This window comes from Eretmochelys imbricata, chromosome 19 (genome assembly GCF_965152235.1).
Source record: "Eretmochelys imbricata isolate rEreImb1 chromosome 19, rEreImb1.hap1, whole genome shotgun sequence".
Lineage (NCBI taxonomy): Eukaryota > Metazoa > Chordata > Testudines > Cheloniidae > Eretmochelys > Eretmochelys imbricata.
Window position 1 is genome coordinate 18890491 of NC_135590.1, and position 286430 is coordinate 19176920.

General features: G+C 49.3%; 6 protein-coding genes and 1 long non-coding RNA gene across 12 annotated transcripts; 3 read left to right on the forward strand and 4 right to left on the reverse strand.

Annotated features, from left to right (window-relative positions):
• The first annotated feature begins 6793 nt into the window (after positions 1–6793).
• On the forward strand, positions 6794–28275 carry THEMIS2 (thymocyte selection associated family member 2). The gene is made up of 6 exons (XM_077837804.1): positions 6794–7121; positions 18055–18195; positions 21271–21681; positions 23178–24229; positions 24618–24795; positions 26699–28275. Exons 1-6 carry the CDS (start codon positions 7028–7030, stop codon positions 26797–26799), a joined length of 1977 nt encoding a protein of 658 aa, XP_077693930.1. The 5' UTR covers positions 6794–7027; the 3' UTR covers positions 26800–28275.
• Positions 28276–30618: 2343 nt separating this feature from the next.
• RPA2 (replication protein A2) lies at positions 30619–45196 on the reverse strand. The gene is made up of 9 exons (XM_077838013.1): positions 45042–45196; positions 42843–42946; positions 40886–40987; positions 40629–40742; positions 35025–35099; positions 33578–33691; positions 33181–33291; positions 32633–32727; positions 30619–31312 (listed from the first exon to the last, which is right to left on the reverse strand). Exons 1-9 carry the CDS (start codon positions 45055–45057, stop codon positions 31228–31230), a joined length of 816 nt encoding a protein of 271 aa, XP_077694139.1. The 5' UTR covers positions 45058–45196; the 3' UTR covers positions 30619–31227.
• A 5936-nt stretch (positions 45197–51132) lies between these two features.
• On the forward strand, positions 51133–72884 carry SMPDL3B (sphingomyelin phosphodiesterase acid like 3B). The gene is made up of 8 exons (XM_077838042.1): positions 51133–51199; positions 58860–59073; positions 64176–64273; positions 67036–67179; positions 68091–68263; positions 68425–68605; positions 70662–70795; positions 72204–72884. Exons 1-8 carry the CDS (start codon positions 51133–51135, stop codon positions 72582–72584), a joined length of 1392 nt encoding a protein of 463 aa, XP_077694168.1. The 3' UTR covers positions 72585–72884.
• LOC144277320 (uncharacterized) lies at positions 72471–75622 on the reverse strand. 2 transcript variants are annotated; one of them, XR_013348432.1, is made up of 3 exons: positions 75493–75622; positions 73220–73363; positions 72471–72608 (listed from the first exon to the last, which is right to left on the reverse strand). It is a non-coding gene; the product is annotated as an uncharacterized LOC144277320 (long non-coding RNA). The 2 variants fall into 2 exon arrangements; XR_013348431.1 differs by lacking the exon at positions 75493–75622 and adding an exon at positions 75278–75444.
• A 1176-nt stretch (positions 75623–76798) lies between these two features.
• XKR8 (XK related 8) lies at positions 76799–82819 on the forward strand. The gene is given in 5 exon segments (XM_077837920.1): positions 76799–77228; positions 79597–79636; positions 79638–79683; positions 79686–79787; positions 81360–82819. Coding segments are annotated over 5 exon segments (1236 nt in total). The 5' UTR covers positions 76799–76911; the 3' UTR covers positions 82091–82819.
• Positions 82820–104021: 21202 nt separating this feature from the next.
• EYA3 (EYA transcriptional coactivator and phosphatase 3) lies at positions 104022–232142 on the reverse strand. Of its 4 annotated transcripts, XM_077838118.1 has the most exons (19): positions 232011–232092; positions 230443–230524; positions 182983–183080; positions 178921–178964; positions 177193–177272; positions 167916–167982; positions 161300–161442; positions 144157–144294; positions 136762–136847; positions 134575–134758; positions 130329–130468; positions 128151–128234; positions 123830–123919; positions 119975–120033; positions 117081–117241; positions 115223–115337; positions 114189–114310; positions 112673–112773; positions 104022–107900 (listed from the first exon to the last, which is right to left on the reverse strand). In XM_077838118.1, the coding sequence occupies exons 3-19, from the start codon at positions 183013–183015 to the stop codon at positions 107820–107822; spliced, it is 1728 nt and encodes a 575-aa protein (XP_077694244.1). In that variant the 5' UTR covers positions 183016–183080; positions 230443–230524; positions 232011–232092; the 3' UTR covers positions 104022–107819. The 4 variants fall into 4 exon arrangements, with proteins under 4 accessions (XP_077694244.1, XP_077694243.1, XP_077694245.1 ...); XM_077838117.1 differs by lacking the exon at positions 230443–230524 and having other exon boundaries at positions 232011–232142; XM_077838119.1 differs by lacking the exons at positions 144157–144294; positions 230443–230524 and having other exon boundaries at positions 232011–232142.
• A 16927-nt stretch (positions 232143–249069) lies between these two features.
• PTAFR (platelet activating factor receptor) lies at positions 249070–284623 on the reverse strand. 2 transcript variants are annotated; one of them, XM_077838059.1, is made up of 2 exons: positions 284576–284623; positions 249070–253592 (listed from the first exon to the last, which is right to left on the reverse strand). In XM_077838059.1, the coding sequence occupies exon 2, from the start codon at positions 253528–253530 to the stop codon at positions 252421–252423; it is 1110 nt and encodes a 369-aa protein (XP_077694185.1). In that variant the 5' UTR covers positions 253531–253592; positions 284576–284623; the 3' UTR covers positions 249070–252420. The 2 variants fall into 2 exon arrangements, with proteins under 2 accessions (XP_077694185.1, XP_077694184.1); XM_077838058.1 differs by lacking the exon at positions 284576–284623 and adding an exon at positions 262189–262346.
• Positions 284624–286430: the final 1807 nt, after the last annotated feature.

The window sequence follows — 286430 nt, forward strand, 5'->3', positions numbered from 1 at the left end:
TGCTTCTCCTGCACCCCCCACAGGGCATCACCGCCGGCTCCCACCTCGCACCCGGACTTGCCCCACAACTGCCCCTTTCCCCCCAAACCACGCCATGTCCCCTCCCCTCCCCGGATTGCAGGGGGGCAGTTTCTGGGCAGTTTCACTGGCAGGGGACACAGCAGCCAGCACTGACAAGCCCCCCTGTCACCGCCCCCCTGCTCCCATGGACCACAGACAACCACTCCCCACCCTGAAGTTGCAGGATCGAGACAGTGCCCAGGAGCCTCCAGGCAGCACTGTCACTGAGGGGGCATCAGTAGAAAGGGGTGCTTCGCCATGGTGTTGCAGGTGCTTATGGATCACTGTGGGCATTTCACTGACATCAATGGGGGTGGTCTGGGAAGGTGCACGACACACGCATCTTCAGGCCTCTACAGAAAGCTGCAAGAGGGGACTTCATTTCCTAACCAGACGATTACAGTGGGGGATTTCGAAATGCTCACGGTGATCCTGAGGAACCCTGTGTACCCCTTACAGCCGTGCTCATGAAATCTTATATGGGACACCTGGGCAGCAGTAGGGAGTGGTTCAACAACAGGCTTAGTAGGTACCGGATGACGGCTGAATGTGACTTTGTCAGATTAAAGACAAGCTGGCAATGCAGGTGGGACCTCACTGAGGATAATATTCCTAGGGTCATAGCTACATGCTGTATGTTGCATAATCTCTGTGAAGCTAAGGGTGAATGGTTTGCTCAGGGGTGGAGTGCTGAGGCAGACGGCTTGGCCCCTGATTTTGAGCAGCCAGATCCCAGGGCTGCCAGAGGAGCCCAGAGGGGAGCTATTATCTCTGCCTGAGTTGCTTCAATGTTACATGACATGCCGTTTTCCTAGGGGCCAATGGTGACATTTGGGGCCTATATTCCAGTGATAAAGTGATTACAATGCCCAGGCACGTACTGGCAGTGCCTGCAAGCTCACCTTGTAGAAAAAAAATGAAGAAGATTTACCCTTATAAAACTTCCTTTTTATTGCGGGAGAAACAGCGCGCACAAGCACACAGACGCTCTCTGGGAGAGGAGGCACCGGGAAGGGCAGATTCCAGCACCGCGTGCAGGCCCGGCTCTCATTGTGAAAGCTGTCCGAGGGGGTGGAGTGAAGGGGAAGCCAGGCGTGCCGGAAAGGACGGGGTGAGCGGAGTTGGGGGGCCTGGGACCGAGCGCAGAATGTGCTGCGGGGGAGGGCACGCACGGATCTGCTCAGCCTGCAGCACCGTTAATGACTTCGGCATCTGCGTTTGCCCCTCCATGACCATCATCATCTGCTCAGTTGCGTCCTTAACAAACGCGTGATTCTCTTTTCTATCCTGCCGTTCGGCTTCCCAGCACTCCTTGCGTTCCCTTTTTTCTGCACTGGAGCACTGCAGGACCTCCCGGAATATGTCTTCTTTGCTGCATCTTGGGCGCTTTCTTATCTGGTGGAGACGCTCGGCCGGGGCGCGTGGGGTGTCCCTCAAGGCTGCATCGGGTGAAGCACAGGGGACGATGCACAGAAGCAAGATTAAGTTCACGCAGAGCACTGAAACATTTCAGTTAAATACACCTTTTGCAACATTGACATCACTTTCTCCCTGACCCTAGCCAGGCACACATCTCTGCGAACAGCCAAAGCATGGGGAGTGTTGGCGTGGGGAGGGGGGGTGCTCCACATGGGGAAAAGAGCACACACTCTTTGCAAAGGTCATGGTGCAGCATTCTAGGGAACAAATTCTAAAATTATCCCACATTTTTCCACAGGCGGGGTAATTCTAGCAGACATCTCACTGCAAAGGGTAAGCAGGGAAACGAAGGTACGTCTACTCCATGCTTGTGGCTTCCACCCTGCTCCCTATGCTGCTCGCCTATGTGCTGCTTTGGTCCCTGCACAAGTGAATGGCGTGGGAAAGTTTCCTACAATGGGGGAAGGAACAAAGCTGCTTTGCCATGGAACCTTTAGCAGAGGATGGCCGAGTACCTCCGGAAATCTTTCCTGGAGAGCTCTCTGGAGGATTCCCACGAGGGCTCAGTGTGGATTAACACCCTGTTCTGCCGTACTGCTTAGCTACACAGGGAAATGTCCACCCCACTGGAGCACAGCCAGCCTCCCACATTTCTATGCCCTGAACCCACCTCTGGACTACACAAGCCACAGCCACTTACCAGGTGTCTCATCTCCTTCTTCTTGTTCACTGAAGAACGACTGCTGAGACTGGCTAGACACCTCTAGAGTGGAGAACAGTTCCTGGCTGCCTGCCCCACCGGGAGCTGCACATCCTCATCTAACTCCACCTCTTCACCAATAACTTCATCCTCCGGATTATGTCCTCGTTCCGCCGCCTCTGTGCCCTCCGAAGTATCCACGGGGCTCTTGGCGATGGAGATGGGGTCACCATTCAGGATAGCGTCCAGCTCCTTATAGAACTGGCAGGACTTAGGTGAAGCACTTGAGCGACGGTTTGCCTCCCCTTGCCTTATGGCACGTCTGCCTTGGCTCCTTTATCTTTGCTCTGCACTGCAGTGTGTCACGATCATAGCCCTTTTCGCACAAGCCTCGAGAAACGTGTCCATAGATGTCCCGATTCCTATGGCTCAAGTACAGCTGGGAAGTAGAGCCTCCTCTCCCCATACACTGAGCAGATCCAGCAGCTCTGCAGTAGCCCAAGCGGGAGCGCATTTGCTGCAATAACCCGCCATGGTCACCTGGGAAGATGCGATGAGAGCTCTCCACGCCGAGCCAGGGGAAATGGAATTTCAAAAATTCTTGTGGCTTCTAAGAGGGAGGGGTAGACGGTTGTTTCCCTGGCTGCAGGGCAGGGGAGTTCAAACTGCTGACCAGAGCAGTCAGGATGGGCACTGTGGGACACCTCCTGGAGGCTAATTAAAGTGATGAAATCAAGCGTTGTGTCTACACTTGCACTTTGTTGACAAAAATGTAGAGGAAAAAGACGTAAATCTCTTGTGAGGGTGGATGTATTTTGCCGCCAAAACGGGGCATTTTTCCCGACAAAAGTCGCCTCGCAGTGTGTACGCACTCACTGTCTGGGTCGACAAACAGCAGTTTTGGCAACAAAACCTGATAGTGTGGACAAGGCCTCAGTGCTGGTGCTACGTCCACAGCTCTCAGCTCTGCCCCGAGAAGTCCACGGGAGCCGCCCTGCATGCGCGGTGCCGGCCGGACCCTCAGGGCATGGTGCCGGCCGGACCCTCAGGGCATGGTGCCGGCCGGAGCGCAGCGAGGGACGGTTGGAGCATGGCCACAGGAGCCCAGCGCTGGAGTTGTGAGTGGAGATTAAAAGCGACTGCACTCTCCGTGCCATCCAGGACGGAGGGAGCTGGGGGGGATCACTCCCGCCCCAGCCTTGGAGAGGAGGGGAGCTGGGGCTAAGCTCGCTGGGGCAGGAACCATGTCTTTGGATATGTTTCTGCAGTGCTCAGTGCAGAGGGGCCCTGGCCACTCCCAGCGTATAAATACTGACAGGAATGGAGGCGAATTTCCTGCATCCTCTGCTCTGGCTTCCTCCTCCCCACAGGTGAGACGCCCAGCCAGGGACTTTTCCGCAACCATTCTGCTGTCCCTGCCACACCTCAGCTCCCGCAGACGTGGCCAGGGGACAGGGCAGGCTCCCCAGTGGAGGGCTTGGCAGAGATGCATTTCCTAGGCTCTGGGCTGGCTATGGCTGTCTTTGAAACCTTCCACTGTCACCTGGAGGCTACAACCACAGCAGAGAAGGAAATTGAGGTGAGCAGGCTGAGAGCTGTGAGGAAACCTCCCGCTACAGACAGCTCTAGTCACGCAGTGCCTAGTCATGCTGAGCACCGAGTATGGCAAGGCTGCTGGGTGATCTGCGGGGCAGGCTCGGCAGCGAGTTCAGGGGCTTGAATGTTCTGCAAAATTAGGACAAAAGTGTCTGAGCTGGGCTCATAGAGATCCCCAGAGCAATGACTGCTGCAGAGGGGATTCCAGGCAGTCCAGACAGCTTTCCCTTCCCTGCTCTGGGCTGCTCCTGGCAGCAGGTGAGCATGGGGAACTCAGTGAGGAATCTCTGTGACATGACACAGCATCACACCATGAACCTGGCTGGAGGTGATGAGCATTTACAGCACAATACGTGTCTGAGCACTGGCTCAGGCTCGGCTCTAAGGACCTTCCCATGGGAAGAACGCTGCTACCCGCTGTGCCAGGCTCCCATACAGCCCTGTTGCCAGCGCATCCAGCAAGGAGGTGGGGGATGTTATGCTCTGAGTGCGGCTGGAGGGGAATGGTACGGGAGGCCTGTCCCCCTCCCTCACCAGAGGCACCCCAGTTCCTGGGGTACATTCTGGGCCCCTACAGCCTCGTCAGCCCTTCTGGGGTGAGGGGACCCCACACAAAGGCCTCTGCTGCTCCCAAATGGAGGGTGTGACGGGTTGGGTCACAGGAAACCCCTTGGGAGCTGCCAACTGATGCGCTGAGACTACCTCTGAGCCCGGTTTCCCTGCCAGCCTCGGACTTTAGGGCCTTGCCTGGTTTGAGCCAGACACGCCAGCCTGCTACAAACACAGACCCAGGTCTGAACCACGTCCCCCAAAAGCTGCAGGCTAAACTGAAAACAGCTTAAGAAGTGCTCCTGTCTCCAACACCCAGGTGCCCAGTTCCCAGTGGGGTCCAAACCCCAAATAAACCCGTTTTACCCCGTATAAAGCTTTAGATGCTCATACATTGTTCACCCTCTGTAACACTGATAGAGAGATATGCACAGAGAGAGAGAGCTGGTTGCCTCCCCTCCCCCCAGGTATTAATACACACTCTGGGTTAATTAATAAATAAAACGTGATTTTATTAAATACAAAAAGTAGGATTTAAGTGGTTCCAAGTAACAACAGACAGAACAAAGTGAATTACCAAGCAAAATAAAATAAAACACAGAAGTCTAAGCTTAGTACAGTAAGAAAACTGAATACAGATAAAATCTCACCCTCAGAGATGTTGCAATAAGCTTCTATCACAGACTGGTTGCCTTCCTAGTCTGGGCACAATCCTTTCCCCTGGTACAGCCCTTGTTCCAGCTCAGGTGCGAGCTAGGGGATTTCTCATGACTGCAGCCCCCTTTGTTCTGTTCCACCCCCTTATATATCTTTTGCAGAAGGCAGGAATCCTTTGTCCCTCTCTGGGTTCCCACCCCTCCTTCTAAATGGAAAAGCACCAGTTTGAAGATGGATTCCAGGTCAGCTGACATGATCACATGTCACTGTAAGACGTCATTGCCCACTTGCCAGCACACACGTATACAGGAAGACTTACAAGCAAACAGAGCCATCCACAGTCAATTGTCCTAGTTGATGGGAGCCATCAAGATTCCAAACCACCATTAATGGCCCACACTTTGCATAATTACAATAGGTCCTCAGAGTTATATTTCATATTTCTAGTTTCAGATACAAGAGTGATACATACATACAAATAGGATGACCACACTCAGTAGATTATAAGCTTTGTAATGATACCTTACAAGAGACCTTTTGCATGAAGCATATTCCAGTTACATTATACTCACACTCATTAGCATATTGTCATAAAATCATACAGAGTGCAATGTCACAGCGGGGCCCAGGGCAGGAAAAGTGGGCCCCACACCACAGCGCCTGACTCTCTGGACAGCCTGGGGACGTGACTCACCCGAGCTCCTATAGGAAGGCTGGGGCAGAGTGAGGGGCACAGGCTGGACGTGCTGACTTGCATCCCCCTGCTCTAAGCCCTACCCCACATGCCCCCTTCCATGCCATGCACAGCGCAGACCCAGTGGGCCCCCCAGCTGGGAGGAGAGCCTTGGGTATCCTTCCTGGGGAAGATGCGGGGGCTGGCGAGTGGAGCTAGGGGGCCCAGAGGCAGATGGAGGGCTGGTGTGTGTGCAGTGGGTTGCAGGTTGTATTAGGCAACACCAAACACACATAGAATATCAGGGTTGGAAGGGACCCCTGAAGGTCATCTAGTCCAACCCCCTGCTTGAAGCAGGACCAATTCCCAGTTAAATCATCCCAGCCAGGGCTTTGTCAAGCCTGACCTTAAAAACTTCCAAGGAAGGAGATTCCACCACCTCCCTAGGCAACGCATTCCAGTGTTTCACCACCCTCTTAGTGAAAAAGTTTTTCCTAATATCCAATCTAAACCTCCCCCCACTGCAACTTGAGACCATTACTCCTCATTCTGTCATCTGCTACCATTGAGAACAGTCTAGAGCCATCCTCTTTGGAACCCCCTTTCAGGTAGTTGAAAGCAGCTATCAAATCCCCCCTCATTCTTCTCTTCTGCAGGCTAAACAATCCCAGCTCCCTCAGCCTCTCCCCTGCTTCCAATCCCTCCCTTTGCAAGGGCCCCAGGCTTTTCTCCAGAGTGGTCGCAGCTGGCCCTGGCAGGGGCAGGTTGGCATCTATTCCAGGGCACTCTGAGCTCGGCCTTGGCTAGACAGCCAGGCGCAGTGCGAGCCAGGGAGACACACTGCGGAGACAGTCTGGTCTGGACAGGCCGAGATACCAGGACCTCTGCTAAGCCAATGCACCCAGTTCCTCATCTCAGGGCTCAAAGACCAAAACCCCTCCAAGCAGAGCAGCAGCGTCAGCACAGAAAGGCCCAAGCACCCAGAGTGCTGGAACGGTTTTTATAGCAGGAGAGGCAAAAGCCATTGAACAAGCCTGTAAATGCTGGCTAGGATGGACGCTGTGCATTCAGGGGCTCAGTCTAGCGGCCCTGCTGGGGGCTATGAATTTTGGCATGTGAGGCCGTGGCAGGGGGTGAAAATACTGTTTGGTGGGGATGATGCACGGGAGCCTAAAGGGAGGGGGTAGAAGTCCCGGTACTGAGGCAGCCAGGGCTTTGTAAGAGGCTTGGAGCACTGCCAGCAGTATCCGCCTCTGCTTGGGGAAGGAAATTATTTCAGTCAAAAACAGAAGTGAAAGACACAGCGAAGCCTAGAGTGCCCGGTCTCCCCTTACACTCGGATCCCAGCAGAGCCACAGCGAGGGTGTGGAGCCATGGAGCCCCTCTCTTTCCAGCAATACATCTTGTCCCTGGACATTGCATCCCTGCCCAGGGTGCTGAAGGTTTGTTCCGGGGTGTACTTCCAAGGTGAGTACCTGCCTTCTCCCCGGCCACAGCCAGGATGTCTCTGCTGCTGATGCCAGTGGAGTGGGGCCTGGAGACCCAGATTTGCAAAGCCTTGAACTCCTTCAGGAGCCGGGGAAGCAGGGTGCGGCCTGTAGTCACTGCAGAACAGGGCTCGTCCAGCCCAGCCCAGCCTCACCTCGTTCTGTGCTCGCAGCATGGAGTGCTTTGATAGCGACCGCTCTGCGTCACCTCCCACACCAGCAGGAGGTACGTGGTGACAACACCCAGCAATGGGGAGGGGTCCTTCTGCCAATGCATCGGCAGGGAGCCCTCACTTGTACCCAAGGAGCTTGTGGAGTGGGCTGTGATCTGACCATTGCAATGCACTGAAACCCCATGCACCCCGCCCCCCCCCCCCAAAAGCCTGTCGCTGCTGAAGTTATACTGGCCCTCTTCTGCCCATGTAACCCCCCATCCAGCCATTGTATTGAGGGAAATTAATACAATCTGAACAGTGACAAACACAACCCCTCCCCAAGCAGTTTTGACCCCGTAAGGGAAGAAGGACAGAGACTGCATGAAGGAACTGAGCTGTTGCTATTGATTTGATGGGGAAGGTTTTCAGCTACTGCACAATGGGCAGCAGCATGAGACAATTCATTGGCCTCTGGCTCCAGAGTCCCTATAAACCAGCGGCACTGTGCCAGAAGGGCACAGACCTGCCTGCTGAGCTGGGGCTGCCAATTCTCAGGTGGAACACTTCCCGGGGGCACAGGTCGAGTTGGAGAGAGAGACCAGCTAGTGCTAAGGCAAGCAATGTTAAGAAGGAGTTAAGAATACGTAACAGCATGAAAATATGCAGTGAACTCTGCCCTGTAGTGACAGCATATGGGTTTTATGGTGTTGGTTGAGCTTAAGAGGTGTTATATTTAAGTCATTGTAGGGTTGTGGCCCTATATTAGATCAAACTGATCTTTAACGGCATATCTAATTTTTTCTGTCTCTGTGTGTGCCCGTGTGTATGTGCAGGTGCATGCCAGCCCGCACATCTCCCTGCAGGGCAGAATTAAGGTTGTTTGCATACCCTAGCTGTGTATTTCCATATTTCAGCATGTTTAGATTTTGTTTCAGTTTAACACTAACTTTGAATTGTCTGGGTTTATAATGGTTGGTTGGGATAATTACACCCTCCCTGGAATGTGTTTTACCCTAAATTACTGACATGTCCTCTCAGCCTTAACTTCATTGGAAGAATTTCCTTGTTTTTTAAATTAAAAATGTCATCCGTGGCCACTGCAGCATTGTTGTAGCGGTGCTGGTCCCAGGCTATCAGAGAGACAAGGTGCGGGAGGTCATATCTTTTACTGGACCAGCTTCATTCGGAATTAGAGGTTGGTTCAAAAGAAGATATTATCTCACCTTCCTTGTCCATCCATGACCATTAACAACAAACCCAGCGAGGATGTTCATGGGCGATGATTTGAAGAGCTGTAGAGTCAACACAGAAATGGCTGGTCTAGTTCAGTCTCCTGTCCCCAGCAGTGGCCAGCACCTTCAGAAGAATCATAGAATATCAGGGTTGGAAGGGACCTCAGGAGGTCATCTAGTCCAACCCCCTGCTCGAAGCAGGACCCATCCCCAACTAAATCATCCCAGCCAGGGCTTTGTCAAGCCGGGTCTTAAAAACCTCTAAGGAAGGAGATTCCACCACCTCCCTAGGTAACCCATTCCAGTGTTTCATCACCCTCCTAGTGAAAAAGTTTTTCCTAATATCCAACCTAAACCTCCCACACTGCACCTTGAGACCATTACTTCTCGTTTTGTCATCAGCTACCACTGAGAACAGCTGAGCTCCATCCTCTTTGGAACCCCCCTTCAGGTAGTTGAAAGCAGCTATCAAATCCCCCCTCACTCTTCTCTTCTGCAGACTAAACAAGCCCAGTTCCCTCAGCCTCTCCTCGTAAGCCATATGCCCCAGCCCCCTAACCATTTTCGTTGCCCTCCATTGGACTCTCTCCCATTTATCCACATCTCTTCTGTAGTGGGAGGCCCAAAACTGGATGTAGTACTCCAGAGGTGGCCTCACCAGTGCCAAATAGAGGGGAATAATCATGTCCCTCAATCTGCTGGCAATGCTCTACTAATGCAGCCCAATATGCCGTTAGCCTTCTTGGCAACAAAGGCACACTGCTGACTTAGAATCATAGAATAACAGAGTTGGAAGGGACCTCTGGCGGCCATCTAGTCCAACCCCCTGCCCAGAGCAGGACCAATCCCAACTAAATCATCCCAGCCAGGGCTTTGTCAAGCCTGACTTATATCCAGCTTCTCATCCACTGTAATCCCTGATGTCAGACATCACTGGTGTGGTGCTCTGCTCTGGTCAATGTTGATAACAGTCGGCTGTGTGCGTGCGTTCCCCCTGTGTGCTGCCCTGGCTCTGCGTAGATAGCTGACACAGCAGACCCCGAGGGAACCCACAACAACCACAGTCTCTGATAAGGTACGAAGGCACCCAGCCAGGTTTATTGTCAAACGAAGCACAGTAATAGTTCCTTGCCGACGCTACAAGACATACTACGAATGTGTGGCCCCTGACAACGGACCGGCTCAGTCAGTGGTGAGACTCTCCACTGCCCCCTAGGCCAGACAAAGACATCCCCTCAGGGGTGCATTCTTATACACAGGTACAAACAAGTTACACATCACTCCTGAGGCATCGAGGTACAACCCCTCTGCGTGTTGGGGTGCTGCTTCTCTCCTGGTACATGTTGGTTCGAACAAATGAGTCTATCCATCATATTATCCTTTTGACCCTGTCTTTTAGGATGGGTCGGCCTGTTCCTCATTATCTCTGTGGAATGTGTTCGTACTGGACTGTTCTGGTGCCATCCTGGCACCTGTTTATCCTATTAGTGCTTGATCCTCTTTAGATATGGGTATACGTCCAATTAGCAGCCTTCTTCTTGCCAACTTCTGTGAGCAGGGCCTGTCTCTGGCTCACAGTTTAACTTTGCTTTATGTTAGCAAAGTCTTGACCATTCCTTTAACTCAGGCCTCAGGTCTCATACCGGGCCTCTGATACAAGGGTTTATATTTCAGGGCCTCATTTTTCTACAATCCCCATGTCCTTTTCTGCAGAACTGCTGCCTAGCCACTCAGTCCCTAATCTGTAGCAGTGCATGGGATTCTTCCGTCCTAAGTGCAGGACTCTGCACTTGTCTTTGCTGAACCTCATCAGATTTCTTTTGGCCCAATCCTCCAATTTGTCTAGGTCACTCTGGACCCTATCCATACCCTCCAGCATATCTACCTCTCCCTCCAGCTTAGTGTCACCCGCAAACTTGAAGGTGTGAGAAACACCACAGGAGGCAGATGTGGGATAATCTGCCCCATTAAGGCTTCATCCTAATCCCTGCTAGTCAGAGATTGATGGGTAGAGATTTCCCTTCTATGCTATATAGGTATTTATACCACACTCACCTGAGCACACTCATCTGAGCACTTTCCAGGAGTAGATTAAGCTACATGACTGAACATGGGTCATGTGTTCTTGTTCTCTCAGCCGTTCCCGACAGGGTGACCTATGCAGAAAAGTGTCTTGGTTTGGTAGGGTGTGTTTTTGTTTAAATAAATATATACCTGTTACGAGATGTTTATATTAGAGATGGCAAGGTCAGAGAAATGCCCCTTGCACTTGGGGCAGACAACTGTGAGCTTTGTGATGTTCCCTTCTGAAGAGGGTGTTAGCATTAACTCTTAAAATTAAAGGAACCTCCACACTTGTTTTTCTGATTAGCTTTTCAGGCCAGATTCCCAGGGCATTTTGGCTGCTTTACCCCACTCTGGAGCAGCACAAAGTCTCCAGGATGGACTGGCCAGGTCCAGGGCTTCCAGCCCTGGCATTGCCAGAACAAAAAACTGGAATGTACACACCAGCTTCCCTCTCCTTCCTGCACCCCTCCCCACCCCATTCCCCTGCTCTCTCTCTCTCTCGCACACACACACAGAACCCCCTTCCTGTCCCCCACATTTGCCTGCTCCATCCTCCTCGCTTCCCCCTGGCCAGTGCTGAGTAGATCTGGCACAATGGGTACTTTTTGAAAGCAGTATTTAGGCTGAATGGCCATTTTCACTGTTATTTTTAATAACTGAAGCTGTCTCCTTCAGCAGAAGCTTATGAATAAAATCTCCTTCACAGTGACTCCCAAAGAATTACCATCTTTGCAAGTGTCTGCCAGACCCCATTTCTCCCAATGGGAGAGGAGCCAAACTGCCCTCAGAGGCAGGTACTCTGGAGGGGCAGGGAAGGAACACTGTGAGGAGCCAGTGAAAAAGTCAATGACCATCTTTGCTAAAGACAGCCTGTGGCCTCAGTCCCACTGAGACAACAGGAGATGGAAGCTGTTCTGAAAGAGGGCAGTTCTTTGGGGAAGCTGCTGTAGAACAGTGGTTCTTCACCAGGGGTCCAGAGGTCCAGGGGGGGGCGTGAGCAGCTTACATGGGGTCCACCAAAATAAACTGGAGAGCAGGGCCAGCGTTAGACTTGCTGGGGCCTGGGTCTGAAGCTGAAGCCTGAGCCCTGCCACCCGGGGCTGAAACCAAAGCTTGAGCAATTTAGCAATGGGGCCCTGGGCACTTGCCCTGCTTGCTACCCCCTAACGCCGGCCCTGACTTTCAATCTACTGAAGATGCAGAAACCCAGTTGTTGTGGCACGGGTGGGCCATGGAGTTGTTATAGCATGGGAAGAGACTCAGAAAGGAAAAGGTTGAAAACCCCTGGGGTAGAACATTATTCATCTGCCCTGCTAAAGACAAAGTTTCAATTATGAAGAATCACAAGATGGAAATATCGATTCATGTAGTTAATGCATGAGATTTGAGAAGTTTTTAACTGTCAGGGAAGTTTGAAGGTTCCATGTTATTCTGTTTTTAAGATCATTAGGGAAAAGGAAAAGATCTGACACCAGATGCCAATTTCTTAAAGGGCCCGTTTCTAAATTCATTTTGACTCCTAAACTAATGAACAGGTTCACTTGTAAAGTTTCAGCAGATCCATTCCGTACTCTTATAATTTGTAAGCTCCTGGGGGCAGACACTGTGAGCTCAACTGAGTCTGTGCAGGGGCCAGCACCCTGGGCCCAACCAGCTTCCCCTTTAGTGTGACCACAATAGAAAACGCAACATGATAGTAAAAGAATAGAGTTATGGCATCTTCAGCTCTCCATTGGCCTTGTAGTTTATAAGCTCTGCATGCTTGCTGTGCTCTTCACACTTACTGCACGCTCACAATGTTTGTGAAAGATTATAATTTCCAGAACCTTCCTCACAAGGGACAGTATTCTGAATATAGGAATTCTGAGCCAAGCCCTGGAAGCGGAGGGTGGAGAACTAAGGGGAGTTACGCATAGTAGTTTACCACTGATGCACTCTAGTTTTTTCATAAAAGTTTATTCTTTTCTCGTTCACTGAGTTGAGGAACCCCAATATTAGGACAGGGTGACAGGAGAGCAGGATGAGAGGGTGATTGCAGTACATTTTGATGTTAACTCCTCTGCTTGAAACTGAAGACAGAGGAAAGGGGAGAATGTGGAGGAGCAAATAAAGAACAAGGCTTGTGTACATAGTTTATTAGCCCAATAGTGGTCTGCTAGGCTTAAGAAGAGAAGAAAGCCAAACATGGATGTGTTACAACCTCCATCCAGTCTGCAACTGCCAGGAAATGTTGCAGAGAAAAAATCTGGACAGAGTTTTGAGACTAGTATTTAGCAGGTATAGGGGCAGAGGAAAAAAATAATAAACAGAAGCCATCAATCTTTTTGCATATTGTTGGGGAGGAAGCATTGGATATTTATAGCAACTTTAAGTTTGAAGAAAATGAAATCATGAAGTTTAGTAAACTACAGACCAAATGTGAGGAATGCCACATTTTTGCATGCCAAAAAGGAATGAAACCCCTATGAGAGACACAAATTTTTAACATGCATGAAAAAAGTGATGACACTTTATGATGACAATATATCTCAGAATTAAGAAGACTCATTAAAACCTGTGACTTTGGTGAGCTGACAGAGTCTCTTGTCAGAGATAAGAATCATTTGTGACATTAAAGACAATGTGTTAAGAGAGAGACTGTTCTGTGAAAAGAAAAGGAGGACTTGTGGCACCTTAGAGACTAACCAATTTATTTGAGCATAAGTTTTCGTGAGCTACAGCTCACTTCATCGGCTGCAACCTCTCTAGGGTACAGATGTGGGGACCTGCATGAAAGACCCCCTAAGCTTATTCTTACCAGCTTAGGTTAAAAACTTTCCCAAGGCACAAACTTTGCCTTGGCCTTGAACAGTATGCTGCCACCACCAAGCGTATTAAACAAAGAACAGGGAAAGAGACCACTTGGAGATATCTTCCCCCAAAATATCCCCCCAAGCCCTACACCCCCTTTCCTGGGGAAGGCTTGATAATAATCCTCACCAATTGGTACAGGTGAACACAGACCCAAACCCTTGGATCTTAAGAACAATGAAAAAACAATCAGGTTCTTAAAAGAAGAATTTTAATTAAAGAAATGGTAAAAGAATCACCTCTGTAAAATCAGGATGTAATACCTTACAGGGTAATCAGATTAAAAACATAGAGAATCCCTCTAGGCAAAATCTTAAGTCACAAAAAGACACAAAAAAAGGAATATACATTCCCTCCAGCACAGTTTATTTTACCAGGCATTAAACAAAAGAAAATCTAATGCATTTTCTAGCTAGATTACTTACGAACTTAACAGGAGTTAGAAGGCTGCATTTCTGATCTGTTCCCAGCAAAAGCATCACACAGACAGACAGAACCCTTTGCTCCCGCCCTCTTCCAGTTTTGAAAGTAACTTGTCTCCTCATTGGTCATTTTGGTCAGGTGCCAGCAAGGTTACCTTAGCTTCTTAACCCTTTACAGGTGAAAGGGTTTTGCTTCTGGCCAGGAGGGATTTTATAGCACTGTACACAGAAAAGTGGTTACCCTTCCCTTTATTTTTATGACAGGGTCCATGGAGTGAGGGGACAGAAGCAGGTACCCAGGGTCCATGGAAGTATCCCAAGGGAAGTAGGTTGGGGGCATTTCACAAGGTCTGTGAAGGAAGAGAGCTGCGGGGTGCGGTGTCACAAAGACCTTGGAGGAAGCAAGTTGAGGGGGTTACAGAGTCCGTGGAGGAAGGGAGTTGAGGGGAGTCACAGGGTCCATGGAGGAAGGAAACAAATAGCACTTAAATAAGGAACTATGTTCTGATTGACAGTAAATTACAAAATAGTTCTCAGGTCAACTCAAGTCACATGTGACCATTATCCTGTCATGGAGAGATAAGGATCTGTTACTCCCAGAGCTGGAGTTTAATAGTGAGCAAAACTCCACCAAATATCATACCCCCATTTCTATTTTGCATTTTCATTCTAAGTAATCATACACTAAACAAATAACTCAAACCCAGTATTCCAACAATTTGTCCCAAACTGTTGCACAGAAATTATACAGTTACAAATTAACACATCAATAGGAACCCCGTTTTCTTCTTAGACAAATTCAGAACGAGCGGGGGGGGAATGGCTACATTTATCACCCTGTGTTTGATTCTGTAACAACTTTTAAAATACGCATCCTGCTGAGTGTTGTGTCTGTGACCCTGGCCTCACAAAGAGTGGCCGGCCCCGCGCACTGCACCTGCATCCCGCCAACAGCCTTGCACACCCACCCCGTTGTCAGCCACTGGACCCCCCGCCCACTCACCACTGGTGGGCAGGAGACTGGTGAGCAGGGATCCAGCCAGAAGCAGGACCTGCCAATACTGATTGGGGGGAGATGGAAAATATGGGACAATTTGTCCGTTTTTAAGAAAAAGTCGGGACTGCTGCAGGAGGGCTTAAATACGGGACAGTCCCTTTAAAACCAGGATGTCTGGTCACCCTACCTTGAATTATTTTTGTGATTCTTGTCTGCACCCTCTCAAATTTTTCTGCATCCTTTTAGAAATGTGGACCCCAGAACTGTGGGCACCATTCCAGTATTGGGCTCACAAATGCAGTGTACAGAGGTAAAATCACTCTGCTCCTACTCATGTCTCCAAGGATCACATTAGTGCTTTTTGTCACAGCATCACACTGGGAGATGAATGTCTCCGTTTTCAGGGGTTAGATATCTGGACAAGAAGTTGAATTTTTCTCCAGAAAACAGACACTTCTTGTGAAAAAAATCTGGTTAGTGGCAAACCCAATTTTATGATGAAAAGGAGTTTTAACGGGGAACTTTTGCCCAGCTCTATTTGTCCACTGTAACACATGTGAGGTTCTCCTCCCACCCCAAGCCCACTCTTGCCCCACGCTGCAAACACTCAGCAGCAGACTCCACAGTCGGGGTGCGCTCAGAACACGCAGATGGGGCAAAGGACATGTCATTTTGAGGTGGCCCAAGAAGTACTTTGTCACTTATGGGAGTTGAGCCCCCAGGTCCTTGTTAAAGGATAATTTGCGAACTATAACTGTGTGCGTATGTCGGCCTGGGCAGTGGGTCAACGCACCCTTGGGGGAGGCTAGCTCCCGGCCCCTCTCCCTCTGCCCGAGGCCCAGTCTCCTCTGCCCATCCTCCCCGACTGGAGCCCGGAGCGCCCGGCCGCCCCCACCCCATGTGTCCCCAGCCCCAGTGCCGGGAGGATGGGCTGCATGGTATGGCCTCAGCCCTGGGGTCTTGTGCACACTGAGGCCCCAGCCTGCCTGCTCCAGCCTCTCAGCCACAGAAGAGAAGGGCAGGCAGGAGGGGAGCTGGGGGTGCAGCGTGGGCAGGGCCAGGCCAGGCTGTTTGGGGACGCACAGCCTTCCCCGGCCCACGATACCCACCACCCATGCAGGTAGGTATGTTTTCGGAGGTGAGGCGCTTGTGACACAGGCCAAAGAAAATGCTTTGGGATAATGAGTGGCATGTCCAGCTCCTTCTGATGGTCACAGGTCCATGGCACCTGGGGTGACCCAGAGTTATTTGGTCACTCAGCCAATCAAGGGCCAATTCCTTATTTGGACAGTAAGTAATTAATGACGCATTAATTACTAACGTAGCCAGTTATACAATCCAATCACACGTTTGGTGACATTTATGTAATCTTACACTGATGAACTTTTACAACATTTTGGCCTCTGAATAAGGCACTAGGAATGAGGAACCAGTTCCAGCCTCAGACGGAAGCAGCCCCACAAGCTGCTCGGGACCAGGAGGCACTGATCTCCTGTCCCCGTGCCATTTGGACGAACTCGGGGCCTGGCTCGAGCCAACGCAGGGAGAATGATCCAGAGAACATCGTCCCAGGGGTGCCCTGACAGTCTGTTACCAGCTGTGATGCTGAGAGCCTTTCTGCTGGATCACTCCCACGCAGGGCGCAGAAAAAGCAGAACTCTTGGCTCTGCGTGGGGGTGGCTAGTCTCAGTGGCACTGAATGAGAACTGGAAATGATTCAGTGTGAGAAAAATTAGTCAGCAGCTTCCCATAAGCATTAAAATAGCCATTAGGCCGTGTGCTTCACTGCACATATGAGGGAACGCCTGGCCGGCAGCCTGCAGCTCTGGGGGAGGGCAGGGTGTGACAATTCTTGAGGTACCCAGGACTGTGAGTCACCTTTTTACCCCCGGCCTCTAGCAACAGGGAGCCTTGTCATGGTGGCTGGGTGCTAGCCCCTTCACACCACCAGCCTGTTGGCCGCTCCAGCACTCTCCTCCAGGCTGCGACAGCCCTGCCTTCACCTTGCAGGGTAACAAGAGGTGCCCCCCAGGAGCCTCCACAATTCAGCTACTTTCGCCACTTCCTCTCCCCCACTTCCAGCAGGTACAATGGCTCCCCCCCCACCCCCACCTCGAGCCGGCACGACTCGCTCCCCACTCTCGCCTCCAGCAGGTGCGACTGGCCCCCCCACCCCCGCCTCCAGCCGGTGCGACCGGTCCCCCACAGGTGGCTCCATCCTGGAAGCCTGGGGGTTCTCTGTCAGCTGTCTCCCCGCTCAGGTCGAGACTTTTGTTACAGTTGCTGGTGTCCAGGCCAGGTCGGGCTGGTACCCAGGTCCTGGGAGCCGGCATCATTTGCAGTGGGGCCCCTCAACCCCTGAGCCGCAGAAGGCCTGGGCCTAGTGCTCCCATGGCCTTGCTGTCTGCAGTGACCGCACCCTTGGGTGGGGCAGTCTCTGCAGGGTGCTCTCCCAGCTCACCGTTTCTCCGGCTCAGGAAGTGCTGCCTCCCCCCCCAGCTGCCGTGTTGCAGCCACGGCCCCAGTGTCGCCCGTTAATGTGAACGTCCCTCTTTCCGGAGGGGAAAGGCTCACGGGATCACAGTCACTGCCCACAGGGAGACCTTCTTGCCCTTGCTCCGCACCCACCCCCTTCTCAGCCCTCCTCAGTCCTGCTGCTGGCTGGAGGGGTCCCCTGCCCCACCCAGGAGCATGCTCCCTGGCCTGGACTGCAGGCCTGTGCAGCCGCCCCCCTCCTGCCGGGCCTGGTGGCCGTCCTCCGCCGGTTATCGCTGGTTAGCCAACAGGCTGCCGAGGGTGGGAACTGATGCGGGCCCAGCACTGGCATACCTGGGAACCTCACAGTCTTTCTTGTGTTTGCCCCCGTGCGGTGCAAGAGAGCTCTAACCCCACTGTACTGATGGGGAGCTGAGGCCCAGAGAGACTAAGGTCCAGAACCCCAGAGGTAAGTAGGCACCCGATTCCCACTGAAATCAATGGGAGTTAGGCACCTGAGCACTTTGGAGGCGCTGGGTCTCGCAGGATGTCTGTGGCAGAGCAGGGCTGGGCTGTCCTTCCTCTCCGGCGAGGCCCTTCTCCAGGGTGTGGTACTTCCTGGGGGGCGAGGGCCTTGCTGGGTGACAGTGAGGTTCCAGTGCAGTCTGACCGCAACCGCAGACACACCTGTGAACGCCTCCCTGTTCCCCTGCAGGGTCTGTGTACGAGATGGGCGGCAGAGAGTGCTGCTTATCAACCGGGGACCTGGTAAAGATTACTGGCCTTCGCCTGCAGAAGATCACCTGTGAGGATCCAGAGACTGGGCAAGCAACGGAGCTGCCTCTGAACTTCACAGGTAAACTGGGACACCCCATGCCCACCTAGCCTACTGCAGGTAGGCACCCACCCACCCACCTGGACACACCCCATCCTCCCCCTCACACACACACACCACTGCCTCCCGGCCATCCGCACCCCAGCCATATGTAAGCGGGAGATTGGTCCCACTATTGTGGGGAACTTTCGTGGCTTTTGCACTATCCCAGTGAAGTGGGCTAGCAAAAGGATCCTCGCTCCCACTTCCTTTACCCAGAGGCCTCCCTGCCCTTGAGGACTCCCCTTCCACTCTCCTGCCTGGCAGAGTCCTCGCAACCCCAACAAGGCTGGGCCCAGGATTCCTGGGGGGCTCGACCCCCAACTCTGCTGTGGTCACCTAGGACAGGGGCTAGGGTGTCCCCACCCCGGGGTACTCTCTCTGCACTGGGCTCTTCCCTGTCTCACTGATCATTACATCAATTTAAAACAAACACAAGTTGTTTAATCAACAATTAATTTTAAAAAGAATAAGGAAAAATGGGAACGGTTAAAGGAAACACATCATCCCGCTCTGTGGCAGGGAACATCACAAACAGCGTCTCTGGAACGTCAGGGCAGTTCAGAGTCTGCTCCTTGTAAGTCCCAGGCCCCTTCTCCGGCCCTGGCCGTGCTGCAGGGATGCTGCGGGTTGGACGCTTGCAATGGTGTTGGCCACACACCTCCAGGCTTTGGGTGGTGGGACCCTTCTTCCCAGGGTCAGCCCCCCGTCGGGTTCAGATACCCCTCCCAGTCTGGCCTGCAAGGACCCTTGGCTGGGGGTGTCTCTCTGCGCTGGGCCCTTTGCCCAAGGCCCCCCTTGCCTGGCCCCAGTTGCTCACCACACCCTGCTCTGTGGATGCAGCTCTGCTCCCAGCACAGGATCTGCTCCCTGGGCTGCTTCTCCGGCTCTCTGGCTGGCCCGGCTCTGCTCCCCCGCTCAGCTCGGGCCGCTGCTCTCCCCTGAGCTCGGCCCCGCTCTGTTCCAGGCAATTCCAGCTCACAGGAGACCGGGACCCCCCGGCCTCCTGACTCCCTTATTTGCCTGCCCACCCTGTTAATCAGGCTGACCTGGAGCTCTGGCCTCTCCTCATTGTTCCTGGGGACTGTCAGTCTCAGGGTCCTGATTTCCCATCCACCCTTCCCCTTTCTTTTAGTGCTGGGAGCGATCAACCAAAACCCCCAATGAGTGTTAGTGAGGTGCCAACAGTCCCCTTACACACACACACACACACCCCACTACCTACAGGCCATTCGCACCCCAGCATACACACACACCCCAGCCTCGTCACATACGCCCACCCCTGCCATTATCTGCTGGCCATCCTCACCCCAGCCATAAGCACACACACGCTCTCACCATCCCCACCCCACCCAGATATATAGACCACACACGCATCCTGCCATGACGTATAGGCGTCACTCCCCCCCACACACCAGCCACATGTAACCGAACAGTGTCTGCCCACCACAAACAGGCCCCGAACACGCTTGTCTAGGATTGCCAGGTGTCCAGTCGAAAGGGACCCTGGCAGCTCCGGTCAGCACTGCTGACTGGCCCTTTGAAAGTCCAGTCGGTGGCTCAGCGGAGCCAAGGCAAGCTCCCTGCCTGCCCTGGCTCCGCGCAGCTCCTGGAAGCAGCAGAATTCCCCCCTTTGCCCACACCCCAACCCCTGCCCCAGCCCAGAACCCACACCAGGCCAAGGGGTTTGGAGTGTGGAAGGGGGTGCAGGCTCTGGAAGGGAGTTTGGGTTCAGGAGAGGGCTCAGGGCTGGGGGAGGGAGTGTGGAGTGGATCCGGGAGGGAGCTGGGGTGTGGGATGGGGCTCAGCGCTGAGGGAGGGGGTTCAGGGTACAGTGTGGGCTCCAGGCACTGTTTCCCTGAGGCGGCTCCTGGAAGCGGCAACATGTCCTCTGGCTCCTACGCGCCGGGGTGGCCAGGGAGGCTCTGCGCACTGTCCTCGCCCGCAGGCACAGACCCGCAGCTCTGACTGGCCACGGTCCCGGCCAGTGGGAGCTGCGGAGCCGGTGCTCGGGGTGGGGGCAGTGCGCGGAGCCTCCTTGCATCTAAGGGCCACAGGGACATGCCAGCTGCTTCCTGGAGCCACGCGGAGCCAGGTAGGGAGCCTGCCTTAGCTCTGCTGCGCCGCCGAGCGGACTTTCAATGGCCCAGTCAGCAGCCACCAGGTTCCCTTTTTGACCGGATGTTCCTGTCGAAAAACGGAGGCTTGGCAACCCTAGGTCCCCCACACATGCCCCAGCCACACACCCCCTGGCCACCACACGCAGGCCACACCCCCCACCTCACCCAGGGGCGCCCTCCCACGCCCCTGCACCGGCCCCCCACCCACATGCCCATCGCCTCCAGGCCACGCCCCACTCTGGCCGCACTTGTGGAGGCGGGTGTGGCTAATCCCCAGCCCCGCTGCCCTGGTGGGGTGGGTGGTGGGGTGGGGCAGGCCTTCATGCAGGCGCTGCTGGGATCTGAGCCTGGCTCAGGCTTGCGTACAGACGAGGCTCCATTGAGGCTCCTCATTCCCGGGGTCCCTGGCATAGGTACCACCTCCGTGGGTGCTCTGAGGCTGGAGCACCACGGGGAAAATTTGGTGGGTGCAGAGCCCTCACCGGCAGCTCCCCCCCCAGCCCGCCCGCCCCAGCTCACCTCTGCCTCCGCTCCGCCTCCGCCCCTGAGCGCGCCCTGGGTCCTGCTTCTCCCGCCTCCCTCCCAGCTGTGTCGCGCGGCAAGCCTGGGAAGGAGGGGGGAGGAGGGGAACGTGGCGAGCTTGGGGGCGGAGGCGGGGCTGGGGTGGGGATTTTGGGAGGGATCCAATGGGGTGGGGGTGCGGGGGGGGCGCAAACATCCACTGGCGCCGACAAAAGTTGGCACCTGTGGTCCCTGGTTCAGGGTTGCCTGGCCAGGGTTTCCCAGCACCATCCCTTTGTTGAGGCAGCCGTCCTGGGGAGCCTGCCTGGGTTCCAGTGCTCACAGCCAACTGTCCAGTGTTATGGGCTCAGGATCATCCCAGATGCGGCAACCCTACCTCCCCACTAACAGTGAGCTCCCTCTGGCCCTCCTGCAGGGCACTTCCAGCCCAGCCGAGACAAGCTGTCATACATGAGCCTGAAGAAGCTCGTCAGGAGCAGGCCAGCAGGGCTCCAGGACATGCCCTTCGCCTTCGCCTCAGCAGTTGACTTGACCGTGGATGGGCAGTTCATTCCCAAGGGCCAGCCCATTTCCTTGCTTTCAGTGGCCAGGCATGAGGGCCAGGAGTTTGCCAACTGCACAACCACGGGGCAGAACGGGCAGCGTTCGTTCTGCCTCCCCTTCTCCTTCCAGGGCCAGTTCTGTGAGTGCAGCGGGCAGCCGAGCTACACGCTGAGCCAGGTACTGGAGTCGGGAGCCCTGAGGGGCCAGCGCCTGAAATGCTCTGCCCTCGGCAGGCACTCACTGCTCCTCTGCCCCGTGTACGAGGTGCAGGCGATAATGCACAGTGAGTACAGATGCAGCCGGGGGGGCGGGGGGCGGGTATGTGAGAGAGAGAGAGCTGGATGGAGTGATGTGTGTATGGCTCCGTGCCTCTGGGTCAGTTTGTGGGGAGGTGTGTCCTGGAGTCTCAATGTGTGCTAGGGTGACCAGCCATCCTTTACTTTAAGGGGCAGCCCCTTATTTCATTGATTTGTCCTTTAAGGCAATCACCCAGCCCTTATTGTAAGATGTACTGAAATGCACTAAAACGGATCATTAGTACGTTTTAAACTTTAAGTTGAAGCTTATGATAATTGTATTGTACACTTGAGAGAACAATCCATGCTGTGCAAAGGGAAATGGTGTTTCCCTAAAATGTCCCTTAGTGTCCCCTAAAGTTGTCGTTTTTCCTTATTTCCATTCAGCAAAGGTGGTCCCCCTTGTGTGTGCCCATCTCAATGTGTGTGTTGCTGTCTCTGGGTGACTTTGTTGGGGGAAGAACTTTCCTTTCAGTGAACTGAGGCATTTATTTAAATCATTAACTGAAGCTATTAAGAACCCAAATAGTCCATATCAGCCAATCTAAGCCAGTGGGCCAGACTGGATAGCCAGATGGAAGTACTTTCCCAAGCCCCATCTGTGTGTGTAACCAATATGTGATGCTGCTGCCCACAGTAAATTGCGCAGGTCTTCAAAATATGACGGTGTTGCCTCTGGGCTCCTTGGCCCTGGCCCACCTTGATGGGGCTCCTTGGGCTCAGCTTCTTCTTGATTGGGGGGTGGGATAAGTCATGGCATCTCCCAAGCGCCACTCATGTAAGGCATCAAACTGAGCAGTCACAGTAAATTGTACCCCGCACTCTCCTTTTTCACATGAGCAATGGAATGGTAATGATGTTGATATTTACATGGGAACCTAGGAACTGCCAGCCTGGATTCATAGATTCCCACATTCCAAGACCAGGAGGGACTATGTAATCGTCTAGTCCATTAAAATCAGGTCACAACCCACAGTTTGAGAACCGCTGACCTAACACATTTATCTCTGTCCATATTGGCTAGGTAGTTAGACACACACGCACTCTGCCCCCAGGGGGGCAAGCAACTAGACACTGTGTTTCTGTACCCACTGATCAATGTGTTACAGGACCTCTCTCTGCCGATCCAGAGAGGAGAGGCTTCTGATCTAGCCCAGGGAGAAACTTTAGCTCATGCTACAGCAGCTCATGCTTTCAGCTCTGGATGTCCCCTATTCATTCCCCAGGGTATCGAGATGGCAGCTGCCATGCTGAGTTTAAACCAGTATTGGAGCCAGGGTCAGTGCATCCTGCCAGCATCTCAGCCTGGACAAGAGCAGCAGTGGAGACCCAGGGTCTCCCTGGCAGGGAGATAACCCCTGGTTATTGTAGGCTGCAAAAGCGTCTGGGGCCTGATTCCCAGGTCCATCACCAGGGTCAATGGGGTGACACTGGCTGGGGTTGGGACTGCTGGCTCTCACTGATGCGCGTCTCCCACCTGCAGTGCGGAAGGAGGTGGTGAAAATCCCTTCCACCCTGGAAGTGGATGTGGAGGATGTCACTGAGGAGTCTCAACACATCCACTTCATCAAGCCGCTGATGCTGAGTGAGGTCCTGGGGCTGGAGGGGGCCTTCCCCATGCAGGCTGAGATCCTGGAGGGTCCTGAGAACCTGCCTATCTTCGAGAATGACTGGATTCCCCGCCTGCAGAAGGGGCAGAAGATCCAAATCCATGCCAAGTGCTGTGCCTGGAGGATTCTCGCCTCGTCCAGCAAGGGCAGGAGGGGCTCCCGGCACTTCCTGCTCTCCAGCACCTACCAGGGCAAATTTCGAAGACGCCCCCGGGAGTTCCCCACAGTCTTTGACCTGACAACGAGTCTGGGGATGGGTAAGTGCCTGCGGGTGGTGGTGACTAAAGACTGTGAGAGCACCGAGGAGGATCTGCCATCTCTCAGCATGGGGGACCGGCTGGAGGTGCTGCACCTGGCCAAGACCCAGGTCCGCAGGCAGGCAGAACACAAATCCATCGACGTCCTCCTGTGCAGCAGGAGCAGCGGCGAGGACGAGGAGAGCGAGGAGCTCATGCTGCCACTGCACCTGGAAGGCGGCTTTGTGGAAGAGGTCAGCGACAGCAGGAGATACAGCCTCCCCGAGATAGTGGAGCAGCTTCAGCTGCCCTGCGAGGTCAAGGTGACAACCAAGGATTCTTCCCTTGCCAATGATGTTCTGGGCTCTTTCTCCGCTCTGCGGCTGGAAGCGCGAATCACTGAGCCCTTCTTAGTGACCAGCTTGTGCGAGGCGCCGTCAGTGAGCTTCCAGATCCCCCCTCAGTGGCTGGACATGGCCCTGTTCTTCACAGAGGAGCCTGCCCCACCACAGACATCCCTGACAGACAGGTCAAAAGTCGAAGAGCTGACAGAATCCTTTTATTATCATTTGCTAAAGCTGATGCCTAGCAATGAGGCTCCCCCACCACGGCCCCCCAAAAGAAAGGAGTTCAGGGACAAAGCAGGGACCCAGCTACCTGGAGCCAAAGAGGTCACTGAGAAACCAAAGGTACCGATTTGATTCTTCCTATACGAGGGAGGGGGTGGGCGGTGGGGGTGTGTGTGTGTGTGATATATGCTTTTGTTGCCTATCCCCCTTTTGGGCAGAGCAGCTCTTTTACTGCACCACAGTGGTACTCAGCCAGGCAGCAGAGCACAGGAAGAGCTGGGAAAGAAGGGGACCCCTGCAGAGGTTGGAGTCCTTGCTGATCACCCCACTTCCCTGCAGAAATTCTAGCAGAAATCCTGCACCCCGGCTCTCTGGTGTCCATTTGGGACTGGATTTTCTTGGCAACTATCCCATTGCTTGCAGTCCACACACCCCGCTACCAGCATCTTCAACAGACGGGGCTACAGCCTTTCATTTTTAAAATCCATCTTATTCCTCTTCCCATTAGCCACTGCCCCCTTTGTCCAAGTCAAAGTGCATACCCGAGGAGTCTGTGCCGCCATCCTCCAAGCCTAGGAATGCGAGGAGTCGGCCGATTGTCCGGAGCTCCCCGAATGAGTACTCGCTACATCACACTGGCTCGCAGATGGCCCCTAAGCCTACTAAACCCTTCAAAGAGGCCAGAGGTAAGACTATCCAATAGACATGCTGCTGTAGCACAAAGGATGAAAAGGAAGTGCACAGAATGATGCACTGTGGCAAAATTATTAGGACTAATCTGATGAAGCTAAGGGAAAACTTAGGCTGGAAACTTTTCTGATGGTGCGAGCTACTGGGCTGTGACATGATGCCCCCATTGCTTGGGACGCAATGTTGGATACAATTCTAAAAAGGCAAGTGGGAAACGATTACTTGCTTCCTGCAGTGGGAACCAGAAGCCAGGAGCTGGAGAGGGGGTCTGGGAGTGTTTGACCATTGCAGGGGCCCGGAAGTCCGTTATTAGGGGTTTCCCCTGCCTCTGCAGCATCAACATTCCAGCCCCTATCAGCCTGCATAGAGATTAGATTTGACCAAGAAATGGAAAAACCACTTTGCAACACATTGGGCCGTTTGGAATTTCTTCCTGTTTCAAAGGGTTGAAATGGACCCATTTTGCACTTTTTGTAAAAACTTTATTTAAATTGTTTTACTAAAAAATTTGAATATTTAAAATTTAGTTCTCCCCCTTTTTGCCAGAGTGCAATAAAATGAATGTGGTCCAGGGTTTTCCTCACACAGTCCTTTTTTTCTTTCTTTTTCCAGTCTGTCGTGTTTCAAATCTTCAACTTTGAAAAAGCTGCCAAGTAATAGAATGACAGTTTCATTTCTCCTTTTGTCCCTTGGTAACTTTTCTAAAGTTGGCAAAGATTTGACAACTTACAGAGGAGAAAAGGGAGGGAAAAAAATTCTAGACCTTATTCATTCTACTGCATTCAGTAACAAACAAACAAAAGAGTGAGAAAGGGGGAAAAAAACCTGAAGGCTCAAAAAAAATTATTTCAAAAATTAAAATTAAAATTTAATTTGAAAAGAAATTAGATTACAATTTTTGTTTAGAAAATTTTTGCTGACAAAAATTAAATTTTTCATGGGAATATATAGTCATTTTTCAGAAAACACCATTTTCAGCAGGAAATTTTTGGTCTGATCTAGGGTCAGTGGGATCTGTGCTTGAACATATACGGTACTATAAAATGCATATCAGTACTCTAGGAAAGCAGGGTCTAGGCATCTCAAATTGGGCACCCAAAATTAGTGGACCAGATAACAATTTTGGCCTTAACCTCTCTGTGTCTCTGGTCCCTATGTGTAAAACAGGAACAACACCCACCCACCCCTCACCTCACTGAGGCTGTCCAGGCACACAACCTTAATTTTGATGCTTCCTAACTTTTGAGTGCTCAATTTTGCAACTTTCATATTCTTTAAAGTTTTGTTAATATAATGTAGGAAGAAATCAGGCTGTCTTGTTCACTCAGGGAGCGCACGCAGCAAGGGGTAACCCTCATGCCAGTGCAGATACAGAGAAGTAGGCTACGGTCATAAAAACAAATCTCATGCTTGAGGGTGTGAACCGATCTCCGCAGGGGCTGGAAAGTATGTGCCCTCCCACTAACAGCCCTCCCACTAACCCTAAAACTGGCTCTAGGTTCATGGAATGGTTTTGTTTGTCATCCCCCGCAAAGCATTAGATACTGGCCACTGACAGAAGCCGGACACCAGTCTGGATAGGTTATTGGTCTAATTGAGCACAACACATGCTGCGTTCTTAGCAACATGCAAACTCACTATATTGCTCACGCTCATGCTCTTGCTCCTGGGATATTTGCTGTTAGTCACCTTTGCTAGTGTTGTACTCAGATAAAAGTATTACTCTTGCATCGCAAGGCCTCTCAACACTGGCAGGGAAGAAGGAGAGGTCAAGAATCTGCCTCTCTAAAGGGTTTCTATAGTCCGTACCTCCCTAGTATCTTAGCACATGGAGTCATCCAGGACATCCCAAACGCTGTCACAGCACCTGCATGGTATTCTCTTTCCTCTTCCTTTTAGATGCAAATGTCAGCGAGGATTCTGACCATGACTATGAACTAATTGATGAAGACCTTATAAAAACAATTGATAAAATGCAGAAGGCTGTTCTTCACTACTAGGACTCCAGCCCACAGGACATGAAAAGATGCTGGCCTACGCCAAAGCCACTTCCAGCTCTTCAACTCAGAGATGAGCACTCACAAAAGCTAAATGCAGCACTGAGTCCTATGAAGTGGCTTCCAACTGGCCTTTCCAGTGCAGTCTGAAGAGACAGCTGGGTTCCAGCAGTCACTGCTCCATTGTGCTGCAAGCAAGCGAGCCTGCACATTCAGAGACCTGCCCTGTCCTCTATGTACTAAAGCAGAGGGCTGGTGTTATTGGTCCTATGGTAAGGGGAGTGCTGTCCTTAGCTGTGTAGTTTGGAACCAGGGTTGCTGGAACAATTTGTATAGTGGGGGTGCTGAGAGCCATTGAATCAAACTGTAAATCCTGTTTATGATGGAAAACACTTGTTCTTACCCCTGTATAAACCTGTATACCCCACTGTAAACTTCTGGGATGGGGTGCTGGTGCTAGAGCTCTCTTTCTGCATTTATACTTGATCTGAATCACCTTGATTCAGATCTGTAAGGGGCTGGAAACGCGTCACCCCTGGAGCCTCACCTGAGCGCACTCACACCCTGAGCAGGCCCATAGGCAGCCATCTACCAGGAGGTGGGGTAGCGCTTGAGTGATCTTTCACCCTCACTGCATGGATAACAAAGAACACTTTTCCGCAGCTGCTGCATGCTGTTCTGGGTGGGGTTTAATATTGTAGGTCATCAAGGCCGGCCAAAGCTTTCAACCCTGTGTGCCTAAAGTTAGACTCAATAGAAGCAGCTTCATTATGGAAGGTGCTGAGCAGCTCTCACTGCTGTCAGTGGGATATGTGGGGACATGACCCTGCTGAAAATTGGGTTACTTTGTTTCGGTGCCTCACTATTGATTTAGAAACCTAACTTTAGGCATCCAGGTTTGGCAATGTAAGCCTCAGAATATCTCCTGGATGAGAATCAGTGCAGCTGCCAGCATGCAGTGAACTGGGTTAGTTAGGGTTTGTTTAGCATATTTTGTACAGTGCAGTGCTGGCTACAGCTGGGACCCACACAAATTACTCACACATTTACGTAATTGGAGAGGTTGCCCTGGCTCTCTGAGGACACAACTCAAACACCAAGGCACTACGGAGAAACACTTTCAGGGGCTGGAATTAACAGACACTCTACAGCTCCCGCTGAACTCATTTCTCCTTTTGCGAACGCTGTAAAAAGCTGCAGTTGTGAACCCCCTCCCCCATTATTTTCAGTGATTTGGTTTGTTTCAGCCATTTTTAGACAGCCAGAGGCTACATCTTTGATCACAGCTGGAGACAACTGGTGCTAACGTTCCACCTGTCCTTCAGCTCACAGGGTACCGCGTGCTTGTGAGCAAGCCTGTTGCCCTGTCTTCCTTTGGCATGCCCAGTGTGATGCTTGTGAATGACCCTGCTGCGCCCTTGGTCTTTGGCTCTCATTTATAAGGTGGCAAAAAACACAATAAAAAGTGTCACAATACAAGCCCAGCAGTTTTATTTAAAGTTTGGAAAAATATCTTGAAGCCTCAGGATCAATATTCTCTATGCAACAAAATGCATCTGTCACAAGGCAGAGGGAAGAGAAATAATTGGATGGCTTGTTTGATTTTAATGGTGTAAAACTTTAGGTTATTCAACGGTAGCATCATGCAGTGCAAGAGAACACTTCCCCACCTTCCACTTCCCCCTGGTATCTGGGCATAATGCAGGCATGACAGGCTTAGTGGAAGAAAGGCTGGAAGACACCTGCTGACTGCTTTGAGGAACAGGTAGAAATAGAAATCTAAAGAGATCTGAAACCTAACCCCTCCACCTGACTGAAAGCAAGGCCCTTTTGCTATTCATCCAGCCAAAGGGAGGATTATACTCTGTAGTGTGACTTTAACAATGTCGTCATCATCATCATCATCGTAGAGCTCCACATTTATTCTTGTCTACTCTCCAGCAAGTCTATGAACACATACTGGGATCTGGGGCTAGGTGATGGGGCAGAGGATCTTGGAGCTCAAATTTTTAGCTCAACAGTCCAAGCCGTGAGCCCGAGTTGGCTGAGTCAGGCTGAGACTCAGCACTGTGGGTTTTTTATTGCAGTACAGACATACGAAAGTCAAGTTAGTGCTTCTGGTTTGTGCATCACTAGATTCCATACCCCAAAAGCTGCCAGTTATACCTGTACATCACTTGTCCTCAAAATTATACCCTTGGCTACACCTCTGCTGCTACAATAACCTGAACAGAATATTGCATTTAGTGGGCTTGCACAGGTGTAACTGAGAGCAGTATCTGAAGACACTAGAGGGCAAAGCCAGTTCTGTTGATGTGTGAACACGGAAGAATCCAGCTCCCGAAGCTGGACAGCTTCTGCGGTGCCAAAAGAACAGTAAAATCTTGCTCTCGTTTACATACAAAAGGCCTACATCAAAAACATTAACATTGCGAACTGAAGCAACTGAAATGTAGAACTGCCAGATTTAAGGTTGCCAATTACAACCCAGGTTCAATCATGATAGTCTGTAATACATGAACACATGCCCCCACCCCCTTTTTTTTTTTTGGTCACAGGACCCTTGCCTCATTCAGTGCACAGGACAGATGTTGCTCAGAGACTCAATCAGGGTTGTGTAGTGAAGGACGCTATTATCTATAGCATCCCAGCCTTGTTTGTTGCAGAAGTTGGAAGGTGGGTAGTAGCAAATGAGGCAGGGGACTCATAGTTACAGCAGTTGAATGCTACCCTGGAAAATGATTCCATTCCAGCCTCCACCAGATAGCTCTTCCTGATGCTGGGCAAGTCATTTAAACCAAACTTCTCCCAGAGGGTCACTATGTGTTCCTCACGTTCTGGGTGCCCAACATGAGATACATGGGCCCTGACAAGCACTCATTTTTGCTACTGAAGTCAGGGGGAAGCTGTGAATACACAAAGTGCTGAAAAACAAGAAAAATCAGGCCCTGTGGAAAAAAAATATGAAATGGTCACAGAAATAGTTCTGATGATGCATAAGCACCAGGGGCTCAAGCAGAGTTTATATAGGCAACCTTAATTCTGGCATTTCCTAAATATTAGTGCTTTATTTTTGTTTTTAAAGTAGGAATTTTTTTTTTTTTAAGAGAGAAAAAAGTTCAACATGATGAACTGTGTAGTGAGCACCACATGGGTCATCAGCAGAATTGGAACTTTTTAAGTTGTCTTTGTTTTTAATAAAGACAAAAATCCTGGAGTGTTACATTTAGTTTCTGAACTTTCTACTGTGTTCACAGTTTTTGTGAAAGTTTAACCCTTTAAAAAAGTTTACTCCAAAGGCCTCATGCATTTTCCATTGCAGTGGGAGAAAGTACAGAACCTGTTTATTCAGTTCAGGGAATATGCCAGGGGTAAGTTCCATCAAGGTGGAAGCTTTTCTACCTTTGAGAATGCCCCCCACAAGCAGCGGTGTATTAACGCCTAGGCCAGCAAATTTATAATAGCAGCCAGAGGCTGCTTCTCCCAGCACCTGTTTGCACCCTCCACCCCCAGCCCTGCCCCAACTCCACCCCTTCCCCGCCCCTATTGGTCCCCTTCCCCAAACCCCCACCCCGGCCCCACCTCCTCTCCTGAGCGTGCCGCGTTCCCCCCGCTACTCCCCTCCTTCGCGAAGCTGTTTCGTGCACAAGCACAGGCAGGGAGCAGGGAGGAGCAGGACCCAGCAGCGTGCTCAGGGGACGAGGCGGACTGGAGGTGAGCTGTGGCGGGGGGGCCGGGAGCTGCGGGGGGTGGGGGGAAGGGGGCAATTATTTCAGGGCCTGGGGCAGCAAAATCATTAATCCACCACTGCCCACAAGCACATCCATCACAAACTAAAAAGCTTTATTGGAATATCAAAAGTTTCATTAACAGGATCATCCTGTAATACAAATATAGATGTAAGAAGTGCAGAAAGTAGACTATTCTTAAGCACTGTACCTTGGCAGGCTATCTAAGAATATCCCACCTTTATCAACTAAACAGGCTGAAGGCTGGCCAAGCTGAGAAGCCATTTCAGAACAATCTGCCAGTGACATGGCTGCGCAGACCCACTCTCTCCCCTTCTTACCAGTGGTGCTGTATGAGACGGATACTAGATGAACAAAGGCTCTGAAGCTTCCAGTTCTTCACACGGATGTCACTTCTCCCCCGAACACCTGGTTAAGCTTTAGTCACTTTGTCTCATTATATTATTTGAGTCTGGTTAGGGGAATACTGTACATTTACTTTGCTGCTCTTGTTTTGAGAATTCTGGATGCTCACAGAGTAACTGCAACTTTCAAGAGATGTAAGTAGCAGAGATCACCTTCTGCAGAGAAAAGCTTGGTAGAGCTACTTTAAGATATGTACACATAGTACTGTAATTACAGCATAGATTGGTGCTTGCATGGAACCAAACCCAGCAAGATAGGGCAACTCTCAGAAGCACCTTTATTCGGCATCTGTAGATTTATAGTGATCGTCATCCACAGTGGAATAGATGTGTCCCTCACTGCTAAGAAATTCAACCGCTTGCCTGAGGAAGAAAAAACCACCATTTCATTATCGACAGCTTCTTTTTGGGGTGCATGTCCTCAGATCATTGCCACTGCTCTCCTCCAGCATCCCATGCAAATGCCTCAGCAGCCCTTCCTCCACAGCAAGCCCAGTTGCTCCGTGTGTCAAAGGGAAACGAAGTTGTTCAGGATGAGCACACACCTTCCCAAGGGCAAGCCTACGTGGCCCACCCAATAGCTTCCAGCCCCTGCCATCTATGGGAGGAAAACACCACCACTTAACATTGTTCAGCTAGAGGAAGTAGCTATGGCTACCTGTTGCAAACTGAGATGGGATATGGAAAATGGCAAGATTTAAAATGACATGCTGAGCCCCACCACCTTCCCAACACTCAGGGAGGCTGGGTCAGGCGAGGAGAGGGTAAGAGACAGTAAGGAAGAAAAAAGCCAGTCCACCTCACTAAATTCTGCCTGATATCCAGGATATGCAAGATGGGCTTCAAATTCAAATACGTAACAGAAACAGACATACTGTCCATACTACTTTCAGTCACAAGTAACTTACACAAATGTAAAAACAGTATTACAAGGTGATACAGCTCATCGGTGTCCCACTCAACCCCAGCTACTCAGCTCATCTTGCTGAAGTTTTAAGAAATGTTTAGATCTGGGCTGACACCAAGCATGAGAAACTGGTCAGTGCGAAAGGAAAGTGTGGGAAGATAATGGATCTTGCTCTATGTTAACGTGGAGGGAGGGAAGGGCAGGGGGTACAATACTGCTGTGGCAGAGAAGCCAGGGAGTGCATAGTAAACAAACATTTCAGGATATCAAACTGTTTAAAGACAGTGCTGTTCTGTCTGGGATAGACCCATCCCTTTCCGAGAATCTTCCCAGATAAGTTGAGTTTTTAGCAAGATCTCTGGAATTCACCTTTAAGCCTATTAAGTCCTCAGATGAAATCATTCTGTGACAGCTACCTGCTAAAAGGGCACCTCTGTTTTAGAGAAGTCTTTTCAAATTAACCTCTATTGTGAATAATGGATGAGAGTGAGTATCCCACCAATACCTTGGTAATAGCAATGCACCATTAATTCTACACAGATATGCTGAGGAAAAAGATTCTTGACCTGAAAGAATTAATGGGATGTATGCCCCAACACTCACTACTGTTCCATCCATCAAGTTAAGTGAGGCTACATCTGGAGTCCCAGCACTAGTGCATGCTACAGTGAGCCAGTGCATTTCTTTATCACACTCTCTGTTTGTCAGGTACTACTAAGTAGGTTCAGGGAAGACAGCTTTGGTTTCCAGAACATCCTTTGTCTCTATATACTTACTTGATTGTTATTATATTGATGTTATGTAGTTGGGATTTCAGCTCCTTCAGGCTCAAGCCTTCTGGATCAGAGCAGCTTTTAATCAAATTTAACACCTGACAAAGTAAGAAGTTATAGACATGGTTAGCAGTACACTCAAGAGCACATCAGACTCTTCCATTTCATGTTCCCACAGACTTAGGTAAAAAACTCCAGACAGCATTGCCTCCACTCCATGCATGTTGCTATTACTGAGCACAAATTTATTGCCTCCATTTGCAGAATGCTTGCAACTTTTCCTATTACTGGAGAGTCTGAAGAGACATTCCTTCCACAGGGAGAGCTGAATTCCATTTCTAGTTGCAGCTCTTGAGTCTGCCATAAGTTTAGCACGACTTACTACCTTCAGGCTATGGCTGAACTCCCACCAGTCAATGGAAGGGTTACAAAAAAGATGAAGGCTAGAATATGACCTTTATGTAATAACTAATCTTTGATTTGTCCTATATCACATTGCATTCATCATCACTCAGCGATTGCTGTAATGGCAAATTACTGTTCACACATACCTGACTCTGATGTGCTGTAAGTCCATTCACTGGCACACTACTACCACATCCATAGCTTGCCATATCACCCATTCCAAAGGAGCCCAGAGACTGAGGCATTTTTGATGTTGTCTAAAATTACAGAATAAAACAGTTGTGGTCACAAGCTACTTCAAGGCCACAATAATAAGACAGAGTGATCCCAAATAGAGACTAGTGGAGGTTGGCTGTACCACAGTGGCAAAAATCTCTCTGGGAAAGCCAGGGTGACTGCATCATGATCACAGCAACCTCCTACTTCCTGAAGTTATCTATGCTGCCACATTAAACCCCACTTCCTCCAAGAACCTCTTATGGAGGCAGCCTGGAACATTGTTCTGCATAAGGGCTGGAGCAGAGAAGAGACACAAGGACATACCATGATGCTTTTTCTGAGGACCATATGTGCATTGACGATTTCCAATAAGTGTGTGGTGAACTCATTCATATCTTCAAGAGGCATGATCTTAAATGCTACCAGGCTCTTCTTATTCTTTTGGAGAGGAAAAAAAGCAATTGGGGAGATTACAACACTAGGAACGTGTTTAATGTATCTGCAAAAACACATTGCAACCACAGCCCTAAAGAGCAGAGGGACAGTGATGGGAACGGTGTTTGTTTCCATAAAATCAGTGACAAAGTTATGGAAGTTACCCCTAATCTGAAACTTCCCCAGGAACAGATTCACATTATATGAATGTGACAGACCTTCATGGGAGTAATTTATCTCAAAGATATACCACCACCCCACCCCAATAGCACTGTACAGTCAAGGTGGCAGTGGCTGTCCACAGCAGAGAAAGAATCCTGGAAAGTCCAGTATACCAGTGCCCATTTAAAAGCAGTGTTAATACTATATAGAGAATTAGAACTCATCCCCTTTTTAAAGTTGTATTAACAGAGGGGCAAAATAGTGCCTTTTCTTTTAAGTCAGAAGTTTGAGGGGAAAAAAACCGCAGAGGCTTGCTTTCAAGCAAACTAGTATCTGTACTGTGTTTTACATGTACAGTGCCATATAAGTGCTTATTATGTTACTGAAATGACGACTGCTCAGCTCCTTTCTTCGGCTGCAGTCTTGCTGAGGCAGGAACCATACATTTGTGTGGTGCCTAGCACAATGGGTTCCCCAGTAACCTGAGTGGAGCCTCTGGAAACTACTACCATACAAACAAAGGCATCATATGAGCGACATTATGAGAGGTCAAAGTGATGCTGAGAGATTAGATATTGGCGCCAATTACTTTAGTCAGTAGCAAACAACTTGTTGAGCCATGCAGCATGACTTGAAGGTTCTCCTCTCTCTTGCATTTGAGAAGGGGACAGTTTGAGGGGAGAGATTTTCCCCTTACGTTTACTATTGCAGATACAGTGGCAGGGGTGGGTGTAACTAGTTACTAATCTATGATAAAAATGAATCGTGTGCATGTCATGTTGGATGGAAATATATTTGTTGATATGAATTGTTATCAGGGTGTCTGGAATGGCCACCTATTAATGCAACATTTGTAAGAAGGCAGAATAGTTAGTAGCCAAGCTGGGAACAGATTCCTGAAGGCAGGCATTGGCTGTGCTGGTAGGTGACAAGGTTTGTCTAAAATTAAATGTTGCCTCTGAACTGTGTTTCACCAGGGACCTGATCAAGCCTCACTGAAGCCAATGGAGCTGCTATAGACTTGGGTGGAACACAGTCAGGCTCCCAGACAGGATGCAATAGAATCCCTAAGCAGGCCCTGTTAGAAGCAGCAGATAGGGAGCACCAAGCCTTCAGCAATCACTTCAGCCTCGCTATTTAGAAGAAGTCATACAAGTAAAGAACAGGATTCTACCTGGAATGATCGAAGATGACCAGCCACTTTCACGTAAGTTCCTGGGGGCACCACAACATTCTCACTCCCTGCCTCCTTATAAAGGGGGTGGGGGTGGGGGGGGGGAGAGAGAAAAGGAGAAAAGATTTGCTTAGTCCTTGTATTTCCTTTCTCAGTTATTAGCAATATTAAGTTACATAAAGAGAGACACCCATCTTTTTTAAAAAAGCTACACATTCCTGTTTGGAAGTTCTCTTACCTACTCATAGAATCATAGAATATCAAGGATGGAAGGGACCTCAGGAGGTCATCTAGTCCAACCCCCTGCTCAAAGCAGGACCAATCCCCAACTAAATCAACTATTGTTGTTACAAGTAACCCTAATGATCACTGTAGCTGAAACAGTAGGAGAAAACATGTCTCTATTTGTTTACATTGTGCATTTCACAGCACTTTGTTTAGTCAGTTACACTATGTCCTTCATACAGTCAGTTTGCCCCATTTCGACGGTCTTTCATATAGCAACAGGAGAGAAAAAATGTTTTGTACACGAAGATTCAATTATACAGCCATATACATTGACTGCAGGTCTTGGGGAAGACATAAAACCGCCTCTCATTCTGCTGACTGCACTTCAAGTTTACAGCGTCTAATTGTCTCAAACTTGCTCACCTTGGCTAGGTATTGCCTGTAGTTATATGTTGTAACGTCTCTTAAGTGTCAGTCAATGCCAGCCTACATTACTATATTGGTATGGGAGAGTCTAAGGAAACTAGAGACATGCCTTAGTTTAAGATAAAGTGGTTTCAGGATAGAGAGGGATTCCATCTCTTCAAATGATAAGCTTAGTACAGTGACTCTCAACCTTTCCAGACTACTGTACCCCTTTCAGGAGTCTGATTTGTCTTGCATACCCCAAGTTTCACCTGACTTAAAAACTACTTGCTTACAAAATCAGACATAAAAATATAAGCGTCACAGCACACTATTACTGAAAAATTGCTTCCTTTATCATTTTTACCATATAATTATAATTCAATTGGAATAAAAATATTGTACTTACATTTCAGCTCTCTCATGAAAAGCCAAAGAGACAACACCCTCCCAGTTATACCCAATCAGGCAAAGTGTGGATTCAAATTTGTATCTCCCACATCCCGTATAAGTGTCCTAACTACTGGGTATTCTGGGACAGATGGACATCTCTCCCCCCCCGCCCCCGGAACATTCAGTGTATAGCATACTGAGCAGTATAAACAAATCATTATCTGTATGAAATTTTAGTTTGTACTGACTTCACTAGTGTTTATGTAGCCTGTTGTAAAACTAGGCAAATATTCAGATGAGCTGATATACCGCCTGGTACTGCTAAGTATACCCCTGGTTGAGAACAAACTGGCTTAGTGTATGTGAGAATAAGACAAGCAACTCATCAGTGTACATGTTTTAGGCTTGCCTAAGCACAGCCATGTATGACACCAGTAGGTAATCAAACTAAGTCCCCAGAGGCACCAGGAGTGTTTTTATTTTTTAAAAAAGGGAAGGGGAAGAGGAAGACGTGCTCATGTTCTTCTTCAGTTTGGTTAAGGAACAACATTCTTTAAGAACCTTGCCCCATCATCAACATCCTGAAGCATATATATTACAATGTTGGGCGTGCAAGAGAATAATTCCCCAGGAACACTAAATGTCCCTGCGAGAGGGATGCTCTTTTAGGTTTACATAGGTCAGATAAAGCACTGATAACAAGTCTCTTTTGATACAGCCAAATTATCCACTGGGGGATCTCTTCTGTTCTCAGAACACAAAAACTCCCATGCAATAAGTACATGTAGAATAGGTAAAGGAGAATTTTCCAGTGCTCAATAATAGACCTATTCAAAGGAAGTATTACTAAGAAGTACCTCAACATATCTGGGATCAGATCAGGCATTCGTGGCTAGATTCACAAAGGAATTGCCCAGGCATTGCAATGATGGACTCCTAGATCCCTGCTACTTAGTGATATTCTCAGCCCCGAGTTAGACAACCAGGCTTCTCACATCTTATATGGAGAGTTACACATCTAAGACAGGGATTCTCAGAAGCCAGTAAGCTGAGCAGGGAGATGTCTAAGCCAGCCAAGAGTGAAATACAAAGGAAAGAGGCAGGGCTTATGGCCCAGAGGGAAGCACCTGTCTCCGCTCAGGATCCTCAGCCATGAGCCCTCTCCTGGAGTTAGGCCCCCAAGTCAGATAAGCCCTTTCATGAAAAGCCAGAGATATAACTGGGAGGGTGTTGTAACCAATAGTGGGCAAGTCAGGGTCAATTTCCTGCTTCACACCAGGCAAAGTGGGGATTCAAACTTGTATCTCCCACATCCTAACCTAACTACTGGGTATTCTGGGACAGACAGACACACACACCTGAGCCTGGAACATTCACTTGCTTCCTTCCCCACCCCCAGTCTTTTGTGAGGGTTAGACATACTCTGAGCACACCTGCCAGATTGGGCTCGTCTGGCAAGATAGGTGGGGGAAAGCCTAATTTGAGAATTGCTCTGCAGTTTTGGCTTGAACGAGGGCTCCAAGCTGCTCATTAGCCATGGGGTAGTGTCAGGACTGGGTGGCTTTGCACATGCTCACCAGTGGAAACATAAGCACCTACAGGGTTAGGCAGCAGCTGGACAATAGTTTTAAGAATGTCAGTGGCACCTAAATGGATGGTTATAAACTGTTCAGGAAGGACAGGCAGGGCAGAAAAGGTGGGGGAGTAGCACTGTATGTAAGGGAGCAGTATGACTGCTCAGAGCTCCGGTATGAAACTGCAGAAAAACCTGAGTGTCTCTGGATTAAGTTTAGAAGTGTGAGCAACAAGAGTGATGTAGTGTGGTAGTCTGCTATAGACCACCGGACCAGGGGGGATGAGGCTTTCTTCCGGCAACTCGCAGAAGCTACTAGATCGCATGCCCTGGTTCTCATGGGTGACTTTAATTTTCCTGATATCTGCTGGGAGAGCAATACAGCGGTGCATAGACAATCCAGGAAGTTTTTGGAAAGCATAGGGGACAATTTCCTGGTGCAAGTCCTAGAGGAGCCAACTAGGGGGGGAGCGTTTCTTGACCTGCTGCTCACAAACCGGGAAGAATTAGTGGGGGAAGCAAAAGTGGATGGGAATCTGGGAGGCAGTGACCATGAGTTGGTTGAGTTCAGGATCCTGACACAGGGAAGAAAGGTAAGCAGCAGGATACAGACCCTGGACTTCGACTCCCTCAGGGAACGGATGGGTAGGATCCCCTGGGGGACTAACATGAAGGGGAAAGGAGTCCAGGAGAGCTGGCTGTATTTCAAGGAATCCCTGTTGAGGTTACAGGGACAAACCATCCCGATGAGTCGAAAGAATAGTAAATATGGCAGGCGACCAGCTTGGCTTAATGGTGAAATCCTAGGGGATCTTAAACATAAAAAAGAAGCTCAGAAGAAGTGGAAGGTTGGACATATGACCAGGGAAGAGTATAAAAATATTGCTCGGGCATGTAGGAATGAAATCAGGAGGGCCAAATCGCACCTGGAGCTGCAGCTAGCAAGAGATGTCAAGAGTAACAAGAAGGGTTTCTTCAGGTATGTTGGCAACAAGAAGAAAGCCAAGGAAAGCGTGGGCCCCTTACTGAATGAGGGAGGCAACCTAGTGACAGAGGATGTGGAAAAAGCTAATGTGCTCAATGCTTTTTTTGCCTCTGTCTTCACTAACAAGGACAGCTCCCAGACTGCTGCGCTGGGCATCACAACATGGGGAGTAGATGGCCAGCCCTCTGTGGAGAAAGAGGTGGTTAGGGACTATTTAGAAAAGCTGGACGTGCACAAGTCCATGGGGCCGGACGAGTTGCATCCGAGAGTGCTAAAGGAATTGGCGGCTGTGATTGCAGAGCCATTGGCCATTATCTTTGAAAACTCGTGACGAACGGGGGGAAGTCCCAGATGACTGGAAAAGGGCTAATGTAGTGCCAATCTTTAAAAAAGGGAAGAAGGAGGATCCTGGGAACTACAGGCCAGTCAGCCTCACCTCAGTCCCCGGAAAAATCATGGAGCAGGTCCTCTAGGAATCAATCCTGAAGCACTTACATGAGAGGAAAGTGATCAGGAACAGTCAGCATGGATTCACCAAGGGAAGGTCATGCCTGACTAATCTAATTGCCTTCTATGATGAGATTACTGGTTCTGTGGATGAAGGGAAAGCAGTGGATGTATTGTTTCTTGACTTTAGCAAAGCTTTTGACACTGTCTCCCACAGTATTCTTGTCAGCAAGTTAAAGAAGTATGGGCTGGATGAATGCACTATAAGGTGGGTAGAAAGTTGGCTAGATTGTCGGGCTCAACGGGTAGTGATCAATGGCTCCACGTCTAGTTGGCAGCCGGTGTCAAGTGGAGTGCCCCAGGGGTCGGTCCTGGGGCCGGTTTTGTTCAATATCTTCATAAATGATCTGGAGGATGGTGTGGATTGCACTCTCAGCAAATTTGCGGATGATACTAAACTGGGAGGAGTGGTAGATATGCTGGAGGGCAGGGATAGGATACAGAGGGACCTAGACAAATTGGAGGATTGGGCCAAAAGAAATCTGATGAGGTTCAATAAGGATAAGTGCAGGGTCCTGCACTTAGGATGGAAGAACCCAATGCACAGCTACAGACTAGGGACCGAATGGCTAGGCAGCAGTTCTGCGGAAAAGGACCTAGGGGTGACAGTGGACGAGAAGCTGGATATGAGTCAGCAGTGTGCCCTTGTTGCCAAGAAGGCCAATGGCATTTTGGGATGTATAAGTTGTGGCATAGTGAGCAGATCGAGGGACGTGATCGTTCCCCTCTATTCGACATTGGTGAGGCCTCATCTGGAGTACTGTGTCCAGTTTTGGGCCCCACACTACAAGAAGGACGTGGATAAATTGGAGAGAGTCCAGCGAAGGGCAACAAAAATGATTAGGGGTCTGGAACACATGACTTATGAGGAGAGGCTGAGGGAACTGGGATTGTTTAGTCTGCAGAAGAGAAGAATGAGGGGGGATTTGATAGCTGCTTTCAACTACCTGAGAGGTGGTTCCAGAGAGGGTGGTTCTAGACTATTCTCAGTGGTAGAAGAGGACAGGACAAGGAGTAATGGTCTCAAGTTGCAGTGGGGGAGGTTTAGGTTGGATATTAGGAAAAACTTCTTCACTAGGAGGGTGGTGAAACACTGGAATGCATTACCTAGGGAGGTGGCAGAATCTCCTTCCTTAGAAGTTTTTAAGGTCAGGCTTGACAAAGCCCTGGCTGGGATAATTTAATTGGGGATTGGTCCTGCTTTGAGCAGGGGGTTGGACTAAATGACCTCCTGAGGTCCCTTCCAACCCTGATATTCTATGATTCTATGACATGAGTTCCTAAGTACCTATGTGAATCTGGGCCTTTGTGTCTTTTCAGTTTAAAAAAAGCAGTCAGTGAGATATTTAATTGAGTTTAAACTTGTGACATCAGTCTGTAGTCCTGCTGATCAGCTATACTATGGGCTTAGTTTACATTTACAAGGTAAATACTATTTCTTCCATCATTCCTGGAAAGAAAATATCAGAATTCACACTTAGCGTCTCAACGCTAAACCTCAGTTGGTGCTTACATCAGTATCAACCCACTGTCTGACATCCATTGGGGCTGCAGTCATATCATCTATTTTGTAGAGGATGTTGGTTGGTGCTTTCTCTGCCTGTCTGATTATCCCCATGATAACAACCTGCATTGAAAAAGAAACTGAGATCAGTTTACTTGGGAAAAACTTAGGACCAAAGAAGTTTAAGATTTAACACTTACACACCACCACCTTCTCTCCCACCCATTTGCACAACAAATACCTACTCAGCAGCATTTTTCACTTACCTGCGAGATCTCTACTTCTCGGATCTTGAATGTCTCATCAATCTGCTCAGCAGCAAGTAACTGAGACACTGTACATGGCACAATATTCTGGGATCGGGATCTCTGCAAAAGAGAATTTAAAGAAGACTGAAAATTTCACCTTTTGATCTTTGAAAAGAAAAAACAAAACTAGAAATTTTATTTTTCCACAAATTGTAAATACTGAAATACACTTTTTAAAGTCTTAAGTTAGGTACTATAAGCACTTTTACCCAAAGAGTAAGACTGTGTCTCCATAACTTCTGTATGTTTCTTATGAAGTCAGCATAAACCAGTAACACTGTTGTGGTTAATTCTCAGCAAAGCACTTTAGATCATAAGAATATAAGACTAGCCCCACTGGGTCAGACCAAAGGTCCTGCTAGAATCATAGCGTTAGAAGGGACCACAAAGGTCATCTAGTGAGTCTAACTCCCTGCAGGATTTGTTGTCTAAACCATCCAAGACAGATGGCTATCCAGCCTCCTTTTGAAAACCTCCAGTGAAGGAGCTTCTACAACCTCCCTAGGCGTCTGTTCCATTGTCCTCCTGTTCTTACAGTTCAGAAATTTTTCCTGAGATTTAATCTAAATCTGCTATGCTGTAGATTGAACCCATTGCTTCTTGTCCTGCCCTCTGTGGCAAGAGAGAACAACTGTTCTTCATCGTTTTTATGGCAGTCTTTCAAGAATTTGAAGACTGCTATCATGTTCCCCCTCAATTTACTCTTTCCCTAACTAAACATACCCACTTTCTTCAGCCTTTGCTTATACGGCTTGCACTCCACCCCTCTGATCATCTTTGCTGCTCGCCTCTGGATCCTTTCCAGTTTCTTTACATGCTTTCTATACACTGGTGACCAAAACTGGACACAGCACTCCAGCTGAGGCCTAACTAGCCCTGAGTAGAGCAGTACCATCACCTCCTGTGATCTGCATGCTATGCCTCAGTTAATACAGCCTAAAATTGCATTTGCTTTTTTTGCAACAGCATTGCATTGCTGACTCATGTTGAGACTGAGATGTTCAAAGTGATTTACAAATATTGAGGCCATGTCAGCATAATGATTTTTAACTGAGTCTGTGACCAGTTAGTGCCACAGGCAGCTCTAACCATGGTTTGAGTTCACTCACAAATTGATACCTTTAGGAATCACAACAGTTACGTATGGGCTGCCCTTCCTAGTGGCCTAGGCTGGCACACGGTCGTCTTCCTCCTCCAAGTAATAACACTGGGTTCGTTTTTTACTACGTAGAAGGGACAGCCTAACTAAGTTTGCGTAACAGGGTTGTAACAGGCTGTCCTCCTCCTTCCTTACAGCTTTTCCTATGCACTCTTGGTATTGGTCCAGGTGCATGTCCTTCGTGCTCCATTATCCTCTGCTGAGAACATATGGGATAGCTCTCCTAGTTTTCCCTGATACAAACACAGTAGGCAACATGGTAGGTGTTAAGACAAAGGAGTATTTTATACATTCTTTTGATGGGGGGGGGGGGATCCAGAGTGGACACAGCTCAGCCAGGTTTAGTGTAACCAGGTCAGTAGTCATAAAATGATGGTTGCAGCTATAGCACAGCTGTGAAGTTTAATTAAGCCACAATACCCTGTGAGTGAGGTAAATAGCTATTCTGCATGGGGAAATCAAAGTAGAGTATAAATTACTTGCCCAAACTCACAAAACAAATCAGTGGTAGCTCCTAGGCTGCTGTACTCCTCCCATCACTGCTTCCCAATTAAATGTTATATTGAGAAGTTTGTTCCTAACGCTGCACAATTTGTTCTGTGCTAGGGGAGGTGTAGATAACCCTTCTCATTCTCATGACAGAAATGTAGAGACTAAAACTCCCAAGGGGACCTCCCCAGTATGACCAGGCACCTGTGGGCTAAACCCTACTCTCCCATTCTCAAATCCTTATCTGGATTAGGAAGCACCACATACCTGTTTCTTTTCTCCCTGGGTGGCTGCAGGAGATCCAAACCCCCCTGGGGATTGTGTGTATCCCCCACTAATTGCAGACCCTCCATAGCCACTCTCAAAGCCACCTGGGGACGAGGGGAAAGAATCAGGGTTAATAACACAGTGCTGCCAACCCCAAATGTTCAAAAGCCATAAATTACACCCAAAAAAGTCAAGCAATTGGCTTAAAATTAGACAAAATATAGTAAGTTTGGGGGGGTTTATTTACATTATAATTTTTGAGCTTTTGGAGTCATAATTTCAGGTTTTTTCCAGCAACCATGTCCACTAGAGGGAAAGCTGAGATTCTCACATGTTCACATAACTCCAGGAACCGGAGCTTTAAAAAAGCTCCAAATGTTATTCAACTTGTGATAAAACAGTGAGTGCTGGCACCACCGACAAACAACATGAGGCTCCACACTGGAGTTGAGGTGGTTCCATCAGGAGAGACAGGAGGATAACACTCCCCCCACCCCAAGCCTTGCTCCCCAGCCTCCTGTATTTTTAACCTGCACCCAAGTCCAAACCCCATCAAAGCTCAGAGGAGGGACCAGAAAGCTGAGCTCATGGGGATGCCGGGCAGCAGGCCATGGAGAGGAGCAGCAGCCTGGGCTCAGCCATCTACAGGAACCTCACAAGGGAGAGACACATGCCTGCCAGCCCCACAACCAGGAGAGAGAGGAACCCACTACCTGCGCCACCACATCACCCCTCCTGCAGCCCACCACCCAACCTCATCACCCCCTGCCAGCTACTCCCCCACTTCATCACCCCATTCCCTCCCCATCTCACCTGCCAGCTCCTCGCACACTTCATCGCCCCAGCCCCTCCCCCACGACACCACCTCACTGCCCTTATACCCCCCACCGCCCCCTCCCCTCCCCCATGACAGCACCTCACCGCCCTGATACCCCCACCGCCTCATCGCCCCAGCCCCCTCCCCTCCCCCACGACACCATCGATACCTCCCGCCTCATCACCCCAGCCCCCGCCCCTCCCCCACACCACCTCACCGCCCTGATACCCCCCATCTCATCGCCCCAGCCCCCCCCACGACACCACCTCACTGCCCTGATGCCCCCCACCGCCCTCTCCCCTCCCCCACGACACCACCTCACCACCTTGATACCCCCTACCACCTCATCGCCCCATTCCCGCCCCTCCCCCACGACACCACCTCACCACCCTGATACCCCCCCGCCTCATCGCCCCAGCCCCTCCACGACACCACCTCACCACCCTGATACCCCCCGCCTCACCGCCCCCCCACCACGACACCACCTCACTGCCCTGATACCCCCCACCGCCTCATCACCCCAGACCCCGCCCCTCCCCCACGACACCTCCTCATCGCCCCTGCCCCTCCCCCACGACACCACCTCACTGCCCTGATACCCCCCCCGCCCCATTGCCCCAGCCCCTCCCCCACGACACCACCTCACTGCCCTGATACCCCCCACCGCCTCATCACCCCAGCCCCCGCCCCTCCCCCACGACACCACCTCATCGCCCTGATACCCCCCTCTTCACCCCGCCCCTCCCCCAAGACACCACCTCACCGCCCTGATACCCCCCTCTTCACCCCCGCCCCTCCCCCACGACACCACCTCACCGCCCTGATACCCCCCCGCCTCATCACCCCGCCCCTCCCCCACGACACCACCTCACCGCCCTGATACCCCCCACCGCCTCATCACCCCAGCCCCCGCCCCTCCCCCACGACACCACCTCATCGCCCTGATACCCCCCTCTTCACCCCGCCCCTCCCCCACGACACCACCTCACCGCCCTGATACCCCCCCGCCTCATCACCCCCGCCCCTCCCCCAAGATACCACCTCACCGCCCTGATACCCCCCCGCCTCATCACCCCCGCCCCCGCCCCTCCCCCACGACACCACCTCATCGCCCTGATACCCCCCCTTCACCCCGCCCCTCCCCCAAGACACCACCTCACCGCCCTGATACCCCCCCTTCACCCCCGCCCCTCCCCCACGACACCACCTCACCGCCCTGATACCCCCTCTTCACCCCCGCCCCTCCCCAAGATACCACCTCACCGCCCTGATACCCCCCCGCCTCATCACCCCCGCCCCTCCCCCACGACACCACCTCAGCGCGCTGCCAGCCCCTCCCCCGCCGCCTCCTCTCATCCCCCTGCCCGCCCGCCCCGCCTCACCGTGGCTGCTCCACATGGCGGGTGCCGCGGACCCCCCAGACACGCTCGGCTCCTGCCCCACACCGCGGCTCTGCGCGCCACAAGCAGCCACCCAGGCCGCGAGCCCGACACGCAGCGCGCGCAGCGCTCCGGCCAATCGGCTCCCACCGTGGCGGGCGTGGCGCAGGCGCAGTCCGCTCCTTCCGGTCGCTGCGGCCCCGGCGAGCGGCTGAGCCGCCGCCGCCATCTTTGCTGCGGGCGCTGCCCGCTCCGGCCCGCCAGACAAGCTCCGCCCCCGCCCTGGCCACGTGCCGGGCGCGCCGCGGGGTCCCCGGCGGGCGGGGCGTCGCCTTGCCCTGCTGTCGTTAGGCTTCGGGGTTAACGTCGTCTATCGTCCTACCCGCCACACGGCTCGGGCGCGAAACGGGGCCGGGCGCCGAGTCCCCGCCCACGCCCTGCGGACCAGAGAGCCTGGACTCCCCCCCCCGGGAGCCCCACCCCCCGCCGCGTCCTGGGGGCGCCCCTCTGAGCACCCCCCATTCCCTGGGGGCCCCCACCCCCCCGCTGTGTCCTGGGGGCCCCCCTCTGAGCACCCCCCTATTCCCCGGGAGCCCCCACCCCCCGCCGGCCCCCCTCTGAGCACCCCCCATTCCCCGGGGGCCCCCACTCCCTCGCTGTGTCCTGGGGGCCCCCCTCTGAGCACCCCCCATTCCCCGGGAGCCCCCACCCCTGCCGCGTCCTGGGGGCGCCCCTCTGAGCACCCCCCATTCCCTGGGGGCCCCCACCCCCCCGCTGTGTCCTGGGGGCGCCCCTCTGAGCACCCCCCATTCCCTGGGGGCCCCCATCCCCCCGCTGCGTCCTGGGGGCGCCCCTCTAAGTACCCCCCTATTCCCCAGGGGCCCCCATCCCCCTGCTGCGTCTTGGGGGCGCCCCTCTGAGTACCCCCCATTCCTCGAGAGCCAACAACCCCCGCCGGCGCCCCTCTGAACACCCCCCAATTCCCTGGGGGCCCCACCCCCTGCCACGTCCTGGGGGCGCCCCTCTGAGCACCCCCCATTCCCTGGGGGCCCCCACCCCCCCGCTGTGTCCTGGGGGCCCCCCTCTGAGCACCCCCCATTCCTCGGGGGCCCCCACCCCCCCGCTGTGTCCTGGGGGCCCCCCTCTGAGCACCCCCCTATTCCCCGGGAGCCCCCACCCCCCGCTGCATCCTGGGGGCGCCCCTCTGAGCACCCCCCTATTCCCCGGGAGCCCCCACCCCCCGCCGGCCCCTCTCTGAGCACCCCCCATTCCCCGGGGGCCCCCACCCCCCGCTGTGTCCTGGGGGCCCCCCCTCTGAGCACCCCCCTATTCCCCGGGGGCCGCCATCCCCCCGCTGCGTCCTGGGGGCGCCCCTCTGAGCACCCCCCTATTCCCCGGGGGCCCCATCCCCCCGCTGCATCCTGGGGGCGCCCCTCTGAGTACCCCCCATTCCTCGAGAGCCAACAACCCCCCGCCGGCGCCCCTCTGAACAGCCCCCAATTCCCCGGGGGCCCCACCCCCCGCCACGTCCTGGGGGTGCCTCTCTGAGCACCCCCCCATTCCCCAGGGGCCCCACCCCCCGCCGCGTCCTGGGGACGCCCCTCTGAGCACCCCTCCCATTCCCCGGGAGCCAACACCTCTCGCCGCTTCCTGGGGGCTCCCCTCTGAGTGCACTCCATTCCCCAGGAGCCCCCACCCACCCACCCGCTTCATCCTGGGGGCACCCCTCTGAGCACCCCCCATTCCTCGAGAGCCAACAACCCCCCGCCGGTGCCCCTCTGAGCACCCCCCAATTCCCCAGGGGCCCCACCCCCTGCCGTGTCCTGGGGCGCCCCTCTGAACACCCCCCAATTCCCCGGGGGCCCCACCCCCCGCCACGTCCTGGGGGTGCCCCTCTGAGCACCCCCCCATTTCCCAAGGGCTCCACCCCCCGCCGCGTCCTGGGGACGCCCTTCTGAGCACCCCCCCCATTCCCCGGGAGCCAACACCTCTCGCCACTTCCTGGGGGCTCCCCTCTGAGTGCACCCCATTCCCCAGGAGCCCCCACCCACCCACCTGCTTCATCCTGGGGGCGCCCCTCTGAGCACCCCCCATTCCTGGGAGCCCCCACCCACCTGCTGCATCCCCTGGGAGCACCCACTTTTCCCTGGGAAGCAGCACCCATGCACTGCATCCTGGGGGCTCACCTGGGAGCAATGCCCTGCCTAAATGTTGAGAGTTTGGAACCACAGCTCAGCAATATGGGGCAGTTACTCTGCTCCCTGGGGCTTCCCTCCATGCCATCCCCTTGTGAATTTGGAGGGCCTCAGGCCCAACAATTCCTTCTGGGATCCAGCCCCAGAAGCCATTTGGATCAGGGTACAGAGGAAGGGGACATCCCCCAGACCCCACCATGGTGCCCAGTCAGTTCCTGCCGTTCCCCCACTCCTAGTGGGCTGTTGGGGGCTGTTCTGGCAATGAGCGGGTGCTGGAGCTGTATGGAGAGCTCAATGTAGCTATTTGGGAGCAGGGTTCAGGGCAGGGGGCGCGTAGCCTGGCTGTGTAACCGGTAACGGGCCTTCTCTCTACAGTGTTCTCGGGAGATGGGGGATGGTGCTCGGGCAGCAGGTGGACTGACCCTCCAGTGCGACTGTCGAGGCTGATTCCCCACTCTGGCACTTCGAGTGCAGAAGAGGGGGGCCTGCAAGGACTCTAAAAATTAATACTGGCCACTCCAGGCTTGTACTAAACCCCCAAGGTCACAGCTTTTCTCTGACCTTGGATTGGTAGATGCTGCCGCCGCCCAAGTGCAGAAACCCCCTTTTGAGAACCCAGAAAGGCGCACTTGGGAATTCCTCCCCGTGGGGTACCCTCAAGCCCTTTCACACTCCCCCCACTGGGGAAGAGCTGAGAAAGAAATCAGCTGTTGCCACGAGCTAATTAAACAACATGTGCACAAACCTCTTAAGTCACAAAAATCCAATTGTGTTCTTAAAAAAGGTAAATTTTATTAATTAAGAAAAGAGAAAAAATACATCTGGGAACTCGCTCTTGCCAGATTTTAAAAGAGCAACTACAAGGATTAAGCACCAAGAATAGCTTTCTTGAGGCCCAGCTTAAAGGTTACAAGCAAAACAAAAGTACCTGGGGTTAGCACAGAGGAATCCACAAGCCAAAACAAAATAAAAGGAATAAACATAATCGTGTCTTCCTAGACATTTCCTGATCTACTCACATATCTGGGGTTTTAAATGATTAGTTTCTAGGCATGATACTGATGATTTTTCATACCTGACCAAAGTTTCTTACAGCATAGCTACCCTGTGTGCCTCTCCCCAGGAGAACAACCCCAGACAGACAAAAGGGGAGTCTTGTTTCAATTTTAAAAAGTTCTGGCCTTCCCATTGGCTCTTTTGGCCAGGTGCCCACTCCCTTCCTTTTTCCTATGCATCGCAGTGAGACTTTTTAACCCTTTACAGGTAGAGCAATGAGAGAACAGCTACTAAGAGGGACTTTCAGAGTAGCAGCCGAGTTAGTCTGTATCTGCAGACATATTGAATCTATTTCCCTGTGCTCAGTATCCTCACACCTTCTTGTCAACTGTCTAAATGGGCCATCCTGATTATCACTATGAAAGTTTTTTTCTCGTGCTGATAATAGCTCATCTTAATTAATTAGTCTCTTACAGTTTGTATGACAACTTCCACCTTCTCTGTATGTGTGTGTGTGTATATATATATATATAATCTTACTATATGTTCCATTCTGTATATCCAATGAAGTCGATTTTAGCCCACGAAAGCTTATGTCTAATAAATGTGTTCGTCGCTAAGGTGCCACAAGTACTCCTGTTCTTTTTAAGAGGGACTTTATAGCTATTGGCTGGCTGGGTGTCCATAAAAGTGAACCCCCCCACACCATTTATCAGAACAGTCTATGAGGTGGTGGGTTTGGTAGGGCTGCTGGTTGATTTATTTCTCTCCACTTGGAATAATACAGCTCATACGTATGGGGAAAAATATTTCAGGCAAAGGATGGGAGAAAACTGGGAAGCAGGACCAGCTGCGAGAGCCCTGGACTAGGAGTGCACGGTGAACTAGGCAAGACTTTGCAATGTGGTGTGGTAACTCCTGTGATTTTGGGTGTCACCTGCACAGAAGGGTCATGTAATGGAGCAAGGAGGTGATATGTCCTTTCTGTGAAGGACTGGAGCAACAACATCCTGAACTCTGCATGCCGTTCCAGGCACCTGCCCCCAGAAAGGTTCCAAGAAAGTAGAACAAATTCTGAGAAAAGCAACAAAAGTGATGAGGTGGGAAGGGAGTGGTGTGTGAGGGAAGAGAAGAGCTAAGCGTCCTGAGCCTGGCTACCAGGTGAGCAAACAGGCCACCTGAAATCTGCACTGCAGGTAGGTCTTTGAGATAGCTAAATATTCAGACCCCAAGAGGGGAATTCACCCCTGCACTGTGCCTCCTTTTTGCTGACTTAAGCAGCCGAAAGAGGCCAGGAGGCCTCCCTGGAGAATGCCACCAGCTCAGAGGTTCACCTGTAGAATCATAGAATCATAGAATATCAGGGTTGGAAGGGACCCCTGAAGTCATCTAGTCCAACCCCCTGCTCAAAGCAGGACCGATCCCCGACTAAATCATCCCAGCCAGGGCTTTGTCAAGCCTGACCTTAAAAACTTCTAAGGAAGGAGATTCCACCACCTCCCTAGGTAACGCATTCCAGTGTTTCACCACCCTCCTAGTGAAAAAGTTTTTCCTAATATCCAACCTAAATCTCCCCCACTGCAACTTGAGACCATTACTCCTTGTTCTGTCATCTGCTACCACTGAGAACAGTCTAGAGCCATCCTCTTTGGAACCCCCTTTCAGGTAGTTGAAAGCAGCTATCAAATCCCCCCTCACTCTTCTCTTCTGAAGACTAAACATCCCCAGTTCCTGCAGCCTCTCCTCATAAGTCATGTGTTCCAGTCCCCTAATCATTTTTGTTGCCCTCCGCTGGACTCTTTCCAATTTTTCCACATCCTTCTTGCAGTGTGGGGCCCAAAACTAGACACAGTACTCCAGATGAGGCCTCACCAATGTCGAATAGAGGGGAACGATCACGTCCCTCGATCTGCTGGCAATGCCCCTACTTATACATCCCAAAATGCCATTGGCCTTCTTGTCAACAAGGGCACACTGTTGACTCATATCCAGCTTCTCGTCCACTGTAACTCCTAGGTCCTTTTCTGCAGAATTGCTGCCGAGCCATTCAGTCCGTAGTCTGTAGCGGTGCATTGGATTCTTCCGTCCTAAGTGCAGGACTCTGCACTTGTCCTTGTTGAACCTCATCAGATTTCTTTTGGCCCAATCCTCCAATTTGTCTAGGTCCCTCTGTATCCTATCCCTGCCCTCCAGCATATCTACCTCTCCTCCCAGTTTAGTGTCATCTGCAAACTTGCTGAGGGTGCAGTCCACACCATCCTCCAGATCATTTATGAAGATATTGAACAAAACCGGCCCCAGGACTGACCCCTGGGGCACTCCACTTGATACCGGAAGCCAACTAGACATGGAGCCATTGATCACTACCCATTGAGCTTGACAATCTAGCCAGCTTTCTATCCACCTTATAGTCCATTCATCCAGCCCATACTTCTTTAACTTGCTGGGAAGAGTACTGTAGGAAAATACTGTGGGAGAATACTGTAGTTCACCCTTGCCTATGCTGGGGATTGAATTGGCCCCCTATAAGCTGCTGAGTGGGGCAATGCAAGCCACCACTCCTCTGTCCCTGCGTGGGTGCTAGGGCCTGTCTGGTGAATGTCCGCAAGGGGGTAGCTAACATACTAGGAGGAAATAGAGCAAAGTGAGCGTTCAGTTAAACATGATCAAACAGCCCCCCCCTCCCTGCATGGACTCCCAGAAGCAGCAGTGCCCAGACTTGATTACAAGTGACCCGCCATTGGCTGAGAACGTCTTTCTTGAGGCAAGCTGAAGTTGCTCCCACTTCGCACATTGCCACAGAGTCAGGTGAGGTAACAACGTCCTGGGATTGGTTCTCTTCTCTGCAGCGAAGTGGGTAATTAGTCAGAAGCAGAAGCAGCTGGCAGAGCTCTTTGTCCCAGATGGATTCCTGGAGATTCTTGCTGCTTCTAATGTGCTGCAGGATTGTGACTGCTGCCACCGTCCAAGGTAACAGCCTCCTTGAGCTTCCTGTGGCCGCCTGGTTGCTCTAGACTGGGGGAAAGCCTGCTTCTTCCAAGGGGAGCTTTGCCATAATGTGATTTCTAAACTAAACTTGGCTTGCTCACATCTCTTTAAACAGGCTGCAAGATATGAACATACCCACAGCTTCTGGGGCAGTGCATGGCTGGCTCTCTTTGCATTCATGAGGTTTATTTCCATCTGGCCACTGACATAAGATTGTGTTGAGACGTCCCCTGCCTCGAGGCACAGGCAGAAAGCATTGGGCTAGGCAGGATGGCAGAGAGCTGGGCCCTGCCCCTGTTGCTGGAAAAACATGTCAAACTTAAGAAAAGGCACACTTCTGTACTTGTTCCCTGTGTATCTACTATCCGAGCAACCCCCAAGTTACCCCCAAAGTGACAGAGATTAGGGGGCAAAGGCCTTCTCTGTCCAGTGTGTTGATGTGGTCTATTTGGTAGCATAGTGGGGCTGGTGGCTAAGGCAGCTGGTTTTGTGTGTGTGTGTGTGTGTGTGCGTTTTTCACTGGGCAATAAGGGGGAGAATATTTAAAAAAACAGGAAAATGAGATTGTAAAAAAGATTGTTTTAAAAACAAACAAGCTATTGGCAGGGTCCTTGGGGCTGGGGGAGAGGCCTGGAACAACCTAACTCAGTAATTAGACTGCAAGCTAACAGTGTGTTCCTTTAATTGGGTTGGGTTTAGGCACCATATGTCGACTCCAGCCGATAACAGACACGCACTCTGCCCTGAGGAATGTGAAATCCAAGCGTAGTCGTAACTCAAGAGACGGGGTTAGGGTGGGGGAAGGGATGGCGAGGCGTATAGCTGTGTGTGGTTATGGGACTGCTCTGAATTGCTATGGCCAGTGATGAGCTGCCAAAATCTTAACAACGGCTCCCTTCTCACCCCACGAGGGGGTCGTGGCCCGCCCCCGCCCCCCGGGACTCCTGCCCCATCCAACCCCCCACATTCCTTGACGGCTCCCCCCCGCCCAGAACCCCTGCCCCATCTACCCCTGTCCCCTGACTGCCCCCAGAACCGGGCAGGAGGGTCTTGTGGGCCACTGTAGTGGGTGCCCACCCCGCCCTGCCCCTAAGAGCCAGAGGGACCTGCCGGGGGGCGAGGTGGGGAGTCCCGGCGGTGCTTACCTGGGGCGGCTCCCAGGAAGCGTCCGGCAGGTTCCTCTAGCTCCTAGAGGTGGGGGAGCGTAGCTGGGGGGGAGCAGGGGGAGCGGCCGCTCCCCCCACTGATCACATCAAAAGTGGCGCCTTAGGCGCCGACTCCCTGCGTCCTCCAGGGCTGGAGGCCCCACGGGGAAAATTTGGTGGGTGCAGAGCCCCCACCGGCAGCTCCCCGCCCCGCGCCCAGCCCCAGCTCACCTCCGCTCCGCCTCCTGCCCTGAACCCACCGCCCTGCTCTGCTTCTCCGCCCCCCTCACCTTCCTGCGAATCAGCTGTTCGGCGGGAAGCCTGGGAGGGCTGAGAAGCAGGCGGCGGCTTCGCGCTCAGGCCCAGGGTGGCGGAGGTGAGCTGGGGCGGGGAGCGGTTCCCCTGCCCCCCCCGCCCCAGGTTACCTGCTGCGGCGCAGGTGACCCTCCTCGCCCCCCCAGCCCCAGCTCCCCTCCGCTCCGCCTCCCTGGGCCTGAGCACGAAGCCGCCCCCTGCTTCTCAGCCCCCCGGCTTCCCGCGCCAACAGCTGATTCGCGGGAAGCGGTGGGGGGGGGGGGGGTGGAGAAGCAGAGCGGGGTGGAGCGTAACTCAGGGGTGGAAGCGGAGCAGAGGTGAGCTGGGGGTGGGGCGGGGACCTGCCGGTGGGTGATCTGCACCCGCCAAATTCTCCCCATGGGTGCTCCAGCCCCGGAGCACCCACGGGGTCGGGGCCCAAGGCGCCACTTTTGGCCAGTTCTTACATTTAGAAGCCCTTTTAGAACCGGTTGTCCCTCGCGGTTCTAAAAGGGCTTCTAAATTTAACAACTGGTTCCGGCGCACCGGCTCCGGCTCACCACTGGCTATGGCCTCCCTGAGAGTGCTTGTCTGTAATCTATAGCTGTATTAAATGCACCTCACAGTTGGAGCTTTAAAGGAGGCAATGCTCCTTGTGCTAAAATTCTGCCCTTCCAAGTGTGAGGCCCCCTGCGTGGTCGCAGGGAAGTCAAGGGTCCCTGACCCATTCCAGCTACACACTCAGCACTGCAGCTCCAGCGAGGAGCAGAGTGCACTTCCCCCAACTTGCATCATGCACAGATCCCGGACACAAGTCCATGGCGCATGGCCAGGGTTCTCAGCCAGGGCCGGCTCCTAGTGCTTGAGAAACACTCTGCTTGTATCCTGCCCTGTTGCTAAACAAGTTCACTGAATTGGGGGTCATCTCCCCCCCCCAGCAAATCTGAGTGAGACAGGCCAGAAATTCGCCCTGAGCAGCCTCTTTCTAGATGATGTCCTGCTGTTCTCTCACACTGAGGATACCCCTCTGGGGGAGGGGACCCCACTTATTAGGAAGAGACAAGTAATAGTAGTGGGGAATTCAGTTATTAGAAATACAGATAGTTGTGTTTGGATGACCAGGAGAACCGCATGGTGAATTCCCTGCTAGATGCAAAGCTTGAAGATTCTTGAGACATCTAGATAGACTTATGTGCAGTGCTGGGGAGGAGCCAGTGGTCATGACATGTAGGTACCATAGGAGAAAGGTCCTGGAGGCCAAATTTAGGCTGCTAGGAAAGAGATTGAAGTCCAGGACTTCCCTAGTGGTATTCTCTGAAATGCTTCCACTTCCACTCATAGGGCCAGTTAGACAGGCAGCACTGCAAGATCTCAATGTGTGGGTGAGATGATGGTGTTTAGAGGAGGGGTTTATGTTTATTTGGAACTGGGGAACCTTTAGGGAAAGGAGGAGCACCGAACTACAGGCCTTAACCTGCTGGGTGATGGATGTGCTACCAACAGAGAAACATGTCACAGTCAGCCCTGCTCCAGCCTGTCAGCCATCCTGGAAATACTGTACACCAGAACTCTGGGGACTCTGCTGCTGCTGGGACATTGGAATCTCATAAGAACGGCCATACTGGGTCCAACCACTGGTCCACATAGCTCAGTAGCCTATCTTCCGATGGTGGCCAGAGCCAGATGCTTCAGGGAGAGTGAACAGAACAGGGCAATTTATCGAGTGATCCGTTCCGTGGTGTCCACTCCCAGCATCTGGCAGTCAGAGGCTTAGGGACACCCACAGCAGGGGGCTATGTCCCTGACCATCTTGGATAATAGATATCGATGGACTTATCCTTCATGAACTTCTCTCATTCTTTTTAGAAGCCGGTTATACTTTTGGCCTTCACAACATCCCCTTGGCAACAAGTTTCCCAGGTTGACAGTGCACTCTGTGAAGTACTTGCTTTTGTTGGTTTTAAACCTGCTGCCTGTTAATTTCACTGGGTGATCACTGGGTCATATCCTATGTTATGTAATGTGAAGGGATAAATACGCTTCCTTATTCACTTTCTCCGCCCCAGTCATGATTGTATAGACCCCTGTCCTATCTCCCCTCTGTCGTCTCTTTTCCAAGCTGGACAGTCCCCGTCTTTTTAATCTCTTTTCATGTGGAAGCTGTTACACAGCCCTTATGATGTTTTGTTGCCTTTCTCTGTATCTTTTCCAGTTCTAATCTATCTTTTTTCTTTTTCTTTTTTTTTTGAGATGGGGCTGACCAGAACTGCATGCAGTATTCAAGATGTGGGCATACCACTGATTTATATATTGGCATTATGATATTTTCTGTCTTATTTTCTATCCCTTTCCTAATGGTTCCTCACTTTCTGTTAGCTTTTTTTGACTGCCACAGCCTATTGAGCAGATGTTTTCAGAGAACTATTCATGATGACGTTAAGATCTCTTTCTTGAGTGGTAACAGCTAATTTAGACCCCATTGTTTTGTATGTATAGCTGGGATTACATTTTCCATTGTGCATTCTTACTTTTCATTTATCAACACTGAATTAAATCTGCCATTTCCTTCCCTGGTTACCCACTTTTGTGAGATTTCTTCATAAATCTTCACAGTCTACTTTGGATTTAACAATTTTGAGTAATTTGGTATCAGCTGCAACCTTGCCACCTCACTGTTTACCCCTTTTCCAGATCATTTATGAACATGTTGAACAGCACAGGTCCCAGGACAGATCATTGGGGGACCCTGGTATTTACCTCTCTCTGCTATGAAAACTGACCATTTATTCCCACTGTTTGGTTCAGCTTTGTTTGTAACCAGTTATGATCCATGAGATTGCCTTCCCTCTTGTCCCCTGCCAAAGGCTCTTGGGCAAAGTAAGGAGTCATGGGATATCATCAAAGGCTTTTTGAAAGTCCAAATACACAGTATCCACTGGATCACCCTTATCCCTGTTTTCTGGTCAGTTCAAAGAATTCAAATAGACTGAGGCATGATTTCCATTTACAAAAGTCATGTTGACTCTTTACCAACAAATCGTGTTCATCTATATGTCTGATCATTCTGTTCTTTACAATAATTTCAACCAATCTACCTGGTACTGAAGCTAGGCTTCCTGGCCTGTAATTGCCAGGTTGCCTCTGGAGCCTTTTTTAAAAATCAGCCTTAATTAGCTATTCTCCAGTCTCCAGAGGCCGATTTAAGTGTCGGTTACATACCACAGTTAGCAGTTCTCAGGACCGGCTCTAGGCACCAGCAAAGCAAGCACGTGCTTGGGGAGGCACAATTCCAGGGGCGGCGTCCGGCCACCCTTGGGCAGTTGTGCTCTCGGAGCTTGGGGCGGCAAAAAACCTAGAGCTGGCCCTGATAGCTCTGCAATTTCATATCTGAGTTCCTTCAGAACCCTTGGGTGAATACATCTGGTCCTGGTGACTTATTACTGTTTATCAATTTGTACCCAAACCTCCTCTATTGACACCGCAATCAAGGACAGTTCCTCAGATTTGTCACCTAAAAAGAACGGCTCAGGTGTGAGACTCTCTGCAGTGAAGACGGATGCAAAGAATTCATTTAGCTTCATCCGCAATGGCCTAGTCTTCCCTGAGTGCTTCTTTGTCTAGTGGCCCCACTGATACATCTAAGATTTTGACTATATTGACTGTACGCTTTCTTTCACATATCGTGCCACTCCCTCACCAGCATGACTTACTCTGTCATTCCGATACGTTTTGTACCCTGGTGTTACTGTGTCCCATTGATTATCGGCATTCCACCAAAGTTTCTGTAATGCCGATTATATCCATATCCTCATGTAATGCCAGGCACTCAAGTGCACTCATCATAGTATTTAAACTTCTTGTATCTGTAGACAAGCACTTACAAGATTTGTCAGTCTTAAGTTGTCTGCTTTATGTGATGTAGCGATGGGGCTTTTTTCAGTTCCTCCCTGTACTTCTGTCCTCTCTTTGCGAGGATGTAGAGCATCCCCTTTAATAAAACCTCCCCTAAGGGATGTCTCTGTCTGAACCATGTGCTTCTCCACACTCACCAGCTTTCCCCCAGCCCTTAGTTTAAACACACGTCTGTGACCTTTTCCATTTTATATGCCACCGTCTGGTCCTGTTTTGGTTTAGATGGAGCCCATCCTTTCTGAACAGAGGCAGGGTCAGTCAAAAGCTCACCTGTAGCTGATGGAGCCCAGAACTCGCTTGCCATCTGCAGTATGACTTAAACCAGAGCTCAGTCCTTTCCAGATACTAGTCTGGGAATGGGGTTCTTGTGCGTGCGTAGAGTAAACAAGTGCTCAGCTGCTGCAAGAGCTCAGGGAGTCAGGGAAATGGCTCCCCTCCGAGAGAAGATCAAGTCAGAACTAAACTCTTCCCCTGAAATGCTACTCAGCAGACAGCCAGGCCAGGCTAATGTTTTGTAAATGGAGGGCAGGGGCTCCGCTTCACTGCTACAACCAAGAGGAGCAAAAACCAGAAGGGGGCCCATAGAAAGGGGATTGCTGGCTCTATGGCCTGCTCCTCCATTCTCCCATTCCACTAAACTGCAGCTGCTCCTTTGTGGATTCCACTGGGGGATGGGGTCCTGGCAGCAGGAGGTGGATGCGGCCACGGGGTCAAAAAGTATTGCGGAGCAAAGAGCTTCAGCTTGGAAAGTGCTGGCTTCCCCAGAACCCCTATGTGCAGAGAACACAATAAAGAATCGCAGGAGGAGTCACTTTCCTCCAGCACTAAACAAGGAACTTGATTAGCGTAAGGACAACCGTCATCTCCCTGCAGTTGCCTGGCATCTGTCTGTTCCTGCTTCAGCAGGCAGCTCCTGCCTGAAAACTTCCTTGCCCTTGTCTTGCTGCAGATTTTAAAGAAACCGTTCACTCACCCTTGCAGAACCCAGGGCAGCCCTTCCAGGGGAAGGGCCCAGCCGAAACGCTGCCAGCTTGACAGCGTCTGTGACAGCACCTTTAGAGATCTCCCGCTGCTGCGCTGCCAGGATGGCTGTGCCATCTGCCCAGAGCAGTGGTGACTAACAGCCCCCGAGCTCCGTCTGCAGGAGGCTCCCCCACAGCGCCGGTGCAGAGGGTTTGCCAGGTCTGCACTGCCCCCGAAGAAGGGGCGAAGGCACTGCACAGGAGGCTGCAGTTAAGAAAACCCCAAATCCTCTCTGGGTCTCCCACTGACCGAGGGCTTGTTCCACCAACACAGCACCATTCAGCAAAGCCTCTCCTGCAGACACCAAGCAACAACAGGGAGATGTCCACAGGGCAGCTTTTCTGTCCTGGGGAGCAACCCCCATCTCTCCCTCTTCCAGATTGCTCAGTTCAGGCAGGCTCCTTGCTTTGATTCTGACCCTAGCCGTGCTTTAACCCCAGCTGAGATTTAGCTGCCCAAAATCCAAGTTCTGCACTCTGGCTTGGCCAGGGGTTCTACTAGGGTAGTGTGGCCACATGCTGGGGTCTGCTTTTGGAAACCGTCACACTGATAATAATTCTAATAATCATTTGCTTGACTGTAGTATGGGGTCTTATGGTGGAAGTAGAAGCCCCCAACCCTCTCATGATGCAGCACTGCTGAGTTTATTGAAGACACAAGGCATGTTTAACTTTCAGGTAGGGATTACCTAGGTCAGGGATTGTCCACCCACTGCAGGTACATTGTCTTGTTAGCTCTAACAGACCCTCAGTCTCTGCAGCTGTGTGCACTGAGTGGTTAGTTTGAATTGCACTGCCCAGCAGTGTGTGTTTGGACTGTGCTGTATAGTATTATCTTGTCTGTCTATGGTACTTACTGCACTGATGGGGGCCAGGTATCTGAATACCTAACACTCTGTACTGTATTTACCCCCGGGACACAGGTCACTGCTATTATCCCCTTGTTACAGATGGGAACTGAGGCTTGGAGAGACTACGTGACTTACCCCAGGTCACACAGGAAGTCTGTGGCAGAGGAGGGAATTGCAGACAGGTCTCCCAACTCCCAGGCCAGAGCCCTCCCCACTGAGCCTCTACTGCGGGCTTGGAAGTTATGTCAGTAAACTTCTCACATGGACGCTGGTTTGGGAATACCAGTATCTGCAAAGGGAATGATTCTAATCGAAATCTAGCTGTATAACGCTCTCTGACCTCATGGCTTCCCAGCTGGCACAGCTACTTCCGGTGTTTGATTGCACTGCATGGTGGTGTTTGTTCTGTCTTTGGCAGGTCACTTTTGGCATATCACAGACCTCCATTTGGACCCAGAATACAGCGTGGCAACAGACCCTCTCCAGGTGTGTCCGTCTGCTGGCTCCCAGCCAGTGTCCGATGCAGGCACATGGGGAAATTACATGTGTGATTCTCCTTGGATTCTCATAAACTCCTCCATTTATGCCATGAAGGAGATCCTGCCTGATCCAGACTTCATCCTTTGGACTGGGTAAGGAGTCCATCCATGCATAGCAGTGAAAGATAGGGCTTATCATGTGATCATGCCCTATGAATGTTGTGATTAGGTGTCATGTGCAGAAACACTTTGAATTCTACTCACAGTGCACATGAGCACCTTCGGGTAATAGCTGCTACTCTGCAATTAGCAAATGTGTGGCTGCAGAGAGAGCCCCCACTCAGTTACAGAGGAATCTGATCCACTATTGCCAGTCTCAAGTGCTCCCAAATTATAGGAACACAGGCCAGGAAGGGACCTCCAGGTCATCAGATCTAGTCTCCTTCTATCATCATATCATCCCGTTCATAAACTTATCAAGCTCCCTCTTCAAACTAGTAAGGTTTCTCGCTCTCTCTGCTCCTATTGGGAGGCTGTTCCAGAGCCTCATTCCTGTAATGTTTAGAAACCGTCTTCCAATTTCCAGCCTAAATTTATTCATGACCAATTTATACCCATTTGTTGTTCCAACATTGTCTTCTAGCTCAAATAGCTCTTGGACCAGATCCTCAAAGGCATTTAAACACCTAACTTGCAGTGGGTGTTAGCCACCTAAATACCTTTTGGGCCCTTCTCCCTCCCTGGCATTTACCCCCTAATGTATTTCTAGAGAGCAGTACGGATCCCTTTCAGCCTTCATGTTGCTAGGTTAAACAAGCCAAGCTCTTCTAGTCTCTTGTTGTAACACAGGCTCTCCATTTGCCTGATCATCCTAGTAGCCCTTCTCTGCTCCTGTTCCAGGTTCTTAAACCCATATTTCTTTCTTGAGTGTGGCTGACCAGAGCTGCACACAGAATCCCAGATGTCTTGCACAGTGGCATTATGAGTCAACCCCATTTAAATCATGAAACTGGCTTTAAAATAATGAGATTTAAAAGATGATAAAGTTGGGGGGAGAGGGAGAGTTAGATGCAATCGGTCGTTGAGGGGTCCATAGCCATGAGAGCTAGAAACTTCTGTGTTAAAGAACTGAAAATGGAGATTCCCACATAATCACAAGACTCCAGAAGCTGGGGCTTTAAGAAAAAGACACTGCTTATCCATTTATTTCTCCTAATTATTTGTAGAATGGCCATTCCTGCAGCATGCCTCAGTAGTCCAGAGCTCCCAGCAGTGTTGGTAGAAGGTACAGGCTGGGCTGGGACAATGGTTAGGGAAGAGTGAACCTCAAAACTGTATTCGGAGGCTATTCTGGGGTCCTGCTACAGTATCCACTTGGGATTTGGACGTGCTTGCAGCGAGACCTGCGCTGAGCTGGGGAGCAAGGGCAGCCGCATCCCAAGGCAGAGGCGACATGTGGCCTTGCTCCCAAGCTGCCGCAGCGGCTGCACGCACAATGTAGGGGAGACAAGGAGAAAGAAAGAACAGGAGTCCTCGTGGCACCTTGGAGACGAACCCGTTTATCTGAGCAGGAGCTTTCCTGAGCGACAGCTCACTGCATCGGATGCATCCCGTGGAAACTGCAGCAGACTTTATATATACACAGAGAATATGAAACAATACCTCCTCCCACCCCACTGTCCTGCTGGTAATAGCTTATCTAAAGTGAGCAACAGGTTAGGCCATTTCCAGCACAAATCCAGGTTTTCTCCCCCTCCACCCCCCCACACAAATTCACTCTCCTGCTGGTGATAGCCCATCCAAAGTGACAACTCTTTACACAATGTGCATGATAATGAAGTTAGGCCATTTCCTGCACAAATCCAGGTTCTCTCACTCCCTCACCCCCCTCCAAAAACCCACCCCCATACACACACAGACTCACTCTCCTGCTGGTAATAGCTCGTCCAAACTGACCACTCTCCAAGTTTAAATCCAAGTTAAACCAGAACATCTGGGGGGGGGGGTAGGAAAAAACGAGAGGAAATAGGCTACCTTGCATAATGACTTAGCCACTCCCAGTCTCTATTTGGCTTAAATAGAGACTGGGAGTGGCTAAGTCATTATGCAAGGTAGCCTAAGTCATTATGCAAGGTAGCCTAAGTCATTATGCAAGGTAGCCTATTTCCTCTCGTTTTTTCCTACCCCCCACCCCAGATGTTCTGGCTTAACTTGGATTTAAACTTGGAGAGTGGTCAGTTTGGATGAGCTATTACCAGCAGGAGAGTGAGTTTGTGTGTGTATGGGGGTGGGTTTTTGGAGGGGGGTGAGGGAGTGAGAGAACCTGGATTTGTGCAGGAAATGGCCTAACTTCATTATCATGCACATTGTGTAAAGAGTTGTCACTTTGGATGGGCTATCACCAGCAGGAGAGTGAATTTGTGTGGGGGAGTGGAGGGTGAGAAAACCTGGATTTGTGCTGGAAATGGCCTAACCTGAAGATTACTTTAGATAAGCTATTACCAGCAGGACAGTGGGGTGGGAGGAGGTATTGTTTCATATTCTCTGTGTATATATAAAGTCTGCTGCAGTTTCCACGGTATGCATCTGATGAAGTGAGCTGTAGCTCACGAAAGCTCATGCTCAAATAAATTGGTTAGTCTCTAAGGTGCCACAAGTACTCCTTTTCTTTTTGCGAATACAGACTAACACGGCTGTTACTCTGAAACAAGGATAAAGAAGCAGAAGTTGCTGTCCTCACTAATGAAGAAGCTGCTAAATATGGCCAGCCTTTCCCAAGTTCTCCCTTGCGTATCATTGGGGACATTTCAACTACCTAGGAGTAAGGCATGTGTTGCTGTCAGACACTTCTTCTCAGGCAGGAAGGAGTGCTCCTTTGCAGGTTCCTCTGGTTCGAGATAACTAATTCTGGAGCCTTCGGTGGGTATTTAAACAATAGCCTTTATTCTAGAAGTGAAATCATCCACACTGGAGCTGTGTGGGTCAGGCAGAGTCACAGTGGGGCAGCCTGGCTAGCAGATATCTCCTGGCCAGATAGCACCAGAGAACTGGTAACATATACAGTGTATGTATTAACAATTGACCAATCGTTACAGAGCACGAAGGAGTTATTGTTAATCTAGTTACCTAACAACTCAGGAACCTGCTGCTGGCGGAGTCCGACTAGTACCCCGCCACAAATCATAACCAGACCCCTGCACCTCAGGCCAGGAGTCCCTTCTGCACACAGGCAGTTCCACAGCGGTCACGCAGTGGGCACCATGACTGACAGCCCCTAGGCTGCACTCGCTCTCCTGGCCCGATGCCGTTAGCAGAGTCATTGGAGCGCAGAGCTGTGCACTGTTCAAGGCACCAGAAGAAGGGTTTGCAAACAGCTTTGTGCCCCTTGGTATGACACTAAAGAAGAGTCTGGGAGACTTGGTTTGAAAAGGGGCTGTTTGACATGGATTCACCAAGGGAAGGTCATGCCTGACTAATCTAATCGCCTTCTATGATGAGATTACTGGTTCTGTGGATGAAGGGAAAGCAGTGGATGTATTGTATCTTGACTTTAGCAAAGCTTTTGACACGGTCTCCCACAGTATTCTTGTCAGCAAGTTAAGGAAGTATGGGCTGGATGAATGCACCATAAGGTGGGTAGAAAGTTGGCTAGATTGTCGGGCTCAACGGGTAGTGATCAATGGCTCCATGTCTAGTTGGCAGCTGGTGTCAAGTGGAGTGCCCCAGGGGTCGGTCCTGGGGCCGGTTTTGTTCAATATCTTCATAAATGATCTGGAGGATGGTGTGGATTGCACTCTCAGCAAATTTGCGGATGATACTAAACTGGGCGGAGTGGTAGATATGCTGGAGGCAGGGATAGGATACAGAGGGACCTAGACAAATTGGAGGATTGGGCCAAAAGAAATCTGATGAGGTTCAATAAGGATAAGTGCAGGGTCCTGCACTTAGGACGGAAGAACCCAATGCACAGCTACAGACTAGGGACCGAATGGCTAGGCAGCAGTTCTGTGGAAAAGGACCTAGGGGTGACAGTGGACGAGAAGCTGGATATGAGCCAGCAGTGTGCCCTCGTTGCCAAGAAGGCCAATGGCATTTTGGGATGTATAAGTAGGGGCATAGCGAGCAGATCGAGGGACGTGATCATCCCCCTCTATTCGACATTGGTGAGGCCTCATCTGGAGTACTGTGTCCAGTTTTGGGCCCCACGCTACAAGAAGGATGTGAATAAATTGGAGAGAGTCCAGCAAAGGGCAACAAAAATGATTAGGGGTCTGGAACACATGAGTTATGAGGAGAGGCTGAGGGAACTGGGATTGTTTAGTCTGCAGAAGAGAAGAATGAGGGGGGATTTGATAGCTGCTTTCAACTACCTGAGAGGTGGTTCCAGAGAGGATGGTTCTAGACTATTCTCAGTGGTGGAAGAGGACAGGACAAGGAGTAATGATCTCAAGTTGCAGTGGGGGAGGTTCAGGTTGGATATTAGGAAAAACTTTTTCACTAGGAGGGTGGTGAAACACTGGAATGCGTTGCCTAGGGAGGTGGTGGAATCTCCTTCCTTAGACGTTTTTAAGGTCAGGCTTGACAAAGCCCTGGCTGGGATGATTTAATTGGGTATGGGTCCTGCTTTTGAGCAGGGGGTTGGACTAGATGACCTCCTGAGGTCCCTTCCAACCCTGATATTCTATGATTCTATGACATATGGGGAATGTCATGTCTGCTCTCCGGTTCTGCCGGAGGTCCTTCTTGGAGCACCCAGAGAGCAGAGTTGGGAGCCCTTGATTAAAGAGGTGGGAGTTTGCATCTCTAACAAATGGGCTTTTCTCCAGCTGTGCAGGCAGGCAGGTGTGTTACAAACAAAGAGCTTAATTTCCCCTCAGTTAATCAGGGTTTATTCTCTTGGTATGTGTAACTCATAACCTCATGGCATCTTCCAGAAACAACAGAGTATAGCCAGACCCAGATTTCTAATGTAAAAAGAAAAAGCTGAACAAAATGGAACAGACTCTTGCCCTGAACAGTTCCCCAAATGTTCACGTGAAATCACACCCCCATGCTAGGCGAAAGTTACCTACAGGCTGCCTTTTCTATTGTATGTGCAGGTGCTTTCCTGAGACAAGGTGAGTGAGGAAGTAGCTTTTACACCTATCCACCTTGACTTTCTAGTATCCTGGGACTGACATGGTTATCACGACTCTGCATACAGACTCTTCCCTTTCAGACTGCTAGCTGCATGTGATGTTTGTGCTGTTTTCCAGTGACGATACCCCTCATGTCCCCAATGAGAAACTTGGAGAAGAAGCAGTGCTGGAAATAATTGCCAATTTGACTGCTCTGATAAAACGGGCGTTTCCAGGTACGATTCACCTGAGCTGACAAACCAAGAAGGTGGCAGTGCAGAGAATATCTGACCCAGCATCCCACTGGCAGGAAAGACCAGCTCAGCCAGATAGAGATGGCAGATTTAGAGAAGGGGCAGTCATCTAAGGGGTCAAGAAATCTAGCACACTTGGGATATGAGGGCATATTTGCCCCCTTCCTATGATTTATAAACTCTACGCCTGGGAGGGGTGGAGGGGGTCCAGAACACCCTTATGGTCTCTGATTAGCTTCACTCTTGAAGGGGCAACACACTGCAAGGGGGAAGTTTGGAATAGCAGCAGCCTTTGAATAATTCATGGTGGAAAAAACCATTGGAAACCTCTCCTGCTTGAACATCTCAGCAATGGGGAGAAGGAATTATCCCAACACTGGGGCCGGACCCACCAGATCAGTGGAGAGATGCTGGCCTAGCACTGGAATGCCCCAGCAAAGTACATCAAGCCCATAATTGAACTGTGTCTATGGAAAACCAAACGTGGATCATTCCTCGGAGGGGCCACGGCTGCCCACTTGAGAAACCTAGTGCAAAAGGAAAGGAGGACTTGTGGCACCTTAGAGACTAACAAATTTATTTGAGCATAAGCTTTTGTGGGCTACAGCTCACTTCATCAGATGCATGCAGTGGAAAATACAGTGGGGAGATTTTATATAAACGGAGAACATGAAACAATGGGTGTTGCCATACACACTGTAACAAGAGTGATCAGGTAAGGTGAGCTATTACCAGCAGGAGAGGAAAAAGACAAAAACCTTTTGTAGTGATCAAGATGGGCCATTTCCAGCAGTTGACAAGAACATGTGAGGAACCGGGGGGTGGGAAGAATAAACATGGAGAAATGGTTTTACTTCCAGTCTTTATTCAAGCCTAAGTTAATGGTGTCCAGTTTGCAAATTAATTCCAATTCAGCAGTCTCTCATTGGAGTCTGTTTTTTGAAGTTTTTTTTGTTGAAGAATTGCCACTTTTAGGTCTGTAATCGAGAGACCACAGAGATTGAAGTGTTCTCCGACTGGTTTTTGAATGTTATAATTCTTGACGTCTGCTTTGTGTCCATTTATTCTTTTACGTAGAGACTGTCCAGTTTGGCCAATGTACATTGCTGGCACATGATGGCATATATCAGATTGGTAGATGTGCAGGTGAACAAGCCTCTGATAGTGTGGCTGATGTGATTAGGCCCTATGATGGTGTCCCCTGAATAGATATGTGGACACAGTTGGCAACGGGCTTTGTTGCAAGGATAGGTTCCTGGGTTAGTGTTTTTGTTCTGTGGTGTGTGGTTGCTGGTGAATATTTGCTTCAGGTTGGTTGCTGTCTAATCACATCAGCCACACTATCAGAGGCTCGTTCACCTGCACATCTACCAATGTGATATATGCCATCATGTGCCAGCAGTGCCCCTCTGCCATGTATATTGGCCAAACTGGACAGTCTCTACGTAAAAGAATAAATGGACACAAATCAGACGTCAAGAATTATAACATTCATTTCCCCATGTTTATTTCTCCCCCCCTCCCCCATCCACTGTTCCTCAGACATTCTTGTCAACTGCTGGAAATGGCCCACCTTGATTATCACTCTAAAAGTCTTCCTCCCCCTCCCCCCCCACCGGCTCTCCCTGCTGGTCATAGCTCACCTTACCAGATCACTCTCCTTACAGTGTGTATGGTAACACCCATTGTTTCATGTTCTGTGTATATAAATCTCCCCACTGTATTTTCCACTGAATGCATCCGATGAAGTGAGCTGTAGCTCACGAAAGCTCATGCTCAAATAAATTTGTTCGTCTCTCAGGTGCCACAAGTCCTCCTGTTCTTTTTGGGGATACAGACTGACATGGCCGCTACTCTGAAAGCGGTCTAGTGCAAAAGGCCCCCTCCTGAGTGAGTGGCTCTCCAGTGCTCCTGCAGAGGTGAAATGCGCACAGCATGGAGTCAGTCAGCATTTCCCACAGCTGACTGCACTGTTGGCAAAAGGTGCCAGGCTGCGGCTCTGGAAACTGGCAGCTTCCATGTCCCTGCAAATGCCCACCCTGAACAGCTCCTCACGGGGGCTCACCTGACAGTCTCCCCCCTGCCCCCCGAGTGCTCGCCCTGAACAGCTCCTCACTGGGGGCTCACCCGACAGTCCTATCCTCCCCCTCCCCCCGAGTGCTCACCCTAAGCACTCCCTATCCCCTTTGTGCTCACTCTAAGTCACTCACTATAAATGGCTCCCCAGGTGCTGACTTTAAGCAGTTCCTCAAGTGCCCCCCTAAACAGCTCCTCCCCAAGGACTGACCTGCACAATTCCTCCCTAGACTCTACTTAAAGCCCTCAAAATAGCCCTTCACTGGGACGTTTTGGCCCTCTGTCCGGGGGTGGGGGGCAGGGTTTCTCTCCCTAGGTTTGCTACAGGTATTTTGGTGGAGCTGCAGCAGTTCAGAACACCACAGGTGTCCCCAGTGCAGATGTCTCCATGCACGAGAGGGGAATTCACTCCAAACCCTGTCCAGGCCTCAGGCTGCTCACAAGGGGCCTATTAGCGTTTTTGTTCCCCAGCCACTCGGCTGAGACCACCATGTTGGATGGGAATGTCATTCAGCCATTCCTGCCCTGTGAAGTGGTGACCTAGCATTGACGGGCCCCATATCCTCTTGCCCTACCCCAAGCCATTCTGTCCTCTCCCTTATCTCTCTTGCACTCCAGCACCAAAACAGGCCACAAGTTCCTTCATGTTTTCTCTTGATTTTCTCCAGGCACTAAAGTCTATCCTGCGATGGGCAATCATGACTTCCATCCCAAGAACCAGTTCCCAGCTGAGACACACAGGATCTACAACGCCACAGCAGAACTGTGGCGCTCATGGCTCGGCAGCGCCTCCATCCCGGCATTCAAAGCAGGCATGCCCGTCATCCGGCACGGCTAGCTCCCGCTGTCTGCACTGCTGGGGGAAGAAGGCGGAGGAATCCCCACTGACATGCTGCCCATGCAATGCTGCCCTCTACAGATAGGGCAGTTTTGGGCATATCTGCAGCTAGAGGAAGGGCCCTAGCAATAGGCTGCCAACCTGGTGCCACTCACCAGCTCTGAATTCACTTACACATGAGAAAAGGAAAGATGGTTCCTTGTACCTCAATCTCTCCTGCTTTCTCACAGTTGCACGAGAAGGGTGGCCTAGGAGTGTCCCTTATAGTACAGAAGATGTAGGACTGGGCTGTAATGAATATGAGGGTCTGAGGCTGTTGGACTCAGACAGAGCCCGTGGTTCTTGCTGGCTCTCCAGCTCCTGGACTGACTTGCGCAGATCACCACTCAGAGCCTCCCTTAATCCTGGTCTGACATAGGCAGCCGTGGGTGGAAGTGCTGGTTACACTAGAGCCATAGACTGCCCTGAAATAATTTTACTCCAGATGAACGTGTCCTCCTTGAACAGGAACAAAGGATGCATTTACAAACTCCCAGGCATGCAGGAGAGCGGTGTGCTGGGCCACTTTGAGCTTCTTCATAAAACCTTTCCCATCATTGCATGACCAGCACTTCAGCTGCATGGCTGGAAGCAGCTCTGGGAGCACTGATGCAGGCAGGGCTCTAGGAAGCTTCTGGTCTGCTAACCATCATCCACTAACCCTGCTCAGATCAGATCCACAGCACATGGTGTTCAATGTGCTGGCAGCCGTGCCCAGACTAGGGCCCCCATCATAGCTATCACCATGGAGCTGAACCTGAGGTAGAAACAGGAGGGGAATTTGGGGCACAAAAGCCAGCAAATGTTGTACCATCAGGTCCTTCTCCTGCTGGTTGTGTTTTGCAGGTGCTTTCTACAGTGAGAAGCTGCTTGGTCCCAATACCAAAGGACGAATGATTGTCCTCAACACCAATCTGTACTATGATAGCAATAATCAGACAGCTGGCTTGGAGGACCCTAGTGGGCAGTTCCAGTGGCTGGAAGATGTGCTGACCAATGCGTCAAAAGCAGAAGAAATGGTAAAACTGTTTTCTTCTTGACTTCTCCCACCCTGGAATGTCCCTCCTGGAAGCCCCTTCTGCTGCTGAGCTCCTCCTTAGTCTAGAAACCCTGGAGGGCCTCTACTCTGCTTGGAAGCATGCACTCAGTCTGTACTCAGCCCGGCTCTTTTCTGTTGTAGGTCTACATTGTGGGGCACATCCCGCCTGGCTTCTTCGAGAAGAAGCAGAGCAAATCCTGGTTCCGGAAGCACTTTAACAAACGCTATACAGAGATCGTGCAGCAGCACCATGCAGTGATAGCTGCCCAGTTCTTTGGGCACCATCACACTGACAGCTTTCGGATGTTTTACAGCAATGGAGGTACCGTTCCTTGGCTTGGTCTGAGCCATTCACCCACAGCCCCGACCACTCTAGGAGAACATCCCATTACTGACCATGGTTCTCGGTGACCGTTCCCCAAATGCTATTGAAATGAGTCCAAATGCTAGGAAAGACTTGTTCTGCATCACACTCTCTGAAATTGAATGGACGGTGGTTTGGTCCGGTCTATTCCAGCACATAGACTTGTCAGTACCAAATCAGGGGACCCTTTGCTGAAAACCGCTGTCACCATGATGTGGCAAGACCTGTAAGCCTGCCGGTGTTACTGTTCGGCGAGTCTTCCTGCCTCCCAGCACTGTGCAGGGCCAGAGTGCACTGCCCCACCTGAGGCTGGTGACTGTCCTCCAGGCACTCCGTCCCCACCTGCTGAGGCCCTATGGGGTAGCGGCACAGATCTTTCCAGCCCGCGTAACTCACTGGTCAGTGTCTGCCATGGAGCTCTCTGAGTGGGAGCCACAGACAGGGCCGGATTAACTCCCCTGTGGGCCTGGGGTTAATAGATTTTGTGGGACCCTTGTATACAAGTCTTTTTCCTAATTTAAAACAAAATGATCACAATTATGGCATTGAGGCTATTAACGCTATACTAAACTTGTCTTTTAATTAACATAATGTCATTCAGTGGTTACATTTCAGTCTTAAAACATGTAGAATATAGTTAAGTTAATTCAAAATAGGCGGCTACTTATCTTAGAACAGCTGTTATATTAGTTCCTTTCTGGGAGGGAGTTTGGGTGCAGGAGGGGGCTCTGGGCTGAGGCAGAGTGTTGGGGTGCAGGAGAGGGTGAGGGGTGCGGGCTCTGGGAGGGAGTTGGGTGCAGGAGGGGAGTCTGACCTGGGGCGGGGTGCAGGAGAGGGTGAGGGGTGCAGGCTCTGGGAGGGAGTTGGGTGCAGGAGGGGGCTCCGGGCTGAGGCAGAGTGTTGGGGTGCAGGAGAGGGTGAGGGGTGCGGGCTCTGGGAGGGAGTTGGGTGCAGGAGGGGGCTCCGGGCTGAGGCAGAGTGTTGGGGTGCAGGAGAGGGTGAGGGGTACAGGCTCTGGGAGGGAGTTGGGTGCAGGAGGGGGCTCCGGGCTGAGGGGTGCGGGCTCTGGGAGGGAGTTGGGTGCAGGAGGGGGCTCCGGGCTGAGGGGTGCGGGCTCTGGGAGGGAGTTGGGTGCAGGAGGGGAGTCTGACCGGGAGCAGGGGGTTACCACAGGCAGCTCCCAGCCAGCGGTGCAGCAGGGCTCAGGCAGGCAGCCTGCCATAGCCCCACGCCACTCCCAGAAGTGGCCGGCTGCTGGCACGTCTCTGCACATCCCTGGCGGGAGGGGGACAGCGTGTCTCCATGCGCGGCCCGCGTCTGCAAGTGCAGCCCCCGCAGCTCCCATTGGCCGGGAACTGGCCAATGGGAGCTGCGGGGACGGTGCTGCGGGTGGAGGCAGTGCGCGGAGCCTCCTCCCGCCCCCGTGCCAGGGGCCACAGGGACGTGCCAGCAGCCGGCTGCTTCCGGGAGCAGCGTGGGGCTATGGCAGGCTGCCTGCCTGAGCCCTGCTGTGCTGCTGGACTTTTAGTGGCCTGGAGATTGCAATTGACTGGCAGAAGCTCCAGGATGGACCAGTCGATCACGATCGACGGGTTGGTGACCACTGCATTGTGTATAATTATGGATTTTTGTGGGGGGCCCTTAGCCCGAGGCCCTGGGCTACAGCCCCTAAAGCCCCTGCGTTAGTCTGGCCCTGGCCACAGAGGATGTGAAGCTGTTGCAACCCGTAGCTGCAGAGCCTGATTCTTTAGCTCAGGCTGTAGAGAGTTGTGCTTTTAACTGGGGAGGGCCCCAGTTCAACCCTGGTGTCAGCCCAGATGTTGGCGGCCGCTCATGCACCGTGATGCCATTAGGAGCAGATTCACGAGCCCCACTGACACATGGTCGAGGGAAGTGGGGCAGGCAGCAGCGTCACAGATAGTTACCGATGCCATGCACCGGGGTTGTAGCTGGACTGGGCCTGACGCAGGCAGGGCGTTCACTCACACACGCTTTGTTTTGCCTTTCCATTCAGGTTCCCCAATCGCCACCATGTTCTTAGCCCCAGGAGTGACTCCCTGGAAAACAACGCTACCCGGAGTGCACAACGGTGCCAACAACCCTGGGATCCGAGTCTTTGACTATGACCGAGGCACCCTGCAAGTGAAGGTGGGAGGTGCCCCCACACTGCATGGTCTGTCCCCTTGGGGCGTGACTGCAACAGCCCAGGGGCTACTCACCCAATACCTCCACATTGCTCTAATAAATCAGACCCAGAGGTAATCCAAGGCCAAAGGGAGAGAGGCAGGGGCAAAATATTCCAGTGTCACAGTGCACGTGAAGGTTTGATTCAGTAGGACAATGGCAGTAAGTTCCAGGGAGCTTGGGAGGGTGATGTGGGTGTAGCGAGCTGCTGGGATCAGAGCCCTCCAGGGCAGTGCAGGATTGCTCCTCCCAGTTTATTCTGCAGGCCCTTACCCAGTCTGGTTTTAAATATCCCTAGCAATGCGGCTTCCAGCACTTCCATTTGGGGAATAAAATCACAGCTGACTAGAGCTCACATGCAAGACTCTAGCTCCCATACAGAATATGGTTTAGGTCTGATCTACACTGTGAATGGGACCCGTACTGTAACCGGATCAGGGAATAGCTGTGTTGTAGCGGGGGCCCCTGACTCAGTTATCTGTGCTACCTGGAAAGGTGAAAATGTGCTTGTGCCCTTCTTTGCTTCTTTACAGTGAATAAGGAAGGCCCGACAGTATCAAACTCTTCTGTTTGGTCCATTAGAAATGCAACGTTTATTTGTCCTGGAAGATTCTCTGGAAGCCTGGAGAACTAGTCAAGGAGAGATCTCGGGAGCCCAGAGAGTGAATGCTGGGAGACAGAGCAGCAGGGGTTTTAACCAGACTGTTTAAAGCTCTGCTTTTGCCTTGATTTTGTTAACACCCGGTAACTTTGCTGAGCAATGAACAGTTTGGCAAAAGGCAGCCTTTAGTAAAGATTCAGTCCCCCATCTCCACCAGGAAGGGCTCATGCTTACAGTAACCCTGCACCCTCCCCCACGCCCCCCTGCAAAGCGCTACAAGCCTGATATTTCTGTGGTAAAAACAAACACCCCAAGCGCCCTGCCAGCCCTTCTCCATCCAGCATAAAGACGCAAAGTGGGGCACAAATCCAGTTGGTCAAACTCTTTTAAAGCTGACCCTTGCAGGATACTCAGGTTTGAGATACCTTTAACCTGGGCCCCATTAACAGCCCTTTGCACGTGGCCTGTTACTTGATGGGATAAAGCCCCAAGCATGATGGCCGGGCCCCCAAGCAGAGCCAACATCCAGCCAGAACTGTCCTGCTGGAATTGGCCAGAGCTTGCCAGACACCTGCTCACCGCTCACCAGGCAGCTGGTGTCTCTTCCATGCTGGGTTTGGCGTGGGCGGAAGCACCCCACACCAGCAGCAGTGACGGGGAGGCTGCTGAAGCCCAGCCCCATCGCAGCCCTGGCCGAACTGGTCGCTCCCAGTGTTGTTTCTGTGCTTGGTTGCCCCAACACTCCTCTTGGTCTCCTCTTTCTCGCTGCAGGAGGTAGTGACTTATTATTTAAACCTAACTCATGCTAACCTGGTGGCCCCAAGATGGGAGAGAGAATACCGGCTGACTGAAGCCTTCCAGGTCCCTGACGGGTCAGCACGCTCCATGCACATGGTGCTGGAGAAGATATCGAAGGACAAGAACTATTTACAACAGTACTACCAGTTTAACTCAGTCAAGTATGACCTCACAGAGTGTGACGAGAGCTGCCAGACTGATCATGTCTGTGCTATCAGGGAAGTTGATTTTCTAAAATACGATGAATGCATTAAAGCCAGGAGCTTCACAGCTGTATCCTCTCTGCCAGCAAAACCCCTTTTATTCCTCTGCTCACTGCTGGGCCTCCTCCGCTTCCAGGGGCACCTCTGGTGACTCTGCCTAGGTGGAGCCCCAGCTCTGTGCAAACAGAGAATGCAGCACATACATCAACATCAGCAAATGCCTCAGGGGTTGGAATTTACTCCAGAAGAGGATGAAATCTGTTTTTATTCCAGGGGTTTTATGACATGACTTTGACCCCTTCTAATAAAGATTGTTGGGTTTGGAAGGGATGGTGTCCTGCCTGGTGCTTTCTAACCAGGAATGTGGGCGAGGAAATTGCTGTTCACCCCATGAGTCCCATAATCTTTAACTCGGCCTGCTAACAAGTGTGGAACTACACCCTGCCTCGTCACTAGGATTGTAGCCCAAGTGCAGAAATTTGAATTAGGAACATTCCTTTTTTCCTAGTACCAAGGAGACCACAGAGGCTGACTGAGTGGCACGGGTGGGTGGCAATGTGGGGCAGCAGGCTAGATTGTGGTGCATAAGCCAAGACAGCTGGTGCGGTTCTTTAGTCTGACACTCATTTACCATGTGAACTTGAGCAAGTTTCTTAGGCCAAGATTTTCCAATGTCAATGCCTAACCTTAGGTTCCAAAATAAATGGCCAAGTTTGAAGTGATGGGCACCCAGCGTTACCCCAAGAACAGATCCAGGGGTCCCAGAGTATCTCTTCTGTTGCTTACCTCTCATGGATTGGTAACTGGTTAAAAGATAGGAAACACAGGGTAGGAAGACATGGTCAGTTTTCAGAATGAAGAGAGGTAAATCATGGTGTCCCCCAGGGGTCTGTACTGGGCCCAGTCCTATTCAACATATTCATAAATGATCTGGAAAAAGGGGTAAACAGTAAGGTGGCAAAATGTGCAGATGATACAAAAATACTCAAGACAGTTATGTCCCAGGCAGACTGCAAAGAGCTACAAAAGATCTCTCAAAACTGAGTAACTGGGCAACAAAATGGCAGATGAAATTCAAGGTTGATAAATGCAAAGTAATGCACATTGGAAAACATAATCCCAACTATACCTATAAAATGATGGGATCTAAATTAGCTGTTACCACACAAGAAAGAGATCTTGGAGTCACTGTGGATAATTCTCTGAAAACATCCACTCAATGTGCAGCAGCAGTCAGAAAAGCCAACAGAATGTTGGGAATCATTAAGCAAGGGACAGATAAGACAGAAAATATCATATTGCCTCTATATAAATCCATTGTACACCACATCTTGAATACTGTGTGCAGATGTGGGCGCCCCATCTCAAAAAAGATATACTGGAATTGGAAAAGGTTCAAAAAAGGGCAACAAAAATGATTAGGGGTATGGAATGGCTTCTGTATGTGGAGAGATTAATAAGACTGGGACTTTTCAGCTTGGAAAAGAGACAACTAAAGGGGGATATGATTGAGATCTATAAAATCATGAGTGGTGTGTAAAAAATAAATAAGGAAGTGTTATATATTCCTTCTCATAGCACAAGAACTAGGGTCACCCAATGAAATAAATAGGCAGCAGGTTTAAAACAAACAAAAGGAAGTATTTACACAATGCACAGTCAACCTGTGGCACTCTTTGCCAGAGGATATTGTGAAGGCCAAGACTATAACAGGGTTCAAAAATGAATTAGATAAGTTCATGGAGGACAGGTCCATCAATGGCTATTAGCCAAGATGGACAGGAATGGTGTCCCTAGCCTCTGTTTGCCAGAAGCTGGAAATGAGTGATAGGGGTTCTCACCGTTTCTGACTCTATGGAGCACACACTAACAGAGACATCATTTGGTGGACACCTCCCCTCCCATTCATGATCACCCAGTCCCAGATCCCTGGCTAATCACCCTTGCAGAGATCACCTCCTCTCCCGTTTGCAACTGCCCCACCTCTCCTTCCCTCCTAGTCATACTCAGTAACATCCCTGCAGCAGCTGCAGCAATTGCTGCATTGGGAATGGAATGGGACTATTTAGGGTCTTTGATACTTTTCAGCAGATGGAAGGGGAGGAGCCGTGACCATGGTGTGGTGGGTTACCCCCCCTTCTGGGTGCAACCTGATGTACTGGGGTACCACTGAGCCCGCCTGCTCCACCAGCCTGGGCTCCCTCACTCTGTCCTGATGAGCCAGGCCCTCAAGCCTTCTCCAGCACACACACAGGTAGGGACACACCCAGCGGCAGGAAGACACAGACACTGAGATCAGCTCTGCATGGGAAGACTCACCTCAGGAATTGCCCAGCAATCAAGTGCACACCCCCCTCCGGAGTCTAAACCCAAAACTGTATTGTCTTGTGCTGCACAGAGAACTGTACAGCGTAAGATCATGAAATCTGCTCCCTCCCACAATGTGGCGGAAGATATGCACAGCTTTTTGCCCCCTAGTCATGAATTCCACAAATTCAGTGACTTTCTTACGGAGTTCTGGGCTAGAAGCCCTGGACTCCCCTCTTCCAGTCTCCCCCAAGCAGACTGTCACGCTTCCAAAGACCCAACCTCGGATACTCCCATTGCCCCTCCTCCTTGTCTTTGTCTCGCTTCCCAGGCAAAGAGTAATCTGGTCATCACCTGGTTGCAGCCCCCTCCTGGGTCTCAGGTTACAAAGGGCACTGGGGGCAGCTGGAGCAGCCTCACCTGCTCCAGAGGGTCTCAGCCAAAGCCACACACCTCTGTTCCCACCACCGAGGCCCTGATGCATCACACAGGAAAACTGGGGCATGCACAGTATTCATCCAAAACAGTAAGACTCACATAGACGCACGTACACCAGAACAAGGGAAATTCCCAACTTCGTCACACCTTATTTCCAGTCTCTCTAGCTTCAACTTCCAGCCCTTGGACTGGGTTAACCTTCCTCTGCTAGACTGAAGAGCCTCGGGTGACAGTCCAGTGGGGTTCAGGGGAGCACCCAGCCCAGGGAGGGGTTGTCACCACTTGGGCTCGAAGACCCAGCTGGGGCCACTCACCCCGGCCGACGAGCGGGCGGTCCGACTGCCTGTGCGGTTCGGCCGCGCTGCTCCGGCAGCTCTGACCCCACCTGCGCGGCTAGGGCCCCGCTCCGGCTTCCGTCAGCCTGGGTTACGCTCAGCAAGGCGACCCCAACGCACCCCCAGTCCCCACCTTCCCCAAGAGCCCTGGCCCACACGGGCCAGGCCTCAGCGGGACCCTGGAGCCAAATAATGTGGGTCATGGGTGGGGGGCCTGGGTGGGGGCGGGGCCCCGGGGGGGCCTGTCGGGGGACTGGGTGGGGGTCGGGGCCCTGTCGGGGAGCTGGGGGGGGGCCGTCGGGGGGGCCTGTCGGGGGGCTGGGTGTTGGAGGTCTGGGGGGTCGGGGCCCTGTCGGGGGGCTGGTGGGGGTGGGGTGTTGGAGGTCCGGGGGCGGCGGGGCCTGTCGGGGGGCTGGGGGGGGCTGGGGGGGCCCCGGGGCCAGGCTGGGGGGGGGCAGAGCCTTCCCGACCCGGCCCCCGGCCTCCCAGCGAGGCCGCTTCCCGCGCGCTGGGGGCCGCGGCCCGAGCCGCCGCCTCTGCCCCGCCCCGCCCCCGGCCGGGAGCGTCTCTCGGGCGGCGCCGCTGGGCCGGGAGCGGTCGGAGCGAGGGGGCAGCCGGAGCCGGGGGAGCCCGGGGGGAAGGGTTCAAGGGGTGGGAGGGGTCCCCAGGGGCCGGGGGGGAGCCCGGCGGGGGGGGTTTCAAGGGGCGGGGGGCGAGCCCGGGGGTCCCCAGGGGCCGGGGGACAGCCCGGGGGGGAGGAGGGGTCCCCAGGGGCCGGGGGGCAGCCCGGGGGGGGGAGGGTTTCAAGGGGCAGGGGGGAGCCCGGGGGGGAGGGGGTCCCCAGGGGCAGGGGGGCAGCCCGGGGGGGGGAAGGGTTTCAAGGGGCGGGGGGGGAGCCCGGGGGGGGAAGGGTTCCCCAGGGGCCGGGGGGGGAGCCCGGGGGGGGAAGGGTTTCAAGGGGCGGGGGGGGAGCCCGGGGGGGGGAAGGGTTTCAAGGGGCGGGGGGGGGAGCCCGGGGGGGGGAAGGGTTTCAAGGGGCGGGGGGGGGAGCCCGGGGGGGGAAGGGTTCCCCAGGGGCCGGGGGGCAGCCCGGGGGGGGGAGGCTTTCAAGGGGCGGGGGGGGAGCCTGGGGGGGGGAGGGGTCCCAAGGGGCCGGGGGCAGCCCGGGGCGGGGTCCCCAGGGGCAGGGGGGAGCCCGGGGGGGGAGGGTTTCAAGGGGCAGGGGGGAGCCCGGGGGGGGGGAAGGATTTGAGGGGCGGGAGGGGGGGGATTAGCCAGGGCAGGGAGGGTCCCGGGAGGGTTTGGTGGGAGCCGGCCCCTCCGGCACGGGGCACAGCGGGCAGAGAGCAGGGCTGTGCAGGGCGAGCAGGGCGGCGACATCTGTGGCCCCTTTGTGCCATGGCAGGGTCAGGCCATGGCTCTGGTGGCCCCCCCGCCCCATCCCCTCGGTACCAGTACCTGGACCTGCTCTTCGCCCTACTGGGCACTGCTGCCTTCTTGGTAGACCTGGTCGCTGATCTGTGGGTGGCCACCAGCTACATGCAGGCTGGGCACTGTCTCTGGGGGGGGCTGGTGCTGGCGCTGCTGGGCCTCTCCTCCCTGGCCATGCAGTGCTTCAGCTGGGCCTGGTACCGGACGGACAACATCGAACAGGAACTTCCCAGTGGCCGCTGCCTGGCTGCGCTGCACCTCCTCCAGCTGGGCTATCTCTACAGGTAAGGAGGCTGCCCAGTAACTCCCCCTCTGCTGAGATCTTGCAGCCCAGGGCCACCTGTCCTCACCCTGACCTCAGCTGGAGAGGGGTCCAGGAGGTCCCTGCGGCTGAGCGTTATAATTTACAAATAAAAACTACACTACACTGCAGTCAGTAACCAAGGGGTTAAAATATCACAGAGTGGCTGTAATTATCCCCCTACCAGCTGTTACAAACCCAGGAAATTCAGGGTTAAGGTTCAACTGGAATCCAAAGAGCAGGGGTCTGGAAGTGCGCAGTCAAGGCCCCTGTATTCGTGCCGGGAACAGTGAGGCCCCTCAGTCATTCTTAGTGCACGGTCGGGTTGTGCTCCCGGGTCCCAGATGAAGCTGATTTTGAAAGACAATGTAATTTTTTTCATTTCCCCTCCTTGGTGCCCCTCCATTATACAAACAGTAACTTGCTGGCCGGGGACTCATTTGGTGGGCGGCAGGCTTGGCTGGGGTGGGGCAGCTGCAGTAGGTGACCGCATGAGGAAACGTCAGAACTGTGCAACTCCCTGGTGCTAACGCATACGAAACAGTGCGTGGTTTTGTCTTTGTTCCCAGCGTGCACAAGGAGGCCAGGTCTGCAGTAAGGCTTGGTCTACGCTGCCAACTTATACTGGTATAACGACGTCCCTCAGGGTATGGCTCTCCCGCGCCCGAGAGCGACCTCGCCCTCAGTGTGGCTAGTGCTGTTGAGGGAAGAGCCTCTCCTGTTGCCATAGTCACCGGCTCTGGGACAGGGGGCATTCCTGTGCCAGTGGGGAAAGCTCGCCTCGGTGTCTTCACCCTGCGCTGTTGCAGCACTTAGGTGTAGACAGGCCCATACGCTTCTGCTGGCGTAGCAGCGTCCGTCAGAGGTGGATTTGTTTGCAGCGTTGCTGTCCCGGCAAATCCCCGAGTAGAGATGTGGCTGGAAGCGCGTCAGCCAGCACGGGTGACTTCGCTTGTGCAACGGGTCTCAGCAGAAGCTCTACTTCCAAGAGGGGGGTTTGCCCGTCCAGCAGCACCGGCGCAGTTGTATTAGCAAACCTTTTCTGCTGTTACGAGTGTGAGACACGCTCAGCTGCCTCAGGCCTCGCCCGCGTGGCCTCCGGTCTGGGGCTGGCTGCACAGCACAGTCTAGCGGCAAGCACAGAGAGCCGTGGGTCAGCTAACCTGGTTGTTGACGCTCTGCTGTTTTCTGGTGCAGAGGAGACCTAAGCTACTGCAGCTGCCTTGTCAGTTCCAGCCATTTCCCCTAAAACATCCCACCTTTTCCACCTGGTTTTTCCCTGCTGGAGTAGTAGCACCAGGAAGGCTAGTGTAGACAGGACTCAGAGGCCACCATCCCGTTGCCTAGACCTGCTTGGGTGTTCTGCTGGCAGCCCCCACGCGCGCGTTGAGAAAAGGCTGATGCAGACAGCCTCAGTGCTGTGCCGGGCTCACGGGGGCCTGTCCCTCTCCAGCACCGCCTCTGGAAGTGCCCCATGTTCTTCTCGGGGTGGAGGGTTTCATTCATTCTCTGCCCAGGGCACAGAAACAAACTGCTGAAGCTCCCAGGTTTCCTGCACACTGGGGCTGTGTTTCAGGCTGCCACTGGCAGGTTCAGTATCTTGTGTGTAAAAAGCAATGTCATTTCCTGCATTTGAACCTATGGTTGTTAAAACTGGGCAGACTGTTTGCTGTTCACCACTTGAGCTGATTGCCCGGGGTTGTGCTTTGTTCAGCTGGGACAAGGAAAGTAAGTCACTTTCTCTTTTGGTTCTGGTCTGCTTCTAGTGGATTTCAGGTCAGTCTGTGGAGTGCTCCGTGCTGCAGTGTTTGGGTTGCAAATACTGCAGGGGAATGTTAAACTCAAACCAAAAGTCATTTTTATTGGAACTGGGGGAAAAATGACCCCCTGGATTTCTTTTTTTTGATGGTGGATTATTAATACAGCCTAAACTTTGGGCCTAAAGTGACTTGACAGGTGAGTGGGAGATCTCAGCCTGTCAAACACAGCCCAAAGCCCCCCAAATGAGTGACACTCTGAAGTTATTCATGCAGGAAATGTAACCTGATTTGGGACCCTGGTGTCAGCATACGCTCTGTAGCATCCATATGATGAATGCTGACTGGGGACATAGATAGGTGTCCGTGAGAGAAGTCAGGGCAAGGCAGGTACTAGGGATTCACATGAGATCTCCCTTGATGTGAAGGGCATGAATGAGTGTCCCATTCACTTTGACCGGCACGGATTTAGAGCTGTCTTGAGGGCAGGCTGGCTCTGGAATCCCACAGACAGCCGGAGCTGTATTTGTGGCATAGAGGTGCTGCCCTGGTGTAGAGCAGCCTCTCATGGGCAGGGCCGTGATGTCTGCGCAGGTGTCTCCGTGTGCTGAGAGCGGGCTGGCGAGCATGCAGGGGTGGAGACTGCACAGGAGCGAGACTACGCTGTCTTCCTGTCCCACGACTCAGCATGCTGCGCCTCTTTGAGACCTTCCTGGAGGGCACCCCCCAGCTCACGCTTGTGCTCTCCATCGTTCTGCATACAAACAAGTTGGAGCCTTTCCAGGGTGAGTGGCACAGCTCCTGGGCGTGGTGGGGGCAGGGCACGGCACGGGGGATTCCTTATCACAGAGCCACGTGGTGAGGAGTGGGCGAGTGAGATAAGGGAACGATCCCCTGAGCTGCTTCAGCTCCGGCTTCTAAGGGATACGAGAGCTGGGCCTCGTTCTGGAGCCCATCGGTCAGACTGGGGAGGTGCTGGTTCTCCCTGGTTGACCCCTCCTGCCCACAGTGTCTTGTGGTCCCAGCCCTTGGGGGATTTCTCGCTAGCACCACATTAGCTCAGAGCTGGGGTTGAGCGTTGTGCAGTGCAGGGCTCCAGTTAGAGCTGCCCAGTGTAGCGGGGAGGTGAATCCCTCGAGGCTCGGTGCCGTCTGCGTGCACTGGCTCTGCGCCTGGGACACCCTCTGGCCAGACTCCGCAGGGTTGGGATGCGGTATGCTGCAAGGAAGGGGGTTCCGGCTGCTGGGAGACCGGACCGTTACCTAGTCGCAAGTGTTTCCCCTTTGTGCTGATGTGCCCATCTCAGACGCTGCAAAGCAGCTTGCTGAGAAGAGGGGAGGGGTTGGGATTTTGGTGCCCATGGGGAGGGATCCTCTCTGGGAGGTGGCAGAACACTCTGAACAAGGGGGGGCAAAAGCAGGGCCCTGCATTGAGCCCAGAGCTTGCTTCAGCCGGGAAAGGGATGTGTTGGGACCACAGAGCTGTGTGCTTAGCCAGGTGCAGGCATGGCACTCCCTGCATCTGGGCACGTGGGGTGGGCACCGGGGCAGTGCCCTCAGAGATCGATTGGCTCTCAGAGCTTCCCAGTGGGACACAAAACTGGGCCAACCCTGAGCCCCCCGCTCAGCTGAGGGCCAGATGCTATTCCATTGACTCCAGCGGGTCAGGATTACACCCCCCCCCCCTTTAGTGCTTGGCTGCAGGGGTGGCACAGACCAGGTTAATGGGAGGAGCTTGGTCCAGTCCCCCCCTCCAGGCTGGGCTGCCTCAGTCAGGAAGTAGCAGGGTGCCTCCGGCCCTAACCTCAGGCCCGGTCCTGTGGCTACACCCCACTCAGTCCTAAATGGCAATGGCTGAGTCACCTCCCAGCCCCACGGTGCCCCCCCTCCCCCGGCTGTTGGCATCCGGGCCAAGGAGGGCTTCCCCTGAGCCCTGCAGTTCTCCTCTGGTGCTGCCCTGTGGGGGTGGGGCACTCCCGTTCCAGGCATCTCACAGGGAGCAGGGCATGGAATAAGGGCTGGCCTGTGGCCAGGCACTTCCTAAGCATTTCTGGGGCTCCCTGAAGCAGGAAGTGGCATGTTTCAGGGCAGGCCTATGGGGTGAGTGAGCGAGGGAGGTGTGCAAGGGAACATGAGAGCAGCTGTGACACAGAGCCCTCTGGCTGGGGGGGCCCTTGAGAGCCGTGGGCTTTGTTCGTTGATCCAGGGCCTGGTTGCAGTGATGCCTCGTTGGGGTGAAGCCGGCACCTCTTCATGCCGGTCACTGGTGCCCAGGGCCTGAGCTGTTGCCTGATGCTCCATGCAGCTGCCCCCACTGCCTGTGGTCCCCGGTGATCCTTTCTCCCGCTGTTGTCACAGGGTTCGGGATTTTCACTGCCTCCCTATGCGTGGCGTGGTCGCTGCTGGATTATCACCAGTCCCTCCGCTGCTTCCTCTTGGACAAGCATGAGCTGGGCCCGCTCTCCTCCACCATCTACTTCCTGTGGAACTTCCTCCTCATCTGCCCCCGCGTCCTGGCAGTCGCGCTCTTCGCCACGCTCTTCCCGTGCTACGTCGGCCTGCACTTCCTGGGCATCTGGGCTGCCATGCTCCTCTGGGTCTGGCTGCAGGGCACTGACTTCATGGAGTGCCCCAGGTGGGAGTGGCTCTACAGGGCCACGGTGGCTGTGATTCTATATTTCTGCTGGTTCAACGTGTCCAAGGGGCAGACGCGGCAGCGCAGCACGATCTATCATGGCTTCATCCTGGTGGACAGCATGCTCCTCGCTGGCTCCTGGCTCTGGCACAATGCCCCTCTGCATGAGCGCTCTTTTCTGCTTCCTGTGCTTCTCGCTGCCCTGGTCTGCTTCGTGCTCGGGCTGCTGCTGAGAATCGCCTACTACAAATGGTTCCACCCCACGCTGCAGGTCCAGTGCCAGGCAAGCTATGATGAAGTAGACACTGCAGAAGGACTAGCCGGTTTCCGAGCTGGCCCAGTGCCAGCCCCTGTGAACAGACGGATGTACCAGCTGTCCCAGAACCACTTCTTGGTCTCTTTGCAGGCCGGGTGAAACTGGGGGAATGGGGACCTGGACTTCATGCCTCTCTGAGCGCAGCTGTCCCTGCTCCAGGCAGAGGGATTTACACCTCAGGGATCTGTGCTGCGGGATCCCAGGCCGGACCTGGCTCCAGCCATCTCGGCGCCTGCAGTGTGTTCCCAAGGGCTGAGCACCACACCTCTGGAATGGGCAGCTGTCGCAGGGAGAGGAGATTGGAGCGAGCTAGGCGGGCTGAGGGCACTGGCATGTAGGGCCCAACAGCTGGCATCCAGCACGGGCAGCTGTGAAGCCTGTTCTGGTCTGGCACTCTTCTAATGGGACAGGCACTGCAGCGAGTGTCATGGGAGAACCCGCTATAAGAGTGCTGGACGCATTAACCCTTTATCGTTAGGCCCCTGGCCCAGGATCCGCTCTATTACAGGAACTTCTCACTTGTTCCTGCTGGTTGCTGTGGCCTCCCGTCTTCTGCTCTGCACATTGTCCTGTTCAGCCCCATCCCCATTTCCCTGCCAGGCTCTCCACTGCTCTGTTTCAACAGAGTTCAATGGGAAACCGTGTGCTCTGTTCTTGGCAGGACCTGCCAGATTTTCCATTTGTCTGGAATTTCTCTGCACCTGTGTTTTGTTGCTAATTTCAAAGCTTCCCTGTAGTAGTGGGTGACCCACGGCACCACACAGGGCGAGGCTTGGAGCCTCTAGGGATGACTTGGCTACTGCAGAGGGTGTTAGTTTGTTGATGTTTATAAAGGGAAGGGTATAAATATATGGTGTTATAATAATGTGCCTTCGACAGAGACCTAGTCTCTAGCTCCGCACTTTCAGGAGGGAACAGCAGCATGTTCCTGTTGGAGACATGGGGGTAAGCATGTGAAGAATTCAGGGCGGTGAAGGGGAGGTGAATGGTGTGGAGAATTCAGGAGGGTGTGGGGGGGGCAATGGTGTGGAGCGTTCGGGGGGTCGGGGGGAATGGCGTGGAGTAGTGGTTTTCAAACGGCAGGTCGCGGCATGGAAGGCGCTGGGTCGCAGCGGCTCCAGTCAGCACCGCAGCCTGGGCCGTTAGAAGTCTGGTTGGCGGCGCTGCCCGGCTAAGGCAGGCTAGTCCCTGTCTGCTTTGACCCCGCACTGCGCCCTGGAAGGGGCCAGCAGCAGGTCCTGCTCCAGGTGGGGTCGTCGGGCTCCGCACGCTGCCCCTGCCCCGAGCACCAGCTCCGCACTCCCACTGCCCCAGCCCAGAGCCCCCTCGCACACCCCAAGCCCCGCAGCCCTCTGCCCCAGCCCAGAGCCCCCTCGCAAACCCCGAGCCTCGCAGCCCTCTGCCCCGGCCCAGAGCCCCCTCGCAAACCCCGAGCCCCGCAGCCCTCTGCCCCGGCCCAGAGCCCCCTCGCACACCCCGAGCCCCGCAGCCCTCTGCCCCGGCCCAGAGCCCCCTCGCACACCCCGAGCCCCGCAGCCCTCTGCCCCGGCCCAGAGCCCCCTCGCACACCCCGAGCCCCGCAGCCCTCTGCCCCGTCCCAGAGCCCCCTCCTACACCCCAAGCCCCGCAGCCCTCTGCCCCGGCCCAGAGCCCCCTCGCAAACCCCGAACCCCGCAGCCCTCTGCCCCGGCCCAGAGCCCCCTCGGAAACCCCGAACCCCGCAGCCCACTGCCCCAGCCCAGAGCCCCCTCGCACACCCCAAGCCCCGCAGCCCTCTGCCCCAGCCCAGAGCCCCCTCCTACACCCCGAGCCCCGCAGCCCTCTGCCCCAGCCCAGAGCCCCCTCGCAAACCCCGAGCCCCGCAGCCCTCTGCCCCAGCCCAGAGACCCCTCCTACACCCCGAGCCCCGCAGCCCTCTGCCCCAGCCCAGAGCCCCCTCGCAAACCCCGAGCCCCGCAGCCCTCTGCCCCAGCCCAGAGACCCCTCCTACACCCCGAGCCCCGCAGCCCTCTGCCCCAGCCCAGAGCCCCCTCGCAAACCCCGAGCCTCGCAGCCCTCTGCCCCGGCCCAGAGCCCCCTCGCAAACCCCGAGCCCCGCAGCCCTCTGCCCCGGCCCAGAGCCCCCTCGCACACCCCGAGCCCCGCAGCCCTCTGCCCCGGCCCAGAGCCCCCTCGCACACCCCGAGCCCCGCAGCCCTCTGCCCCGGCCCAGAGCCCCCTCGCACACCCCGAGCCCCGCAGCCCTCTGCCCCATCCCAGAGCCCCCTCCTACACCCCAAGCCCCGCAGCCCTCTGCCCCGGCCCAGAGCCCCCTCGCAAACCCCGAACCCCGCAGCCCTCTGCCCCGTCCCAGAGCCCCCTCGGAAACCCCGAACCCCGCAGCCCTCTGCCCTGGCCCAGAACCCCCTTGCACACCCCGAGCCCCGCAGCCCTCTGCCCCGGCCCAGAGCCCCCTCCTACACCCCGAGCCCCGCAGCCCTCTGCCCCAGCCCAGAGCCCCCTCCTACACCCCGAGCCCCGCAGCCCTCTGCCCCGGCCCAGAGCCCCCTCCTACACCCCGAGCCCCGCAGCCCTCTGCCCCGGCCCAGAGCCCCCTCCTACACCCCGAGCCCCGCAGCCCTCTGCCCCGGCCCAGAGCCTCCTCGCAAACCCCGAGCTCCGCAGCCCTCTGTCCCGGCCCAGAGCCCCCTCCTACACCCCGAGCCCCGCAGCCCTCTGCCCCGGCCCAGAGCCTCCTCGCAAACCCCGAGCCCCGCAGCCCTCTGCCCCGGCCCAGAGCCCCCTCGCAAACCCCGAGCCCCGCAGCCCTCTGCCCCGGCCCAGAGCCCCCTCGCAAACCCCGAACCCCGCAGCCCTCTGCCCCGGCCCAGAGCCCCCTCGCAAATCCCGAACCCCGTAGCCCTCTGCCCCGGCCCAGAGCCCCCTCCTACACCCCGAGCCCCGCAGCCCTCTGCCCCGGCCCAGAGCCCCCTCGCAAACCCCGAACCCCGCAGCCCTCTGCTCCGGCCCAGAGCCCCCTCGCAAACCCCGAACCCCGCAGCCCTCTGCCCCAGCCCAGAGCCCCCTCCTACACCCCGAGCCCCGCAGCCGTCTGCCCCGGCCCAGAGCCCCCTCGCAAACCCCGAACCCCGCAGCCCTCTGCCCCGGCCCAGAGCCCCCTCCTACACCCCGAGCCCCGCAGCCCTCTGCCCCGGCCCAGAGCCCCCTCGCAAACCCCGAACCCCTCAGCCCTCTGCCACGGCCCAGAGCCCCCTCGCACACCCCGAGCCCCGCAGCCCTCTGCCCCGGCCCAGAGCCCCCTCCTACACCCCGAGACCCGCAGCCCCTCTGCCCCGGCCCAGAGCCCCCTCGCAAACCCCGAGCCCCGCAGCCCTCTGCCCTGGCCCAGAGCCCCCTCGCACACCCCGAGCCCCGCAGCCCTCTGCCCCGGCCCAGAGCCCCTTCGCAAACCCCGAACCCCGCAGCCCTCTGCCCCGGCCCAGAGCCCCCTCGCAAACCCTGAACCGCGCAGCCCCTCTGCCCCGGCCCAGAGCCCCCTCGCACACCCCGAGCCCCGCAGCCCTCTGCCCCGGCCCAGAGCCCCCTCGCACACCCCGAGCCCCGCAGCCCTCTGCCCCGGCCCAGAGCCCCCTCGCAAACCCCGAACCCCGCAGCCCTCTGCCCCGGCCCAGAGCCCCCTCCTACACCCCGAGCCCCGCAGCCCTCTGCCCCGGCCCAGAGCCCCCTCCTACACCCCGAGCCCCGCAGCCCTCTGCCCCAGCCCAGAGCCCCCTCGCGAACCCCGCAGCCCTCTGCCCCGGCCCAGAGCCCCCTCGCACACCCCGAGCCCCGCAGCCCTCTGCCCCGGCCCAGAGCCCCCTCGCAAACCCCGAACCCCGCAGCCCTCTGCCCCGGCCCAGAGCCCCCTCGCGAACCCCGCAGCCCTCTGTCCCGGCCCAGAGCCCCCTCGCACACCCCGAGCCCCGCAGCCCTCTGCCCCGGCCCAGAGCCCCCTCGCACACCCCGAGCCCCGCAGCCCTCTGCCCCGGCCCAGAGCCCCCTCGCACACCCCGAACCCCGCAGCCCTCTGCCCCGGCCCAGAGCCCCCTCCTACACCCCGAGCCCCGCAGCCCTCTGCCCCAGCCCAGAGCCTCCTCGCACACCCCGAACCCCGCAGCCCTCTGCCCCGGCCCAGAGCCCCCTCGCACACCCCGAGCCCCGCAGCCCTCTGCCCCGGCCCAGAGCCCCCTCCTACACCCCGAGCCCCGCAGCCCTCTGCCCCGGCCCAGAGCCTCCTCGCAAACCCCGAACCCCGCAGCCGTCTGCCCCGGCCCAGAGCCCCCTCGCAAACCCCGAACCCCGCAGCCCTCTGCCCCGGCCCAGAGCCCCCTCGCAAACCCCGAGCCCCACAGCCCTCTGCCCTGGCCCAGAGCCCCCTCCTACACCCCGAGCCCCGCAGCCCTCTGCCCCGGCCCAGAGCCCCCTCGCAAATCCCGAACCCCGCAGCCCTCTGCCCCGGCCCAGAGCCCCCTCCTACAACCCGAGCCCCGCAGCCCTCTGCCCCGGCCCAGAGCCCCCTCGCAAACCCCGAACCCCGCAGCCCTCTGCCCCGGCCCAGAGCCCCCTCGCAAACCCCGAGCCCCGCAGCCCTCTGCCCTGGCCCAGAGCCCCCTCGCACACCCCGAGCCCCGCAGCCCTCTGCCCCGGCCCAGAGCCCCTTCGCAAACCCCGAACCCCGCAGCCCTCTGCCCCGGCCCAGAGCCCCCTCGCAAACCCTGAACCCCGCAGCCCCTCTGCCCCGGCCCAGAGCCCCCTCGCGAACCCCGCAGCCCTCTGCCCCGGCCCAGAGCCCCCTCGCACACCCCGAGCCCCGCAGCCCTCTGCCCCGGCCCAGAGCCCCCTCGCACACCCCGAGCCCCGCAGCCCTCTGCCCCGGCCCAGAGCCCCCTCGCACACCCCGAGCCCCGCAGCCCTCTGCCCCGGCCCAGAGCCCCCTCGCACACCCCGAACCCCGCAGCCCTCTGCCCCGGCCCAGAGCCCCCTCGCGAACCCCGAACCCCGCAGCCGTCTGCCCCGGCCCAGAGCCCCCTCGCACACCCCGAACCCCGCAGCCCTCTGCCCCGGCCCAGAGCCCCCTCGCGAACCCCGAACCCCGCAGCCCTCTGCCCCGGCCCAGAGCCCCCTCGCACACCCCGAACCCCGCAGCCCTCTGCCCCGGCCCAGAGCCCCCTCGCGAACCCCGAGCCCCGCAGCCCTCTGCCCCGGCCCAGAGCCCCCTCGCACACCCCGAGCCCCGCAGCCCTCTGCCCCGGCCCAGAGCCCCCTCGCACACCCCGAGCCCCGCAGCCCTCTGCCCCGGCCCAGAGCCCCCTCGCACACCCCGAACCCCGCAGCCCTCTGCCCCGGCCCAGAGCCCCCTCGCGAACCCCGAGCCCCGCAGCCCTCTGCCCCGGCCCAGAGCCCCCTCCTACACCCCGAGCCCCGCAGCCCTCTGCCCCAGCACAGAGCCTCCTCGCACACCCCGAGCCCCGCAGCCCTCTGCCCCGGCCCAGAGCCCCCTCGCAAACCCCGAGCCCCGCAGCCCTCTGCCCCGGCCCAGAGCCCCCTCGCAAACCCCGAGCCCGGCAGCCCTCTGCCCCGGCCCAGAGCCCCCTCCTACACCCCGAGCCCCGCAGCCCTCTGCCCTGGCCCAGAGCCCCCTCCTACACCCCGAGCCCCGCAGCCCTCTGCCCCGGCCCAGAGCCCCCTCCTACACCCCGAGCCCCGCAGCAATCTGCCCCGGCCCAGAGCCCCCTCGCAAACCCCGAACCCCGCAGCCCTCTGCCCCGGCCCAGAGCCCCCTCGCAAATCCCGAACCCCGCAGCCCTCTGCCCCGGCCCAGAGCCCCCTCCTACACCCCGAGCCCCGCAGCCCTCTGCCCCGGCCCAGAGCCCCCTCCTACACCCCGAGCCCCGCAGCCCTCTGCCCCGGCCCAGAGCCCCCTCGCAAACCCCGAACCCCGCAGCCCTCTGTCCCGGCCCAGAGCCCCCTCCTACACCCCGAACCCCGCAGCCCTCTGCCCCGGCCCAGAGCCCCCTCCTACACCCCGAGCCCCGCAGCCCTCTGCCCCGGCCCAGAGCCCCCTCGCAAACCCCGAACCCCGCAGCCCTCTGCCCCGGCCCAGAGCCCCCTCGCAAACCCCGAACCCCGCAGCCCTCTGTCCCAGCCCAGAGCCCCCTCGCAAACCCCGAACCCCGCAGCCCTCTGCCCCAGCCCAGAGCCCCCTCCTACACCCCGAACCCCGCAGCCCTCTGCCCCGGCCCAGAGCCCCCTCGCAAACCCCGAACCGTGCAGCCCTCTGCCCCGGCCCAGAGCCCCCTCGCACACCCCGAGCCCCGCAGCCCTCTGCCCCGGCCCAGAGCCTCCTCCTACACCCCGAGCCCCGCAGCCGTCTGCCCCGGCCCAGAGCCCCCTCGCAAACCCCGAACCCCGCAGCCCTCTGCCCCGGCCCAGAGCCCCCTCGCAAACCCCGAGCCCCGCAGCCCTCTGCCCCGGCCCAGAGCCCCCTCCTACACCCCGAGACCCGCAGCCCCTTTGCCCCGGCCCAGAGCCCCCTCGCACACCCCCAGCCCCGCAGCCCTCTGCCCCGGCCCAGAGCCCCCTCGCAAACCCCGAGCCCCGCAGCCCTCTGCCCCGGCCCAGAGCCCCCTCCTACACCCCGAGACCCGCAGCCCCTTTGCCCCGGCCCAGAGCCCCCTCGCAAACCCCGAGCCCCGCAGCCCTCTGCCCCGGCCCAGAGCCCCCTCCTACACCCCGAGACCCGCAGCCCCTTTGCCCCGGCCCAGAGCCCCCTCGCACACCCCGAGCCCCGCAGCCCTCTGCCCTGGCCCAGAGCCCCCTCGCACACCCCGAGCCCCGCAGCCCTCTGCCCTGGCCCAGAGCCCCCTCGCACACCCCGAGCCCCGCAGCCCTCTGCCCCGGCCCAGAGCCCCTTCGCAAACCCCGAACCCCGCAGCCCTCTGCCCCGGCCCAGAGCCCCCTCGCAAACCCCGAACCCCGCAGCCCTCTGCCCCGGCCCAGAGCCCCCTCGCAAACCCCGAACCCCGCAGCCCTCTGTCCCGGCCCAGAGCCCCCTCGCGAACCCCGCAGCCCTCTGCCCCGGCCCAGAGCCCCCTCGCAAACCCCGAACCCCGCAGCCCTCTGCCCCGGCCCAGAGCCCCCTCCTACACCCCGAGCCCCGCAGCCCTCTGCCCCGGCCCAGAGCCCCCTCGCACACCCCGAGCCCCGCAGCCCTCTGCCCCGGCCCAGAGCCCCTTCGCAAACCCCGAACCCCGCAGCCCTCTGCCCCGGCCCAGAGCCCCCTCACAAACCCCGAACCCCGCAGCCCTCTGTCCCGGCCCAGAGCCCCCTCGCACGCCCCGCAGCCCTCTGCCCCGGCCCAGAGCCCCCTCGCAAACCCCGAACCCCGCAGCCCTCTGCCCCGTCCCAGAGCCCCATCCTACACCCCGAGCCCCGCAGCCCTCTGCCCCGGCCCAGAGCCCCCTCCTACACCCCCAGCCCCGCAGCCCTCTGCCCCGGTCCAGAGCCCCCTCGCAAACCCCGAACCCCGCAGCCCTCTGCCCCGGTCCAGAGCCCCCTCGCAAACCCCGAACCCCGCAGCCCTCTGCCCCGGCCCAGAGCCCCCTCGCAAACCCCGAACCCCGCAGCCCTCTGCCCCGGCCCAGAGCCCCCTCGCAAACCCCGAGCCCCGCAGCCCTCTGCCCCAGCCCAGAGCCCCCTCGCAAACCCCGAGCCCCGCAGCCCTCTGCCCCGGCCCAGAGCCCCCTCGCAAACCCCGAACCCCGCAGCCCTCTGCCCCGGCCCAGAGCCCCCTCGCACACCCTGAGCCCCGCAGCCCTCTGCCCCGGCCCAGAGCCCCCTCGCAAACCCCGAACCCCGCAGCCGTCTGCCCCGGCCCAGAGCCCCCTCCTACACCCCGAGACCCGCAGCCCCTCTGCCCCGGCCCAGAGCCCCCTCGCAAACCCCGAGCCCCGCAGCCGTCTGCCCCGGCCCAGAGCCCCCTCCTACACCCCGAGACCCGCAGCCCCTCTGCCCCGGCCCAGAGCCCCCTCGCAAACCCCGAGCCCCGCAGCCCTCTGCCCCGGCCCAGAGCCCCCTCGCAAACCCCGAACCCCGCAGCCCTCTGCCCCGGCCCAGAGCCCCCTCCTACACCCCGAGCCCCACAGCCCTCTGCCCCGGCCCAGAGCCCCCTCGCAAACCCCGAACCCCGCAGCCCTCTGTCCCGGCCCAGAGCCCCCTCCTACACCCCGAACCCCGCAGCCCTCTGCCCCGGCCCAGAGCCCCCTCCTACACCCCGAGCCCCGCAGCCCTCTGCCCCGGCCCAGAGCCCCCTCCTACAACCCGAGCCCCGCAGCCCTCTGCCCCGGCCCAGAGCCCCCTCGCAAACCCCGAACCCCGCAGCCCTCTGCCCCGGCCCAGAGCCCCCTCGCAAACCCCGAACCCCGCAGCCCTCTGTCCCAGCCCAGAGCCCCCTCGCAAACCCCGAACCCCGCAGCCCTCTGCCCCAGCCCAGAGCCCCCTCCTACACCCCGAACCCCGCAGCCCTCTGCCCCGGCCCAGAGCCCCCTCGCACACCCCGAGCCCCGCAGCCCTCTGCCCCGGCCCAGAGCCCCCTCGCACACCCCGAGCCCCGCAGCCCTCTGCCCCGGCCCAGAGCCTCCTCCTACACCCCCAGCCCCGCAGACCTCTGCCCCGGCCCAGAGCCCCCTCCTACACCCCGAGCCCCGCAGCCCTCTGCCCCGGCCCAGAGCCCCCTCCTACACCCCGAGCCCCGCAGCCCTCTGCCCCGGCCCAGAGCCCCCTCGCAAACCCCGAGCCCCGCAGCCCTCTGCCCCGGCCCAGAGCCCCCTCCTACACCCCGAGCCCCGCAGCCCTCTGCCCCGGCCCAGAGCCCCCTCGCAAACCCCGAACCGTGCAGCCCTCTGCCCCGGCCCAGAGCCCCCTCGCAAACCCCGAACCCCGCAGCCCTCTGCCCCGGCCCAGAGCCCCCTCCTACACCCCGAGCCCCGCAGCCCTCTGCCCCGGCCCAGAGCCCCCTCGCAAACCCCGAACCCCGCAGCCCTCTGCCCCGGCCCAGAGCCCCTCGCAAACCCCGAACCCCGCAGCCCTCTGACCCGGCCCAGAGCCCCCTCCTACACCCCGAGCCCCGCAGCCCTCTGCCCCGGCCCAGAGCCCCCTCGCAAACCCCGAGCCCCGCAGCCCTCTGCCCCGGCCCAGAGCCCCCTCGCACACCCCGAACCCCGCAGCCCTCTGCCCCGGCCCAGAGCCCCCTCGCAAACCCCGAACCCCGCAGCCCTCTGCCCCGGCCCAGAGCCCCCTCGCACACCCTGAGCCCCGCAGCCCTCTGCCCCGGCCCAGAGCCCCCTCGCAAACCCCGAACCCCGCAGCCGTCTGCCCCGGCCCAGAGCCCCCTCCTACACCCCGAGACCCGCAGCCCCTCTGCCCCGGCCCAGAGCCCCCTCGCAAACCCCGAGCCCCGCAGCCGTCTGCCCCGGCCCAGAGCCCCCTCCTACACCCCGAGACCCGCAGCCCCTCTGCCCCGGCCCAGAGCCCCCTCGCAAACCCCGAGCCCCGCAGCCGTCTGCCCCGGCCCAGAGCCCCCTCCTACACCCCGAGACCCGCAGCCCCTCTGCCCCGGCCCAGAGCCCCCTCGCAAACCCCGAGCCCCGCAGCCCTCTGCCCCGGCCCAGAGCCCCCTCGGAAACCCCGAACCCCGCAGCCCTCTGCCCCGGCCCAGAGCCCCCTCGCACACCCCGAGCCCCGCAGCCCTCTGCCCCGGCCCAGAGCCCCCTCGCACACCCCGAGCCCCGCAGCCCTCTGCCCCGGCCCAGAGCCCCCTCGCACACCCCGAGCCCCGCAGCCCTCTGCCCCGGCCCAGAGCCCCCTCCTACACCCCGAGCCCCGCAGCCCTCTGCCCCGGCCCAGAGCCCCCTCCTACACCCCGAGCCCCGCAGCCCTCTGCCCCGGCCCAGAGCCCCCTCGCAAACCCCGAGCCCCGCAGCCCTCTGCCCCGGCCCAGAGCCCCCTCCTACACCCCGAGCCCCGCAGCCCTCTGCCCCGGCCCAGAGCCCCCTCGCAAACCCCGAACCGTGCAGCCCTCTGCCCCGGCCCAGAGCCCCCTCGCAAACCCCGAACCCCGCAGCCCTCTGCCCCGGCCCAGAGCCCCCTCCTACACCCCGAGCCCCGCAGCCCTCTGCCCCGGCCCAGAGCCCCCTCGCAAACCCCGAACCCCGCAGCCCTCTGCCCCGGCCCAGAGCCCCCTCCTACACCCCGAGCCCCACAGCCCTCTGCCCCGGCCCAGAGCCCCCTCGCAAACCCCGAACCCCGCAGCCCTCTGTCCCGGCCCAGAGCCCCCTCCTACACCCCGAACCCCGCAGCCCTCTGCCCCGGCCCAGAGCCCCCTCCTACACCCCGAGCCCCGCAGCCCTCTGCCCCGGCCCAGAGCCCCCTCCTACAACCCGAGCCCCGCAGCCCTCTGCCCCGGCCCAGAGCCCCCTCGCAAACCCCGAACCCCGCAGCCCTCTGCCCCGGCCCAGAGCCCCCTCGCAAACCCCGAACCCCGCAGCCCTCTGTCCCAGCCCAGAGCCCCCTCGCAAACCCCGAACCCCGCAGCCCTCTGCCGCAGCCCAGAGCCCCCTCCTACACCCCGAACCCCGCAGCCCTCTGCCCCGGCCCAGAGCCCCCTCGCAAACCCCGAACCGTGCAGCCCTCTGCCCCGGCCCAGAGCCCCCTCGCACACCCCGAGCCCCGCAGCCCTCTGCCCCGGCCCAGAGCCTCCTCCTACACCCCAAGCCCCGCAGCCCTCTGCCCCGGCCCAGAGCCCCCTCCTACACCCCCAGCCCCGCAGCCCTCTGCCCCGGCCCAGAGCCCCCTCGCAAACCCCGAGCCCCGCAGCCCTCTGCCCCGGCCCAGAGCCCCCTCCTACACCCCGAGACCCGCAGCCCCTTTGCCCCGGCCCAGAGCCCCCTCGCAAACCCCGAGCCCCGCAGCCCTCTGCCCCGGCCCAGAGCCCCCTCCTACACCCCGAGACCCGCAGCCCCTTTGCCCCGGCCCAGAGCCCCCTCGCAAACCCCGAGCCCCGCAGCCCTCTGCCCCGGCCCAGAGCCCCCTCGCACACCCCGAGCCCCGCAGCCCTCTGCCCTGGCCCAGAGCCCCCTCGCACACCCCGAGCCCCGCAGCCCTCTGCCCTGGCCCAGAGCCCCCTCGCACACCCCGAGCCCCGCAGCCCTCTGCCCCGGCCCAGAGCCCCTTCGCAAACCCCGAACCCCGCAGCCCTCTGCCCCGGCCCAGAGCCCCCTCGCAAACCCCGAACCCCGCAGCCCTCTGCCCCGGCCCAGAGCCCCCTCGCAAACCCCGAACCCCGCAGCCCTCTGCCCCGGCCCAGAGCCCCCTCGCACGCCCCGCAGCCCTCTGCCCCGGCCCAGAGCCCCCTCGCAAACCCCGAACCCCGCAGCCCTCTGCCCCGGCCCAGAGCCCCCTCCTACACCCCGAGCCCCGCAGCCCTCTGCCCCGGCCCAGAGCCCCCTCGCAAACCCCGAGCCCCGCAGCCCTCTGCCCCGGCCCAGAGCCCCCTCGCAAACCCCGAACCCCGCAGCCCTCTGCCCCGGCCCAGAGCCCCCTCCTACACCCCGAACCCCGCAGCCCTCTGCCCCGGCCCAGAGCCCCCTCGGAAACCTCGAACCCCGCAGCCCTCTGCCCCGGCCCAGAGCCCCCTCCTACACCCCGAGCCCCGCAGCCCTCTGCCCCGGCCCAGAGCCCCCTCGCAAACCCCGAACCCCGCAGCCCTCTGCCCCGGCCCAGAGCCCCCTCGCACACCCCGAGACCCGCAGCCCTCTGCCCCGTCCCAGAGCCCCATCCTACACCCCGAGCCCCGCAGCCCTCTGCCCCGGCCCAGAGCCCCCTCCTACACCCCCAGCCCCGCAGCCCTCTGCCCCGGTCCAGAGCCCCCTCGCAAACCCCGAACCCCGCAGCCCTCTGCCCCGGCCCAGAGCCCCTCGCAAACCCCGAACCCCGCAGCCCTCTGACCCGGCCCAGAGCCCCCTCCTACACCCCGAGCCCCGCAGCCCTCTGCCCCGGCCCAGAGCCCCCTCGCAAACCCCGAGCCCCGCAGCCCTCTGCCCCGGCCCAGAGCCCCCTCGCAAACCCCGAACCCCGCAGCCCTCTGCCCCGGCCCAGAGCCCCCTCGCAAACCCCGAACCCCGCAGCCCTCTGCCCCGGCCCAGAGCCCCCTCGCACACCCTGAGCCCCGCAGCCCTCTGCCCCGGCCCAGAGCCCCCTCGCAAACCCCGAACCCCGCAGCCGTCTGCCCCGGCCCAGAGCCCCCTCCTACACCCCGAGACCCGCAGCCCCTCTGCCCCGGCCCAGAGCCCCCTCGCAAACCCCGAGCCCCGCAGCCGTCTGCCCCGGCCCAGAGCCCCCTCCTACACCCCGAGACCCGCAGCCCCTCTGCCCCGGCCCAGAGCCCCCTCGCAAACCCCGAGCCCCGCAGCCGTCTGCCCCGGCCCAGAGCCCCCTCCTACACCCCGAGACCCGCAGCCCCTCTGCCCCGGCCCAGAGCCCCCTCGCAAACCCCGAGCCCCGCAGCCCTCTGCCCCGGCCCAGAGCCCCCTCGGAAACCCCGAACCCCGCAGCCCTCTGCCCCGGCCCAGAGCCCCCTCGCACACCCCGAGCCCCGCAGCCCTCTGCCCCGGCCCAGAGCCCCCTCGCACACCCCGAGCCCCGCAGCCCTCTGCCCCGGCCCAGAGCCCCCTCGCACACCCCGAGCCCCGCAGCCCTCTGCCCCGGCCCAGAGCCCCCTCCTACACCCCGAGCCCCGCAGCCCTCTGCCCCGGCCCAGAGCCCCCTCCTGCACCCCGAGCCCCGCAGCCCTCTGCCCCGGCCCAGAGCCCCCTCCTACACCCCGAGCCCCGCAGCCCTCTGCCCCGGCCCAGAGCCCCCTCGCAAACCCCGAACCCCGCAGCCCTCTGCCCCGGCCCAGAGCCCCCTCGCAAACCCCGAACCCCGCAGCCCTCTGCCCCGGCCCAGAGCCCCCTCGCAAACCCCGAAGCGTGCAGCCCTCTGCCCCGGCCCAGAGCCCCCTCGCAAACCCCGAGCCCCGCAGCCCTCTGCCCCGGCCCAGAGCCCCCTCCTACACCCCGAGCCCCGCAGCCCTCTGCCCCGGCCCAGAGCCCCCTCGCAAACCCCGAACCCCGCAGCCCTCTGCCCCGGCCCAGAGCCCCTCGCAAACCCCGAACCCCGCAGCCCTCTGACCCGGCCCAGAGCCCCCTCCTACACCCCGAGCCCCGCGGCCCTCTGCCCCGGCCCAGAGCCCCCTCGCAAACCCCGAGCCCCGCAGCCCTCTGCCCCGGCCCAGAGCCCCCTCGCACACCCCGAACCCCGCAGCCCTCTGCCCCGGCCCAGAGCCCCCTCGCAAACCCCGAACCCCGCAGCCCTCTGCCCCGGCCCAGAGCCCCCTCGCACACCCTGAGCCCCGCAGCCCTCTGCCCCGGCCCAGAGCCCCCTCGCAAACCCCGAACCCCGCAGCCGTCTGCCCCGGCCCAGAGCCCCCTCCTACACCCCGAGACCCGCAGCCCCTCTGCCCCGGCCCAGAGCCCCCTCGCAAACCCCGAGCCCCGCAGCCGTCTGCCCCGGCCCAGAGCCCCCTCCTACACCCCGAGACCCGCAGCCCCTCTGCCCCGGCCCAGAGCCCCCTCGCAAACCCCGAGCCCCGCAGCCGTCTGCCCCGGCCCAGAGCCCCCTCCTACACCCCGAGACCCGCAGCCCCTCTGCCCCGGCCCAGAGCCCCCTCGCAAACCCCGAGCCCCGCAGCCCTCTGCCCCGGCCCAGAGCCCCCTCGGAAACCCCGAACCCCGCAGCCCTCTGCCCCGGCCCAGAGCCCCCTCGCACACCCCGAGCCCCGCAGCCCTCTGCCCCGGCCCAGAGCCCCCTCGCACACCCCGAGCCCCGCAGCCCTCTGCCCCGGCCCAGAGCCCCCTCGCACACCCCGAGCCCCGCAGCCCTCTGCCCCGGCCCAGAGCCCCCTCCTACACCCCGAGCCCCGCAGCCCTCTGCCCCGGCCCAGAGCCCCCTCCTACACCCCGAGCCCCGCAGCCCTCTGCCCCGGCCCAGAGCCCCCTCGCAAACCCCGAGCCCCGCAGCCCTCTGCCCCGGCCCAGAGCCCCCTCCTACACCCCGAGCCCCGCAGCCCTCTGCCCCGGCCCAGAGCCCCCTCGCAAACCCCGAACCCCGCAGCCCTCTGCCCCGGCCCAGAGCCCCCTCGCAAACCCCGAACCCCGCAGCCCTCTGCCCCGGCCCAGAGTCGCATCCTACACCCCGCAGCCCTCTGCCCCGGCCCAGAGCCCCCTCCTACACCCCCAGCCCCGCAGCCCTCTGCCCCGGTCCAGAGCCCCCTCGCAAACCCCGAACCCCGCAGCCCTCTGCCCCGGCCCAGAGCCCCCTCGCAAACCCCGAACCCCGCAGCCCTCTGCCCCGGCCCAGAGCCCCCTCGCAAACCCCGAACCCCGCAGCCCTCTCAGAGCCCCCTCCCACACCCTGAACCCCGCAGCCCTCTGCCGCAGCCCTCTGCCCCAGCTCTGCTGGGTCACGGGCAACAACAATTTCCTTCAGCTGGGTCTCCAGAAAAAAAGTTTGAGAACCCCTGGTGTGGAGAATGGTGGGGTGGGGGGAGGGGAATGGCTTGGAGAATTCGGGGGATGGGGGGTGAATGCTCTGAGCTGAGTAAACCTTTTGCTCTTTTTCTAAACAAAGTTAAAATGTTGAAGTTTTTCCAGTGTTGGTTCTTTGTTGCAAAGATAATTGGTGTGTTCCTGCATGAATCCCAGCCCCGATTGTGGCCCCTTCCCCCCCCAGCCGTGGCTGACCCTCTGCTCTCCTCGGTGGGGTAGTGAGGAGTTGCTTTCCCAGCATTAGGAAATAGCTGCTGGAAGTCAAGAGCTTGGTGTGGGAGTTGTCACGCTTGGTTCCTGCAGGGACCCACACACTGGCTGTGGTTGTCCCTGGTGGGAGCGGGGCTGCTGATTGATTGCAGTTTCCAGTGCGGTGTAGCTAAGTTGCTTAGTTTCCAGTTTGTGGGAAGCATCTGAGCCTGGCCTCCTGCCGTTTCTTGGCCTGGCTCTTGGGGCTTTAGGCACTTTCCAAGGTGCCCAGCTGGAGAGGTGTGTTTCCGTGTAACAGTCCTAAAGCTGCCCCAGCTGGGCAGGAGAGGGGCTGAGGTTTGTGGCGGGCGAGTATCAGCCCTGGCACTGGGTTTGGCTGGATGGCCAGCTCTGCAGGACCCTGGGCCTCAGTCCACCCCCTCCCTTCCCTCCAGCACCAGGGCAGGAGTCTGGGAGTGTGCAGGCCTTGCCTAAGGTCAGGAGCTGCACTGGTTGATTCAGCTTCCAAGATGCTCCAAAATCCCACCACAACTGGCTGCTCTTGGCTTAGCATCAGTTACTCCCTTCCCACTGATGCTGAACTGCTGAGAGCCAGTTAGGTATTGCAGGGGTTAAAGGTGGCAGCTGCAGGAGGCCCAGGCCTGCCTGTGAGAGATAAGAACCCTCCAGCTGCACAGGAAGGGTGTATCCAAGCCTGGCAGGGCCAAGGGGCCCAGCTCTCGCTGACGGGCCCTTCCCATCTCTGTTTCCATGAGCGCCCAGTGTCCTTTAAGAGGGGATTGGGGATGGGCCATGTTCCAGTATTGGCCAGGGTCAGCAAGGCCCTGCAGACACCTCCTCCTGACCTCTCTGAATTTATTGTTAGAAGTTCTCAGCAGAAAGTGTCGGCACTGGGCGGAGTACCCAGCAGCTTGGTAAAGCCCAACTGCACAGGCCCTTGTGTAATTTTCAGAACAAAATAATGACCCCCCCAGGCACCAATAAATCTGCTGCAGGGCACCTTCCCATCGGGGCCACGCTGCTGTGTGACTGGAGCTGCTCTTAGTGTGCTCAGAGCCGAGCTGTCAGCCGCCCTACATGCTCTTCAAGCACAGTCTGTTAGACGAATGGCCACTAGGCCAGGCCTAGCGCAGGCCAACACAGGACTGGGCTGGGCCAGGCCACCACTGGGCTTCTTCTGTTTGTACAGCACCAATCGTGATAAAAAGGATTGGGCCCGTAATGCTTTGTGCTTCCCAAGCACCCTGGAACACCAGCCAGAATCCAGTAGTGCAGACCCAGGGCTGGCCTGTAAATGCAGACTGGGATCAGGCCCTATGGAAACCTGGCTTCCACGGTGAGGCCATTCACAAGAGAAACGAGTTGCAGTCTCAGGGTGAGGGGACAGTTGTCCTTATCACATCTCATGGGCTGCCGGCTTTGTGTCAGGGCTGTTCTGCACTGAACTTCAGCTTGAAACATCCTTCCCATTGCGGATTTAACAGGCTGCATAGAGCAGCTCCCAGCAGGATTAGATGCCTTAGAGACTTGGGCTCCTGAACAAGACAGGTGAGCAGGTCCCTGGGGCATGCATCAGCAAGCTGGGAGGGACCCCACATGTGGAGATGGCAGGGTCCCCCAGGGCCATTCCCACACAGCCCGCAGGGAAGGAGAATGCAGTCCCAGCAATTTAGGTGATGGGCCAGGAGCATCGGCGTGTGGGGCTCTGCCTGGCCTCAGCCCATTGGGGAGAGCCCACTGCTGGTGAGTCGGGAAGGGGAATGACAGCTCTGGACTCTGGGGAGGATGTAGGAGGTGGCTGAGTGAGGGAGGGAGTGGTAGGGGAGACCAGGACCTGTCCAGATGTAGTTTAAGGTAACTCCAGCAGGAGGCAGCAGGTGATTTCTCTGTGCCAGCTCTAAGAAAGATACAGCCAACAAACCTCTGTTTAGTACCATCTCCCTTGGGCACCAGCCATTCAGTGGCCAGGGCCTCTGCCCTAAACAAGATGCTCCAGGCCTAGCCAGAGCCAAACTCTTTCTGCCCTCTAGCCCTTTCCTCCTAGCCAGGCCTGTGCTGGGGCCAGGGTGGCTCTAGTTCCTGACCCCCCCCCAGGAGCAGAGAGGATACGTTCTAGGATCTGACTGGGGCCCTGGCTCCTACACCCCTCATGCTCTGCCTAATGTCTCCCCTGTGGTCCCTGCATGTTCGTCAAGGCCTTCCCCATCCCTGGGATGGAACCTGGGGCAAGGCCCAGAGCTCATGAACAGCAGCAGAGATGGACCCTCTCGCTGCTGGAGGGCTTTCCAGCCAGCTGCGAAAGGTCAGCACCAGCTGAAACAATGGGGTGGGAGGGAGCTGGGGGCCAGGATGGTCGACTTATCAGTGCCACCTGCCCCTTATGCCCAAGCACTACAGGATAACCCTGAGCGCCCACCCCTAGTAGCCACCCATCTGGTGACATGGGGGACGGTTGGAAATCAGATCAAAAGCTTTCCCAACAGCCTCAACCCTATCCCCACCCCTGCCAATCTCACACCACCCCAAGAGGTGGGGCATAGAGCTGCGGGTCTACACATGAGATGTGCCTTGTGAGGCAAAGGGAGGGAACCCTTTCCCCCACATGGCCCATACGGGTGAAACATCCCCTCCACCTGGGGGGACTTTCCCCACCCACCCTGCATGGCCCATGGTATTTCCACACCATCCTTCAGGCCCACGTGTGGGAGAGGAGTGGAGGCGCTGCCCCGTTATTCACAGGAGAGATGGGGTGCTGCCTTTGGCTGTGGAGTAATTTGTTTCCTCACCTCCTGTGAGAATGACTGAGAGTTGCTAAAGCCCCAGAAGGTGGGCAAGAGTCAGGCAGACACGCAGAAGGGGTTTTTCCCCAGGCAGGGCTCAAGAGGGCTGGAGCATCTTGTGTCACTGCCAGGTAGCTGCAGCCCAAAGCACATGACTGGGAAAACATCATGAACTGACAGACTAGGCCCCCCCCAGCTGGGGATGTGGTACTCTCTTCAGGGGGTAACTGCACACTAGACTGGGATGAGTACTGCTCCCAGCTGGCCTGTGCAAAGCAGGGTGGATTGATTTAAGTTATTGATTTTAGTCAACTTCTCCATTTGTACTTCTGCACCTGCCTTTAGAAAATGACTGTCTCATTAAGTGAGATGAACATGTTGATTTACAACCACATAGAGCCTTGACACGAGATTTTGAACACTTTTGCTACCTTGGAGAGTTCACTACAACAATATACATTTATGTAAGCAATATACAGCTTAATATTTTCAGATTCTTAACTGTACATTTTTAGTAGATTAGAAAATGGTGAATGATATATTGCTATTTACTAGATAACTTTTTGCTCATTAGGGTGGTAACTGGAATTTAAACAAACAAAACAATAAAATTTATTTTTATTAAACAAAGCTACCTTAAAAGTTATGTTTTGATAAGACATGTATGTAAAACACATTTCACATTTATAACAATGATTTATCAGAGAGAGGGGATTAACTGTGGTCAGTGAATTAAACTGATTATTTCAGATGTTCTGATAATTAGTCTAAAACTTTTGCCGCCTTTGGAATTTACAGGGAAAGCAGGTCAAGTTATTTTCAATAAAGAAAGCATGTTATAAACAGGTGCAAGAGAACCAGACAGAGTAAAGCAAAAAGGCCATTCTGATATAATCCAAAACCTGTTGAAATTATGCTAGTTAAAAACAGATTATGGGGCCAGAAGTTAATGTACCAAAATTGGTGTGCCTTGCATCTTTTTGGTACATTGTTTGCATTCAGCACTTGTTCCATTTTTATCCAGAGGTACAGGAATCTCTCGAAAATATTCCAATAGGGTCCTTTTTATGACCTGCAGCCATGGTGGATATTTCCCTGCCGTTTCCAGGTGTTGAAATTAGCACTAAGGCTGCACTCTGAAGAACGTTGTCCCTTCTTCCCAGTGCCGTTTTGATACTGGTGTTGCTCCTTTTCGGTTGCACAATCTGCTCCTTCTCCCCCTTACATAACTTCCCTGCCTCCCCCCCCCAGAAAAAGAAGAACTAACAGCAATCCAAGACTTCTGCTTGTGTAACTCACAGGCCTGTTGCACTGCAGTATTGTACTTGTTTAGAGACAGAGAGGGAGGCAGTTCAAAAGTTAGTGGATGTCTGTGCGCACATGCAAGGGGACAGAGCAAGGCCATTTACTGGAACTGCCCAGCCCCAGCCAGAAGCAAGGGCTGGGAGTTACTGGGCAGATCACTTTTTTCATGAGCTCGAGAATAAGTTTCCATGGCAGGTGGAGTCATAAATATTCATAATTTGCAGAAAGAAAAGGAGTACTTGTGGCACCTTAGAGACTAACGAATTTATTTGAGCATGAGCTTTCGTGAGCTACAGCTCACTTCATCAGATGCATACCGTGGAAACTGCAGCAGACTCTATATATACACAGAGAATATGAAACAATACCTCCTCCCACCCCACTGTCCTGCTGGTAATAGCTTATCTAAAAGCCATTTCCAGCACAAATCCAGGTTTTCTCACCCTCCACCCCCCCACACAAATTCACTCTCCTGCTGGTGATAGCCCATCCAAAGTGACAACTCTTTACACAATGTGCATGATAATGAAGTTAGGCCATTTCCTGCACAAATCCAGGTTCTCTCACTCCCTCACCCCCCTCCAAAAACCCACCCCCATACACACACAAACTCACTCTCCTGCTGGTAATAGCTCATCCAAACTGGCCACTCTCCAAGTTTAAATCCAAGTTAAACCAGAACATCGGGGGGGGGGGTAGGAAAAAACAAGAGGAAATAGGCTACCTTGCATAATGACTTAGCCACTCCCAGTCTCTATTTAAGCCTAAATTAATAGTATCCAATTTGCAAATGAATTCCAATTCAGCAGTTTCTCGCTGGAGTCTGGATTTGAAGTTTTTTTGTTTTAAGATAGCGACCTTCATGTCTGTGATTGCGTGACCAGAGAGATTGAAGTGTTCTCCGACTGGTTTATGAATGTTATAATTCTTGACATCTGATTTGTGTCCATTTATTCTTTTACGTAGAGACTGTCCAGTTTGACCAATGTACATGGCAGAGGGGCATTGCTGGCACATGATGGCATAAATCACATTGGTGGATGTGCAGGTGAACGAGCCTCTGATAGTGTGGCTGATGTTATTAGGCCCTGTGATGGTGTCCCCTGAATAGATATGTGGGCACAATTGGCAACGGGCTTTGTTGCAAGGATAAGTTCCTGGGTTAGTGGTTCTGTTGTGTGGTATGTGGTTGTTGGTGAGTATTTGCTTCAGGTTGCGGGGCTGTCTGTAGGCAAGGACTGGCCTGTCTCCCAAGATTTGTGAGAGTGTTGGGTCATCCTTTAGGATAGGTTGTAGATCCTTAATAATGCGTTGGAGGGGTTTTAGTTGGGGGCTGAAGGTGACGGCTAGTGGCGTTCTGTTATTTTCTTTGTTAGGCCTGTCCTGTAGTAGGTAACTTCTGGGAACTCTTCTGGCTCTATCAATCTGTTTCTTTACTTCCGCAGGTGGGTATTGTAGTTGTAAGAAAGCTTGACAGAGATCTTGTAGGTGTTTGTCTCTGTCTGAGGGGTTGGAGCAAATGCGGTTGTATCGCAGAGCTTGGCTGTAGACGATGGATCGTGTGGTATGGTCAGGGTGAAAGCTGGAGGCATGCAGGTAGGAATAGCGGTCAGTAGGTTTCCGGCATAGGGTGGTGTTTATGTGACCATTGTTTATTAGCACTGTAGTGTCCAGGAAGTGTATCTCTTGTGTGGACTGGACCAGGCTGAGGTTGGTGGTGGGATGGAAATTGTTGAAATCATCATGAAATTATCATGCACATTGTGTAAAGAGTTGTCACTTTGGATGGGCTATCACCAGCAGGAGAGTGAATTTGTGTGGGGGGGTGGAGGGTGAGAAAACCTGGATTTGTGCTGGAAATGGCTTTTAGATAAGCTATTACCAGCAGGACAGTGGGGTGGGAGGAGGTATTGTTTCATATTCTCTGTGTATATATAGAGTCTGCTGCAGTTTCCACGGTATGCATCTGATGAAGTGAGCTGTAGCTCACGAAAGCTCATGCTCAAATAAATTCGTTAGTCTCTAAGGTGCCACAAGTACTCCTTTTCTTTCTGCGAATACAGACTAACACGGCTGTTACTCTGAAACCATTCATAATTTGAGAACTGAGACCATCTCAGGACTCATGTAGGGACAAGCTATAAAATAGGAGTATGAGACCCCCACCCCGAGGTGGGCTCAATGGATGATCCTGACGAGATACATGATGGTGTCTCCTAGCGTCAGAGGCCGGGTCCCATTGCCTGTGATGACAGTCTTTTGCACCCAATAGCACATCCCCAGGTCCCCCACAGGATGAAACCATTAACGTGGCTCCCGACCTATCGTGCCATCTTTATAAAGCTTAGCCTCAGAAGTTAGAAAGAATTAGAGGGAAACATCTTTCTATAGAAAAACAGCTTTTAACCCAAAGGTTTTGCTAGAGGCTCATGGATTCAGCAGTTATTTTTTATTTAAATGTTTAAGACATTATAATAAGTTTTGGCCATAACAGATCTTGTATTAAATTCAGATTTAGTTTTAAACAGGTTTATTTTTAAAAATAAAAACTTATAATTTAAACAACACAATCAAAAAAATTCCATGCAAGTCACAGAACTGATCAATGTTTCTCCCCACGGTGCAGCATGAGCTTGTGGTTCTCCGTCCAGCCCACGCAGCAAGCACAAACTACCCCATGTTGGCAGCCACAGCACAGAGGCAAAAGTCTGGCATGAGCCATGAAGAGCATGCTCCTCATTCGTCCTGAGAGATGGCCCTTCCAGGAGAGGGTTCAGAATTTTCCACTGCCCATAATCAGCTGCAGGGCTGTCACACTGAATTTTAAAGCCAGCGGAGTGGCTTTAGTGCCATTTACACTAAACGTAAGAATGGCCATGCTGGGTCAGACCAAAGGTCCATCTACCCAGTATCCTGTTTTCCGACAGTGGCCAATGCCAGGCGCCCCAGAGGGAATGAACAGAACAGATAATGATCAAGTGATCCATTCCCAGCTTCTGGCAAATAGAGGCTAGGGACACCATCCGTGCCAGGGCACAATTGCTGCTGGGCGGAGATGTGACAGGTTTTCAGAGAACAGACCATAGCAATTATTACAGAAAATAGACTTTATTTTTCCAGTTTATAGGACAGTTCCCATCACACAGAACATGACTGGTCACGGAATCCACAGCCATTAATGCCCTCAGTCATATACATACACTGCAACCAACACCTAGTTCTGTGTAAGGCATCTGGCGGGTCCAGGGGGAACCACCTGCTTGCTAATATACTCGAGTACAAAGGGGTAATGCAGCCCTGCCAGGGCACTGGGAACCAGTAAGCGTCAACAGGCTGGTTTTTAAAGTAACAGGGCTACAGCAAAGCTGAGGACACAGACTTTACCGACTCCGCCAGGAGGGCATAGGAATGCTCAGAGGGAGCATTTTAGGGCTGTGCAGCTTTTCCAGCTTTAGAATTTGACAAGTTGCTGGTTAAATTACAATCAAATTGAAAATAATCAAAAAGCAACAAAGCAGCAGGCAGCAGAAATGGTTTTCAAACAATCCTCTTCTGAAGAGAATCCCACGCCTGCCAGCTCATTAGAGAAGGGACAAGTCTCACAAATGCAGCCAGCCGAGGAAAGAATAAAACAGCCAGGTTAACCTTTATTAATGTAACACAGAAATGTACCATCAACCTCCTGGTAGAAAAGTATTTTACATACGTTGGAGGGGACATCGTATAAATATCGCTAGGAAAGGTCAATGGCTGCAATAGTTTCACACTCAGCCTAAATTTTGCTGAGGTCTTAAAGGTTCCTTAAAATAATCTGAAGTAAACAAACACAAAGCAAAGCCTGCCAGCTATCTGACTGCTCAGCACCTTGGCTTTTACACTCACTGCAAGCACCGGAGCATCCCCCCAAGGCAGGGCTCCCCTGCAGTTCTACATTGTACAGTGACTGAAGGGGGGGAGGGGGGGTCCCGAGGTTAAGGCACAGATTTCAAATCCCAAATTAAGCTCACTGAAGCATGAGAGACGTGTTCCAAACAGGCTCAGTTTCACAGGACAAAGTGCCTCAAGCATGTTTACAAAAGAGCTTCTGGCTAGTGACCCTCACCAGCAAGAGATGCTTATGGAAACCAGAACGGATTCTCCTTTGATCATCCAAAGTAGACTTTCTCATCTTCAGACGCACACAGCATCTGTGTCTTTGGAAACTATGCATTTTCACGTGGTTAATTTCCTGCTGGCTGCTCCCCACTCTCAGTGGTTAATGTAGTAGCTAACCCTTCTATGGGCTTTATTTTACAAATAGGTGCTTTAAGGAGCTGAGAACAAGGCAACTCCAGTACCTCCTGTCACATATAGGACATCCCTCACCGCACTCCTCTAGCGTCTCCAAACACACGGGCACCTCCATATACAGTGCATGCCTTCCCTGCCCCACGTCCTTCTCCCCCAGCACACAACATGTTAGGGAGAGCAGAGACAATGGGGTCTCCTCCCAATGCCAGTGTGTAAACCTCACTGGGGTAATGGCAGCAACATGAGCGAGACACACTGCTGTGTCTGAACACTACATGACCAGGCAGCCTCCCTCCGGCCACCAATGCAGGGAACAGAGCAGTAGTTACAAATACAGATGTAGTTCCAGACATTAGGACAATTCCCATATAATGAGCCATTAAGTAACTACTCACTGTTGAAACTGGCATCACAGATTCTCTACCAGGGAAGTTGCTTCCCAGACTGAATGGTTTCTATGTACATGCCACTAAACACATGGAAGAAGTTTCTTGGGGAGTCATCTACAAATGCACCCAGCTCTGGAGTATATCAGTTTAAGGTCAGAGTGCAAAACTAGTGCCTAGTGAGTGGATAGAACAAGAAAGGCAGGCTCCTAGTGCCAGGGCTCCCTTTGGCCGTCGGGAGGAGACAACATTCCTTATTTGTTGTTTTATCAAGGAGGTCAAAGATATAAATACACCTGAAATCCAGAGACCCCTATGCTTCCCCAGTTCTCACCACTCCGGCTCTGCCTAGATTAGCAAACCCATCCAGCTGTCCCAAGGTTCAGAGCTGACAGTGCTTAGAACAGTGGCAGCAGCCAGCAGGCTCCAGCACTGCCTACACCCGTGCAGCTGAGCTGGTGCTAGCCATAACGCCAAATTCTCAGACTGTCTCTGGCACAGACAGGGCTCACTGCCAGTGGATTTCCTTAGAAATGCATGAGCTTGCTGCGATGGGGGAGTAGGTCAGGCACTTTGGTAGCTGTGGCCAAAACATGCAGCAGCTCAATGTCCCTCTCAGTGTGTAGCTCTTTGGAGTGAAGTGCTGAGCTTCCCAGACCATCCCCTCTACAGGTTCCAGATCACAGATCAAGGGCTGTCTCGGGAGCTCAGGATGTCTAAAGATGGGATCCTTCGGGTACATCAAACCTTTCGTAACCCAGCTGAGCACGAACAGCAGAGAGGACGTGCTGCTGCTGGACATGAGAGGCTCCTACACTGTACACAGGAACCTCCCAGTGCACATGTTCAGGTGCTACCATGGCACATGCTTAGGAAAGAGGCAGAAGTGTTTCACATGGGATGCGGAGAGCTATGCACAACAAAGCCCTGCAGCTAACACTGGAACTGCCCTCTGGCAATCTCCAAGGTCTAACACATGGCCAGTACCGAGCAGGGTGGTGCTAAGATACAGGTCTTCTCACTGGGAGCTGCTGTCACTTACGCCCTAGCAGAAAGGCCAATGTAGCTACAATCCATGTCTGGGTGCAGTGGGGAAGGGGGTCGGGTGTCTCCACTCATTGCTAGTGGCTCTGGGTCTCAGTTGTCCTAGAAAACAGAATTCCACTGACAAAGGGATTTTTGTCGGGTGTAACGGGGTCTGTAGTGTAGTGGGAAGAGGAATCCAAGCAACTGAACCTGATTCTGCCAACAGGAACTTACTGGACCCAGACAGAACTGGGAGAAACAGCCCAGAAAGCTCATTGACATTTCCTTTCCTAATACAATTTATGAGGATAATTGTGCCTCAAATCACTGGTGGCCAAGTGAAGAACCTCCCATCACATCAGCAGTGCTGAATGAAATACAGCACATGTTCCTATAGTGCCCATCACTCTGTAGTTCAGATCACTGGCCATTGGCGAGGCTAGAATTTGGTAATTCTTAGCTGGGAGATAGGGCCCAGGGGAAGGGGTCTGCGGTGACTGAATAGAGATGCAAGCGTTCACTAGGAAAGCAGACCTTTTCCTATAGGGGGAACTACAAGTCCTGGATACATGCCCTTCTTCCTCGTTACTATGCAGTGAAGCTGTCTTGGAACAAAATCTAAAGAAACGGCTCTAAATTAACTTCTCTGAACAGATGGGGCGGGGCTCATTTTCACAGTGACAGAGGTATTTTTGACATTTTCATTAATATTTCAAAATTAACAGACTTTTTGGCCTTGCAAGACGGGGAAAATTCAACCCTGCCCCAGATGCTGGACTCTTTTCTATAAAAATAATGTCTATACATTCACTGTGGGTTCTATAACTAAGTTGGTTAGAATGGGAGAGGGATCTTACAAAATCTGTTGCTATTATATTACCACAAGGATAAGCACAGTGAATCTCTGGCGATTACCAGCTAGAGCTCCTTAGCCCCAGTCATTCCCTTCTTTAGAAAACAGAGAACAATTAAAGACTGCAGCTATACTGTGTCTGCTGCTTTGGGTAAACCCCTTTGTACCTGGCAGTACCCGTGCTCCTGAGGAAGTGACCGGATGTCACCTCCTACTGTACAGTTTGCATTAGCTACATTTCTTCATCAAGGTGAAAAGAAAGCTCCCAGACAGACAAGATTTCTGCCCCTCCTGGAGAGGGGCTTGAAAGGAGCTACATTTGCTCCTCTCAGCTTCTTACAGGAAGTCTAACTCGAGGGCCTGGTGAAGGGACACAAGGTCTGCATGGTTTGTGATCCTCCAGAAGGGCATGTTGTGCTGCAACAGAGAGTTACAAAAACACGGTTACAGAACGGCTATCCATCTCCACATAGTCACATCAAAGTGCATAGGTCGAGTTTGACAATGCAGTCCCAAAGCTGACAGGCCCTAGCATACACTGGGCCACCAGGATTCCGCTGGCCTGTTCATGCCTGTGCTACCCACACCTCTATGTTCAGGATGAACAAGGCTGCAGTCAGCTGAATTACAGAAGGTGCTGACCTCAGGCTGCTGCTCTCAGAGGACAGTTTGCTGCCTAGTTTACAGGAGGAGCATGCTTAGATGAGAAAGCAGCTGCATGGCACATGCATGAGAGTCAAGTCTGCATAAAGACTGTACAGACAGTGACTTAGTGCACTTGGCAGTTAGCAGGATTGGACTGAACAACCCTGAACAGCTTGCTTAACCAAACTGTCAATACCCACTGTTAGTCTAATTTATAAAACTGAGAGGGGATAACCAGGAGCAATCTAGTGATCTAACGACTGTTAGGAATGGAGTCCTCACTCATTTCAGAGACCTTGCACCTCACCAATCAATGTAATACGGTAACATTCTCTGCGATTATCTAATGAGGATGGTATTGTACTAACAGGCTATGAATGCAAGTTAAATGCAGCCAAAAAAGGAAGCACCCAAGGGAGACATTAAGGCTGAGAAATCAAGCCCTCAAGAGTCAAGTAATTCTCCAAATTAAAGGATCTCCCACCATGTTAACTCTGTCAGGCTCCACATCATCCTGTACGTACACCCACTGTTAAACAGCATGCCTTGGGGGAGAGGAAAGTAGGGTTACAGTCCCCCCAGCAACTGTGGTTCTTTGAGATGACGTGGTCAGCGCGGATCCCACGGTAGGTTTGCACGCACCGCTGGTCTCAGATTGGGGTCTTTTGAGAAGCATCCATCGAGGCTGTGCATGTGCCCCATGCCTCCTCATGCTCCCATACGAGGGCATAAAGGGAAGGACAGCCATGACCCTCCTTCAGTTCCCTCGTAATTCTCCCTGGATAGCGGGATGAGGAGTCTTGGCTGTATCAGTCAAACAGGAATTGAATTGCAGCACTGCTGTCCCGAACCTGTGAAATGCGTCACCGAGGCCAGTGGGTTGCTCCACGTGGCTGCCCTACAGCGGTCAGTGCAGCTCTGCAGCAGGCCAGAGGTGTTGCCAGTTCCTGCTGGAACGCGCCTTGACGTTTGGAGGGGCAGGCGCAGCAGCCAACCGATAGCAAGTGGAATCGCACTGTGTGCTCTCCGTCGAGATTTGCAGGAAGGAGATGGCTTGGCCTTTCAACACATCACATGTGGCCACAAAGAGGCAGGGAGGAGGTCTGAGAGGCTTAGCCTTGTTGATGTAACAAAGCAGGCTCTTGGAACAGTCAGAGTATGAAGCTTCGGGAAGAGGCTGGTAATGATAGAGACTGGTTCAGGTGGAGTTCTGAACTCAGGGTGATTTCATCACCACTGCTCCCTGTCGAAGAAGGTACATGGCAGTCCAGCCATGAGAGCTTGTGCTTCAGCAACTCTGTGCTGATGTGATGGCCATGAGAAAGGCAGTCTCAATGGTGAGATGGCACAGTGAGCATTCTGCTAATTATTCTCAGGGGGGCTCCATGAAATATAGGAGAACCACATGAACCTTCCATGTGAGAGTAGGGTCTCTTACTGGAGGCAGGTCTGGAGAAGGCCCTTGAGAAATCTTGACTCTGTCTGGTGTGAAAAAACAGTGTAACTGCATTGGAGTGTGGCACACTGATACTACTGCCAGATGGCCTTTAAGGGAGCTAAGGCCTAGTCCTTCCTGCTTCAAGGACCAGTATGTAGTCCAGAATTTTTGGTATCAGGGCCTTAGCTGGGTTTACATCATTTTGAGTTGTCTACATGGAAAATCTTTTCCACTTCGAGGAGCAAGTCTTCCCACAGGAGGGTTTCTGACTCTGCAGAAGGGTCTCCTGGACCTGCAGGGAGCAGTCTCCATCAGTCCTGTTGAACCTTCCAACATCCAGGCCATCAGATGCAGCAACTACAGGTCCAGGTGCAATACCAGCCCCTGGTTCTGCAACTGCATGTCCAGGTAGGTGGAAAGGTGTATTAATGGAGATGTCTGCAGGAGACCTGACAGCCAAACTTGCCTCAGCCAGGAAGAGGCTATCATTATGACCATAGCTTGGTCCCATCTGATCTTGGATATGATCCTGGGGATCGACAGAAAGGGAAGTAGTCCTTGAGACCACTGAAGAAGAAAGGTGTCTGTAAGCGAGCGGGACTAAAACCTCCCATGGAGCAGAAGTCCTTGCATGTGGCATTGTTCACCATGCAAACAGGCCTATGGTGGGAATAGCCCACCAGCAAAACACTGGATCTAGGGATGGATTTCCACAGTGACCACTTGTGGTTGGTTGCCACGTTCCTGCTCAGGAAGGTGCTAGGTTGTTGCTAACCCCTGTTCAGTGCAGAGCTACTGGAGTCACTGTGTGTCAGTGGCACCATTTCCAGAACACAATCGCCTCCAGGCAGGAAGGAGATGATCGAGTACCTCCCTACCTGTTTATGTAGTGCATCACCAGAGTGTTGTCCATAAGGATCTGCACTGTGGTATTCCAGAGGGCAGATAAGAATGCTATGGAAGCCAGCCTGATGGCTCTTAGTTCCAAGACATTCACATGGAATTTTAGATCATCCTGAAGCCAGAAAGCTTGCATCTGCAGGTGGTTCAGGCGGACACTCCAGCCTGTGACCAGCATCATCATCAGGGAGGGGATTAAAAAAGGTACCCCTTTTCTTATGTACAGTGGGTCTAGCCACCATTCGAGGTACCACAGGACATGGGGTAGGTCTGAGACTTATTTGGTCATAAGGTGCCTAGATGGGGAATAGACTGTCCTCAGCCAGTGTTGCAGGAGGCTCAGGTGAAGTCTGGTAAGTGGTGCCACATATGTGAGCACAGACTTAAGGCCAAGGGTCCCAGACATGGACACACTGTGGTTGTTGGCCTTGTCTGTGGGTCACATACTACAACTGTAGGGACTGGAACTTGTCCTCAGTTTGGCAAAAGCTTTCCTCAAAGGAGTTGAGCAGAGCTCCTTTGAACTCTAATATCTGTGCTGGTACAAAAGACAACATCTCATGGTTTACCAGGAGTCCCAAGTGGGAGAACGCAGCGAGGATATGAGCTGCTTTGATCTCCCCTTCGGATCTGCCTCTGACCTGCCAGTTGTCTAGATACGGGGAGACATAGATTCCTTGTTTCCTTAGATGCTCGGCCGCCATGGACAGACACTTGGTGAACACTCTTCGCTCCGTAGAGTGTCCAGAGAACAGAACCCTGTACAGATGACAGTCGGGCCCCACTGCAAATGCTTAATACTTCCTGTGGGCCAAGTGGATGGCGATTTGGAAGTATGTATCCTGAAAATCAAGAGCCACAAACCAGTGGAGCTTGGAGTTCATGGAGGCAAATATTACCATCCTGAATCTGAGATGGCATATGTATTTGCTGAGTCTCTTCAGGTCTAGGATAGGTGAAGACCTCTTTTCTTCTTTGGGACAGGGAAATATCAGGTTTAGAAGCCTCTTCTCCTGCACTCCTGAGGTACCTCTTCTATGGTTCCTAGGCAAAGCAATGGGGTCCACTTCTGTTCGTTATAGGCTCTTGTTAAAAAGGTCCCTGAAAAGGGATGGGGTGGGGGTGGGTGGATATCAGGTAGGGAATGGAACTGGACAGAGTCTGCTTTTCTGAAGTCCAGGGTCCGTATTCTGCTGCTCTCCTTTATTCCTTGTCTCAGGATCCTGAATTTGACCATCTCATGGTCACTGCCTCCCACATTCCCATCCACTTTTGCTTCCCCTACTAATTCTTCCTGCTTTGTGAGCAGCAGGTCAAGAACAGCTCTGCCCCTAGTTGGTTCCTCCAGCACATATCCATCCATGACAGTACTCCAGTCATGTGAGTTATCCCACCAAGCCTCTGTTATTCCAATCACATCATAATTCCTTGACTGTGCCAGGACTTCCAGTTCTCCCTGCTTGTTTCCCAGCCTTCTTGCATTTGTAGAAGGCATACAAGGCAGCATGTTTGGAGTCCGCCATTCTAAGTTCCTGTACAGGTGGGCTGTCTCTATGGGCAGGTTGTACAGGGGATCTGCAAGCAGCTGTTGGTTTGACAAGTGCTAAGAACAGAATAGGCCAATAAAAATAAAGAATGAAGGTGGTTCTGAAGAATCTCAGAAGATCTGAAAGAGTTTTTTGATAAGTTTAGCTGGAGTGAAAGACTAGATGGTCAGACACCATCTAGGCTCAGTCTCGCTGCCATGGCTGGTAAGAGGGAACTGAGGGAGGGTTGTTGCTGCCTGTCCTTTCTGCCCTGGCAGGGGCCAAAAGGAGACACAGGGCACATGCTCGGTCCTGCCAGGTACTGCAATTCAAAATAATCCAATCTCATGCATGTGAGACACATGCATACCTACAGTGGATCCTCACTGACGTACACAAGGGAGAACACTAGAGGAGCACAATGTGACAGAGTTTATGCTGGCAACGGCACCAGGAGATGAAGAGGCCAAGATGAACAGCTACACAGAGGCAAGAGGGGAAGAGCTGGGATGGAGTGCACGTCACAGGAGGATCGGGGAGGAGCTCCACACCACTGGGGAGCAGCCAGGGAAGAAGAGCCAAGCCCCAGGAGCAGAGTCTGTGGAAAAGAAGAGCAGTGCAAGCTCAGCCCCCCAGTTCGCACCAGCCCCACAACCTGAGCTGCAGTCCCAGACACTCACCTGTTTAGCTGCTATCTCTTCATCGCGCCCATCTCCGATCACCACATAAGTTACTTTCTTTCCAAATCGTGACACAATCCTCTCAAAACAGCTCTCTTTACCTGCCAAAACACACCCCAATGGTGAATGCTTGTGGGAGCAGCACTACTCACCCCAGCACAGGCCCACCCTGCCAGGCCAAGGACAGACTCTCGTTTGGTTCCTTTCACAAGGCTACCATCTCCTCGGCAAGGACAGAACACCTGCTTTGGACTCTACTGGTACAAGCTGTTCCCTTTCACACGAGCAGCTGGAGAGAGCCAGGCAGCAGAGATTTCTCATTTACACAGTGCTCTTATTTCCATCCCAGGATAGAGAGAGGGTCATTTTCAAAGCACACAATACAAATGCTGGCTCCTTCTCTGATGCGGGAGCCCAAGTCCATGTCTTTTTCAAATCCAGTACTGGGCTGTCTAGAAGGATGAGCTCACAGCCACTGCATACTAGGGGAGTTGGGCACCAGGGAGAGATTTGTCTGTGCCTGCCACTCCCTTCCCAAGGACTGGCTGGAAACGCTTTGCAACTACAGATCTAGCTCCAGTGACTAGATGGGCCAATGTGCCATATCCAGGCCATTTGAGGGGTGCAAGCCAAGGAGTTCCCCAGCAGGACTGTTAGCCAATTCAGACATCACACAGCAGCTACACCATTCCTGAGAGGGTGCAGTACAGCCCTGCCCCCCTCCACCCAACTGGCTCTGCTGTCCGGTGCTGAGGAGGGTAAAGTCATGGCCCTGCCCTCTCGCTCTGTCAGGCATCTAGCTCCCAGAGGCTTGCCAGCAGGGCCTGTGCTCTCCCTGGAATTCTGGCCAGCACCAGGGCCCTCCCTTCTCCTGCACATCCCAACACAGGGCCTGACCAAAACTGGGCCTTGAGAGGGACAGTGAGACTCTGCCAATTGAGCAACGCCTCTGTCAAGTCCCTTTAGCAATGGCTCTGTCTGCTGCAGGAGGCTGGGTCCCTGCACTGTATGCCAGGTGGCTGCGGACTCTCTATTTCCTAAAGAGATTTTACTGAAGAGGCTTAAATCTCAAATATCTACTGATAAGAATGTGTTAAAACAATTTGAATACTTCAGGAGCTGTACTGAAGCCATATTCTATGCTCTCTGTGAAGTGCCCGATGACAAGGATGAGGGCAGAAGCCCACAATTGGCAGCCTTGGGCAGTGCTGTTCAAACTTAGCTGTGTTACTGGGGCCTCGTCTACATTAGGGTTTTTTGCACCAGGACAGCTACCCGAGTGCCAAACTGGCATGGATGTTCTGCACCTGTGTTAAGTGGGGTTTATCCCAGGATAAACTGTGAAGGTACAAACCATGCATTATGCCAGTGCAGTCCATCCACACTGGTGATGTAGCAACAGTGCTAAAATCCCTGACATAGCTGAGCTCTGGCTCTCCCTCTAGAGGTCCCAGCCAGCACTCCGAAACAGGCACCCCTGGCAACAACAAAGAGCTATTTGGAGCAATAACCGTACCTATTTTTGTAGCACTATAAATATTTTCAATGGGGAACACTTCTCCCAAGCCGTACAAGAGAACTTTGGCGAGAGCTGGCACCAGCTGCGTCGTCGTGATCAGGACATTCACACAATTTTTTCTAAAGGGTAAAAGAAGTAACAATGAAAAACACAGCCATGGCAGAGGGTGCAGGGGCTGGCTCTGGACAGCTGGCTTAGGCAACCATAGCAGGGGCCACATGCTTTGCTGGACACTGCTGTACTTTTCAAAGCAGATCGTAATTTAGCCTCTCTCTTTTTGCCTACTGAAAAAGTCTCCTCCTTGCTCTCCCCCTCATCCTTCTCTTACATTTAGCGCTTTTTGTACATCCCTCCTCTTCTTTAAACTGCATTCAGTGCCTTTAACAGTAGCTGGGCTCTGTCCATCACTATTCCTTTCTGTTCCAAGTCACTGACATGAGCACGCAAGTCAGTTTGAGTCGGAGCTAAGAACACAGCAATGTGCTGTCATGCAGAAGTCTGTCCCTCACTCTCCTGGGGTGAGGGAAGCAGCACCTTTGGCCACTGGGAAAGGAGCATTCAGTTTCAGTTCTGAGCACTTCCTCTGACTGATGCTTATGTAGACAGTAACAAACACCTGCCGAAGCCAGGCCCAGCCTACTTTAGCCAAACAGAGGGCTGCTGTATCTCAGGTCTCTGGGGGGGAAGAAACACAAAGTGGGAGGGAACAGAGAGAGCCCAGGGGATCCCCTCCAAAAATTATATCAAATGTTCTAAGGAATAGGCAGCTAGAGAAAGTTGTGCACGGGTACTACAAGCATTAGCTGCTTCGAGGGGCTGCTGATCACACAGCCTTTTGCTCTGCTTTTCGGCACAGGTGTGTCACTGTAACGCTGGGCAAGCAGCAGGGTGAGAGGATCACTATGCCCCTCCACAAGTTCTGCTGAGTTACTTCCTGTTCTGACAGAGGCATGGGCGCTGCAGCGGTGCCTGGGCAGCTGGTCACGGACAGTTACTGTTGGAGTGACATGTACTTGGCCCCAGTTCCATACCTGGATTGTATGAGAAGTAGGGATTTTAATGCAGTTCCCAGCCAGGAATCCGTTAACACTTCTATATCAGCCCGTAGTCTCTGCAAAGCTTCTCTCTTCTGTGGGCTGAGGAGGCCTACAGGAGGTGCAGACAAACAAAAAGCTCCTTAGAAAACCATATTTCCCCAAGTAGAGGTATTGTCCAGTGCAGAGAACTGCCCCATTCGGGCCTCAAGGTAGCAGCAGTGCTTTCTGGTCTGACTGGCTGGAAAAGGCATGTGAGGAGGGTTGTTTTCAAACCTGGCTATGAGATTAGGAAAACAACAGCTGGTAAATCAGTTTCCAGGCACACAGGTGACATGGTTGGGAAGTCAGGATTGTAACTGGTGTTTGAATTCTAAGGAGTGTGGGGAGAGGGAACAGGGCAGGGCATTTCATGATACTTTGACATGATTGCGTAAGACTAGCCCTTAGAGTACTGACAGTATCATCTGTTCCGTTTTGTTCCATTCCAAAGTGCACTGAGTGAAGGGCAAGGAGCTAGGCAGGAACTCCTGGGTTCTATTCCCAGTCCTGACACAGACTTACTGTGTGGCCTTGGGCAAGTCTATAACCTCTCTGTATCTGAACTTCTCCACCTGTAAGAAAGGAAAAATGCTGACCAAACATCCTTGACATTGGGGTGGAGCACACTGAAGCAGTAAAGCATTATATTTATAGATTCATAGGGCCTGAAAGGACAATTCTGATCATCCCATCTGACCTCCTCCATAGCACAGGCCAGAGAATTCCACCCAGTAAATCCTGAACCAAGCCCAGAATGTAGGTTTGAGAGCTAGAATACAGATCTTTTAGAAAGAGACTTAAATACAAGGGGTAGCAGGGCTGTCACCAGTACATTTGCACATCCCACTACTGCTCCTGGGTTAGTGTGGGCAATGCAGAGTTTTGGGGTTGTTAGGAGAACACTTTTTGTGGGAGGAGGGGAAGAGAAGAAACTGGATAAGGAATTCAAAGAACTTTGCCGACAGATTTTAAAAAAGGCGCATCAGACTGTGGGCCCAGCAGTCTGAAGAGTGCACACAGCACACATTTCAGGAAAACTCACGGCGGTTAAGGATGAATCCAGTGAACCTAGGGAGACGTAGGTAGCGTGAAAACATGCAACATTTCACACCCCTCACTAGCTAACATTGTGCCAATTCACCTCAGTCCTGACCTCCAGCAACTCTAGTCCAGCCCCACACCAGCACAAGCTAAACCTGGCCAATGCAAACAAGGCCTAACGCGCTACACTTCCAGTTGTGGGATTCTCCATCTCACATCACAAACCAGTCTCATTCTGCACTCTGTACTGCTGAACAACCTTTTGAATGTCTCTCTTTTTCACACGGGAAACAAATCAAGGTTTGTGAAAATAAATGTTGTGAAGTGCAGAATGGTTTATTTCAAGCGATTTAAGGTGTACAAAAGCAGCAGCAATGGGACATTTTACATTTAATGGAAAGATTATAACCTGCTAAAGGCACTGGAAACTGATCAATGCAACCTACATAGCTAGCAAATTGCATCAGATTGCCTTTCAGTTCTGGCTAATGCATTTTCAACACATGAAAATGATGCAACATGTCTCGGGGGAGTGGCCATGCCCCTGAAGCTAGGAAATGGAAAGAATGGATGGTCTGGGTTCTCCCAAAGGGTGGATCCCATATGCTGCCTTAGGGGGTGGCGGCTTTGCTAATGCCCAAGCACCAGGATGAGTAAAAATTACTGTATGTGGAACAGCTTCCAGCAAGAACCCCGCTTTGTGCATGGTGCTCAAACTTCACCTGTGGTCAAGGTTCCAGCACCTGTGCACACGCGCGTGGCCTGCACTCACCTCCAACATTGCTTTTGTGCTTGTCATAGATCTCTCGCACTTTGCGGTAGCGGAAAGCCAGTTTTCTCATCCAGTCCACTCCTCCCTGTGCCCCCACTGCGGAGCTGTGATTGGCATTGTTTCCTGAGCCACTGAAGCCATCCGTGGAGAAACTGTAGTTACTAGAGCAGAAAAACAAACCTGTTACACAAGCTGCAGCAGCAGGCTGGCTGACATCCTCCTAACTGGTGGTTTTCTAGTTTCACACTCTGCCCATGGCTGATCAAGCCTCTGGAACCACCAGTCCTTCCCCCCATTGCAGACAGGTCCTCTCTACATAACGGGCCTGTTCCTCAGCACCAGTGAAGATGGGGACTGTGTGTGCTCACTGGGCAATTTACCTCAATGCTCAACAGGTCTCACCACTGCACCTGAACCGCTGCATTCGAAGTGTGAGATTATTCCTCTTGCACTCCCTTAACTACAGAAACCGTCTCCTTCTCCCTTGGCTAACACCTCCCAGTTATATAGCATTATATATAACAGAGCGGAGGGATAGCTCAGTGGTTTGAGCACTGGCCTGCTAAACCCAGGGTTGTGAGTTCAATCCTTGAGGGGGCCATTTCGGGATCTGGGGCAAAAATTGGGGATTGGTCCTGCTTTGAGCAGGGGGTTGGGCGAGATGATCTCCTGAGGTCCCTTCCAACCCTGATATTCTATGATTCCCCTTTAATCACCAGGCCTCAGTAATCAAATGTAATCACTCTCTTTTCATAGGTCTCACCTTTCTCAACCCTCCACTGGGGAGACAGGCAGCACTCCACTCAGCGTCCCCAGCACAGTCTCAACCGGTCAAGAGGGGGCAGTACTATTACCCTCTTTGCTTTACCGGAAATGCCTCTCTACACACACACACTGGCACTTGTGTTTGCACCAAGGCTTTCTAAATAAGTCACTTTCCCTTTTTTCACTGCTGAGCTTGCCACATTTCTTTGAGACATTGGGGTTGTTGTTTTTTAAAGTGAAAAGTTCTAATAAAGTTGTTTAAATTCACAGACATGTATCTAGAACCTAAACTACATAAAAGCTATGTCTGAGAATCCCTCCTGGTTTAGGGCATCTCACTAACCTCACTTTGCACTTCAGATCATATTGTATTGAGATGCACAAGCCAGAGACTGCCTATAGTAGCCCATTAGCTACCTCCCTCATTTGGTGACTCCCCATTAAGACCTTGCTACCTCTCAGCCAATGTGTTCCAGTTTTCTTTGCAGCTGCTTTCTGACTTCCTTGCTTTCATTGGCTTCAATACAAAAAGGTTTCACTGAAATCTAGTTAAGTTACATTTACTGTGTTACCGGTCTCCCTCCGGCCAGCAGATTTGTCAACTGCAGTCTAGGTTTACTGAGTCCATGCTGCTTACTACACATAATTCTTTCTTCTAGGTATTTAGACAATTTTTTTCATTATTCAGTCCAAGATTGTCTGGTACTGTTTTACACTCAGACTAACGTGTCAGTAGGGTTCCAAGTCTCCCATTAAATAGACTGTCATTTCTACTGTCAGGTGATAGGGTACAATTTCCAAGGTAAGGACATGCCATTATAATACCGTCAGTGGTATTCTCTAGCCTGTTTCATGACACTTCACACCTTGTTTGTTTTTTTGCACCGAGTCGATGCACTCACAGACATGACCACAACCATAGCCTGGTCTCTTTTTCTGAAGGCTTAATTTGGAAGCCAAAGTAGTTCAAATTATTCCTCTCAATGTGCTTTTCCCTGAACTTGTCAATACCGAAGTTCATCTGCCAGCATGTTGCTCAGTCACCTAGTTGTGTTAGGTTGCTCTGAAGTTCCTTGCAGTCTTCTGTGACCGTTTTAACTTAATTATATTGGTGTCACTTATTTAATGGTCCAACTGTAGTTACAGCTCAGACCGACTCCTGTGTGTTACGTGAGCCCAGATCACAAAAAGCCTCTCCTCTTGTGTGCTCTACAGCTAGCTACACCCAGAAGCCTTTGTGTAAGGAGTCAAGAGGTTGCTTTGCTAAACCCTATCCCAGCTGACCAGTTTCCATGTGAGTAGCTGAAATTTTAGCAATTTGTCTTTGGTTTCTCTCAGCACTGTGCGCTTGCTCTCATTACCCTAAATTTGGGTAAACTGGGAGAGAGGGGGAAAACACTTTCTGAACCCTCTATGGCTGCTTCATCTCTTTGTGGACAGTTTCTTTGGCGTAAATTCAATCAAGACAATTTGCAAAGACCATCATGTATGGAGGGTCAGCAGCCAGCCCAAAACTGGACTGCAGAGTGGCCTGGTGAGAGGAGAGCTGCCTGTATGGGGGGAGATTCAGGCCTAGCAAGTGTGAAGGACACTCCCGCCAGGTAGAAGAAATGAGATGCCAGGCCCCCCCGCCCCTATCCCCCAAGGAGAAGCACAGATATCACCCAGACTGCTGCACCCATCTTGTCTCCTCAATACTGTCCTAATATTGCTTTACTGTGAATCAAGGTGTAGAGTTGGCCCAGGGAAAGCAGGAAGCTTAGATTAGGAGATGGCCCCTCTATGATAAAATGTAAGAACCACCAACAAGGGAGTAAGCCTGTGCTGGCCAAAATGATCTAGAAGGTCTTTCTAGCTTGTATCAACCATTCACCCTAGGTCACAGCTGCACGGCATCATGTCAAAGACTCTGGCAGGACTTTCAGAGGGCAAGATCTCAGACTTGGAGCCTGCTCCTCAAGTTTACCCAGTTTCAACCACCAGATAGTACAACAGAGTACACAAGTGGTTATGTTGGATTGTTTGGCTAAGTAGCTTCCCCTTCCCTCACAGCTTTTCTTGTAGTAAATCTCTCATACAGAGAAGCACTAAACCAGTTGCTCACTCCACACACTTCTTGAATATACCACCTTAAGTCTTGTCCATTGTCATCTGATGCAACATCTTCTACATGCACCTGGTCACACTCCTGTTCAAGACAAAAGACCCACAGATTGCTGAAGCTGAGGAATGCACTGATAGAACACAAATTGGCTGGTTGTATGTGTACAAATCTTAGATTACCCAACAGGATTAGCAAACTGGTTTAGATGAAAGATGAAATCTTCCATCCTGTCTCCCAAAACAAACCTTTTTGAAGTTCAAAGAACTTCAGTTATCTTTGCCTCTCACATTTAAGATTTCATTCCTCAGCACCTCTGCACTTGCAAGTTCTGGCCAAGACTGGAACTTGAAGTACCAGAAATGTCTGGGCAGAGTTTGCTTCCATGACATTTCAGCTCAGGTTTGTGACTCAAAGGTTCAGAACATTTGAACAAATAACTGGAAATTGTCGGAGTTTACCCTGACTGAACTTCTGATGCTCATTTAGAGTGACAAAGTGGGTGAGGTGGAACAAATGTGAGCCCCACGCAGCATGTCCACGCTGCTGTTAGAAACCCACGACTGGCCCATGCCAGCTGACTCAGGCTCATGGGATTCAGGCTGTGGTGCTGTTTAACTGCAGTGTAGACTTCTGGGCTTGGGCCAGAGCACAGGCTCTAGGATCCTGCGAGGTAGGAGGGTCCCAGAGCTTGGGCTGCAGCCTGAGCCTGGAAGTCTACACTGCAATTAAACTCCCCCACAGCACCAGCCCGAGCCAGCTGGCACAGGCCAGCTGCAGGTGTCTGGTTGCAGTGTGGACATACCCACAGAGCTCTTCTTCAGGGTCTGGGAGAGGTACTCCAGCATCATAGCTAAATGCAAGGTGGAACAGATTGTTTAGCATAAGTAGTTAGCACATATTGTAAGGGATAATTCAAGGTAGAGTGGCCCGTCACACCTCTGCAGTCACAGGACACAAAGAGGGGGTTAGTGGGTTACAGATTGTTATAAACAGCCATAAATCCAGCATCTTTGTTCAGTCCATGATTTTTAGTGCCTAGCAGAGTTATGAATTTAAGCTCCAGAGGTGTTAATGTGCCACTCTTCCTTGAATGGTCCCTTAGAGTATGTACTACCTACTTATGCTAAAAAATCTGTTCAACCTTGAATTTAGCTGTGACAGTGGGAGTATCTTTCCCAGACCTGAAGAAGAGCTCTGTGTAAGCTTGAAAGCATGTCTCTCTCACCAACAGAAGTTGGTCCAATAAAAGACATTACCTCTCCCACCTTGTCTCTCTGATATCCTGGGCTGCATCAACATCTGCAGCTATACTGCATGAAGCTCATCTGTGACTTTCACCTTGGCTACCAAATCCACACTGTATTTTACAGTATCTTTGTGCAATGTTGAAACATCATCTGATCAATGATTATCCAAATCCAAATTAATTCCATCCCAATAAACCAGCCATGGAGACATGCCATCAACCTGTAATGTAGTGGCGATATTGCAAACAGCGCAGTGCTCAGTAGAGCAAAGAGCCCGTGCAGAATCATATCCCTAAATGCCCTTTTTCTTGAAAATTTTTCCCTTGCTGCTACCACTGGAGGTGATGGTAAGACCACGAGTATCAAAAAGTTCACTGGCCACTGTTGGCATTTTAACTACCTTGTGTAGACCTGAGCAGGCGAGGTCATGGGGCAGTTAAAACTACAGCTCAGTGCGATTTTTGGGGCAAATAGTAAATTGGCCAATAAATGCATTTTTCGCGGCACCAAACCCATTCGCAAATTTGGGTTGAATTTGGCAAACAGTTTCAGCCAAAAAAAAGCAAACCCAAACCTGAAAACAAATTTTGAAAATGTCAAAATACATTGATTTGACATTATTTCAAATGAAATGTTGGTTCGAATTGACGTTCAAAACCTTTGATTGAGCCAAATGAAATTTTTTCATTTTTTTTGTTTCGTCAAGTAAAACAGAGAAAATTCAGTTTTGGTTTGAAACTAACCTTTTTATTTTGTGTTTATGATGTTTCTCTTCGGACACCAAAAAAACTAGTCAGTCATTGGCTCGGTCTAATTAAAACACTGGTGGCTGCTTGCAGCCCAGTCTAAACTACTGATCCCAACATCGCTCCCCCATTTGAGCTGAACCAGTCGTAGCAAACATGAGGAATTGGAGGAAAGAGCCTAGTAGAGTCACCACCAGGAACCAGGGGAAATGCTGAATGTAGTGCAGGATACAAACCTAAGTGTAGAGTTCTCGTTGTTGTTGATGGGAATTGGGACCCACGGACCCCTTGGTGCCAACTGGCAGAGGGCACAAGGAGTGCAGGGTTTTACAGGGATCCCCTGGATCAGAGATCTGTACAATAGTTCACCAGAGGGTGGGATGTGAGATCTCTGCCAAGAGCCAGTAGTCTACTATGATTCCTAATAATCATAGTGAAATGTGTGTACAGATAATATTTAAGGCATTATGTATCTATGCTAAAAATTATGTTCTCAAAGTCTTGAAGTTAAGGAAGGTCACCAGGATGTGAGAGAGCTGGGACATGCTACTTTCAGGCAGGAGGTAACAGATATCTATCTCCCTGTCTGGCCATTTGAGTATTGTAGGTGAGTTGCTGATTGTTTTTAAGATACGTTTTTTCTATAATACTTTTGTTCTGAATAAATAATACTTTGCTTTATGAAGGTTGGCTAGTCAATTGCCTCAGAGACGGTAGAGCTGCAGGTGCTGATCTACATCTAGACCTGCTGGGACAACCACAGTGAACTACAGGAGAAATTGCAGCTGAAATCCCCAGTCTAGAGGGAAAGACTCACAGGACTCTGCCCTGAGAAATGTCTCAGACCTTTAGCCATCAGCTAAGTGGGATGCCAGCAAAGAGGCTACAAAAGGGTCAGAAGTGCAGTAACGTCAGAAACTGTGACAGGTGGCAATAGGGAGATTATAGTCAATTCAAAATCCTCACTTCAATGTCTTTAATTAGCCCAAAGTGCATTTCCTACAGTAGTAACATCACAGAACATGTTTACACTTGTATCAAATTCATGTTAATGCAGCCAAGGTTAAGCAATCTCTTATAAATGTCAAGGCAAAATCATTTATGTAGCTCTTTCTACCTTGGAACACTGAGTTGTTCCAAGAGAGGCTGTATTTTGGGCTTTACCATCTCAGACCATCCAGACTGAACTGTGCGGAGACCTGACAAGCATTATGAGCTGGAATGGTGACATAACTTGATTGCTTTCTTTGTAAAGCTCAAAGCCAAACAGGGCCAGTAGGAAATTAACAAAAAAATTACATTTTTGAAAACACTAATGAAAATTTTTGGCAGTTTTTCTAATATTTGCATTTTTAAAAGCAATTGTGGAGTACACCGAGATGCTCACACATGTAATAGCTCCTGGTTCCTGATCTAAACCCAGCAGCTATAGTGTTACCTTTTAAAAACAGAACTGTGTACTCAGGGGCAATGTAGACTAGTGTTTACAGTAAGGGACTAAATGTCAATAAGATCAGATTTCTATTCCCAACCATTTATTTGCAGAATCTGAAGTACTTCCATACCTCCTTGGGTAAGCCATATTTATTATATATAATATTCTAATTTATAATGAATTATTATGATTGGCTGGGCAAAGCGAGGCCTTACACACCTCAACAGCATTTCTGTACTTGTCAATTAGAGCAGGCTGATTGACTGAGTGCATTCCATTTTGTATGATCTTGGCTCACACACCAGCTTTGTTCCTGTACAGCTTTAGTTCTGGTAGATGCTATTAGATTTTCATATTAAGTTCTGCTTCACACTTGTGTTTGTCATTAGAAATAGTACTCTCATCCAGAAGTTTCTGATGTTTAGGTTCCTGAACAAACAACTGGCACATACCTCTAAGTCATTGAAAAATAAGTGTGTGTCGGCCACTTCGAAAATCATCTCCTCCATTGTCAGACCTGAGCCAATCACTAGAGTTGGGTCCTGGAAAACAGGACAGAGAAAGAAAATTTTGCCCTGGTTCTGTACTAAGTAGAAATAAACCTCTTGCCAAAGAAGTTTCACAGGATTCCCACTGGATCCTAAGGCTAGAATGTGCTAGCATGGGTTTTGGGGTTTTTTTTCATACCATTCAATTGTATGGATTGTAATATCCCTAAAATATTGTGGGCACTTGAAGAAAAGCCAGATTCTAGTAAAGTATCAAAGCAAAACAAATCAAACTCCAGTGCTGTGCAGTTTGGACAGATACACTTCCAGCAGCACAACAGAAAAATTATTTGTGATTGTTTAGTATGTTTCAGAGAGGCTCTATTTACCTTCACTCTATATTGGAAACACATTGATTCATACTAATGACAGGGACATGTTTTGTTAGTTACAATAAAGTGACCACACAATAAAGAAAGCAAGCTTAATGTGCTTTGCTCGTTTATTTTGAAAATTATATAGCAGCTGTAATACTGACGTATTTTTAAAATGTAAAACAAAACACAGTTATTTTTAGTTTACATTTAAGCACTTAAAATATTCGACAAATGAAACCTCCAAATGATGAAAGTTATTATATGATCTCAGTGCAAAGGGGCTGAAATTACAGAGTGCATGATCCTTAACTTCTGCCAACATCTGCACTTCAAAAATACATCAATTCATAGCCTTGTACTTAATTAAAATGAATGTGTTTGCAGTCTTTACCTCCTAGCTCTGTAGGTACTTGATCCAGTATTCTCTTCTTTGAAGTGGTTACCCCTTTGTTCAAATAAAAGGGGAGGTCACTTACCTGTAACTGGAGGTTCTTCAAGATGCGAGGTCCCTATTGTGTATTCCCCTGAGGGTTACGTGCATGTGCCCAGAGCCAGAGCTTTTCAAAATAGTGTTCGTCAGTCTGTGCTCGTGCCTTTGCATTGCCTTGTGGTTTTGCCTGAGGCGACAAAGGGTAGGGTGGACCAACTGCATCTCAAGTTCCTTCTCTACCGCAGAGGGGAAAGAGGGTGGGATTGGAATACAGACAGGAACCATGCATCTCAAAGAACATCCACTTACAGGTACGTAACCTCCACTACTATTACTTCTTCTTGTGACGGTCGTTACTGCATTCCACTGAGGGTGATGAACAAGCAGTTCCTATATAGGAGGAGAGTGCGAGGAAGATGACAGAGAACCGGGGAATGGAGGACTACTGCATTGAATGAGGTGTCCATTGCAGAATCGTGCAGTAAAGCATAATGAGAAGAAAAGGTGTGTTCCAAACTCCATGTGGCTGCCTTACGTATGTCTGCAAGGGGCATATTGTGGAGTATGGAGGTAGTTGATGCTTGCACACTATGGAATGGGCCCATATCCCAGCTGGTGGGGACAGTTCCGATAACTGATAGCAGAGCGTAACACATCCTGAGACCCACTTTGAGATTCTCTGGGTGGAGATGGTCTGGCCTTTAATTGTCTCCACTATGGCAACTAATAGTCTAGGAGACTTCCAGAAGGGCTTTGTTCTCTGTAGGTAAGAGGCCAGGGTCCTATGGACATTGAGGGAGTGAAGCTGCCATTCCTCATTTGAAGTGTGTGGTTTGGGAAGGAAGGTTGGCAAATGTATAGGTTGACTGAAGTGGACGCGGGAAACCACTTTTGGTAGAAATTTAGGATGCAAGCACAGCAAAACTATATCCTTATGAAAAGTGGTGAAAGAGGGGTTACCATCATGGCTCCCAGTTTGCCAACTCTTCTTGCAGAGGTGATCACCACCAGGCAAGCGACCTTCATAGAAAGAAGAGAAAGTGGCGGACCATAGGTAGCATACGAATCCTCAGACTCAGAGGAACGGGGATGGGAGGGGGGGATGGAATGGGGAATGTTGTAGGAACATGACCAGAAGGAGGCAGATCTGATGTAGGAGAGGGGGTCCTCTTAGCAGGCGAATGGACCCAGGGGTGAAAGTAAGTTAGAGGACTTACCGGTACGCCAGAGTCCTGAGCAGGGGGCGTGGCCTCAACTGGAAGAGGTGTGGACTTAAATCCCCGGGCCCTTTAAATCTTGATTTAAAGGGCCAGGGCTCTAGCTGCAGTAGTGGCGGCTGGGAGCCCGCGGCCCTTTAAATCACCCCCGAGCTGCCAGCTGCACAGGCAGCTGGGAGCCCCGGGGCTCAGGGGTGATTTAAAGGGCCCAGAGCTCCAGCTGCTGCTACCGCAGCGGAGCCCTGGGCCCTTTAAATCACTGAGGAGCCCTGGGGGCTCCCGGCTGCCACCGCTACCCCAGGGCTCTGGCAGAGCTTTAAAGGGCCTGGGGCTCCGCTGTGGTAGCTGCTGCTGGAGCCCCGAGCCCTTTAAATCCCCGCCTGAGCCCTGCTGCCCGAGCCCTGGGATAGGGGTGGGGGGGCTCTGGCAGGGATTTAAAGGGCCCCAGGGCTCCAGCCGCCGCTACCGCCCTGGCCCTTTAAATCCCCTCTGGAGCCCCACCGCCACTACCCCAGGGCTTCGGCAGCAGGGCTCCAGTGGGGATTTAAAGGGCCGGGGCAGTAGCGGTGGCTGGAGCTCCGGGGCTCTTTAAATCCCTGCCAGAGCCCCCCACCCCACCCCAGGGCTTCGGCAGCAGGGCTCCAGCGGGGATTTAAAGGGCCGGGGCAGTAGCGGTGGCTGGAGCTCCGGGGCTCTTTAAATCCCTGCCAGAGCCCCCCCACCCCTACCCCAGGGCTCGGGCAGCAGGGCTCAGGCGGGGATTTAAAGGACTTTGGGTCTCCAGCCGGCGCTACTGCCCCGGCCCTTTAAATCCCCTCCGGAGCCCCACCGCCGCTACCCCAGGGCTCGGGCAGCAGGGCTCAGGCAGGGATTTAAAGGGCCCCGGGGGGGTATCGGTGGCTGGAGCTCCAGGGCCCTTTAAATCCCCGCCTGAGCCCTGCTCCCTAAGCCCCGGGGTAGCGGCGGTGGGGCTCTGGTGGGGATTTAAAGGGCCCCGGGGGGGGCAGGGGGTAGCAGCGGCTCGAGCTCCGGGGCCCTTTAAATCCCCACCACAGCCCTACCGCTGCTACCCCAGGGCTTTAAATTGCCCTCTCAGAAAGTCGGTCCTGGTACGGCGCACTGGCTCTTACCGGTACACCGTACCGGGGCGGTCCCGGCTTACTTTCACCGCTGAATGGACCAGAACATGCAGAGACCTTATCCATTCTAGGGCACACAGTTTGCGAGGCCCAAGAGCACATCCATTTCTCCCTGGCTTCAACGGCACCTGGTCCATGGACGGAAGCAGGGCCATAAGGTGAAAGGGGGGTTACCATCATGGCTCCCAGTTTGCCAGCTCTTCTTGCAGAGGTGATTGCCACCAGGCAAGCGACCTTCATAGAAAGAAGAGAAAGTGGCGGACCATAGGTAGCATACGAATCCTCAGACTCAGAGGAACATGGGGGTGGTTGGGGGGGAGGTGGTGGTGGTGGATGGAATGGGGAATGTTGTAGGAACATGACCAGAAGGAGGCAGATCTGATGTAGTAGAGGGGGTCCTCTTAGCAGGCGAATGGACCAGAACATGCGGAAACCTTATCCATTCTAGGGCACACAGTTTGTGAAGCCCAAGAGCACATCCAATTCTCCCTGGCTTCAACGGCACCTGGTCCACGGACAGAAGCAGGGCCATAAGGGGGCCTGCCTCAGTATGGACAATTCACGCTGTACCAGCGAAGCCATTGCAGGAGGAAATGCCTGGTTCAGGAACCGGGACTGGTGGATCTGGCGAACGATGCAACTTCTTGTCACTCTTGTGGGCTCCACCATGGCTGGAACTCATGGCAGTGTAGTCTTTTTCTTGGATCTGGAGGAAGACTTACTGCCATGCTTACGTGCATGCTTTCGTGTTTCATGGCCAGGCCCAGCATGGGGTTCATAGTGCTGGTACAGGTGGAACCGGACTGGGACTCTGCAGCAGGAGGTGCACTCCTGGATTGCTCAGGCCGATGTACGGGGGCAAGGGAGGGTCCCCCAGCCAGGATCCGACTGCGGTCCCATGGCAACCTCCATGAGGTGCTTCTTAGGGCACAGAGAAGTCTGGCCTTCCTGGGTGCGGGCAGGGAAGGAGAGGCATGCACATAACCCTCAGTGGAATAACAACAGGACCATCACTCTGAGAAGAAGCAGTATGCATTTTCTACTTCTTTCACCTACAATTAATGTATACTTATTGATAACATTTATGATCTTACCTCTGAGAAAGAGGTAAGACAATATTACCTTTCCATATTTCTGGGCGTACGACCCTGTGAGAAGGGAATGGAAAATGATGATGGTCTCATCCAAGTCCCATAGAAAGACTCGCTGGGAAAGGAATTACAAAAGGAGGTTAATCTTGGAATATTCCAAGTGCCATGCTGCAGCAAACAGCAAAATCATAGAAATGTAGGGCTGGAAAGGACCTCGAGAAGTCATCAAGTCCAACCCCCTGTACTGAGGCAGGACCAAGTAAACCAAGACCATCCCTGACAGGTGTTTGTCTGATTTGTTCTTAAAAACCTCCAATGACAGGGATTCCACAACCTCCCTTGGAAGCCTGTTCCAGAGCTTAACTACCCTTATAGTTAAAAAGTTTTCCCTAATATCTAACCTAAATCCCCCTTGCCGCAGATTAAGCCCATTACTTCTTGTTCTACCTCCACTGGACATAGAGAATAATTGGTCCTCATCCTTATTATACCAGCTCTTAACATATTTGAACACTTATCAGTTCTCCCTCAGTCTTCTTCTCTCAAGACTAAACATGTCCAGATTTTCCTCACGGTCAGCTTTTTCATCATTTTTATTGCTCTCCTCTTGGACTCTCTTCAATTTATCCACATCTTCCTTAAAGTGTGGCACCCAGAACTGGACACAGCACTCCAGCTGAGGCCTCACCTGTACCAAGTAGAGCGGGACAATTACTTCCTGTGTCCGATGATATGTCTACACGTAAAAAGCCACATGGTGCAGCTGAGCTGCTGTAGCGCTTCTGTGCGGACACACACTACAGCGAAGTAGTTAATCTACCTCCCTGAGAGGCAGTAGCAAGGTTGATGAAAGAATTCTTCTGTTGACCTAGCAGTGTTTACGCCAGGGATTAGGTTGACATAGCTTCATCTCTCAGGGGTGTGGATTTTTCACACCCCTGAAAGTAGCAGCTATGCAGAGGTATGTTTGTAGCGTAGACCAGCCCTGACATATAACACTTCTTTTAACAGTCCCTAGCATAATACCAACTGCCCCACATTGTTGACTCATATTCAATTTATGATCTATTAAAACTCCTAGATCCTTTTTAGCAGTTATTCCCCATTTTGAGCTGTGCATTTGATTTTTGCTTTCTTACTTTGCACTAGTCTTTACTGAATTTCACCTTGTTGATTTCAGACCAGTTCTGAAATATTGTATTGAATTCTAACCCTGTCCTTTAACGTGCTTGGAACCCTCCCAACTTGGCACTGTCAGCAAATTTTATACGCATACTCTCCATTATCCAAGTCATTAATGAAATATTGAACAGTACCACACCCAGGACTGATCCCCGCGGGACCTCACTTGAAACACCCTACCCGTCTTACAGTGAACCACTGATACATACTCTGACTAGTCTTTCAATCATTTGGGCACCCACCTTATAGGAATTTCATCGTGACTACATTTTCTGAGTTTGCTTATGAGAATGTCATGTGGGACTGTGTCAAAAGCTTTACTAAAAATCAAGATATATCTATTGCTTCCTCCTTAATCACGAGACCAGTAACCCTAACAAAGAGAGAAATTAGGTTGGACTGGCGTAATTGTTCTTGAAAAATCCATGCTGGCCATTCCTCATAACCTTATTATCCTCTAGGTGCTTACAAAAGGATTGCTTAATAATTTGTTCCAATATTTTCCCGGGTACCAAAGTTAGTCTGACTGGTCTATAATTCACCACATCCTCTTTGCTTCCCTTTTTAAAGTTAGGTACTAAGGTTTGCCCTTCTCCAGTCCTCTGGGACCTCACCTGTCCTCCAGGAGTTCTCAAAGATAATTGAAACAGTTCCAAGATTCACAAAAAGAAAAGGAGTACTTGTGGCACCTTACAGACTAACCAATTTATTCCAAGATTGCTTCAGCTAGTTCCTTAGGTACCTTAGGATGAAGTTCATCAGGCCATGCCTGCTGTGTCACCCACTTTGTGGTTAGGTGGAGTGTCCCCTATAGGAATGGCCCACTGCTCTTTTATCAAGCTCCATCAACAGTGTGTCTTACTTTTGTGCCTCTGGTTAGAGAGACGCATTTCTGGACTTCCAGTGTTCCTCCCGTTTTTTACCCAATTATCCCAGCCCCTTTCCCCCGCCAGAAAGGGGAAGCGAGACACGCTGGCCTGACTGCTCTTCCAAAGTGACTATTCAGGAAACCAGACTGTTCACTTACTTCCAGTTCACTGTCCTGAGGGGAGGAGGTATCTGCTTTCCTCTTGCCCCTGTTTTTCCCAGCCATGTTTTTCCTAGTCTGCTCATCTAACTCTTTACTGGCTGTTGCTCTTGGCAAAGATGGACTTGCGGATGGATCTCCTAGAAGAAACACAACACTGTTCCCATCTCATGATCATACAAAACGAGCACCCAGTCCCAACACATCTCTCCTCCTGACAGCTCTTGGCCATATACTAGAGTCAGAAAACAGGAGATGTTATTGCACCTCATTGAGGCACCAGGAGTTGAACACTACATAGAGCAAATGCAAAGTTTCTCTGTCCAGTCATGTCAATACACACCCATCTCCCCAGTCAATTCAGTAGTAAGCCATGATGGGGGTGAAGTCAGACGGTACGTCTACACTGAGGGCCCAGGTCAGGTGTCTCAGGCTTGTGGGGCTTGAGCTATGGGGCTAAAAACTGAATGTAGACACTTGGGCTGGAGCCCAGGCTCTGAGACCTCACAAGGAGAGGGCCTCAGAGCCTGGGCTCCAGTCTGAAAGTCAACACTGCAATTTTTACCCCCACAGCCCAAGCCCTGCAAGCCTGAGCCAATTGCCCTGGACTCTGAGACTCTGTGCTGTAAGTTTTTTATCACAGTGTAGACATACCCAGGAATGAATGCTGCAGGGTGGGTACCAGGTACAAGATCAATGACAGAGTTCCTCCAGCCACTTAAGAATTGTACAAAGAACACAACCCCTCCTCTGCCTTGCTGCTATTAGAGCTACTTCAATTTAAGTTTCATTTTAAAAATTGTAACTCAATATTTTTAGAAGGTTCCTGCAAGAAAGAGTTCTCTCGAAAAGATTCTGACCCATTTTAGAGTACACTTATTATTAAGTTAGTTCATTTAACATCTCGTTTCCCCCAGGTTCCCGGGCTAGTTGGGTGCCTTTCCTAACTGCCTGTCCCCCAGAACCCAGCTGCCACTCAGCAGCGGTTAGTACTTTGTACTACTTTCGATGCAGTGTGAAATAGGAGAGACTCAACAGGGAGTATTAAACCACCCCTGTTTAATTAACTGTTGCTGGAGGGCCAACAGACCTTGCTGAAAAGGCAGCAGGTCTAACGGGTGAGGAGCAATGGCAAGCATTAATTTCCCTCTTTAAGGTATTTTAAGCTACTGAACTCGGAGCCCTAAATCTAAAATCAGATTTTTTTAAGCAGCAGCTAGTTAAACTCATCCCCACAATTTCTCAGCCTTTGCCAAGCAGCCTAGCCAGGCTCTGGCCTAACGCTCCTCCCACAGTGACACTTCCAAAGGGAAGCCACCACTGCCCTCTCAATCCTTCTGTGAGCGGCTCAGGAAGCAACAGATCCATCTCTACCCCTGTAAGAGAGGGACGTGGGCTTTTTGGTGATGAGGTCCCAGTCATGCACTATTGTGAGTTGAATCATGACATGACATCAGCAGAAAAGGTCATCCAGCCAACAGGAAAACAGCTTTGGACCAACAGTTAAACCCTTCTCGGTTACATTTTCTGCTTCTTTTAACTGACAAAAGCCTGCGGATAATTAACGGGATGCACAAAGACATTTATATATGAAATGCTTTCTGGAATTTCCCTTTTCCTGGTTTCTACCTTAGATCAGTGAGGAAATTTCACCCAATAATTCCAGCATGAAGGCCAATGAGTTGTAGTTAAATTAAGGCATTTCTTTTAGAAGGACATCTGATCTTGATTTAAAGATTCCAAATGATGGAGAATTTGCTACATTGCTTGGCAATCTGTTTCAATGGTTAATTACACTCACTATTAAAAAGAAATGTACATCTTAGTTCCAGTTTGAACTTTGCTGACCAACCCCCCTGCCACTGGATCTTGTTATGCCTTTCAATGTTAGATTAAAGAGCCTGCTACAATCAGAAATCTTGTCCCTGTAAATATTTATAGACAAGTGACAAGATGAACAGGTTGAGCTCCTTCACTCACTAACTGCAAGGCAGGTTTTCTAGGCCTTGAATCATTCTTACAGCTTTTCTCTGTTTTTAAAACATCCTTCCCCTCTTGGTGCCTCATTTTCCCAGCTCTACAATGTGGGTTTTGAAAAGTGCTTTCACATCCTCTGACAGGGCTGCCAATTTCGGTTGGACATAATTCCTGAAGGTTTCATCACATGACAATCTTTAATTAAAGATTGATCTTTAATTCCTGGAGATTCCAGGACAATCTTATCCCTCTGATGAGAGGATTTCTACATATGAAATCTCTGTGTGTGACTATGACACATACTAGGGGATAGGACACTTCATAGCTCATGAAGGCTGAGTCCATTACACCCACCAGGGGCTCACTGTATCCCTCCATCAGCTCCCTGTGGGCCACCCTCCCACCCCCCTCTACTTTAAGGACTCCCACCAACTCTCCCACACACCCCTCATGCCAGGGGGTCTGTGTGCCACCATTTCCTCCTCCCTCTATACCAGGGTCCCCCATTAACCCCCAAGTCAGGGGCTGTGTGCACACCCTCCCCCTTCTACCCCACGTCAGGGGCTGTGTGCGCCACCATTTCTTCCTCCCTCCATTCCAGGATCCCCCATTCTGTCTCTTATGTCAGTAGTTTTGCCCTGTGTGTACCCCCATTTTCCTTCATACCAGGGTCCCCCTCCCAGCTGGGGTCCCCCAATCCCAAGGTGTTCACACCCCCCTTACTCCCATACCAATGTCCCCTATTCTTTTCCCCACTGGGATTTTCTGCTATCCCCTTCTTCCCCTCATATCAGGGGCGCTGTGTGTGCCCCCATTCTTCTCATCCCCAACCATGGCTCTGTATGACCCCCCACCTTTCCTCATCATTATTGTTTCTCTTCTTTATGTCTGGGAGCAAAGTCATTCAGGGTGTTAACACATTACACTCTATTGGGAGGGTGGGCAGAGATTAGATGTGGGGTACTGTTATGCCGGAAGATGCTCATCGGTATAATCTGCCAGTTCTTTGATCTACAGACAACTGCACAGGTGCATGAAGCTGTGGCTGTGCTAAACACACGGTAGGGGCTCCATGTATCCCCCATTTTCCCCTTCCCCCCAGCACAACAGGGCACACACTAATACCTAGAACATTTGCTGAAATTTGGAATTAATTGGACAGGGCATTCAGAAGTTATCCCATGACAGACAGACAGACAAATGCCAACAAATTGAGCATAAGGCCTCAAGCTCAGCCAATAAAAATAAGTACAAAGTGAGTGTTTCTTTTTTCCTCAGGATCCCTCCTCACAACCTTCCCAGACCCTAGCTTTCACCAGCTCATCCTACCATAGCCAAGGGAAGTGGTCATCATGGGGAAGCTGGGTCTATCAGAGTTAGAGAGAGGCAAAACATCTGCTAATTTAGAAATGAAAATGTCAGCTCCCCTTCCCCTGCAGAGCCTGGTTTAACTTTCATTTCCCTTCACTGAAGGGCCTTAGAAACAACTGATGGGAACACTCTGGGTATTGCTAAGAGCTAGAGGAACTGTCTGACACTTGGTCCACTGGGAAAGGAGTCTCTACTTAGCGCATGTTGGTTTCCCCTCACTGGAAGAAAAAAGTTGCTTCAGAAGCACTGGGAAACAAATGGATGTCACCATGGGGGGAAAAAGGCAACAAGCAGAGCTGCCTTCATCAGTGCCAGTTAATATGACAAAGGGGATTGGAGGAAGGAAAGGGAAGAATTTCATGTGGAATGCTGGGAAATAACTTGTTCTCATGCAGGTGACTTTCAGAGCTAAGGAATCCCAAAGTGCTTTGCACAACAGTGAGTTAGATGCCCGCAGTGCAGTGACACAGCTGCACTAGTCCATACATGAGAGCGGGAATGTTGGCCATCACCCCAAAGTTATCTTTAACTTTTATTTGAAGTGTTCCAAGGGATCTTTAATACCCACCTGACAGCAGCCACCAGAGACAGGCAGAAAGTTCTTTAGTTTAACGCAGATGGCACCTATAACCATATGACCTCCACAATCTTCCGCATCATACTGAAGGGTGTGTAGTGGGAGAATAGGTTGCAGAATGGGTCAGAAAACCAGATATTTTAGGCCCAAAGGAGAAACAAAATGGCAAACATCCTTCTTTGAAAATGGATGAGTGTGCTCTGCACACATCAACACACGATGCCCCTCGTTACACTTCTGAATTTCACTCCCCCAGGCCTGCCAGCATGCTGTATAACCGAGGGGGTCTGAAATCCACCCTACTAAAGCTGCAGCACTTACCAGAGAAAAGTCTCTGCTCCGTCCGCGTAGGCACCATGGCATTTGCTTTTTCAATTGGATATGTGGTGGTTGCTAACGTGGGACTCTCCATGCTGCTGTCTGCTGGTGCTATAACCCCGAAGCCAGAACTCGGATAGCATGGCTGGTACTGGCTTTGGCCGAGAATTGTGTAGGTAGGGTATTCCTATTCAAAGAAAGGATCAAATAAGGTAGGAAAAGGCTGTTCCTCAGAAAACACTGAAAACCAAATGGGCTGCTGGCCTAGAATGCCTTTGGGACGGAGACGCGCAAGCAAAAGCTCAGGCTCTCCCCCTTTTTGGCCCCCAGCACCATGAGAGCTCTATGGCAGAAAGAACTGGTCCCCAAAGGGGAAGGAGCAAGTAGGCAGACAGGATCACCCACTCCAGACTTATGGAGGGAGAAGAAACGGTGCTGCCTGCTAATGAATGGCTTTTAAATTCCAGCTATATCAGAAGGGTTCTCTCTCTCTGCTCACCATCTTGTCAGACTCTTTGGATGCATCACCTTCCCCTTTCCTTGCTGAGGGAGACTGAGAAGGGTTTAAAAAGCTGTGTGACTATATTCTTCGCTGTAGAAGCTACACTTGAAAATTAGGTTGTCAATTAACTACATTGATCAGGGCTGTAAAAAATCCACACCCCTGAGCAAAGTCGTTCAGCTGACCTAAGTCACTGTGTAGACAGAAGAATTCTTCCATCGACCTAGCTACTCCCACTTGGGGAGGTGGATTCCCTACATTACCAGAAGACCTCCTCTCAGTGGTGCAGGTAGCATCTACGCTGAAGCGCTCAAGTGGCATAGCTGTGCTGTTGTAGCGTTATAAGTGTAGACAAGCCATAAGCTAATCATAGTTATGCTACTTACACTTCTGTAATGCCTGCCACACAGGGATTTCAAATTAGAGGATTGGGCCAAAAGAAATCTGATGAGGTTCAACAAGGACAAGTGCAGAGTCCTGAACTTAGAATGGAAGAATCCCATGCACTGCTACAGACCAGGGACCGAATGGCTAGGCAGCAGTTCTGCAGAAAAGGACCTAGGGGTTAGAGTGGACAAGAAGCTGAATATGAGTCATCAATGTGCCCTTGTTGCCAAGAAGGCTAAAGGCATTTTGGGCAGTATAAGTAGGAGCATTGCCAGCAGATCAAGGGACGTGATCATTCCCCTCTACTCGGCACTGGTGAGGCCTCATCTGGAGTACTGCGTCCAATTTTGGGCCCCACACTACAAGAAGGATGTGGAAAAATTGGAAAGAGTCCAGCAGAGGGCAACAAAAATGATTAGGGGGCTGGAACACATGACTTATGAGGAGAGGCTGAGGGAACTGGGATTGTTTAATCTGCGGAAGAGAAGAATGAGCGGGATTTGATAGCTGCTTTCAACTACCTGAAAGGGGGTTCCAAAGAGGATGGCTCTAGACTGTTCTCAGTGGTAACAGATGACAGAACAGGGAATAATGGTCACAAGTTGCAGTGGGGGAGGCTTAAGTTGGATAGTAGGAAAAGCTTTTTCACAAGGAGGGTGGTGAAGCTCTGGAATGGGTTATCTAGGGAGGTGGTGGAATCTCCTTCCTTTGAGGTTTTTAAGGTCAGGTTTCACAAAGCCCTGGCTGGGATGATTTAGTTGGGGATGATTTAGCTTTGAGCAGGGGGTTGGACTAGAGGACCTCCTGAGGTCCCTCCCAACCCTGATATTCTATGATTTGATCTCCAAGTGCTTTATGGTTACTGACCCTCACTTCTCTTTAAATTGACAGGGTGGGAAACTGAGGTACAGAGAAGTGAAGTGACTTGCTCAAGGTCCCAAAGGAAATCTGTGGTGGTCAGGAGAAGAAGAATAGCTCTACTGACTCCCAGTCCTGTACTTTAACCACAAAACTAATTCTCCACACACAGTGAACTTGCTCTCTGTAAATCCAGTGCCCAAACAACAGAATTTTGAATTTACTTCATGCCCCAACTAGTCCCCATTGGCAAGAAAATGCTGCAGTGAACAAGGTCTGGGGACCATTTAAGGTGGATTACAAATATTTAGCCTTAAAATACTCAGGAACTCTCAAGAAAATGAATAAATAGTTACACTCCAACTACTATGATGTCAGAATATTTGAAAACAAAAGCTACACCAGATGTGCCCAAGAGAAGAAAAGCTAGCAAGATGTTTTACCTGGTGTGAGATGCTGGCTACAGCTGGTGTTGAAATATTGACAACAGTCGAGGACGTGGAGACTGGGCTAGCACTGGTAGTTGATGCTGTAAAAAGGTAAATAAATCGTATTGTTAATACATTTTAATAATGTAAAAGGGAGAAGACCTATTGTAACCGTGAAGCTGTCACATTTCTAGCCCCAGCTACACTCTAACTAACAGCTTCAACAGGGTTTGCCAGGACAATAGGGACGGAGCGTAATGTTTTAAAACTATGTTTTTATAATTCGCTATAGAACACTTTTCAAAAGGCCTTGCCTCCTCCATTCCTGTCACATAAATAGTTCAAATTAGGTTAACTTGACATGTTTTTCTATTAATTTTTATTTCAAATTTTGGGACAACAAAGACCAGAACACAAGATGTATTTGTCTGTATTTGTTACAACAGATAAAAACAAATATATCTATACTAACAGTAAGAGATCTGAATAGCATTTAAATTAGCTCTGATAACATTTTTATCCAACATTGTGGATGAGACCTTAAAATATTTGATCCTACTGAATTCAACAACTTCAGGAAATATTAAAACCCATTTAAGTCATTACATATAAAGCTACTTCATACTGAGAAACTGTTGGTATTTAACGTTTGAAATCCGTGTTAAATTATAAGTATTTTCTGGAAGAGGTCCCTTGAGATCACTGTTGACTGCAGCTCTGTGAGACAGACCATGCACTCACAGACACAGATTTACTAGTACGAATATTTTGAGGTGCTTAAGATTCTTAAGTTTTTCCCACAGCAACCAGTGTCCATAGAAGGGTTGCATTTTCAGACAATTTTAGTTCACCTGAATCCCTGGAGTCCCTCTGTGCCTCCCTTTGGGGACAGATGTAAATTAGCAGCACTTATGGTTTCCAAGTAGTAGAATAGTCAGATTAGACTGCGGCCTGCTTTGGGTCTCAGGAGGCCGAAACACAAAATGACAAGCCCAGTGAAATCCAAGTGTACACGTTAGGTGCAATCAGAGAATGCTATTATGCCTCCGTCATGCTTGCCCAAACTCCATAAAAAACAAAGGTTCACGGCAGCACAGATTGTAAAGAGATCTTTGTGGAAACTGCACAGTATCACCCATCTTATCTCCTGCCATAAAAAAAATAAGAATTTTCTACAGATACCACCTGTGATGGAATCTCAGCACGAGACCAAAAAACAACCCAGGCTCTTCAATGGTTTGGTGTTTTCCCATCCTTGAGGGAGGCAGCGGAAGGGAAGAGCTCACACCAGGCCCTTCCTGGTCATCGCTTGCTGCCTGGTGAGTCTAGATGCTGCCCTTTGAGGATTCCAGTCAGTTCCTTCAATTTAGTAGGAGGTGAATCTCCCAGAAAGAAAAACTGATCCAAGATGTGCCTCAGAGAAAAAGGAAAACCCCGGTGCAAGAAAAAAATACCCAAGAAAGGAAACTTTCCCTCAGAGAGGTGAGTGAGAACCCTCCAAGATGACATCTCAAGAAACACAGAATGACAGTGAGGTAATTCTCTCTTCTCTAAAGACACCATTGGTGCAGGAATGCCACTCTGAAGAGGAAGCCCCAAGGAAAGAGGTGTTTAGCACATTTAGAAGACACCCTTTCTCAGAACAACGCACACAGCGCAGCTGTCTGGAAATGCTCCTCACCAACCCAGAAGCAGAACTCTGCAATGGATCCTGTGGATGCCTCAGAGGAATTTCATCACCTTGGGATTCCTGTGCCCAGATAGAAATGTTAGCAAGGAAAGGGGAAGATGGGGAACAACTGCACAAGGCGATGTGTTCTTGGAGAAAGAGAACCAACTATTTATAGTGAGCTCCACTCAGGTGGAATCTCTCAATGGAAAACACCTAGTGCCCTACCCTACCTCTGCTACACCCACACTGGCAGAGCCATTGGCCCCTTGCAGAATCCATTAAGACCTACAGAAACTCCTTCAAAAAGTCGGTGGGGAGGAAAATCTGATTCCTGCTCCCAGTATGGAACTAGGAGAAGCCTGAGAGCCTGCGGAGTGGGGGCAGATGGTTGGGGAAGCTGGTCAGGAAACCAGGCAACCAGGACATCTGTAGGATCCTCTGGGGAAACCTGCAAAGCTTAAAAGCTCTGGAGGGCTACAGGAGTCACTAGGGCCAAGGTAAGGCGGAGTCCTTGGGCTGCTGCTGCGCCCCCGCTGTTCACGGGTCCCCATGGGGCACACTGCAAATCCCTCACCTTGGTGAACAGTACAGAACAGGTCTGTAACACTAGGCATACCAGGATGTTCTATCTTTATCTCGAGTCCCAGGACTTGCCCTTGCCTACCTCTTTGGGATCAAAGAAGCATCTCAGATTTGAGCAAGAAATTGTCTAATGGCCACAGGCCACACACACACTTTCCGAAGTTGAAATAAAGATTTTTGAGGAGTTACAGGGGAGGCCAAGATCAGGCTTACAACGGAAAGCAAGTCTCAGCCTTAACCAGGGACAGGAGGCTGCTGCTCCATTAAAATGGATCAAAGAAACTATAGAAAGGGAAAAAACATATCTGGATTCTGGTAGCAACACAGACAATCTCCCCTTCATGCGTTCTCTTGTTACCCAACACCCTGAGGATATCGCCTGGTCACGGCCCACCTGTTTACACGTTGTAATGTACCAGGTCTCTAACAGGGTTATACTCAATTGCATCAGCAATACTCTTTCAGCAACCGCCGGACACAGGTTACCCTGAGGGTCAACAACTCTTCTGTGTGTGCCACAAATACAGCAACATCGTTCTGCCATGCTGACGTGCCAAAAGGAACTATCCCCAGGTCCCATGTTTAAATGGAGTCACAGAGGTTTGTGTCTTCCTTTTGTTACCCTTCCCCTCCACCCCCGGTTTTCTTTACTTCTCCCTCCTGTTTCCAGATTGCTTCTCCAGACCCTGAATCTTCACCGTCCCCCTCACTGCTCCATTCACCCCAGAATGCTCTGCTTCAACCATCCTAAAATGCCCTATCCTGCTCTGCTTCACATGCTAGTAACAGAGAGCAGAGCAGGGAAGTGGAATTGACAAATTTTGTAAGTTTGACTTGGCTGCTTTGCTCCTACATGGAGTGGAGCAGTGGGGGAGGCAAGGAGCAGTAATTCCTTCTACATCTGACCAGAGTGGTTCGTGCCCACTCTGGCATGCAGGGTAGGAGTTGTGGGTTCCCGGGTTAGATCTAAAGGATACACATTAGCAAAATTAGCTCAAAGAAAATCATCTGCTTTTCAGCTCCAGGGGGAGCTTTTATGTTCACCTGAGTACACTACCCAAGTCTGCGAAGTCAGTAAGTGCACCCGGGCATTCACCAGAGTCCTGAGCCATGGCATTACTTAGGCAGAAGTCTGAAGACCAAAACATACAGAATTTGGACTACAATACATATCAACTGGGCCAATAATACAGCATAACCACATACCACTGAATACATATTCTCCTGTGAGTTCAGTCAGGTTTTTAGGGTTTGTTTTAAAGAACATTTAGTCTAAATAAATTATGCTTAAGTAACATTAAGACTCTAGCTGCCACCTTATCTTCCTCAGACCCTTTGACTCTGAAGTCATCAAACAGTCTGTCCTACTAATGTGTTTTCCCATTCCTCCAGCTCTGCCCTTGATCCTTTCCAGTTTGGATTCTGCTCTTTCCACTATATTAACGGCCTCCCCAGGATCACCACTACTGGCTTTCTAATAGCTACATCTACAGGGATCTGCCCTCATCTTTCTTGCTTTCTCTTACTTTTGACACAGCTGATCATGTTCTCTTCCAATCTCATCTATTGTGTCTGTCTGAGATCTCTGGCATCTCCTCTTACCTGGCTGACTGCATCTTATTCTGCAGCATGTCCTTTAATAGGGTAGGAGCAGCTGTCTCTTAGTGTCCCAAATAGACCTGTTTTCAGCATCTGCCTCTTCTCCTCTCCCAGTGACCGTAACTTCTTGATACTTTCGACAATCATCTCTATGGTGAGGTTACCAAATCTACCGCATTCACTCCAAAAACTGACCTGATCTTTCCTCCTAACCCCACCATTCAGTCTCCCTTCCTTTTCTGTCTACACTGACAACTTCTCCCTCCCTCTCTTCCAGGCTCATATCTCAGTGCTCCCTCCACCTCCCAGCATCCAGTGCCTTGTTAAATTCTAAAGTTTTTCTTCCTAATATCTCCCAAATTCACCCTTCCATCACTGTCCCCAAGGCAAAGACTTTTCTCATCTTTCACTTTAACCATCTCCCGACTAGCCAAATGCTGCTGCTAAAATTGTACCTCCCCTGCTAAGACCACACCAGCCTTTTCATCTCATTCAGACTTCCTGTCCTCATCAACAAGCCCTATCTAAGCTTGCCCTTGGCTACATCCAGTGTGGCCACTCACACAGTCACAGAACACCAGACATTCCAGTACTTCCGGGAATGATGTGGGCCCACCCGCACTTGTGTGATTCCGCCCCTGCCAGCATGATCTCACAAGCACCATGCCACATGATGGACACCATTTTGAAAAGCATGTTGCCACACCCCCACACAGCATGACCTCACATGCACTATTGTGCAAGGTCATGACAGCGGGCAGGGGACTCTTCAAAATGTCATTCCCCATCCAATATCTGGTGAAACCACATCCAGTTTGGTCTCAGTTCCGGACGGGGGACAAACCTTAGAAAAGCAAGGCTGTCTGGCTTAAAACTAGATGGAGAGCCCGCCTAGCTACATCCCAACTCACTCCTCTCTCCCTTCCCTGTCCTCTTGCCAGCCTATATCCTTTTGCCCCCTCTAGCTTTGCCCTGTTTATCATGCTGCCCTAAATCCAGAACATTCTCCCTCTCCTCATCAAGTGCCTTCTCTCTCTTTCAGCCTCTGCTCTTAACCTCCTCCTCCCCCAACTCCAGTCACCATGGATGAACTTACCATCCTTCGTGTCACTCAAGCCCATCCCTGGGGGTTATCTTCAACCCAGCCTTCTTCCTAGATACTCACAACGAGGCAGTGCCTAAACCCTGCCAATTTTTCCTGAGTACATCCTTTCCTCTCCATCCACAACTCCCGTCTAGATTCCCATCACCTCATGTCTTGACTGCTGCACCCTCCTCCTTTCCAGCCTTGACAAATCCCATCTTGCCCCATTTGTATCCATTCCAAGTGCTGCTACAGAGATCGTTTTCCTAGCTCATGGCTTCGTCACTCCTCTCTGCATCCCTCCACTGGGTCCCCTTCTCCACTGCACCAAACACAAACTACTGTCTTCACTTCCAAGGCCCTCCAAGCCCTACCCCCACCCATCTATTCTCTGTCACGCGATGGCGGTGCTGCTCTGCCCACGATACTGCCCTTCAGTGCCCACTGGGTAACCTTTCAAACACACTTTTGGGCTGTCCCCCCGGCTGCCCCTTACACTTGGGAGGAGCTGCCAGAACCATCCGCAAAGCACCTCAGTATCTTCCTTTCGATCCCTCCTGAAAACTCCCCTTTGCCCTGGTGCCTACAACGGTTAGGCAGGTGGTGACCACTGCCCATCATGGTGAGCTGTGCTGTACGATTGTTTCTTGGTTCTCCCCCATCTGCCTGTTCTATCCACCTGTTCTCTCATCTGAGACTTCAATTAGAAGATCTTTGGGACAGAGACTGTCTTTTTGTTATACACGTACCGTGCCTACCACAATGGGGTCACAATCACTGGCTGAGGCTCCTAGGTGCTACTGCAATACAAATAAATAAATAATCCCTCCTTCCTTCTCCTCACTACTAATCCCCACTTCTCCTTCTCCTGAATTGCCGTCTCATGTCTCATCTTTCTGTCTCATTCTGATGGTGGTGATGTGGGGTTTGACAGAAGAAAGGAATAGCTCTTATTGGAGCTTGCGAAACTCTCTAGAAAACGTCACTATCTCTATATGACGAAATGATCACAGTGACCGTGAAAAAAGCTGGACAATTCAAAGGGAAGGCTGACATGTTTTAGAAAGCACAACTATGCTCCGAACGGCGGTTCCATTCACACGATAGCATGGGGCTCCAGATTTATACTCTCTCTGCGTATCAAACGCGTGCAGTTTGTAAGTGAAGAGCCTCCAACTCCAAGGATCTGATGGTCAAGCTGGGTCTCTTCTACCTCTCACATCACCCCGGTGCATCTGTATTCTGCACTTGGAACTTAGCTGGCAATTCTAGTGATGGTGCAGGATGCAGGACAGCATCCAGCAACCTCTTCCCTATCTTCTTATTTTTGTGGCAATTTCCAAAGAAGTGAAAATTTATTTTTTTGTCAGCAAAGGTACACACAGAGCAGCTTCACTGAAAGGTGCCATTTCTAGACAGACAGTCACTTTTCCAATTTTAATTCACAACAAATCCTGCATCTTGGCAGGGGGTTAGACTAGATGTTTCCTGCAGTCCCTTCTAACCCTATGATAGGAAATGAGTTCAGGATAAATGTATCCTTGGGCCTTTCCTGCTCACAATGCAGTGAGCTGAGAAAGCATCAGTCGTAATGATGCACTTCATCAGCTGTACAATTTAAGTCATGTTAAAACCCACACAAATGAGAAACTAGCACGTCTTGAAATTCCTTTCTGAAAAGACAGTTCTGGGAGGTTCTCAAAACTCTGAGAAATTTGTCAAAGGATGAATTTTCATCAGAAAACATTTTCACTAATAAAATGGCAAAAATCCAACCTGAAACAAGTAACTTTGCAGCACTTTTACTTCCCAATATTAAAATGTGAGTCGCTGGAGGGGGGTGGGTGGATATTTGTATCCAGCTCCAGTGTCTACAGCTTTCAGAGTAACAGCCGTGTTAGTCTGTATTCGCAAAAAGAAAAGGAGTACTTGTGGCACCTTAGAGACTAACCAATTTATTTGAGCATGAGCTTTCGTGAGCTACAGCTCACTTCTAGCTCACCTTGTATAGTGAAGCAAGCACACACACTGGTACCCAGTGCAGACCATCTCTGCCACCCTAGCTGGCACACAGAAAAGAACACCCTTTGCCTCAAGAAGCAACACTTGAATCTTAGTGCAACTCACGCCCAGGACTGCTAAGAAACAGCTTGAGCTACAAGAGCATTCTGAGGAGCGGCATGCAAGTGAATAACATTCAGTCTCCCCTTTCCCACCGCGCCTTTGCTCTTCACCATGTTAGGATTCATCAGCATGGCATAAGCCAGCTGGGTGCAGGCAGAGCTCTATATAGAGTACAAACCACACACACACACAACACATAGGGTCTGGAGCACACAAGAAGAGAAAAATATGGCTTGCAAGGCACAGAGAAGCATGCACAAACCAAGAGCAAACATGCTGGCCTCTTTATTTGTGGTATCTGGACACGAATAGGTGGAGAGAGATGTATATAAAAACCATGCCAAGTTACCTTGAATAGGATAAGAATAATGTGCTGGGCAGGGCTGGCTTGTGGTTAACCCTGTAGTGCAGGTAAGAACATTGTGCTGACTTGGAGATGGAGTCTGAATTAAACCACTTTCAGGTTTCATACCTGGCCACAGTGCACCTGAATCGGATAAATTGGACCAGTTACAAACAAATACGCTGGGACCAAACAGCATGTTTACTACCCGAGAACAGTTTGTCTGTTTGTCTGTGAGAAAGTCACATATAAAAAACAATATTGCTTTTATTTTGCAATAGCAAATTCCTGATTCTCGGGTTGGATTTGAGCTGCTGAGATAAAGCTAGCTGTAAAAAAACAGCTTAGAGACCAGCAAGGCTAGTTTCTAAACCTTTCAATGGAAAATTCTTTGATCCAACAATAGGAGCTATTGCAATGCTGACACCAAGGAGCCACTCATCGCTCTCTGGGACTTGGACTGCTACAAAGTGTTCTCAGTAGCCCAGACTGCTACTCAGTAAGATAATGATCCAGCACTCATTTAGTCAATGGCAGTCCTTCCATTGGCTTCAGTGGACACTTGTGGTGGCTCCTACAGCATTAAAGGGACATTCAACTTCCTATCTAGTACTTAATTTTTATATTTTTTTTTAAGTAGCATCAGATCCTGCATCTGCCCCTGAATCTCCTGCTGATTCATGTGGTTTTACAATTACACTTGACTATTTGTTTTTAAAAAAATCTTTCCCTTGCTTCTGTGCAAAAACTGACACAAATGGGAAAATGACTGACTGCCTTCAGGGGAAAACAGTGAATTGACTGTATAGGCAGGGCTCACAAATGCCCAAAGTAAACAAACTGCAAACAGAGGAGAATAAGCTTTTCCTCAAATCTCTTACAATTCCAGTGATCTTAAGCAATATCCGTAACAACAGTGGCACACATATAGTATGACTTCTCAATCCACGTGCCCCTTTAAGGCTCTGCCTACTGCACTCAGGCTAGAACTGAATCAGCAAGAGCAACATCTCAACAAGGCAGCCTAGTCTGGAGCAGGGTTCTGCAGACTGGTCAAGCTCCTGATTTCAGCTGCTTTCTGAACTAATTCCAACATCAGCAAAAACAAAAAAATGTGGAAATGGCAGAAGTGCTAAATGACTTTTTTGTTTCACTTTTCACCAAAAAGGTTAGTAGCGACTGGATATCTAACGTAGTGAATGCCAGTGAAAATGAGATAAGATCAGAAGCTAAAATAGGGAAAGAACAAGTGTAACAATGCTGCCTCTGGCAGGACACTACTGAGAGTATCAATTCAGGACAAATTGCTTAGAGCAGGGCAGTTACAGCCCAAGGCTGGGTTTTCTTTACCATTAAGGCACACCAAACCAGCCAAACAGAGAGGACTTCAGTCTCACCCCCTGGCTAATCATAAGTCATATAAACAATTCCCTTAGACACCCCAGTTTCCCAGTACCACCACCAGTGCCACTCATTATGGGGACAAATGGTTATGAAAACCAATATCCCAGTAAAAGAAAAAAGGTTCTCTCAATCCCAAAGGACCAAGCCCCAGACCCAGGTCAATATACAAGTCAGATCTTACCCACAAATCATGCTGTTGCCAATCCTTTAGAATCTAAAATCTAAAGGTTTATTCATAAAAAGAAAAATATAGATGAGAGCTAAAATTGGTTAAATGGAATCAATTACATACAGGTAATGGCAAAGTTCTTGGTTCAGGCTTCAAGCAGTGATGGAATAAACTTTAGGCTCAAATCAAGTCTCTGGAGTACCTCCACAGCTTGGATGGGTCATTCAGTCCTTTGTTCATAGCTTCAGTTTGTAGCAAGGTTCCTCCAGAGGTAAGAAGCAGGATTGAAGACTAGATGGAGGGGCTCCCAGGGCCTTCTATATTCTCTGCCATATGGAAGGACACCCCTTTGTTCTTACTGTGGAAAATCACAGCAGCAAGCTGGAGTCTGGAATCACATGGGCAAGTCACATGTCCATGCATGACTCAGTTTTCTTACGGGGGGGGAACAGCCATTGCTCACATGCTACCTTGAACGTTCCCAGTAAGACTTCTCATGTGGTTTGGAGTCTCCCAAGGTCCATTGTCAGTTAAGTGTTTCTTGATTGGGCACTTAATCTGCAAATTCTGTTCTCAAGAAGCTGACCAAATGCTTCACTAATGCTACTCAAACACATTGAGATACAAATACATAGCCAATATTCATAACTTCAACTACAAAATGATACACATATACAGATAGCATAATCATAACCTTTTTATAGACATCTCACACGACAACCTTTGTACAGTATTTGCTGCAAATATATAACAGTGGTTGCAACAATGATCTATACGGTCACAGTTTATGTCAATAACATCACAAGTAGTTAAAAATTACTTAGACAAGTTAGATGTATTCAGGTCACCAGGGCCTGATGAAATACATCCTAGAATACTCAAGAAACTGACTGAGGAGATATCTAAGCCACTAGCAATTATTTTTGAAAAGTTATGGAAGACGGAAGAGATTCCAGAAGACTGGAAAAGGGCAAGCATAATGCCCATCTATAAAAAAGGGAATAAAAACAATCCAGGAAATTACAGACCAGTCAGTTTAACTTCTGTACCCGGAAAGATAATGGAGTAAATAATTAAGCAATCAATTTGCAAACATCTAGAAGATAATAAGGTGATAAGTAACAGGATGGATTTGCACAAGGGCCAAGTGGCTGAGATAGAACTGCTAAAGAGCCTCTTCATTTTCTGAGAGCCTCTTCCACATTTTAACTGAGAAATTTTACAAGTAGGATTACTTTTATTTCTTTGTATTTAATTTCCAAGTTCTACTTGAAGGAAGAGGACAGAGGAAAGCAAAATAGTCTCATTTGTCTGGCTCAAGTGCAGATGTCAGCTTCTAGAAGTTTCCTTTACTTTTTTTTTTTATTAAATAGCCTTCTTGTGCCAATGTTGGTGCATAGGGCAGAAGCCAGCTTTTTCCATTCCTCTATCATTTGCTGCTGCTTCCATTTGCTCTGTGGTGTTCAGATCAACTCTTTGGCCCTCCCTGCTAAGGGTTCTTCTTAAAGTTTCTTTTAGGCACCCCCATTTTCTCACAGCAGTTGGTTTCCACTTGACAGCTTCATGTGGGAGTCTGTGTGTTGGAGTACTGCAGAAAGGGATCGGGAGGTCTTAGTGGATCACAAGCTAAATACGAGTGAACAGTGAAACACTGGTGTAAAAAAAGCTAACGTCATTCTGGGATGTATTAGCAGGAGTGTTATAAGCAAGAAACAAGAAGCAATTCTTCCACTCTACTCCATGCTGATTGGGTGTCAACTGGAGTATTGTGTCCAGTTCTAGGCACCACATTTCAGGAAAGATGTGGACAAATCGGAAAAAGTCCAGAGAAGAGCAACAAAAATGATTAAAGATCTAAAAATATGACCTATGAGGGAAGACTGAAACAAATGAAAAGGAGTACTTGTGTTCAAGAATATAAAAGGATGTTACAAAAAGGAAGGAGAAAAATTGTTCTCTTTAACCTCTAAGGATAGGACAAGAAGTAATAAGTTTAAATTGCAGCAAGGGCGGTTTAGGTTGGACATTAGGAAAAACTTCCTGTCATGGTGGTTAAGCACTGGAATAAATTGCCTAGGGAGGCTGTGAAATCTCCTTCATTGAAGATCTTTAAGAACAGATTAGACAAACACCTGTCCTACAATTCTAGGATTATACATGCCCCAGATATGTCCAGCATTTCCTTCTGATTCTGGTGGAAACAAGCTGCTGGCTGATTATTCTCAGATCTTTTAACTGCTGAAGAAGTCTTTCCAATCAATGTCCAGAATCTTTCATAGGCACTTATTTTTTAAGGTGTCTAATTTTCTGTCTAATGTTTTAATAGACCTCCAGCTTTCGCAGCTGTATGTTCACACCAAAATTATGTTTGAACTGAAAATTCAGAGTTTTGTTCTGGTGACATATATATTTGATTTCCATACATTGTTGAGTTTAGTAAATGTTGTGGATGCCTTTCCTACCCTTGATGTCATTTCCTTCTTGAGGTCTCCATTGGCTAACATGGTGCTGCCCAGGTAGATGAACCGTTCTACTTTCTTGATATTTCTGCCTTTTAATGTGATGTTAATGATTGACGTTTGGGTTTCAAGGATGTTTGTTTTAGCATAACTAACTTTAAGCCCAGCATGGTCTGCTTTTTTTGCCAGGTTGTCTGTCTTTGTAACTTTTCAGGGATGTCGTTCAGTAGCACAATATTATTAAACTTCAGTACTTCTAGGCATTTGCCACCTATTCATGCTCTGCTGGTATTAGTGTTGCTAATACACTTCATTATCCAGTATATGGTAATGCCAATCAAGAGTGCAGATAAAATGCAGCCCTGTTTCATGCCACTGTCCAAACCGAACCACTCTGTTGCTCGGTTGTTCATCCTTACAGACCACTTCACATCTTTGTATGTGGCCTTGATGAATTTACGTAATACTGATGGAAACTGCACAGTAATGTGTGCATCCGTGAGAAGTCCATGACAGAACCTTCACAGCTCAGCTGGGTTTGAGTCATCACAGTGAAAGAAACTAGTTTTTAAAAGTAGGAAGTAGTGTATTGTGCCAATTTGATATAATTCAAAGATGGCTGAACAGAACTGGCTCAAATTTGCCAAAGAAAACCCTTCATTTTTGGGCTGAGACCATACATGAAAAGAGGGGTTCAGAAGGAAACTCCTTTTTCAACCCTAACTACAGTGCTCACTAAGCACAACTGCTATAAAAATACCTACATATGTTAATGTGATGTAACATATCATCTTACAAAGCCATTCTCATTATTGTTATAGACAGCAGGATAATGCCAAACTCAAAATCATAGAATCATAGAATATCAGTGTTGGAAGGGACCTCAGAAGGTCATCTAGTCCAACCCCCTGCTCAAAGCAGGGCCAATCCCCAACTAAATTATCCCAGCCAGGGCTTTGTCAAGCCTGACCTTAAAAACCTCAAAGGAAGGAGATTCCACCACCGCCCCAGGTAAAGCATTCCAGTGCTTCACCACCCTCCTAGTGAAATAGTTTTTCCTAATATCCAACCTAAACCTCCCCCACTGCAATTGGAGACCATTAGTCCTTGTTCTGTCATCTGCCACCACTGAGAACAGTCTAGATCCATCCTCTTTGGAACCCCTGTCATAAATATAAAGAGAAGGATAAACACTTTTAAAATCCCTCCTGGCCAGAGGAAAAATCCTTTCACCTGTAAAGGGTTAAGAAGCTAGGATAACCTCGCTGGCACCTGACCAAAATGACCAATGAGACAAGATACTTTAAAAAGCTGGGAGGAGGGAGAAAAACAAAGGGTCTGTGTCTGTCTGTGTGATGCTTTTGCCGGGGACAGAACAGGAATGGAGTCTTAGAATTTAGTAAGTAATCTAGCTAGATATGCGTTAGATTATGATTTCTTTAAATGGCTGAGAAATTAAGCTGTGCTGAACAGAATGGATATTCCTGTCTGTGTGTCTTTTTGTAACTTAAGGTTTTGCCGAGAGGGATTCTCTATGTTTTGAATCTAATTACCCTGTAAGGTATTTACCATCCTGATTTTACAGAGGTGATTTTTTTTTTTACTTTTTACTTCTATTAAAATCCTTCTTTTCAGAAACTGAATGCTTTTTCATTGTTCTTAAGATCCAAGGGTTTGGGTCTGTGGTCACCTATGCAAATTGGTGAGGATTTTTACCAAACCTTCCCCAGGAAGTGGGGTGCAAGGGTTGGGAGGATTTTTTGGGGGAAAGACGTTTCCAAACAATGCTTTCCTAATAAATAAACCCAGATAAACGTTTGGTGGTGGCAGTGGAAGTCCAAGGGCAAAGGGTAAAATAGTTTGTACCTTGGGGAAGTTTTAACCTAAGCTGGTAAAAGTAAGCTTAGGAGGTTTTCATGCAGGTCCCCACATCTGTACCCTAGAGTTCAGAGTGGGGAAGGAACCTTGACATGGTGGCAGAGCGGTGGAATTAACTTGAAATCATTTTGAGATCAATCTGAGATTTTTTGAACCAGAAAAACAGATTTTAAAAGGAAATTTTTAAAATCCTTTGGGCTGCTAGAAAGCAGGTCTCCAACTGGAAATAGTTGCAAGTTTTTTTTGCTTTGCTTTGGGGCCAGAGCAGAGACAAAAGGGAATTATCTTTTGTGAATTGCAGTTTTCTCTACCTAAAGGCAGAGTAGTTAACCTCCTGCAGGGAAATTCACAAGTCTTCACAGACCTGAAGTTTTTTTTTTTTTTTTTACCTAAAAGTAACTAGAGGGGTTTTCTGCCTATTTGCCTGGAGACAAAGGTGTTAGGGTTTTTGGTTTTTTTTTTAAATTTTTTTTATTGTTGTTTGTTGTTGTGTTTTTTTCTTTTTTTGGATTTTTCTGTTGGCTGACAATCACTATCAGAGAATATAGGTATCCTATTACAGCACAGCAAAATTTTACAAGCCAAGTTTTGTTTGTTTTATGTCTAACCCTCGGGTGTAAAGTTAGTTAAAAACAGAGAGGTAAAGATGACAGACACCAAGGCACTACACAAATTGGAGTTAGCCAAACTGGAGGCAGTGAAAGAAGCCGAAAAAGCCCTAGAAGCTGCTCACAGGAGAGCAATGGAGGCAAAGGACAAAGAAAGGGAGGCAGCGAAAGAGGCAGAACACCACCAAGTGGCTGCTCACAGGACAGCTATGGAGGCAAAGGCCAAAGAACTGGAGGAGAAGGAAAAAGAGAGAAAGCATGTGGAGGAAGAGAAGGAAAAAGAGAGGAAGCATGAACTGGAGATGGAGAAGGCAAGGGCTCAGCAGAATATACCAACAAACCCTAGCAATCCTTCTCCAGGTACCACTTCCCATCCCAGAAAGTTCCCCACCTACAAGGCAGGCGATGATACCGAGGCCTTCTTAGAAAACTTCGAAAGGGCCTGCCTTGGGTACAGCATCTCTACAGACCAATACATGGTAGAGCGGAGGCCGCAGCTCAGTGGACCCTTAGCTGAGGTGGCGGCTGAAATGCCTAAGGCACAAATGAACCAGTATGAACTGTTTAAAACCAAGGCGAGAATCAGAATGGGGCTAACACCCGAGCATTCCCGTCAGCGATTCAGAGCCCTAAGGTGGAAACCAGACATCTCATTTACCCAACATGCCTACCACACTGTGAAACATTGGGATGCCTGGATATCAGGAGCAAGTGTTGAATCTCCAGTAGATTTGCCCTTCCTAATGCAAATGGAACAGTTCTTAGAGGGTGTTCCTGAGGAAATAGAAAGATACATCCTAGATGGGAAACCCAAAACTGTAATCGAGGCGGGGGAGATTGGAGCCAAATGGGTGGAGGTGGCAGAGAAGAAAAAAACTGGTCGCAGTTGGAGCAGATACCAGAAGGGACAACCTCAGACCACACCCTATTACCGGGGGCTGCCCAAGGCTCCACCTACCCCTCAAGGAACCCTCCAGCCACCTTATCGTCCCACCACACCGTTCTCCAGCAACCCACCTCGCCCCAGTGACCCGTCAGCTGGACGATGTTTTAAATGTAACGAGCCGGGGCATGTAAAGGCCAACTACCCCAAGAACCCCCCGCCCCCCTTTCAGGTAGTTGAAAGCAGCTATCAAATCCCCCTTCACTCTTCTCTTCCGCAGACTAAACAATCCCAGTTCCCTCAGCCTCTCTTCAAAAGTCATGTGTTACAGTCCCCTAATCATTTTTGTTGCCCTCCACTGGACGCTTTCCAATTTTTTCACATCCTTCTTGTAGTGTGGGGCCCAAAACTGGACACAGTACTCCAGATGAGGCCTCACCAATGTCGAATAGAGGGGAACGATCACGTCCCTCGATCTGCTGGCAATGCCCCTACTTATACACCCCAAAATGCCATTGGCCTTCTTGGCAACAAGGGCATACTGTTGACTCATATCCAGCTTCTCGTCCACTGTAACCCCTAGGTCCTTTTCCGCAGAACTGCTGCCTAGCCATTCGGTCCCTAGTCTGTAGCGGTGCATGGGATTCTTCCGTCCTAAGTGCAGGACTCTGCACTTGTCCTTGTTGAACCTCATCAGATTTCTTTTGGCCCAATCCTCTAATTTGTCTAGGTCCCTCTGGATCCTATCCCTACCCTCCAGCGTATCTATCTCTCCTCCCAGTTTAGTGTCATCTGCAAACTTGCTGAGGGTGCAATCCACACCATCCTCCAGATCATTAATGAAGATATTGAACAAAACCGGCCCCAGGACCGACCCTTGGGGCACTCCGCTTGATACCGGCTGCCAACTAGACATGGAGCCATTGATCACTACCCGTCGAGCCCGACGATCTAGCCAGCTTTCTATCCACCTTATAGTCCATTCATCCAGCCCATACTTCTTTAACTTGCTGACAAGAATACTGTGGGAGACCACACCAAAAGCTTTGCTAAAGTCAAGGAATAACATGTCCACCGCTTTCCCCTCATCCACAGAGCCAGTTATCTCGTCATAGAAGGCAATTAGTTTAGTCAGGCATGACTTGCCCTTGGTGAATCCATGCTGACTGTTCCTGATCACTTTCCTCTCCTCTAAGTGCTTCAGAATTGATTCCTTGAGGACCTGCTCCATGATTTTTCCAGGGACTGAGGTGAGGCTGACTGGCCAGTAGTTCCCCGGATCCCCCTCCTTCCCTTTTTTAAAGATGGGCACTACATTTGCCTTTTTCCAGTCATCTGGGACTTCCCCCGATTGCCATGAGTTTTCAAAGATAATGGCCAATGGCTCTGCAATCACATCCGCCAACTGCTTTAGCACTCTCGGATGCAACGCATCCGACCCCATGGACTTGTGCTCATCCAGCTTTTCTAAATAGTCCTGAACCACTTCTTTCTCCACAGAGGGCTGGTCACCTCCTCCCCAACCTGTGCTGCCCAGTGCAGTAGTCTGGGAGCTGACCATGTTCGTGAAGACAGAGGCAAAAAAAGTATTGAGTACATTAGCTTTTTCCACATCCTCTGTCACTAGGTTGCCTCCCTCATTCAGTAAGGGGCCCACACTTTCCTTGACTTTCTTCTTGTTGCTAACATAGCTGAAGAAACCCTTCTTGTTATTATTAACATCTCTTGCTAGCTGCAACTCCAAGTGTGATTTGGCCTTCCTGATTTCACTCCTGCATGACTGAGCAATATCTTTATACTGCTCCCTGGACATTTGTCCAAGCTTCCACTTCTTGTAAGATTCTTTTTTTGTATTTAAGATGAGCAAGGATTTCACTGTTAAGCTAAGCAGGTCGCCTGCCATATTTACTATTCTTTCTACACATCGGGATGGTTTGTCCTTGTAATCTCAATAAGGATTCTTTAAAATACAGCCAGCTCTCCTGGACTCCTTTTCCCCTCATGTTATTCTCCCAGGGGATCCTGCCCATCAGATCCCTGAGGGAGTCAAAGTCTGCTTTTCTGAAGTCCAGGGTCTGTATTCTGCTGCTCTCCTTTCTTCCTTGTCTCAGGATCCTGAACTCGACCATCTCATGGTCACTGCCTCCCAGGTTCCCATCCACTTTAGTTTCCCCTACTACTTCTTCCCGCTTTGTGAGCAGCAGGTCAAGAAGAGCTCTGCCCCTAGTTGGTTCCTCCATCATTTGCACCAGGAAATTGTCCCCTACACTTTCCAAAAACTTCCTGGATTGTCTGTGCACCGCTGTATTGCTCTCCCAGCAGATATTAGGGTGATTGAAGTCTCCCATGAGAACCAGGGCCTGCGATCTAGTAACTTCCGTGAGTTGCCGGAAGAAAGCCTCGTCCACCTCATCCCCCTGGTCCGGTGGTCTATAGCAGACTCCCACCACGACATCACCCTTGTTGCTCACACTTCTAAGCTTAATCCAGAGACTCTCAGGTTTTTCTGCAGTTTCACACCAGAGCTCTGAGCAGTCATACTGCTCCCTTATATACAGTGCAACTCCCCCACCTTTTCTGCCCTGCCTGTCCTTCCTGAACAGTTTATATCCATCCATGACAGTACTCCAGTCATGTGAGTTATCCCACCAAGTCTCTGATATTCCAATCACATCATAATTCCTTCACTGTACCAGGACTTCCAGTTCTCCCTGCTTGTTTCCCAGGCTTCTTGCATTTGTGTCTAGACATTCAAGATAACTCACTGATTGTCCTGCTTTCTCAGGATGAGGCAGGAGCCCTCCCCTCTTGCGCGCTCCTGCTCGTGCTTCCTCCCGGTATCCCACTTCCCCACTTACCTGAGGGCTTTGGTCTCCTTCCCCCGGTGAACCTAGTTTAAAGCCCTCCTCACTAGGTTAGCCAGTCTGCATGCGAAGATGCTATTCCCTCTCTTCGTTAGGTGGAGCCCATCTCTGCCTACCACTCTTCCTTCTTGGAACACCATCCCATGGTCAACGAATCCAAAGCCTTCTCTCCAACACCACCTGCGTAGCCATTCATTGACTTCCACGATTCGACGGTCTCTACCCAGGCCTTTTCCTTCCACGGGGAGGATGGACGAGAAGACCACTTGCGCCTCAAACTCCTTTATCCTTCTTCCCAGAGCCACGTAGTCTACAGTGATCCACACAAGGTCATTCTTGGCAGTATCATTGGTGCCCACGTGGAGAAGTAGGAAGGGGTAGCGATCCGAGGGCTTGATGAGTCTCGGCAGTCTCTCCGTCACATCGTGAATCCTAGCTCCTGGCAAGCAGCAGACTTCTCGGTTTTCCCAGTCGGGGCGGCAGACAGATGACTCAGTCCCCCTGAGGATGGAGTCCCCAACCACCATCACCCTCCTCCTTCTCTTGGGAGCAGTGGTCGTGGAACTCCCTTCCCTAGGACAGTGCATCTCATGCTTTCCAATCGGCGGAGTCTCCTTCTGCTCCCTTCCCTCAGATGTATCATCTAGTCCACTCTCCGCATTTGTACCTGTGGAGAGAACGTAAAAACGGTTGCTTACCTGAATCTGCATTGCTCGTACATGGACGTTCTCCTTTCTTCTTCTGGAGGTCACGTGCTGCCAAATTTCTTCACCGTCCTTCTGTCCCCGCTGCGCAGCATGCTCTAAATCTTCAGAATGTTGTACCAGTAGAAGCATATCCTGATGTCTGGCCAGGAAATCTTCAGTTTCTCTTATGCAATGCAGGGTCGATACCTGTTTCTCCAGATCTTGAACCTTCTCTTCCAATATGGAAACCAGCTTTCACTTAAACCTCTTGGGCTGAAATTTTCCATGTTGGGCATCTACCTCAGATGGAATTTATTTATTTATGAAAGTTTCAGCAAAAGTGGTTTAGCTGTCCATTAGGGGGAAGTACATAGACTCACAGGACTGGAAGGGATCTCGAGATGTCATCTCGTCCAGTCTCCTGCACTCACGGCAGGACTAAATATTATCTAGACCATTCCTGACAGGTATTTGTCTAAACCTGCTCTTAAAAATCTCCAATGATGGAGATTCCACAACCTCCCTAGGCAATTTATTCCAGTGCTTAACCACCCTGACATTTAGGAAGTTTTTCCTAATGTCCAAACTAAACTGCCCTTGCTCCAATTTAAGTCCATTGCTTCTTGTCCTGTCCTTTGGGGTTAAGGAGAACAATTTTTCTCCCTCCTCCTTGTAACAACCTTTTATATACTTGAAACTGTTATCATGTCCCCTCTCAGACTTCTCTTTTCCAGACTAAACAAACCCAATTTTTTCAATCTTCCCTCATAGGTCATGTTTTCTAGACCTCTAATCATTTTTGTTGCTCTTCTCTGGACTTTCTCCAATTTGTCCACATCTTTCCTGAAATGTGGTGCCCAGAACTGGACACAATACTCCAGGTGAGGCCTAATCAGCGCAGAGTAGAGTGGAAGAATTACTTCTCACGTCTTGCTTACAACACTCCTGCTAATACAGCCCAGAATGATGTTCGCTTTTTTTGCAACAGTGTTACACTGTTGACTCATATTTACCTTGTGGTCCAATATGATACCCAGATCCCTTTCCGCAGTACTTCTTCCTAGGCAGTCATTTCCCATTTTGTGTGTGTGCAACTGATTGTTCCTTCCTAAGTGGAGTACTTTGCATTTGTCCTTACTGAACTTCATCCTATTTACTTCAGACCATTTCTCCAGTTTGTCCAGATCATTTTGAATTATAATCCTATCCCCCAAAGCACTTGCAACCCCTCCCAGCTTGGTATTGTCCACAAACTTTATCAGTATACTCTCTATGCCATTATCTAAATCACCGATGAAGATATTGAGCAGAACTGGACCCAGAACTGATCCCTGTTGGACCCCACTCATTATGTCCTTCCAGCATGACTCTGAACCACTGATAACTACTCTCTGGGAACGGTATTCCAATCAGTTATGCACTCACCTCTTAGTAGCTCCATCTAGGTGGCATTTCCCTAGTTTGTTTATGAGAAGGTTATGCGAGACAATATCAAAAAGCTTTACTAAAGTCAAGATATACCACATCTACTGCTTCCCCCCCATCCACAAGGCTTGTTACCCTGTCAAAGAAAGCTATCAGGCTGGTTTGACACAATTTGTTCTTGACAAATCCATGCTGTTACTTATCACCTTATTATCGTCTAGATGTTTGAAAATTCATTGCTTAATTATTTGCTCCATTATCTTTCTGGGTACAGAAGTTAAGCTGACTGGTCTGTAATTCCCTGTTTTGTCCTTATTTCCCTTTTCATAGATTGGCACTATATTTGCCCTTTTCCAGCCTTCTACAATCTCTCCCGTCTTCCATGACTTTTCAAAGATAATCGCTAATGGTTGAGATATCTCCTCAGTCAGCTCCTTGAGTATTCTAGGATGCATTTCATTAGGCACTGGTGACTTGAAGACATCTAACTTGTCTAAGTAATTTTTAACTTGTTCTTTCCCTATTTTAGCCTCTGATCTTACCTCATTTTCACTGGCACTCAGTATGTTAGACGTTCAACCAGCATCAATCTTTTTGGTGAAAACCAAAACAAAGAAGTCATTAAGCACCTCTGCCATTTCCACATTTTCTGTTATTGTTTCCCCTCCTCCTACAATGCTCTCCTTAAAAAAATGTAATAACCACTTTACTGAGAAGCTCTAGTGCCATCACGCATTTGGGTCAGAAATGTATTTTTTCCCCTATGTCTGAAAATCTGATCAAATTTAGCCAAGTTTACACATGCTCAGTAGAGTTCTGTTAGAGTCTACCAGGGTTATCCTCCATCCATCCACATGGAGTATGCTCAGTCCCCTAGCTCCTACCTGTTGACCAGACTCAGCATGTGCCATCCCCACAGAGTGAGATCATCCTGGGGCTGTTACTAAATTTGTTAAGACAATACATCTTTCAATGCCGACCTCACATTTGGTTAAGGACAAAATTTTAAAAAATAGGAACCTACCATTAGGCTCCTAAATCCATACTCAGACAACTGGTCAGGTTTTAAATGGTGCTGAGAATACAAAGCTCCTACTAAAGGCTACTCCTGGGGGAATTCTGCACCAAAAAATTAAAAATTCTCTGCATTATATTTTAAAATTCTGCATATTTTGTCAAAACAATATAATTAAGCCAGTTTCAATTATTTTGATAATTTATTTCAAAATACCTGTCAGCAAACATGTCTGTAACAATACAGACAAAAAAAAGATTCGGGTATTGTTTTTTTTTACAAATACATTCCTTACTAGGCACATTAATATAGAACTTTGAATAATTCATTCAAACTGCAAAACAGAAACTTATTTCCTCCACCCATCAGAAGCAATGCAAAGGTTTGAGGGAGTTAGGGGTAACAGAGAAACTGAGGGAGAGGAAAGGAGCCTGGAGTGAACCTGGTGGGTTATTGGGTGTGGGTGGGAGAGGTATGGAACAAATTTTTTCGGGGAGGAAGGGAGGGATTGCTAGGGAGTTGGGGAGCCTCCTCCATGCAGACCCTGGTTGACCCCAAGCCTCTCCCATTCAGTCAGGCACATCTGCCCCTATCCCCACATCCCCATGTGGCTCTGCAGCCCTCCTCTCCCATCCCCATGTGGCCTTGCACCCCCACTCTCATGCAGTCTCTGGCTCAATGCTGTCATCCCACTAGCTCCTGAGCCCATACCCCAGTCTATCCAGCTCACTAGCCATTCTGAACCCCAGGCTGTGGAGACACACACACACACACACACCCCGCAACCCTGTGTGCCCCACTTTGTCTGTTCTAACCTGGCTCCATGGGCAGGGTGCTGGGATGAACTTCTACTCCTGGGGGAATTCTGTGCCACTGTGCACAATTTTTTTCCCCGCACAGGAAATACATTCTGCCCCAGAAGAGCTGCAGTTCTGTCTTTTGCCCACCCGAGGCTGCTCTGGTGCCAGAACAGCCCGTAACTGGCTGCATGCATGCTGCTGGCGGTTCTGACACCATAGCAGCCTCTGGTGGATGAAAGTCAGAACTGCAGCACTTCTCAGGCAGAATGTATTTTCTGTGGAAAAAAATTCTGTGGCCAGACATGAATTCTGCACATGCCCAGTAGCGCAGAATTCTCCAGAAGCATTAATGGCAATGGGAGCTGCAGGGCTCTTAGTGCTTTGGGAAATCAGACCAATTCTTTAGATGCCTAAATATCGACTTAGATTGAGTGTCTAAGTGCCGTTGTTTAAAATCTTGGCCTAAACACTTTCACAAAAACAAACAAAAAAAACCCCAACCAAATCCACACACTGTTAGGATAATCAATGAAACACATGTAGGAAGACAAGAGAACACACAGAGCAATGCATATTCTTCATGTTTCCAATAAATGAACTATCAGTTCACAGGTCATCTATGGTAGCAACTGAATGAACCTCTAAACAAATGCTCAGATTAACACAAAACTATATGTGACTCAAACAACATCCTGAAATCACAGACCGGATACACAGCGAGGCAGACACACATGAACTCAAGACTATAGAGATTGACATTCTTGTTTCATTTTGCTCAGTACAGCGTGATTGTTCTATGTATTCCTACAGCGAACAGAGTGTTCACGAACAGTACATGTGAGTGAAGACCTAGATATCAAGAGAGCTGCAGCACTGTAAGTTTCTCTGTGCTGACCCCCAGCTTCACAAGAAAGGAATCACCCCTTTGGGTGAAATGGGAATTCAGTCTCCACCATCCACACAGATCTCAGGATCTAACAAGATGGACACCGGGGGCCAAATGCAATGTAGGTACCCACTAGGGACTCTGCTGACACCACCAATTCAGTTGACCTCTTTCCATGAACATACTCAAAATGGTAATAAATCTTGGTCATTACTGACACAGACTAGGCTGAAAGTGCTGAAGCACAAAGTCCTCAAAGTCACCCAATTCCTCGCCTCCAAAGAGCCAGAATTTCTAACAGACACCCCCACACACATACATCACCGAAGACTCCTAGTTCTATAGCTTTCATCCAGCTAGTGTCATGAATCTGTCACTGCAGGTTTTTAAGAACAGGTTAGACACACACTTGTCAGGGATGAACTAGATAATACTTAGTCCTGCCTGAGCGCAAGGGGCTGGACTGGATGACCTCTCGAGGTCCCTTCTAGTACTACTATTCTATGATTCTATCAAAGGGCAAATATCTGAACACTAGTGCAGAAAAGAAGATGGTACGGAGGAGTCAGACCCTCAATATATAAGTGATTAGAAGAGGAATCATTCCCACTATCTTTTTTTATTTTTTTAAACATGCCTATTTTGACCCCAAGAAACACCATCGTTCTCCGATTTCACAAATGAGATAACAAAGCTTGCACCATTTCAGCAGCCAGAGCTGGGGATAGAACCCAGGTCTCTAATAAAATTGAGCCAAATCTCTTCCACTTTGTGAATTTTTCAGAAGCAATATGGCAAATTGGACAGTGTTGCCAACTCTCTCAGGTTTACAGTGAGAGGCGCAATTTTGGCCCCTACTGTAGGAGCTCTGGTGAGAGGAAGAGCATGTTACTCTCTGTCGACTAGCCCATACAAGGAGACGTGACATACACACATTTCAGTGGGTTACACAAGTATTGTAAGACAACAGTGAGATGCTGGGCACCAGAATTGGTTAAACAGCATAGCATCTCTTGGGGTCATCTGTGGGGACTGATCCCTGGACTGTGGATATAAAATCATGAGCCACTACCACTTAAGATGAAGAACTAGATCTCTTCAAATGGACGCAGCTGCAGAGTACTATGTGGTCCAGCTGCTAACGGGTGATAAAGCCATACTGTTTTCATGTAAGTTACGGAAGCAAACTGCCACCCACACACTAGAGAGGAGGCAGGGGGAGTTCAGAAATTGGAACACAGTCCAAAAGACAGGATTGATTTCTGTTTCTCTCATTACTTTTGCGGCAATCTTACGATTTCTTGGCGTCTGACTCATAATTTTTTTAATTTGGGGGTTCACAATATTAGAAAATGAGAAAATCCAAAGGAAAATTCAGTGGTACAATCACTCATGACACCCTGAAATGGCTAATGCAGAACTTAAATGTTACTGCAATGTAACCATCTGTTTCAGTGGCTTAATACATAACAGGAACTACGGAGCTAAATACTATTATTAGCTAAGTAATCTCAAAGACAGTGTAACAGGCAATCTACATGCAGTGAAATGTGAGGTGAGGCAACAGGTCTTTTAATACAAGCCAATAGGCCAGTACTAATGTACCAGCAAAAAGGAAAGAAAGAGGATACCTAGTGCAGAGATGTTACACTGGGCAACACTGGAGAGGTGCTTTGTCCCATTTCACCTGGTACATAAATCAGCACTGAAGCAGTCAAGTAATAATTTGGGAAAACTGTAATCCCCAAGCATCAAACATCCCTGCAGTCAGTTTGCCAGTCCACCAGAATTAACTGAGAGTACATCAGATTTTTTACAAGATCTATTTAACACGACATTCCCACCACAGAGACAATGCACTTTAAACCTGAACAGCTGTCAACTAAACACATTATTCCCTCATTTCCAACTGTTCTATTATTGAAAGCCAAGCCTGCGGTCTTCTGTAAGTTCTTCCCTCTAAAATGCCTGGGAAGTTTGCTGGAAAAGCAATGGGCATGGGAAGTACAATTATATACATTGTCTGAAGAGAATTTAAAACCTTTAAAACAACTTTTCTGTTGACGTTTTACCAAAAGGAGGTAGTCCATAGGTCTGGGTTGTCTGTGGGTAGATGGCATAAGGTTGAGTCTGCTGTAGAGCTTGATACTGAGTCTGACCAGGATAAGGGGTCATCGTTTCGGATATAGGTACAGAAAGGATATGTGCATATGGCCTATAAAAAAAAGAATTAAAATGTTCATATTATGCAGCTCTCATCATGCACAAGAACATCCTGAAAGGGTGCTTTAGAAACATGTGCTAATTATAAATACAGAGACATTTGCTTTTTAAGGAACTCAGGAGGAGAATATACCAGCTGATAGACGCTCTTAGGCCTCATTTTCTGTGATGCCAAGCACCCACATCTCCAAATGAAGTCTTAAAGAGCTGTGGGTACCCAGCATCTCAGGGAAATCAGGGTGCTTTCCCACAGTTTTAGTAGTTTCAGAAGAGTCTAAACGAGTTAGTGACAAGCTCCACCGGTTTCAGTAGGATTTGAGCACAGAGTTCCCTTAGAAATCCCAGCCAGTATCATTAATATCAATTAATCAAAGGGATATACAGTTACAAATGTTTAACCGTTAAAAAAGTAAAAAATGTTGCAAGCCAATTAAAGCCATCCCATCTGTTTGGCAACAAAGCAATGCCTTAGGACTTGTCCATACTACAATTTGTAAGTGCTTTAACACATTAACACACAACTGCAGCATGAGGCTCTGAGACTGCATGAAGGCAAATATGGGGAATTAAGATATCTAGAAATTATTGTGCAATGGGAGAAAATACTAAAATCTACAAGTATAGAAGAAGGCTGGGGCATCCTAAGACGAAAATCAAGGTGATGATGGCGATTTGTCTTAAAACAAGATAAAGAACAAGCAGATGACAATGTGGCTTGAAGCTCTGAGCTGAGGTTTAAAAAACTATACTGAAGTGACAGAGCAGGGAGCAACTGAACAAGACTAATCAATCAATAAAGGCATTCCAGTACCACAGTGAAAGGCACAGAATCTGGAAAGAATACCTGATAGGGAAAGAAAATAGCAGAATGAGCTAATAATAGCCAATAAGGTTAACAATATGAGAAGGGTTTTATAATAAAAACAACAAGGAGTCCTTGTAGCACCTTAGAGACTACCCAGTTTATTTAGGCATAAGCTTTCGTGGGCTAGAACCCACTTCATCAGATGCATGGAGTGGAAAATACAGGAGCAGGTATCCGGGAAAAATAAACTAACATGAAAGTAAAGCCATTCATAAATGAGGAGGGTGAAATAGCAGTAACATCTCTTAAATGGCTTAATAAATGTTTTTTTAAAATCTAACTTCATCAAGAGAAATAAAGGAGATGTTTGGACAATTAGAAAGTAATGAAGACCTAATATTAATAAGAAGCAGGCAAGGGAACATTTAGGATTTCTGTGAGATCCATTTTTCTACAGTCCGGATGACACACATCCTAAGTTTGTAAGCTTACCAAACCATTATTTATGAAAAGTCATGGAGTACTGGGGAGGTACCAGAGGATGGCTGGCAGGGGAGAGAAGGCGGTATCAATCCTCAAAAAAGGAAAGACAAGTGATCCTAGAAATGACCAACAGGAAACTACATTCAACTGCTAATAAAACGGAACAAAATATGTAAAGTAAATGGTAAACATCTAGGCTGGGGTTTTCAAAGGAGGCTAAAAGGACCTCGAGTCCCAGTGACTAGGATTGGAATACCTAGCTCCCTTTTGAGAAAATGTTAAACAATGTATGAAGAGAACACTGGAGATGTAACATCTGATTATTCCCATTTCCTTTACATTTGATGCTGACAGCTCCTTTTCCCAGGTATGCAAGTGCTTAGATGTCATCAGTGCCTAAATAAAGAGGGACAGTTGACGCTAAATATTGGTGAGATGGAAGGCATGTTGATGGGAAGAGGGAAATATCTGTAGGAAGTAGCAAACACCATAACATCTTCCATCAAGGGCATCTATTCTCAAATCATCGAGATGATATGCAGCATAGTGCACAGAGCCTCTGACTGAGATCAGGGCCCATTGTGCTAGGTGCTGTACATGTATACAGTAAAAAACAGTTGCTGCCTTGAAGAGCTTCCAATCTTAGACCCAGTCTTACAAACTCATGCAAATGGTTAATTTTACATAAGCGAAACCACAGATTTCAGCAAAATTTCTCACACGGCTAAAGTCAAGCATGTACATGTTTACAGAACAGGGGCTAAACCAACAAGACATACACCAGGTAGAAGAAAGGGAGTATTATCCCCATTTCACAGATGGAGAACTGAGGCAAAGATAAATTGAGTGACTTGCCGAGGGTCACACAGGAAATCTGTGGCAGAGTGAGGAACTGAACCCAGATCTTCTGAGTCCCACAGGGGACTTCCTAGATACCTCACTGCTACCAGATATCCAGGTAACCACAGCTGGTAAAGATATCTTTTTTCATCTGTGGCAAATCAGATAGAGGAGGACCTGGCATTGTGATCTGTACACTCACCACCTTCAAGCTAGATACTACAATGCACTGCCACCTGGGAATGAAGGCTCAAGACTGAAAAGGCTCATTATGGTTCAGAAGGCAGCAGTTTGCCTGCCCATCAACATAAACTGCCAGGTGTTCTACTTTTGACCCTCACAACTGTCCTTATTTTTTCCTGTTGTCTCCCGTAATTATTTGAGTCCCAGGCTCAGTGGATCCTCGCCATAGGCTGGGGGAGAGCCCTTTAGCCATAGGCGGGCTTGCGCCTGCCCACCTCCTAGAAACCAATAGGAGGACACTCTTGCTGGCATGGAGCTGCTACTACTGGGCCCAGAGCACCCGCTTCAGCTTCGTCTGGGCCAGATTCCCGCCCCCCCAACCTCACCAGCTGGTGCTCTCCCTGGGCTACTGTTGCTCCTTGGGAGACCCTGCTGGCCTGCTCCCCAGAGGGGGAGTGAGGACCTCGCCACTGTTTTGCTACCACCTGTGGGGTCCCTCCTGCCTGTCTGCTGGTTGCTGCTGTCTGAAAGCCTGCTGCTGCCCTGGGGAGGAAGAGGAGGACCTTTGCTGCTGGGAGAGCTCGCAGGACCACTGCAGGACACTGTGGAGGGGGCTTACTGCAGGACTGAGCGACTTTTTCCATCTTTGCTCTAGTGGTGGTGGTAGCTACTGTTGCTGTGGGGTGCAGGGGGAGCAGCGCAGACCCCTCCCCCAGTCCATCTTTCTCCCCTCAATCACCACCACCACTCCTGCCCCCTCTATCACCCCCCCACCTACCACCTGGACCTGTTCCTCACCCCTCCGCTCAGCCGCTTGCCTTGCCCCTTTTTTCCACCATTTGGGACTGCAGCAGCAGCAAGCAAGGCCAGTGCTATGCAAGTACACGTGGGCACAAATGTCTTTCCCCTCCCCTCCTCTGCTACTTTCAGCTGGTGCATCTCCCAACCCTCTGCTTTGCCCACCGGCCTTCCCACAGCAGTTTGCCCTCTTTCCCCTTGCTGCCCTTATTTGCCCCCACCCCCGCTCAGATCTCACAGCAGTGGTTCTGCTTGTTTGCCTGCCCCGCTCCAGTCCCTGGGAGTTTGCCTGCCCCACCCTGGCCCCTGCAGTTGGCCCCTGCAGTTTTCCTGCCCTGGCCTGCTTCCAGCCCGTTCCTTTCTCCATTGCCCTCCCCTCCCATCCCCTCCCCCACCGTCCAGTCCCCTCGTTAAGTGCGCCCATGTCCCACCTCTACGGGCTTGTGCCCCTTCCCCTTTTATGTTGAGCTCCTTTGTTCACTGCACCCCCCAATGATATTATAGTCCTTCCCCTTCCCAGTGCAGCAGGAGGCACCGGTATTTCCAACATGTGTTGGTAATTGCGCCCCTTCCCCTCCCCTGCCTTGACTGGTGTCCCCGAGATCCCCCCACCCATCCCCCTTGGCGCCCTCCTCCCCTACTTGCAACCAATTGTGGAGCAGTAGTTGGCCTTTTCTCCTCCCCTTTTCTCTCCTTTCCCCCCCTCTTCCTGGTGTGCGTCCCTGTCCCTTCTGAGAATGGCATGGGAAATAGCGGATGAGGCCCCCCGGGTTGACCCTGCTGCCCCCCATCAACCTGCTCCCCCATCCATCCCAAAAATAACAAACTACCAGGAACATATCAACCCAGTGTTCCAGACACAGCACTGTTTCCCCAAACACCCGGTCAAACTCAGAGCCCCAGTCCTGATGTTCACCTCCCTTACTCCAGAGCCCTACACCATGACAATTTCACTCCTCAGGGACAAGGGAACTGTCAAGAATAATTCAGGGTGCTAAAAGGAGCAGAACTAGAAGCAATAGAATAAAATTAAGGGAAGGAACAATAAAGCTGAATATGAGAGGACACATCCAGTTACTGTTAGACTGCGAAACAGACTCCAAAGGGAAGTGGAGGAAGCTCATTCACTTGGAATATTTATGACTAGAGAAAACAAAGCACTGGAGACAACAGGGAACCCTTCCACACTCATCTACGTGAATTAGATCATGGGTACAATTTTCAAAAGGACCTAAGTGACACAGGAGCCTAAATCCCACTGAAAGTCAGTGGGGTTTGGGCTCCTAGATCAGTTAGATTCATTTGGAAATTTTAGCCCTTTCCTTTCTCTCTCTCCAGTGTGTCTGGATTTTATACATAAGGAAACGATTTTATACATAAGGAAATGATTTCATTTTCACTCATGTCCAGTTTGTTTATTCACTGACTACCTTGGGCTTGAGTCTATAATACATTATGTTCTCAGTCATTGCTAAGGTATCATGTCACTTAGTGATCACTAAAGGCCCAATCCAACTCCCACTGAAACCAATGGCAGTCTTTCCATTGGCTTCACCGTGTGCTGGACTGGGTCACATATGCAGCAATGCTAATTTGTTGTCTCTAAATATACCATTCTGCAATGTGAAATGTTCTACTAAATGCAGGTTGAGATGGTAGGAGGGGAAGGTTAATATAAGAATGGACATAGTGGATCAGACCAATGTTCCGTCTAGTCCAGTATCCCGTCTTTCAGCAGTGGCCGACGCCAGATACTTCAGAGGGAATGAACAGAACAGGGCAATTATCGAGTGATTCAACCCTTGTTGTCCACTCCCAGGTTCTGCAATCAGAGACTAAGGACACCCAGAACATGGGATTGCATCCCTGACCATCTTGGCTAATTAATTGCCATTGATGGACCTACACTCCATGAACGTATCTAGTTCCTTTTTGAAACCAGTTATAGTTCTGGCCTTCACAACATTCCCTGGTAGAGAGTACCACAGTTTGACTGTGCACTGTGTGAAGAAATACTTCCCTTTCTTTGTTTTAAACCTTCTGCCTATTAATTTCATTGGGTGACACCTGTTTCTTGTGTTATGAGGAGTAAATAACACTTCCTTATTCACTTTCTCCACACCACTCACAATTTTATAGACCTCTATCATATCCTCCCTTAGTCATTTCTTCTCCAAGCTGAAAAGTCCCCATCTTTTTAATCTCTCCTCATATGGAAGCTGTCCCATACCCTTACCATTTTTGTTGCCCTTTTCTGAACCTTTTCCAATTTCAATATATCTTTTTTGAGATGGGGCGACCACATCTGCACACAGTCTTCAAGATGTGGGCGTACCATGGATTTATATAAAGGCATTATTGTAGTTACTGCCTTGTTATCTATCTCTTTCCTAATGGTTCCTAATATTCTGTTAGTTTTTTTGATTGCTACTGCACATTGAGCAAATGTTTCATAGAACTGTCCACAATGACTCCAGGATCTCTTTCTTGAGTGGTAACAGCTAATTTAAACCCCATCGTTTTGTACGTATAGTTGGGACTGTTTTCCAATGTGCATTACTTTGCAATTATCGACATTGCATTTTATCTGCCATTTTGTTGCCCAGTCACTCAGTTTTGTGAGATCCTTTTGGAACTCCTCACAGTTTGCTTTGGACTTCACTATCCTGAGTATCATCTGAAAACTTTGCCAACTCGCTGTTTACCGCTTTTTCCAGAACATTTATTAATATGTTGGTCCCAGTACAGATCCCTGGGTGACTCTGCTATTTACCTCTCTGCATTCTGAAAACTGATAATTTATTCCTACCCTTTGTTTCCTATCTTTTAACCAGTTATTCATCCATGAGAGGACCTTCCCTCTTATCCCATGACTGCTTACTTTGCTTAAGAGCCTTTGGTGAGGGACCTTGTCAAAGGCTTTCTGTAAGTCCATGCATACTATATCCACTGAATCACTCTTGTTGACATGTTTGTTGACTCCCCTCAAAGAATTTTAATAGATTGGTGAGACATGATTTTCCTTTACAAAACCATGTTGACTCTTCCCCAATAAATCATGTTCATCTATGTGTCTGATCATTCTATTTTTTACTGTAGTTTCAATTTCCCTGGTACTGAAGTCAGTACCAGCTTGTAATTGCTGGGATCGCCTCTGGAGCCTTTTTTTTAAAAACTGGTGTCACATTAGCCATCCTCCAGTCATCTGGTGCAGAAGCTGATTAAACTGATAGGTTATGTACCACAGTTAGTAGTTCTGCAATTTCATATTTGAATTCTTTCAGAACTAAATAAAAAGTTTTAAGAGTTTAGAGAAAAATGCAGTTATAAAATTTAGAACCAATTGTTCAACTTACTTTGCAGAATATAGCTGTGAGGTATAGTCATTTGGTGACCTTGGGATGTAATCAGTGCATGTCAGAACTGAAAAAGAAACATTTTATACAACAGAATTGTAAAGAAAGGATTTTTTTTAAATTACACAATTTACAAAAAAGTAACAAAACTTAACGAATCACAGTGAAACATTAGCACATCTCACAATGTGTTCTAATCTGACAAACTATGTAAGTTTTTGGAGTGCTTTAGATATGTGGCTTAAAAAATATTTACAAACATGTGCTGTTTAAACAGGGTGAAAAATGTAACTTCCTGCCCCTGTAAATAAGTGCAACATTCAAAGCAGCAAGTTGTCCCTTCAGAGATGATAACATCAGAATCTGTGGCTTTCACTGTACACCTTGATTTTGGGAGTGTGACAAATCCCCTGAACATTCTAAAGTTCTGCATATGCACCGATGCCTCACTTCAGCACGCGCTGCACTGAAAACCCCATGGAACCCAGCTGTTACCAGAGCAGCTATGGTGGCTAAGGGATAGAGAGACTGCGAGGTCAAGTTGAGCCAGGCTCTGCCCCCGGACCCCTCTCCTCTGCCCCCAAAATACATGGGCCCAGCAGCCCATCTTCTCCTTCTGGTGGCACTACATTAGGCAGGATCCCCCCAACCCATCTCTTGGGGACAGGACAAGAACTCATGGAGCAGAGAAACAGCCTGGCTGCTGCCAGAACAGCTGTAGCAGCAAGGGAGAGAGTACCAAGCGTTACCACCTGCTCTGGATCCTGCACATGGCCCTGGCAGCCCACTTCGCCCTTGGGGATACCACATGAGACCTATCTTTCATGGGCAGCATAACAGGGCCAGTCTGAAAACACGTCCACTTAGCCTCAGCGCCTGTTCAGAAGAGCCTGCCATATCTTGTCCTTGGCTATACTGTCTGTAAAAGGGGGCTACTTAGTCAAGTCATTGCTTCTGTGGTTATCCATCCTCCTCTAGTGGCTTGTTCATATACAGTAACAGCCTTCTGCTTCCAGCTAATGTACTTAGCCCTGTAGCTCAAGTAGTACATCTGAGGTGCAGTTCAAACACTAATAATGTGAAGTTCATTACAGTTGTTCAAGCCAATGTTTTTACTTTTTTCTGTTTAAAAACGCAAATGGAAATTTAAAAAGTTATCCGGGTTGCAAAGGCAAGCACTCAAAAGTGCACAAATGTCATATTTAATGTTGTGCGTGTGCCTTATGATACACTCTATAATTACATGGTCACACACTGTTTTTTCCACAAGACCTCTGCCTCATTCAGTGCACAGGGCAGTCGGTGTTCAGGGAATGAATCAGGGCTGTGCAGTAAATAAGGTCACTCTAGTCTGTGGGCTCTCTGCCTCGTTTGCTCTAGAAGTTGGACGGCACACAGAGAATGAGGAAGGGAACTGCTGGAAGAAAAAGAGTGGTCCTGGGGTAAAGGCATTTAAATGCCACTTAGAACTGGCTTCTAGCCTGGCTCTCCCACACACTTCCCATGCTTCCTCAACCAGTGCTGTGGGCAACTGGCCACTGGCTGCATGTCCCTCACTTGCTGGTTGCCCAATGTGACAACCCAGGGGCTGGATACACAGAAGTGCTGAGTGCTCAGAACAGTGAGGCAAGTCAATGGGAGCTCAGTGGGAGCTCACTCACCACCTCTGGCAGCAAGGCAGTGAGATGTGGAGTTGTAGGCACAGGAGTTGGCAGTCAGGAGGATCTGAGTTCAGATCCTGGCTCTCGCACTGATTCAGCTTGCATCCATAAACCTCTTTCTTTGTCTCAGTTTTCACGGTTTTGAAATTGGGATGATAAATACTCTCCTACCGCACAGGAAAGTTGTGAATATAAACTCATTAGTGTCTGTGAGGCTTTCATACTATATCAATGAGAGCCACAGAAGAGCCAATGAGCATATTACTAATTCTGTATTCAGCGCAGGGCTTGGATGGGGCATGATAAATAAGGCAAAGGCCACACACTGAATAATGAGCATAAGAGCTGCCTCATTCCCTGAGTGCTGTCTGCCCTGTGCATTGAATGAGGCTGAGGTTCTATGGAAATAATAGGGTGTGATTATGTAATTAAAGAATTGTATGCACTGAGGGGCTAAATTACAGTTGCACAGGCAACCTTCAATTGACATTTTGACTTTGCAACCAAAATAACTTTCTTTTAATTTTAATTAGTGTTTTGGGATGTAGTTTAATTATACAATGTAATCCAGTATGATATTACAATCCTGAAAACATACAGTCTGAACCTTACAGAAGCTGCTTAGTATTAACCATTGAATGTTGTGGGTTATGAGTAGAAATGACAAAGAAAGTCTCAGGGCTTGTCTATACAAAGGGCTAGTGCATGGCAAGATGGGATGTAAATCTACGGCGCACTAGCTTGCCGCATACTAACTAGCCATGTGGGCCCTGCAATTTTAAACTAAATGTTCCCTAATGTGCTTTGCCCTTCTACTGAACAGCAGCAGGTCAAAGTGCACAAGGGGAGAGGAGGTTATTTTCCTGTAATTGGGCATTCTTTGAGACGTGGCCCCTTTCTGTATTACACTGCGGGTTACGCATGCACACCATGAGACTGGAGTCAGAATTTGAAAGTAGAGTCCATTGGTCCTGACTCGCCTTGTGCTGCCGTCCAAGGAGATAAAGGGCAGGGCAGACAGACTGCGTCTCCGGTTCCTTCTCCACTGTGAATCAGACAAATACAAAACACAGGGGAAGGGTGGGTAGTGGAATATAGATAGCGATCACACATCTCGAAGAACCTACAGTTAAAGGGAAGTAATCTCCTCCTCTTCTTTGAGTGATGGTTCCTATTGTATTCCACTGTGGACGATTGGCAAGCAGTACCTTAGTTGGAGGAGGATGCAAGGATGAGGGTGGAAGGCTCATGCAAAGAACCACCATGCCGAAGGATGCATCTGCCACCGAGTCCTGCACAAAGGTATAGTGTGTTGCAAAGGTGTGGACAGAACCCCATGTGGCTACTTTACAGATCTATGAGAGGCACAACCTGAAATAATGCTGTGGTCATAGCTTGGAGTGAGCCCATACCTCTATTGGGGGAGGTTTGACAGCTGCTAGCAGAGTATAATGCAGCTAGAAATCCATTTGAAAGATTCTCTGGGTGGAGATGGCCTATCCCAAGTCTCTCTGCTACCTCAGTAAATAGACTTTCTGATTGGTTTCATTCTCTGCAGGCAGAAGGCCAGAGCTCATTGAACGTTGAGGGAATGGAGAAGATGTTCTTCTGCAGATGCATGTGGTTTCGGGAAGAAAACAGGTAAGTGAATGGACTGGTTAATGTGAACCCTTAGATGAGAATTTCGGGTATAGGCGTAAGGAAACCTTACCTTTGTGGAAGACTGTAAATGGTGCATCTGCCATTATAGCTCTGAGTTCCTGTATCCTCGCCGAAGTGATAGCAACAAGAAAGGCGACCTTCATGGAGAGGAGGGACATAGAGCAAGATGATATTGTCTCAAAGTGGGGCTTCATTAATACAGAAAGTACCAGATTCAGGTCCCATTGAGATGCAATTGTTTGGAGAGATAGGAAGGTTCTGAGGAGGCCTTTCAAAAATCTATCAGTTAGTGGGTGTGTAAAAATAGAGTAACCTTCCACAGAAGGATGGAATGTGCTGATCACCGGTAGGTGGACTCTCAAAGTGCCAAGAGCAAGGTCCAATGCGTACAAGGACAGAATGTGGTCCAGGATTAGGAAATATCAGTTGCTTCTGGTAAAACTCCTTTATGTTGTGCCCAAGACGAAAACCGTCTCTACTTAGCTCAGTAATATTGTCTACTGGAATTTTTCCTGCTGTTTAGAGAGAATGTCTTGTACCACTGAGGAACATGCCTGTTCTATAGTTGATGCCCATCCAACTATCATGCACTGAGGTGGAGTGGACATGGATTGGGGTGCTTGATCTCACCATTGCACTGTGTCAAAAGGTTGGGAAGTACGAGATGGGGATCGGTGGGTGGGACGACATGAGCAGAAGATTGGGGAAGCAGAACTGTCTGGGTCAGAAGGGGGCAATCAGAATGACTGTTGCCTTGTCTTGATGGATTTTGTGGAGCACTTGAGGTAGGAGCGGTACAGGAAGGAAGGTATAGGTGAGCTGGTGTGACCAGAAGAGAAGAGGGCCAAAAGAGGGCCTCGTCCTGAGAGCAGTAACCGAAGGCTCCCCTGGAGCAGTACGTGATGTTTGTCTAAGAAGCAAATAGGTCCTTGGTTGTGGTCCCCCATTGCGCGAAGATGTCACATAGCACTGCATTGTGAAGTTCCCACTCGTGATTGATCGCAAAATGTCTGCTGAGTGACGTTGTGAGCACATTCTGCATCCCCGGAAGATAGGCTGCGGATAGGCTGATCTGATTGCTGATGAACCAGTTCCAGAATTTGACCACTTTTGTGCATAGAGAGGCGGATCTCACTCCTCCTTGTTTGTTGTGGTAAAAAAAGAGACTGTGGTGGTGTTGTCCAACATGATCAGAACATGATGACAGCAAATGAGTGAAAGAAAGGATTCACATGCTTTTCTTACCGCTCAAAAGTTCTAGGACATTGATGTGCATTCTGGATTCTTGAAGTGTCCATGCCCCTTGTGTGGTATGGTCATCCATATGTGCTTCCTAGCCTAATAGTGACATGTCAGTGATGATAGTTCTGTCCAGGGAAGAGGGAAAAAATGGGGACTCCCATACATATGCAATGTGGGCCTGTCCACCATAGGAGGGATGATAGTATCTTGGGTGGGACTGTCAGCATGAGGTTCATAGACTGAAGGTTCAGTGAGTACACAGACTGAGGCCATATCTGCAGGCAGACAAGGTGAAGTCTAACAAAGGGGGCACGTAGGCACATGAAACCCATAGCCATGTAGAGAGAGGCACATCTTGGCTGGTACAAAAAGGTTGTTCGTGATGCGAGCTATGACAACATTCATTGCTTGAACACTGTCTGTAGGCAGGTATTCCTGTGCCATGATAGGGTTTATGCTAGCTCCAATGAAGTCCAATGACTATGTGAGGTTAAGGATTGACTTCTTGATGTTGATGCTGACTTCTAGTGAAGCAAGGAGGCTGAGTAACATGAAAGTAGATGAGTGGGCTTCTTGGCAGGACCTGGCGGCTAGGAGCCAGTCGTTGAGGTATAGAAAACCAAGGAGACCATAAAGCCTGAGAACTGCTACTACAGAAAATACTTTGGTGAAGACTCAGAGCAGTAGCTATCCCAAAAGGCAGTACTCTGTATTGGAAATGGTTGGAGCGCACCATAAATCTGAGAAAATGTCTATGGGCAGGGTGGTTGTTGATGTGGAAGAAGCATCCTGGAGAGCTGGGAACCAGATGCCTTTTTCTAAGGATGGAATTATTGTTGCCAACGCCACTACGCGAAACTTCAGTTTGCGGATGAAGCAATTGAGGTGGCAGAGATTGAGGTTTGGTCTCCAGCCACCCCTCTTCTTGGGTATGAGGAAGTAGGTCGAATAGAACCCGTTCCTTGATATGCTAGAGAAACGTGTTTTATTGCTTCTCGTTGTAATAAAGAGTTCACCTTTTGGGTAAGAATACTGTTGTAAGAGTGGTCCCCAAAGGGGGGGTCTTTGAGCATTACAAACTCGATTGTATAGCCACAGCTGATGACATTCAGCACCCACGTGTCCATTGTTATCACACTCAAAGCATGGGAAAAGAGTGCTAAAGGAGCCCCAAATGGAGCGGAAGGGTCATGAGTCTCTCAGTGATTATCGGCTCTCAAGCTTGTGTCAAAAATACCTCTTGGCTTGAGGATGGGGGTTGAGACATTGAAGCCTGTGGGGGGGCCTGGATAATTTGGACCTCCGGACCTTTTGTTGCTTTCATGGAAGTTCATATGGTCTCTGTGGGTGATAATGAAGAGACCTGTACCTTTGGGTAGACAACAGGTGGTGGGATTTTCATTTTGAGGCAGGAGTATAGATGCCTAACGAGCGAAGAGTAGCCCTGGAGTCTTTTAGCGTATACAAAGACTCATCTTTCTTCCGATTGAAGAGATTTATCTATGGTATTCTGGACCTTCCTAGGAAAACAAGAAGCATGAAGCCTAGACTTTCTGTGCATCAAAATAGCTGCAGCCATGGCCCTGGAGGAGGTATCAGCCATATCCACTGCAGACTGGAGGGTAGTTTTGGCTATGAGTTTGCCTTCTTCAGTGAGGGCCTGAAAGCAGGCATGAAATTGTTGTGGGAGACTATTTGTGAATTCCTTGAATTTAGCGTAATTCAGGAAGTCCTATTTAGCCAACAATGCTTGATAATTGGCTATCCTGAACTGTAAACTAGAGGAAGAGGAAGAGAAGACTTTCCTCTGTAGAAGATCTAGACACTTCCCTTCCTTGTCCACTAGCGTGGATTGAGGGTGGTGTTGTTTAGCTCTCTCAGCAGCAGCCTGAACTACCAGTGAGTTTGGAGCTGGGTGGGAAAAGAAGAATTCTGAGCCTTTGACCAGGACACTGTAGCATCACTCCTCTCCTTTAGGAGTGGCGGTGCATGTGGCAGCATATGCCACACGGTCTTGGCTGGCTCCAGTATGGTTTCATGGATTCTCAGAGCTATTCTTTCTGGTCCTAAAGACTGAAGAATGTCCAGAATCTTTTCCAGTGGGATTTGGAGTTCCCCTGCAACTCTCTGTAGATCTTGAAATTGTCTGAAGTCATCAAGTGGGGAAGGGGATGATGCAGTCACAGCTTTGTCCAGCGACGAGGATGGGGGTCTAGCCGGTTCTGGAGGGACCATCAGAACCAGGGTATAAAATTCTTCCTCCTCCGCTATGGGATTTGTGGGCCTGCTTGAGGGATCCCTAGTGGGTGAAGCAGGTGGCAACACTCTCACAGACCAGGCAAGCTCTGAATGAGGATGCTGCAATATCCTAATGGTCCCCAATATGGCCAGTAAGACAGATGCATAGGAGGTTGTTCCCATTGGTGTGTCAGTCTCCATGATGTTGTATAGGAGCAGTACCGTACAGGTGGTTCTGCCCCTGGTTACAATTCACTGGAAGAGAAAAAGGCAGATTCCAGTTCCAATAGTGGTACTGTCAGAACTGATGGACTGGTGTACAAACATATGCAAAGAAGGCGAGAGACCCTGTACCATAAGCATATCCATAGCAGGGACTTACGTTCTCCGGAAGTGGAGGGGCCTAATAGAGATGACAATTCTGCATCCAGCAAGGTGAAGACTTCTTTGGGTGCAGCCAGGGCTCCAGATTTACCTGGTGTAAGAAGCACTCTCTCTTTCCTGGTCTCCAGTACCGATGCTGATGTCTGTCCCAGTGCAGGAGGTTCTCTCTTCTTGTGAGGGGCTGGAGATGGCGGTACCGACAGTTCGCCACCTGGAACCATTGGATCCCATTGTTTATGGGTCTTCTTCTCAGGCCAGTGGGACTTAAAATGTGCTGTGGCCCCTGGGGCTGAGCTGTCCAGTTTCCTGAACTTGGAGGAAGACTTAGTCCCAGGCTTATTGGAGTGCTTTCTGATCTCCCAACTAGGCCCCATCATGAGGTCTGTGGAGGTGCTTCTGCTGGCATCAGAGTTTGACGTAGCACCAGGAGGTTCACTCCTCACAGAATCAGGCTGATGTACAGTGGGGAGGGAGGGGTGTTCCCTGGCATGTATCTGACTGCAGTCTCATGACCATCTCCATGAGATACTTGTGGAGATGAAGTGCACAGCCCTCTCAGGTACAGTTGGGGAAGGACTACACAAAGCTGTGATGTGAGCTTCTCCCAAGCAGTAGAGGCGGCACTGAATTGGTTGTCACTTACTGAGAGGGATAGTGGTCAAGAGATTCAGAGTTTGAAAACCAAAGTCCTCGTCATAGTCTGATATCCGAAGAGGGGTATGAATGGGGGCAGGAAATCCCTGAAGTCTTCACTAAACTGTTAAAACTATTAATTATTAAAACTAGAAATAAAACTAGGTAAACTGCCTTAAAAACCGATAAAGCTATTTACAACTGCAATTAGAACAGCATGAGAGAGGACGACACAAAGTTCTGACCCAGACCATGTGGTGGTGAGAAGGAACTGGAGATGCAGTCGGTCCACCCCACCCTTTATATTACCTTGGACAGAAGCACGAGGAGAGTCAGGGCACATGCACGGACCAATGGACACTACTTTCAAATTCTCTGAGCGCATGATGTGCATGCATAACCATAGTGGAATACAATAGGGACCATCACTTGAAGAACTTGTCGTGTGGTAGCAAGGTCCACACAGCCAGTTAGTGCACAGCAAGCGGAGTGCACTATAGATTTATACCTCAGCTTGCTATGCACTAATTCTTCATGTACACAAGCCCTCAGTGGATTGTAGACAGTATGCACCATGGAAGTCCTCAAACGGGGACCCTCACAGAGTTCTATTCTGTCACCTCTTGTTCATCTGTATTAAAAGGCACTGGGGGACATTTTTAGGCATTCTGAAAATCCAGGGCTATCAGTATGCTGATGACACTAAGCTCCACATCAAGTACAGAGGATGTACTTCCCTTCCCACCTCTGCCACTGTCTCACTGTGTGACCTTCTGCGAGTTGTTTATTCTGCATCTCAGTTTCCCATCTGCAAAATGAAACTACTTACCCTCACAGTGGTTTTGAGAAACTTTTTCTGTAAAGCTCTGAGAGCTTCAGATTAACTGTACTTTAGCAGTGCAAATGATTATAACAGACTCCACTCAGTGTTTGTGTTGAGGTAGTGACAATTTATGAGAGATGGTTCCCACTCATTTGTCATTACCAAACAACAATCCCTGCCCAAAGGAAATCACAATCTAGGATTTAGACAATGCACAAAGAGGAATGAACAGGCAAATAGGGGAATGGGGAAGACACAGTAATGACAGAGGCAGGAATGTTGCATTAGTAGTCACAACCAAGGCCAGGCAGTAGCGATATGTAGGCATCGCAGCAAAGGTGGGTTTTAAAGAGGGATTTAAGAGGTTGCGATAATGGCTTTGTGAATTTTGACGAGGAATTCTTCTCGAGAACAGGGATATGCGTGGGAGAGGTCAGGAAGGTGTCTATGAGAGAAAGTGACAGGAGGGAGATGGAGATTGGCATCATTAGTAGAACAAAAGCAGTAAGTAATTAGATTTGTAAGATAAGGTGAGGTAAACGGTGAAGGACCAAGAAGTTTTTGCTTGGTGCAGAGGACCCTGAGGAACCAATGGACACAAAGAAGGGAGTGAGGGGGTCAGAACGAGCCTTACTTTCACTTGACATGGGAAGGTTTGGGCCAAGGTTTGAAGATTCAGATTTCTGATCACTGACTTCTGTGGTGCTCACTTGACTGAAAGGATAAAAGCACACATTAGCCACCAACATCACCAATCTGTGCACTAACAGCACTGGAAATTTTAAGCAATTGCTTTTGACCTTCCTAGCTAACACTGGCCACAGGCTGCTAGGGAAACATTCTGCATTCTGCACTATTTCACATATACCAACACACAGTAGAATCTGGAAGATATCCTTGCATTTCTTTGTACAAACCTCAAATCCTCACGTCCCTCAGAGTATTAACTCACTAACTTTCTCAAAATAATAAACTTTTAATAGAACACAGAAATCTAATACAACCTTTGTTGCAACGTGTAAATGTTCCCAAAGGGACAAAAACAATCCATGTCACAGCTGGGTCGTGGGTGGCCAAATTTAGTAGTCAGAGCCAGAGTCCACAGTCACAAGATAGGGTTTAGGAGTCAGCTGGGTCAGGATACCAGGAGCTAGGGGTTAAAGTAACGCTAAGGACTTACCGGTACAGAGGGCCGGGGTCCTGAGCAAGGTGGGGTGAGGCCTCGGAAGAAAGGGCCGGGGCCTTTAAATCCCCAGACCCTTTAAATCGCTGCCGGAGCTGGAGGGCTCCCAACCGCTGCCGCTACCCCAGGGCTCCAGCAGCAGGGCTCTGGCGGCGATTTAAAGGGCCTGGGGCTCCGGCTGCTGCCAGGAGCCCAGGGCCCTTTTAAACTGTCGGCCTAGGGAAGCTGCTCCCTGTCGGTACAGTCGGATGTTTACCGGCTCTTGCCAGTATACCATACTGGACCATACTGGCTTATTTTCACCTCTGCCAGGAGACAAACTGGGGATCAGAACAACAAATCAGGAACCAGAGTCAGGCCGGATCAGGACACTGAGAGGTCAGAACCACAAATCAGATGCCACGAAATCAAGCAGCAGGAGCAGGAAGCACAAGGCACGCAGTCCAGAATGGGATGGAGCCCAGTTGTTTGGACAGCTTCCTGTTCCTGCTGCTGGCTTAAGTAGGACCAACCAGCAAAGCCTCAAACTGGAGCTGGTCTTCTCTGGTCCCAGGCAGGCAAGCATCAGCAGACTGCCAAATGGAGGGCTGGAGCATGGCTGCTCCTGGAAATCATGCAGACCCAGGTTTGAGACTCATGGGTCACGACAATCCAATTAAAGACAGAAAAACAATCAGAAAAGACAATGCTGTCCCACTCATTTTCTCATACAGTTTGATATGCATAGCACGCTTCTCTCTAAATGTAGTAATAGTGATTAATATTATCAAAGTAAAAGATGTACTTAAAAAGAGCTACTAAGCAAAAATTATGTACCATTGAATTAATTCCAAAATAAAAGATCCTATCAATCAGAGAATTCCTTACACAGTGAATGGTTGTCTCACCTGACTGCTCCAGGGAATGTATTAAATAGAGCACTACAACGCAACATTAAAAGCAAGATGTAAGTTGATGCTATTTAAATTCTATGCAGTCATTCACAGAAAATGCTTTTGGCAAGATTTAGCATTCTTATAAAAGCTCATAGTGTCTCAAAGAATATAAATGAAGATGAATGATAAAAGCCCATGTCTTGTGAAAAATGCACAAAGCAACCTGCTTTCTCAACTGAAGCATACAATGAAAACAAGAACCTGACAATTGGTCAAAACTAACATCAAAATCAGTACTACACACCTTAAATTTTGTTCTCCAGATTCCTGCATCTTGGCCTTTTTCACCTGCAAAGATGAAAATGTTCAAAGACACCATGAGTGAGATCTGTCCTTGACAATCTCTGTACACAAGTGACAGGCTGCAGTTAGAAGCTAATCATTGTTTGCAACACAGTTACTATTAGTAGTTGTTTGAATTCAAGTAGCCTTGTGGTTGAGTCCTGGAGTTAAATAGTGAAACCTGTAGGTTCTCCGATTTAAACAGCTACTGCTACCCCAGAATTTGTTTGCAAGGTTGCTTTTCCCTGTCTCCCTCCCGCCCCAGCCACTTCCCGCCCACTTTTTTGCACTGGGATACTGAACTCCCAAGGTTTGATAGGGACCTTTCTTTGTAACCCAAGGAACTTCATTAATTCTAAAACAATCCTATTCTGAACAGATCTAGCACTCAGACTGCATCCAGTGCTCAGCTGCCATGAACTAGGATCCCTTACCCTCTCCCTAGCTAAATAATGCTTGAGGCAAGAAGTTTAAATCATTTCTTTGTTCTCAACAGTAGCAAATCGACTTGCATTTTTGAGAAAGAGAAATTAAACTAGTATTTAATACTGCATTTGTGGATGGCTCAGTAGTCTAATGGTAGCATGATGTACTATTGTAGGGGGATCAATTTAAACAAAGATTTGGTCAGTCACTTCTGGTCCAAAATGGACTGGGATTCTATCACAGAATATCAGGGTTGGAAGGGACCTCAGGAGATCATCTAGTTCAACCCTCTGCTCAAAGCAGGACCAATCCCCAGTTTTTGCCCCAGATTCCTAAATGACCCCCTCAAGGATTGAACGCAACTCTTGGGTTTAGCAGGCCAATGCTCAAACCACTGAGCTATCCCTCCCCGCAATTGTTTTCAATTTTGAATTTTTATAACTCAGCTTCCAGTCCCCAGATCTTGCAGTACTTCTCAAACAAGCCATTTAAATTCTCTTAATCTTTCTCAGGTGAGAAAACCTGGATTTGTGCTGGAAATGGCCCACCTGGATTTTCATACACATTGTAAGGAGAGTGGTCACTTTAGATAAGCTATTACCAGCAGGAGAGTGGGGTGGGAGGAGGTATTGTTTCATGGTCTCTGTGTATATAATGTCTTCTGCAGTTTCCACAGTATGCATCCGATGAAGTGAGCTGTAGCTCACGAAAGCTTATGCTCAAATAAATTGGTTAGTCTCTAAGGTGCCACAAGTACTCCTTTTCTTTTTGCGAATACAGACTAACACGGCTGTTACTCTGAAACCTGTCATTTATAAAAAGCAATTCATGTAAAGTTCAAGCAGACATTACAGTTATTCCATATTTGAATAATACTTACTGAAATAAGAAATAATAAATTGTCTGGAATTACTCCTTTTTCCCCATTCTTCCAAATATTTTGGAAACACATATCACATAAGTAGTCAATAATATGTAACAGATTATCTTTTGTACTAGTAATCAGTAGTTTTGTAATAGATTAGATTTTCAAAGTAACTGTTGCCGTAATTAATCAAAGGGGGGAAAAACTGGGAATCCAGATACATAAAATATCAATCAAGTGCTAATGAGCTAGTAGCATTTTGCAAGGATTAATTCATTCCTTTCCTTATTTTTAAATGTTAACAATAGGTTTCAACAATGCTCTCTCTGTGAAAAATAATGTTAGCTACATTCATTAGTTCCCTTCTTTACTATGTACAGGTGACAAACAAATATTTACAGGCAATACAAATCAGTATTGACCATCAGTGCAGTGGTCAATCTATTCCACTGTTCCATCTCTGACAGTGGTAGGAGACTAAGAGGAAATTGCAAGGAAATTCATAGTGGGTAGTTTTGGAATAACCTGTCCATAGAGTAAGTTTCCTCCTAACTCCTGTCAGAGGCTGGCTTATAACTGAAGCATGAGGAATCACAGACCTATGTTTTCCTTACCTATGGATGCTATTATGGATGTTTTCATGACCTATATAAATGTCTGATCTTCTTTGAATCATACAGAGCTCTGAATCTCAATGGAATCTTCTTGCGGCAGTTTTCATAGAACATCAGGGTTGGAAGGGACCACAGGAGGTCATCTAGTACAACCCCCTGCTCAAAGCAGGACCAATCCCCAATTTTTGCCCCAGATCTCTAAATAGCTCCCTCAAGGATTGAACTCACAACCCTGGTTTAGCAGGCCAATGCTCAAATCACTGAGCTATCCCTCCCCCAACTCATATGTGTTTAGTATAGGAGAGTGGCAAAGAGTCCTGTGGCACCTTATAGACTAACAGATTTATTGGAGCATAAGCTTTCATGGGTGAATACCCACTTTGTCGGATGCATGTAGTGGAAATTTCCAGAGGCAGGTAGGTATAAATATGCAAGCAAGAATCAGGCTAGGGATAACGAGGTTAGTTCAATCAGGGAGGATGAGGCCCTCTTCTAGCAGTTGAGGTGTGAAAACCAAGGAAGGAGAAACTGCTTTTGGAGTTGGCGAGCCAGTCACAGTCTGTTTAATCCTGAGCGGATGGTGTCAAATTTGCAAATGAACTGAAGCTCAGCAGTTTCTCTTTGAAGTCTGGTCCTGAAGTTTTTTTGCTGCAGGATGGCTACCTTTAAATCTGCTAGTGTGTGTCCAGGGAGATTGAAGTGTTCTCCTACAGGTTTTTGTGTATTGCCATTCCTAATATCTGATGTGTGTCCATTTATCTGTTTATGTAGGGACTGTCCAGTTTGGCCGATGTATATAGCAGAGGGGCATTGCTGGCACATGATGGCATAGTATAGGAGAGTATTTCTTTGATTAGTTTTAAATTTCCTGCCTTTCAGTTTCACTGAATGTCCCCATGTCAGTTTATCTATTCTTGTGATACATAAAGAGTTACAAAATATTAACTAGATTTTTCAGACTAGTTAACTGGAAGAGATGCAGTTCTTCAGTCTGAACATCCCCAAAATATTTCCTATGCAAAGATTATTAAATCTACATTCCTCCCCAAAATATCCCCGTGTTTTCTAGTACATTTGATAACTTCAGTATAAAAAGTAGCCACAGCCTACCATAAGAATGAAGTAATGTTTTCTCATTTTGTTTGCATCAAACTTGACTGAATTCTAAATATAACATTGTCACTCATTTTTTGTCTGTAAAGTAATGTGTTTAATTATTACACTGTTGCATTTACTTTAAAGTTAGATGTAGGACTTTATATCAAATATGCTGACTATTATCCTGCATTCACATTTTCTCTTCCAGAACTGACAACAACATTCCATCTAAGTAATTTAAAAAACAAATATGCACTAACATTTCAAATATCTTTAAGAACTTTGTTGACAAATTTTCTATCAAGAAGAGCATGATCAGTGATAAGAAGCACCTCAGGAATTTTGAAACTGTAAATATAAATAGTAAAAATTAAAATGTCTTGTTTTTGTTACAGTATTTAAAAATTAGTTATTCACCCTAAAATCTTTATTAGCAGAACTTTGGATTTAGGATGCAGCAAACAGGATTTAAAAACATATATCACTCCAACCATACGTCTTACCTACAGACACAGTTAAATTAAATTAAATTAAATTAAATTAAACTAAATTAAAGGTGACAATACTGCTCTCCTGCAACAGCTGCTCACAATGTACTAGGGAATAGGGAACTTCTCTAAGCTCTCCAGGGTACCAGAAGAAATTAAAGAGCGTAGAGTTTACAGTAACTATTTTACAAGTGCTATCTTAAGTAGTAATTTTTCAATTTCTATATATGGTTTGAAACCATATATTTCATTGTACAGGTTCTGAACAAAGCAAATATTTATTATCCATGATTTTAATCTAAGATATTAAAAACTTCAAATGTACCTATTTACTTGTTTTATTACTGTAGTTTGTATAACCCCAGTGAGGCTAATGGACAATATATTTTACCAACAGCAAGAACGATCCCCACTTCTAGAAACAATAAATGTAAGACATATTTCCTGTTATCCTTTAGAATAATCACAATTGACTTTTTTTAGACTACTGATTTATTTTCCAATAATTTATAATATTTTACAAATATACTTACTGGTTGTTCTGGTAAGTCTTGTGCCTCTTCCATGAGTATTAATTTTTAAATATGCTTAAATGATTAGAATGGGTGTCTTCATCTGCAGTCTTCAAAGCCTGTTAAAAAAGGCGTTCATAGCTTTATACACTTTGTGAAGTGCTTATCATTTAGGCTATCAGAGAATATTCATTTCTATATTTTCTGCTCTCAAGCTTTCTAAAGTCATGTTGCCATCTCTAAAATAAGAGACCAAACTCACATATGGAGGTTTTCCAAAACAAAGATTTATCAGTAAGCCCCAAAGACATAAACAATGGTGGTGGGGGGGGGGGGTTAAACGCACGTGGCACATTTCTACTGCATTTCCCTTGTAACATACTCACTATAGAAGCCAATATATTAAACATTTCAATCATACACGTGTGCTGTGGTTGTAAAAAACACTTTAGGATTACCAGAGTTAATTTAAGTGATCAACTGCGGGCTACAATGTCAGTAAACAGAATGATAAAATCTAACCTGTTTTAATTTAGAACATTTACATAACTGTCACACAAAAAATCAGGACAAGACTCACAACTAAATGTTTCTACAAGCAAGACTGATTATTAGCAATTACTGTTTAAAGTACACACTTAAGAAAGAGTAGTCTGACCTTTTATTTTGAAAGAAAAAGTTAATTTCAAAGAAAGTAAAGCTTTTAGTACTAAATGCTATCTGTATTAAGGGCCGACGGCAACAAGCAAGAGTCAAGACCCACTGGAATTACCACAGAAAAGTGAGCGTTCTGAAGGAGATTACTTTCAGAATTGTTTTACTGAATTCCTATTGTCTGCTACTCAAAAAAATTAAATAAAAACATTACTTCCCCAGTGTTTTTTTCATTTGCTGGCTTTTTGGCATTTAAAAAAATAAAATCCACTAGACTTATGTCAATAAACAGTACCAACAGGACGCAAAATGTAAGTGGTTAAATAGTGACAGCCAACTTTGAATATGAACTATTACAGTTTAAAGTTTAATTTCTCTTCGATCACCTCTTTATCTCCAAACCACTGACGTAAAACCCATCAGCCAAACTCTGCTCACAACGCTGAAATCAATGAGTGTTTCAAGAACTGATTTACCTTCAATATGCATTCAATGGAGTAAGACTTCTCCCACGATGTACACTAAGTTATAAACAATTTCATACCCTCCCTAGAAATCAGTCTTCCCCACAAAAAGACACATATAGCACACAAAAGAGGTACACAACCATTTTACAGCTAGGTAAAAGCAACCACAAAAAGCACTGAAAGAATACATAATAAGTTAGGAATACATGAACAACAGCAATGTGCATAATTTACTGACTGTGTTAGACTCTGATCCTGTCACATTGCCATGGGCTTCAATGGAAACAGGATTGGCCCTATATTCATATCATATAGCAGCTGTGTCTCTCACCATTTAGGTTCTTATATTTTGCCCATCACTGTGGTATCTGAGTACCTTCCATATAATGAAATCATCCCAATTGAAAATAAATAGGTTGAGAGGTATGACCGTATACAATATATTCAAACTGAGCCCAAAAATCCAGTTCAGTTCAAACCAAAACTAATTTTTTTAAAATTTTCTCAAAAAAAAAAAATCACTTTGGGTCAAACAAAACCTGTTCGTCCTGAAATTTCTCAGTTCTCCATTTTGGGGTTGTGGGTGGGAGGATTATTGTGTACACACACACACATATATATATACACACACACACACACACACACACCTTTTTAATTAGCTAAACTTCAAAGCAAAACACTTTCAAAACAAAAAGACAAAAGGTTTAATTTTGAAATGGCCAAAACAAACCACTTGACTTTTTTGTTTTTTTCCCCATTTTTGTTTCAGTAACCTGAAAAATGCATTTATCTGTGAATTTACTATTCGCTGAAAATTTTTTGCTCAGATCTACTTATAACCACTCTGGTCCTTAACTCATGCTGGTTATTGAAAAGCATCACAGTCTCTGAGCACTGGCAGGAGATCTTGTGTTGCGCGTACAATTTCATATTGACACAGGAGCAAAACACACAAAAGGTTTCTGTTCCCAAATCAGTGGGAAGCACTGCAGGGTCTGTAACAAGGGTGATCTTATACACTGTGGCCAAAATTTTCAAAAGGGCTTAAAAGTCCCATTTTCAAAAGTTACTTTAGGCACTTAGGCTCTTAAGCATCGTCTTTCACTGAGATTAAGACTCTTAAGTGACAGAAAAGGAGTACTTGTGGCACCTTAGAGACTAACGAATTTATTTGAGCATGAGCTTTCGTGAGCTACAGCTCACTTAGAATCATAGAATCATAGAATCATCAGATCCATACCGTGGAAACTGCAGCAGACTTTATATATACACAGAGAATATGAAACAATACCTCCTCCCACCCCACTGTCCTGCTAGTAATAGCTTATCAGGACAGTGGGGTGGGAGGAGGTATTGTTTCATATTCTCTGTGTATATATAAAGTCTGCTGCAGTTTCCACGGTATGCATCTGATGAAGTGAGCTGTAGCTCACGAAAGCTCATGCTCAAATAAATTCGTTAGTCTCTAAGGTGCCACAAGTACTCCTTTTCTTTTTGCGAATACAGACTAACACGGCTGTTACTCTGAAACCTGTCATTAAGTGACAGACACTTCTAAAAAATTTACTCTGTATATACTGCACAGCAGATGAAGGAGTGGGCGGTAGACTGAATTTGTGGTTTGTCTGTTTAAATTCATAGCCTCATTTTACATATAAAAAGTTAATTTCCTTTTTAATTAAATTTTTGTAATTTACTCCTTTTAATAAATAAAGACTAAAAAGAAAAATTGTGGAATTTAAAGATTCTTGAAATAGTTTCAGAACTACAGAGTAAATTCTGTGAAAGTTTAAAGCTGAAACAAAAAAGATGATTACTTTATAAATAAAATTTTGATTCAAATCCTATCTGACATTTTGACCTAATGCTTCCATAACGTTTTTTTATTCAGTTTGGTTTTCCATAGAAAGCAAGAGTGAAAACTACCTTGGTTTTCTGATCTGGATTTATAATTTTTTTTTCAAATGAATCAAAAGGGCAAACTTGTTCTCACAAACACTGGAATTAGCTTTGAACAACTTAAGCCAAACTCACATCTAGTTTATAAACAGAGTTACAATTACAATCAGAAGATCCTCCTTCTCAAACAAATAGGACATCTTGCTACCACGAATGCAGAAAGCCAGGACCGGTGCAATCACTAGGCGAACTCGGCGATCGCCTAGGGCGCCAAGTGGTTGGGGGCGGCGGTGGAGCGGAGGTGAGCTGGGGCAGGGGGGCAAAGGGAGGGCCGCCTACAGCAAGCAACGGGGGCGGAGGGGGCAGCACACAGGGGAACCGCTCCCTGCCCCAGCTCACCTCGGCTCCGCCTCCTCCCCTGAGCCCCGCCCCGCTCTGCTTCTCTCCCTCCCAGGCTTGCGCGCCGAACAGCTGATTGTCGCCGCAAGCCTGGGAGGTGGCGGAAGCGGCGGCGTGCTCCGGCAGCAGGCGGAGCAGAGGTGAGCTGGGGCGGGGAGCTGCCGCGGGGGGGCTCCCCAGGCCGAGGGGAGGGGGCGGCGGGGAGCTGCCGCGGGGGGGCGGGGGGGGGGCAGCGCAAGGTGGAAGTTTCGTCTAGGGCGTGAAACCTCCTTGCACCGGCCCTGCAGAAAGCTTCTCCAAATCAAACCATTTATTACACCAAAATCAAAATGGAGAAACTTCTCGTCCAGGTGACAACTGAACTTGAGCCAAGACTGTTTCTCAGAGGAAAGGAGAGTGTGAAACATTTGCGACAATGAATAGCCATTTATACGGAGGACATCCTATAGAGAGCAATCCAAGTTGCAGCTAGAGTTACAGAGAAGCAGACAGAACACAACCAGCAGAAGAGAAAGCATGCCTTACAGATATTGGGATAACTATAGTGCAGTTGGATAGAGGACTAGGAGTTCTCTAAGCAACATAGCTTTTTAGTTTAGAGTGTCTGTTTAATGTTTTATTCATCTTTTGTAAGGACACAAGGTGGGTGGCATATGCCATATTATTTAGCAAACACACGCCTTGGCTGGCAGAAAGTTGTTAAAAAAGTTAGAGAAAATGAATTCTAATTTTTATTACAAACTAATTTAAAAAGCAGATTTTTTAACTCATGAAAAATTAAGGTAACCATGCTTTGATAAATGTATCTACACACTTTCCACTAGATAATCTTTAAAACCAGTACAATCATATTTTACCAAACACATGCCCAAGCATCCTTAGGTCCCCTACATAGTCTGAACTGTTGTACTCTTTCCTTTAGTCCACATACTTGGGTCTTCAAAACTTCCAAATGATGGCCAACCTTGTAAAAAACATGAAGTCACAGCAAGAGGAAAGTAACTGGTACCCAGGAATATAAACCTGTATACAAAACATGAATAATTCAAAAACCTACAGCAAGCCACTGAATGACAGGAGGCAGTCTGGAGTTTCAAGATTCTGAATAAGACTTGTGAAACAGTACATTTCTTTTTTAATTGTGAAAAATAACTTGCATCCTTTAATAAAACAGTTCAGTGTTTAACTGCTGAACTGTCTTCAAGAAACAAGATTCTACTAAAAATAAATAGCAATTTTCATCAGCTACAAAATAGAATGACAGAGACCCACTGAAATCTGAATCAAATTAATAAAGTTTTAGTGCTGATATTTTATTTAAACCTGATTTGTAATTTTATTAATTAATTTAAGCTATTTTATTATCATTGCGGGCAAGTAGTTGTTTGCTAGAGTCGGTATTATTAAAAAATAATAAAAAAAAATATTCCAAAAAGACAGATGCTTTACACATCATTTCTTTAGTTTGTTCAATTTACTGAAAAATCATTCTCCTAAACTTCAAAATAAAAGACACAAAAAGCAAGAAGCATGGACTATAAAATTTCATATATCAATTTCTCTGGCTTCTGTTCCTATAGCAAAATTCTGACACTGTATCTCCATGCCAAACCTGTGTTAAAAGTACTGACAAGTAAAAAGGAGTCATGTTGCATTAAATCCTATTTTAAAAATCTTAAACAGGCAAGTTTGGAATGTTAAACCTCAGTGAGGATGTAGATAATTCCCTCAGAAACCCAGATTGATATTAGTAGCAAATACTCCTTTTCCGGAACCATCTGCTTTGGCTTTGAGTCTTTAAAATTTCAGCTGGAACTAAGTATATCTCTCAAATTGCAAATGATTAAAGTTAAAGATACTGTGATATGAATACCAACAAATAATTAAAATATCAGTGAAAAGATACTTTTTTCCCTCAAACTGTATTTGCCTGAATGTATACTTTTCAGATTCTATACAATTTTAAATAATGAAATTAAAGATACTGAATAGAAAACTATAATGAAATATTTCACGATGATACACCTTGAGGTTTTAAAATGTACAATATTTAACACATTTATTTCAATCCCTTATCCACCCAAGGGCCACTAATATATTGTTTCTGCATGTGGTAGCAGTTAATTCTGGAATGAAGGGGTTAAAATAATGCTAAGGTTCTAAGCTACGATGGAAAAAGAGACTTTTCATGATGATCTGCCCCATTTCTCTACCCTATAGGCATACGAAATTAGACATTAGACAGCAGACAGCTCTGTTAGGTCACCTAGTGCATCATCCAACCAATGCAAGATTATGCCTTAAAATATACTTCAACACTTCAAAATGTACGGTATTGCAGATTGCTTGGTGTTCAGAGACTCTGCAGTATCTAGGTACAATGAGATGTGGAAGATTCCCAAGATCACTTTTCTGTATTTAGTTTCTGTATTTGATTTCCCTTCGGGTTTCACTGAATTAAAAAATACAGCAGAGGGAGATGAGGACAAGAACACTAAATTAGTATTACGTACTGTATTGTTACCAGGTTGTCTTACACTGACATTGTAGAAGATCCAAAAAGTGAGTGCTAGTTTTACTACTGTAACAATGATTCTGTGCCATACTGTCACTGTCCATAGACACACTAATGCAGTAGTCATAACACGGAGTTAAAGACTCCATATGGGGACCACAAAACAAAAAAGAAACTGTAGTTATTTAAAATTAAGTCCAATTGCGATCCATAGGTTTGTATACAAAGTTTTAAGACATTGTAAAAAAAGAAAAGAATTGGAAAGTGACTTATTTATTTATAGTTGATATCAAAAGCTGCTTCTGTGAAATAGCTACTGCCCCCTAATTTTTAGTTTACAGAAAACCACACATTTTATGGATACTATACAAACTCCACTGATTTCTTTATGATGCATTGGATCTGTTCTATTACTGTCACTTTTGCTCTGGGTGTTTAATTTCCTTCTCTCCATACGATGACTATTGTACAATACATACAGCGCCTACTAGATTAGCATGTCTTTGAGCAGTGATAATATAGCACAGAATCTAGCAAATTATTCAAGCATTTGTGGCCTTCTGGACCATCTACAATGTCAATAAGAAAAATTCTGTTCACATTCACTTTGTACTATACTCAAAAGATCTACTAGAAACACTATTAATATAAAAATTCAATATTCCCACAAGTGCCTTTTTAATACCATAAACCAACAAAGGGGAAAAAAAAGACAGAAACTTAATGCAGTAAAGGAACCTTAAAGGGTCTGCCTTTAAAACAATCTAAAGCAAATAAATGTAGAGTGAAGGCTGCTGCTTCCTACAACACAGGCAATACTGGTGTGCAGTGGGCTGTAGATACTAGGCACAAACAGAATCTGAAGCTGTTAAAATGAAAATTTTCCACATTAATACAGAGGGACAAAATTTCCTATTAAAACACAGGGGGATAAAAAAAATCCATATTTGCCAAATGGAAAAGGGCTCCCTAGGGGGAAAATGCTGTCAAGATGATAGACTACAAATAAAGTAACCAGGAAAACTTAAAATAAACTGTAAAACACTGAAGCCTTTTAAGCCATTTCTTAGCAAACTCTACCTCTAAAGTCCGTTTACAGTATTTGTACACATTACTCTATCACATCTAGTTTTTGCAGAATGAATATGCCCAGGTTTACAGTGACAATGCTGACTACAGAAAAAACTGTCTAGTGCTATCTATGTTATAGTTAACAGAAAAAAAGTAAATATAATTGAGCTAGTCTAGCCTAGTTGGCATTTTGAGATAAGAGGCCAAGGACACTCAACTTCCTCTCTTATCCTAAAAAGAGCTGGACCCTTCAGGACAGGGTTGAGGCAGCTTACTTAGCAAGATTGCACTGTTACAGCCTCACTATGTCTACACAGTATTGGAGGCCCTCACCCTCCAGGACTGTCAATCCAATACCTTTTGTCAGCAGCAAATTCAGTCAAAAATTGTACTGTCATGATGAGAAAAAGCTAATGGAAACTATTCAAACAAGGTCTATGCAAACTGCTTTCAATTTAGTTTGACACTAAAGGATGCAGTGGAGTAGGCTAGACCCAAAAATTCACCTCCGGATTGGTGTATTTTTCAATTCACCACTCTCACACCGTAAAGCAAAGGAACAAGTTTGAATAAGGGTATGTCTACACGGCCGATGTTGAAGCGCTGCTGCGGCAGAGCTTTAAACATGGCTGTGTTTTCGTGGCTCCAGAGCTGGGAGAGAGGTCGCCCAGCGCTGTAAAAAAACCCACCTCCGTGAAGGGAATAGTTACCAGCATTGTAGCACTGTCTACACTGCCAATTTACAGCGCTGAAACTTGCATCGCTCAGGGGTGTTTTTTCACATCCCTGAGCAAGGAAAGTTTCAGCACTGTAAGTGGTAGTGTAGACAAGGAGGTAGTTAAATCATTGTTAAATCATTAAATTGTTAGATCCCAGAAGGTTGATGATTGCACTGAATCTATTGTACAAATACCACAAGGAGGTTTACATGTTTCCGCCCCAACATATATTGTCCTGTAACTTTTTTGTGGAATCAGGAAGTAGAACCACTTAAATAGGTAAGGAGTTTGAGGATTTCTGTATCTGCATTGCTAATTGCTTTATTAGTCTGAATTTGGACCCAAAAGATGGTAACTTTTCATTTCCCACACAATGACCTCTGTTCCTCCATGTCAAAATATGAGCAGGCATGCATATGCAAGCAGAGAGAGAGAGAGAGGTCTCCTTCCTGATCCAAAGGGGAGACATCCTTGTGCCCTGGTCCCTACTCAAAGGCCAGTTCAGATGCGTTCCTCAGGTTTTCCAACTATTTCATTAATCAGCTGGCCAAAATTTTCCAATTTTTCGTTCATTTCCCTTAGTGACATCCTATTCCCCACATCCAAGTCCTCTTCTTCAATTAATCAGTGTTCTACCTGGAATCAGCCAGCAAGGGGCCTCAGTTTAGTTCCAAATTTAGACAATTTTCCATTTTGTTTTAAGTTCAGACCTATGTGAAATGAATTGGGGCTTCAGCTGGAACTCTTACTAGTCTAGCTGTCCAGGAGTGAGTAAATCTGAGGACTAAACTTCACTTTTTCTCTCTCTGAAGGGGTCACTGCAGGGCAGAGGGATGGCAGGATGTGTACCTGGGGAAGCTTGTGCCACCACAACAATGCAAACAGATAACTAAGTGAACAAAAAGAAGCCTTGAGTCTCTAGAATGGTTAATCTGGCAACTTTCAATAACACAAAATTTACTTTAAAAACATGCTCAGAAGGAAAAGTAGCAGCAGCATTCAGTGACCAATATTAACTTCAGTGATTCATTTTATTAAAAGCCATTTTTCTGTATGTGCAACTAAGAGAGGAGAGAATTTTATAATTTTTAAGTAGATAATTCCCCTTGCAAAAGTAATCCCTGAAGTAGGATTGAAGGATCAAGTGCCATCTGGATCCAGTGATTTTCTAAACTAATTTCAAAAGTTATATCCAGGATACATATCCAAAATTTAGCCACCTTCAGACCCTCCCACCAGATGTGGAAGAAAGCCCCACCCCACACACACACACTTGCCTGCATGCACTGCATTTACATTTTAATATCTTTTCTATGTGAGAAGTGGTAAAACCCCATGGAACCAGCACCTTAGTGATTCTCTTTAACAGAAACACCAACAGGGGAAAAAGAAAAGGAGTACTTGTGGCACCTTAGAGACTAACCAATTTATTTGAGCATGAGCTTTCGTGAGTTACAGCTCACTTCATCAGATGCATACTGTGGAAACTGCAGAAGACATTATATATACACAGAGACCATGAAACAATACCTCCTTCCACCCCACTCTCCTGCTGGTAATAGCTTATCTAAAGTGATCATCAAGTTGGGCCATTTCCAGCACAAATCCAGGTTTTCTCACGCTCCGCCCCCCCCCCGCCCCCACACACACACAAACTCACTCTCTTGCTGGTAATAGCCCATCCAAAGTGACCACTCTCTTTAAAATGTGCATGATAATCAAGGTGGGCCATTTCCAGCACAAATCCAGGTTTTCTCACCCCCCCCCCCCCACCCACATACACACAAACTCACTCTCCTGCTGGCAATAGCTCATCCAAACTGACCACTCTCCTTACAATGTGCATGATAATCAAGGTGGGCCATTTCCAGCATAAATCCAAGTTTAACCAGAACGTCGGGGGGGAGGGGGGGGGTTAGAAAAAAACAAGGGGAAATAGGCTACCTTGCATAATGACTTAGCCACTCCCAGTCTCTATTTAAGCCTAAATTAATAGTATCCAATTTGCAAATGAATGCCAATTCAGCAGTTTCTCGCTGGAGTCTGGATTTGAAGTTTTTTTGTTGTAAGATAGCGACCTTTTGTTGTAAGATAGCGACCTTGTGATTACGTGACCAGAGAGACTGAAGTGTTCTCCGACTGGTTTATGAATGTTATAATTCTTGACATCTGATTTGTGTCCATTTATTCTTTTATGTAGAGATTGTCCAGTTTGACCAATGTACATGGCAGAGGGGCATTGCTGGCACATGATGGCATATATCACATTGGTGGATGTGCAGGTGAACGAGCCTCTGATAGTGTGGCTGATGTTATTAGGCCCTTTGATGGTGTCCCCTGAATAGATATGTGGGCACAGTTGGCAACGGGCTTTGTTGCAAGGATAGGTTCCTGGGTTAGTGGTTCTGTTGTGTGGTATGTGGTTGTTGGTGAGTATTTGCTTCAGGTTGGGGAGCTGTCTGTAGGCAAGGACTGGCCTGTCTCCCAAGATTTGAGAGTGTTGGGTCATCCTTCAGGATAGGTTGTAGATCCTTAATAATGCGTTGGAGGGGTTTTAGTTGGGGGCTGAAGGTGACGGCTAGTGGCGTTCTGTTATTTTCTTTGTTAGGCCTGTCCTGTAGTAGGTGACTTCTGGGAACTCTTCTGGCTCTATCAATCTGTTTCTTCACTTCCACAGGTGGGTATTGTAGTTGTAAGAATGCTTGATAGAGATCTTGTAGGTGTTTGTCTCTGTCTGAGGGGTTGGAGCAAATGCGGTTGTATCGCAGAGCTTGGCTGTTGACGATGGATCGTGTGGTGTGGTCAGGGTGAAAGCTGGAGGCATGTAGGTAGGAATAGCGGTCAGTAGGTTTCCGGTATAAGGTGGTGTTTATGTGACCATTGTTTATTAGCACTGTAGTGTCCAGGAAGTGGATCTCTTGTGTGGACTGGACCAGGCTGAGGTTGATGGTGGGATGGAAATTGTTGAAATCATGGTGGAATTCCTCGAGGGCTTCTTTTCCATGGGTCCAGATGATGAAGATGTCATCAATATAGCGCAAGTAGAGTAGGGGCGTTAGGGGACGAGAGCTGAGGAAGCGTTGTTCTAAGTCAGCCATAAAAATGTTGGCATACTGTGGGGCCATGCCGGTACCCATAGCAGTGCCGCTGATCTGAAGGTATACATTGTCCCCAAATGTAAAATAGTTATGGGTAAGGACAAAGTCAGAAAAGTTCAGCCACCAGGTTAGCCGTGACATTATCGGGGATAGTGTTCTTGACGGCTTGTAGTCCATCTTTGTGTGGAATGTTGGTGTAGAGGGCTTCTACATCCATAGTGGCCAAGATGGTGTTATCAGGAAGATCACTGATGGATTGTAGTTTCCTCAGGAAGTCAGTGGTGTCTCGAAGGTAGCTGGGAGTGCTGGTAGCGTAGGGCCTGAGGAGGGAGTCTACGTAGCCAGACAATCCTGCTGTCAGGGTGCCAATGCCTGAGATGATGGGGCGCCCAGGATTTCCAGGTTTATGGATCTTGGGTAGTAGATAGAATATCCCAGGTCGGGGTTCCAGGGGTGTGTCTGTGCGGATTTGATCTTGTGTTTTTTCAGGAAGTTTCTTGAGCAAATGCTGTAGTTGCTTTTGGTAACTCTCAGTGGGATCATAGGGTAATAGCTTGTAGAAAGTGGTGTTGGAGAGTTGCCGAGCAGGCTCTTGTTCATATTCCGAACTATTCATGATGACAACAGCAGCTCCTTTGTCAGCCTTTTTGATTATGTCGTCAGAGTTGTTTCTGAGGCTGTGGATGGCATTGTGTTCTGCACAGCTGAGGTTATGGGGCAAGTGATGCTGCTTTTCCACAATTTCAGCCCGTGCACGTCGGCGGAAGCAGTCTATGTACAAGTCCAGGCTGCTGTTTTGACCTTCAGGAGGAGTCCACCTAGAATCCTTCTTTTTGTAATGTTGGTAGGGAGGCCTCTGTGGATTAGTATGTTGTTCAGAGGTATTTTGGAAATATTCCTTGAGTCGGAGACGTCGAAAATAGGATTCTAGGTCACCACAGAACTGTATCATGTTCGTGGGGGTGAGGGGGCAGAAGGAGAGGCCCCGAGATAAGACAGCTGCTTCTGCTGGGCTGAGAGTATAGTTGGATAGGTTAACAATATTGCTGGGTGGGTTGAGGGAACCACTGCTATGGCCCCTTGTAGCATGTAGTAGTTTAGAAAATTTAGTGTCCTTTTTCTTTTGTAGAGAAGCAAAGTGTGCGTTGTAAATGGCTTGTCTAGTTTTAGTAAAATCCAGCCAAGAGGAAGTTTGTGTGGAAGGTTGGTTTTTTATGAGAGTATCCATTTTTGAGAGCTCATTCTTAATCTTTCCCTGTTTGCTGTAGAGGATGTTGATCAGGTGATTCCGCAGTTTCTTTGAGAGCGTGTGGCACAAGCTGTCAGCACAGTCTGTGTGGTATGTAGATTGTAATGGATTTTTTACCTTCAGTCCTTTTGCTACAATGTCCATCCTACTGACCGCTATTCCTACCTACATGCCTCCAGCTTTCACCCTGACCACACCACACGATCCATCGTCTACAGCCAAGCTCTGCGATACAACCGCATTTGCTCCAACCCCTCAGACAGAGACAAACACCTACAAGATCTCTATCAAGCATTCTTACAACTACAATACCCACCTGCGGAAGTGAAGAAACAGATTGATAGAGCCAGAAGAGTTCCCAGAAGTCACCTACTACAGGACAGGCCTAACAAAGAAAATAACAGAACGCCACTAGCCGTCACCTTCAGCCCCCAACTAAAACCCCTCCAACGCATTATTAAGGATCTACAACCTATCCTGAAGGATGACCCAACACTCTCTCAAATCTTGGGAGACAGGCCAGTCCTTGCCTACAGACAGCCCCCCAACCTGAAGCAAATACTCACCAACAACCACATACCACACAACAGAACCACTAACCCAGGAACCTATCCTTGCAACAAAGCCTGTTGCCAACTGTGCCCACATATCTATTCAGGGGACACCATCAAAGGGCCTAATCACATCAGCCACACTATCAGAGGCTCATTTACCTGCACATCCACCAATGTGATATATGCCATCATGTGCCAGCAATGCCCCTCTGCCATGTACATTGGTCAAACTGGACAGTCTCTACGTAAAAGAATAAATGGACACAAATCAGATGTCAAGAATTATAACATTCATAAACCAGTCGGAGAACACTTCAATCTCTCTGGTCACGCAATCACAGACATGAAGGTCGCTATCTTACAACAAAAAAACTTCAAATCCAGACTCCAGCGAGAAACTGCTGAATTGGAATTCATTTGCAAATTGGATACTATTAATTTAGGCTTAAATAGAGACTGGGAGTGGCTAAGTCATTATGCAAGGTAGCCTATTTCCCCTTGTTTTTTTCTAACCCCCCCCGACGTTCTGGTTAAACTTGGATTTATGCTGGAAATGGCCCACCTTGATTATCATGCACATTGTAAGGAGAGTGGTCGCTTTGGATGAGCTATTACCAGCAGGAGAGTGAGTTTGTGTGTGTGGCTTTTGGAGGGGGGTTGGGGGGGGTGAGAAAACCTGGATTTGTGCTGGAAATGGCCCAACTTGATGATCACTTTAGATAAGCTATTACCAGCAGGAGAGTGGGGTGGAAGGAGGTATTGTTTCATGGTCTCCGTGTATATATAATGTCTTCTGCAGTTTCCACAGTATGCATCCGATGAAGTGAGCTGTAGCTCACGAAAGCTCATGCTCAAATAAATTGGTTAGTCTCTAAGGTGCCACAAGTACTCCTTTTCTTTTTGCGAATACAGACTAACACGGCTGTTGCTCTGAAACTCTAGAAAAAGTAGTGTTTTTTAATAGAACCATAATTGCACAGGACTCCTTAAGAGTTCTAGAAAAGTCTTTTAATTAAAATTAGTCCTTTTATATTAAAAGAAGCCATCTCTGCCCTTTAAATTAGCATTTTTAGATTTTATCAGAAGATTAACTTTTCTTCACAATAGCTTTTTTGGGGAATTGTGTCGATCTTTATCTGTTATTAAAACTTCAAAGTTATGGAATCTATGTTTTACTATTTCACATGAAATTTTAGTTCTGTTCTAGTATGAAAATCATTTTATTCTGAAGGCAGAAAAACACAAAGTAAAATGCATCTCTTGGTAAGTCTGGAATATTTCTGATTCCTTAGGAACATCTATAAAGATTTGTCAATATTCATAAGATCTCATACACTGCCCGGTAAATAACCAACGAAATGCTTATGGCTTTTCAGTATTTTGGAGCAATATAGCCAATATAATATGATTTAGTTGGTGTTGGTCCTGCTCTGAGCAGGGGGTTGGACAAGATGACTTCCTGAGGTCTCTTCCAGCCCTAATCTTCTATGATTCTATGATCCAGGTCAGCTGAAGTGTAGCTTCGCTGAATCACTGGTTTTTATTAAGAAACCCCTGAAAGTAAATAATTTAAATTCTCAAAGCATTTAAAATGAAATAGACTGTAGTTCCCCTTAGGCATTAAATATAAAAATAACCCCTAACCTGAATGAAGCATTATTTTAAAATGGTTTATGAAAATAAGTTACAAGCTAGGAGGAGACATGAATGAGTGAGCAGACATTAGTAGCACTACTGGTAAGGGCAATCTTGTTTTCTTATGTTTACACATTATGTTAAGAAGGAAAACAGTATCTACCTGCAACATTATGGCACAAACAAAAATGATTAGGTCACATTAGGATATAGGGTTAACCTAAAAGAGTAATATGTAAACAGCAGTTATCACAGCAGCTTTAAGTCTTTACATCCTAAACTTTATTCTAATACGAAAAGCTTCCTACTGTCTGAAAAAAATCTGAGACACTACAAACCTAACAGCCTGCAGCTTTCCTATGAGAAGTGAATTATTCACCATTCTTCCTAACATGAGGGGGAAAGGAGTCCAGGAGAGCTGGCTGTATTTCAAAGAATCCCTATTGAGGTTACAGGGACAAACCATCCCGACGTGTCGAAAGAATAGTAAATATGGCAGGCGACCAGCTTGGCATTGGAAGAATCCAATGCACCGCTACAGACTAGGGACCAAATGGCTAGGCAGCAGTTCTGCGGAAAAGGACCTAGGGGTAACAGTGGACGAGAAGCTGGATACGAGTCAACAGTGTGCTCTTGTTGCCAAGAAGGCCAGTGGCATTTTGGGATGTATAAGTAGGGGCATAGCCAGCAGATCGAGGGACGTGATCGTTCCCCTCTATTCGACATTGGTGAGGCCTCATCTGGAGTACCGTGTCCAGTTTTGGGCCCCACACTATAAGAAGGATGTGGAAAAATTGGAGAGAGTCCAGCGAAGGGCAACAAAAATGATTAGGGGTCTGGAATACATGCCTTATGACGAGAAGCTGAGGGAACTGGGATTGTTTAGTCTGCAGAAGAGAAGAATGAGGGGGGATTTGATAGCTGCTTTCAACTACCTGAAAGGGGGTTCCAAAGAGGATGGTTCTAGACTATTCTCAGTGGTAGAAGATGACAGGACAAGGAGTAATGGTCTCAAGTTGCTGTGGGGGAGGTTTAGGTTGGATATTAGGAAAAACTTTTTCACTAGGAGGGTAGTGAAACACTGGAATGTGTTACCTAGGGAGGTGGTAGAATCTCCTTCCTTAGAAGTTTTTAAGGTCAGGCTTGACAAAGCCCTGGCTGGGATGATTTAATTGGGGATTGGTCCTGCTTTGAGCAGGGGGTTGGACTAGATGACCTCCTGAGGTCCCTTCCAACCCTGATATTCTATGATTCTTACTCCAACTCGTGTCTTAAATTTAAGTACATGAGAAATTCCATCAACATGTAGCCCAGCAATGCAGATTGAGTCAAAGATCATGAAAAATGCTATTTGGCAGCCCCAGACAATTATGAAGGACATGAAACAACCAGACCATAAAGCAGCTCAATGGGCTAACAAAATTTGAGGGCATTAAATTACGTGTTATTTAATGTGCCTTCCTACACTTAAGAAGATGTGTCCGGGAAGAATGTCTCTGATGAGAAAAAAAAAACATTGGACACCCAGCTGGGAGGTAAATTTAACTCTTGTTTATGATTTAGTACGAACTGGAGAACCACAATACGTTATGTATTAATTTGACTAATATTATTTTTAAAAGACAAAAAAGAACAAAGACACCAGGGCAACAGCAGAGCTTTCTTGAGGGCTGTTTCAAGACTGGAATGAATTCTCTGAGGAACTAAGGACCATCATAAATCTTATCACCTTCCACTCCAAGAACAAATGTGACACATGTTAATACAACTAAGCAATGTGACTATTTAGAATGTGTATTACCATAACACCTAGCACTAGTGGAAGGCACTCAGATACTGGGGTGATGAGCACGGTATACTAATCTATACAGAACAGACACCAGGCAGGAAATAAACCAAGCTACAAACAAACCAAAAAGCTGCGTATGCCAAGATCTTTTTTTTTTTTTAAGTAGTACAATTGACTAAGTCAGCTCAGGGGAAAACACACACTAATCTTTCACTTCTTCATGCACAGAAGTGCTCTATAATAATGTTCCTGAGCCCCATTCATGAATAAATCCACTCAATTTGCTTTATTAAAAATATAATTTAAAAATTTCCACACACAGAGTCCCTCCACCCACCTTTAATTCCCTGAGCACTTAGGACTGGGGTCGGCAACCTGTGGCTCCAGAGCCACTTGCAGGCAGCTGTTTTTTGAGGGGGTACGAAGTGCAGGCTTTGGCCAGGAGGCGATTACCACAGGCGGCTCCCAGCCGGCAGTGCAGCAGGGCTCTGGCCCCACATCACTCCCGGAAGCGGTGGCTGCTGGCACATCTCCGCGCACTGCCCCCATCCTCACAGCTCCCATTGGCTGGTAACCGGCCAATGGGAGCTGCAGTGGCGGTGCTTGCGGGGGCAGGCAGCGCACAGAGACCCGCTGTTCCTCCCTCCCCGCAAGGGGCGTTCAAAGACTTGCCAGTAGGCAGCCGCTTCTGGGAGCAGCATGGGGCCACAGGATGCAGCTCGCCTGAGCCCTGCTGGCTGGGAGCCGCCTGTGATAAGCGCCTCCCGGCCAGAGACTGCACTTCACATCCCCTCCTGCACCCCAACCCCCTGCCCCAAGTCAGAACCCGTCCTGCACCCGCACCCCCTCCTGCACCCCAATCCCCTGCCCCCTCCTGTTTATATTCAAATTCAAATGGCAGAAGTCGCATTAAAAGTATCGATGAGTAGTAATAACTTTAATATGTTCAATTATTATTAGTTGATAAATTCTAATTCAACAAGTAGCTTTGCATGTAGCTTTGCTCCCAAAATATTTTGGTCAAAGATAAATAACAAAAAAATGGCTCTTCTTCTTTGAAAGTCTACACACCTCCAGCTGAGGAGAGCTAGCTCTCCACAGCCAGTTAAATACCCCTCCTAGGTTGCACAAAGGTTGTTTGAATAAAACATACAGCTAATGAAGCTAAGGGCTACACTGACTTGCCTGATAGCATTCCCAGACAGGGAATAAAGAATCAAGTTTGAGACGCAAACTCTGATCTCCTTAATTGCTCCTTAAAATAGCAGTCATGTTATATGCACCATCTATTTTATTTCGGAAAGGAAAATTACCCAGGCTGAAAACCCTACAGGGCTATAATGGAATTATGGATTACAAATATTAAAGCATTTAGTTCGCACACTTGTGTAAAAATGTAAAGAAAGAATGAAATCCTTTGTAGAATTTTTTACTAGAAGAAAGCTATTTAAATAATAGAATCATAGAACTGGAAGGGACCTTGAGACGTCATCTAGTCCAGTCCCCTGCACAAAAGTCAGGGTTCAAAACTTTACTGCTAGTTAACATATCCATCACGTCCCAAGAATTAACTTCAGATGAAATATACTGTAGCAGAGGTCTGATTGCAGGTCAAGAATTCCTGATTATTAACCCCATCTGACACTACCAACCTCTGTTAGCAAGTCATTTAACCTCTCTAACTCAACTCAGTCTGTTACACAGGTACAATAGATAGCTAACTCACAAGGATGTTGTGAAAAGCAAAGTAATTTGAAGATGAAGTTCATTATACCTATAATAAACTAGTCACATTGTTAAAAGATGGAACATAGGCTAGATATTTTTGGCAGATAGTTTAGTGCAAAGAGAAATGAAGATTATGGAAGATATGTAAATGTAAGCAAAAACCAATCACTTTATTTGGAAACCTTAAAGAGCAGTTTGACATGCGGACACATTACCGGATAGCATCACATCAACAAATGGTTTCATTAGGTGGACAAATTGAATCACAAGATCAGTATTTTAAAGTGATCATTTTAAAATTTCAATTAACTTATCACAACAAATACTTTCCAGTGTACACTTAGCTGGAACAAAGAATATGTTGGTCAGTTTTGTTGTTTTTAGTTCTCTTCCACTCATACAGTGCTCTAATGGTTGGATTGCAAACACAGCTGGGGAATTTTAAATAGAAAATCTTGTTTTCACTGGAATTTCAAAAACATAATAAGTGAAAGCAAATCAATTTTCATCTTAAGTTATGTAAAATATTTTTTCTTTAAACAAAACATTACATTTTGAGCCTAACACATCCCAAATATCCCTTCAAACTAATCTAGAGAGAATAGAAGTATATCACAAACATAAAATGATCTACTCTTACAACATTTTCATTTTAGCTACCTGATAGAATGCTCTTGATCACAGAAACATAACATAATAAGTGACAGCGAGATTTCCTGTTTTGGTAACAACTGAATTTACACCTTGATCAAAAACATACTTTCTAAATTCATAATCCAGTTACAACTATGCTGAATAAATCGGATGACCAGCGTATAATTGTTGTTTTCAGTCAACATGCAATGATGGGGTCCTTAAACACTGCCCTGTGAAACTAAATTATGCACATGTGCTATACACATATCTACTCATGCAAGCAAGCCATGTCTCTGTGGTTTGCATGTACTTTTATACATACACAGAAAATCTATACAATTGCTAGAATTGCACCTTCTGAGGAAAAATCTACCCTAAATAAAGTTTACAATACTCTTCTAAATGCATTTTTAAAAACCACCACCGCCACCCTCTACAGGCCACTGCTAAACTTTTCTTGTAGCTAACCTTCTTCACAGACTATTAAAACACAATAGGTAAACAGCTTTCCAGAAAAAAAGCCTTTTCATTCCTCTAGCAGGTTACCTCACACAGCCACAGCATATTAATCACCAAGAGTGACCTGTATTTATTTACCTTAGGCTGCCCTCAATTTTATTTTCAACAAGAATCAATAAATATTTTGCAAATGCATGTCTTGACTTCATATGTTGACTACTAAAGGGCTGCCAGGATCCAGCACATTTGAAGATTAATCTCTACATAGATCTTTCATCATTTCCCCTAATCTGTTTAAGTGCTCAGACATAAGCCACACCCATATTTAAAACACTGTAACTATGGCAAACTTAATGATTTCTCATTATTATTTTGCTTTAGGAGTGGCCATGATACTTACCATGGTGCAAGCAGTTCTAGGACATCTGTAGCAATTTGCATCTTAGCAACCATAGATTGCCAAAGTAACCCACTCAAAAATTTAAAGAAGGAATGAATTCTTGGGTAGTTTAGTATTTTTACTAAAAGAAAATTGTTTCAACATCAAATTTCAAAGCTTTGCTGCCAGTTAACACATCCATCATGTTCCCAAAATTTACTTCAGAAGAAAGATACTATGGAAGTAGTGGTCTGACCACAGGACTAGAGGGCAAGGCCTCATTAGTACTAGTGCCATCCGACACTATCTCCCTCTGTTAGTATGTCGCTTAACCTCTCTAACTCACTCAATCTGTTAAACAGGTGTAATATTTAGCCACCTCACAAGGATGTTGCAGAAAGCATAGTCATTTGAAAATTAAGCACAAGTTATGTGTAAGTATAATTACACAAAAAAGTACTTTAAAAGAACATTAGTGAGGTTGCAAAGCTAAGCACTCCATAGTTAGGAATTCCAGAATTAAGGTTGTCTATGCATGTACATAATGATACAGTCTTTAATTATGTGATCACATACTGTTTTTTCCATAGTTGCCCTTCCGTCCTTCAGAGCACAAGATTGATGGTGCTCAGAGAATGAATCAGTAGTGTTGTGTTGGGAAGGAGACTGTTGGACCTGGCCTCATTTGTTGCAGAAGCTGGAAGGAGTGTGTGATGGTCTATACTGTTATGTTCACCACTTTTACAAGACGATGATAAATTTGGTACAAAGCGTGCCTTGTGAGGTATCACTTGAAATGTCAATCTGCTGAATATAATTATCCTGTTGGAATATGTATAGCAACACTATATGTGTAGTTATAATACTCTATTGTATGATTGTTACAAAAAAATGCTGTAATTCTGGGTAACACACACAGACCAGTTTTTCAGTGACAAGGATACACTGGTCCCAGCCAGGTGTTAAAGAGCTTAAGGTGCCATTCTGCAGGGGAAAGGTATAAACAAGAAATTTTCATTTCATCATGGAGACAGTCCAGACCTTATGTCAACAAGAGACTGCTTGTCACCTGCACCCCAGCTGTGGGTAATCCTCAAAGAGGGGAGAGTGGTATAAGAATGAGAGACTGTGGCCTCCAATTTACCTCTCTCCTCCTTTATCTCTGCTCATGACATCGACTCCCAAAAAAACTGAACCCAGGCTGCAAGGAAACTGAGCCTGTGAAATTTTCTGGAGAATATGGTAAGACAAAACCTTTTGTTTTTCATAGAATATCAGGGTTGGAAGGGACCTCAGGAGGTCATCTAGTCCAACCCTCTGCTCAAAGTAGGACCAATCCCCAATTTTTGCCCCAGATCCCTATATGGCCCCCTCAAGGATTGAACTCACAACTCTGGGTTTAGCAGGCCAATGCTCAAACTACTGAGCTATCCTTACCCCAAAGTTTTTAAGTTCACTTAGCTTGTTACATTAGGTATTAGCTTGCGTTTTACCCTTTTATTTTCTTTTGTAACCCGACTTGACTTTTATGTATCAGTTGCAATCATTTAAAACTATCTTTCTGTAGTTAATAAATTTATCTTAGTGTTTTAACTTAAACACTATGTTTGGATTAGTGTGTGTGGGAAACTCCAGTTGGGATAACAAGGCTGGTGCATTATTATTTCCCTTTGATGAAATGAGACTTTCTATGAGCCTGTACTGTTCAGAAGGGTACTGAGCAGTACAAGATGCACATTACTGGGTAATATCAGAGTGTAGTGAATGAGGAGGCGGGGTGAAAGTAACTTAAAGGACTTACTGGTACACAGGGCCAGGGTCCTGAGCAGAGGGATGAGGCCCCAACCAGAAGGGGGCGGGTCCTCAACTGTAAGAGGCGGGGCCTTTAAATCATGATTTAAAGGGCCCGGGGCTCCAGCAGCAGCGGCTCCAGCAGCAGCGGCTGGGAGCCCCGGGCCCTTTAAATCGCCACCAGAGTCCCAGGGCTCCAGCAGTGGGGCTCTGGTGGGGAGCCCTGGGACTCTGGTGGCGATTTAAAGGGCCCGGGGCTCCCGGCAAGCAGCCAAAACCCCAGCCCTTTTAAATTGCTGGCCTGGGGAAGCTGCCCCCTGCTGGTATGGTTGGCTGTGTACCGGCTTACTTTCACCACTGCGAGGTCTAATAATTAAGGCACTTGAAAGCTGTCCTAGAGAATTGGATTCTGTACACTGTCTCTGCCCCATCGTTCCCGTATGATGCTGGGCAAGCCGTTTAAAACAAACTTTTCACAGCTGGCCATTAATTTTTTGTTCCTCATTTTCTCGTTGCCTGACTTGAGATAGTTGGTCTGCTTTGCAGACATGCTGAACACTCACAGCGGCAACTGAATTCAGCGGGAGCTGTGATCTGAACATACAGAGTGCTATATAATCAAGGTTACAAGAAAACCATGCGCTCCAATTTTATTGCAGAAACCACACTTCTAACACATACCACAACATTCTGTGACTACTGCAAATTTGAATGGCATTGTGACCCTATGTGCCAGTTTGCCACACCACTCCCTCACCATGTCACAACACCGTTCACTCAAATTTGAACCAGCTTCCCCTTCCACGATGATAGAAGGGCAGCCAGGCCAAATTGCAGTGACTGGTAATGTGACCTGGTGCCCTCAAATTTGTCCTCACACCAAAACCACAACTTTAACCAACTACAGTCAAAACTTTTGAAACAAACAAATCACAACTTTCTTATAGCCTTAAATAACATGTTAAATATTCTGAAAAATCAGGCCCTAGGTTTCTCAAATTGTGTTCCAAATATTATTGGATACTTTCAACTATAACATCAGGTGCCCATCTATAAAATAGGAATTATAGCACCCGGGGATGGGGGACACTCAACTCTCGTGAGCACCTCCTGTTGGCCAGGTGTGAACCTGCACTCACTCTCTCTTTTCGCAGTACCCCCTGTTGGCCATTGCCTCATCAGGCAAGTCTTCACTGGCTCAGCCCTCCAACTAAGTCACACAGTTAACATTCATGAATGAACAAACCCCTTCCAGGGTAACAAAGTCCAACAAATGGCTGGTCCTCTCCAGGGTCTTCAGCCCCATCTCTGGGCCTGTTTAAATTCTAGCCCCATTCTCAGGCTCCAAAATGAAATGTATTCCCTTCTCGAGGCTTTGGCCACTCTGCTAGCGGGGGGGACCCAGGCCTGCCCACTACTCTATGTCCCAACACAGGGACACCCAACATGCTGCTTTCTTTACTAGTTGTTATTGCTGCATTCCCTCAGCTGCTTCCCACTCTGTCCCATCACTTTCTTGGGCTCTCCATCTGTTCCCTGTTTAAGAGGGGTCTCTCTACCAGGCCTCCAAATTGTTTCTTAATTTCTGTCTGATTTCTCAGACTGTTCTCTCATACCTCTTTGCCTGGAGAGCTTGTAACCGTCTCTGCCACCTTTTAGTTAGGAAAAAGAAAAGGAGTACTTGTGGCACCTTAGAGACTAACCAATTTATTTGAGCATGAGCTTTCGTGAGCTACAGCTCACTTCATCAGATGCATACCGTGGAAACTGCAGCAGACTTTATATATACACAGAGAATATGAAACAATACCTCCTCCCACCCCACTGTCCTGCTGGTAATAGCTTATCTAAAGTAATCTTCAGGTTAGGCCATTTCCAGCACAAATCCAGATTTTCTCACCCTCCACCCCCCCACACAAATTCACTCTCCTGCTGGTGATAGCCCATCCAAAGTGACAACTCTTTACACAATGTGCATGATAATCAAGTTAGGCCATTTCCTGCACAAATCCAGGTTCTCTCACTCCCTCACCCCCCTCCAAAAACCCACCCCCATACACACACAAACTCACTCTCCTGCTGGTAATAGCTCATCCAAACTGACCACTCTCCAAGTTTAAATCCAAGTTAAACCAGAACATCTGGGGGAGGGGGGAGAACCAGTCGGAGAACACTTCAATCTCTCTGGTCATGCAATCACAGACATGAAGGTCGCTATCTTACAACAAAAAAACTTCAAATCCAGACTCCAGCGAGAAACTGCTGAATTGGAATTCATTTGCAAATTGGATACTATTAATTTAGGCTTAAATAGAGACTGGGAGTGGCTAAGTCATTATGCAAGGTAGCCTATTTCCTCTTGTTTTTTCCTACCCCCCCTCCCCCCAGATGTTCTGGTTTAACTTGGATTTAAACTTGGAGAGTGGTCAGTTTGGATGAGCTATTACCAGCAGGAGAGTGAGTTTGTGTGTGTATGGGGGTGGGTTTTTGGAGGGGGGTGAGGGAGTGAGAGAACCTGGATTTGTGCAGGAAATGGCCTAACTTCATTATCATGCACATTGTGTAAAGAGTTGTCACTTTGGATGGGCTATCACCAGCAGGAGAGTGAATTTGGGGGGGGGGGGGGGGTGGAGGGTGAGAAAACCTGGATTTGTGCTGGAAATGGCCTAACCTGAAGATTACTTTAGATAAGCTATTACCAGCAGGACAGTGGGGTGGGAGGAGGTATTGTTTCATATTCTCTGTGTATATATAAAGTCTGCTGCAGTTTCCACGGTATGCATCTGATGAAGTGAGCTATAGCTCACGAAAGCTCATGCTCAAATAAATTGGTTAGTCTCTAAGGTGCCACAAGTACTCCTTTTCTTTTTGCGAATACAGACTAACACGGCTGTTACTCTGAAACCTTTTAGTTAGGATTTTCTCTCCCAGGCCTCTGCACCTGGAGAGCTTCACAGTCCTATCCCAACTTGAGCAGGGTTTATCCCCAGTCTCTTTATCTGTGGAGTCTCTCAGCCTTCCACTCCTTCCTCACCCTTCCAGTCCCAGCTAGCAACTGACCCTGCTCAGGCCCTGCAGCTCCTTTTAACTGAGCCGGCTGGGAAATGATTGGCTGCTTCCCGTAACCTTTCTAGGTAGGCCTGGAGGAACCCACCTTCACTGCTCCTTTCTGGGTTGGGTCAGGGTGTGGTAGGATCAGGGGGCCTCAAAGAGCCCAGAACAGCCCATCACACACCCATTTACCTCAGGGGCATTCTGAAAATAAATTCATTAATATTTGTGAAGCATTCAGATATTGTAGTGATGAGCATCAGTGAAAACCGTGTGAGGAAATTAATAATTCTGCCTTCAGAGCAGGGTTTGAATAGTGTGGAGTAAATAATGCCTGGGGCCGCACATTAAACAATAAGAAGAAAACAAAATTTTGAATAGCTGCTCATTCAGTGAACCCTGTCCATCCTGTGCTCTGAAAGAGGTAGGGATCCTGAGGGAAAAATGGTATGTGACTGTGTAATTGAAGACTGTACCATATGCATATGCACAAGCGAGCTGAATTAAGGTTGCACAAGTAACTTTAATTCTAGCAATTCCTAACTTTGGAATGCTTGACTTTGCAATCTTAACAGTGTTCTTTTAATGTAATTGTGTGTGGGAGCTCTTCTAGGTTTTTAAAAAAGCAAACTGAAAAAAAAAATTGAAATTCCATCATGCAGCATTATACTGACCCCCACATGATTCATCAAAAGGGTTGGAACCGTTAGATCCACCACACAGACCTCTGTCACTTGAACTAACGGAGTAAATGATAGCAAGAGTAAGTTGCTACCCTCTGTGTACACCAGCACTAGTAAGGCCTGGGACACTTTGCCAATGGGTTTCACAGATATTTGCTGACAGCAGAGGAATAGTGAGACTCAGGGATCTTGGGTTCCATCCCAGGCTTTGGAGGGGACTGTGTTTAGTGGGCACAGACCCTTCTGCCCATTTCTCCCAAGCTTGACCTCGCCCCATTCCCTGCAACCTGTCCCCTTTCTTCCCCACCACTAGTTCCTCATCCCAGTCTCCACTCCTCAGGCTTCTGACCCCAGTCTGCCTTCTGCAGAAGCCTTCCTCTTACCCCTTTAGTCTCCCCATCCCAGTCCTCCTGCCCAACCCTTCCCAGTCCCCCCTTCAAACTCCCCAGCCTCCTTGCACTTCCCTTCCCTGATCCGTTTCCCCACCCCCATTTCCTCATCCAATCTCAGTGCCCTCTCCTTACCTGGCTCCTTGTCTCTGTGCAGCCAGTGCCAGTTCTTCCTCCACACCCTGCCTTCCTGTCAGTTCTGTCTCCCCCCACCCACATTGGTTCCTAGTTCCAGTATCCCTCTCGGCTCCTCATTCAATCTCAGTTCCTCCCCAACCCACTGGTTCCCTGTGCCCCTTCCTGGCTCCCAGACATCGCCTCCTTGCCCAGCCAGTGCCAGCCTCCACCCCCCAGGCTCTCCATCCCAATCTACCCCCTGATCCTCCCCAGGAATGCTCCAGGTCCAGCTCTTGTCCTTTCTGCATTTAAATCAGACAGCTTCTTCCTTCCTCCTATACACAGCCTGGGTGGAAGCAGGGGCATCATTGAGAGCACAAGAAAGCCAGGCTCCCTGCTCTCAGTTCCAGTGCCCAACCCCACCTCAACCCCTATCAGCCATTACCTGCACAATCCAGCTTCACCCTTGTAGCCTGGGGCTAGAGGGAATATGCTCAGTCACTCTGCAGGGATAGCGCATGCAGAGTCTGATCAGCACTAGATGCAAAGCGAGGCTTGACTTGAGCATGCTCAGTGAGGACAACAGAAAAGTTACCTACCTTTACAGTAACTGGAGTTCTTTGAGATGTGTTTTCCATAAAAATTGTATGGAAAAAAAAATGTCATACAACTCTTGACATGCATGCACCCCTTGCACTCGAGATCAGAATATTTTGGCCAGCAGTGTCCACTGGGACGGTATGATCTCATACCAAGAGCACAAAGGGTGCTGCATGGCCAACCACTGCTCAGTTTCTCGTTCATAACCCTTCCCCGCAGAATCCAATCCAACAGAACTCCAAAACAAAGGAGAGACAGGAGGTTTGTACCACTGAGGCAGTGGGCCTGCATGCTGGTGGAATGTGGAGCTCTACCAATAGCAAAGGAGATTCAGATTCTTCCATAATCTACAGGTTTCAGAGTAGCAGCCGTGTTAGTCTGTATTCACAGAAAGAAAAGGAGTACTTGTGGCACCTTAGAGACTAACCAATTTATTTGAGCATAAGCTTTCGTGAGCTACAGCTCACTTCACTGGATGCATGTAGTGGAAAATACAGTGGGGAGATTTATATACAGAGAACATGAAACAATGGGTGTTACCATACACACTGTAACCAGAGTGATCACTTAAGGTGAGCTCTTACCAGTAGGAGAGCTGGGGGGGGTGTGGGGTGTGGTAAGGACCCTTTTGTAGTGATAATCAAGGTGGGCCATTTCCAGCACTTGACAAGAACGTCTGAGGAACAGTGGGGGGTGGGAAGAATAAACATGGGGAAATAGTTTTACTTTGTGTAATGACCCATCCACTCCCAGTCTTTATTCAACCCTAAGTTAATGGTGTCCAGTTTGCAAATTAATTCCAATTCAGCAGTCTCTCGTTGGAGTCTGTTTTTGAAGTTTTTTTTGTTGAAGAATTGCAACTTTTAGGTCTGTAATCGAGTGTACAAAGAGATTGAAGCGTTCTCCAACTGGTTTTTGGATGTTATAATTCTTGACGTCTGATTTGTGTCCATTTATTCTTTTACGTAGAGACTGTCCAGTTTGACCAATGTACATGGCAGAGGGGCGTTGCTGGCACATGACGGCATATATCACATTGGTAGGTGTGCAGGTAAACGAGCCTCTGATAGGGTGGCTGACATGATTAGGCCCTATGATGGTGTCCCTTGAATAGATATGTGGACACAGCTGTCAACGGGCTTTGTTGCAAGGATAGGTTCCTGGGTTAGTGGTTCTGTTGTGTGGTGTGTGGTTGCTGGCGAGTATTTGCTTCAGGTTGGGGGGCTGTCTGTAAGCAAGGACTGGCCTGTCTCCCAAGATCTGTGAGACTGATGGGTCGTAGATCCTTGATGATGTGTTGGAGAGGTTTTAGTTGGGGGCTGAAGGTGATGGCTAGTGGCGTTCTGTTATTTTCTTTGTTGGGCCTGTCCTGTAGTAGGTGACTTCTGGGTACTCTTCTGGCTCTGTCAATCGGTTTCTTCACTTCAGCAGGTGGGTATTGTAGTTGTAAGAATGCTTGATAGAGATCTTAGAATCATAGAATATCAGGGTTGCAAGGGACCTCAGGAGGTCATTTAGTCCAACCCCCTGCTCAAAGCAGGACCAATCCCCAACTAAATCATCCCAGCCAGGGCTTTGTCAAGCCTGACCTTAAAAACTTCTAAGGAAGGAGATTCCACCACCTCCCTAGGTAACACATTCCAGTGTTTCACCACCCTCGTCGTGAAAAAGTTTTTCCTAATATTCAACCTAAACCTCCCCCACTGCAACTTGAGACCATTACTCCTTGTTCTGTCATCAGCTACTACTGAGAACAGTCTAGATCCATCTTCTTTGGAAGCCCCTTTCAGGTAGTTGAAAGCAGCTATCAAATCCCCCCTCATTCTTCTCTTCCGCAGACTAAACAATCCCAGTTCCCTCAGCCTCTCCTCATAAGTCATGTGTTCCAGTCCCCTATTCATTTTTGTTGCCCTCCGCTGGATTCTTTCCAATTTTTCCACATCCTTCTTGTAGTGTGGGGCCCAAAACTGGATGCAGTACTCCAGATGAGGCCTCACCAATGTCGAATAGAGGGGAACGATCACGTCCCTCGATCTGCTGGCAATGCCCCTTCTTACACATTCCAAAGTGCCACTGGCCTTCTTGGCAACAAGGGCACACTGTTGACTCACATCCAGCTTCTCGTCCACTGTTACCCCTAGGTCCTTTTCTGCAGAACTGCTGCTGAGCCATTCGGCCCCTAGTCTGTAGCGGTGCATGGGATTCTTCCTTCCTAAGTGCAGGACTCTGCACTTGTCCTCGTTGAACCTCATCAGATTTCTTTTGGCCCAATCCTCTAATTTGTCTAGGGCCCTCTGTATCCTATCTCTACCCTCCAGCGTATCTACCTCTCCTCCCAGTTTAGTGTCATCTGCAAACTTGCTGAGGGTGCAATCCACACCATCCTCCAGATCATTTATGAAGATATTGAACAAAACCGGCCCCAGGACCGACCCTTGGGGCACTCCACTTGATACCGGTTGCCAACTAGACATGGAGCCATTGATCACTACCCATTGAGCCCGACAATCTAGCCAACTTTCTATCCATCTTATAGTCCATTCATCCAGCCCATACTTCTTTAACTTGCTGGCAAGAATACTGTGGGAGACCGTGTCAAAAGCTTTGCTAAAGTCAAGGAACAACACGTCCACCGCTTTCCCCTCATCCACAGAGCCAGTTATCTCGTCATAGAAGACAATTAGATTAGTCAGGCATGACTTGCCCTTGGTGAATCCATGCTGACTGTTTCTGATCACTTTCCTCTCCTCTAAGTGCTTCAGAGGAGAATGAGGGGCAATATTTAAATCCAGTTAATTTTGCATGAGACATCCTAAAGTCCTGGTACTTGGAGATTGCTGTGGGGTATATACACAAGGGGAGGAAGAATTAAAGCATCCCCAAAAACTAAAGCCTACTGAAAAAGGGTCTGCTATCTACACTAATTGTCAAAAGATGGAATATATATATTGGATATTTTTGGCAGATAATCTTTATTTCTCTTTATATTAAACCAAGGATGATATGTAAATGTAAGCAAAAACCAATCACATCTTGAATACTGTGTGCAGATGTGGTCGCCCCATCTCAAATAAGATATATTGGAATTAGAAAAGGGCAACAAAAATGATTAGGGGTATGGAACGGCTTCCATATGAGGAGAGATTAATAAGACTGGGACTCTTCAGTTTGGAAAAGAGACGGCTAAGGGGAGATATGATTGAGGTCTATAAAATCATGACTGGTGTAGAGAAAGTAGATAAGAAGTGTTGTTTACTACTTCTCATAACACAAGAACTAGGCGTCACCAAATGAAATTAATAGGCAGCAGATTTAAAACAAACAAAAGGAAGTATTTCTTCACACAATGCACAGTCAACCTATGGAACTCCTTGCCAGAGGATGTTGTGAAGGCCAAGACCATAACAGGGTTCAAAAAAGAACTAGATAAATTCATAGAGGATAGGTCCATCAATGGCTATTAGCCAGGATGGACAGGAATGGTGTCCCTAGCCTCTGTTTGCCAGAAGCTGGGAATGAGCAACAGGGGACTGATCACTTGATGATTACCTGTTCTGTTCATTCCCTCTGAGGCACTGGTCACTGTCAGAAGGCAGGATACTGGGCTAGATGGACCTTTGGTATGACCCAGTAGGGCCATTCATAGAATCACAGAATTCTATGGGAGGTCATCTAGTCCAACTCCCTGCTCAAAGCAGGAAAACATTCTTATGTTCTTATTCTTATGTTCTTACTTTAGCTGGCTGGAAACCCTGAAGGACAATTTGAGATGTGGACATGTTACCCGATGTCCTCCTAATGAAGCCCTCTGTTGATGTGAAGCTAAATTGAATCACAAGGTCTGTTTTACCTCAGATCCTCCATTTCCTCTTCTTCACAGGACCTCGGCACTTGCACCTTAGTTGTGATATAAAACTCTGTTCTCAAAGTATTTACCAGCAGTAATTAGGAACCTAAATCAACACTAAACAAGTGAAAGAAATAAGTTTTTCTTTCTTTCCCACAATAACTTTTGCAGGTTTACAGGCTGTTGAAATGAAAAGTCACAGAAAAGGATATGCAGTATGTGTCCAACAAAACCCAACAGGACAGAAACACTTCAGACACCTCTGCATAGGTCAAGCATGTGAAAAATAAACAGAAAAATATTCCAAACCCAAGTCTCTGAGACTTAGATCTCCACTATAATAAAAGGACAAAAGCAATCAAAGAGGAAAACAATTCTATAGACAGACCAGTCAATTTTTACCTGGACCAATTTTAGAAAGGAAATTGTAAAACCTTCCAGGAATGATGGACGCTTGAATTTTAAAAAATGTTCCATGCACAAATGAAAGAATTAATTTTGCTCTCTGACTTTTCATCAGCAGTTTCCTGTTAAACTCTGATCAGGCAAAAGGAAATGTACTTATGTGATGGCTATGGTGCTGCTCGGGTGTGCACCTGGATTCCCAGAAATCTAAAGAGCAAGTTTTCAGATAGTGGTGAAATTGTCTCTGAGCTAGAACTTTCCAATATCTTGTTACCTAATTTGTAGGCAGGGTGACTTTAGGTTCCCCACCCCCTTATTAAATAGTGTTATGTCATAAGAGAAATACATTATTATATATTAAATATATTAGTAATTTTATGTTAGGTGATTCACCTCAGAGCATTAGAATTATTACCACACTATTATGATAAAAGGTCTAGAAAACTTCACCTGTGAGGAAAGGTTAAAAAACTGGGCACGTTTAGTCTTGAGAAAAGACGACTGAGGGGGAACCTGATAACAGTCTTCAAATATGTTAATGGCTGTTATAAAAAGGATGGTGCTTAATTGTTTTCCATGTCCACTGAAGGAAGGAAGAGTAGTAATCTGCACCAACAGAGATTTAGGTAGATATTAGGAAAAACTTTTATAGTTAAAGGACAAAAAGAAAAGGAGTACTTGTGGCACCTTAGAGACTAACAGTTTTTCCACTGAATGCATCCGATGAAGTGAGCTGTAACTCACAAAAGCTTATGCTCAAATAAATTTGTTAGTCTCTAAGGTGCCACAAGTCCTCCTTTTCTTTTTGTGAATACAGACTAACATGGCTGCTACTCTGAAACCTATAAAAGGACAGTTATGCACTGGAACAGGTTACCAAGGGATGTGGTGAAATCCCCAGCACTGGAGGCTTTTTCAGAACAGGGTAGACAAACATCTGTGAGGGTTGGTCTAGGTATACTTGGTCCTGCCTCAGCATGGAGGCAATGGACCAGCTAACCTCTCAAGGTTCTTTCCAAACATACATTTCTATGATTTTTGTCTGAATGTTGGCCTTTTGTCCCTAGAGATTTAACTTAAATTATATAACCAGTATTACAAATATTTTCTTGGAGAAGTCGGATTTTCTCTCTTTGCAGTGATATTGAGGCCTAAAGTAGTACTTTATTATAGACGGAAAAACGTTCTATTGATCATTGTTATATTTAATGATACATGGATTTTTTTTTTTATATTTTAGCCTTTGAAATTAGAAATAGGAAGAAAATTAGAGTAAGAAGAAAAGGCAACCCAAGGTTTTAACTTCAAAACAAGTAATCTCAAAACAACTGGGATTCTAACACTAACAATTACTGAATCTCCTCCTCATTCAAAATGCCTCACAAGAAATTTATGAAGGCTTCTTTGCAAAGTCCCATATTATTAACATTATCATGCACACTATATATAAATGTTGATAGGTGCAAAGCAATGTACACTGTAAAAAATAATCCCAATTATTCATATAAAATGATGGGTTCTAAATTAGTTGTTATCAATCAAGAAAGATCATGAAGTTATCGTGGATAGTGCTCTGAAAATATCTGCTCAATGTGCAACAGCAGTCAAAAAAGCTAACAATGTTAGGAACCACTAGGAAAGGGATAGATGATAAAACAGAAAATATCATAACGCCACAATATAAATCTATTGGACACCCACTCCTTGAATATTCTGAGCAGTTCTGATCACTCCATCTCAGAAAAGACACATTAGAATTGGAAAAGGTACAGAGACAAAAATGATGATGGTTATGGAATAGCTTCCACAGAAAATAGACTGGGACTATTCAGCTCAGAAACGAAATAACTAAGGAGGGATACGATAGAGGCCTATAAAATCATGAATGGCAGGGAGAAAGAGAATAGGGAAGTGTTATTTACGCCTTCACATAATGCAAGAACCAGCACGTCACCATATGAAACTAATAGGCAGCAGGCTTAAAACAAACAAAAGGAAGTACTTCTTCACACAATGCACAGTCAACCATCAACCTGTGCAACTTATTGCCAGGGGATGTTGTAAAGGCCAAAAGCGTAAGTGGCTTCAAAAAGGAATTAGATAAGTTCATGGAGGATAGGTCCGTCAATGATTATTATTAACCAAGATGGTCAAGGATGCAACCCCATGCTCTGGGATGCCTTAAACCTCTGACTGCCAGAAGCCTGGACAAGATGACAGGGGATGGACCACTCAGTAAGTTGTCCTGTTACGTTCATTGGTCAGTTTTGTTGTTTTTAGTTCTTTTCCACTCATACAGTGCTCTAATAGTTGGATTGCAAACACTGGAGAATTTTAAATAGAAAATCTTGTTTTCACCGGAATTTCAAAAACATAACATGTGAAAGCAAAAATTCTATTTTTATCTTAAGTTACGTAAAATAATTTTTTCTTTAACCAAAACCTTGGGATGTTTTAGGCTCAAAATGTAAGTGTCCCTTCAAACCAATCTAGAGTGAACAGAATTAGATCATAAACATAAAATGATCTACCTTTATAACATTTTCATTTTTAGCTTCCTGATAGAAGACTTGATCACTGAAACATAACATCATAAACGACAGCGAGATTAATTATTTCCTGTTTTGGTGGTAACTGAATTTACACCTTGATCAAAAACATACTTTCTAAATTCACAATCCAGTTACACCTGTGCTGAATAAATCGGACGTCCAGAGTATAACTGTTGTTTTCAGTCAACATGCAATGATGGGGTCCTTAAACACTGCCCTGTGAAACTAAATTATGCACATGTGCTATACACATATCTATGCATGCAAGCAAGCTATGTCTCTGTGGTTTGCTTGTACTTTTATATATCACATTATGACAATTGCTAGAACTGCACCTTCTTAGGGAAAATCTATCCTAAATAAAGTTTACAATACTCTTTTAAGTACATTTTAAAAAACACCACCACCCTCTACAGGCCACTGCTAAACTTTTCCTGTAGCTAACCTACACAGACTGCAGTGCATGTTAAAACACAATAGGTAAGTAACCTTCCAGAACACTGGGTAGACTCAAGCCTCTTCAGCACTCAAGCAGGTCAGCTTACACAGCCACAGCACATCAGTCACTAAGAGCGACCTGTATTTATTTACCTCAGGCTGCCCTCAATTTTATTTTCAACATGAAGTGATAAATATGTTGCAAATGCATGTCTTAACTTCATATATTGACTATTAAAGGCTGCCAGGATCCAGCATATTTGAAGATTAATCTCTAAATAGATCTTTCATCATTTCCCCAAATCTGTTTCCATGCTCAGCAGTAAGCCACGACTGTAGATAAAATGTTGTATCTGTGACCAATTTAGTGATATATTATTTCTCTTTAGAATCAGCCATGATATTATCATGGTGCAAGCAGTTTTAGGCATCTGTTGCAATTTGTGTCTTAGCAACAACAGGCTGCCACAGTAACGTGTTCCAAAATCTTTTTTTTAATGAAGGTTCCTCTGAACTAGGTGAGCCTTTACCCCACCCCACCCCTCAATGCTCCATGAGCAGTAATGCTCATTTTCATTTCACTTTTTATGATAAAAACTAAACGGGTACATTAAATAGCTCCTAATTTACATGTGTGGACTTGAAATAAAAACGGTGAGCATAAGTGGTCCCAGAACCACAAACTTCTAAACACAATTTGGGAAGCTTGCCTTGACAAATGGGGGTGGAGCTACTCGAATATGTTCTGCAGAACATAAGATTCCACTTTTTTCTTTAAATTAAGTTGTTGCCCTTATGGCTGCAAAAAAACAAATTTTTTTTATGTCCAACAAGTAACTAAAAGTTTTGTCTCCATGAGTCTGCAGACAGACAGCTCCAACATGCCTGCTGAGGCTCACTGAGGCTGTTTGAAAAAGCAGAACAAAATTAACATAACTCTTATCAGTTTTATTGATGCTGTTCAGGAGCCGGTGAGTAGGATTTAAACCCAAGTATCATGTTAGTTTATTGCCTCTTCTACTTCGCAAGGCTATGAACTGCATTGGAAAAAGGACCTGAAGCTATTCACAAGGTAAGACCGTCTCTCCCTCTCTCTCTCACACACACCCCCCACCGACCCCCAAGAGGGATCCCTCTCCCCCTATTCAGGATCCACAACACTGGGAAAAGCATATAGTAGGAATCCCTGCCTCCCCTGCAGCCAGGAAACTCTAGGATGGAGAAGAATCAGAAAACTCCTCCCTACCAGCACATGGGGAAGGGGAGTAGCTGTAGATTTATTAGACACCATTGAGACAGACTAATGCAAAAAGGTAGAGACTCCAATCAGGGTCTAGCGACAGCACCCTAAGACAATCCTGAGCTCCCTCATCCTTCTCAGCCACTATTGGCAGGTAAACCCAAGCTTCTCACCCGGACCTTACAGACTGAGGCCCCCATCCCCATATCTTTTGTATCTTCCCCTCAGACAAGCAGCTGTCTGAGAAATTTTTTAAGCCCTGCCTAAAGGGGCTTCCGGGTTCACTGGGGAAGAAGAATAAACTTAAAACTCCTATTTTTCTCCATCCCTCTCTCCACAGCTAGCCCAGCTGCCTTTCTGGCAGAGAGTTGGGATCTTTTCAAGTATTAATCATAGTTAGGCTTGGAAGGCTTAGATTTTTTTCAACAAATGTCAATAAACATTGATTTCACCAGATACACAAACCGGTGAAAACTGATATTTCCATTGATAATAATGGAAATTTACAGAGAGGCAAAGAAAGAAAAGTACTGCTTGAGAATTTATTAGAGTAATTTAAGACTATTTACTTCATATATTTTGACATGTGATGTTGAAAAATTAGGCTTTAATTGTTTTAAAGCTTTAACTTTTTGAATTTCAACATCTACTGTCATTAAAAAATTATTCTCTGATCCCCCTCCATGATTTCCCACAATTTTGAAAATTTAAATAAAAAATAAAAATACAATGCTTAAAATTGAACATATTTATTGTCCATTGAAATTATAAAAAAGTAAAAATTGAATTCTGGCAAGCCTAACCATAGGTAGCATAAAGTTGTTACTGCTGACAGTCTCAGACGTAACCCGGAGACTTTTCTGAATATAAAGTCCAGAGCAGGTTAGTACCACTTTAACCAAACAGAAATAGAGGGATATGGTTCTTTATTGAGAGTGCATCAAGTTCACTTACTGTCCTGGCTAAGATAATCAGTATCAAAAAGGTTACCTTGACGCATAAAATAATGGCAAGGCATCTACAAGGATTCAAGAGGTTTAGTGAGGTCTTGCAGCTATGGTAACCAGATTTTCACAGTGAACAACAGACACCTATTTCTCCTCTCTCTCTTTCCCCTTGTCCTTCAGTCTACTCCCCCCATTTCTTTTTCCTTGTCCTTCAATTCTATTATTTATTTTAATTATTTAAGTGCCATCTGGCTACTTTATAAAACAAACAGTTTTTCAAAAAGAACCATTTTTAAAAGCTTACACCACACTCAGTCTATTCAATTGCTGCATGAACAAGAGATTAACCCCTTAGATAATAAACACCTTCCACAACTCATTTTGTTCACATAAAGAACAGGAGGACTTGTGGCACCTTAGAGACTAACCAATTTATTTGAGCTTAAGCTTTCTTGAGCTACAGCTCACTTCATCGGATGCATTCAGTGGAAAATACAGTGGGGAGATTTATATACACAGAGAACATGAAACAATGGGTGTTATCATACACACTGTAACAGAGAGTGATCAGGTAAGGTGAGCTATTACCAGCAGGAGGGGGCGGGGGGAGAAAACCTTTTGTAGTGATAATCAAGGTGGGCCATTTCCAGCAGTTAACAAGAACGTCTGACGAACAGTGGGGGGGGGGGAATAAACAAGGGGAAATAGTCTTACTTTGTGTAATGACTCAACCACTCCCAGTCTCTATTCAAGCCTAAGTTAATTGTATCCAATTTGCAAATTAATTCCAATTCAGGAGTCTCTCGTTGGAGTCTGTTTTTGAAGGTTTTTTTTGTTGAAGAATAGCCACTTTTAGGTCAGAAATCGAGTGACCAGAGAGATTGAAGTGTTCTCCGACTGGTTCATGAATGTTAAAATTCTTGACATCTGATTTGTGTCCATTTATTCTTTTACGTAGAGACTGTCCAGTTTGACCAATGTACATGGCAGAGGAGCATTGCTGGCACATGACGGCATATATCACATTGGTAGATGTGCAGGTGAACGAGCCTCTGATAGTGTGGCAAACGTGATTAGGCCCTATGATGGTGTCCCCTGAATAGATATGTGGACACAGTTGGCAACGGGCTTTGTTGCAAGGATAGGTTCCTGGGTTAGTGGTTCTATTGTGTGGAGTGTGGCTGCTGGAGAGTATTTGCTTCAGGTTGGCGGGCTGTCTGTAGGCAAGGACTGGCCTGTCTCCCAAGATTTGTGAGAGCCGTCAGGAACACTATGCCCGATAATGTCATGGCAAACCTGGTGGCTAAACGTTGTGACTTTGTCCTCACCCATAACTATTTCACATTTGGGGACAATGTATACCTTCAAATCAGCGGCACTGCTATGGGTACTCGCATGGCCCCACAGTATGCCAATATTTTTATGGCTGACTTAGAACAACGCTTCCTCAACTCTCGTTCCCTAATGCCCCTACTCTACTTGCACTATATTGATGACATCTTCATCATCTGGACCCATGGAAAAGAAGACCTTGAGGAATTCCACCATGATTTCAACAATTTCCATCCCACCATCAACCTCAGCCTGGTCCAGTCTACACAAGAGATCCACTTCCTGGACACGACGGTGCTAATAAGCGATGGTCACATAAACACCACCCTATACCGGAAACCTACTGACCGCTATTCCTACCTACATGCCTCCAGCTTTCATCCAGACCACACCACATGATCCATTGTCTACAGCCAAGCTCTACGATACAACCGCATTTGCTCCAACCCCTCAGACAGAGACAAACACCTACAAGATCTCTATCAAGCATTCTTACAACTACAATACCCACCTGCTGAAGTGAAGAAACAGACTGACAGAGCCAGAAGAGTACCCAGAAGTCACCTACTACAGGACAGGCCCAACAAAGAAAATAACAGAATGCCACTAGCCGTCACCTTCAGCCCCCAACTAAAACCCCTCCAACGCATCATCAAGGATCTACAACCTATGCTGAAGGACGAGCCATCGCTCTCACAAATCTTGGGAGACAGGCCAGTCCTTGCATACAGACAGCCCGCCAACCTGAAGCAAATACTCTCCAGCAACCACACACCACACAACAGAACCACTAACCCAGGAACCTATCCTTGCAACAAAGCCCGTTGCCAACTGTGTCCACATATCTATTCAGGGGACACCATCATAGGGCCTAATCACGTTTGCCACACTATCAGAGGCTCGTTCACCTGCACATCTACCAATGTGATATATGCCATCATGTGCCAGCAATGCCCCTCTGCCATGTACATTGGTCAAACTGGACAGTCTCTACGTAAAAGAATAAATGGACACAAATCAGATGTCAAGAATTTTAACATTCATAAACCAGTCGGAGAACACTTCAATCTCTCTGGTCACTCGATTTCTGACCTAAAAGTGGCTATTCTTCAACAAAAAAAACCTTCAAAAACAGACTCCAACGAGAGACTGCTGAATTGAAATTAATTTGCAAATTGGATACAATTAACTTAGGCTTGAATAGAGACTGGGAGTGGTTGAGTCATTACACAAAGTAAAACTATTTCCCCTTGTTTAGTTCCCCCCTCCCACTCCCCCACTGTTCGTCAGACGTTCTTGTTAACTGCTGGAAATGGCCCACCTTGATTATCACTACAAAAGGTTTCCCTCCCCCCGCCCCCACTCTCCTGCTGGTAATAGCTCATCTTAAGTGATCACTCTTCTTACAGTGTGCATGATAAACACCCATTTTTTCTTGTTCTGTGTGTATATAAATCTCCTCACTGTATTTTCCACTGAATGCATTCGATGAAATGAGCTGCAGCTCACGAAAGCTTATGCTCAAATAAATTGGTTAGTCTCTAAGGTGCCACAAGTACTCCTTTTCTTTTTGCGAATACAGACTAACACAGCTGCTACTCTGAAACCTTTGTTCACATAAAGAAAAGGGGTACTTGTGGCACTTTAGAGACTAACCAATTTATTTGAGCATGAGCTTTCGTGAGCTACAGCTCACTTCATCGGATGGCATCCGATGAAGTGAGCTGTAGTTCACGAAAGCTCATGCTCAAATAAATTGGTTAGTCTCTAAGGTGCCACAAGTACTCCTTTTCTTTTTGCAAAGACAGACTAACACGGCTGTTACTCTGAAATTCGTTCACATAAATGCCTATTCTCCAAATGCCAGAGGAGACAAAAATGGACTTTACAGAACTTCTTTTGGCCACACATCTGCTCTTAGTCCTTTGCTCTCCCTTCTCCTGCATTCCACAGACAGATACCCTTTTGTCCCCCCAGACCTGACACCCACAATCCCTTCCCTCGCCAAGAGCAGATCCACAGGACACCCCCCGCCCCGAACACAAGCCCCTCCCCCACCCTCGCCACAGAGCCCAGCTGCGTAGCACCCTCCAGACACCAGCCAACACTCCCGACAGAGTCCAGCTGCAGGGCAGCCCCTCAGACACCAATCCCTACTCCCTACAAAGCCCAGTGGCGGGGAAGCCCCACAGACACCAGCCCCCACCAGACCCATGCGGTGGGGCAGCCCCCAGCGCCCCGCCTCCCCACAGAGCCCAGCCGTTGGGCAGCTCTCTGACACCAGCCCCCGCATCCCTGCAGAGCCCAGCCACGGGGAACCCCCAGAGCCCAGCCATGAGGCAGTCCACTGACACCAGCCCACCTTCCACAAAGACCCCAGCCAAGCGGCAGACACCAGACACCCCATGCCCTGAGAGCCCAGCCCCAGGGCAGCCCCCAGACATCAGCCCACCCAACTCCCCACAGAGCCCAGTTGTGGGGCAACCCCCTGACACCAGCTCCCCTTCCCCAAAGCCCAGCAGGAGGTCAGTCCCCTGACTCCAGCCCCACCTCCCCGCAGAGCCCAGCCCCGGGGCAGCCCCTGGCCAAAACACCTGCACCCCTAGATCCCAGCCGCGGGGCAGCCCCTGGCCCAAACACCTGCACCCCCAGAGCCCAGCCGCCCTCCCTCCCCCGCCTGCAGAGGCCAGTCATGGGGCAGCCCCCAGACTCCAGTGCCCCCTCCCCCCAAAGCCCAGCAGCAGGGCAGCTCCCAGACACACACACCCCCATGGAGCACAGCCACAGGGCATCCCCCTCACACCAGACCCCCTTCCCCACAAAGCCCAGCCCCCTGAAAAGCCCAGCAGTGGGGCAGCCCCCAGACACCAGCCCCACCTCCCCACAGAGCCCAGCCACAGGACAGCCCCTTGACACCAGCCCCTGCCGGGCCCAGCCATGGGGCACCTCATGACAGCAGTCCCCGCTCCCCGCAGAGCCCAGCCGTGGGACAGCCCCCTTACACCAGCCCCCCCTTTCCCCACAGAGCCCAGCTACAGGGCAGCTCCCTGACACCAGCCCCTGCATAGCCCAGCCATGGGGTAGCCCCTGGCCCAGACGCCACCACCCCCGGAGCCCAGCAGCGGGGCAGCCCCCTGACACCAGCTCCCCTACCCACAGAGCCCAGCCACAGGGCAGCCCACTGACACCAGCTCCCCCTACTCACAGAGCCCAGCCACGGGGCAGCCCACTGACACCAGCTCCCCCTACTCACAGAGCCCAGCCACGGGGCAGCCCACTGACACCAGCTTCCCCTACTCACAGAGCCCAGCCACAGGGCAGTCCCTTGCCCAGATGCCAGCCCCCACTGCCCACAAAGCCCAACTGCGGGGCAGACAGGGCCCTGCACCCCCAACTTCCTGCGATTCACCGTGACTCTCAGCCAGCCAGTAAAACAGAAGGTTTATTAGACGACAGGAACACAGTCCAAAACAGAGCTTGTAGTTATAGAAAACGGGACCCCTCAGTCAGGTCCATCTTGGGGACCAGAGAGGCCAGACCCCGGTTCTGGGCCTTCCACTCTGAAACCCCCTCCAGCAATCTCACCCAGCCACACACCCCGGCTCCTCCTCCAGCCTTTGTCCAGTTTCCCGGGCAGAAGGTGTCACCTGGCCCCAACCCCCTCCCAGGCTCAGGTTATGTGCTCAGGTATCATCGCTCAAGAGAACTCACACCCTGATATCCCACCACCATCCAGCACCAATGCAGACAGTACCAGTAAAACGCCCATGCAATATTCCCAGGTCAAAACTCCCCATTACCTACACTCCATCACACCCCCTCCCCACAGAGCTGAGCTGCGGGGCAGCCTCAGACACCAGTCTCCAATCCCCACAGAGCCCAGCCGGGGGGCAGCCTCTGGCCCAGATGCCAACACCCCCAGAGCATTTACTACCCCCCCACAACTTCTTCACTGTCCCGCCGGGAGAATGAGGATCAAAGAACATGCAACCTCCAGCCACGCCAGGCTGGGCGCTCCGCTCACTGTGAACTGGGCTCTGCAGCGCCCAGCGGCCCCTAGTGCAGCCAGAAATTCTGCAGGGGAAACAGGGAATTCTGCAAAATTCTGCATTCTGCAGTATTGCAGAATTCCCCCAGTAGTAATTTCCCTAGTGGGATCAGGGCTTCAGACTGTTAGTTCCTTGGGCGGGAACATTGTCATTTGTCCAGACGTGCACTAATCACAGTGGTACTAAATAAAAATTAGCAGTCTCTGCCACTAACCCTAGAGTTTATGGGCTTAGGAGAAGAGAGTTCCCTTAAGCAGTCTCTCCCCACCATAAAGATCTGTTATAGCAAAGCTTGACACTATCTCAAACCATCTCATGTATCTCTGACTTCCTAATATTGTAACCTTACACCCTGATTTGGGATATTAAAGAGGCAGTCATCTTAAGTATCATTTTTACAAGTTTGCAAAGATTAAAACTGAAAATGTTAAAAATCTAATTAGCTTTACACCTTTAATGTCATTTACTTTTTCCATTTCTCTCAGGTGGGAGACTGAAAGTAGTTTTTAGTCAATTTCACATTCAAATTCTCCTGCACTAGCCTAGCACTGCAAAGCATGGGGAAAAAAATCTATTGGTATCAGGTTGAATTTTTCCAAATATTAATTCAGGGACAATTTTGACTTGCCAATATCTATGTACTGTATACATTTCTAGCACACCTCAATACCCAAGGAGAACAACATTTTGGGACCACTTTATTTTAATGATTAGATTTGTCGACCAAATGAAAACCTTCCAATCTGCTTTACCCAGCCTTCTTGTCTGTCTTTGGATCCTGACCCAGATCAAGCTCACCATAAATCCAGGACAGTCGTCAGCTGTTTGTGGGGCCCGCTATTTACACCAACAAGCTCAGTCTGTGGCACATGAAAGCTAATAAACAATATGTTAGCTTATCATGGAGATCCTTCCACAAATCCTATTAACACACATTCTGCAAAATACCGATACTTTTTTATATACAGCCCAATTCAAAGTTATCCTATAATTAGACACTTAAAGGTTTACAATGCTTACAGATGGTAAATGAATGAGGACTGAGAATTATGGTCAGCCAATATCTAGGACTTGCTACAGTCAGTACCACAAAGTGCAAAACAGACAATTCTAGGCTGATGGGCCAGTGACCACTCCGAAGTCCAATTTCACATAAAGTTTAAACCATCTAAGCCACAAATGAGTGCTCACTCCTAAGATTTTAAGTGATAAGAAGCATTAAAGTTTAATTAAAAATTTGTGAAAATATACTAAGCAATCAGACTCACATCACAAGTAGCACAATGGGTATTCACAATTACATGATTTTAAGGAAAGGAAAGGCCACAGCTACATGATGTCAGCAGAACAGCAAACTTTTCCCCCCTAGCCAAAATTAGGATTCCTGTGCAGCTACGGAAAGAAGTCACCACCCTAAACCTGGAAATCCTGGGCAGCCCATCATTTCAGGCGTTGGCACCCTGACATCAGGATTCTCTGGCTATGTAGACTCCCTCCTCAGGCCCTACGCTACCAGCACTCCCAGCTATCTTCGAGACACCACTGACTTCCTGAGGAAACTACAATCCATCAGTGATCTTCCTGATAACACCATCCTGGCCACTATGGATGTAGAAGCCCTCTACACCAACATTCCACACAAAGATGGACTACAAGCCATCAAGAACACTATCCCCGATAATATCCCCGATAATCAGCAGGTTATCTCAAGTGCTTATATACAAATGCACAAAGCCTTGGAAACAAGCAGGGAGAACTGGAGGTCCCGGTGATGTCAAGGAATTATGACGTGATTGGAATAACAGAGACTTGGTGGGATAACTCACATGACTGGAGTATGGTCATGGATGGTTATAAACTGTTCAGGAAGGACAGGTAGGGCAGAAAAGGTGGGGGAGTAGCACTGTATGTAAGGGAGCAGTATGACTGCTCAGAGCTCCGGTATGAAACTGCAGAAAAACCTGAGTGTCTCTGGATTAAGTTTAGAAGTGTGAGCAACAAGAGTGATGTAGTGGTGGGAGCCTGCTATAGATCACTGGACCAGGGGGATGAGTGGATGAGGCTTTCTTCCGGCAACTCGCAGAAGCTACTAAATCGCACGCCCTGGTTCTCATGGGTGACTTTAATTTTCCTGATATCTGCTGGGAGAGCAATACAGCGGTGCATAGACAATCAAGAAAGTTTTTGGAAAACGTAGGGGACAATTTCCTGGTGCAAGTCCTAGAGGAGCCAACTAGGGGGGGAACTTTTCTTGACCTGCTGCTCACAAACCGGGAAGAATTAGTGGGGGAAGCAAACATGGATGGGAATTTGGGAGGCAGTGACCATGAGTTGGCTGAGTTCAGGATCCTGACACAGGGAAGAAAGGTAAGCAGCAGGACACGGACCATGGACTTCAGGAAAGCAGACTTCGACTCCCTCAGGGAACAGATGGGTAGGATCCCCTGGGGGACTAACATGAAGGGGAAAGGAGTCCAGGAGAGCTGGCTGTATTTCAAGGAATCCCTGTTGAGGTTACAGGGACAAACCATCCCGATGTGTCGAAAGAATAGTAAATATGGCAGGCGACCAGCTTGGCTTAACGGTGAAATCCTAGCGGATCTTAAACATAAAAAAGAAGCTTACAAGAAGTGGAAGGTTGGACATATGACCAGGGAAGAGTATAAAAATATTGCTCGGGCATGTAGGAATGAAATCAGGAGGGCCAAATCGCACCTGGAGCTGCAGCTAGCAAGAGATGTCAAGAGTAACAAGAAGGGTTTCTTCAGGTATGTTGGCAACAAGAAGAAAGTCAAGGAAAGTGTGGGCCCCTTACTGAATGAGGGAGGCAACCTCGTGACAGAGGATGTGGAAAAAGCTAATGTACTCAATGCTTTTTTTCCCTCTGTCTTCACTAACAAGGTCAGCTCCCAGATTGCTGCGCTGGGCATCACAGCATGGGGAGTAGATGGCCAGCCCTCTGTGGAGAAAGAGGTGGCTAGGGACTATTTAGAAAAGCTGGACGTGCACAAGTCCATGGGGCTGGACGAGTTGCATCCGAGAGTGCTAAAGGAATTGGCGGTTGTGATTGCAGAGCCATTGGCCATTATCTTTGAAAACTCATGGCGAATAGGGGAAGTCCCAGATGACTGGAAAAAGGCTAATGTAGTGCCAATCTTTAAAAAAGGGAAGAAGGAGGATCCTGGGAACTACAGGCCAGTCAGCCTCACTTCAGTCCCCGGAAAAATCATGGAGCAGGTCCTCAAAGAATCAATCCTGAAGCACTTACATGAGAGGAAAGTGATCAGGAACAGTCAGCATGGATTCACCAAGGGAAGGTCATGCCTGACTAATCTAATCACCTTCTATGATGAGATTACTGGTTCTGTGGATGAAGGGAAAGCAGTGGATGTATTGTTTCTTGACTTTAGCAAAACTTTCAAAACCGTCTCCCACAGTATTCTTGTCAGCAAGTTAAAGAAATATGGGCTGGATGAATGCACTATAAGGTGGGGAGAAAGTTGGCTAGATTGTCGGGCTCAACGGGTAGTGATCAATGGCTCCATGTCTAGTTGGCAGCCGGTGTCAAGTGGAGTGCCCCAGGGGTCGGTCCTGGGGCCGGTTTTGTTCAATATCTTCATAAATGATCTGGAGGATGGTGTGGATTGCACTCTCCACAAATTTGCGGATGATACTAAACTAGGAGGAGTGGTAGATACGCTGGAGGGCAGGGATAGGATACAGAGGGACCTAGACAAATTGGAGGATTGGGCCAAAAGAAATCTGATGAGGTTCAATAAGGATAAGTGCAGGGTCCTGCACTTAGGACGGAAGAATCCAATGCACCGCTACATACTAGGGGCCGAATGGCTAGGCAGCAGTTCTGCGGAAAAGGACCTAGGGGTGACAGTGGTTGAGAAGCTGGATATGAGTCAACAGTGTGCCCTTGTTGACAAGAAGGCCAATGGCATTTCGGGATGTATAAGTAGAGGCATAGCCAGCAGATCGAGGGACGTGATCGTCCCCCTCTATTCGACATTGGTGAGGCCTCATCTGGAGTACTGTGTCCAGTTTTGGACCCCACATTATAAGAAGGATGTGGATAAAGTGGAGAGAGTCCAGCGAAGGGCAACAAAAATGATTAGGGGTCTGGAGTACATGACTTATGAGGAGAGGCTGAGGGAACTGGGATTGTTTAGTCTGCAGAAGAGAAGAATGAGGGGGGATTTGATAGCTGCTTTCAACTACCTGAGAGGTGGTTCCAGAGAAGATGGTTCTAGACTATTCTCAGTGGTAGAAGAGGACAGGACAAGGAGTAATGGTCTCAAGTTGCAGTGGGGGAGGTTTAGGTTGGATATTAGGAAAAACTTTTTCACTAGGAGGGTGGTGAAACACTGGAATGCGTTACCTAGGGAGGTGGTAGAATCTCCTTCCTTAGAAGTTTTTAAGGTCAGGCTTGACAAAGCCCTGGCTGGGATGATTTAATTGGGGATTGGTCCTGCTTTGAGCAGGGGGGTTGGACTAGATGACCTCCTGAGGTCCCTTCCAACCCTGATATTCTATGATTCTATGAATGTCACGGCTAACCTGGTGGCTGAACTTTGTCCTTACCCATAACTATTTTACATTTGGGGACAATGTATAGCTTCAAATCAGCGGCACTGCTATGGGTACCCGCATGGCCCCACAGTATGCCAACATTTTTATGGCTGACTTAGAACAACGCTTCCTCAGCTCTCGTCCCCTAACGCCCCTACTCTACTTGCGCTATATTGATGACATCTTCATCATCTGGACCCATGGAAAAGAAGCCCTTGAGGAATTCCACCATGATTTCAGCAATTTCCATCCCACCATCAACCTCAGCCTGGTCCAGTCCACACAAGAGATCCACTTCCTGGACATTACAGTGCTAATAAATGATGGTCACATAAACACCACCCTATACCGGAAACCTACTGACCGCTATTCCTACCTACATGCCTCCAGCTTTCACCCTGACCACACCACACGATCCATCGTCTACAGCCAAGCTCTGCGATACAACCGCATTTGCTCCAACCCCTCAGACAGAGACAAACACCTACAAGATCTCTATCAAGCATTCTTACAACTACAATACCCACCTGTGGAAGTGAAGAAACAGACTGATAGAGCCAGAAGAGTTTCCAGAAGCCACTTACTACAGGACAGGCCCAACAAAGAAAATAACAGAATGCCACTAGCCGTCACCTTCAGCCCCCCAACTAAAACCCCTCCAATGCATTATTAAGGATCTATAACTTATCTTGAAGGATGACACAACACTCTCACAAATCTTGGGAGACAGGCCAGTCCTTGCCTACAGACAGCCCCCCAACCTGAAGCAAATGCTTCCCAGCAAGCACACACCACACAACAGAACCACTAACCCAGGAACCTATCCTTGCGACAAAGCCCGTTGCCAACTGTGCCCACATATCTATTCAGGGGACACCATCAGCCACACTATCAGAGGCTCGTTCACCTGCACATCCACCAATGTGATATATGCCATCATGTGCCAGCAATGCCCCTCTGCCGTGTACATTGGTCAAACTGGACAGTCTCTACGTAAAAGAATAAATGGACATAAATCAGCTGTCAAGAATTATAACATTCATAAACCAGTCGAAGAACACTTCAATCTCTCTGGTCACGCGATTACAGACATGAAAGTTGCGATATTACAACAGAAAAACCTCAAATCCAGACTCCAGCGAGAGACTGTTGAATTGGAATTCATTTGCAAATTGGATACAATTAACTTAGGCTTGAATAGAGACCGGGAGTTTCTATTATGAATTCGTATGAATTCATACCATTCATTATGAATGGTAACCTATTTCCCCTTGTTTTTTCCTACCCCCTCCCCCCCCGCCCCCAGACGTTCTTGTTAAACCCTGGATTTGTGCTGGAAATGGCCCACCTTGATTATCATACACATTGTAAGGAGAGTGATCACTTTAAATAAGCTATTACCAACAGGAGAGTGGGTTTGTGGGGGGAGAGAAAACCTTTTGTAGTGGTAAACACCCATTTTTTCATGGTTTGTGTGTATAAAAAGATCTTCAGTACTTTCCACAGCATGCATCCGATGAAGTGAGCTTTAGCTCAGGAAAGCTTATGCTCAGATAAATTGGTTAGTCTCTAAGGTGCCACAAGTACTCTTTTTCTTTTTGCGAATACAGACTAACACGGCTGTTACTCTGAAACCTGTCATAATGGGAGGTGGTGGAATCTCCTTCCTTAGAAGTTTTTAAGGTCAGGCTTGACAAAGCCCTGGCTGGGATGATTTAATTGGGTATGGGTCCTGCTTTTGAGCAGGGGGTTGGACTAGATGACCTCCTGAGGTCCCTTCCAACCCTGATATTCTATGATTCATAATGACAGGTTTCAGAGTAACAGCCGTGTTAGTCTGTATTCGCAAAAAGAAAAGGAGTACTTGTGGCACCTTAGAGACTAACCAATTTATTTGAGCATGAGCTTTCGTGAGCTACAGCTCACTTCATCAGATGCATACCGTGGAAACTGCAGCAGACTTTATATATACACAGAGAATATGAAACAATACCTCCTCCCACCCCACTGTCCTGCTGGTAACAGCTTATCTAAAAGCCATAAAAACCTGAAGCAAATACTCACCAACAACCACATACCACACAACAGAACCACTAACCCAGGAACTTATCCTTGCAACAAAGCCCGTTGCCAATTGTGCCCACATATCTATTCAGGGGACACCATCACAGGGCCTAATAACATCAGCCACACTATCAGAGGCTCGTTCACCTGCACATCCACCAATGTGATTTATGCCATCATGTGCCAGCAATGCCCCTCTGCCATGTACATTGGTCAAACTGGACAGTCTCTACGTAAAAGAATAAATGGACACAAATCAGATGTCAAGAATTATAACATTCATAAACCAGTCGGAGAACACTTCAATCTCTCTGGTCACGCAATCACAGACATGAAGGTCGCTATCTTAAAACAAAAAAACTTCAAATCCAGACTCCAGCGAGAAACTGCTGAATTGGAATTCATTTGCAAATTGGATACTATTAATTTAGGCTTAAATAGAGACTGGGAGTGGCTAAGTCATTATGCAAGGTAGCCTATTTCCTCTTGTTTTTTCCTACCTCCCCCCCCCCCCCCCCCCCCCGATGTTCTGGTTTAACTTGGATTTAAACTTGGAGAGTGGTCAGTTTGGATTAGCTATTACCAGCAGGAGAGTGAGTTTGTGTGTGTATGGGGGTGGGTTTTTGGAGGGGGGTGAGGGAGTGAGAGAACCTGGATTTGTGCAGGAAATGGCCTAACTTGATTATCATGCACATTGTGTAAAGAGTTGTCACTTTGGATGGGCTATCACCAGCAGGAGAGTGAATTTGTGTGGGGGGGTGGAGGGTGAGAAAACCTGGATTTGTGCTGGAAATGGCTTTTAGATAAGCTATTACCAGCAGGACAGTGGGGTGGGAGGAGGTATTGTTTCATGTTCTCTGTGTATATATAAAGTCTGCTGCAGTTTCCACGGTATGCATCTGATGAAGTGAGCTGTAGCTCACGAAAGCTCATGCTCAAATAAATTGGTTAGTCTCTAAGGTGCCACAAGTACTCCTTTTCTTTTTATGATTCATAAGAGAAGAGTGAATTAAAACCCCTCTAATTTTACAACATTCTTTTTGAGGCGGCCTGGCCAGCACAGCACAGCGAAGGTGCAGCTCTCATTTGTATCATAGCATTGCATTTTGTCTTGAAGACTCCGTCCCATTCTTATGTGCCCGAACATCTCGCTGTTCCTTTCTACCCTAGCTGCACGCAGAGAAGAGGGGCCCGCTGAACGGCCCACAAGGACGCGCTTTCTTGCTCGGAACCACCGGGAACGGGCTCTGCGCGGAGCCCCGACCACGCATCGCCACACGGCTCACGCTCGGCAGCCTTCCACGCGGCAGGAGCCGCGCTCGCCGCTCGTGCGCAAGCGAGGTCGCGGTTTACAGAGGCGACTGGGGCTGGGCGGAAGGACTCAGCAGGGAGACGGCTCGGCCGCCCGGCGCGGGCCGTTCCACGGCGGCCGCGCGCCACGGGAACCTTCGCGCTCATTTGCCCGGCGCGCTCGGGGGCTGCCCCCTCCCCAGCCAGCCCTGAGGCAGCCCAGGGGCCGCAAGCCCGCAGCCGCCACGCCCGCCAGCCCCGGCGCGGCCCCAGGAGCCCCACCCCCGGGCCCCGCAGCCGAGGCCGGGCGGGGCACCGTGACGGGGCCGGCCCCGCGGGGGGGCCGGGCACGCGTGGGCCTCTCCCGGCGGGGCTCTGGGTCTCGCGGGAAGGCGCTTGCAGGGGCCAGCGGAGCAGCCTCTCACCGTGGGGCGGCAGCTCGGGAGCCGGCAGCGGCAGCGCGTCCCGCGGGGGGCATGGCAGCGGCAGCGGGTCGAGACAAGCCGCCCTCAGCTCGGAGCCCAGTCAGGGCGGCGTGACCCGGAAGCAGAACCCCGATCGGCCGGAAGTGACGGTGGGGCGGCCGGCTCGGCTGTCCCGCTGGTTCGCTCCTCGTCCTGGGCTCGGGCGCGGGCCGGGCCCGGCCCCTGCGTTCCCCTCGGCGGCGCCGGGCGCGGGGGAGCGCGGGCAGCCAGGTCGGTTGAGCCCCGCCCGCCGCAGGTGCCGCCCGGCCACGAGGTGTCACCCGGGAGCTGCTCGGCCCCGGCTCTCGCTGCCAGGGCCCGGCCGGGGGCCCCGCCTGGGGACAGACCGTGCCGCGGGGGGTCGCTCTGGGCTGGGGGCAGGGAGGGGAGCCGCGCTGGGGCCTGGGCAGCGGCTCCCGGGTGCAGGCCCCAGGCGGCGCTTACCTCAGGTGGCTGCCGGGAGCCGCGGCATGTCCCTTACACCGACGCGGAGAAGGGACCCCAGGCACTGCCCCTGGAGCTCCCATTGGCTGCGGGTCCCGGCCAATGGGGCGCCGCTTGTGGTGGGGGCAGTGTGCAGCGCGGAGTCCCCTGGTTGTCCCTCCGCGTAGGAGCCGGACGGGGACCACGTTGCTGCTCCCAGGAGCCGCATGGAGCGGCCCCGACCCTGTTCCCCAGGCGCAATGCCAGAGCAGGGCAAGCCCCAGACCCTGCTCCGCAGCAGGAGACTGAGGCAGGAGTGAAATAGCTGGCGGGCCGAATGCGGCCCGCGGGCTGTAGTCTGCCCACCCCTGCTCTGGCGTGTCCTGAAGTGCAGTGAAACAGCCAGGATGCGTGGAGGAGGCCTGCGATTGCCAAGGTGGTGAGCACCGCGGCTGCCTGACGCGAAGGTTCGCTTACTCTACTGGTAGCTGAGCACCCAAGCTAGGCATGACACAGGAACAAGTGAAGGTGTGACCCATGCCTGCGGGAGCTTACAGGGTGAGATCCTGATCATGCAATGGGATCGCCAAGGGCTGGTGTTCGACTTTCTGGGGTCAGCAGCCGAAGCCCAAGACCAAGCCTCACCGTCTGGAGCCGAAGACTGTGCCCCATTGTATGAGGCCAAAGCTGAAGCCTGAGTCTCACCAGACGGGTCCGAAACCTAAGGACTTCATCCCTTAGTGGCAGGGCTCAGGTCACAGGCCCCCTGCCTGGGGCTGAAAGCCCTTTGGCTTTGGTTCCCCCGCCCAGAGTAGTGGAGCTTGGGCTTTGCTGCCGCCGCCACCCCCACCAGCACCACCCCCGTTTTGTCAGAAAGGGGTCAGGTGAAGGGGTAGAGTTTGAGAATCCCTAAACTAGAGTAATAAAAAGGAGTTTGCAGTGCTGTTGTTGCTATGTTGGTCCCAGGGTAAGAGAAACAAGGTGAGAGAGGAAATATATTTTATTGGACCAGCTTCTGTTGGTGGAAGGGACAGGCCTTCAAACAACACAGAGCTGCACTGACCTGAGGAAGAGCTGTGTGTAGCTTGAAAGCTTCTTCCCACCAACAGAAGTTGGTCCAATAAAAGATCACCCACCTTGTCTCTAATTAAAAAGGGGGTGGCAGAGGGAGAGAAGGGAAAATAGGTAGGACAATGGTTGCAGTAATAAGATCATACAGGTACTCTGCTATTTTACCTTTTTTTTTTTCTTTTTTTTTAAACTTGTACTCTCAAGCCAAAGTGAATGTTAGGAGGGATGTGAAGGAAGGGGAGAGAGATGGCATGGCAGTTAGGTTTGGAAACTAATTACACGTGTAATGAGCAGCATATAAGAAAGTCCAGAGGAGGGGAAGGAGGAAATTAAATGAAGATGAGAAATTCTCCATTTATTTTTCATATTGCTCCTGAATGCATTGCTATATTTTCAGCTTTTGATTATCATCCAAAAAAGTTCTGCATATAATTAAACTTTCTAAATAATTTTCTCTGCTTCAAAAAAGCAAAACATATCTCAGAAGTGTTGTGAGGCCTGTTTATAAAACACTTTGAGAACCATGGATGGAAGGCACCATAGAAGAGTAGAGTATTTTATTTTCATGATGTGTGGCATTCAAGTGGACTTTGTTAGAAATTAGGGAACATACTTGATAGCCTTAATACTTGTCAGGCTTTTTTTAAATTTCACATTACAATATTCACTGTGTTTATATTGCATTCAGGAACCCTTCAAATTTTTTAATACCTGTACATTCCCTTTGACTTGACTATATAACCAAGTTGCAAGTCTCTAAAGCATACTAGATTTTGCAGAATGTTCAACTTTTTAAGACTATTCAGGTTGCCTGTTCTACTGAGTGAAAGTATCCACAGATCTTAAGGGAAGGTGCACTGAGTTGGGAACTTTACAGACTGCTGTTTGTATTTCTGTGCACTTCATAGCCCAGATGACAGACCAAGACTTCAATCCTAGAAGGTAGTCAAGTGGTAGCCACCCCATTTTACAAATCACCAGAGAGGTTGCAGTTGGCAGTAGAACTCTAGGAATAGGTTTCTAACATGATAGACCCTATCTTTATCTGCTGATCTACACTGCCTGTCAGACTAAATGTGCCAAACCTATGTGTTTTCTTTATCCTATTGCTAACGACTAGATCACACTTCCTTCCCAGAGCCAGGGATAGAACTGCAGTTCTAACTGCCAATATTCTGCCTAGCAAATAGGTCTGTGAATTACTCTCTGTATGTGTCAAGACTCCCTCTACGGCAGGGGTTCCCAAATGGTGGTACGTGTACTCCTGGGAGTATGTGAGACATATCTGGGGGATATGTGGGAGAAATTGTGTAATGGTGGATTTTATTTATTAATTTTATTTATTGTATTTTCATAATAAACTACAAAGATGAAACTTTAAAATTCCATGGGAATTTGTTATATAAATATGGTAGCTAATTTACTTCAAGCTTTACCAATGAGATTATAGAGATGCTGAAGTACAGAGCCATTGCCTCCAGTCACTGTACAGCACGGATTCAATTGTCCAGCAACTGTCCAGTCTAACTGAGCTCAGAAACAGGGTTTTTTTTCTCAGTTGTATACATTGCACTATAACTATATCTGTACGTAACAGTGAAATATGGACAGATGGCTAAAGACAGGTAGTGTTAAGAAGAACACACAAAGTCTCAGTGATGAGGCAGGCAGCTGGATGTGGAAGGGGGTACATGGGGAGCTGGTAGATCTCAAAGGGAGTACGCAATAAGAAAAGTTTGGGAACCTCTCCTCTAGAGGCCGGTCCACAGAAAAGGTAGTAATGTTCCTATGGCTCAAATACTTCAGATCTGTGCTAGGAATCTGAAGTTGCTGGGTGGAGGGGTCTTTATGAAAAGGGAAATAAGGACAACCCGGGGAATTACAGACAGTCAGTTTAACTTCTGTACCCAGAAAGATAATGGAGCAAATAAATAAGCAATCTATTTGCAGACACCTAGAAGATAATAAGGTGATAAGTAACAGTCAGCATGGATTTGTCAAGAACAAATTGTGTCAAACCAACCTGATAGCTTTCTTTGACAGGGGGTAACAAGCCTTGTGGATGGGGGGAAGTGGAAAATGTAGTATATCTTGAGTTTACTAAGGCTTTTGATACTGTTTCACATGACCTTCTTATAAACAAACTAGGGAAATACAACCTAGATGGAGCTGCTATAAGGTGGATGCATAACTGGTTGCAAAATCATTCCCAGAGAGTAGTTATCAGTGGTTCACAGTCATACTGGAAGGGCATAACGAGTGGGGTCCTGCAGGGATCGGTTCGGGGTCCAGTTCTGTTCAATATCTTCATAAATGATTTAGATAAATGGCAAACTTATAAAGTTTATGGACATTACCAAGCTGGGAGGGGTTGCAAGTGCTTTGGAGGATAGGATTAAAATTAAAAATGATCTGGACAAACTGGAGAAATGGGCTGAAGTAAATAGGATGAAGTTCAGTAAGGACAAATACAAAGTACTCCACTTAGGAGGGAACAATCACTTGCATACATACAAAATGGGAAATGTCTACCTAGGAAGGAGTACTGCGGAAAGGGATCTGGGGGTCATAGTGGATCACAATCTAAATATGAGTCAACAGTGTAATGCTGTTGCAAAAAAAGCAAACATCATTCTGGGATGTATTAGCAGGAGTATTGTAAGCAAGACACGAGACGTAATTCTTCCGCTCTACTCCACACTGATTGGATCTCAACTGGAGTATTGTGTCCAGTTCTGGGCACCACATTTCAGGAAAGATGTGGACAAATTGGAGAAAGTCCAGAGAAGAGCAACAAAAATGATTAAAGGTCTGGAAAACATGACCTATGAGGGAAGATTGAAAAATTGGGTTTGTTTAGTCTGGAGAAGAGATGACTGAGAGGGGACATGATAACAGTTTTCAAGTACATAAAAGGTTGTTACAAGGAGGAGGGAGAAAAATTGTTCTTCTTAACCTCTGCAGATAGGACAAGAAGCAATGGGCTTAAATTGCAGTAAGGGCGGTTTAGTTTGGACTTTAGGAAAAACATTCTAACTGTCAGGGTGTTTAAGCACTGGAATAAATTGCCTAGGGAGGTTATGGAATCTTCATCATTGGGGATTTTTAAGAGCAGGTTGGACAAACTCCTGTCAGGATGGTCTAGATAATACTTAGTCCTGCCTTGAGTGCAGGGGACTGGACTAGATGACCCTTCGAGGTCCCTTCCAGTTCTATGATTCTATGATTGCCTAGGAGATTATTTGGAATTTTTTTGTTTTTGGTTTTTTAATGATATTCACACAATGAGAACACAGCCTTTAAAATGGTTAAACATAGTCTGTCAGTTATGGTTTTAGAGAGACACCGTGGATGAGATAATATCTTTTATTGAACCAACTTCTACAGTAGAAGCTCAGAGTTACAAACAACTTGTGAATGGGATGAATGGACATTTTTGTAACTCTGAACAAAACTTTCAAAAGTTTACAGCTGAACATTGACTTAATACAGATTTTAAACTTTACTATGCAGAAGAAAAATGCTGCTTTCCCTTTATTTTTTTAGTAGTTCACATTTAACACAGTACTGTACTGTATTTGGTTGTGGGGTTTTGTTTTGTTTTTTTGTCTCTGCTGCTGCCTGATTGTGTACTTCCAGTTCCAAGTGAGGTGTGTGCTTGACTGGTCAGTTCGTAACTCTGGTGTTTGGAACTATGAGGTTCTATTATATTGGTGAGAGAGACAAGCTTTCAAGCTTACGCAGAGCTCTTCTTCCAGTCTGGGAAATGAGTGTCAGCTAAATACGAGGTGGAACAGATTGGTTAGCATAAGTAGATAACACCTATTTCATGGGACCAGTGTGACACACTGTACCTCAAAGTAGCACTCTGGAACTCCCATATTTACCATGGTGATATGATTATGATATCTTTTGTACAAAGTATACCTTGTGAGGTATCATTTTAAAAGTCTTGATCTGTTGAACATTAATACTCTGTTGGATTGTATGTATCATCATTGTATGTGAAGTTATGAAGTATTATGTGTGTTTCTGAAATATGTTGTCAACAACCACAACCAGCCTTTCAGTTACAACAAAGGAGTAGCCATCGGTAGCCCGACAGCATTAATGGCTCATCAGCACCCATCAAGAAAAGAATCCACTATCTCAGACTCCTTAGAGAAGGCACATATGCAGTGGAGACTGCTTGACCAATGGGGACTTCCTGATCCCCTCATCACAGCAAGGAGGAAGAAAGTATAAAAGCATGGAAGTGACATCATCACTTAGCCCCTCTCTTTCTCTCTGCCCCCGCCCCTCCAACTCTCTCTCCACCCCTCCAACTCAACACCTAGAAGAATGTCTGGAGGACAAAGACTTTGAACTGGGGAAGTTTAGTTGCAGGCTGGAAGGTAGTCCCAGTCTGTGTATTGAGGAACTGTAACCTGCTTGTACCATCCATCAGGGTGAGACATTGTTTGATTCAACTGTTGCTTAGACTAAATTTTAGGATTTAGAATGTGTTTACTTTTCATTTCAACTATCTCTGACTTTTATGCCCACCGCTTATAATCATTTCAAATGTATCTTTCTGTAGTTAATAAATCTGTTTTATATTTTACCTAAAACAGTGTGTTTTGGTGGAAGTGCTTGGGAAATCTCAGCTCAGATTAACAAGGGCTGTTGCACGCCCACTACCCTTTTGTCAGAGTGGCGAACTAGGTAATGAGTTTATACTGGCCAGGCTTCTGACCAATGCAAGACCGTACATTCTGGGGTGCAAGGCTGAGGAGGTGGGGGGAATTGGCTGGAGCCTCCGTATTGATGGTTCATGAGTGACCAGGAAATCATTCATGTAACTCAGTTGGGTGTGTCCCTGTCTGTGGATGTCTGTATAAGTGCAGTGCCTATTAGAGGTTTGTAGCTTAACATCAGCATCACAGCATGAGAGGCAACCCATGTTGGTGGGTTCAGAAGACTCAGCGGTCCCATAGTCCACGTTGCACCCTGGGGATCCCGTCACAACCAGTCAAGGTGAAGTGACCTGTTAACATCTCTCCAATCAGAAGGAGGAGGGGTTAGTGAGCTATAGACAGTTGTAATAAGCCACAAATCCAGTGTCTGTATTCAGTCATTTATCTTTAGTGTCTAGCACAGTTATGAATTTAAGCTCCCAGACTCAACTTTTGAACATGGTGTGCAGTTTCCTTTGAGGATGCAGTCTGAGAGGCCAGACATAGAGTGATTGCTTTGTGAAAAGTGTTCACCCCAGGTGATATGGTGTTTGTCCTTTATCATCGTCTTATCATGTGAATTCATTTGAGAGCATAGTGATGGTCTCATTTCATCCACATAGTTGATGTGGCAATTAATGCACTGGATGAGGTACACCACATGATAGAGACATGTGTAGGACCAATGGATCTTGAAAGGTGTGTTGTGGGGAGTGTGGTCATTGTAGAAGTGAAGGTATGTCTACAGGTTTTGCATCTGTTGTCTTGGCAGGGTCTGGTGTTGCTTTGAGTTGCTGTCCTGGTCTGTGGGGAGCTTGCTTCTGATGATGAGCTTGAAGAGGTTGAGGGGTTGTTTGAAGGCCGAAAGAGGGGGTTCAGGAAAGATTTCTTTCAGATGTGTGGTCCCCAATGAGAATGGGTTGTATTTGTTTGATGATACTCCATATGGGTTCCCGTGTGGGGTGGTAGTATTAGCAGTTTGTGATTGGAGGAGGTTTTATTTCTGTAGTGAAGCAGGTTGAGTGGCTCATTCCATGATGTGATCTACTTCTCTGGTGGAGTGTCCTTATTTGGTGAAGGTGGCTTTAAGTGTGTTAAGGTGTATATCCCAGACTTTCTCCTGAGAGCATATTCTGTAGTATCTGAGTGCCTGGTGGAGATAACAGATTTCTTGATGTCTTTTGGTTGGTTACTGGATCTGTAAGGTAGGTGTGGCGATCCTTTTGGGTATATAGTTGTCTGTAGGGTTCCATTGTTGAAGCTAATCATGTGGTCCAGGAAATTGACACTAGTGTGAGAGTGTTCTAGAGAGAGTTTAAGGGATGAGTGGTAGTTATTGAAGTTGTGGGGGATATCTATGAAGGTTCTCTGTCCAGAGGATGAAAATATCAAAGATGTATCTCAGGTATATCATTGGCTTTGTGATGCATTTGTCCAGGAATTCTTCTTCAAGGTGGCCCATGAAGAGGTTGGCATACTGGGGAGCCATCCTAGTACTCCTGGCTGTTCCCATAATTTGAATAGCATGTTTGTTGTTGAATGTAAAATTGTTGTGGGTGAGGATGAAATGGAAGAGTTTGGCAATGTGTTTGGGGTGGGTATCCGAGTATTGTTCATTATCTTGTAAATATTGGAGGCAGGCAATGATGCCATCATTGTGAGGTATGTTGGTGTGTAGGTAGGCAAGGCTAGTGTTCTGAGGGAGGTTGTTAATGTTGCAGAGTTTCTAGAGGAAGTGGGTAGCCTCCTGGAGGAAGCTGGCTTTTTGTGTGGTGAGTGGTTTGAGGATGCTTTCTATGAGTACTGATATTCCTTCAGTAAGAGTGCCATGGCCAGATCTGATGGGTCTGTCTGGGTTCCCTTGTTCATGTATTTTGGAAGCAAAAAGGTCCCTGGGGTAGGTTCATGGGAGATGAGGTTGTAGGGTTTCTCTTGGTTCATGTCTACACTATGAAATTAGGTCGAATTTATAGAAGTCGGTTTTGTAGAAAGCGTTTTTATACAGTCGATTGTGTGTGTCCCCACACAAATGCTCTAAGTGTGTTTAGTCGGCGGAGGGCATCCACGGTACCGAGGCAACCATCGACTTCCAGAGCGCTGCACCTGTGGGTAGCTATCCCACAGTTCCCGCAGTCTCTGCCACCCATTTGAATTCTGGGTAGAAATCCCAATGCCTGATGGGGCAAAAACATTGTTGCAGGTGGTTGTGGGTACATATCATCAAGCCCCCCCTTCCCTCCCTCCCTCCCTCCATGAAAGCAACGGCAGACAATCGTTTCGAGCCTTTTTTCCTGGGTTATCCGTGCAGATGCCATACCACGGCAAGCATGGAGCCTGCTCAGCTCACCGTCACCATGTCTCCTGGGTGCTGGCAGACGCGGTACTGCATTGCTACACAGCAGCAGCTCATTGCCTTTTGGCAGCAGACAGTGCAGTATGACAGGTAGTCATCGTCGCCATACTCCAGGGTGCTCTTTTAGCCGACCTCAGTGAGGGCGGTCAGGGGCACCTGAGCAAACATGGCGGTGACTCAGCCATGTCATTTCCCTTTTAAGTTTCATCTCATGGCGATTCAGTCCTGCCAGCAGTCCTACTGCACCGTCTTCTAATGAGCAGCCAGGAGACGACAATGGCCAGCAGTCCTACTGCACCGTCTGCTGCCAGCAAAATGTATAAATATAGATGAAGTGGATCAAAACAAGAAATAGACCAGATTTGTTTTGTATTCATTTTCTCCTCCCTCCCTCCATGAAATCAACAGCCTGCTAAACCCAGGGTTTTGAGTTCTATCCTTGAGGGGGTCATTCTGTTTCTCCTTGATGCAAAGCCCCCCCCCTTGTTGATTTTAATTCCCCGTAAGCCAACCCTGTAAGCCATGTTGTCAGTCGCCCCTCCCTCCATCAGAGCAACAGCAGACAATCGTTTCACACCCGTTTCCCTGGATTGCCCAAGCAGATGCCATAGCACAGCCAGCATGGAGCCCGTTCAGCTCACCGCAGCAGTTATGACCATTGTAAACACCTCACGCATTATCGTGCAGTTTATGCAGAACCAGCACCTGAAAAACCAGGCGAAGAGGTGACGGCAGCGCACTGATGAGGACATGAACACAGATTTCTCTAAAACCGCAGTCCCCAGCAATTTGGAGATCATGGTGTTACTGAGGCAGGCTCATGCTGTGGAATGCCGATTCTGGGCCCGGGAAACAAGCACAGAGTGGTGGGACCACATAGTGTTGCAGGTTTGGGATGATTCCCAGTGGCTCTGAAACTTTCGCATGCGTAAGGGCACTTTTATGGAACTTCGTGACTTGCTTTCCCCTGCCCTGAAGCACATGAATACCAAGATGAGAGCAGCCCCCACAGTTCACAAGTGAGTGGCGATAGCCCTCTGGAAGCTTGCAACCCCAGACAGCTACCAGTCAGTCGGGAATCAATTTGGAGTGGGCAAATCTACTGTGGGGGTTCCTGTCATCCAAGTAGCCAACGCAATCATTGAGCTGCTGCTATCAAAGGTAGTGACTCTGGGAAATGTGCAGGTCGTAGTGGATGGCTTTGCTGCAATGGGATTCCCTAGCTGTGGTGGGGCGATAGACAGAACCCATATCCCTATCTTGGCACCAGAGCACCAAGCCTGCCAGTACATAAACCGCAAGGGGTACTTTTCAATAGTTCTGCAAGCACTGGTGGATCACAAGGGATGTTTCACCAACATCAACATGGGATGGCCTGGAAAGGTTCATGACGCTCGCATCTTCAGGAACTCTGGTCTGTTTAAACGGCTGCAGGAAGGGATTTACTTCCCAGATCAGAAAATAACTGTTGAAATGCCTATAGTTATCCTTGGGGACCCAGCCAACCCTTAATGCCCTGGCTCATGAAGCCATACACAGGCAGCCTGGACAGTAGGAAGGAGCTGTTCAACTATAGGCTGAGCAAGTGCACAATGGTGGTAGAGTGTGCATTTGGATGTTTAAAGGGTCGCTGGCGCAGTTTACCGACTCAGTTAGACTTCAGCAAAACCAATATTCCCATTGTTATTGCTGCTTGCTGTGTGCTCCACAGTCTCTGTGAGAGTAAGGGGGAGACGTTTATTGTGGGATGGGAGGTTGATGCAAATCGTCTGGCCGCTGAATATGCGCAGCCAGACACCAGGGCAGTTAGAAGAGCACAGCAGGGAGCGCTGCGTATCAGAGAAGCTTTGAAAACCAGTTTAATGGCCAGGTACTGTGTGACACTTCTGTTTGTTTCTCCTTGATGAAAACCTACCCCTTGGTTGCCTCTACATTCCCTGTAAGCCACCCACCCTCCCCCCTTCAATCACAGCTTGCTTGCAAAGGAAATAAAGTCACTATCATTTAAAAAACATGTATTCTTTATTAATTGATTATAAAAATAGGGAGATAACTCACAAGGTAGCCCGCGTGGGGTGTGGGAGGAGGGAAGGAAAAGGCCACTTTAAAACTTCTTGAATGACAGCCTTCTGTTGCTTGGGCTGTCTACTGGGGCGGAGTGGTTGGGTGCCCGGATCCTTCCCTCTTCCCCCTCCCCCCCACGTTCTTGGGCATCTGGGTGAGGAGGCTATGGAAGTTGGGGAGGAAGGAGGGCGGTTAAACAGGGGCTGCAGCAGCAGTCTGTGATCCTGCTGCCGTTCATGAACCTCCACCAGACGCTGGAGCATGTCTGTTTGATCCCGCAATAGCCCCAGCATTGCCTCATGCCTCCTCTGATTTTCCTGCTGCCACCTCTCCTCACGTTCATCAGTCACCATCCTGTACTCTGCTATTGTGTCCCTCCACACATTCTGCTGTGCTCTGTCAGTGCCGGACGACTGCATGAGCTCAGAGAACATTTCATCACGCGTGTGTTTTTTTCACCGCCTTATCTGAGATAGCCTTTGGGACAGAGGAGGGAGGCTTGAAATATTTGCAGCTGCTGGAGGAAAAAAAGAGAGTGAAGTATTTTTAAAGATACATTTTACAGAACAATGGCTATACTCTTTCACAGTGAACAACACTATTCACATTACATAGCACATGTGATTTTGGTACAAGGTCGCATTTTGCATCTTATATTGAGTGCCTGTGGCTTTGGTGTTAGAGATCACACATGCAGTGCCGGGAAACAGAATTCAGCTTGCAGGCAGCCATGGTAAGCCATAGTCTTTCGGCTTCTGCAACCTTCATAACAGCAGCACCCTCTTCTCCCAACCAAGCAAGCATGTTGAGTTGGCCATTTAGTGCTGCGGTTTCCTGTTAACGTGCAGCAGCAGAAAACAAACTAACCCCCCCACCCTCCATTTCTCTGGGATGATATCTTTACCCCTCCCCCCACCGCGTGGCTGGTATCAGGGAAGATCCCTGCTAGCCAAACGCGAACAGCTCAGCGCCAATGCTCCCACCCCGCCACTGCATGGCTAACTGCGGGGAGGATTTCTTTTCAGCCACAGGCAGACAGCCCAGTAGGAATGGCCACCTCTGAATGTCCCCTTAATTAAATTCCCCTATTTCAACCAGGTTACCATGAACCATATCACTCTCCTGAGGATAACACAGAGAGATAAAGAATGGATGTTGTTTGAATGCCAGCAAACACCGAGACCATACGCTGTCAGGCTTTGTCATGCGATGATAGCAGATTACTTGCTACTAGCATGGTGTGGTAAAGTGTCCTACCATGGAGGACGGAATAAGGTTGCTCTCCCCAGAAACCTTCTGCAAAGGCTTTTAGAGTACCTCCAGGAGAGCTTCATGGAGATGTCCCTGGAGGATTTCAGCTCCATCCCCAGATATGTTAACCGACTTTTCCAGTAGCTGTACTGGCCACGAATGCATCACAAGTCCTCGGGGCTACTTAATCATTAAAAAACGCTTGCTTTTATAACATATACTTTAAAAGGTACACTCACCAGAGGTCCCTTCTCCGGCTTCATTGGGTTGGGAGGGTATTTCAGTCAGGGTGATAAAAAGAGCCTGGCTGTCAGGGAGAATGGTGTGCTGTGTGCTCTCCTCAAGCTCGTCATGCTCCTCCTCCTCATCTTCCCCATCCGCAAAATCCTCAGGCATGGCGGAGAGTATCCCATCCTCGGAGTCCATGGACAGGAGTGGGGTAGTGGTGGCGGCCCCGCCTAGAACTGCATGCAGCTCAGCGTAGAAGCAGCATGTCTGGGGCTCTGTCCCGGAGCGTCCGTTTGAGTCTTTGGTTTTCTGGTACTCTTTTCTGAGCTCCTTAAATTTCACACAGCACTGTGTTGCGTCCCTGCTATAGCCTCTGTCCTTCATGGCCTTGGAGATTTTTTGAAATGTTTTGGCATTTCGTCTTTTGGAACGTAGTTCTGATAGTATGGATTCCTCTCCCCATACAGTGATCAGATCCAGTACCGCCCATTCGGTCCATGCTGGAGCTCTTTTTCGATTCTGGGACTGCATGGTCACCTGTGCTGATGAGCTCGCCTGTCCAAACAGGAAATGAGATTCAAAAGTTCCCGGGGCTTTTCCTGTACACCTGGCCAGTGCATCCGAGTTCAGAGTGCTGTCCAGAGCGGTCACAATGGTGCACTGTGGGATAGCTCCCAGAGGCCAATACCTTTGAATTGTGTCCACACTAACCCTAATTCAAAATAGCGATGTCGATTTCAGGGCTAATCCCCTCATTGGGGAGGAGTACAGAAATCTGTTTTAAGAGCCCTTTATATCGAAAAAAATGGCTTCGTTTTGTGGACGGGTGTAGGGTTAATTCGATTTAACTACAAATCGTATTAATCGTAATAATTAACTACGAATTATTACCTGCTGCTAAATCCAACATAAACTCATAGTGTAGACCAGGTCTTGGAGTTATTTGGAGAAGGATTGGATAATACCCGTACATTCCTTGGTAAATTGTGATATGGGGTCGTCTTTGAATTCTTTATAGTAGGTGGTGTCAGAGAGTTGTCAGTTGGCTTTGTTAACGTAGTCGTCACAGTTGAGGACTACAATGGCACCCCCTTTGTCTACTGATTTAATCACTATTTGGTGTTTGCACTTCAGGGACTGTATTGCTATCCTTTCAGCGGTGAAGAGATTGTGCTGATGTGATGTGATAAGGATTTCACAGTAATAGAATCATAGAATCATAGAATATCAGGGTTGGAAGGGACCTCAGGAGGTCATCTAGTCCAACCCCCTGCTCAAAGCAGAACCAATCCCCAATTAAATCATCCCAGCCAGGGCTTTGTCAAGCCTGACCTTAAAAACTTCTAAGAAAGGAGATTCTACCACCTCTCTAGGTAACGCATTCCAGTGTTTCACCACCCTCCTAGTGAAAAAGTTTTTCCTACTATCCAACCTAAACCTCCCCCACTGCAACTTGAGACCATTACTCCTTGTCCTGTCATCTTCTACCACTGAGAATAGTCTAGAACCATCCTCTCTGGAACCATCTCTCAGGTAGTTGAAAGCAGCTATCAAATCCCCCCTCATTCTTCTCTTCTGCAGACTAAACAATCCCAGTTCCCTCAGCCTCTCCTCATAAGTCATGTGTTCCAGACCCCTAATCATTTTTGTTGCCCTTCGCTGGACTCTCTCCAATTTTTCCACATCCTTCTTGTAGAGTGGGGCCCAAAGCTGGACACAGTACTCCAGATGAGGCCTCACCAATGTCGAATAGAGGGGAATGATCACGTCCCTCGATCTGCTGGCTATGCCCCTACTTATACATCCCAAAATGCCATTGGCCTTCTTGGCAACAAGGGCACACTGTTGACTCATATCCAGCTTCTCGTCCACTGTAACCCCTAGGTCCTTTTCCGCAGAACTGCTGCCGAGCCATTCGGTCCCTAGTCTGTAGCGGTGCATTGGGTCCTTCCATCCTAAGTGCAGGACCCTGCACTTATCCTTATTGAACCTCATCAGATTTCTTTTGGCCCAATCCTCCAATTTGTCTAGGTCCCTCTGTATCCTATCCCTACCTGCCACTGTATCTACCTCTCCTCCTAGTTTAGTATCATCCGCAAATTTGTGGAGAGTGCAATCCACACCATCCTCCAGATCATTTATGAAGATATTGAACAAAACCGGCCCCAGGACCGACCCTTGGGGCACTCCACTTGATACCGGCTGCCATCTAGACATGGAGCCATTGGTCACTACCCGTTGAGCCCGACAAGCTAGCCAACTTTCTCCCCACCTTATAGTGCATTCATCCAGCCCATACTTCTTTAACTTGCTGACAAGAATACTGTGGGAGACCGTGTCGAAAGCTTTGCTAGAGTCAAGAAACAACACGTCCACTGCTTTCCCTTCATCCACAGAACCAGTAATCTCATCACAGAAGGCGATTAGATTAGAAGTAATGAGGCATAAAAGTCAGAATTGGTTACAAAGAAATAAAAGGTAAAAAATATCTAAACTAACAAGCTGAGTGAACTTAAAGCAAAAATGTTTTTCTCACCACAGCACCCTGGCTGGATTTTGTCCATGTGGTGGGTCCTGGTACTACACGTAACAACACAGGTGTTCCACATTTTGGTCTTTAGTCACACCTTATCTTCCACTGCATGCATCCCATGCAGTGAGCTGCAGCTCAGGAAAGCTTCTGCTCAAATAAATGGGTTAGTCTCTAAGGTGCCACAAGTCCTCCTTTTCTTTTTGCGGATACAGACTAACACGGCTGCTACTCTGAAACCTGACCTTTTGAATGATTGTGTCACCCTGGCAGGTTTGAAGGTTGAGAGGTATACTTAGTAAACCAGTGTTTGCTTTATTTTTAAAACCCAGTTTTGTACTACTAGTAGTAATTTTTACTAACATTTACGGCCATCAGTGTAATTATGGATTGCTTACCAAAAGACTCTGTTGAAAGAATTGTTTCAGAGTAACAGCCGTGTTAGTCTGTATTTGCAAAAAGAAAAGGAGGACTTGTGGCACCTTAGAGACTAACCAATTTATTTGAGCAGGAGCTTTCGTGAGCTACAGCTCACTTCATCAGATGCATACCGTGGAAACTGCAGCAGACTTTATATATACACAGAGAATATGAAACAATACCTCCTCCCACCCCACTGTCCTGCTGGTAATAGCTTATCTAAAGTAATCGTCAGGTTAGGCCATTTCCAGCACAAATCCAGGTTTTCTCACCCTCCACCCCCCCACACAAATTCACTCTCCTGCTGGTGATAGCCCATCCAAAGTGACAACTCTTTACACAATGTGCATGATAATGAAGTTAGGCCATTTCCTGCACAAATCCAGGTTCTCTCACTCTCTCACCCCCCTCCAAAAACCCACCCCCATACACACACAGACTCACTCTCCTGCTGGTAATAGCTCGTCCAAACTGACCACTCTCCAAGTTTAAATCCAAGTTAAACCAGAACATCTGGGGGGGGGGGGTAGGAAAAAACAAGAGGAAATAGGCTACCTTGCATAATGACTTAGCCACTCCCAGTCTCTATTTAAGCCTAAATTAATAGTATCCAATTTGCAAATGAATTCCAATTCAGCAATTCAGCAATGGAATTCATTTGCAATGGATACTATTAATTAATTCAATGGAATTGGAATACCAGCAGGACAGTGGGGTGGGAGGAGGTATTGTTTCATATTCTCTGTGTATATATAAAGTCTGCTGCAGTTTCCACGGTATGCATCTGATGAAGTGAGCTGTAGCTCACGAAAGCTCATGCTCAAATAAATTGGTTAGTCTCTAAGGTGCCACAAGTACTCCTTTTCTTTTTGTTGAAAGAATGTGAAGCAAAATCAAGCACTCAGAAATTAGGAAATGCCAGAATTACTGTTGCCCTGGCAACCCTAATTCACCTGCCCAATGCATATCCATGTGATAGTCTTTAAATACATAATCACATTTTATTTTTCTCCAGGACCCCTGCCTCATTCTGTGCCGAGACTGGATGATGCTCAGGGAATGGTTACTTAGGTCTTTTTCCTTAACTTAATTCAGTGTGTGGTCTCTGGCCTTATTCACTGCACTCCACCCAAACCTTGCACTGAATACAGAATGGGCTTTTTTATAGATGATATCTCATGGTAGTGAGTTCCACAAACTAATTGTGCAGTGTGAACACATATTTCCTTTGATCAGTTTTAAATGTGCCCTTGTTCTTGATATCAGGGGGGAAACAAGCTAGTTACTCATTGCTGATTTGGGGTTTTTCCCCTAAGCAGCTTGCAGTATCCTAACACTAAAAGAAGTGTGGTCCATTCCTACAATTAACTTCCTGTGGGTAAATCCCTCTGTAAAACAAGGATAATAATACTTCCTAACACAGAGGAGTGCTGTGAGACTTAACGCATTGTTTGGAAAGTGCTTTGGGATTCCCACATGGAATGATTGGTAGTTTGAGTATCACAGTTACTGACTTTGCTGAGGTCATACAGTCACCTTTAACAGAAATGGGCCCAAACTTGAAAACCAGAGTTTTGGTTCAGGTTAATCTTTAAAACTCTTTGCCAGTAAAGAGGAGGGGAACTTGAATTGTCCCTGATGTTAAGTCTCAACCTGTTGCCTGGGAATGGCTAGCGATACAGGAATTTGGGCACAATGTAATGGATCATGTGATGAAGATGTGTGGATGAACATATTCTTTAATTCCATCCTCCATATCCTTGCAAGCAGCCCAAAGAATAAATGCAAGATAAACTTTGCCAATCTGGCACATCTTTTTGACTACATGTAGAATTCCTTGGCATTGGGAAACCAGCACCTCCCTAGCTAAATGCAACTGGAGAAAGGACAAGCACATCCAAACCAAAATTCCTCTAGTAAAAAACTGTCACTCAGCTGAGAAATGAAAACCAGGTTGAATGAGTGTGAAAGTGGTTTATTGAGAATGTTACTTGTTAAATAATTATAACATGTTCAGTGCAATAAGAGACAACTAAAAAGAGAGTCCTGGCCCCTAGTATTTTATAATCTGGCCCTCAAGCTGATACTCTTAACACTGATTTGTACATTATCTCTCATATAATCCCATTGGTTTCAGTAGGACTACTCAATGTGAATGGGGTATGGCATTCGGCCCTGAGAGAGAATATTTATGCTCATGGAATACAGCTACCATCAATCCTCTCAGCAGGCAAGGTGGTGATTCGGTCTTGACTTCACCTACCAGAAATCACAATGTAAAATTTAATCTGAAAAAAAAAAAATTGAAATGCTCTTCACAATACTGATTCTTCGTATGACTGTTAGTCACTTTATGGGTCTCCACAAACGTTTGTCCTCTGTACTGTCCACTACCTTCAGTTCATTATTGTAATGGATGGAACCACCTTTTCTTCTCTCTGTTTTGTTCTGTTACAGAAAGTTTCTGAAAATAATTGGTTTTTGGCCATTTAAATCATTTCAGTCTGACTGTTCAAACCCATCATATTTCATGCCCACCTTTCTAAGCAAAGTCCAAAGCTCTTCCCTTTCCCAGTCTTTTGGAAAGTGCTCCTTGTTATTGGCCTATTACTGGCTACTGGCTCAAGCCAATGTTTCAGAAGTTCGTTTCTGACTGAAACCTCATTTCTTTCCCTTTTTTCTTAACTGGGTTAGATTGTGTTTTATTCTTCTCTTTCATCGTCCCAGCTGGCCTACTTGCTGTGGTTTTAAAAAAGAAAAATCGCTGCCAGTGAACACATGGCAACCTGGCTTTGGGGGGCTGTAGACCTTAGTTGTACTTTCCTCTGCACCAGAGGAAATAAATGAAGGTTAAATTCAATATCAGCTGCCTTTGAATTCTACCCCAACTTCTATTCATTATTATAGAAATATTCCTCTGGAGTTTTTTCACCTTCTGTTGCAACGTGGGCATTGGTTTAAATTAGAATAAATGGTGGATTTTCTGTCTTTAAATCATTGTTTGAGGACTTCAGTAACTCAGCCAGAGGTTATGGATCTATTGCAAGAGTGAGTGGGTGAGGTTCTGTGGCCTGCAATTGTGCAGGAGATCAGACTGGATGATCATGATTGTCCATTCTGGCCTTTATGTCTGAATCCTCATCCCCTGGTTCTGTTCATCATTACAGATGTTATGCTTAAAAATATGTAACTCGATTCATCACAAGCATCCAGCTTGGCTTGATTTATGAATTTCTACCCTTTGGGCTGAGTGAGAACGTCACTTTTTTCTCCCCCATTTCTCTTCACTTCCCCTTTCAGCCCCCCATTTATTGGTGAATGTAGAAAAAAATATTAGAGGATTGAGCACAAGGGGGAAAAGTTTTAAATTTATTTAAGACTCTTCTGGAGGATCCATTTTGCTAAGTCAGGTCAGGTCATCCTTGTCCTGCATGCAGTTTAACAATTTCCCATTAGTATAATCCTGTTCCTCCTCTAAAATTTAAACGATCATCCCAGAAGCAGAAGTGAAAAATCTCAGCAATATTTTTAAACAGATATATTTTAAGTGATTTGGTTAAGTTTAAAAAAAAAAAATCCAGTTGGAGTGCATTGTCTGTCCTGTGCAAATATCTTTGTCTTTGCCCTTTGATAATAAATGCAAACATCTAACATCAAAATGGTTTGCTCTAATAACCAAGTGGATGCCATATCTGCACTAGAAGAAGCCCCTGCGTAGTCTTTGTGGGCAGCCCTCAGCAGAGACCATTGCAGTAGTCTAGCCTACAGGAGGCAAAGGCACATGCAGTTCTGATTGGGTTCTTATCCATGTCCTGCACTGTAGCATCTGAATGCACAGGTGACCATTGTGAGGTCCACAGTAGAAAGGAAAAGTGAACTTTTTGCCCACTCACAGATATTAAACTTTCAGTGGTCCACCAGTGATGTCTGGGGATTGAAGAGTTGGGAATCCTCTCAGTGAAATATGGGCATAATATAATACCATTGTTGGTCGGATGATTGGAGAGGTTTGAAGTTTGCCACACAAACAATCCTAGCAGTTCTCTGGCTGGAATCACCAGGCTGCTGCTAACTGGTATAAATAACCTTTTCCAATGTTGACATGGTAGATGAGTTTTTCCAATCACTAGCTGGGAAATTTTTCTAGAAGAGTTTAGGAACCAAAAACTCATGTAAGTAAGTTCCCCACCCTGTTCCACTTCCTGTGCTTGAAGGAAGTTTAATATTGAGCAACTCAGGGTTAGACAAGGAGCCTTAAGTGTCTTCTGATCCGTAATCAAGCCTAGCACCCTCAGGATAACCAGCTTTCTGTGGGCCCATATTGTCTGCAGCCAGCACTGTTTAGAGCAGGGTCCCTTTCACCCTGGACTGAATGCCTGAGCTTAAAACCCTTGATATTTTTGCACTGGACTTAACATGACAGTAGCAGTTGAGTGGCTTGGAGGTTGCCCTGGGGTGTGGCCACAAGCTGTTAGTTTTTTAATGATAAAATATTAGAAAACAGTCTTCAAATAAGCAACCAGCTACATTTCTTTGTTTCCAGCAGTACAAGTACAAGCAGGGACAATAGCCACTCCCTCTTAAAAATCCCCATCTATAATAAATAAAAGCAATGAGAATGAAGCATTAAAAACCCATTCATTTGCTATCTTAACTCCTATGTTGGCAATCACCTTCTGTCACTTGGAGCTTTCAGTTTATATTTGGTCTCTTTCTGAAAGATATGTGCTAGCTCAACCAGAAGTTATTGGCCTGGGTCCAGGAATAGGTGACATTCTCTAGCTGGTGATGTGCAGGAAGTCAGGCTAGATAATGGTCCCTGGTGACCTTAAAAATCTATACATACAGATCCCAGAGATTGGGAGATCTATGGCAGAGATTTCCAGCACATCACCAATACCCATCAACTTTCACAGACCACCCTCTTATCCCCAGGCTGGTTACTTGGATCAGATCCCATAGAATCTCTGTCATTCATAAGGGTGAGCTCTCTGCATGGCAATCCCTTGCCCTCCCATGTTAAAGTGCTGACAGATCACATAAGGAGATAGGAGGAGTGGGAAGGGCACAAGGTCAACAGAAAAGAAAACCAACTGAGCTGTGATTAGTGTCCCATGAAGCATCAGTATGTGGCAGAAGTTGCTCCTTTGCAGCCCCTGCGGGGTCCCTATTCCTCTGGTTGCATTTGTGGGTATGGGGATTGAATGCTCATATTTCCTCTTCCTGATGGAAATGCAGAGATCTGGCCCACTGATGTGTCCCTCTCAGGCCTGGCTTAGTGAGAGGAAGCTGATGACACAAGTGGCCCAGCCCTGCTCAGTAGGATACAGGGCTGTATTCGTTTCTCATGGGGTTGGTGGGGAGGTCATTGATGGGCACCATGCCCTCAGTCACTGTTTCAGTGGTTGGCCTGGAACACTTGCGACTCCCTTTCATGTTTTTAAGATTCTCTGAAAGGTGCTTCCTGAACTTCTTGGTTAGGAAGCAGTAGATGACAGGGTCCAGCATGCAGTTGGTGCTCAAGAGGCATAGAGTAACCTGATGGGCATCGTTGATCTGCCGGCGCAACAGACAGTTTTCTTTCTGCCACCACTCTAGGACTGTTAGGGTCCAGGGGAGGTCAATGAAATGGTGAGGTACAAAGCATATGATGAATACAGCCAGGACAGTACACACCATCCTGAGTGCCCTCTGCTTGACATGGGTGCTCTTCTGCAGCTGTACTGGCTTGGTCAGCAGTGTCCTGATAATGAACAAGTTACACACCAGTATAAACAGGAAAATTAAGACAAAAATGATGAATATGACAACATGGGTGGCGAGGATGTGCACAGTGTTGCCAGAGGTGTCATAGCGCTCAAAACACCGCATGACGGTGCCTTGGTTAATCTTCTCCTCATTAGTGCCATCGCCAATGAGGTAGTACAAAGCACTGCTCACTATCACCACCCAAATAGCTGCGGAGAGGAAGATACCCCTTCTCCGGGTGGGGAACTGAGCGGCTGTGATGGGCTTGGTCACTGCCTGGAATCGGTTGTATGTAATGACTGTCAAGAAGGCTATGGAGCAGTAGGTGTTAACGAAGAACAAGTAGCCGGCGACGTTACACAGGAATGTAGGCATAATCCAGTCTCCTTGGTGGTGATAGTAAACAATCCACAGGGGCAGCGTGATCAGGAACAGCAGGTCAGCCACTATCAGGTTCACCATGAATATCTTGATTTCGTTTAGTTTCCTCCAAGCATAAACCTGGCAGAAAATCCACAGCACATAGCAATTGGCAATGAAGCCCAGAATGAAGATGAAGCTGTACAAGATGGTGAAAAGGGGGTATCTGAACTCAGAGTCCACCCTGCATGAGGTGTTAGTGGGCAGGGTGGAGACACTCAGAGGTGAAAGAGTGCTATCTCCCCACTTCGTGGACATTGTGTCACTGACCCGACTCTTCCAAGGCAGAAAATTTTCTGTCCACTTCTTTTCTTCTTATTCTAAGAACACAAAACATATGAACTAGGATTACAATGTGTAGGGTCACTGCCAAGCCCCAAAGCCACCTGTCTGTTCTCAAAAAAGAAAAGGAGGACTTGTGGCACCTTAGAGACTAAAAATATTTATTTGAGCATAAGCTTTCATGAGCAACAGCTCACTTCATCAAATGCATCCGATGAAGTGAGCTGTAGCTCATGAAAGCTTATGCTCAGATAAATTTGTTAGTCTCTAAGGTACCACAAGTCCTCCTTTTCTTTTTGTGGATACAGACTAACACAGCTGCTACTCTGAAACTTATCTGTTCTCAGTTCATATCCCCTCTGACTGCATATCCCGCATTCCTCTGTGCCCACTCACCCCTCTGAGCGCTCCTCTCACTCTCCAACCTCCGACATCCACCCTGCTGTCTGCCCCCCACCCACTCTGCTCCTTCCTCTTCTCAGTATTACTCCAGTTTCATACCCACCTACATCCTATGCCCGCTTGCTCTGTGGTCCAGTCTCCCTTACTTCTCTAGTTCCACAGCCAGCTACTCCCCACCCATTCTACCACTTTCCCTACCCTGCCTCTCCAGGGATTTGAAGGAGCCAACTGTAAAATATGGGACAGAGCTCATCCTGAAATTGTTTTACTCGCGCTACAAAGCCTGTGTTGGTATCACAGGGCCTGAGCACTTCCATGGTTATAACTGGAAAGCTGATGTGCTTCCTAATGTCTACTTCTTGGACACTGGTCATATCACAGGGCATTAGGCACCACATAAGCCATGTTCTTTAAAATACAGAATGGCCAGTCACCCTACAAGCTCATATCTGCCTACGCCGCCTGCCCCTCCAATCTCAGCATCTTTCCCGGAGTTGTGTGGTGGGGAAGTTGCTCTTTAATTGCTGCTGGCCCATCTGACTTGCACTGAACATAAGAACGGCCCTATCAGGTCAGGCCGAAGGTCCAGCTAACCCCGTGTCCTGCCTCCCGACAGTGGCCAGAGCCAGGTGCCCCAGAGGGAATGAACAGAGCAGGGAATCAAGTGATCCATCCCCTGTTGCTCATTCCCAGCTTCTGGCAAACAGAGGCTAGGGACACCATTCCTGCCCATCCTGGCTAATAGCCATTGATGGACCTATCCTCCATGAATTTATCTAGTTCTTTTTTTTGAACCCTGTTATGGTCTTGGCCTTCACAACATCCCCTGACAAAGAGTTCCAAAGGTTAATTGTGCCTCACTGTCCCTTCTCACATAGGTTGCTGCCTCTCTTTTCTCCTTTACTGTTGACCAAGCAACAACCTATTGCCACATAAATACAGAGAAACCAGAATCATTAGTTAACCCCATATAGTATATGGGGCAGCAGGCCCAGTGAGCTCTGTTAGCTCCACCTCTAAGAGCTCACCCATTTCTTTGAGGGCGGGATGTGTTTGTATAGGGATAGATGCTGAGTTTCTTGTAACATGACTTTACTGTATAAATATATCCCCCATGCTGTGAGCTACAATGCCTGCTGAAGCAACCAATGCATAATCAAAGCCCCTGATGGTGGTGCCCAGCCCTTCCCCTCCCTTTGGTCCCCCCAGGGTGCAGTGTGGTGTGCATGCATGCCCCATGAAATAGATCCATTCCATTGGAGGTTTACAAACAAGCAGCCCTTGGCAGTGGGTGTGTTCAGAGACTTTCTACAGCAGCGCTTGGAGTTTGGTCACAGTCACACTCTGGAAAGGCCCCATGGAGTCTCTGCTGACTTATCAGTGGAAGAGAACATACAGGAAACTAATCTGCCCCAACACCCTGCCAGGAGTTGAGTAGAAAACACAAACACATGCCCCTGTTTTCCTCACTAGGTCACCTTGCCCATAGAGCACCTCTCGAGAGCAACTTGCCTGTCTCCAAGAGAAGAGCCCTGGCCAGGGAGCGGGAGTGCCCCAAAAGGGAAAGAGGTAATTCCTAGTCGTGCAAGTTGAGGAAGAGAGTCTGTAGGCTGGGAGACTGGGACCTGCTGAGGGAACGGCAGAGAGAAGCTCTTGCTCAGTCAGGCTGCTCACTCAGCAGTATCACTGAAGCAGCCCGTATATTGACTGCTGTGAGAGCTGTGGGAAGATACTGCCCTGGCTGCATCACCCCCAGCAGCACAGAGGGGAGTGTTGCTAAGAGAGAGCTAGAGGTTTGCTCCAAATTCACCGGTTGCTACCTGTGGGGTCCATCAGCTTTGACAGCCAGCACAGTGTTCCTGCCCTGGCATGTGCAGAGGGCTCTGGATTGAGGTGATGCTGTTCAATGGTGGTTAACCTCTGAGCCTGGTCCTCCCCACCCTGTTCAGTAAAGAAGCCTTTTTGTGGCTTTGTTCCAATCCAACCTGTCTGCTGTACCTGGAGATTCACTCATGTGGCTGCTGCACTATATTTAGTAGCCTGGAGATGTCCAGACAGAGTCTCCATGTGCTAATTTAGATCAGATCCAGGAATCATTCCAAGCAAGGCCACCTCCTGGCCTTCCTTCCCCTCAGTGCAGTGGGGGTAGGAGTCACTATTCAAGCAAGGGGCAAGAGGAGTCGTCTGGAATTTGCACTTTGGGGAAATACAATCAAATTTCTGCACCAACCAGGGGCTTTGAAGGTGCTTCTCTCTGTCCATCCATCCATCCATCCAACCTGGGATTGGATTGTGGAGACTGAATTGTACTCTCTCCTGGAATGGTGACAGGTTTCAGAATGGTAGCTGTGTTAGTCTGTATCAGCAAAAGGAACAAGGAGTTATGCCCAAATAAAATTTGTTAGTCTCTAAAGTGCCACAAGTACTCTTCATTCTCTTTCGTGGAAGTTGTTAGGAGATGTATAGGCCTTTACAGACAGGCCTGAATATCTTCTAAGAATTTAGGTGTATTCTTATCACTTGGCTAGTTCTAGAGGTATAAAAGAAAGAATCAAAATCACTGTCTGCCGCTGTAAGGGCCTTCTCTCACTGTGACAGTCTGAGGCCCTGTGCTTAGGCTAAGGCCTTTGGCTAAGCAGCAGAGGCAGCCATAAGCTGGGAAGCGACCGGTCACATCCTCACATTCCAGACTAGTCTCATTGAAAGAGGGTGCTATGGGGCTGTTAGGAATACAGTCCTGTCCAGATAATGCCTATCGCCTCCAGAGAAAGGGAAGTGCCTCAAAGATGTAAAAGGAAACTTAGTTTAGTAGCATCCTGTCTGGCAAGGACTCACTTATCAATAGCTGGGATGTGAAATCCTCACTTCTGTGTTGTTTTGTCATTATAGTTCCCACTTTGCTATTGTTTGTCTGTATAATCTTGGTCTGGTTCTGTGATTGTTCCTGTCTGCTGTATAATTAATTTTGCTGGGTGTAAACTAATTAAGGTGGTGGGATATAATTGATTACATAATCACGTTACAATATGTTAGGATTGGTTAGTTAAATTTCAGGAAAATGATTGGTTAAGGTATAGCTAAGCAGAACTCAAGTTTTACTATATAGTCTGCAGTCAATCAGAAAGTGGGTGGGTGGGTATGGGGGGGGATAGGAACAGGGAATGGGGGTGGGGAAATTGGAATCCTGTTTGGCTAAGGGCAGGAATAGGAACAGGGACACAGGTAAGGCTCTGTGGTGTCAGAGCTGGGAAGGGGGACACTAAGGAAGGAAACTGGAATCATGCTTGCTGGAAGTTCACCCCAATAAACTATCAAATTGTTTGCACCTTTGGACTTTGGGTATTGTTGCTCTCTGTTCATGTGAGAAGGACCAGGGAAGTAAGTGGGTGAAGGAATAAGCCCCCTAACAGAAGTGACCCCTCTAGGTCAGTGTGTGTATGAAGCTGCCCATGCTGTGCCTGAGAGAGGGGACTTTAGGCTCCTGGCTGTCAAACCAGCAACATCTTCCCAATTAACAGTGAATGGAGGCTGATGCTGAATGTACAACAAACCCTTTGTATTAATTATACACAGTGCCAGGGAAGCCAGCTTTATGCACTGAAGTACAGAATATATAGCAGAGGACAGCCAACAAAGGAATTCAGTTACCAAGTTCCTAGAGGCTTCCTGCTCCTAGTGCGTCACACTTGCCCTAACAGAAAGGATTTCTCTGCCTATTTAATGCAATAACCATGTTGCCGGCACCCAGTGCCGAGAGGCTGAACAACAGCTTGAGTTGGTTCGTTACCCGGTGTGCTACACCCAATAATCACAATGGGGTGGAGAAGCAGAAAAGTTTATTTGCAGCTGCAAAAAGGTACAGGGAGAATAAAATCTCAAATCCTGCACCCAGAGCAGGAAGTTACACAGGCTTTTATACATCCTTTTTCCCAGCATACTTATCCAATAGCAAGCTGCCCCAAGTATCCATATAGCCAGCCAATCCAGTTCCCAGCTAGTTCCCTGATTCTCTGTATCATTTGTTAAACTATACATAAAGCTGCTTTATTCAGCATTGTTCTTCCATATCTGCCCTGGGGGCCTTGCTTAGTTTCAGGCAGTCTGACTCTGCAACAATATGTTGCAGATTCTCAGCATAACCGCTGTGTGTGCCTCCAGGCGGGGGGGCCAAGGACACTTGGGCCTAGTAAGCAGAGCTGCTGCGAGTGCCTCCAGGCGGGGGGGCCAAGGACACTTGGGCCTAGTGCGAGGGGGCTTCATCGACACTCGTGGTCTTCCAGCCCCTCAGGTTACCTAGTGGCCATGCCCCAGTGTCCCCAACAACCATGTTCCCGTCTCCCCCCCACATCCTGTAGGTCTAGCCCAGGGAGTGAGCATCGCAGCCCAGTGACTGCCGCACATTCAGGATATCCTGGCACACCAAGTGTGCATCCCAGCACAAATGGAAAGATCCTTGGTTGCAACCAAGGCATTTAGTTCACCTTAGGAAGTCAGGTTAAGAAAGTAGCTTTAAATTATCTTTGTGTTCCCCTTATCCAGGAGCCATCCTGGTCCCAGTCCCAACTTGAGCCTGAAGGCTGCTCTAAGTTAGAACAGCTGCCACTATCTCCAATATTGCCCAGCAGTCAGGGATCCAGTTGGGCAAGAGGGAACCCTGGGGATACAGCCTTTGCCAGGAGGGGTTTGTGCCATTGTAACCTTTGCACCAGCATGACACAGAGCTGTCATAGGGCACTGGAGGGTCTGGCCACATCAGGCTGGGTCCCAGATTGACCAGGTGTATCCAGCTCATCACATGCCTGTCTCCACTCAGTGGGATCTAGACTTGGATTGGGCACCAGGGTGGGAGTGGAAACTGGGGTTCCATTCCCAGCTCTGCCCTGACTCACTGTGTGATGCAGGAAAAGTCACTGCATCTCTGTCTCTGTTAGTTTCCCCATCTGTAAAGCATGGGGAGTGCGACACATACTTCTGTCCTGGGGAAATATGCCTCACGTATTCCAGCCCCAGGAGCACCTGCCTGATGGAACTTGTCCAGCACTCCCATCCCAACGATAGCTGGGCCAGGGGATCTCAGCCTGGGTGTGTGTCCTGGCCCAGTGAAGAGGTGTCCCAGCACAATGTGTCCAGTGCATCCCAGCTGCATACTCATTGCTCAGCACAACCTGTTCTGCAGGTCCTGGTACAATGTGCTGAAAGTGACCCAGCTGAGGTACACATCGTCCACGCAGTCCCTCTGGCCTGCTGAGCAGACCTGGGAAGGGGTGACAGCACCCAGAGGTCAGACTTGTCTGTCTGCACCCATGGCAGAGGATGGTGTTAGGAGCACTCTTCTGCTGAGGGCCTGATGTTAGAATGAGATGTAACATGAAGCACTAATTGCTTGTGATCATTAAAGATCCCATGGCACTTTTCAATCGGGGTCTGAATTCCAGTGTTGTGATGAAGCTGAGAAATTGCCAGCCAGAACAGCAGGGGTTAAGGAGAGCCTCTGGGCCCAGCTAGCCCTGCCCTGCCATTCCTGCAGACAATGCCAGGCCTGGAGAGGGGAGGAAAGGACAGAGCCTGGCCCAGTTCAGGGCTGACTGGCGGAAAGGCAGGAGCTAGCTGCCTTCCTACCCATAGGCACCGACTCCGTGGTGTGTTCAGCCCTGGAGCTCGCACGGGGAAAAATTATCAGCTGCTTATCACTGGCTGACAGCCTGCTCCCCCTTTCCTCCCAGTGCCTTGCAGCTGGGTGCTCAGTTGTTCCATGGCATGCAGGAGGCACGGTGGGAGGGGGACAAGTGGGGGGAGGGTGTGCTTGGGGCACCTCTGTCCCTAGAGGAGGGGAAGAAGCGCTAGCCTACTAGCCAAGGCTGCCACCTGGGGACATGGTCTTCCCAGCCAAGGGGACCTACGTACCCAGCACCCCAAGAAACTGAGGTAATGGCCCCACAGACGTTGTGGGGCTTGCCCTAACCACCTTGTGGCTGGCCCCCCAAGGAGCTGCCCAGGGGCCAAGAGAGGTCAGCAAGCTGCCAAGCAAACTGGACTAGGGGGCCACACCCCAAACTGAACAGTCTGGTAGGACATAGCCAAGGTCAGTATGTTTTGATGCCCTGCTTGGGGCCACCCTTCCCTCCCTCTGTCCATCCATCTCCCCATCCCTCAGTTCAGAGCTTGACTTGCACAGGGCTCTGGGCTGGGCCCTGGTGGAGAGGGAGGGCTTGGGTCCCCCTTACCCCACTGGCTTTAAAGACTCAGGCTCCTAAACCAAGTAGGAGGCTGAGAGCTCTGACCACTAGGCTACCCAACTCTCCAAGCCACCTGTTACAGATGTCTTGGCTAGATTCCAACCTGGGTACTCTGTTCTGTTTACCAAGAATTCCCCCAGCAGCTTTAGTGGGGTACATTGTTCTCTCTGCTTCTTGTAAACTCTTAAGTAATGCTGATGCTAAGGGCTCAGGTCAGAGGTGACTGCATTTCAGCAATAGATGAAGGGATTCCTGTGGATGTGGCCTATAAAATGCTCTGGGATCCAGTGGGATGAAAGGTGCTCTGGCAGGCTCCCCCTGCCCATCGGCTACAGATTGATAGAGCCAGAAGAGTTCCCAGAAGTCACCTATTACAGGACAGGCCTAACAAAAAAAAAACAGAACGCCACTAGTCATCACCTTCAGCCCCCAACTAAAACCTCTCCAATGCATCATCAAGGATCTACAACCTATCCTGAAGGATGACCCATCACTCACAAATCTTGGGAGACAGGCCAGTACTTGTATACAGACAGCCCCCCAAGCTGAAGCAAATACTCGCCAGCAACCACATACCACACAACAGAACCACTAACCCAGGAACCTATCCTTGCAACAAAGCCAGTTGTGAACTGTGCCCACATATCTATTCAGGGGACACCATCACAGGGCCTAATCACATCAGCCACACTATCAAAGGCTCGTTCACCTGCACATCCACCAATGTGGTATATACCATCATTTGCCAGCAATGTCCCTCTGCCATGTACATTGGGCAAACTGGACAGTCTCTACGTAAAAGACTAAATGGACACAAATCAGATGTCAAGAATTATAATGTTCTCCGACTGGTTTTTGAATACTTCAATCTCTCTGGTCACTCGATTTCTGATCTCAAAGTGACTATAGTTCAACAAAAAGAAAAGGAGTACTTGTGGCACCTTAGAGACTAACCAATTTATTTTACTTCTGATGAAGTGAGCTGTAGCTCACGAAAGCTCATGCTCAAATAAATTGGTTAGTCTCTAAGGTGCCACAAGTACTCCTTTTCTTTTTGCGAATACAGACTAACACGGCTGTTACTCTGAAACCTATACTTCAACAAAAAACTTCAAAAACAGACTCCAACGAGAGACTGCTGAATTGGAATTAATTTGCAAATTGATACAATTAGCTTAGGTTTGAATAGAGACTGGGAATGGTTGCGTCTTTATAAAAAGAAACCTATTTTTCCCTTGTTTATTCCTCTCCCCCCCGCCTCTCCCCCCCCACTGTTCCTCAGATGTTCTTGTTAAACCCTGGATTTGTGCTGGAAGTGGCCCACCTTGGTTATCATACACATTGTAAGGAGAGTGATCACTTTAGATAAGCTATTACCAGCAGGAGAGTAGGGTGGGGGAGAGAAAACCTTCTGTAGTGATAAACACACATTTTTTCATGGTTTGTGTGTATAAAAACCATCTTCTGTGTTTTCCACAGTATGCATCCGATGAAGTGAGCTGTAGCTCATGAAAGCTTATGCTCAAATAAATTGGTTAGTCTCCAAGGTGCCACAAGTACTCCTTTTCAATATGGGAAGGGTCACCACTTAGTCATCAGTATGTTATACTCTGAAATCAGAAAGTCCATGGCCAAAGCCAGGAACGAAGGCAATACACACTGTCTCCAAGATAAAGATACTTCATGTTCATCCAGCGAGCTCCAATCACTTGAAAAACCAAGGGTGAGCATCATTAGTTCCATTTTATACTAGGGGAACTTAAAGACAGCATGGAAGTCACTTGCCCAACATCAGCCAGTGAGGCTGTGGCAAAGCTAGGAACAGAGCCCCGGTCCCTTGATTCCCAGTCCACTGGGCCATGTTGTCCCAATACATGATAGACAACAGCATGGCAGCTTGGCACAGCAATCCAACGCAGATAAACCATTCTAAGACATTCAGGATAGAATGTGAATTCCATATGAATAGCACTAGTGGAAGCTAGTCCCTGCTTACCAGAGTCAAATGGATGCAGAGTGATCTCTCCAATGCCAGCCTTTGAAGAGCAGTGGCGTATTCAGCTTGCTGGGTCTGCTTCCAGGTCCTGTCCCTTCCAGCTTGTGGCTACAGCCTTCCCTCCACCCACAGTTCTATTGATCAGAATTGCAGAACTGAAAGGATTGCAAAAGCTTCCTGCCAAGTCATTAGAGAAGAGGAAATGTCATGTGATAGCAGGGCGAAGGAAAAGAGAAATAAACTAAGACATGGGGGGGAAAAAGCAAATTGACAGCAAAGACCGGGTGTCCCTGAAAAGCCATTAGCAGTAGCATTTCAAAGGAACTCTACTTCTAATGGCTGTGTTCCTGAAAGAGATAGGGACATCACAATTAGCCTCTGGAAGCCAAGGAGGAATCCGGTCCCTTGCCTGTGGTGAGGTCAGGAAGGAAACAGCACTTGAATGGCATCTTTCCCAGCAGCAGGGCTAGCCTGTGCACGGAGTACTTTTTCCCCTTTACAAATCCAAGAAAATTAATTGCTTGAGAACAGGCCACTCCACATAGAGGCTGGGATTTTTGATGCACAAAGGCCACAGGAGCAGATTCTCCAGTAAATAGTCAGCTCTGCATCTTTACGCCAGAACTAAAGAGACTTAAACCCAGGGAATCCAGCCACACTAGGACTCCTGTTTTGCAAGGGGATCCTCAGGGATTGCTGAGCCACCTAGTAGTTCCTACCCTACCCTCTACCAGGCACTGGTGCAGGGGTTAAGACTGGAAGAAAGAAGACATGGCCTGGGGTATCCTTGTGCCTGAATCCCTAGCTCCCAGAACAGCCCGGGGGCCATTGTCTGCTGGTGCAACTTAAAGCAGCATTGGGCCACTGTGTTGCTCCTGAGAACTGGCTTAGTGCTTGACAGCCCCAAGATCAGGGCACCAAAGATGATTTACGAACAGCCCAGGATCTGGGCCAGCAAATGCAAAGTTCTGGTTCCCACAGCCATTGTAACTGGGCAGCAATCATAGAATCATAGGGTTAGAAGGCACCACAAAGGTCATGTAGTGAGTCTAAGCTCCCTGACATTAGCCTGCTAAACCAGGGTTGTGAGTTCAATCCTTGAGGGGGCCATTTAGGGATCTGGGGCAAAAATTGGGGACTGGTCCTGCTTTGGGCAGGGGGTTGGACTAGATGACCTCTTGAGGTCCCTTCCAAGTGTGATGGAAGGGACCTGAGGAGGTCATCTAGTCCAACCCCCTGATCGATGCAGGACCAATCCCCAATTAAATCATCCCAGCCAGAGCTTTGTCAAGCCTGACCTTAAAAACTTCTAAGGAAGGAGATTCTACCACCTCTCTGGGTAACCATTCCAGTGTTTCACTACCCTCCTAGTGAAAAAGTTTTTCCTAATATCCAACCTAAACCTCCGCCACTGCAACTTGAGACCATTACTCCTTGTCCTGTCCTCTTCTACCACTGAGAACAGTCTAGAACCATCCTCTTTGGAACCACCTCTCAGGTAGTTGAAAGCAGCTATCAAATCCCCCCCTCATTCTTCTCTTCCGCAGACTAAACAATCCCAGTTCCCTCAACCTCTCCTCATAACTCATGTGTTCCAGACCCCTAATCAGTTTTGTTGCCCTTTGCTGGACTCTCTCCAATTTATCCACATCCTTCTTGTAGTGTGGGGCCCAAAACTGGACACAGTACTCCAGATGAGGCCTCACTAATGTTGAATAGAGGGAACGATCACGTCCCTTGATCTGCTGGCAATGCCCCTACTTATACATCCCCAAATGCCATTGGCCTTCTTGTCAACAAGGGCACACTGTTGACTCATATCCAGCTTCTCGTCCACTGTCACCCCTAGGTCCTTTTCCGCAGAACTGCTGCGGAGCTATTTGGTCCCTAGTCTGTAGCGGTGCATGGGATTCTTCCGACCTAAGTGCAGGACTCTGCACTTGTCCTTGTTGAACCTCAGATTTCTTTTGGCCCATTCCTCCAATTTGTCTAGGTCCCTCTGTATCCTATCCCTACCTGCCACCGTATCTACCACTCCTCCTAGTTTAGTATCATCCACAAATTTGTGGAGAGTGCAATCCACACCATCCTCCAGATCATTTATGAAGATATTGAACAAAACCGGCCCCAGGACTGACCCTTGGGCCACTCCACTTGGGACCAGCTGCCATCTAGACATGGAGCCATTGATCACTACCCGTTGAGCCCGACAATCTAGCCAACTTTCTATCCACCTTATAGTGCATTCATCCAGCCCATACTTCTTTAACTTGCTGACAAGAATACTGTGGGAGACGGTTTTGAAAGCTTTGCTAAAGTCAAGAAACAACACGTCCACTGCTTTCCCTTCATCCACAGAACCAGTAATCTCATCATAGAAGGCGATTAGATTACTCAGGCATGACCTTCCCTTGGTGAATCCATGCTGACTGTTCCTGATCACTTTCCTCTCATGTAAGTGCTTCAGATTGATTCCTTGAGGACCTGCTCCATGATTTTTCCAGGGACTGAGGTGAAGCTGACTGGCCTGTAGTTCCCAGAATCCTCCTTCTTCCCTTTTCTAAAGATTGGCACTACATTAGCCTTTTTCCAGTCATCCGGGACTTCCCCTGTTCGCCACGAATTTTCAAAGATCCTTCTCAGCAGTGCTGCTGCCGCCAAGCCAGTTTCCCCCCATTCTGTATTTGCGCATTTGGTTTCTCTTCCCTAAGGGTAGCAGCTTCCATTTGTCTGTTGAATTTCATTGTGTCATCTACAGTCCAGTTCTCCAGTTTATCAAGAGCCCTTTGAATTTTAGCTCTATCCTCCAAAGTGTTGGCAACCTCCTGCCCCGTGTCATCTGCAAAGGTGATCAGTGTGCTCTCTACTCCCACATCCAGGTCATGAACAGAGATTTTTAACAATACTGGACCCAGAACAGATCCCTGTGGAACCCCCGAGTCCTCCCTCCAATCTGACATCATTCCATTAATAGTTATTCTTTGTTTGTGGTTGTTTAACCAATTGTGTCCACTTAATTGTGGTTCTGTCTGTAGTAGAAAGAGCCTGAGACAGAAGGCCTTGTATCAGAGACCCGGCCTGTGGCCTGAACTAAAGTAGTGGTCAAGCCTTGCTAATAAGAAGGAAAGTTAGCAAGAGACAGGCTGTGAGCAGAGTCAGGCTCTGCCTGCGTGCAGGCTCACAGAACCTGGCAAGAACAGGGCTGGTATTGCAAACACACACACGCTCCTGAGAAGTGCTGGGCACAGGACACTCACACAGACACATTCCAGAAGGATGGTACCAGAACACCCCACTATCAAGCGTGGTACAAACACATGCCCTATGGATGATACAAAAATACACTGACCCCCTTTCTGAGGGGGGTCAGGCTGACAGTGTGATGGATAGGTACGTTTTGATTGAACTAACATGTACAAGGTAATGGGTGGTAACTAACCACAAAAGAGGGTGGAAATGGACCATGTCAGAGGGGCAATACAGAACTTGTTTGTATCAGTGTATAAAATGGAGTTTCAGACGAGGAGTGTCTTTGGCTGGCCAGGGGGCAGTGGAAAGTCCTGCTACTGATCGGGCTGGTCCATTGTGATGGGCGTACACGTGTCCATGATCCTGTGGACTGTGGATACTAGGACCATGCTTTGTTAACAATAAATCTGGCCGGATGCCTTTGCTACTAAACAGGTCTGTGGTTATTGGGCAGTTTGATAGGAACCTGCTGTATAGGCTATCTGGCCAGAGCCAGTGCAGCACGCAGAGACACACACACACACAGTGCCAACATCTGTCGACACTGCGTAAGCCCACATTTCTCCAGCTTACTTATCAGCCTGTCAAGTGAGACAGTTTCAAAAGCTTTCCTGAAATCCAGTATATTATGTCCACGGTGTTTCCCCCTAGCCTCCAAACCAATTACCCTGTGAAAGAAGGAAATCAAGCTGGTTTGGCATGATTGTTCTTGGTAAATCCAGGCTGGCTGCTAGTGATCACCCCTTCATCCTCCTGGCACTTGCCAGTTCCCAAGCAAACTGTGTTTGCTTCTCCTCTGTTCACTGCTGTAATGCATACACACACCGTGGTGTTAAAGTCTCCTCTAGAGGACAGTGGGCCAACTCATTGCCCAAGAGCTCACTGTGACTAAAGGTCACTATGGGTATGTCTACACAGCATTTTGGAGCAAGCCTCCCACCTTGAGTCAGACTTGAGCTTGCAAGGCTCATGCTAGTACTCTAAAAATAGTAGATAGACAGCACCCCCCATCCCCCACACACGCTCCCTTGGCTTTAGAGTCTGAGCACCAGCCTGAGGCCCAGCTTCAAAGAGCTGCCTAGACAGGTATTTTTAGAGTGTTATTGCGAGCCCTGCGAGTGCAAATCTGCATGTACCTGCTGGGTTTTCCCCCGGGAGAATCACAGAGACAACAGCCTGCCAACAGGGGGGGCACAGTGAGAACAGCCAGCTTCAGCAGATTATACTGAGCATGCTCAGTAACAGACAAGCAGCAAATCTGGGGGAGGGCATATTACCCTGTGTGCCCTCCCACTAGGGTTGCCAAGTGTTTGTTTTTCAACTGAGATGTGCACAGGGACCCTGGTGGCTCCAGTCAGCATCCCTGGCCTTTAAGAGTTCAGTTGTGGCACAGCGGGGCTGGCAGACTCCCTGCCAGGCTCCACGCAGCTCCCTGTCTCTGCAGCTCCTAGGCGGAGGGACAGCCAGGGTGGCAGGGGCAGTGCGTGGAGCTTCAAGTACTGGCTCCGCAGCTCCCATTAGCCAGGAACTGCGGCCAGTGGGAGTTGCAGGGGTGGCAGTGCACGGAGCCTCCTTAATCATCCCTCTGCCTAGGAGCCACACGGAGGGACATGCCGGCTGCCTCCCAAGAGCTGCTGGGGGTAAGCGCTCACCCTGAGCCTCCTCCCACACCTGCAGCAGCCCCTTCCCACATCCTGAACCCCTCATTTCTGTCCCCACCCTGGTGCCTGCACCCCCAGCCCAGAGCCCATACCTCAGTCCCCTGCCTTAGCCCAGAGCCCCCTCCCACACTCTGAACCCCTTGGTCCCACCCCCCTGCTTGGAGCCCTCTCCTGTACCCAAAACCCCTCATTCCTGGCCCCAGTCCAGAGCCCGCCCCCCCAGCTGAAGTCCTCACCCCCTCCTGCACCCCAACCCCCTGCCCCAGCCCAGTGAAAGTGAGCGAGTGAGCAAGGGTGGGGGATAGTGAGTGACAGAGGGAGAGGGGATGGAGTGAGTGGGGGCAGGGCCCCAAAGAAGCAGGGTTGGGGGAGGCCTCGGGGAAGGGGCGGGACAGGGTGTTTGGTTGTCCGCAATTAGAAAGTTGGCAACCCTAACGTCCCCTCTGGTCAGAATCAGCCTGCAGGGGGCGCTTGGGGCTGCTGCGGGGAGAGGCTGTACTGGAAAGAAGGAAAAGCCTGCAGGGGGCAGGGCTGTGGGGAAGGGGACCTCTGTAGGTTCGAGAGCGTTCTCTGATCATCAGTGTCCAAATGTCTGTCTGGCCGCTTAGCGGGGCTGGGAGCAGTGGCGTAGCTGGGGGGAGCGGGGCAGCAGCTGCTCCCCCCCCCCCCCCGAGCACAAGTGGTGCCTTGTCACGGTTCCCCCGTTGAGGGAAGAGGGGGAGCGATCCCAAAGGCAGGCACCACCCAGGGTGGCACTCCTACGCCCCGGGTCTGCGGCGGCGCCTTGGCAGCGGGACCTTCGGTGCCACCGAAGACCCGGAGCGAGTGAGGGCCGGATGCTGGAGCGCTGCCAGGTGAGTAAAAGTGCTGCAGCGGGTGGCACCTGTCTTTGGGCTCGCGCCCCCTGTTCCCTCCACCTGGCTACGCGGCTGGCCGGGACTCCCTGTGCCTCTTCACCACTATCAAGGAGAGAGGCTCAGCAGCTGCCTGCTCCGGCCATGGCTGCACAAACAAAAGCAGCAGTCTTGGGGAACCTGAGTGCTGGGCCCTATTGGTGGGCTCAGGAAAAGGCCAGAAAATGCCAAGACCATCTGCCCCACAACCATGGAATATCAGGGTTGGAAGGGACCTCAGGAGGTCATCCAGTCCAACCCCCTGCTCAAAGCAGGACCAATCCCCAACTAAATCATCCCAGTCAGGGCTTTGACAAGCCAGGCCTTAAAAACCTCAAAGGAAGGAGATTCCACCACCTCCCTAGGTAACGCATTCAGTGCTTCACCACCCTCCTAGTGGAAAAGTTTTTCCTAATATCCAACCTAAACCTCCCGCACTGCAACTTGAGACCATTGCTCCTTGTCCTGTCATCTGCCACCACTGAGAACAGTCTAGAACCATCCTCTTTGGAACCCCCTTTCAGGTAGCTATCAAATCCCCCCTCATTCTTCTCTTCTGCAGACTAAACAACCCCAGTTCCCTCAGCCTCTCCTCATAAGTCATGTGTTCCAGTCCCCTAATAATTTTTGTTGCCCTCTGCTGGACTCTCTCCAATTTATCCACATCCTTCTTGTAGTGTGGGGCCCAAAACTGGACACAGTACTCCAGATGAGGCCTCACCAATGTCGAATAGAGGGGAATGATCACGTCCCTCGATCTGCTGGCAATGCCTCTACTTATACAGCCCAAAATGCCATTGGCCTTCTTGGCAACAAGGGCACACTGCTGACTCATATCCAGCTTCTCGTCCACTGTCACCCCTAGGTCCTTTTCCGCAGAACTGCTGCCGAGCCATTCAGTCCCTAGTCTGTAGCAGGGCATGGGATTCTTCCGTCCTAAGTGCAGGACTCTGCACTTATCCTTGTTGAACCTCAGATTTCTTTCGGCCCAATCCTCTAATTTGTCTAGGGCTCTCTGTATCCTATCTACCTCTCCGCCCAGTTTAGTGTCATCTGCAAACTTGCTGAGGGTGCAATCCACACCATCCTCCAGATCATTTATGAAGATATTGAACAAAATTGGCCCAAGGACTGAACCTTGGGGCACTCTACTTGATACCAGCTAGACATGGAGCCATTGATCACTACCTGTTGAGCCCAACAATCTAGCCAACTTTCTGTCCACCTTATAGTCCATTCATCCAGCCCATACTTCTTTAACTTGCTGACAAGAATACCGTGGGAGACAGTGTCAAAAGCTTTGCTAAAGTTGAGGAACAACACGTCCACGGCTTTCCCCTCATCCACAGAGCTAGTTATCTCAAATAGAAGGCAATTAGATTAGTCAGGCATGACTTGCCCTTGGTGAATCCATGCTGACTGTTCTTGATCACTTTCCTCTCCTCTAAGTGCTTCAGAATTGATTCCTTGAGGACCTGCTCCATGATTTTTCCAGGGACTGAGGTGAGGCTGACTGGCCTGTAGTTCCCAGGATCCTCCACCTTCCCTTTTTTAAAGATGGGCACTACATTAGCCTTTTTCCAGTCATCCGGGACCTCCCCTGATTGCCATGAGTTTTCAAAGATAATGGCCAATGGCTCTGCAATCACATCCGCCAACTCCTTTAGCACTCTCGGATGCAGCGCATCCGGCCCCAAGGACTTGGGCTTGTCCAGCTTTTCTAAATAGTCCTGAACCACTTCCTTCTCCACAGAGGGCTGGTCACCTCCTCCCCATGCTGTGCTGCCCAGTGCAGTAGTCTGGGAGCTGACCTTGTCTGTGAAGACAGAGGCAAAAAAAAAAAACAAAAATAAAAAACCCATGCATTGAGTACATTAGCTTTTTCCACATCCTCTGTCACTAGGTTGCCTCCCTCATTCAGTAAGGGGCCCACACTTTCCTTGACTTTCTTCTTGTTGCCAACATACCTGAAGAAACCCTTCTTGTTACTCTTAACATCTCTTGCTACCTGCAACTCCAAGTGTTATTTGGCCTTCCTGATTTCACTCCTGCATGCCCACGCAATATTTTTATACTCTTCCCTGGTCATTTGTCCAATCTTCCACTTCTTGTAAGCTTCTTTTTTGTATTTAAGATCAGCAAGGATTTCACTGTGAAGCCAAGCTGGTTGCCTGCCATATTTACTATTCTTTCTACACATCGGGATGGTTTGTTCCTGTAACCTCAATAAGGATTCTTTAAAATACAGCCAGCACTCCTGGACTCCTTTCCCCCTTATGTTATTCTCCCAGGGGATCCTGCACATCAGTTCCCTGCGGGAGTCAAAGTCTGCTTTTCTGAAGTCCAGGGTCCGTATTCTGCTGCTCTCCTTTCTTCCCTGTGTCAGGATCCTGAACTCGACCATCTCATGGTCACTGCCTCCCAGGTTCCCATCCACTTTTGCTTCCCCTGCTAATTCTTCCCGCCTTGTGAGCAGCGGGTCAAGAGCAGCTCTGCTCCTAGCTGGTTCCTCCAGCACTTGCACCAGGAAGTTGTCCCCTACCCTTTCTAAAACTTCCTTGATTGCCTGTGCACTGCTGTATTGCTCTCCCAGCAGATATCAGGGTGATTGAAGTCTCCCATGAGAACCAGGGCGTTCGACCTAGTAACTTCCATGAGTTGCTGGAAGAAAGCCTTGTCCACCTCATTCCCCTAGTCTGGTGGTCTATAGCAGACCTGTCTGGAGAGCTGGGGCAGGGAAGATAGAGGCTCCAGGCAGAAAGCCCCTGGGGGCAGTGCTCTGTAATTGTGCAGGGAAGGGCAAGCAAACTCCTGCTTCCCACTTTAAACAAGCCCTGCTGCTATTAATAGCTCCAGCAGAGAGGTTTGCTAACCACACAGGAATTTCAAGTGGACAGTGTTGGACCCGATTCTTCCAGACCTCTGAGCAGACCAGCCCTAGCATTGCCCTAAGTAGCATTGGGCATGTTCAACGCAGGATCTGCAGTATCAAAGCCAAAATTTCACAAATTATGAGTCAGACCCCAAAAAACATGCTTTTTTTTAAAAAAAACAAATGATTGATGCTATTTTTCTCCAGATTGTTGAAAGTTGCAGAATTTATGTGAAACCTGCATCCCAAGCAAGAGGAAAAAATTCCTAGGGAAGAGCTGCAGCCCAAACTGGATGGGATAAAGTACAACATGGTTTTACAAAAGGTAGATTGTGCCAGACCAATCGGATCTCTTTCTATGAGAAGATAATGATTTTTTAGATGAAGAAAATGCAATAGATTTAACCTACCCAGATTTCAGTACAGAATATAGTTCCACATCAGAAACTAGTTAACCTGAAGATGGGGATTAATATGAGAATTGAAAGATGGGTAAGGAACTGGTTAAAGGGCAGACTACAATGGGTTGTACTGAAAGCTGAATGGTCAGTCTGGGGGGAGGTTACTAGTGGAGATCCTCAGGGATCAGTCTTGGGATCAATTTTATTTAACATTTTTATTACTGACCTTGGCACAAAAAAATAAAATTTGTGGATGACAAAGCTGGGAGGTATTGCCAATATGGAGGTTGACCAGAACATCTTACAAGAAGATCTGGAGGACTTTGAAAACTGGAGTAATAGAAATGGGATGGAATTTAATAGAGAGAAGCACAAGGTCGTGCACTTAGGGGCTAACTGGAGTTTTTGCTTTAAACTGGAGGCATGTCAGTTGGAAGCAAACAGAGGTGGAGAAAGAGCTGGGTGTGCTGGTTGATCACAGGAGGACTAGGAGCTGCAAGTGTGATGCAGCCATAAAAAAGGCTAATGCAATTTTAGGAAAAAGAAAAGGAGTACTTGTGGCACCTTAGAGACTAACCAATTTATTTGAGCATGAGCTTTCGTGAGCTACAGCTCACTTCATCGGATGCATACCGTGGAAACTGCAGAAGACATTATATACGCACAGAGACCATGAAACAATACCTCCTCCCACCCCACTCTCCTGCTGGTAATAGCTTATCTAAAGCTATCATCAAGCTATTACCAGCAGGAGAGTGGGGTGGGAGGAGGTATTGTTTCATGGTCTCTGTGCGTATATAATGTCTTCTGCAGTTTCCACGGTATGCATCCGATGAAGTGAGCTGTAGCTCACGAAAGCTCATGCTCAAATAAATTGGTTAGTCTCTAAGGTGCCACAAGTACTCCTTTTCTTTTTGCGAAGACAGACTAACACGGCTGTTACTCTGAAACCTGCAATTTTAGGAAGCATTAGGCAAGGGATTTTCAGTAGAGACAGCAAAGATACCATTATAGAAGGCACTGGTGAGACCTCATCTGGAATACTGTGTGCAGTTCTAGTCTCCCATGTTCAAGAAAGATGAATTCAGACAGGAACAGGTGCAGAGAAGGGCTATGAGGATGATCAGAAGAATGGAAAACCTACCTTTCAAGAGGAGACTTAAGGAGCTTGCCTGCTTTAGCCTAATCAAACAAAGGCTGAGGGGAGATATGATTGCTCTCTATAAATAGACCAGAGGAATAAATACCAGCATAGGCCCCGACTCTGTGGGTGCTCCACGGCTGGACCGCCCATGGGGAAAAGTTAATGGGTGCTCTGCACCCACTGGCAGCCAAGCTCCCTTCTCCTCACCTCCTTCTTCCCAGCCCCAAGCATACCATGTCCCCGCTCCTCCCCCTCCCAGCGCTTCTCATCCCCCCAGTTATCTAACAGCTGTTTGGCAGCACTTAGGACTTTCTGGGAGGGAGGGGGAGGAGCAGGGACATGGCGCGCTCAGGGGAGGAGGCAGAAGAGGCAGAGCAGGGGCAGGGACTTGGGGGAAAGGGGCAGGGGCGGGGACTTGGGGGAAAGGGGCAGGGGCGGGGGTGGGGCCAGGGTGGGAAGAGGCAGGGCCAGGGGGATCAAGCACCCACCAGGCAGAGGGGAAGTTGGCGCCTATGAATACTGGGGAAGGGAAGTTGAATTTCCATACCAGTAGTGCACAAGAACAAATGGATAGAAACTGGCCATCAATAAATTTTGGCTTGAAGTTAGACGAAGGAGTCTAACCATCAAAGGAGTAAAGTTCTGAAGCAGTGCTTCCAAGGGGAGCAGTGGGGGCAAAAAAAAAAAAAAAAAAAAACACTGGCTTCAAGACTGAGCTTGATAAGTCTATGGAGGGGATGTTACACTGAGACAGTAGCATGTGGCCCACCTGCCACTGCTGGTAGCAAGTGTCTCCAGCCGTCAGTGGAAGAGCTAGGGTAGGAGTGGTCTTTGGGCTTGCAGGTCATTGTCCCTTCCCCTTGGTGCCAGGGCACTGTTTCTCATTTGGCTTCCCTAGTCTCGTGTGCAGTATTGTGAGCATGCCTGCAGCAAGGGCCAAAAATCACATTACGATAAATTTGCAAGAGTGAGTAAACTGTTGTTCCTCTAGGCCAGTAGTTCTCAAACCGTGGGTTGGGATCCTAAAGTGGGTCATGACCCTATTTTAATGTCATTGCCAGGGCTGGCATTAGACTTGCTGGGGCCTGGGGCCAAAGCCCAAGCCCCACTGCCTGGGGTGGAAGCTGAAGTCAGAGAACTTCAGTCCTTGGTGGCTGGGCTCAGGTTACAGGCCCCCTGCCCAGGGCTGAAGCCCGTGTGCTTCACCTTTGGCCGGCTTGCCCACCCAGGCTGGTTGGGCTTGGGCCCACGTGCTTCGGCGGACTCAAGCTTCAGTAACTCCTCCTTGGGTCACAGTTATTTTTGTTACCTGAAGAGGGTTGCGGTGCAATGAAGTTTGAGAACTGCTGCTCTAGGCCATGCTGCCTTAGCATATGATCCAAGGGCCACAGATTAGTTGGGCAGTCACATCCAGAGATAGAAGAGACAAGACAACACATCACATGCACTGACCAACAGAGCACATAGGATTCCAAAGCCACCCCCTTGGAGCTGGGGCTGGGAATGCCTGTGTGTCCCTGACTCCCTTGTGTCACTGCCTCAGTGGTCAGTTTCTGTTAGAGAGACAGACACAGAGCACCAAATGTTCATGTTATTTTGTGGGGAGGAGGATTATTTGCTGGCAATGAAGGGACAATTTCTCATTTTTGCTGAATAGTGATTTATACTGAGACAATTCAAGACATAGAAACAGTCCAAAGTGTTTAATTCTTTAAAAGAACCAAATCATTTCCAGAGCCCAGCCAGACATTCCATGCACAGGAAATGAGGTCAGTTCTCACTATAAGCAGAAAGCGAGTGATTTCACAGAACCACTGCTTCATTAGTTTCACCTTCATTAATTAACAGAGAAGTGGAGGAGCTGCCAGAAGTGGATCAGACTAGGGGCCGTCTAGCTCAGAATCCTGTCTCGGATAATAGCCATCGCCAGCTGCTCTGGAGGAAGGAGCCAGGGGCCTGCAGTAGCAGTTACAGGCTCATGCTGTTTCTTTTACTTAGAGGTTGGCCCAGAACAATCTCAAACCAAGATCTATTGACACAGTGCAGCGAAGAGGATCTGAGCACCATCATTGCCAGGAGGCGTTGGAGATGGATCGGTCATGTGATTCCATCACCAGAGTAGCAATAAGATGGACACCTGAAGGCAAGCGAAAACGAGGCCGCCCGAAAACATGGTGAAGAGTTGTGGAAGCCGAGCTGAGAAACCTGGGGCACAGCTGGGGAACCCGAAAGACTCACCAGAAACAGACGGGAGTGGAGGAGCTTCGTCACTGCCCTAAACCCCAGAGGTGTAATAGGAACATTATGAGGACAATAAATGGTGATTGCCAGATGCTAGCTTTGCAGATGCTATTTTCTTGTATGAATCAGGCAGCAAAAAACAGTGTTCTAAAAGAAAGTCCAGAGAGCTCTGTCAATGAGCACAAATAATTTTAATGCATTTATTTGAGAATAATGCAATGCTTCCCTCGGCTCTCGTCCCCTAATGCCCCTACTCTACTTGCACTATACTAATGACATCTTCATCATCTGGACCCATAGAAAAGAAGCCCTTGAGGAATTCCACCAGGATTTCAGCAATTTCTACCCCACCCTCAACCTCAGCCTAGACCAGTCCACCCAAGAGATCTACTTCCTGGGCACTATAGTTCAAATAAGTGATGGTCACAAACATCACCCTATACCGGAAACCTACTGACCACTATACTTACCTACATGCCTCCAGCTTTCATCCAGACCACACCACACGATCCACTGTCTACAGCCAAGCTCTAAGATACAACCAAATTTGCTCCAATCCCTCAGACAGAGACAAACACCTACAAGATCTCTATTAAGCATTCTTAAAACTATAATTCTCACTTCAGCAGGTGGGTAACAGATTGACAGAGCCAGAAAAGTACCCAGAAGTCACCTACTACAGAACAGGCCCAACAAAGAAAATAACAGAACACCACTAGCCATCACCTTCAGCCCCCAACTAAAACCTCTCCAACGCATCATCAAGGATCTACATCCTATCCTGAAGGACAACCCAACACTCTCACAGATCTTGGGAGACAGGCCAGTCCTTGCCTACAGACAGCCCCCCAACCTGAAGCAAATGCTTACCAGCAAGCACACACCACACAACAGAACCACTAACCCAGGAACCTATCCTTGCAACAAAGCCCGTTGCCAACTGTGGCCACATATCTATTCAGGGGACACCATCACAGGGCCTAATCACATCAGCCAGCCTATCAGAGGCTCATTCACCTGCACATCTACCAATGTGATATATGCCATCATGTGCCAGCAATGCCCCTCTGCCATGTACATTGGCCAAACTGGACAGTCTCTACATAAAAGACTAAATGGACACAAATCAGACATCAAGAATTATATCATTCAAAAACCAGTCAGAGAACACTTCAATCTCTTTGGTCACTCGATTACAGACCTAAAAGTTGCAATTCTTCAACAAAAAAACTTTAAAAACCAGACTCCAGTGAGAGACTGCTGAATTGGAATTAATGTGCAAACTGGATACAATTAACTTAGGCTTGAATAGAGACTGGGAGTGGATGGGTCACTACAAAAACTAATTTCCCCATGCTAATTTCCCCCTACTGTTTCTCACACCTTCTTGTCAACTGTTTGAAATGGGCCACCCTGATTACCACTACAAAAACGATTTTTTCCTCCTGTTGATAATAGCGCACTTTAATTGAATTGTCTCATTAGACCTGACCCTCCACGTGATAAGGCAACTCCCATCTTTTCATGTACATATACATCTTCCTACTGTATTTTCCATTCCATGCATGTGATAAAGTGGGTTTTAGCCCACAAAAGCTTATGCCCAAATAAATTTCTCAGTCTCTAAAATGCCACAAGGACTCCTCCTTGTTTTTGCTGACACAGACTAACACGGCTGCTACTCTGAAATAAAGAATGAGGCAGCCAGATTCTGTACTCCTGCCTGTAGTCAGACATGCCGTTATTAATTAGGAGTGTCTGACATGCATTGCCATCATGCCCAGAGGGACCAGTCAGGATCAGGATGTTGCTGTACTGGGTACTGCATAAACACACAGGTAGTGCTGGTCACTGTCCCAGCAAGGTATAATGACAAGTCTGTTACAGTTTTACTGAATAGCAGCTGTGGCAGAGCTCCAACCTTGTCCCCATAGGTCCTGTGCTTCCAGGCGGTTTATGCTAGACTCAGAGGCTCACTGCAACCCTCCACATAGCCCTTCTCTCTCTCGGGGGCCAGGGAACAGTCTACTGAGCCCTTTTTATCATAAGCCAGCAAGGAGTTTGATTAGAGAACTCCCACAGTCTCTGTTGTCCCTACAGGCTTATTCAAGAACAGTTTAGCCTCTTGTCCTGACAGGGGCCTGTCTTCCCCTCCCAGGAGGTGTTTCTGTAGTGTTGGGGGAACCCAGGCTCACCCTCTACTCTTGGTTCCGGCCCAGGGACCCTAATAGCAGCAGCTGTTGGCAGCTGACCTTTCACTGCCAGAGTTGCTACATTTCCCTGGGCCACTTCCCCACAGCTCCCCTGCTTCTCTCTCTTAATGCCTTCTTCACCCTTACCTTAGGGCTCCCTTTCCAGTGGTTTGAGGGCATCTTCATTACCCAGACCATAAACCACACTTCCTCAGCCTGAATGGAGTGAGCCCTTTTATAGTATCAGAGGGGCCTTAATTAGAGTCAGGTGTTCTCATTAGCCTGACGGCTTCAACTGACTCTTTGCAGGTTAATTGGAGTCAGGTGTCCACCCTAGCCTGGCGCAGCCCCTGCTGTGGGCACTCAGGGAACGGAAAACTGCTTATCCAGTGGCCAGTATATCTGCCTTCTACTACTCTGCTGTACCCAACTGGCCTGGATCTATCACACAGCTAATGAGTCAATGCGAAATGCTGTGGTCTGTGTATTTCCATTAAGCAGCTGCTGAATGTTAAGGGCACTCATTTCTGAAACCCGAGGAATTCAGCATTCTCACAGGAAAGGCAGAAATTAAGGGCCTGGCTCTGCCTTGTGCTATCACTTAGGGCTGTGCAGAGTGGTTGTAATGCACTATCCTGCTGTTTGGTAGCAGATGAGACCCCATTGCACAGGTGCAAATAGCAACATCAGATACAAGACATTAGGAATCAGGACCTCATTCTGGACCACATATAACTCGGGGACATGTAGCTATGTAACTGTTATGGTTTTGTGTTCTGTGTACCGTACCTTTATGTGTCTAGGCGTCTTCAGGCTGCAGAGACAGCTGCCATTTCGTGCCGCAGAGTAGCTGCAGCATGTTACAGAGGAGGCACACACTGTCATCTTGAAAGTCATTGTCACTAAAAGTATCCTGCTGCTTTTTCTGTTGGGAAAGAGACATGAAGACAGCCCCTGACTGTGCTATCATTCTGCTCTGGCCACAGCAGTACTGGAAAGTCTCTCAGAGACCTCCCTGTCGTTCCAATAACAGCAGGATCTGGGGTCAGTAGCGACTGAGCCGGGGGACATGTGACTCAGCCACATAAGATGCTCGTTCTAAATCGACTGCACTTGGCAATAACAGAGAGCGATTCTCTGAACTCTTGGCCTTACAATTCCAGGGGTGCCACAGACACACAGCTCTTGTGCAGCCCGGCCACATTTCGTCTATTTTGTTATTTTAATTCATGGTCACACAGATACTGGCACTGTCCAACCTGATTGCTTCAGCAGTGCAGCGTGGGGTCTCCTGCAGCAGAGCACGAGGGACAGCTCAAAGCACTGCTCTGTGAGCTGCTGCATAATCTGGTTTCTTGGGGCTCAGGTGGGAGGCAACACAGCTCAGTGTTTCTGCCTTTGCTAGAAGCGTCAGTGCTGAGCTAGATTCTCAAAGCATACCACAGTGGGGAGCAGTCCTGAGATGGGCCTTGATGTGAACTCATTTGTCTGGTTAATTTCGCCAGTGGCTTGAGTATGTCAACTCCCATCTCAGCCACATTCCAGGGAGCAGGAGTCAGCAAAGTGGCTCAAGCTTCCATGGCCCTAAGCAGTATTTTCTTTTACTCATTCCAGTAAAAAAATATTAAATCAGCACCTGTAGCTTTCCACCTTGTTACCACTCCATAGACTAGCAGGAAACAGGCTTGCCTTGCTGGCCATTTCCAAACCAGAGGGTTTCAAATACACAGCAGGAAGTTATGCAACACGAAATGAAATGTGTACCGTGTAAAGCTCTGTGAAGCAGAGTAATAGCCGCTCAAATGAAATGTTACCCGTGACCCCAAATTTAACTACATAGTGAGAGGGCCAAAAAAGTGTCCCCGTGGCTAAATAACAGAGTAAAAAGAGTCAGAGGCAAAAAGGCAGCCTTTACAAATTGGAAGTCAAATCCTGCTGAGGAAAAGAGAAAGGTGCATGAGCTCAGAGCCAGTGGAATGTGCTCCCAGGCTGATATAGCAGCATTTCACATCCATTTTCTCTCATCTGGGTTCTTGCACTGGGCCCATCACTGCAGTATCTGAGCGTCTCCCAGCAGAAAATAATGGCAACCAGGGCCTCTCTGTCTTTCTTCCCTGCTTGCCATAGGCAGGCTCCAGCTGCTCCTGAATGCAGAAGAGCAGGAGTGTGGTGCTGGCCATAGTGATGGGGTTTGCATTAGCTTTAAAGGCAGCCAGGCTGCCCATCCTGGTTTCCTCTGCCAGCGAGCTGCGTCGTCTGGGTCTGGTTCCCATGACGACTCTGTCAAACCCAATTGTTGGTCTCCCCCTCAGTTAGCAGCTGTTGTGGGAAGTCATGGCGGAGGGGGAAGAAAGCCGGTATCTCAGGCAGGTGGAGCCAGTGTCAGGCAAAGCTTTGAAACCGAGGGCAAGGAGCCTAAACGCGGTGTTCAGTGGGGAGCCAGAGCAAAGAGCAAAGACCCGGGCAACGTGTCCCTGGGAGCCCGTGGGGCTGGGCAGACGCTGCCGCACTGTGAACCACGTGGCGCATTCTCAGAGCTTGAGCCTCCATTTCCTGAAGACAGGAAACTGCAGCAGCCTTATCAGGGCCTTTACCTAACTCGCGGCCAGCTCAGCAGGTGATAAGATCAGCTGTGACCTGCTGGCCGGATGCAGACAGATGGGAGGGTGTTCTGCTGGGGGAGTGCGCAGGAGCAGGGCAGAATCAGTCTGGCCTGCGCAGAGGCAGACGGTTCAGCTAAACGGGATGCCTAGTGGTGATGCGGGTATTTTGCTGCAGGTCTGTGTGGATGGTCTGACTCTGGAACAAACCTGGCTCAGGGTGGAGTCAGCGATGGCTGGTAACAAACCCAATTTAGCTAACTCTGTTCTAGCCACGTTGCTTCCCAGACAGGAGTGTCCACACAGCCTGGCACAGGAATACCCGCTCCAGGTAAGCCAGCACAGGAGGTGCCCAAGGCCAGGGGCCCCTCGAGCTGTCTAGGGCCAAGGGAAGGGGTTGCTCTGGCAGAGTTCTCCAGAGTACTCCCCTCTCACTGCCAGAATCAGCTCCGCCTCGTGTGGGGTGGCTACTGCCGCTCCTCTCACCCCACTGCTGGTGTTGGCCAGGTAGCGAGAGGCCTAGGAGACAGGGCAGGTAACATTGGCCACGAAGCCAGAGCAAAGCTAGGTGTGGTCTGTGCCCTGCTGGTTCCTCAGCCTGGGCATCTTGGCAGCCCACCTGTTGGTTTTCTGCAGCTGCTGAATAGGGAGGGCGGGGGATGAGCCCAGGAGATGGGAGTCCTGGAGGTTGAGGAGTCGTTGCCCAGAATGACCTTGGGCTTCAGTCAGAGATGAAAGGCCGGAGCCATTTCAGGGCCTTGCTTGTCCTCCTTTGCAGGCAAGTAGCACAGCACAGTGGCAAACGCTGCAGAGACCTGCCGCAGGAGCAGAGCGGCCGCACCCCTAGCCTGTGGGCAGGAGCCCATCGCTCAGAGCCCAAGTGCTGGAGCCTGGTAGGGACAGGGCAGGAGCTGCTTGCAAAGTGGGGAAGCATTCAGTTTGCACAGGTGGAAGGAGCAGACCTGCTCTCAGGTGCAGGGCCGGGTCCATGTCTTAAGTCACCAGGATTCACAGTAACTTTTCACTCCAGAGACTCTAGCCAGCTGGAGGGGGCTGAGCAACATCTCCCAAGGCTGGCTTGCTAGGCCTGGAGTATGTTCACAGCCTTCAACCTGGGCTGGGCTGGGGTGGCTGTGAGGCAAGTGCCTAGTCCCTTGTCCTATGGTGTGGCACCTCTGGGCACTGGCTGCACAGGGGAAGCCATATTATTTGGAAGGAGGAGGACGTTCCAAACTGTGCACGTGGCTTTTGTATGAAAAGCTCCCACAGCAGTTGTCTCTGGTGCTTTCCCCACAAGAGCCAATGGAGGACCATCCCTGGGATGCAGCAGGACACTGTGTTTGAGTGCTGGCTGGCTGGTCACTGGTCCAGCCTGAAGAGGCAGTGAAGTCCAGTGGGCAGAGCACTAGCCTGGGCTCTGTGCCTCCTAGGGGTAGAAGGGCACTGTGGAGGGGCTACATATTGCAATGGGCATGAAGGCTTCGAATAGACTTCTGGGCTCAGTGCCTCTGCAGCATTATTCAACTGAACCCAAAAAACAGGAAGGAGCCATTTGTGCACAAGGCAAATCCTCTGGGAGTCCCCTTCCCCCCCCTGCTGCTGCATCCCCAGAGATTTGGGGCTAGCTCCTCCCAGCTCCATGCTGTATTCTTCCCTCCCTCCGCCAAACTCAGGCCTGCCTGCCTGTCAGCAACACCCCCAAAATGATGTCCTTGGACCTAACACCTGGAAGCAGTGGGTCCCTGCACCCTCCTGCTGGCTTGGGGTGATTATCAGCACAAGGGGAGTTCCCTGTCCCCCAGAGCTGAGGTTGGAGAAAGCAGCTGCTCCTCTTCCCTTCCCAGAAGCCATGCTGTCCCCTCCTCCCTGACCCTTCAGGTAGTACATCTCCATCAGGCAGAGACTTTTTGTCTTACGGCCCAGCTGGCATTCCCTCAGCTGGTGACCACTGACTCCTGATGTTAAACCCGCATTGCTGCCCATCCCCGTGGTGTCGGTTGCTCACCTGCCCGTTGTGTCAGTCCTAGACTGTGGGTGCTCTGCAGCAGGGACACACACTCTTTGCAGTGTTTGCAGAACGCCCCGTATAATCGGGTGCTGCTCCCTATCTGGGGTCCTATGGCACGACTGCCGCAGCAAAAATAAATAACCCAGGCAGTGGCCTGCTTCCCTGCCATTTCCTGGAGTCTTGATTCTCTCCAGCCTATTCCCAGCCGCACACTTAGCACCCCTGCTCTGCCGTGCTCACAGTGCAGGCACCGCAGCCTTGGGGAGGCTCTGCTGGGCGGCTCCAGCGTGTGACGAAACCAAGAGCCTTGGCATGCTCAGGCTGTGAGCATAGCCAGTTCCTCCTGTCTCTGTGAACAGACTCAGGGTGCGGTGAGAAGGGGCTCATTTCCTAGGGAGCTTCTAAGCAAAATCAGAACTACTGACTGCAAGAGACTGGGGATGGGCCAGTGATACCTCTCAACCCTAGGTCATGGGTTCCAGTCCCACCACGAGGAGCTGTGGATAAGACAGTCCCACCTGGTGGCTGGGCAGGGAAGGGCACATCAAATAAAAATGTGAGGCTGCACATTTAAAACTGAGCAAAGAAAATACATTTTGGACAATGCACATTAACCTATGGAACTCACTGCCACAAAGTATCACGGAGGCCAAGAGCTTAACTGAATTAAAAACTAGATTGGCCGTTTGTATGGAGAACAAGAATGTGCAGAGATATGATAGTAGAGATTATTATTAAACCTAAGCAAGAGTTTTTGAAGGGACACAAATCTTTCTGTTTCAGAGGAGGAGCCAACCCTTACCTAAAGGGGTCAAAGGGGTCAGGAGGTGCCTTCCCCCAGGGCAGGTTATCCTGTAACTGCTGCTGCAGGGCTCCTTCCACCTTCCTCTGCAGCAGCTGGTGCTGGCATTGTCAGAGACAGGATCCTGGGCACTCCGCTCTGATCTACTCTGGCAGCTTCTCTGTTAATTAATGAAGGCGAAACTAACAAAGTGATGGTGCTGTGAAATCATTAGCTTTCTAATTGTAGCAAGAATTGTGAAATCATTTCCTGCACAGGGAACGTTCGGCTGGGGTGTGGAACTGATTCAGACTGGATGCCGTGTCCCAAAGAGCAGGCAATGGGTCCACGGGTATCTCTGCTCCTTGTCCGTCCTGCTGCCTCTGACTGGTGCAGACACCTCCAGCAGGTAGGCGCAGGAGTGGCGAGAGTAGTGGTGGGCGTGGGGAATTCAGGGGCTGTGAGCTGAGTACCACACTCTGGCCCCCGCAGTTCAATCCTTGGCCACCCAAGAATGGGATTTTCCTGGCTCTCTGTGTCTGTCCCCCTCCCTCCCCCCGCACCGTGTGCAGGTCTCTCCCTGGGAAATTCCTGGCGCTGTTGGATCGAGCACCAGTGGCTTCTGGTGAGAATGTAGCACTATGGACCTGCTGCGGGAGAGAGCAGCACAGAACATCCTGTTTGGAGAACAGTGGCCTGGCCTGCTCGCTCCTCAGATCTCTGCTTACTCCCAGCTTGATATTCCCTGGCCAAGTGAAATGGTGCCAAACCTCTCCTGGCCTGTGACTGGCTAGAGCAGCCCCCAAAGCGCCAGCACCTCTGGGCACCTTTGCCCCATGTCTCAAACAAAGCAGCAGCTGGCAGAAAACAGCTGACCAGAAATGACCAGCCATCCTGTGACATGGCAGCCCCGGGCCGGTGCTCCCCAAAGGCCTAGGAATGGAGATGGGCCCTGCCAGGCACCCTGGGGGTTCCCATACTGGGACTCCTGGGGGACCCAGGGGCAGTAAATCCCATGGCCCTTTTATCCCAGGTGGCTCCAGAGCCAGTGCCTCTTCTCACCGCAGCCATGGCAGTGTGACCTGGGGAGAGACAGCCCCCAGACAGGCTGTGCCCAGCCCAGATAGGACTCTACAGCTCAAAGCCAGGCCCCCTCAATTCAACCCAGAATCCAGAGGCCACCAGGGGGTCCTCAGCACAGTGCACTGCTCCTGACATAGGCTGAACCCTGCTGCCCATTGCAGGGTGCCTTCAGGTGCCAAAGCACACACACTGCACTAGTCTGGAAGGGACAAAGGCCCAGATAAGGGGTGCTGAAAGGACCAGTGGTTAGGTTGCTAGCCTGGGTCCTGGGGTCAATTCCCTGCTCTGCCATGGACTCCCTGTGACACCTTGGACAAGTCACCTCCACTCTCTGCCTCAGTTTCCCTGCAAAATGGGAGACTAGCCCCCTGTGGGGTGGGAGGGTGGGTGGCTAAACCCAGTACAGAGTTAGGCTGAGAAGGGGTCCTGGGCGGTGAATCTGGCCATCGACCCCGCTCCTCAAATGCCGCACGCTTCAAGAGCCCTCCCCCTGGACACCAGCTGCTTGTACCTCTCTCTGCCAGAGCCAGGCAGTTCCTGAGTGCTCCTCCCACTTCAGCAGCCCCTGCTTTTCCCACCATCCTCGAGCAGATCAGAGGCCGATTGCGGACAGTTACTCAGGTAACTGGACTTTTGGTGTCCAGTCAGTAGTGCTGACTAGACACTGCCAGGTCCCCTTTCTGACAGGACTTTCCAGTCGAAAACTGGACACCCGGCAACCCTATAGAGTGCAGGTGCAGATACGACTGCAGCTGGATCCCACCGAGGCACCAGACACCCTTCGCGGCAGGAGGAAATGTTGCTTTTTTCTGCACTGAGCTTTAGCAGGAACTCTCTTCCTGCCACCCTGATGAGGCTGGGTGTGATGAGCTAAAGATAGCTCATCACCAGCATGAGGAAGGTAGCCCGCATGTAGCCCCCATCTTCCCACTGGCCCCCTGTCCTGGAACCAGAATGGAGCACAGGCAGAAGCCTTCTGAGCCCCGTGAGTGATTGGGTGGCGGGGGGGAACTGCAGACATCCATTCATTCTCACGTGCCCTTGGATGCTCTCCTGGAGGCTCAGACAGCGAGCCATAGGGAGCGCTGATTGCACCGAAACAAGTGCTGGGCAGAGGCCCCAGCTCAGATAGGGATGCACAGGACGGTTTCTGGCTCAGGCAGGAGGAGGAAGCAGAGGGGTTTTGGAGGCAGCCAAGGGATCAGCCCAGTGATGGGGGAGAGAGATTCCCCCAGGAGAACGACAGGAAAGGACCTTCTTACCTTCGGGACATGAAGCAGCAGAGCACTGGGAACTGGAGCCACCAGGAGCCTTTGCAAAGGCCAAGCTCTGAGGGATCCCTGAGAATGGAGCCTGTTTCCTGTATGCTCAGAAGACTCTGCCCCAGAGTAATGAGCAAGAAGGGGAGGTGTGGAAGGGGAGGGGTGCATGGGTTCGCAGGTGAGTCATCTTCCTCTTGGCAGCTGCAGTACTCCCCAGACTTGCTGCTCCTCTCAGGGTGTGGCCTGGACCAGGCACTGGGAATCCCACCCACTGACTCACACAGCGTTTAGCAGCTTTTCTGGCAACTGGGCTGCTGCTGAGAAGCTGAACGGCAGGTCCCCTCCCAGGGAGGAGGCTGTGGGAGGCACGAGGCCGTGCATAGCCCCTTGTAAATCAGGACTGTTGGTGGTGTTATTCAGCAGTTCTCAAACTGTGGGTCAGCACTCCAAAGTGGGTTGCCAGGGCTAGTGTTGGATTTGCTGGGGCCAAAGCCAAAGCTCAAGGGCTTCAGCCCTGGATGGCAGGGCTCAGGATACAGGCCCCCCCACCTTGAGCTTCACCTTTGGCCCCCCCCCCACCCTGAGCACCGGCTCCGTACTCCAATTGGCCAGGAACTGTGGCCAATGGGAGCTGGGGGAAGGGGGGGTGGTGCCTGCAGGCGAGAGCAGCGCATGGAGCCTCCTGGTCCCCCCGCCTAGGAGCTGGACCAGCAGGCCACTTCTGGGGCACAGTGTGGAGCCAGGACAGGCAGGGAACCTGCCTTAGCCCTGCTGCGCCACTGACCGGGAGCTGCCCGAGGTAAGCCCACACACCAACCCTGAGCCTCAACCCCCTGCCCCTAGCCCTGAGCTCCCCCAAACCCAGAGCCCCCTCCTGCACCCTGAACCCTTCATTTCTGGCCCCACCCCGGAGCCCACACCCCCAGCCAGAGCCCTCACCCCCTCCCACACCCCAGCTCCCTGCCCCAGCCCAGTGAAAGTGAATGAGGATGGTGGGGAGCAGTGAGCCACCGAGGGAGGGTGAATGTAGTGAGCAGGGATGGGGCCTCAGGGAAGGGACAGGGCTAGGGTGTTCATTTTTGTGCGATTAGAAAGTTGGCAACCCTACGCTGCATGGGACCATGGGCAAGTCACTCCTTTGGGCCCGCTTTCCCCCTCAGAACTCCCCTCCCACACAGGGTAGGGCTGTCAGGCATCTGGTTTTTGAGTGAGACACCCAGTTGAAAAGGGACCTTGGCAACTCCAGTCGGCATCACTGACTGGGCTGTTAAAAGTCTGGTCGACGGCACAGCGGGGGCCTGGGGCTAAGGCAAGCTCCCTGCCTGCCCTAGTTCTCTGCGGCTCCCGGAAGCAGCCACCAGGTCCTTGCAGCCCAATGACACATGGGCAGCCAGGGAGGCTCTGTGCACTGCCCACGCCTCGAGGGCTGGCTCCACAGATCCCATTGGCTGGGAACCACAACCATTGGGAGCTCTGGGGGTGGCACCTGTGGGCACGAGGGCAGCGCACAGAGCCTCCCTGGCCGCCCATGCAGCTAAGGCAGGGGTTCTCAAACTGGGGGTCAGGACCCCTCAAGGGGTTGCTAGGTTATTACCTGGGGGGCCACGAGCTGTCAGCCTCCACCCCAAACCCCATTTGCCTCCAGCATTTATAATGGTGTTAAATAGATAAAAACGTGTTTTTAATTTATTAGGGGGGGATTGCACTCAGCGGTGTGCTATGTGAAAGGGGTCACCAGTGCACAAGTTTGAGAACCACTGATCTAAGGGCTGTAGGGACCTGGCGCCCACTTCCCATAAGTGCCGCCGAGACCTAGGGTGACCAGACCGCAAGTGTGAAAAATCGGGACGGGGTG

Coding starts and splice junctions, on each gene's coding strand:
- THEMIS2 (XM_077837804.1), top strand. CDS start 7,028: ATGGAGCCCCTCTCTTTCCAGCAATACATCTTGTCCCTGGACATTGCA. Junction 7,122..18,054: donor TTCCGGGGTGTACTTCCAAG/GTGAGTACCTGC, acceptor GTTCCCCTGCAG/GGTCTGTGTACGAGATGGGC. Junction 21,682..23,177: donor GGTGCAGGCGATAATGCACA/GTGAGTACAGAT, acceptor TCCCACCTGCAG/TGCGGAAGGAGGTGGTGAAA.
- RPA2 (XM_077838013.1), bottom strand. Junction 35,100..40,628: donor GACAGTGGGTTGATACTGAT/GTAAGCACCAAC, acceptor CCCCTTTATAAG/GAGGCAGGGAGTGAGAATGT. Junction 33,292..33,577: donor TCCTCAGAAAAAGCATCATG/GTATGTCCTTGT, acceptor CTGTAATTTTAG/ACAACATCAAAAATGCCTCA.
- SMPDL3B (XM_077838042.1), top strand. CDS start 51,133: ATGGATTCCTGGAGATTCTTGCTGCTTCTAATGTGCTGCAGGATTGTG. Junction 59,074..64,175: donor GACTTCATCCTTTGGACTGG/GTAAGGAGTCCA, acceptor GCTGTTTTCCAG/TGACGATACCCCTCATGTCC. Junction 68,606..70,661: donor GATGTTTTACAGCAATGGAG/GTACCGTTCCTT, acceptor CTTTCCATTCAG/GTTCCCCAATCGCCACCATG.
- EYA3 (XM_077838117.1), bottom strand. CDS start 183,015: ATGGAAGAGGCACAAGACTTACCAGAACAACCA. Junction 120,034..123,829: donor TATTTTTCAATGACTTAGAG/GTATGTGCCAGT, acceptor TGTCTTGAACAG/GAGTGTGACCAGGTGCATGT. Junction 107,901..112,672: donor AAGAGATAGCAGCTAAACAG/GTGAGTGTCTGG, acceptor TCTCTGTTGCAG/CACAACATGCCCTTCTGGAG.
- PTAFR (XM_077838059.1), bottom strand. CDS start 253,530: ATGTCCACGAAGTGGGGAGATAGCACTCTTTCACCTCTGAGTGTCTCC.